Source organism: Pinus tabuliformis, chromosome 8 (assembly GCF_031772625.1).
Source record: "Pinus tabuliformis cultivar Carrire ecotype Pingquan chromosome 8, CPIR1, whole genome shotgun sequence".
In the NCBI taxonomy this organism is placed as follows: Eukaryota; Viridiplantae; Streptophyta; class Pinopsida; order Pinales; family Pinaceae; genus Pinus; species Pinus tabuliformis.
In genome coordinates, this window is record NC_142294.1 from 1,542,006,011 (window position 1) to 1,542,294,368 (window position 288,358).

General features: G+C 36.5%; 2 protein-coding genes across 2 annotated transcripts; both read right to left on the reverse strand.

Annotated features, from left to right (window-relative positions):
* Positions 1-147,814: 147,814 nt before the first annotated feature.
* LOC149241814 (xyloglucan endotransglucosylase protein 6-like) lies at positions 147,815-151,138 on the reverse strand. Its single transcript, XM_089370663.1, has 4 exons — positions 150,979-151,138; positions 148,518-148,618; positions 148,323-148,431; positions 147,815-148,137 (listed from the first exon to the last, which is right to left on the reverse strand). The coding sequence occupies exons 1-4, from the start codon at positions 151,136-151,138 to the stop codon at positions 147,815-147,817; spliced, it is 693 nt and encodes a 230-aa protein (XP_089226789.1).
* A 121,260-nt stretch (positions 151,139-272,398) lies between these two features.
* Positions 272,399-275,714, reverse strand: LOC149241815 (putative xyloglucan endotransglucosylase/hydrolase protein 6). Its single transcript, XM_089367597.1, has 4 exons — positions 275,444-275,714; positions 273,492-273,592; positions 273,209-273,405; positions 272,399-273,111 (listed from the first exon to the last, which is right to left on the reverse strand). The coding sequence occupies exons 1-4, from the start codon at positions 275,679-275,681 to the stop codon at positions 272,721-272,723; spliced, it is 927 nt and encodes a 308-aa protein (XP_089223723.1). The 5' UTR covers positions 275,682-275,714; the 3' UTR covers positions 272,399-272,720.
* Between the last annotated feature and the right edge of the window lie 12,644 nt (positions 275,715-288,358).

Consider the following 288,358-nt stretch of genomic DNA (forward strand, 5'->3'; position numbering starts at 1 on the left):
TGGTGACCGTGTTATTTATCTGGTCTTGTATGTGGATGATATGTTGTTGGTTGCAATGACAAAGAAGTTATCCAGGATTTGAAGACCCAATTGTCCTCCAAAGTCAACATGAAAGATCTTGGTGCTGCAAACTATATTTTGGGCATGGAAATTAAAAGAGATCAGGTAAAGAGGAAGCTCTGGTTAAACTAGAGGAAGTATGTCGAGACAATATTGCAGAGGTTTAATATGCAGGATAGTAAACCAATGAAGGTTCCTATTCCTATAGGTGTGAGGTTATCTGCTGAACAGTGTCCCAAGACACAAGAAGAGGAAGAGGACACGTCCCGTATTCTATATGCAAGTGTAGTTGGTTGCCTAATGTATGCAATGGTCTGTACTAGACTAGACATTGCACATGCAGTGGGAGTATTGAGTAGGTTTATGTCAAAACCAAGAAAGGAGCATTGGACAGCAGTGAAGCGGGTTTTCAGGTATTTGCGTGGCACTAGTGATTATGGTTTGTGTTACCAAGGAAGACCAGTATTGGACAGAGTGTTGGATATTCATCGCTTTGTTGATGTAGACTGGACTAGAGATCTGGATCAGAGAAGATCTACAAGTGGGTATGTGTTTAACCTATTTGGAGATGCAGTCAGTTGGATGAGTAAGAAACAATCTGGATTTAAGACCTCTGTGTTTTATTATTTTCGACTTAGTTACCAGAGAATCCACAGAAGAACCATTTTCTGCCGAAAATGGTTCTTACTGTGGATTCTCCGGTAACTGAGTCGAAAAAAAAAAGAAACAATCTGTAGTGGCACTATCAACTACAGAGGCAGAATACATGGTAGCCACTCATGCAAGCAAGGCAGTAGTTTGGTTGCAGAGATTGTGTTCAAGTATGGGGTTAATACAGGAAGCTATAAGGATAGACTATGACAGCCAAAGTGCAATTTTCTTGGTAAAGAACCCTGCATATCATTCAAAGACAGAGCACATTGATGTTCAGTATCACTTTGTGAGGGATATGATAGAAGAAAAAAAGGTGTTGTTGGTAAAGATGGACACTTTGAAGAATACTACAGATGCATTGACAAAATCTGTGAGCTCTGAGAAGTTCTCTTGGTGTAGAGAAACAATGGGTGTTTCAGGGTTGGAAAAATGACTAAGCTCTCTTGTGGCCCCCTGTGGAAAGAAAACAACAAGTGGGAGAATGTTGGGTCGTGTTATATTCTTTCCATGACTAGCCCACGTAGTTAACTGGGGGTTAGAGGGGGGGAGGTCATAGGGGGTTTGAGGTGTACCCGTAACCCCACTTTATTGGGTCTGGGGTAGCGCCCCAGAAAATTTGGGTTTTGGACACTATGTTAGGTTGGGCAGACCCACCTATGGTTTTGTGCATGATTTTCGCACATGTTTTTTGGACGCGATGGTTTTCGGTCCATGGTTTTGGATGTGATGGTTTTCGGCCCATGGTATTGGATGTTTCAGCATGTATAAATATGTATTGTAACATTAAAAGAAACACAATGAAAAATAAAGCTAGTAGTCCCGATTTTTGGATCCATGAGAAAATCTTTGTGTATATGTGTTTTATGTGTTCTACTCTTGCATTATTTATTTTCTGTGTTTTAGAATTCGTATGCAGGTAATTTTTGTACAGGGTTACAACCTACAATATCTATGATTCCCATGTCCATTATAGGTTATTTGTTCCTTGAATCGACCATTTATATTGATTGGTTTCTAACGTGTCAACTTAGTTGAGTAGAGAAAGGAAAGGAGAAAACTTAAGCGAGCAAAATAATTTCAGAGGTACATATATAAGAGTCTCTGCAAAACAAGGAACAACCTATCTTTCTTATAAAATAAGTCGAGATCACTCTTCTGCCCTTGGCTAAATAAATTCCCATAAAATTGCAATGTGCATAGTAAGATAAAATAAATAAAAGGTGAAAGAAGAGAAATGTTTCCTACAAAGAGAGGTGAGGCAAGCAACTTTGCCAAGGTATCGACCATGCATGCTGGTAGCGAAGCAATGCTTTTGATTCCCTTAAGTGACTCTACAAGGGTACTAAACAAGCTTGCTAGCAGTAGAGGAACACCAAAGATGAAAGTAGCACTATGAACATCTTAAACTCGCAAAAATCATACGATCCTTCTCCCTAATTGAAACAACTGAAGTTTTACTAGTTTTGTGAAATGTGTTAAGTTGACAAGAGGAATAAGAGAAACCACATCTATAACTAGGTTAAGTAATGAAGCTAGGTTTATCTATAGGATGAGAGAATACTTCCCAAAATACTAGACTCTGTACTTAAAATTATACCTAAACAGAGAAGCTTGGTTCTTCTAGTGAATTGCCAAGTGTTGTAGCTACTACAACCCCCCTCCAAAATTTTACTTTCATTTAAATTTTGGAGCCCCGTAATGCTCATGTGAAATGTTGCTTCAAGTCATCAAAGTCATGTGTGGTTGTGTCCAAATATTCCCCTAGAAAATCTAAGTGTCACTGCGCCATGCTTTCACAAGCCTAGGTGTCGTTCCCTTCACAAAGCACTTTCCCAAGATAGATTAGCACACTTGGAGATAGTGGAGCGCACTTCACAATAACAGTCGAGTGCACTCGTTGTCAACAATGAGTGCACACTTCCTGTCAAAAACCAGTGCCACTTTATGGGAACAAGCGCACTCCTTGTCAACAATAAGAGCACAGTATTTAGTGAAAGTGTGAGAGAATCTTCTAGAGATAGTGGTTGAACACTTTCCAAAGATAGCTAGAGCAGTTTTTCTAAACATATCACTATCACTTTTTCTAGTGTTAGTTGTCTTATCCTTATCCCTCGATGTTTTTTAAAATGTGAAAAAGTGCACTCTCAAACCCTAACTTGTGCTCTCCCTATATAAAGATCCTAGCCTAGAGATCATTCCTCACACTTATCTTTTGCTTTTGAGCTTTGCACAATTTTGGAGGACAAAGAGTTTTCTCCACTCTTGGTTTCAAGTGCACCATATTCCGGGTAGGCTTTCTCAATATTCACACTTTGAGTTTTCACTCTTACAAGTGTTGCTTTATTTCTTGCATAACAACATTAGTCTCACTTTGAATTTTAGAGGATTTTCACATTCCAATCATGATTACAATTGTATATATGAGAATGAATGTCATTATTTTCATCCATATGTTTTTCCTTGCTTGATCTCATCAAACACTTAGTTGATTTTCTTGAGCTGATCTTTTCTTTCATGTATTGTGACAACTCCTAATTATTCAATCTTTCACTAGCACATTACGTTACCCTAGACACTAAGCTCTTGAGTCCTTTATTCCTATGACTATGACCTATTCCCATCAAAGGGATTTCCTATCCTTCAAAGCCTAGAGCACACTTCCAGGCCACAACCTCCAACCTATTGTCCAATATACATGTGACTTGTGCTCAACACTAATTTCCTTGCTTCATGTAGCGTAGAGTGCATTCCTAGAATGAAAGCATGCAGCTCCTTGTCCACTAATGACGTAACCTGGACCCAAGAGGAGCCTCTCTACTAGTAAGAACATATATCATAGCTATATATCCCAAGATCCTAACCATTATCTCTCGCTGATGCGACCTGCGCTAATACTAAGTCTTTCTTCCAAGGCTTAGTGTAGAGCACACTTCTAGTAGCCAGTGAAGGCCTCCCTTGCCTCTTGAATATGCAACTTGCGCCAAACTTGAAGAAACTTCCTCCATGATGGCATAATGCACACTTCTAGTGCCCATGTTTCCAACCCTTTCCTTTTGAACTTGCACCCTATGCCCAAGAAAGCTCCTCTCTCAGTACTAGCACACTGTCCCATCACAGTTGGCATCTCGTATGATAAAACAAGATAGAGCCAAAGTTGATTAGTCCACCAACTTAACATGGCAGATAATATTTAAGGAGTTCATCAAGAAGAGGCCTCAAGAAGACACTTATGGAGATGAGACACATAGATAATATCATGCAAGAGTAAAGGAATTTTGGACTATGATAGATAGATGGAGACCTAGGCTGACTTAGAAGGCCCCAATACGATATCCAGACCCTTTGGAGGATTAAGATGAAGTGAAATATAGATATATCATGAAGAGTTGAAGGCATAGAAATAGAGGTTCCAAATTTCTATTGATTCATTACAATGGAACCTCATTTCACATTTTCTGAATTGGGATTTTCCCAACAATGAACACAAACATGTATTTTTCCACAAATTGTGGAATGTAATTTTGTAATTTCAAAAATAAGAAAATGTAAAATGTGTGGAAACCCAAGGGTCACATATGGAATGTGAAAAGTCACTAGGAAGTGTAAAGGTCATGTAGGAGCTCAAAATTCATATGGAAGTTGAAGAGTCATGAGGGAGGTCAATAGTTACATGGGTGAAAGGTCACCTCATTTGTTATAAATAAGCGCTCATAACTCAGTAAGTGGAACTTTTAGCCTTGGCTTCTCAAGCTTCTCATAGGAGAGAGATATCCTTCTTTTGGAGGAGAAATTGATGGCATCATGTTCCACTATTGGGGCTAGTGATGCATCACTATAATCATGTATCTTGGCACTTTCACTTAATATTTTGAAGCACTCATAGTGATGCATACTTTCATGCATGTATTGTGAATGTTGTATGACTATTATTTCATGTTTATGATGTATGTTTGTCTTCATGTGTACTATAAAAAATGAAGAATATCATTGGGTTTAGTATACATATTAATTGAATTGTGTGTCCTTACTTTCTTTCATATCCATTGTTACTTTGTGAACTATTTTGCAGATTAGTTAACAATTCTTTCTATGTACGTGTGTGTCTTTATTAGAATGTTACTATTACCTTTCTTCTAAAGGCTCACTTTATATTTTCCAGTCAGTGAAAGTAATTTATACACATTGCAATTGTGTGTTTCACAAAGCTAACTTACTTTATTATGTCAAAAGTATGTGCATGCTCTCTTTTGTTGTTTATTGTAGCAAAGTAAAATACTTAACATCATTACAATGGTAGGAAGGCCAATTTCATTTATGGGGCTTCTATCCCAAACGTTGTGAGGTCTTGTTCGGACTTCATACCCGGGAGACCCCCTTGTGTTGGCAGACTTCCAGCATTATCAAAAAGGTATTTGCACACAATATTGCGAAAATTTGAGATACACATGGCCATACACCTCAAAATCTTGGAAGGATGAGGAGAAAATCAAGAACCATTATAATGCCTCTAGATTGGTCGAATTAGATGAAGAAACAAGTCCTTTAAAGCATGAAATTGTTCTAGAAGAGCCAAAGGGAACCAAGAGGAGATGAACTTGTAGGATAACACTAAGATAAAGAGGAAACATGAGCAAGAAGTGGCAGAAGAAATAAGTAAAAGGTTTAAAGAAGACAAAAACACTAAAGGGGTAGCTAAGGAGGAGAAGAGAAGGAAAGAACATGAGGAAGCTAGAAGCCTAGAAGCAAGAGGAAGAGAAAAACAAGAAGGAAGGAAAAGAAAAGCTTAAAAAGAGGCCATGTAGAAAAGAAAAGAAGAACAAAGGAAAAAGAAAGAGGAGGAAGCACTGAAGAAACAACAAGAGGTTGGCATCCAGAAGTAGGAGGAAGAAGAACAAAGAATATTACAACTTGAGGAAGAGAAGAGGAAGAAACAAGAAGAACAAGAATTGATGAAGAAACTAGAAGAAGAACTTGTCACTCAAGAGATAGATGATGATCTAAAAGAGGAGAATAAAATAATAGAAACCGACCCAATTATAGCTACTCTGAATATTTGGCATCGAACTCCTTTGACAAGTGGGCATCTTGCTCTAAGTGAAATGGGGTTTCTGCCTCTAGGTGAAGACAAAATCATTCAAGAAGGGAGGAAGTACTCTCCAAATGAGCCAAATCGACCAGTCTTTATCAATACAAAAAGAGTTATTGTTTTGAACTCAAAGATCAATCCAATGGCAGTTTCTTTAGCAGGTGCATCCTTTGTCGTAGCTACTAAAAAGAACATTGACTATATTACTCACAAGAAAGAATGATTGAAGAAAGAGTTGCCTTATGCAAAGTAACATATGTGCATCTTCTCATTGAAAATTAGAGGGTGTCTTCCACAGGTTCCAGTAGAGAGGGTCTATAGTTGGCAATAAGTGAAGAACTTAAGAAGTTGGAAGACGTAATGAAGTAGGTTTATGAAGTGATGATCACATTGCACAAGGAAATGGAAAGAGAAATTGTGGTTGGCTCACATGGTTATAGTTATGATCTAGGAATGGATCGTCAAATACCTAAATGCACCATCAACCATGACTAGGAAAAGAAGAGTTGAAGCATAAATGGACATAGTAGAGAAAAAGATACATATGTAAGCTTATGATCAACTCAACAACCACATAGCCAAAACTATGTCTTCCTATATGAAATTGCATTTTGGATTGGAAGCTTTGGTTCGAGTGCACAGAATACCATCAATAGGTGTGCTTGAAGAGGTGAAGCATAAAGATGCCATCATACAGGAGATGAAGGAATGTTCAGACATCATAATACATGTGGTTACACAGGATGACCTGGAAATAACCAAGGGGACCATTTTGAAATATTTCGTCGAACCAGTAATGTTGCACATGAAATGGACCATGTTTTGGAATAATATAGAAGTGGGCTCTAATATGATATTTCCAAGTGCTTTGTAGGGTAGGATGCAATACGAGGAAAATATATCACTAAAGGTCAAAATCATAGCAATTAAAACGAAGTTTGGTCAATTGTGTAGCGCAAAGGTGTGTTGATGTTGGGAAATATAAGTACCATCAACATGTGAGGCATGTAATGTTGGTGAAGGGAGGAGTTTCATTTCATCATAATCGAATAGCTGCAGGATATGGAGTAACAACAATGAGATCCATAAATAAAAAGGGGGCACGGAATGATCAATTTTTTACTAGAAAACGTTTTGAAGAAAAATGTATTATTGAATGAATTGGTATATGGAAGAGTCACTGGATTTTAGCATATATTGGAGGTGAAATAGACCTATGCATTCTTGTACTCAAGTCTGGTATGTGTTTCATAACTCCTCTTCTTGTCATGAAAATGGGTACAAGCAAGTTTGAAACACACACATCAAAGTGCTATTTCGTGAGAGCCAATGAGATCATTGGTTTATTGTTGCACGAAGGAATCAAATGTTTTCTACGTGGTACCTCAACCAATGATCTCTAATGTGCCAAAGAGAATTATATTTTCTGGAGCTATATTTGTTTGCAGGTGATGGGCATTTTATCTATTAGAAAAATAGAGAGAGCACATTATGACACACACAAATCACTTGATACTTTTATTTATCATCACAGGTACAAATATATAAAACACAAATTATTGACTTCAACAAAACTAGATCACCATTACAACTCACACATTGGAAACAAGATTGACTCCTCATAACTCCTAATGACAACTAACATGACATGGAATCATTACTTCCAACATCCTCCCTTAATGCTTACATGGAAAACATATTACAACAATAAATAAATATATGTCTGGCTGGTCTTCATCAACACCCACATACACTCTGGAATTTCACAAACACTGTTCTTTCACCACCACAGCTTCGAGTTCTTACTTGACCTCCATTTAAAATGTAAACGCCTCTGATCATCATTGATGAACTTTGCAGGATCAACAAGATTGACAACTCGGCTCGTAGGAGATTTTGCAATAAGAGCCATCAAAGTAATGAACCATCATATGGACCAACCACCATCTGTCGGATATTTCTCTTTTAGCGATCCGTCAGTTAATAGGATGAAGGTCTAGATACTGAATGTGCTCAAGAGTTGATCCAACAACTCAACCTTACACAAGAATTGATGTGCTTCCAGTTTAAGAACCACCAACCCTCTTTATAACCAAAATTACTAACATACAAAAATTGACGTCACTGAGGCTTCCAGTTTAAGAACCACTAAATCTTTTAATAAAAACACAAACACCAACACCATCTAGCACACTCTTTTTTTTTTAATAATATATATGACTACACAACATCTTAAAAATAAATCTTGAACCATAACTCGCCCATAGATTGAAGATTTCCAATCAGAAATACTTGCTTCACAAGACTCAGAAATAATCTTTCCCCCACATTCCATTCTATTTTGGTCCATGTGAAAATGAGTCAAGTATCTCTCATATACACGCATCCAATGCTGCAAAATTGATTTCCTGAACTTCTCCCATTCAGTAAACATTTCATTTGCATTTGCAACCATTCTTCCAGGTGTTATACATATGCTAAAAAAGGATCCGATCCGCCCTATTTTCCAGATCTAAAATTCGGGACTCCTCAAACTTTTTACTGCAGCAAGGGAATTTTGTACAACAACAACCAGACAAAAAATAAAAATTTTGATCCAAGGAAATAAACAACGCATCCACCCGTCATTCAATTCTGGCAATGATGGCCTCAACATTCTCTGCCTCCATAGTTAATGATCTTTTGTGTTTCATAATCGACAACAACCTATAGCATGCCAATCAAATCTCAAGTCCATATCTGAGATGCCACGCCCAACACGTGTTGACAGGGACAAAGCTCTAAAATCCAACCTCAATTTAACTAGAAATAGAACGACTGCAGCTTGACTACACTTCAGTGAGTGTCCCTCTGATCTTTCCTTCAGAATTATGTCGCACCAGCAAGCTCCACTACTTTCAGGCTCATGACAAGTCCAGTAGAAATATGTGGGACGTAAACTTCTTTTGTAATTTGATAGCAGGAAATGTAGTGCTCGAATCTGATCTTGTAAGCGGCACAGTCGTAGGCGATTTGTCGTATATGGATCTATGGATCTACAAGCATCTCCAAGCAAATATACAGATCTATAAAAACAAAATTTACTCTAGCACAAACACTAAACATAACAAGATATCCTACCCTAATCAATTTACTGAGGAATAAAATTCAAGGCTCTCTCATCTTCCTGGCCTTCCCTTGAGGGAGTCAAGCCAATACCTGGCTTTCCCTTGAGGGAGTCAAGCCAATACCTGCTCCAATATCAAATTAGAAAAATAAAGAGAGCACATTATGACACACACAAATCACTTGATACTTTTATTGATCATCACAGGTACAAATATATAAGACACAAATTACTGACTTCGACACAACTAGATCATCATTACAACTCACACATTGACTCTTTATAATGAAAATTACACATCACATGGAAGCATTACTTCCAACAATTTCTACAACAATATTATCTACTCAGAATGCTAATTTTGCATTTCTTTATTGAAGATCATTCCTTTCTGAAAGGGCTACTTTAGCTTAATTTTTATCGCAAGGGCTGAGTTATTATTGAATTTGTTGGAGTACTAGTATTATGAAAAGGCCGAGATCAATATTCTTGCAGGTCGAGAACCTCTCTCTATATAGTTTGAGAGAATCACTAAATAAAGGTTGAGAACCTCATTAATTCCAAGGTGAAGAAGATTGTCATTAGAAAGGCTGAGAGCACCCTTTGTGAAGGTAGAATATCATCTTATACTGGGGTCAAGTCTGCTATTTTTTTATGGTTCAATTTCTATTTTAGAGTCGAGATTCCCCATCATTTGCTATGTGTTTCATTTCTCAGGTTGGAGGATGAGTTCAATGTTATCTAGTATTATTGGAGACCAAGTTTTACTAATTCCAGAAGCCTGAATTATATTCCAGTGGATGGCCGAGTTGCTTCAAATCTGAGTGTCATCTTAGCCATGATCATCATCAGTATTGGAGGTGGAAGTTTATTTTCATCGTTGGGTCGAATTCATTTGTTTATAAGGGCCAAATTCTCTCTCTACTAGGTGCCATGTTGGACTGTCGTTTTCCGAGTTGTGCATATCATACTTGGAGGCCGAGCTCGGGTTGTTGTTTCTGAAGGAAGCCATTGTATTGTTGTGACATTTTGTGAGTTTATTTCAGTAGGAAGTGGTTATAATTTCCCTCTAAAAATATTTTGTAATAGGCTAAAGAGACATAATGTGTAATAGGTTAATGAGACAGAATGCGCAAATCATGAAGATGAAAACAAGTATGGAGATTTTTTTTTAGGAACTTGAATGGAAGCAAAACGGAGCAATATATCAAAAACTATTAAAAAGAATATGATTACCATTGGAAGGAAAATGAGAAAAAAATTCATACATGTTTTTCTATATTCTAAAAAGAAAGATAGCGAATATAAATAGGAGTTCACCCAGTATTAGCTCAAATTGACAGTTTTGAAGTTGCTATCTGGCCAAGATCGACTGCAAATTCAGCCAATGCAACGTAATTTTTTATCTGCAGGTTAATAGGCAAGCTATTAGTTTGATTGTGAACATATGACATCATATAATGTATAAAATATTTAAAATGGTATTGGTAATTCATCAAGTAGCAATGTGAGGACAATAACACAATTGCAATTACTTGCATCTTTTTGCTAAAACACTATGTGCAATTAAATTAAATTCATTGATGACTAATAATGGATGACTAAATAAAACTTATCCATCTAAGACTATATAGTTTTATTTCAAAATATAGACTAGACTGTATTTATTTAAAAAAAAACACTTATATTAAACGGTAGATTATTTTTATATATATATATATATATATATATATATATAATAATAATAATAATAATTAATGAATAAAACAACATGAAAACTATAATTATAATTGAAATTTTATTTACATTCCATAAATTTTAATTGAAATTTTAAATATGTTGGATAACATTTCAAAACAATACTTAAAATGAAAACAAAGCATTTTTTTCTTAAAAAATTTGTAAAAGTGAAAATGCAACCGTACTTAAAATGAAAACAAAGCATTTTTTTCTTAAAAAAATTGTAAAAGTGAAAATGCAACCATACTTAAAATGAAAATAAAGCATTTTTTTCTTAAATTTTTTTGTAAAAATGACTATTGAAACATTAGTAAAAACATAAGAGCAACCCAAGACTCATTATGATAAAAGTGAAAATATTCTTGGAAATTTAGACAAACCTAACTTTGTCACCATTGCCTCTTTATTGAAGTTCTATTGATTTGAAGTGTCAAAAAATAAATTAATGAATGTCATATAAATTTGCATTTCTACATGGAGTAAGAACCTCAACAAATACATAATTTGAATAACACAAATAAATCTATTGCAAGCTGATATTTGACACTCACTCAATATCCTCTTGATATTAATAGACATATTGCACCCAACAAAACCAACATGTGCACCACTGTAAGCTGCATCTAAACCAATGTAAGCTTCATCTAATCCACTTGCCACCACATTTGTATCGAAAGTGTCCACCACTGGTGCTCTTCTCTGCTTTACCCCACAATCCACTTTGTGACTATTAACCTCTTCATCTTCCATGTATTGTTGCAACGATTTTGATGCTTGCATGATAGCACATACTATTTTCAAGTTCTTTACAGTTGCATAGCATTGCTTGTTAATAGATTTCATTGAAACTAGTAGGTGAAACCTCAATTCATTGCATCGTGAAGAAAAAGAACAATGCAACTGCTAGCCTAAAATTGCCAACTTTTTTTGATCTAGTGATCCTTGAAAATTGACGCCCATGCTTAGAAAACCCTGCACATGGATACAATATTTGTATCTAACTTGGATACAATATTTTATCTAACTTTATGATATCTATAACCAGATTTTTTCAATTCACACATTACATCAAACCATTAAAAAATAAATAAATAACTTTTAACAAATAGTGACGAGTCAAAGATAAATTGTTATTTTTATTGGATTATATAGATATATTGTGTAAAATTTAATTGTAGATAATTTTTTTATGAGTTAATTTCATTGAATTTATAAGAATTTTTATTTATGGAAAAATGTTAGAAATATCATTTAAATTTAAATTTTGGATTTTTCAAATGCATTTTTAATTAATTTTCTTTAGAATTTAGTTAGAAAATGATTAAAATTTTAAATTAAATACTTTCAATTTAAAATAAATTATTAATCTATTTAAAACACAATTTTAATAAAATAAAATAAAACAAAATAAAAATAATTTTATAAATGAAAACAAAAATGTCTAGAATATAAATTTTAATATCCTTAACAATAAATTTATTATCATAAGTTTTAATAATAAATTTAATACTATAATACGATGGATGCTAAAGTTCACCAACTATAATGGTTAAAGCAAGTGTAATATGCAACCTTGATGCTTAGCACCTGCCTTTTATACAAAAAGTATTTGATTCACTATAATGGTTAAAGCTAGTGTAATATGCAACATTGCTACTTAACACTTGCCTTTTATGCAAAAAGTATTTGATAACAATTGTTGAGAAGGATGTTTCCCATCAAAGTAACAAAATATCTAAACTTTAAAAGATCAAGAAACATAAAGTATACATAAAATGAAAACACAACACAAAGAAGAATAATATAAGAGTGAATTGGTTCATTGTCCTATAGACAAACAACTAGAATCCATTGAATGGTTTGTATGGATGGAAAGTTTGACTTACCAACACAATGGTGGAGGATTCCTCTTCAAATATGCACTACTTATTTTTTTTAAGTTTTGTTTTATTCCATTGGGAAATAGTGCATACAATGTATAGTTTATTGTATTATGTAGTACCTAGTGGGATGCATAGTATATATATATTTTAATAAGTCCTTTGAGGATAGTTATGTTATTTTTAGATTTTAGTGGTAATGTTAATGTAAGTATATTTTATATATCAATATATTTAAACATATTTTTGAAATTTTTTATAACATTTTTTAAATTCTATAAATAAAATAAAATAAAAAATAAAAAATTTATTAATTTTTTTAATTAAAATTGAGTAGAAACATATTCAATTTTCAACTTCTATGAGTTTGAATTATATCTTAGAATCATGGAGAATTAACCATATGAAAACTAAAAGTACCACGTCTTCCAACCATGGGTTGCAGCAGAGGATCCGTATTAGGTTTCATCATTTTCTCAACGTCTGCATGCAGAAGAGAAGCTGCCCTTTTTTAGAGGCATGATGGGACTAAGCGTTCGATGCAAATAAGTTTGGAATATATTGGACTTTAGATCTCCGAAATTTTTGTAGACTGTTGTCAAGCAATATAGATGCTTTCTATGCATGTTCCAGGTCCGTTCCAGTCAGGCCCAACTAGATGTTTTATGTTGGTCTCATCAATTCAAATAAGAAAGAAAGGCAAAGAAATAGAATGAAATTGAAATATACGTACCAGTAAACACAATTTTTATATGGTAAAATTTTGACAGTGTGTTAAAGAAACATTTATGGGGTAAGAGATTGGATCTTTATTTAATCAAGAATGATGTTCCATGATTACATGATCTCGGGCATTCACAAGTTTTATAAAAGCCTTTGTTCCGTCACATAACTGTTAATCTCGTTACAAAACTAACCATAGTAATTACTAAAAATTTTACCCATAATTACATATCTTCTTGTCACATTTCAACATTTTCATCAAGGACTTCAATTGCAGATCTACCTTAAGAAAGAGAATGATTGAATATACAATGATTGCCCTGTTCAGTGAATTCCAAATCTCTAAAGAGCTCAACAACTTGGTGGGTTATTTTCATAGAGATGCCCTTCTTTTAATGACCACAGATAGTTGAAGATTAATTATTCTCAGCCATTGCTGACCGTTCATAATTGATAGAAATACTACCAACAGGCAATAAGTGTATTCTTTCTTAGGATGAGATCTACCAAAATAGCCCAACAAGCGGTTCAACGCTTCAACGACTCATGCCCCGTTGAAGCTTGGACCTAACCAAACTCACCCTCGACCACGTTTTACTCTAAGTCACTCACAACACTTCTCATCGCTTTGATGTGATTCTATATTCCTACTGAAAGGAAATTGTCATACAGTAAAGTGCATAAAATCAATAAACCATATTATGTGGCTATCAAAATGTTGGAATAAAATCAGGCTCTAACGCTTCTTTCTATTTTTTCGCAAGCTCGAAATGTACCCATATAAATTAACAAATTAATAATAAATTAAAGTAGTATTTTTTTTAATAAATTAAAAAAACTAAAAATAATATTTATAAACCTACCTTATTCACACTGACTTTACACGACATAATTTCAGTTGCAGGCCGTTCTCCAAAGTCCATGTATCTTGAAATTTCAACTCCTACTGCGAGGAATTCCTCCTACAAGTTGCTTAGGTTGTTCTCTATCTTACAACTGAAACTATTGGTAAACTAAACTATTGGTAAACTTGAAAGGTTATCAAGTTTAATTACATATTTAATGACATATATTGAGGGATTTGCATTTTGTTGAATAGAGATATGAATAAGGAATATACTTATTAAACCATAGTTCAAAATCTGTGTAATTAAAGCCTTAGTCTAATATTTTAAATAGAATGTTTTTTTCTCTGAAAATTATGAAAATTCCAGCAATATTTTGATAAATTCTGATAGGGATTTTTGTAAATCCAAATTACAGTTGTTAAATTTCATTATTTTGGGTGCACAATTTCTGATGATACTTAATCTATTTCCACTTTCAAAAACATGATTTAAACATTACTTTCCCAAAATTTACTATTTTTTTCCATCTAGACAATTCCTCCAATTAAGTAAAGTTATCCAAAAAACTATTTATATAATTTTTATTTTTTAATTAAAATTTTGTTTTTTAAAACTTATGTATATACCATATAAAGACACCTCCTTACACCTCCTTATTGAGATATCATCCTACCATCCCGATATAGTTATAAATGCAAATTATTTTATTATATATCACTGCATTTTCATACATTACATGCTATAAACTGTGACGATGTAAAATACCATAACCTATCATTTATAAATTGCCACAGAGCTTACATCTCAAGGGCAAAGATTGAGGGTGAGTATACATGTAGCATTTAATGTTAATTTTTGTGGGTTAATTCGGACTTGTCTTTAGTGCGACTTTTTGAAAGCCGGTGGGTGTTTCTGGTCAAATTTCTCTAAAATCCGGTAGCAATTTATTGAAATCACAATCTTGATGGGTAGTGTCCTAGGGAGATTTTAATGTGCTGGATCCAAATATGCAGTTAAAAAACAAGTTTAAATAACACAAATCAAGATTTTATCTCAAATTTTTCCGCCAAATTCTGACACCAAAAAATTCAAAAAATCACACTAAAAACAACTCCCATTAATTCTAACTACCAAACTACGATGTAAAAAATTGTAAAAAATTGTGAATATAGCCTATTGCATACATCAGTCTGGTGTTTATATTATAGGACGCAAGTCTCGATGACAATGATTCAGACGTTCACAGGTTCAACGTGCCATTCCACATATCCTATCTGACAACGTCAAATTTTTTTCGCTCCCAACATTTATCTAACCCATCTATCCTGTAATATCCTTGGCAGATTTATTTTAAATTCTATATCCCTCCTTGACTATGCCAAATTAATTCTTTAGGTTCATAGATTTGGAAAAAAGTATTATTTTTAATTTCTTTAATTTTTTTTTTTTCCTCGAAATTTATATATAAACCATCTAGAGATACCAATGTATATTGCATTATTGAAATATGAACTACACATTCGCCAAAAATTTTTTAACTTAAAAAATAATGATAATAACTATAAATTTTACAGTAAATTTTTGAATATGCATGGACAAACATGTTTATAATCTTTATGAGAGAGAAATGATCAACTTATACCTCTTGGGGCTTAAAAGTGAATATTTGCATATATTAATATAAAATAATTAAATAAATGTCTTTGTAATAAGTTAAATAAAGTAATAAATTTTACATTAACATATTATTATATTAAATTACAATTCATTTTAATATATTATGTTTTTCTATAGTTTAAATGTCTTTAGGTTCGAACTCCTCTATGCTAGCTATGTGTCAGAACATTACTTATCAAAACATTAAATATTACGATCCATTGGTGGCATTTTGGTACAACGTTGACACTTTAATGAACCGTTCTCTGTTAATTTATTTGGAACATCTTTGCTTCTTGGTTGGTAGGACCCTGTACAACTTCCAACTCTCCTATTACATTGTGCATAGCGGGGCGATTACATTGTTTACAGTGGGGTGAATACTGGACATGTAATTATGAATTGTGCTAACTGTTAAATAGATCGTGGTACTTGTAATTTTCAAAATTTCGAGATTTGCAATAATTATAAAATAAGACCCAAACCCTCTTACCACACGAAAATAATAATAATAAAAATTAAAATTAAAATTGTGAAATGCATTTTTTTTTCAAACATCCAACTATTCATGATAAATGCATTACCGAATATGTTATACCCTGCAGCGACACAAATAATAATACTTATTTTTAATCATTATATTTTATAACCGTAAACATAAGAGTGTGTACAAAAGTCAAAACAAACCATAATAAACACTTTGGGAGTGAAATTAAATTCCATCATTAATAATTACTTTGAATATTGGGATTGAAAACAAATCCACCAAATAAAAAAATTGATGATTTGGACGATTTTCCCAAAAGTATTAAACATTTTTAACTTTTATGATGATTCTTTGACATCTTTTAACTTACTTTTAACAATAATTATTTGTATGTGGTCTTTGTTGATGAAATTTGAATGTTGGTTGACTCATCATTAATATTCAATGAAACCAGGCAACTTAATTACCTGATCATGGTCTATAAGGGGACAGACTTCGTCTAGGGTATTAATATTTTCTCTCCTGAGTCTTGTGATGTGTAGTTTCAAGATTTTTGTATTGTGTAATTGTGTTGAGAGGTGCTCAATATTTTCTCTCCTTGGTCTTCTTATGTGTAGTTTCAAGATTTTTGTATTATGTGTAATTGTGTCGAGATTATGTTGAGAAGTGCTCTTCAGCTTGCTATGGAAGAAATGTTGTAATTTCCTACTATGAACTATTTATGTTATGTTAATATTTTGACTCAATCAAATTATATATAAATTAAAATTAAAATTAAGCGCCTAGAGGGATCAAATCTCTAGAGGTGCAAATCTTTCCTCAAGTTTTGCACTCAAACAAGGAAGTTTGCACCTTGAGAAGTTTGATCCCTCTAAAAGATTGATAGATATAGAATTAAAATGGATCTAAACTAGTTTTATGTGCAATTGTGCAAACCTAAAATACAATGAATAAGGATACATGGTAATGCCCCATGATTTTTTTATGAATTAAACATTCTACTAGTGACTTGATCTTGGTTCTTCCTTTTGGCTTGGAATTTTACTTTCCATAGAACATTTTTTTTAAAACGTATTTGAAAGTAAAAAAAAAATTGAGATGTCAAAAGTGATAAGTGAAAAAATATCAAACCCTAAATTTAACATCAAGTGTTTAGGCTTCCCGTTATAAATTTGAATGAGTAACTTAAATTTTTTCCAGCATAAAATGAGTAACTTAAATACTAATAAGTAGTTTACATATAAACACTGAGTTAGACAATGTATCCTCTACTTGATTTTAGTAACCGTGTTTTTATCACCATTCCTCGGTAGATTCATTGTAGATGAGATTCACATAGGAAAAAGAAGGAATATGGAGAAAGATTAAGTAGTGTCATTTTCTAGTTGCACACGGCTAATATAAATTTCATAAATCATTTAGTTTTTCTTCAACAATTATAAAGTTTCTAAAGTGCTCCTTATTCATCTTTATCAAAAATAAAAATTTATTGTATATGTGTACACTTGATAACAACAGTGGATCTCATTCCATCCATTATATTCTAAGAACAATCTTCCCTATTAATAGGTGAAAGAGGTATGGATGATGTTAGATTGCATTTTTAAATATTTAAGGAAAGGTATTTCCCATTTTTACTTTAAACAAACAAATACAAATAACCAAGCATTTCTTAGATGACATGTCAAGATGCAAAAATTAATTTATAAAATTATATATTTTTTAAAATATTGATTACTTAATTTATAGGGATTTAACGTATAATTGCAAATGAAATCTTGAAATAAAATACAATCTCATTCCTCATATTTTTATTTTAGATGTTGTCCCTTCCCCAATTTACATAAATTTTCTTTTGGAGCCTTACTTTTAGGGAGTTGTGGTTTCCAAGAATCACTTAAATCTTGATATATTTTTGATACTATAGGGTTTGAGTAGTGAACTATTGTGCATTCTTCTTCTAAAAATAACTACCTTCAAGTGATCTAAGAAGATCCTAAAAGTCCAAATTTTCAAAGTCCTCATAATTGAAGGAAAACAATCTCAAAGCGAAAAGGTCATGATTCTGAATCCAAAGGCATGAACGACACCTCAAACATACATCGTATGTGAAAGTTATGGCCCAGTTAATTTTTCCAAAAACAACTAAAATTTTTGCAGGTAGAACCCACAGTGCCATTTGGCATGTTGATATCAGTAGCGCAGATGCTAACGTCATTCATATGGATGCTAATGTCAGCAGTACGGATGCTAACGTCAGCAGGGTGATGTGGCTATACGGTCAGGGGACAAACAATCATAGGGCGCCATGCGTCAGCTGACGTCAACAACCTAGTCAGCAGCCCAATGAGCCGCTCAGTCATCCATACGGCTCAATCAGGAAGTGCCACATGGAAGCCCAATCAATATGTCAGACTTTTGCTAAGCAGGGGACAAATTTGATTGGATCGGTGATTGGCAGAGGTGAATTTGTTGCCTACTTAAAATGTTTAATATCTCCCAAAACATGAGCGAGAAAGTCGTGTTGTTATAAAACAATATTATTTAAAAAAATAGCCTGGTGGCCGACAGGTGGGCGGTCAACCCCGCTGAACAGCCGACCGACCAGCGAACGACCATGAGTGGCTAGAATATTATAATATATATATATGGGCCGACAATGGGGATTGAACCCACCTGGCGGGTTTGCTGACCGGTCCACTAGTGTCGGTGGCAGGAAAGCCCCAACATACAATTGTTAATGCCGAACCAACCAAAAACTTTGCACATATGTATATATAGGGGTTAGGGTCAGGGTTTGAACCCGTGACCTTCGGCCCCAAACTTAGCATTGTCACTATTGGCCACACAAGTGGTCGGTGAAAAAAAAATGCCCGAAACTCTATTTAAATGCCATTTTATCGTCGAGCTAAGGGAGGAGATGCTGAGCTGCACCGTGCACCCAAGAGCCGAGACCGTGTGCCTTGGCATGAATTTTAAGATCCATACAGAGGGAATATTTGAAGGAATATTCCATGGAATCTTTAGATTCCCTAGAGCCTGAGAATTCACTAAAGTAGAAATAGGCTGACTTTATAGTCATTTTTCTCGATTTTTCGCGAGGATTCCAGCCGTGTAGTTGGTTTCTTCAACATAAGTCTACAATTTCAGGTCATTCCCAGATGTGGAGGTATAAGGTGTCACGTGGTTACATGCTCTTTTAAATGCAATTATGTATGCATATTGAAGTAAAAGATCTGGATCAAGTTTGGTATTAGAGCAGGTCTTCTTGATATGAGTTGCATGAGTGAATGCTAACCAGGAACAAGCTCCAAAGAGAAGGAAAAATCAAATCCTATGATCCCCAAGTAAGGCGTGTAGCAGGAAGATGAAACATGGTAGATGAGGAAGCTCAAATTGAGGAATAGGGAAATTATCGCAAGATCTTCACCATGGCAAAGAAAATTGACAAGTTGTTTGCAGAATATGAAAAGACAATCAAGCCCGAGAAGAAGGAGCCCGATGATCATGCCTCGGTAAACCATGGAGGTGGAGGAGAAGATCCCCCTCCCTCCATCCACCAGCGAGAAGAGCCTTGGAAGGATGGGCTAGAGACCAATCTGGTGATGGTTTGTGATGTCCGATAATGAGTTGGAATCACTGTTTGATGGGTTGAGGTGGTTTAGCCTATGGAAAACTTGGTTCGATTTTGATGGATTGTTCCATGAGATCTCACATTCATGATTGGAATATGACATGAGGGTGCTTGGCGGAAAGAGATATTTGGTTTAGCCAATCTATGGTCGGGTGGTTCATGGAAGTCACAAACTTGGTTGGTCATTGCATTCATTAATAAGAGGTTATTTCTCCTTGTTATTTCATGAGTAGTATACTGGTTCATATGTGGATTATATGGCTATTGTTTCCTTGGTATTTTTATTATTATTATTTTGGCTATGAATATGTATTATGAAAATGGTGATGTACGACTCTCATCATGTTTTTACTTGTAATTGAATGAATAATGAACCTATGACCTAATAGATGATAATGTAACTAATGTGATAAGGAAACAATGCTTCATAGAGAATCTTAGATAAGTATGAGACCCCTATGCTTAGCTCTACTGTTAAGACCTGTAGATTTCATAATTATGATATGTTTAACGAAATGCCTGTCATGGCTAGTACGGGTCCAATCTAGTCCTTGTTGATGTTTTTACAAATGTGTCTTTTTTTTGCTGTGAAATTTCATTTCTGAAAGTGACATTGAGTTCTATGGAGCGACCTAGGCTTTGGGCCTAAAAAAGTGGCACAAATCTCAGAATCGTAGGCACAACACTGGGGAAAAGTCCCTAGAAGCCCCTTTTCCCTTGCAGTGGGAGTGTTTGGAGCTTCCTAGATGCACCCTGGTCCATATCAAGGGAGTGTCCAGTGGTTTGATGCACTAAAATTTCATTTGGTCTCAGGCGCTGGTTACTTGAGTGGTTGGGATGGCTCCTGGGAGTTCTGTTTCTAATGTGGAAGGCCTGTGTGATGTGTTCTTCCAATTCCACTTCCTTAACTGACACATAGGGAGTTGAATCATATCATAGTAACTTATCAGCACATGTTTACCTCGATTGGTCGATTACTTGGGTAGATGTGGGAGGAGGGTGTTACATGTTCATTTAAAAAAAAAATATCTTTATTATTCGAATTAGATTCTTGTTTATTGATTCTGTTAAATAATTTATTTGAAAATATTAATTCGATGAATGTTACAAAACAATGTTATTCTGTAATGTAACATCATATCATTTCAACTAAGAAAATTATGTTGCATTATCAAATACAAGTGAAGTAGGAATGCCAAACTTGGTGACGATATTATGATTGACAAAATGGATGACTTCCTGATCGTTGACTTACCTTATCATAATGGATTCTACCCATCAAGTGTAGTAATATATAGTAGCCATAATGTATCTATGTTTTTTCGATGAGTGACAGAAGATTTCTCCAATTACATCGAATCCCCACTACTGGAAGTGTTCTTCAATCGCGATCGGTTACAATGGAGTGACTGACGTTTTATCTCAACTAACGCATTTTTGATAGATGGGACACTTGCAAGCATACTCATGTGCATATTTGAATAACATCATATATTAATATCTAGCTCATATAACTTTAAGTGTAGTGGTGTCCCTTGCATAATGTCCACAGGCTGGTCTGTCGTGCAGATATTTCAAAACCTTTTCTAAGTTTGACAATTCTAAGCATTTTAGAAAGACACCATTATGATGTTTTCGAAATAGTACACCATGAACCAGTTGATATGACATTTCCTTTAGAAAAATATCCCTCTTTTTATAATGTTTTATTTTACGGAGCAACATAGTCGAAATTGTACATCTCGATCTCTGGCTCCTAACTAAACTTATCTTCATTCTGTGAACTAGCTGCTTCGATGGACATTTGACAAATACAATGGTCCTTGATAGTATGACTTGGTTTAAACTCTAATTCATACTCTTGTAAGAACACCATCCAGTTCACTCTTTGTCCACCCAACTCTTGTTGTACACACAATGATTGAACTGCCAAATGGGGAATAAAAACTTTAACATGAATCTTCAAAATATAAGGCATGGAGTGTTTTACCACCTTATTAACTACATAAATTTTTTTTTCCATGGTAGGATAGTTCAACTAAGATACTTGTAACATGGTGCTTATAAATGAAATTGGTCATTCACTATCTTGAGTATCCTTCTGAGCTAACACAGTGACAATCGAAAAATCGAAAGTGAAAGTACACAAGAAGAAATCCTTCTCAAAATCTGAGTTGTACAATGCAGGTGCTTCATCTATGGCCTATTTTATTCGAGAAAAAAAATCTTTCTTATTTTGATCTCATTTATATGTTGCATCCTTCTTGATCATGTCCTATAAAGGTTTCACAATTTGTGCATAGTTAGAAATGAATTTCCTAAGGAAATATATGTTCCTAAGGAAATATATGTTCCTAAGGAAGGACTCCATTTCCTTCTTATTTATGGGATATGGTATTTGAGAAATAGATTTAACCCATTTCTGGTCAACTTTAATGCCACTTTTTTGCTATAATGTGTCCTAGTATATTTCCCTCAGATACTGTGAAGATGCTTTTCTTCATATTTAAAGATATGCCATATTTATGGCATTGTTCGAAGATCTATTTTAGATGATGCAAATGATCGGATCTTCATTTAGAGAAAATTGTTACGTCATCAAGCTATGCTACTATGATTTGACCAAGCATTCCTCAAAATGTGATATGCATCACTCGTTGAAATGTTTCCCCTGCATTGATCAACCCAAAAGGCATTCACCTAAATGAAAATGTACCCCATTTGGTTATGAAGGTGGTCTTAAGTCTGTTAGGCTATATTATGAGGACTTGATTGTAACTTGAGAATTTGTCTAGTAGATTACTCAACTAGTGGGATTGCCATGGCTTATTGTAAAGTAGAGCCTGGTTGAGTAAGCTACCATTTAGCCAATCAAGGGTGAGAAAACCAATTAACTAAAATTAGTATTTCTGATATATATAAACTAGCATTCCTCACATAAAATAATATTTCTGGTATATATATATATATATAAACTAGCATTCCTCTACATAAAGGATTTTATAACGGACTATCTAAATATGGTGTTAGGATTTAATAGTGGAGCAAACTTCATAATATGTGTGAAATATAAAAAGAATTTGAATTTTTTTGATATTTCAATAGAAAAATATTTTTATCAAGAGTTTTATTAAATATGTGGTAGCATCCTTTTATACTAGAGTAATTGAATTCATTTTTTATTTTAACTTCAAAATTTCATTATTTTCGTTATTGTGACAAAATTTAAGAATTTTATAACAATTTTGTTGCGGAGATCGTTAACATGGTTATATGTATTCCTTTAGATCATTATAAAAAATAGTTACTAATTAAATTATTAAAAAAATATCCTTGATCGACTAAAAAAACATTTTATATAAAAAAATATCCTTGATCGACTAAAAAAACATTTTATATAAAGATTTCCAACTTGTGAGTTCTTAAAATAAATTTATTAGTGATATGCTACTTTTGGATTTCAAGGAAGCTTTCTTTAAATTTTGTTTGCCCAATTTTTAAGTTATAAGTTTGCCTCTATGTAGCGAAGCGATTGTACATTTTTATTTCCTACATAATATCTAAAAATATATTTTTTAAAAAGGTACTTTCGAATTTTATTTTCTTTGGTGTCACTTACACAATACCTCCTTCTACCTTGTAGGTTGCAACATGAACCGGTTCTTATCTTCCCAATGTTCTCTAAATAAAATTTTGTATGTTCATCTTGTTTTCTACTTTCCCAGGATTATTTATTTAATTATTTATTTATGTCTCTGTAGGAGACATGATTCCCGTTACACGATTGTCTGTGTTTCGAATTCGAGAGCTTTGGCTATGATACTACTTGTTAGAGACATGATTGCCCTTACACCAAAACTCACAGGTGTTAGTAAACAGACACATCGCTAAATTTAAGGGATCTATGAAACACATGGAGAGCATTGGATTAACACCACCATTAACAGGGAGTGCAACATGTATTATGTAACATCTGATCAAGACTTCTAAATTTGTTTCTCAAAAGGTATTTTAGATATAATATGCTTATATTTGATTGTATGTAGGGTTTGGATTCTCTTCCATTAACAAATATCTTTTTGGATATGTGACAATAAAAAGAAATCTGGTTTCTGGTGATTCTGCAAGAACCGTTACTTATTTCCATGTAAGATCTTACAGTTTAGATTAGATGATAACAGGTGAAAAAAAACCCATAATTGATCGACCATTAATGAATTATGTCCTTGCAGATGAAATCCCACACTCATACAATCCGAGATGAATTAGACTTCGATTCTTGGGGAACAAATTTGGACAGCTGTATACAAGGCAAACCAATATCTACACTCATGTCAAGGGAAAATGAGAGAAGAGAATAAATATATGGTTCGATCCTTTTATAGAATTGTGAGTCATGCTCTATTCTATGGAACCACTATAATGTCGTGCAAGTCTAATTCGAAACGTTCTTCATATCGATTCATTGATTAGCAGTTCTGAAACTCGGTCTGGAGCTCATGGTAATGGATAATATATATTGTAGATTATTTAGGGATTACACCACTATAATTAGGGTATCTAAGAACAACAAAGTGTAGGGGATCCTTAATCTAAGTCTCAGCCACTGGGAATCTATTCGACTCTTTGGGAAGCCGATGACTGGGATACACGAGGAGGGGTGGATAAGGTAGACTGGCGCAAAGCACCTTTCTCCGCATATTATAGGGATTTTGATATTGAAGGACGCACAATGCCTTGTAGAAATTTGTGTTCTTCCAACCCTAATAACTAGTGGGAAGGTCTGGCTTATACAGAACGTAGTCCTTCACAAATAGTGAAATATGAGTGGTCAGAAGGAATCACGTGATGCATGATTATTGCACAAACAACACCAAGTACCCTAGTGTCACACCTCTAGAATGTGCTCCTGGTATTTGAGTTCGCTCTCAAACTACTGTCCCATTGCTATTCTAGTCCTTGGAAGAGATTATCTATTTTAGCGTGTGTAAGTATGTATGGTGATTGTTTGAACCTAATAATTCGGTGAATTGAATAGTTTGCACCATTTCAGAAGCAATTCGGAAAGAATTCATCTCTTGAATACTATGTAAAAGGTTTAGGATAATTATGCATGATAATAATCTGACTAAAATTCCTACGTGCCTCGCTATGGTGTATATGTGACAAGAAGTTGTTTGGACGGGATTGTATGCATTACTTTCTGATAGGTAAAGTTAGAAATGTGAGATTTTTTAATAAATATAGAGGTATTTGCACAAGTAGCACATAATTGGGAATGTTAGGGTGAATTTATCTGTAACAAATATTACATAGCCCGTGTATTTATATTTATTAAATTATGAGTAAATCTGGATAGGTAATACTATAGAGATTTTTTATTTTTTTGGTTACTATTTAGAATCTTTTATGAAGATTAAATTTGTCCCAGCCACATAATAACTATGGATGATTAAACTAATTTTTTTGAAGCCCTAATCCAAAATAGAAGTGTGTGGATGAAAATATAAAAATATTTTTGCAAGTATCACATCACTCGGAATGGTCGATGAATTTATCCGTAATAAATATAAAACTAGTCAAACATGTTAAATGGTAACATTACTAGATGATGTTATCGCCTAATGTCACTAGAAGTGGTCGGGTAAATTTATTTATAATAAATATAAAACTAGTACAACCACATTAATAAATGTGGTTGATATATACCAATCGGTCAACCTCTATGTACCAATTAGGGTATGACAATGGCATCAATCAAAGTATATCAACAACATTTATTAATGCGGTTGTGCTAGTTGACAGTTGACATGCATGGGGAGAATTAGTAAACCATGGTTGATTATGGTTGATTGTGGCTAAATATGATCAAGCTATGGTTGATGAGGGTTTATTGTGGTCAACATATAGTTGATTATTGATAACCATGGTTGTTTGCATTTAACTATAATTGGCTATGATAAATAACAGTTGATTATGGTTGACCTCGTAAATATGATAACCCTCGTTGACTATGGTTAACTATGGTTGACCTTGTAAACCTAGTTAACATGGTTGAATGAAATTGACTATGGTTTGCCTAGTAAACATGGTTAATTATGGTTGACTGTGGTTGACCTTGTAAGCCTAGTAAACTTCGGTCAACCTAGGTTAACCTACTAAACATATTAAATCTAGGTCATCTTAGTAATTCTAGATTATGGTTGACTATGCTTACCAATTGTTGTTCATGTTTAATCATGGTTAAGCATGGTTACCCATGGTTGGCAATGGTCAACAATGTTCAACCATGCAAATCATAGTTAACTAGGGTCAACCATGGTTTACTTCGTAAACTTAGTAAATTAGGTCAAATTAATAGACCTTATAAACCTAACTCAACCTAGTAAACATTGTAAATCTAGGTCAACCTCGTAAACTTATTATTTCTCCCACTCACTTATCATGTGGGAGAATCCTATGAGGGATTCATTAACAGTAATAGGAGGTATTCACTAGTAGAAATAGTTGATTAAGGGCTCAGGGGTGGCCAATTGTATAAGGAGATAGTGAAAAAGTGCCTATAGTTGGGTTGAGAGTCACCCCCAAAACGTTTGTTGTAGTCAATTCATTAGAGTAGTGCAACAATTTTGAAATCAAAAGTAAGATATTCTCCATTCTACAAGTAAGTTTCTCATCTCCCATTACTCTAATAGATTTATACTAATTAGTTGAAATTTCACTTCTATTGATATTTAGTGGCATTGGTCTCAATAATAAATTTTGTATTTAAATATGTTCTTAATTTCAGGCCATTACGTATGGTGTGTTGTAGGAGCATCACTTCGCCTTTGCTTTTAAGAAAGTCAGTCCTGTAAATACTCCCTTTTGTTGATATTTGTTTTCTTATGCACAACTACACCTATATGTTGTTTTCCATTTGGTGATGTGTCCCTTGGTTTGGATAGTTGTTCTGGATGTTAATAGAGGGCTTCTAGAAAAATCCCAAATGTCACTTTTAGGGAGGTTACTATTAGCCAATGTCTCCTTGTTTTGTTTCAAAGGTATTCCTTTTCTTGCGTATATTTCTTTGTGTGTGTCCAAAGGCCTCGAGAGCAAGGGGAAGAACCAAAGAAAAAATATATCCATTTTTCTGTGCCTTCGTGAAGTTTGAGTTTTCTCACTGGAATCCTATATTGATGTATTAATTGGCTTAAGACTACTATACATGTGTATTATTTTGAATGTGTTAATATAAGGACTAGTGATATTTTTGAAAATAGAAACCGCTCCAAGCGGTCATGTATGAATTGATATTACCCTCATATGTTCCCGTTTCTTCTATAAATTCGCGAATCAATTAAGCGATACAAATTTACAAATTTTTGCAGTGTAAGGGAACCATTAGATTCACAGAGAAACTAATGGGTACATACTTCAAAAAAATTATGGGTTGGGCATCATATAATCAGGAATAGGAAGAAGTTAGGTGAAATAACCTAAATATAAAACAAAGTTTCCACCTTGACTCCACCCTGACCCCCGACGAAGCCTGACCCTTGATAGGAGTGGGGTCCTGTCGGCATAATCGGGCATTAGGCATTTGGTGAGCAAGAAAAGCTCTGACCCGTGACCAAGTCCAAAGTGTTAACCCTTGATAGGCATGGGGACATATCAAGATAGATGGGTGCAATGTTTCACTTAGTGAACAAGAGATAATATCAAACCCCGACCTTGAGTACCTTAGTTGTCTGGCTAGTCGGGCTTAAATAACCGATGTGCATAGTTGGTAAGGACAAATGACTTGAACCTTGACTTTCTTTGTTAAGGAGTGTGGCATTCACATATTGGTTAAATAAATTTAAATATAAAAAGGTTTTGTAAAGGAGTAAGGGACCTCCACGTGAGACGAGAAAAAAAGGTTTCCTCGTTGTGAGAGAGAAAAAATTTGAGGGTTTCACATCTAGTTTGATTTTCAAAAATAAGGGGGACTGCCACGTTTGTGTTGTAGCAAAGTTGTATAGAGCTTCTGAGATTCGCAAATCTTGTAACTACTAAGAAAATTTGAGGAGTTGTTAAGAATTATGCTACTAATATGTCGCCTAGAAGGGGAGGCCAAGAAAGAAGTGGAATGGAGGAAGACCTAAGATTGGAATTGAGGCATATCAAAGAAAGAATGGAAGCCATCGAGACTACCTAAGGTGAGAACTTGATGTGGGAAATGTCAGTGAGAGTGAGGACATGAGTTCTGAGGAGGAGGTAGAGGGAGTTATAGGAAAATAAAAACCAGATAAACAAATGGATAATATGTTTACCATGGTTGGGTCTAGACCAAAGATGGAAGTGTCGTGGTATGATGATAACCTGAATGTGGAGGAGCTACTTGATTAGATCAATACTCTAGACAAATATTTTGATTACAAGGATGTTGAGGACAACTAGAAGGTTAAGTATGTTGTGATTAAGTTAAGGGGACTTCCAACACTATGGTGGGATGAGTTGTAGGAAGATCGGGGGAGAAAAAGGAAATAAACGATTAAATGTTGGGATATAATGGTGGCTAAATTCAAGAGAAAGTTCATTCCTAAGGATTACCAACTGAATTTATTCATGAAATTTGCTGGCATTGGTGTTGTGTTGCAATGTTGCTGGTTGACATTAATGTAAACTTGGCAGCATGAGTTGTTGATAACATGAGTTACATATGTCTTGCATATCTTTGGTACAAGTGTTTTGATTGGTATAGTTGTTAGCCATGGTTAGTTGGAGGCATTAACATAGAAACTACATGCTACTTGAATTGTGTGTCTTGTACATGCTTGAGGTGTACAATGGATTACTAGGATGCTTCAGAGACTAGAAATAGTCATGTATTATCTTTTAGGCTGATAGAATAATTGTGGCAATGTTTTGGAGATAAATACTGAATTTCTTCTATACTATGCCATGGTTCTTGGAGGAAGACCTCCAAAGTGAAACTAAAGTAGTACAACCGATATTTTCTAGTGTTCAACATGTGGCTGGAACATAGTACAGTGATAGGGAGATAGAGTCATGCATAAAGTTGGGGTCCTAGTCATGACAAAAACAAGCCTTGGTATTTTTGCTTGGTATTGAGCATGAGTAAAACAATACCATGGTATTTTCCCTTGGTATTTGGTTCGAGCTTGATGAGGATGGATTGCGATATATATGTGTGAGTGTGTCATGTTGATTGTAGTATTAAATGTGTGTGACTGTTGTTGCGATTTTATATCTTATTATATAATCATAGCTGAGTTGAGTGGTGTGCTTATCAAATTTTATATACAAATCAGAGAGGTTGTTGGGTTGCTTATGTTGAGCAAATTTGAGAACCTAGCTTGAAATATTGTAAAACATGGTTCACATGGAGGAGTTGAAGGCATACAGGCTTCATGTTAGTGAAGGCTAGTAGATGGTGCGAACCCGTACGGGAAGCAATTTTCTTCGGATCCTAGTAGTAATTGGGTGAGGCTCATTGGTTGTGGAGGATTCAAGCGAATTAGTATCTATAGAGTCATGTGAGTCAAGTATTTCTAATTGATGGTGCCAACATATTTTCATAGGACTCAAGTCTTCCAGCTTGTGGAGGAAATCTACTCTATTAAAAATTTGTTTGGCAATTCATAGAAGATTTGAGTTGCACAACAACATTGGGTGGTTTTTTTCTCTGCAGGGGGTTTTCCAACAGAAACACTTGTGTCTTATTTTGTGCATGTTTTTATTGATACTATTTGTTATGCTCTTAACCTGCAAAGCAATACCCAAACATAGAATTTGCGAAGAAAAGATACCGAGAACACAGAATATGCGAAGAAAATATACCCAGAGCACAGAATAGCAATGATTTTATTATTCAGAGAGAAATGTTCACAGGCCTCTTCGAGGGGGCAACCTCCAATAGAGCAGAGCTCAATTACAAAACAAGACACAATGATCCTCGCAGGGAGTCTCTATCCTTTATATATGACTCATACATGCAATACCACGAGCCAATATCGTGGGTTTTATTAATACCATCTATCTAATACTACCGCCCATTTGCAACTAACTGTGGTCCCATCATTAATTGCGGGTTAACCACTTACAAATATTAATATGGGCTTTATTGACTCTTGACTATGACGTGATCCCATGACATAAATAAGGGGGTTAGGGTGGGACCCTAACATGCCCTCCCCCTTAAGACTAGCCTTGTCCTCAAGGCTGAAGCTGCAGAAACTACTGAAGAATAGTGGCTAGTTCCCAAGTTGCATCTTCCGGCGAGGTGTCTTTCCATTTGACGAGGACCTCCTTAATCATGCGGCCGCGCAGGTGCTTGTCTCGTGTGTCTAGAACCTGTTCAGGTTGAAGCCAGATTGACCCGTCTTCGTCCAATTCAGGTAGACTGGTTTGAACTCGGCAATTGTTCCCAATCACTTTCTTGAGGCACGATACATGGAAAACTGGGTGGATTTTTGCTGTAGGTGGCAAAGCCAACTTGTAAGCCACTTCTCCAATGCGCTGAAGTATTTGATATGGTCCGTATAATTTTGGAGAGAGCTTTTGACAGCCCTTGTCTTTGAGTGATGTTTGCTTATATGGTTGCAGCCTCAAAAAGACTTGATCCCCTTCTTGAAATTGGTGCTCTGAGCGATGTTGGTCGGCCTGTTGCTTCATACGGTTCTGAGCTTGATGAAGATTCTCGCGCAGGTGGGCAAGCATGGTTGCACGGTGTTGTAGGAGTTGATCCACGGCTTGTACTTTGGAGCACCCTGTGAGATAAGAAGTAGGGGAAGGCGGAAGTTGTCCATAGACGGCTTCATAGGGAGTCATTTTGGTGGTGGCATGATAGTTGGTGTTATACCACCATTCCGCCAGAGGTAACCACTGTACCCAAAGGTGTTGTTTTTCTGAAGTGAAACACCTAAGGTAGGTTTCTAGACATTTGTTGACGACTTCGGTTTGACCATCTGTTTGCGGATGATATGAAGTACTGAGTTTGAGTTGAGTGCCTTGTATTCTGAAGAGCTCCTGCCAAAAATTACTGGTGAAGATTGGGTCGCGGTCGGACACAATAGAAGTGGGCATTCCATGCAATTTGAAGATCTGATCCATGAAAGCTTGAGCAACCAAAGTGGGTGTGAATGGTTGGGGTAGGGCGCAGAAATGAGCATACTTCGATAGTCGGTCCACAACCACCATGATGACTGATTTGTTCCCAGACTTTGGAAGACCTGTAATGAAATCCATGGAGACCTCCGTCCAAATTGACGCCGGAATGGGCAATGGTTGTAATGTGCCTGGTGTGTTGACGGTTTCCCCTTTGTGGTGTTGACAGACGTCACATTCTGCTACGAAAGTAAGGATGTCCTGTTTCATGCCGGCCCAAAAAAATGATCTTCTGGTGCGAGCATATGTCTTCTGAAAGCCCGAATGTCCTGCGATGGGAGATGAGTGCAATTCTGCCAAAATGCGACTTTTGAGGGTGGATGTTGGTGATATTACGACTCTGCCCTTGTAGCGAAGAATATCATTCTGCCACGAGTAGCCCTTGCTGGAATTAGGATCTGCCTGCAATTGAGAAATGAGTTGGGAGAGCCCGGAATGTGAAAACCATTCCCTGCGAGCCTCTTCAATCCAGTCTGGAATGGGGAGGGATATTGCGAGCAGAGTACTTTCCTCCTCAAATTGGCGCGACAATGCATCTGCTACCCTGTTGTCTTTCCCTTTCTTGTAAATGATCTCATAATCATATCGCAGCATTTTGGCTAACCATTTATTTTTTTGTGGGGAAGATAGGCGTTGCTCCAAAAAATATTTAAGACTGTGATGATCTGTGCGGATTTGGAAACGTCGCCCCAACAAGTAGGGTCGCCAGGTCTCGACTGCATGTAAGATGGCCATCATTTCCTTCTCATAGGTAGATTGGCCCAAGTTCTTCCCACTTAGTTGTTGGCTGGTGAAGGCCAATGGTCGCCCTTCCTGCATTAAGACTGCTCCAATACCTGTTCCCGAAGCATCAGATTCAATGACAAATGATTTGGTGAAGTCCGGTAGTGCTAAGACCGGAGTGGAACACATGGCGGTTTTGAGAGCGGTAAATGCCTGTTGTGCTTCTTCGTTCCAGAAGAAGGAATTTTTCTTTAGCAGTTGCGTTAGGGGCTTCGCTATGCGGCCATAGTTGCGGACAAATTTTCGATAATAGCCTGTGAGACCCAAAAATCCTCTCAAACTTTTCAAGGTCTTAGGTTGAGGCCATTCTTGCATTGCCTGGATCTTTTTTGGGTCCACCTTGACACCTTCACACCCCACAATGTGGCCTAAATACTCAACTTCTTCCATGCCAAACGCACACTTAGACATCTTGACAAATAATTTATGCGTGCGGAGCAGTTGTAAGAGGAGATCTACATGCTGAAGATGTGCCGCCCAAGTGCCACTATAGATGAGGATGTCATCGAAGAAGACCAGGACAAATTTTATGAGATATGGTTTGAGGAGGTGATTCATAAGGCTCTGAAAAGTAGAGGGGGCATTACAGAGACCAAATGGCATGACCAGGAACTCATAATGGCCTTCATGAGTTCTGAAAGCTGTCTTGGGAATGTCGACTTCCTTCATGCGAATTTGGTGGTAGCCTGAGCGAAGATCCAACTTAGTGAAGAATTGAGCCCCATTGAGTTCGTCCATCAAATCGTCAACCACTGGGATGGGAAATTTATCTTTGACTGTTAACTTATTGAGGGCCCTGAAGTCTGGACACATCTGCCACTCCCCATCTTTCTTGAGGACCATGACGACTGGAGATGAATAAGGGCTAATGCTGGGACGAATGACACCTGCTTCCAACAATTCCTTGATGATTTTTTCTATTTCATTCTTTTAGGTGAACGGATATCTGTATGGCCGCACATTTGGGGGTTGGGCCCCTGGAACCAATGTGATGCTATGATCATGTTCCCCTCGCGAGGGTGGAAGTTCATGAGGTTTGTCAAAGACCGTCCGATGTTTATTTAAAATCTGTTGCATCTCAGGATGAATTGGCGGAGACATGGTGTCTACCACCTGGATGGCATTAAATTGAGCTACCACTCCATGATGGCCCTTTTTTAACAATTTTTCCATCCTATGCGAGCTTATGATAGAGGGGGCTCCCGCCTGTAGTCCACGGAGGGTATGTGTGGAGTTGTTCTGCTTAAAACTCATATATAACTCCTGGAAATCCATTGTGATTGGCCCAAGAGTGCGGAGCCATTCCGCACCGAGGACAATGTCGCAACCCCCCATGTGTATTGCAAACATGTGGGTTTTCAATTGATAATCCTCCATTTGAATTTTGACATTTTCACAGCGACCTTCACATTTCATTGTGCCCCCATCTGCAATCTGGACTTGGAAGTTAGAAATTGCCCGGACAAAACAATGTGCTGCTTCAGCGATCTTTTGGTGGATGAAATTATGGGTACTTCCACTATCAATCAAGACTACTACTGGGCGATGTTTAAGAAAACCCCTGATTTTGAGAGTTTGAGGGGAAGAAATTCCTGCCAATGCATGTAGCGAAATAATTGGTTCATCAGATACCATCTCCTGTTGGTTATCTTCTTCGATCGCCTCTGGTTCCTCAAGTGTTGGATCTTCCTCGGTGGAGCTGTAGTCAGTGGCATCTATTTGAAAAAACTTGTGCTCTTTGCATTTATGACCCGGGGAATATTTTTCATCACAGTAGTAACATAGTCCTTGCTTCCTTCTTTCGGCCATTTCCGCAGGTGACACCTTTTGAATCTTAAGTGTTTGAGTCATATTGGGAGCCTGTGAGGGACGACCTTTAGCGGTGAAGTTGGGGCGGCTGGATTGGGCTGTTAATGCACGTTCCACCTTACGGGCTACCTGGCAAGCCTCGGTCCATGTGGGAGGGTGGTGGAGTAGAACCTGAGCTTTGATGGCTTCTTTAAGACCGCTGATAAAGCATTCCATGTAGAACTCATCTGTGAGACCCTTAGTGCGGAAGGCTAAAGCTTCAAAAGCAGTCATATATTCCTCCACTGTACCCGTCTGGCGAAGCTTAGTGAGACGCCCCAAAAAAGAGTCTTCCTGTTCAAAGCGACTGCGAAGAGTTTTGGCAAATTGGGCCCAATTCTGAAAATGTCCATTGCAACGTTGATGCCATTCCTTCCATTGCCATCTTTCATTGTCTAAGTACATGGTGCCCACCATAAGCTTAGTCCCCTCATCTGTGATATGATTCAATTGGAAATACTGCTCCATTTGTGCTAGCCATGCTGACGTGTGAGAACCGTCAAATTTCTGCATATCCAACTTAGGAGGACGCTGACTGGGTGGTGGACGGGAGTGCCAAACGTGAGGAGAGTGGCTAGACTCACCCTCATGGTAGTCATGGCCATTATACTCCTCCTCGTGGGCTGGCTCCTTACCTTTTGGGAGTGCCTGCTGTATCTGGTTACTCATTCCTTTAAGCTCAAGTTGTATGAAGTTACTCATTCCTTGAAGCTCATGTTCGATCTTGTTCATCGCAGTTTGGAGGGACTGCATATGGTTTTCAATTTTGTTGATCCTTTCATTGGCCATCGCTTGGGCACGAGTTTCTACCATACACCAACCTGATGAAAAATTGGGACCACCGAAAAATTTTTACTAAGAAATTGAATGGTACCACCTTGCTCAGCTTGTCGTCCTGATACTGATGGGCTAGGTCACCAATAAGCGTCCCGGATTTTTTTTTTTTTTTTTTGGAAAACTCCTAATGGAGTTTTACTCCTTCCTGATCAATACTGCAGTCGCCAAATCCTCAAAATGTCAATGCCGCAAAAAGTCCTGCGAAAATTATATCCAGGTACAGGAACCCTTCACAACTACTCCGATCTGGTGCTGCTGCTGATCTGGAATATCCGATCTGGTGGATCTGAGAGATCTAAATGGTGGAACAACTGCTGCTGTTGATCTGGAGTATCCGATCTGGTGGATCTGAGAGATCTGAATGGTGGAACAACTGCTGCTGCTGATCTGGAATAGGTGATGTGTGATCCCCCGATAGAAAGGGAACTATGGTCTTGGGGAGTGTCAGGTGCTACAGATCGCAATATACATAAGGGTCTGACAGTAGTACTCGGCCCAATGTTTCAGGGCTCTAACTAAAGAGGATCGATCGTACCCTTAGCCGTACAACCCGACTACCCTATCGTACGGGCGAGTAATCTCTTCGAGTGCTGTTCTCGGTGTACTGTAGCCACAAGATGGCCGAAGGTTTATCTATGGCGAGGTTTCAAGGGAGCTAGGGGGCTTCCTATATACCCAGAGGGTACGTGGAAGACAGTCCGTGCGCGATTCTGTCTAATGCGCTACTACTCGAAGGGGTACCCACAGGGGTTACAAGGGAGTCCAACAGACGTGACCACCTCTTGTATTTCCTGCGTGCATGCCTCCCCAAATCCGCAGGTTTATGCGCTTAACAACAGATCCCGTGGTTTAAAGACGCCGGAACACGTCTCTAGCCTAAAAAAATTTTGCTAAAATTTGGAGATCCCACCGAGCCATGGAAAGTGCTCTGATACCACTTGTTATGCTCTTAACCTGCAAAGCAATACCCAAACATAGAATTTGCGAAGAAAAGATACCGAGAACACAGAATATGCGAAGAAAATATACCCAGAGCACAGAATAGCAATGATTTTATTATTCAGAGAGAAATGTTCACAGGCCTCTTCGAGGGGGCAACCTCCAATAGAGCAGAGCTCGATTACAAAACAAGACACAATGATCCTCGCAGGGAGTCTCTATCCTTTATATATGACTCATACATGCAATACCACGAGCCAATATCGTGGGTTTTATTAATACCATCTATCTAATACTACCGCCCATTTACCATCTATCTAATACTACCGCCCATTTGCAACTAACTGTGGTCCCGTCATTAATTGCGGGTTAACCACTTACAAATATTAATATGGGCTTTATTGACTCTTGACTATGACGTGATCCCATGACATAAATAAGGGGGTTAGGGTGGGACCCTAACACTATTTATGGTGCTTATGTGTTATTGTAATTTTATATGCTATATTTATGACTAGATGATGGGTTTCTAATTCTTGGGTGCTTTGTTAAAAAGTTTTAAAAAGCTAATAAACCCTATCAGTACTGATTCACCCCCCCTCTCAGTAGTGACCTCATTTTCAACAATTGCTATTAGAGTGGGTTCTCTCTATGGAGCATGATCATTTGAGGGTAGATTGTGGGATTATGGCCAAGAATAAGAGGAAACAATCTAAGAACAATAAGGGCTACAAACAATTCAAGAGTGCTAGAAAATATGAAGAGCCTCTCCTCCTTGTAAAAGGTATGGCATGCACATGAACATTTTATTTCTTATTGTCAATCTAGTGATGATGATCTTGGGTTCATTGAAGAAGATGATAATTAGTGTGCTCAAGTTCATTCCTCCAAATGTGAGGAAGGAGTCTTCCAGTGCATGAGTTTGATGATGAAGAGCTTAGGATATTAATGACACTTGAAGCCAAAAACAAAGCTCAAGAAACGTTGATAGAAGAGCTCAAGAGAGGAAAACAATATTGGAAGAAACTTCTACAAATTCTTGAGGAAAGAGGGTCTTCCTTCAAAGAAGAAAACTTTGATCTAAAAAATTGGTTGGAGAAGGAAAGGAATACTGAAGAGGAGATTAGAGGTCAACTTAAGGATTAGATAAGTTGTTGTGAAAAGTTAGAAGTAGAAATAAAAGAAAGCAGATCAAGCCTAAAAGGAGAAAATGAGGGAAAAATCGAAAAAACCCAAAGCAAAAATTTGCAATAGCACTGAAGGAAACCACCATCAAGATCAAGAGATGAAGGATGTCTGAAGAAAATGTATGAGAAATGTTGAGTGCTTTAGTTGTCATAAGTTTGGACACACTTCAACAAATTGTAGAAGTAGAAAGGCAAGACTTTCCCAATAGAATAAACAATCGAATAAGGAGAATTCTCAAACAACCCCATCAGTTTCTAGGTACATAAATTTCTTTTATGGGTATTTTTACTTATGTAATGATTTCGATCATAAATCTGTTAATCGTAGGGTTCATGACACAAGAAGTAGAAAAAAGACTAGAAAGATATTTGAGCCCTTTCTTCCATTTCTAGGGAACATATGATGTTTTACTTGCGATAATTTAGGCCATATGGCAAAAAACAGTAATCTTCCCATGTCCATCATGGAGTTTGGACGAGGAAAAATAATCTAGGTGCAAATACTTCCAGAATTCTTCAAAGTAACCTTCAAGTGAAATTCAAAAGAATTTGAAGAAGATCATAGCATTCAAAAAGAAGAGATAAACTGCTAAATAATTGAAAGATATGGAGAAACAAGTGGCTTTAAAAAAGAATTAAGTTAATCCAAGCCTTAGGGCGGGCATGAAGAAAAATGTGTATAACCTTGGGGGGAACTCTTCCAAGAAAAAGTATCATAATAACTGGTGTACGTATTAGTCATCTCTATGTTTTTCAAATAGTATGAGTTGAGTCCAACCACATATTTCCAAGTTTTTCTAGCAAAAACCAAGGTTGAATTTCTTGGTGTGCACCTGCAATAAAGATGAGAGGGTTAATTGATCCTTACATAACAATCAAATGTCATAAAATTAGTGATGAATTGAAGTTTCTCTGTGTAATTGTTGGAATTTGCAGGGAGAAAGTGTAGGTTGAAGTTATATAAATGTGATATGAATAGAAATAAAATTAAATACGCAAAGAACTTATGCACTGGAATGGTTTTGGTATCAGCATTTTATGGTGTGATTGTAGTAATTGTTCACACCGGGGGTTTTGTGATAACTACAACACATGTTGTGATGTAAAATAAAAATATCTATGTGATTGGTTGTGCCCACTGTGCGATGATGGAAACGATTGTTAGTTAAGAGGAAAAAGGAGTGTGAATGGTGTGCATATGTTAACAAATACTTTTGTATGATGTTATCGAGGTTCAAATGGTTGAGTTAATCGCACTTGGTTGGTCCATAAATCCTTTACTCAATAATGTTTGATCCAATCTCCAAATACATGAACATTGATATGTGGAATCAAACTTTGTTATTATGCTTGAAACAATTCTTAGTATAAGTTTAAACACAATTAACTTATATAGTTGATTTAGTCCATAACACCATCTATAAGCTGCAAATACATGAACATTGATATGTGGAATCAAACCTTGTTATTATGCTGGAAACAATTCTTAGTATAAGTATAAACACAACTAACTTTTATAGTTGATTTAGTCCATAACACCATGTATAAGTTGATTCGCTTATTGATGATAGTTTGAATGCGTTTTTTTTAATCTATTTATGGAGATAGTGGAATTGATGAGATCATATAATTACTTTATTTTTTCCATGGTTAAGCAAACTGTTGTTAATAAGGTCCTAAAATGCTTAATCAGAAACATGTGCGAAAAGGTTATATCGAAACACATAATGTTACATAAACTTTCTAGAGAAACTGTCTAATGATTAGGCGTCATAAAATGTTGTTGTGAAGAATGAAAATGTTCAACCGTACCTAACGCTCTCATCATATGCTGCCTATAATGAAGCTAGGACCAACGATAGCAGAAGGAAACCTGAATGGTGCAATTAAAACGAAGTTTGGTCAACTGTGTAGCGCAAAGGTGTGTTGATGTGTTGATGTTGGGAAAGATAAGTACCATCAACATGTGCGGCATGTAATGTTGGTGAAGGGCGGAGTTTAGTTTCATCATAATCGAATAGATGCAGGATATGGAGTAACAACAAAGAGATCCATAAATAAAAAGCGGGCGTGGACTGATCAGTTTTTGACTACACATTGCTTTGAAGAAAAATGTGTCATTGAATGAATTGGTATGGGGAAGAGTCATTGGATTCTAGCGTATATTGGAGGTGGAATAGGCCTATGCATTCTTGTACTCAAGTCCGGTATGTGTTTCATAACTCCTCTGCTTGTCATGAAGATGGGTACAAGCAAGTTTGAAACACACACATCAAAGTGTTTTTTCCAGAGAGCCAATGAGATCATCGGTTTATTGTTGCATGAAGGCATCACAATTTTTCTACATAGTACCTCAACAAGTGGTCTCTAAGGTGCCAAAGAGAATTATATTTTCCGGAGCTATATTTGTTTGCAGTGCTGGGCATTCGATCTATTCTACTGGAGGGTTAAGTTTCTACAACAACATTATCTACTACATAATACTAATTTTCCATTGCATTTATTGAAGATCATTCCTTTGTGAAAGGGTTACTTTAGCTTGATTTTTTATCTTAAGGGTTGAGTTATTTTTGAGTTTGTTGGAGTACTATTATTGTGAAAAGGCGGAGATCAATATTCTTGCAGGCTGAGAGCCTCTCTCTATATAGGTTGAGAGAATCACTAAGGGTTGAGAACACCATTAATTCCAAGGCGAAGAACATTGTTATTAGAGGGGACGAAAGCATTCTTTGTGAAGGTAGAATATCATCTTACACTGGGGTCAAGTCTGCTATTCTTTTATGGTTCAATTTCTATTTCAGATCCAAGATTCCCCATCATTTTCTATGTGTTTTATTTCTCAGGTTGAAGGATGAGTTCAATGTTATCTAGTATTATTGGAGACCAAATTTTACTCATTTCATTCCAGAAGCTTGAATTATATTCCAGTGGATGGCCGAGTTGCTTCAAATCTGAGGGTCATCTTAGCCATGTTCATCATCAGTATTAGAGGTGGAAGTTTATTTTCATCATTGGGTCGAATTCATTTGTTTATAATGGCCAAGTTCTCTCTCTACTAGGTGCCATGTTGGAATGTCGTTTTCTGATTTGTGCATATCATACTTGGAGGCCGAGCTCGTGTTGTTGTTTTGAAGGAAGCCATGAGTTTATTTCAATAGGAAGTGGTTCTAATTTTCCTCGAAAAATATTATGTAATAGGCTAGTTAGACCTAATGTGAAATTCATGAAAATGAAAACAAGCATGACGATATTTTATTTATTTAGGAACTTGAATGCAAGCAATAGAGAGCAACATCTCCAAAAATATTAAAAAGAATATGATCACCATTAGAAGGAAAATGAGAAAAAAATTTCATATATGTCCTTCTATATTCTAACAAAAAAGATAGAAAATATAAATAGGAGGAGTTCACCTAGTATTAGCTCAAATTGACAATTTTGAAGTTACTATCTAGCCAACATCGACTCCAAATTCAGCCAATGCAATGTAATTTTTTATCTGCAGATTAATAGGCAAACTATTAGTTTGATTGTGAACATATGACATCATATGACGTATAAAATATTTAAATTGGTATTGGTGATTCATCAAGTGGCGCGAATTGACAATTTTGAAGTTGCTATCTAGCCAAGATCGACTCCAAATTCAGCCAATGCAATGTAATTTTTTATCTGCAGATTAATAGGCAAACTATTAGTTTGATTGTGAACATATGACATCATATGATGTATAAAGTATTTAAAGTGGTATTGGTGATTCATCAAGTAGTGCATATTAATAGGCAAACTATTAATTTGATTGTGAACATATGACATCATATGATGTATAAAATATTTTAAGTGGTATTGGTGATTCATCAAGTAGCAGACGCCCCCCTCCAAATGCAATGTTAACACAATAACACAATTGCAATTAGTTGCATCTTTTTACTAAAACACTATGTCCAATTAAATTAAATTCATTGATGACTAATAATGGATGATTAAATAAAACTTATTGTTGAAATTAATGCTTCCATCTGTCATTGTGTGTCTCTAGGTGTCTATCTAGAAGTACTTATTTCCTATGTGTGTGAGTTGTCTATGAGTCATAGATCTATCTTCTTCCGATTTTATCATCTGGAAGTCGGTGATCTAATTCTTATATATGTAACTACTTTATGTAATCAATAACAATAGTGTGATTTCTGTGTTGTGTTGTGCAATCTTTTTCTGCTCTCTTCAGATTTATAAAATGGTATCAGAGCCTAGTCTAGATCTGGATTGTTAATCAGGGTTTTGAGGCCATCTACGAAGTTCCCTGTGGTGGCTGCCATAGAGCTAAGCCTGGTACGCTGTTATTGCAAGAGGGCTGAGATGGGTTGTGAATCGTGATCTGATTGGATCTGAATTTGTTGAAGTGTCGGCTGCTTGAAAGGATTTTGGTGCGTGATGTTGTAAGCAACAAATCACTGTTGGATCTGAGGTTGAAGTGAGATCATTTGACACTCTTTGCTTCTGCCGCTGCAAATATTCCCGTTGTTGTCATTGGAACAACCATTGTTAAAGGAAGGCACCATTAACTTCTCTTCTGTTGGATCTAGACGTGAGCCATACTGGTTGCTGATTTGGAAGGTTACGTGAGCTTTTTCAAACATGAGTTTTTTTTGTCTCCATTATTTAAAAAAAAATTCAAGTCAATACATTTAAGAAATGGCATTGAATCACCATGTGTGAGAATTTTTTTTGGAGCGGGTCTTCTTTTAATGGAAAGAAATTCATGTTATTTGTTAAAAAAATATAACGGGTTGTTTTCCATGTATGCGGCTGAGTGCAAAGTGAAAATTAGAAGGCAGGATTGTTGTGGGATGTTGCCGAGTTTGTTGGTTTGACCACTGAGTATGTTGACCAAGGATTTGTACTAAACCATGAGGTAGTACAGGAGCTGCAAGTTAATGAGTAGTGCATATAAACAATCAGAAATCAGTGTGAATGTTGTTGCGTGGAAGAAAGAAATCGCTGTGAAAAGACTCATCAAGTGCAGCGAGGACAAGTAGTCACTGCATCACTTACTTCTACAAAAGGTAATAGTTTTAAATTAATATCATTATCATGGAGAATATAGTGGTGGAAAAATTTAATGGTTATAATTTCCATGCTTGGAAAGTGAAGATTCAGCTGCAAATGATGCATAACAATCTATGGGTAATAGTCAAAGGTACATAAATTGCACCTTCAGATCCCAAGCAATTAATGGAATGGAAAAAAAGGGAGAAAGAGATAAATCTATCATTGCACTGTTTCTTTCATATTCTCATCTGCAACTTATAGACTTAGAAAAATCATCTGTAGAAATATGGGAACATTTAAGAAAAACATTTGGGAAAAAAGCTGTGAATGCAAAAGTTTCTTTGAAGGTATAACCGTTCAAACATAAATGAGTGAAGAAACACCTTTTTCCTCTCACATAAATGATTTAAGGTCACTTTTAAAGCAGTTGGCAGAAATTGACTCTAAAGTAGAGGATGAAGATGCAAAGACAATTTTGTTAAAGAATATAATTTCAAAGTGTGATAATGTTATTTTTACATTAAGTCAATTGTCCTCTTGATCACTGGATGAAATGATAGCAACAATTCTAGAAGAAGAAAAGAGGATGAAAGAAGGAGATGCAAAAGCAGAAGTTAGTTCACACTCTGAACTTGCATTATTTTCGAAGGGTAAAATAAATAAGAACAAGAGATCAATTGAATGTTTCTACTGTCGAAGACATGTGCATACATCATTGAATTGAAAAATTAGTGCCAAAGATCTTCTAAAAGGATAATTAAAGGAATCTACCAACATAGCTAATTTTGAAGACCTCCCAGATATTAACTATGAAGAATCACAAGATTCTAGTAGCGATAATGAATTCAATGCAAAGCCTCTCAAACTCTTTTAGAATATAGTGTTGGTTGTATTTATATGATGAAGGTCAATTCTGTTTTAATTTAATTGATTTTGTTGTACTTCGGTGCTTCAAGATCAATAGTTATAGCTTGTGTTTATTATGAAACCAGCTCATAAAAAGATAGAAAAGATAGATCAACGCCTTAGAAATTAGTGTCTTTGAGGGGGAAACCTCCTTTACATTACACAAATGAACAATTCTTAGATGATACAAAGGACAAGACCTCCTTTCTATATATATGAGTCTAAGGGGTCCTATATAATTAGAGCCGACATAACAATAATAATGTAAGGGCACAACAATAACAATAGTGGGCTTCTATGGGGCACAACAATAACAATATGGGGACTACAGGGCACAACAATATAATAAGGGGGTTGCACTAATAACAATAAGGGGTTACACTAGTAGTATAGGGACCTAACATGCCCCTCTCCTTAAAAAAGTGTTGTTTTCAACGCTTGAGTAGTTTTGGATGCTTTTGTATAAAATTCTCGTCCTCCCATGTGGAATATTCAACGGGTAATTTCTTCCACTTGATAAGATACTCTAAAATTGATCGATTCCATAGCAGTCGATTTCTTGTTTTTGTGACTGCTTCTGGTTCCAATATGATTTTTCCTTCCTCGTCAAGTTCTGGCAATATTGCTTGAACTAGGATCTTCTCACCTATAACCGTATTTAAGCATGAAACATGGAGAACTGGGTGAACTCGGGAAGATGCAGGAAGCTCCAATTTGTATGCCATAGTACCAATATTTTGTAACACCTTGTACGGACCATAATACTTTGGTGATAATTTATTATCCTTCTTAGCTTACTTGAGGGACATTTGTTTGTATGGTTGTAGTCGTAGAAATATCCAGGCACCTACATCAAAACCTCTTTTGCTGCTATGTTGATCTGCCTGTTGTTTCATTTTATTCTTCTCCAAAGTGGGGTTATCTTTTAAAAGTTGGAGAACTTGTTGTTTATGCTCGATGTGATATTTCACTGTTTGAACCTTTTTCTTCTTGATATGTCCTTCTATATTGAGAGTTTGAGGAGTGGTAATTTCTGCCAATGCATTACAAGATATTGTCAGATTAATTTGTTGATGCTTGATGTGATTTTTCACTTCTTGAACCTTTTTCTTCTTGATATGTCCTTCTATCTTGAGAGTTTGAGGAGTGGTAATTCTTGCCAATGCTTTACAAGATATGATCAGATTCATTTCTTCTTTCTCCGGGGTTGGTTCTTGGTGTATATCTTCTTCTTTTGATGTTTCTTGATCATTGTAATCCTCCTCTTCACAATCTATGTAAAATAATTTCTTCTCGGCACACTTATGACCTTTAGTGTATTTGTTATCACAAATGTAACAAAGCCCTTTTCTCTTTTTTCTTCCAATTGGTGTGGTGTAAACCTTTTAGGTTGTGGAAGGCTAGGAGAAAAAAAACTTCCATATTTATAGTTTTGAGTGGTAGGATTCCTTGTTTCCATAACTCTGCTTTCAATATTTCTTGCCAACCTGAATTCCTTCTCCAATGAATCAGGTTCCCAAAGATGAACATCATGTTGAATGTTATCCTTTAAAGTCCCTATGAAGACATCAACCCTTTGCTTCTCTGGAATATCATTTACCCTTATATTCAATTTTTGGAAGTCCTTAATGTGCTTTTCCATTGAACCCTTTTGTTTGAGATTTATCAATTGGCTAAAGAATGTGTTGCTCTTTGTATCCTCATAATGTGCTATCATTTCCTTTGTGAAAATTAACCAAGTGACAAGTGGTTTACGAGAACAAAGCCCTTTATACCATAAAAATTGATTCGATTCTAAATATAAAGATGCAATATGTACCTTTTGTAACAGTTGTACATCATGTAGATCAAAATATTGCTCCATCTGTATTATCCAATTTACCAGAGCCTTGCCATCAAACTTCCTCATATATTCTTCTCTTGATTTTAGGAGCTTGATCTTGAAACGCCTGTTACTCTGTAATTTTAGATCTCTAAGTTCTGAAATTGCGTCTTGTTGTAGCTCTCTGAGTCCTCTTTCTAACCCCATTGTTCTGATCAATATTGGATTCTTCAAGAAAGCGTTATGCCAAATCTCCTACGATGACCAGATTATAGAGTAGTTCAATAGAGTGAACTTGTACGACCTACCACGTGTCATCATTTTGACCTTCGGACCTAAAAAAAATAGATAGAAAAGTGCAGTCCATCCTCTTTTTGTAAAAATTGACTAAATTTCAATCTAATGCTCAGGGAGAAAGTTATGATGATTTTCCCAAGGTCGCCTATTAAGGATGTAATTCGGGAGCCTGCATAAACCCTAAATTTCGTGGATTGTATCTCTAAAGTATAGAGAAACGAGATCTGAAATTCGGGCTCGATCTTCACCAAGATGTCGGATCAAATGCGTTTTAATTTCAGAGTCTGAACCTTTGTAGAAAACAAATTATAGCACAAATTCCATCATGACCCGTTTGAGATGGAATTCTGGAGCTTTCAAAAACCCTAACTTCCTCAGATCATATTGCCGAAAATATAGTGAGACAAGATCTGAAGTTCGAAATTGAGGTTTAGCGAGATTTCAGCTCAAATGGATCTTTTTTTTTAGCTTCTGAAATGGCGCAAAAAAAAAGGTATAGCAAAAATTCCTTGATGACCTGTTTGGAGCAAATGAAACCCTAGAATCCAAAGCTTTGATACCAAATGTTATGAAACCAGCTCACAAAAATATAGAAAAGATAGATCAACGCCTTAGAAATCAGCCTCTTTGAGGGAGCAACCTCATTTACATTACACAAATGAACAATTCTTGGATGATACAAATGACAAGACCTCCTTCTATATATAGGAGTCTAAGTGGTCATAATATAATCAGAGCCGACATAAAATTAATAATGTAAGGGCACAACAATAACAATAGTGGGCTTCTATGGGACACAATCCTAATATGGATATTACATGGGCACAACAATATAATAAGGGGGTTGCACTAATAACAATAAGGGATTACACTAGTAGTATAGGGACCTAACAATGTTTGTGAGATTATAAGTTTGTATATGTAAAAAAAAGGTCAGTTGTATAATTGACTACTGGACACACTCAGTACCTTGACAACTCACCTCTACAACTATCAAAAGTGTATTTCGTTGTATTGTAATAGATGGGAGTTAGTCCATAGGGTGGTTCAGTATCGAGATTGTTCTTCAGGAGGTTGAGAAATGTCGATTGTACAAAGTTCATCAAGGATGGTGAGAGGCAGTTATGTTTTAAATGGAGATCAAGCAACAACTCGAAGATGTGGTGGTGAAGAAAGAACGGTGTTTGTGAGATTCCAGAGTGGATGTGAGTGCTAATGAAGACCAGTCAAACAAAGATCATATTGTTGCTGTAATATTTGTTTTCATTGTTTTCATGTAAGCATTAAGGGAGGGCATTGGAGGTAATGCTTCCATCTGTGTGTGGACCTAAGTGCCTATCTGGAAGTACTTATTTCCTATGTGTGTGAGTTGTCTATGAGTCATAGATCTATCATCTTCCGATCTTATCATGTGGAATTCGGTGATCTAATTCTTATATATGTAACTACTTTATGTGATCAATAACGACAGTGTGATTTGTGTGTTGTGTTTTGCAATCTCTTTCTTCTCTCTTCAGATTTCTAACAACTTATCCATCTAAGAATATATATTACATGTTTTGTTTCAAAATATGGACTAGTCGTATTTATTTCAAAGGACAATTATATTAAGTGGTAGATAATATATATATATATATATATATATATATATTTTTAATAGTTAATGAATATATATATATATATATATATTTTTTAAATAGTTAATGAATAAAACAACATGAAAACTCTTATTATAATTGAAATTTTGTTTACATTCCATAAATTATAATTGAAATTTTAAATATGTTCCATAACATTTTAAAACAATACTTAAGATGAAAACAAAACCTTTTTTTTTCTAAAAACCATGTGTAAAGTGAAAATGGCTATTGGAACATTATTAAAAACATAAAAGCAACCCAACAGTCATTATGATAAAAGTGAAAAGATTCCTGGAAATTTAGGCAAGCCTACTTTTGTCACCATTGCCTCTTTATTGAAGTTCTATTGAATTTAGGTGTCAAAAAATAAATTAATGAATGCCATATTGATTTGCACCTCTACATGGAGTAAAAACATGAGGTTTGGTGAATCAACAAATACATAATTTGAACAACACAAATAAATCTATTGGACCAAGTTGAACGACAAGGCATGGCAGGTTTGGAAGAATGCGAAGGGAAGCTCTTGCTTACCTTATACATGTTGAAGCGGTTGAAAGAAGAGAATCCCTAGATTCGAAAGGAACTTGAAGTCTTAGAAAAGAATGTTGAGGACGAACTTCTTCAACTTGGTTGGACAATGGCGCAAGATGAAGTTGCAGATTGTGCTGACAAGGAAGAGGAAGTCATGATGTTTGAGGATGTTGCAAATGTGACAACGATAGAGTATGAACTTGAGATTGATCAAGTTGGACCAGGATCATGCAGTTTGCAGACATGGATGGATGAGGATACTCACATGGAGGAGCCTCATGATGATGATGATGTAAGTATTATTGATACTTGTGTTTCATTTGAGCATTTGGTAGATGGACCATATGCAGGGAAGAGCAAAATCAGTTTTCCGATGCTAGGGAGGATCTTACCATGGATGTCTACGATGAGACCTTGTATGGAGAAGCAAGGATTGCTGATTGTTATAGGACTTGTTGGGGTTGTTTGTGACCTTATGGTAGAAGGTACAAAGGCTCGTGACAAGGGAGGAACATGATGATCATTGTGGAGGATTGGGTCATGCTTTAGCCACATGGAGAATTGGCTAAGTGCCCGGCATGACTCATGGACAGATTGAAGGAGGGCACACACTTGAGGTATGATGATACTTGGGTGGAATTCTCATGGCCGAGACCAAGAGATATTCTTGGTGGAACCCTTTAGTGGGGGAGCTATGATGGAGAGACTCATGTGACGATGATATGGTTGGGTGACTGAGTTCAATAGACCGAAGATTGCAGGCTTGGATGGGGATGACCGATTGTTGTGATGGGTCTACTTGGTTGACTACATGGGCAACTTAGTCATGGACATCAGGTTGGAGACATGAAGCATGGCAGTCTTATGCAGGGACATTATGTAGGAGCACTTGTAGAGGTGTCATATGGGCATCTAAGGAGTGCCAAGGCAGGAATGTTGTGCAGGTGGATTTGCTGGTGTGACATGGAGATGTTTTATTTATGAGACGATGAAGAGGTTGTGCACTCTTGTACAACAAGGCCATGGACTTGGATGGAGTTATGAGAAGACTATGGAGCATTCCTACTACATGGAGAGCTGAGGCATCTTGCAGAGACCTTTAGGCCGAGACTTGTATGCTTGCTAGAGTGTTGGTTGGGGATGGTTCATGGAGCTCATGATGACATGACGTTGTGACTTTTGGGGACTTCATCTATGGTGGACTTGGAGGATCTGATGCATTGAGGAGTTGAGGTCAGGGAATTTGATGCAGGATGGGATGCATACTTTCGAGTACATGTATGGGTGTGGCTTGGAAGAGTGAATTAATGTAAAGGATTGATATGAGACACTTTAGAATGATGGAGTTACAATGATGATGATGCCTTGGTGGCAACACTTGGGCATGGGTTGAGCCGAGACTTAACCACTTTTGACACATGGGAGCTGATTGATCTATGATCATGGGCAGCACATGGATAAATGAGACAGGTGTATACTTGTTTCTATGGCAGGCTTGAGGGATGGCACATACATATATGATGAAGGTTGCTTCATGGACCTGGATGTGGCACATCGAGAGTCGGAGTTTGATGAGATGATCTCTTCACCTTGAGGAGATGGATGTTTTGCAAATGGATGATGTTGGGATAGATGCGGCTGATTTCATGCAGCACATTGACACCAAACATCATGGACAACATGTTGCAGATGAGATGGAGACTACTTCATGGACCTGAACATGGCTTATACTTGTATGGAGATGGATTCTTGATCGAGTTGAGGTTGTGACGGGATGTTCAGAGAAATGACTGATGATGGCATGAGGATGTTCACTCTCATGGTTTGAGCGTGATAGTTGGATTAGCTACCCAACTAGTTCAAACATGGGGACGTGTAGTGTACAGAGATGTGTTAGCATTATGTTGGAGTATCATGGCAACAGTTCACATGATGACGATACATGATGAGGTTGACACGATATGTTGCAGGAAACATGTAGCTTGGGATGGAGGGGCTAGCCTTCCACAATGGGAGCACCATGTGGAAATTGTGACAGAGTGGTTGATGATCATGGATTGAGATGATTTCTGAGATATGACATACCGATGGGGTGTATACCTTGGTATGGTGATCTTGGTGACAGATAGTTGCTGGGATGAGATATTATCGAGGATGACAATGATTTCAAGTGGGGGAGGATGTAAGGACCTGTAGTCCAAGGCACGACCGCCACGCAAAGTGCGACTCGGTTGGTGAGCAAACAAGTTGGGAACATGAACGAAGTGGGATCTCCATGACCAACGTGTGAAGATACACTTGTATAATACGCATGAAAGGAGGAGCGAAGGTCTATACAGTGTGGGGAGCGTTTGGATACACCGACGGCCGACTTACATAATTATGGCAAGTTTGGGCGAAGAATGTTGGCTGACCAACATAAAGCGAAGTTGTAATGATGTGTAAGGGGCGTTTGACAAGTCGGCTTGGGCAGCTCGACTTGCCCAACCGATGGTATATATTATATGCGATGTTGGAACGAAACATCAAACTTTCGAACGCAAGTCCTTCGTGAATACAAGGAAAAGTGCGAAGAGGTGTTAAAGGCGCAGCAAGAGGCGTAGCTCTATGTGCTCATTCTTGGGCGGACTTACACGGTGAGTTCACACGGAGATTGTATCGGGTGAAGGCACGGGTGTGAAAGGCGCTCGTCGTTCGGACGAGGTGCGCGGGTGGTGACTCGGGTGAGTTGCCCCCCTGACATGTAAAGCAAAACGCGGTGGAGAATTTGGTGAGGTTTTCGCCGGTTGAAACGAAACGAAGGTGTCTCGGGTGACTCGGGTAGGTCACCAACCTGTCGTGCACAAAGAAACAAGGTTCAGTTGAGGAGTGCGGTTGGCAGCTCGTGTGAGGGCGCACCCGCCCAGCTCAGGCAAGGAACTTTGGTTGACACATGAAGGTGTGGCCTTTGTAAATTTGGCTAATTATGAAACTTGGTGTTTCCAAGTATACTTGTAAAGCTTTGTAAGCATTGTAAAGTTGAATAATATATTGATATTGGGCAGTCTCATTGTTCAGAGAGTTGCCCCTCCCTTTATACTGTGCAATTGTGTTCTTCATTTATAATTGCTGATGATAATGAATGTGTATGGGTGTTCATTGGTATAAAGGAGACATCATAATTACTTGGTTGAGAAACACAAACTAAGTAGGACAAGTGGTTAGGCATAGTCCATGAACATAAGTATTGGTGAAAAGAAAATGTTCGGTGGTGTTGCACCTTGCCAAGTACGGTTGAAAGAATACCGTAAGCCTGGAAGCGTGACAACGGGGGTGGTGATCGGACACTATAATTACAACATGCTGACTGCTAAATGAATCATCGTACTTGTAATTTTCAAATATACAATGATGACAAAATAAGATCCAAATCCTCTCACGTAATGAAAATAACAAAAAATATAATTAAAATAATTTCCAAATATATATATTTTTTATAAAATAAATATTATAACATGCATTTTTTTATTTAATTAATTTATGATCAATACCTTACGGATATGTTATATAATTTCAAAAAATAAATTAATTTTTTTTATAAAATAATTATTATAGAATGCATTTTTTTATTTAATTAATTCATGATCAATACTTTAGGAATATGTTATACCTTGCCCCAACAGGGATAATAAGACTTATTTTTACTTATCATATTTATAATTTTCAGCATGAGTGTGTCTTGTCAAAACAAACCATTATAAACACTTTAACAATGAAATTAAATTCCATCATTAACAATTACTTTGAAGATTGGGATTGAAAACATCCACCAATAATTTTTTTTTGATGATTTAGACCATTTTTCTAAAAGTTTTAAACCTTTTTAACTTTTATGATGATTATTTGACATTTTTTTGACCGTATTTATTGTTTGTAAATTTCCGTGTTTTTCACCGTAATTATTTGTACTGTCTTAAGCGATGAAATTTGATGAACCAAATTAATTTTCTCATTAAAATAGGAGTCCTCTCACCAGGTGGAGGAATTACCCAATGGCAAGTCAAAATTCACATAAAAAAATTTCAATTTTTTTTTTGTAAAGGCAGTGTCTAAATCGTGTTTTTGATGGTGGAAATAGATTCAGCACTATCAAAAACTTCTAGGACACCCAAAATTTTGAAGTTTAACAACTATAACTTGGATTTACAAAAATCCTTGCCGGATTTTCTCTAAATATGACCGGAATTTCCATAACTTTTTGGGCAACTCCTCCGCCTCGTTAGACTACGCGATTAAAATATAGAAAGAATTTTCTTATATCCTTTTTAACATTGCAAAAATCTATTATAACTTAGTTGTCAAATTAGTAGTGAATATAATTATCATTCGTTGTTATCTATGAATGCAGGGTCGCTCATCATCAATATTTAAGGAAAATCATGCCACCTAATAAGGGGCCAAGCTTTGTCTAGGATGTTAATATTTTCTCTCTCTCATGAGTAGTTTCAAGAATTTTTATTTTTGTACTATGTGTAACTATGTTGAGATTATGTTGAGAGGTACTCTTCAGCTTAGTATGGATGAGATGTTGTAATGTCCTATTATGATCTATTTATGTTATGTTAATATTTTGACTAATCAAATTATATAAAAATTAAAATTAAACACCTAGTTGGGTTAAAAATTAAAATTAAAACAAAGCACCTAGATGGATTAAATCTCTTAAGCTTTCCTCAAATTTTGCACTCAAAAAGCAAGTTTACATGTTGAGAATTCTGATCCCTCTAAAAATTGATAGATATGGAGTTAAGATAAATCTAGGTTAGTTTTATGCACAATTGTCCAAAACTAAAATACAGTAAATAAGAAAACATGATAATATCTGGTAATCTTTTTATGATTTAAACATTCTACTAATAGCTTGATCTTAGTTCTTCATTTTGGCTTAGAATTTGACTTTCCATAAAACATATTTTTTTTTAAATGTATTGGAAGGTGAGAAAAATTGGAAAATTAAAAAAATTTCAAACCCTAAATTTAACATCCAAATGTTTAGGCTTCCGTTATAAATTTGAATGAGTAGCTTAAATTCTAAATTTGAATGAGTAGTTTGAACACTAATAAGAGTAGCTTAAATACTAATAAGTAGTTTATAGATAAACATTGAATTAGGCAATCTATCCTCTACTTAACTTTAGTACCCATTAACAATGATTCGATGGAGATGAGATTCATACAGACAAAAGAAAGAGTATGTAGAAAGATTCAAGTAATGTCATTCTCTAGTTGCACATTGTTAATATAAATTTCCTAAACTATTTTTTTCTTTCAACAATTATAAAGTGTTTTTTAGTTATCTTTATCCAATTTTTTTTATTGTATATATGTATATTTGATCACAATACTTGATCTCATTCCATCTATTATATCCTAAGAACCAACCTTTCGTATTAATAAGTGAGAGAGGTATGACTAATGTTAGATTGCATTTTTAAAGATTTAAGGAAAGGTATTTCCTATTTTCACTTAAAACAAACAAATAAAAATAACCAAGCATGCCTTACATGACATGGCAAGATGCAAAAATTAATTTCTAAAATAACATATTTTTTAAAATATTGATTATTTAATATATAGGGGTTTAAGTATATTCGTAAATGAAATCTTGAAATAAAATACAATCTCATTCCTCATATTTTTATTTTTATGTGTTGTCCCTTTCCCAATTTACATAACTTTTCTTTTGGAGACTCACTATTAGGGAGTTGTGGTTTCCAAGAATCACTTAAATCTTGATATATTTTCGATGCTATAGAGCTAGACTAATGAGCTATTGTGATTTCTTCTTCTAAGAATGACTACTTTCAAATCTACCTCCTAAGAAAACTTAACACTATTAGAAATTGTAATCACTGCTGCATGCGAGAGTTGGTTAAATTTAGGAGAGTCAGTTAACTGAGTCAAGTTGAGTGAATACAAGTTAAATTATATTTTGGGAAAAGTCGAATTTAGAGTGTGTGTGCATGTTGAGTTATTTTGAATGAGTAACTATTCTAAAATGTATAAATACCCCTCACGGGGTTCATTGTAATAAATCAAAGTTTGTGTGAAGAATAGAGAAGATCAGTAGCTCCTATGGTTTGTGTGTGTTAATTTTTGTGTTTATCCTCTTTACTTTTCTAACAAATTGGTATTGGAGCTAGATTTGAGGAAGAGGGATTATGCAGCCGCAGCTTGCAGCACCAGACTGTGTGAGTGATAATAAAGTCGAAAGCTTCAAATCACTGTGAGAATCGAAAGTTGTTTCCACCGCTGCGTGCATGAATGAACACAAGCCAGCAAAGCCACCTGTGATATTGAGAAGGGGTTGTGGCCACCATTATGAGTCAACAATGAGTCGTGGAATTGCGGTATTCAATTTGATTTGTAGCACTGCAGCTAAGCCGATTTCTTTTAAACAAAGAGAGTCCTAAGTGGATGAGACATCGTATCCACCACACCGACGCAAGTTAAAGATCTGAGATATTAAAGTTTGAGAAATATTAAAGGGTCGAATCTTTGGAGTTTGTTGAGGGTTTATCAACCCATTTGTCTAAACAAGTCACCGTGAAATTGATTAGCTGTAGCTACTGTGAAAATCCCTTGGATGGTCATGATAAATGACATGTGAAATGCATGAAAATGTTTTGGGTGAAGATTGTGCCTTACGGGGGCGCATATTGAAAATCATATTTTCTTTCGGGGCGATATGGAAGATAGCCTCATGCAATCAGGAAAGAAACTATAAAACAGAGGAAATACAATAGTCATGGGTTGCAAAGCGCATCTAAAGAAGACTAAGAAAAGGGATAATAAAAGAGGTAGATATTGTTGCCATTTTTAGAGAGGTTTAGGCCGTAGTCAAGGAACTGAGAAGTCTAGCAGAAGACAAGAAGAAATCGATGTTGATTGGTGTAGGATGGATCCTACAACCTCCTATGTTTAATGATGCCCTAGCTTTGAGTTTCATTCAACAAGCAATGGATGAAACATTTATGTGCAAAGTAGAAAAAGCCCCATCTTCCAAAGAAGCACGAAAGATATTGGAAGAGTAATTTGGTGCAGGGGGGGTGACATACATCAACAGGTTATATCACAAGCAAAGAAGTCTGCAATAGTAGCAGCAAATGAGCAAGACTCTAAGAAGACAATAGATCTTGGAGAATCTCACTCAAAAGTGGATGATTGTTATCAAGACCATAAAATTGAAACCCATTATTCAAGCATGCATATGGATGAAGAAGATGCAACAAATATTGCAGAGAGAGAAGTTGAAGCCTTTGCGTGTGAAGCAGAGCAATAGCATATAAATTCTTAAGGACTCCACTGTAACGTGGATGGTGTAGATGATGGTGAATTCCACCTTGATGAGACACATGTGGATGATGACAAAAAAGTGAGATGTGAATTGGTGAATCCAACCATTGCTAATGGATTTGGTGAAGTTGAAATTGTCAATGAAATTGACAATGAGCACATGCATGCTAAGATGTCCCACCATAGTGTGAATGAACATTATTTTGATGTTTTGTGTGGTTTGTTTTTTGAAATAGAGATTGATTATGGCAATATGGTAAGCACCATGCTTGATGAAGAATTGAATGTAGAAGTTGCCATTGTAGCAACAAGATATGAAGTAGTTGGAACTACTCATGAAGCAGTATGTCGTCTAGCAACGACTGATGATCAAGAAAAAGATAAAGTGATTGAAGAGTTTTTGATGAGAATATCCACTAACTACATAATAGTGGAAGACAGTTTCAGTGAAGTTGAAAATAAGGTATAGAAGGAAGAGGTAGAGAAGGAAACTCTCACTTAAGAGCATAATAAAGATTTTTTTAACATTGTTTTTGAATATGCAGGTGTTTAAAATAGCGTGGGAGTAGAAGTTGAAAACAAGGTTGTTTATAAATTTGATGTAGATTTGAAGTTCATTGAAGAATGGATTAAAAAAACCAATTGAACAAATTGATGCGAGCCTTAGAGTAGCAACTGGAATAAAAGAATTGAATGAAATGGTGAATAATGATATTGGATGTGCATATTACAGGAAGAAAGTAGCAGTGCCTCATTATGAAAGTGAAGAGAATGATATGGAAGTTTCTAAAAATAAGGATGAATGCAATGAAACAATTTTCAAGCAATGGAGTCAAGGAGAGATAAGATTGTGCTATAAGAAATATGTTAGAAAGAAAAGAAGGAATATGAAGCATAGGCACTAGAGCAACAAATACAATTTGAAGATGCCATGTTGTGGCAACAATCCATGGGTGAATGAATATTTGAAGAGGAAGGTGTAGAAGACAAGATCAGATTGTGTTTCAACACAATTTCAAGAAAAGTCAAAGAAAAATTGTTGCAGAAACAAGTAACGAAATATGGAGCCTTCAACAAGAAAGCACAACTAAGAATGAAGCAGTTTCGATGATATAGAATCTGGGAGCAGAGAAAAAAAAATGCAAAATTGTAAAAGTTTTGAGTCATTGTAAGCCTAGCTGAGACATAGACCAACATACATGCTTGAGTGATAATTGAGTCAATTTCCATTGTAAGCCTAGTAGACATATTTAAATCATGTTAAGTCATGTTTAGTCAAGTTAAGTCATGTCTGATTTATGTTGAGTCATATGGTCATAATTAAGGGGGAGTGTTAGAAATTGTAATTACTCCTGCATCCTTAGGATAGTCAGTTAACTAAGTCAAGTCAAGTGAATTTGAATTAAATTATATTTTGGGAAAAGTAAAATTTAAAGTGTGTGTGCATGTTGAGTTATTTTGGGCAAGTAGCTATACCCTTCACGAGGTTCATTGTAATAAATCAAAGTTTGTGTGATCAATAGAGAACAACAGTAGCTCCTATGGTTTGTGTGTGTTAATTTTTGTATTTCTCCTCTTTTCTTTTCCAACAAACACTCACTAATACATAAAACATAAAATAGCAAACATTAAAAATAAATAATAATCATCAAATTTCCATAAATTTAAAATTCCAAATTTCTTCTCTTCTAAATGAAAGCTTAAACTAAACAACTTAAACTAAACCCTACACAACATACATAATATACAACTTACTTAAATAGCACATCATCCTTACTTAATCAACACATCATCTTAAACTAAACCCTACACAACCTGGATAGTGTACAAGTTACTTAAGTAGCACATCATCTTACTTAAGTAGCACATCATCCTTTCACAAATTAATGGAACAAAGATGGATCAAAGATAAGCTTTACCCATGACATTGAATAATAAGTTAAAACAATGGTTACGTGTTACTCAAAACAAAGTTTAAGTTTGTTTATTTATTTATTATTATTATTTTTTCTAATAATTCATATTAAATTGAAGTAAATATATATTTTTTATTTCTTATTTTTAATAAAAAAATTTATAAATTTTAAAATATATTTTTAATTAAAAAAAATAAAATTAATAATAAAAATTCCTTGAATTTATAAATTCTTATAAATTCAAACCTATATATTTTGAAAAAGAGTACTTACAATATTACCTGCCCTACCGAGATAGATATATAAATTCACACATCACTGTCACCATCTAAAATGTTCGACTAGCAGAAATACCTTTATATTATTATTACAAAATACGACACTATTGATTTTTCCAATTATAAAGTGATGCACACATTCCAGTATAAACAGCTGCTTGTAACAGACCGGCCAGCAGTAAGCACGTAGGGCTATTATCACGCGTAATTACGCTAAAGGCTTTTACGTAGTATTCACGAATTCTTCCAGTCCAACCAGTTCAATTCACTTAATTAATAAGTTCAGAACATTCACCATATCACCATGTTATACTATGAATATCACCATATTATACTATGAGATATTAAAACATATAATTTCTTCCATGGACTACTATAGCAAAGCCAGACTAGCTAGTTTGAGAGCGAACTCAAATACCGCATTATCGTGAACGCGTTACGCGGTACCTGGGCCGGTCGGTGCAATAATCATAGATCACGTGATTCCTTCTCACCCACTCGTATTTCTCTGTTTGTGAAAGACTCAGCTGTCTATAAGCCAAACCTTCCCACCAGTTGTTAGGGTTCTAAGCACACAAATTGTTACCATGCTTACTGGGCACACTGCCCATTTTGGATTGGAAATGGTAAATTATTCCCACATTTTAATTGAGTAAAGTTGAGTGAGTTTGAGTTAAGTTATATTTAGTCATGTGAAATGAATTTGAGTTAAGTTATATTTAGTCATGTGAAGTGAATTTGAGTAAGTCATATTTTGAGAAAAGTGGAATTTAGAGTCTGTTTGCATATGAAGCTATTTTAGACTAGTTAGCAGACAAAAAAATTTAAATACCTCTGGTTAGCTTCATTGTAATCATCTAATTTGATTTCGTTGATTAATAAAAGAGCAATAACTGTAACTATTATTTTATGTGTTTACTCTTCTCTACCTTTCTAACAAATTCTTATCAGACAAAAGTTCAAAAAAAAAAAAAAAAGAAAAAAACTAATTAGCAACCATCCATGAAAAAAAAATATATATATATATTTTTTCTCTTTATTAAAACTATAATGCACCTTATACCTTAGAGAAAAGACAATCCATGAAAGGAGAAATATTTTTTTCCCTCTTTCATTAAAGCTATAAGGCACCCTATAACAGAGAGTCGGGGCATTATAACGCAAAAGGGATCAGCAACTAGCCTCGTTACAGTTGAGCTATTTTGAAGCATACTGGTTGCCTTCGTCGTTTGAGCACTAACGTAGGCCTTCGCCATGGAGGAAGGTGTTAGCATGCAGGCCCGTTACCATTCAAAGCCTGTTAGCCTTGCAAAGACCGTTTGTCCGTGGGCCAGTTGAAAAACAAAATTTTGAAAGGGTTGACAGAATTATTCAAGACGTGCGTCTACCATAATATTTAAAAGTGATGGGCATAAGATTTAATAGTATATTGAAAAGTGACTCGCAGATTATGAAGGTTGGTAAAAATTTATAAAAGGGTTCCATAAAAAAGGGTGTTTTTAATAGATTAAGAAGTGCATGGTTTGAAAAGGTTATAAAGGGATTTGAAAAGAGGTTTATTTGCAAAATTTTAAAGATGCAAGAATTATCTTTTTTGGAACATTTTGTGTGTTTTTTTATCTTCCTCTAGAAAAGGAGAATTAAAAATATAAAAATGATTTTATTAAATAAAAATATTTAGGGTTTTGCAAAAGATGTTTGTTTTGTTAAGTATGATAAGTTTTTGGGTGAAAATTGTGCATTACGATGGTGTATATTGAAAATCATATTTTTGTGGGAGGTGATATGGAAGATAGCGTCATGCAATTAAGAAAGAAACAATAAGACATTGGAAAAACAATAGTCATGGGTCACAAAGCGTGACTGAAGAATATTATGAAAACAAATCGAAAAGAAGAGACAAAAATTGTTGTCGTGTTTAGAGAGGTTTAGGCCACCGCTACGAACTGAGAAGTCTAGCAAAAGACAAAGAAGAAATCAATATTGATTGGGGTAGCTTTGATCTCCTACCACCTCTATATTTAAAGGTAAATATTTTGATCATTGGTTATCAAAATTCCAACTTTTCTTCGAGCTAAAGAGTTAATAGAGTACGAGTGTAACAACCCATATGATGAAGTATGTGATGCTTTAGCATTGGATTTTATAAACAAGCATTGGATGAGAAGTTTTTGTACGAGTTAGCAAAAGCTACAGCTTTCAAAGAAGCGTGGAAAACCTTGGAAGAAGAATTTGGTGCAAGGGAGAGTGACATGCAACAACAAGATGTGTTACAATTTGTTGAGTGAGCCGCAGATCTGAGAGTACGTGAGCAAGACTCTGGCATGGGGGCTTCACTCAATGAATGTTTGACATATCACATGCGTTCATGGTATATTAAACAATACCATTAATTTAACTATATATTGGGAAATACCTCTAAAATCACATTATTTAACTCCCTACCAATATGAACTAAATGCATCTTCCCAATTTAAAAACCCCTATTTTCACTAGATATTGTAGGTATCCATTTCTTCATAAACATTTTTTATACCCCTTTATGCTTTTTTCATTAACTTTGGGCTCCATTTTTTATACCTCCCAATATGAAAACCCTCTACCCCCTATATATCCCTCAATATATTATGTCACCTTTTCCTTAATAAATATCTCCCAATATAAACCCACGTGGTATGGTATTGGTCCCCTAGGGAAGCCCCTGTGGACTATAGGAAGACAACAGAGCTTGGAGAATCCCATTCAAAAGTGGATGAGGTTAGTGAAGACTATAAAATTTAAACCCATTATGCAGACAGGCATATGGATGAAGGAGATGTAGTAAAGACTGCAGAGAGAAGTTGAAGCCTCTATGTGCAAAACAAAGCAAGATCATATAACTACTCAGTGACTCCACTTTAACGTGGATGGTGAATCCCATTGTGAAGAAACACATGTGGATGATGATTGCAAATTGAGATGTGAACTGGTGAATCCAACTACAACTGATAGGTTTGGAATTTTCAATGAGAACATGCATGCTCAGATATCTGACCATAGGGTGGATGAACATTATTGCAATGAAATTTGTGAAACAGATATTGATTGTGGCAATATTGAAAGTGCCATGTTCGATAAAGAATTGAAGGTTTAAGTTGCCACTATAGTAGCAAGTTATGAAACAGTGTGTGAACAAGTAGCAACTGAGTTTGGCATAGATAAAGCTATCAATAGAGAAACAAGTGGTTTGGTGGATCCAACAATTGGAATTGTTGATGTTACATTTGATGAAGAACCATTAAATAGTGATGAGTGGTTGCACATGATGCAACATAAAGATCTAATTGATATATTGTTATTTATGAGAAAAACCTACTTGTGTCTTGAAGCCAAGTGGAAGACAACATGCTTGCAACAGAATAGGTTGGTAAAAAGGAAGAAAATGAAAATTATGATGTAATGATAGAACAAAATAAGGCAGAGAAGGAAGAGGTAGAGCAGGAAGCTCTCACTGAAGAGCATAATCAAGATACTTTTAACATTGATTTTGAGTGTGCAGGTAAACAGGATAACAATCTAGCTAAAAGAGAATATGAAGAACATGATGCAAGAAAGGACATGGATGCTTCTGAAGACAAAGATGAATGCATTGAAACCATTTTTTAGCAATGGAGTCAAGAAGAGATAATATTATGCTATCAATAAATATGACATAAAGAATGTAAGGAATATGAAGCATAAGGAGTAGAGCAAAAAACAGAGTTTGAAGATGAAGAGTTCTGGCAATAGTCCATGAGTGAAAGAATGCTTGAAGAGGAAGTTGTAGAAGACTGACTCATATCAAATTCAAGACAAGCCATAGAAACATTACAACAACAACAAGTAAATAAATATGGAGCCTACGACAAGAACATGCAACAGATAATGAAGCAATTTCTGTAGAAAATCCTATAGATTAACAAGCTCATGCAATGTACTAAAGAACAAGACAAGAATCTACTTCTACTTTCAACTAGCAGAAGCTAATAGATCGATGAAAAGAATATGAACAAGAAGAAGATAAACCAATGAAACATAACGCAAGATGTCTATGGGGAAAGCCACTGCTCAAAACCCTGCTATTTGTATTGCATATATCAGAAATATGAGTGAATATACAAAGCTTGTTCTCACTAGAACAATTCCGCACAAGTATGCTTAACTCTCTCATTTCACAAGCTAGCTCAAGCCAAATCCTTAGCCAATTATGCATCTCCCCAAGACCCTAATCTCTTGCGTAATTCCTAGGATGAATAATCCGTATTTAAAGGGAATTCATGCTTCCAAAACTGCGCAATACAAACATAGGCCTTTCTATGATCGCATGCATGACCTATACAACTCAGTAAATTATACAAATGATAGTACATTGTCCTTGCATTTGAGTCTCAACTAGGTCCTTCTCATAATCAAGATGCATGAGTTTCTAACGAGGTAATATTCAGTTAACTAGAGTGACACTTGTGGATGCACTAGTGCACCAACTGATTGTTAACTCTCTATTAGTTCCAGAAACAGTTTGGAACTAATTTAACTAAACATAACTCAGTAAACTAAGTTATCTAATTTACAACTCACAATTAAACTCATCCCAGAGCCCTAAAACTTAGGGAGAACATATACATGACTTCAAAAAGAGTTCCAACTCGAAGTTCCTAAACTAATTAAGTTAATTAAACTTAATTAACTATTTACAAGTTGTTATGAGAATATAATTTGATTTTTATTCTCAATTTAATTCAAGGACAAATTAAACTGGAATTTGTTGTTGCCATTTCTCAACACTCCCTCTCAACAAGAAAGAGATTATCAGCTACCTTGATCCTATCTCTTTGAAACTCGAATTTACATATTGACAATGCCTTTGTAAAAATGTCAACATATTTCTCCTTCGCGGTAACGTACTCTAACAACATAATCTACCTCAATACAAAATCTGTGAGATGATGATATCAAATATCAATATGCTTAGACTAATCATGAAAAACTAGATTTTCAGAGAGTTTGATACAACTATTATTATCGTAGTAAATCACAGTTGGATCCATCTACTGACCAAAAAAACCAACCAGAATCTTCCTCATCTAGATAGCCTTACATTCTGCCTAACTCGCAACCATGTACTTTGTCGCTACCGAATTGAGTGCAACCGATCTCTATTTCCCGTTGTACCAAGAAACTGTCACTGACCCAATACTGAAAATCCCTCCTGATGTGCTTTTTTGGTTGGATGGACTCCCTGCCCAATCTGCATCAGTGAAGCCTTAAATATTCACTCCCTCGATTTGTTAATACCACAATCCATACTGAGAAGTACCCCTGAGGTATCTCAATATGTGCTTTGTCGCCTTCCAATACAACATAGTAGGCCTAACCATTTCTTGACTAAGCTAGTTAACTACATAGCATAAATCCAATTGTGTGTTCACCAAGTACATGAATGAACCCACAAGCTACCTATAAATAGTAGCTTCCACTACTTCCCTTGAAGTATCATCCTCCTTCCTCTAGTTACCTGCTAGAGGAGTCTCAATGGGTTTTCTTCTCTCCATGCAGAATCTCTTGAGTATCTCATTGGCATACTTGCCTTGAGACACAAACAACTCCCCATCTCACTGCCATACCTCAATGCCAAGAAAGTAATGCATGAGCCCCATGTCCTTCATCTCAAACTCTCTTGCAGGGTCCTCCTTGTAATATTTGATCAACTGATCATCACCTGTCAGTATGATATCATCAACATAAATTACATGGATCAAGAACTTACCTTCCACCACTATGTGGCTGCTCCACATCGAGGATCCTTAACCGTAGGAGCTAAATCTCCTCATCCACATGTAGTTTAAGCTCCATCTCAAGGGAAACTCGCATGGCCTTCTCCTCATCGAATCTGACATCCCTGCGAAGCACTGTCATGCTCCTGGTTGGAAAGTACACCCGATAGTTGTGAGGTGTATCAATGTACCCCAAAAATATCCCCAAATCTATTGTTGGCTCAAGATTCTTGCATGCATCTTTGGTCACATGACAATATACCGATGACCCAAAAATCCTGAAGTGACCAACATTTGGCCTCTTACCAGAATAAGCCTCCTCTGGTGTCTTCATCTCAAGTATCCGATGTGGGTTGCGGTTCTGAACATAAACTGCTATGTTGCATGCCTCAACCCAAAATTGTAGTGGTAGGCCCTGATCATGAAACATCATCCTCACTGCCCCTACTATGATTCTGTTCTTACTCTCGGCCACCCCATTATGGTGAGGGTTATGGGGTGTCGTCAACTCCCATTTAATCCCTTCCGCTGCACAAAAGCCATTAAACTCGTTTGAGACATAATCACCACCATTATCACTCCGTAGATATTTAACCTTGTTTCCCGACTCTTTCTCCACCAATGCTTTAAACTCACAAAACTTTCTGAGAGTTTGATGATCCTTTTTCTGCATGAAAAATATCCAACATTTTTGAGAAAAGTTATTAACAAATATAAGATAATACCTGTGTTTGGCTGTGGATGTTGTTGAGAATGGTCCACACACATCTGAATGGAATCACTCTAGAATAGCCTCTGCTTGACTGTCTCTATCGGGAAAGGAAGACTTGGTGTATTTTCCCAAAGTACACATCTTTCATATATCAAATTTCTCAAGCGTACCTTTGGGAAGACCATTAGAGATATGCTATAGTATCTTCAAATCCCTATGATGTAAGTGGCCCAATCACCTATGCCACAACTCACCAACGTATCGGCTTTGCACCCTTTCTTTTTTTGTGCTTAAATCGACACACTCCTCTACCTCCAGCTTATAGAGATTCTTCACCAAAATCCCTATCTTCTTTACTTGACCCGTGGCTAAGAGTCTAAGGAATTCCTTTCCTTTTGAGAAGGTCACATCATAGCCTATATCCTCAAGCATGGAAATGGATACCAAATTCTTCTTTAGCCCAAGCACATACATAACATTCTTCAAGGTGAGTGGAGCCCCGTGCTCCCTCTGAAAAGTAATCGTGCTCAATCCAGTAACACTATACTTCCCATTGTAACCCATCTCAATATGAATAAGGAGATCTTTCTCCTCTAGGTCACTGCATAAATCTTTGTCACCATTCATGTGGAATGAAGATCCATTGTCTAAGTATGATACACTTCCCATCATTGATGAAACCATGCGTGCAATGAGGGAAAATTCGAATTTGAATTGAGAGGCCAAGGCCTCACCCACTGCTCCTCCTAAGGAATTCTTCTTGCACTTCTTGAGTGCAAAATTTGTAGCAAAATGGCCCAGCTCAGGACAATGAAAGCAATTAACTTTCGTCATGTCTTTCTTCTTACCTCCATGAAAAGAATCTGATTTGGAATGGTAATCTTTCCCTCTCCCATTCAACTTAATCACTAAGGAACAATTATCTTCATCATCAGTCTTTGATGAAGAGCCATCCCCGGTGTTCCTCCTGATCTCCTCCTGTATCAAATTTGACCATATTCGTTCCCAATCTGGCAGCTTCTCCCAACCATTGACATAGTCATGATAATTATGCCAACTCTTTGGGAGTCTTAGAAGAGAAAGACTCGCCATATCATCCTTGAAAACTGTGATTCAAATACTTCCAAGTTCATCATGACATTGAGTGAACTTGGTCAAGTATTTTGGAATAGTCTTGCTTTTCTCCATTTTGATTTTTTGAAGTTTGTCCTTTAGTGCCAATTTCCTTTGGTCATTGTTGTTATGATACAAGTCCTTCAATGCTTTCCACATAGCATACAAATTTTCCTTGCCATGGAGACTCGAGACAATGCGGTCTCGAACTCCCTCAAGGATTATCTGCCTTGCCTTTGCCACACACTTCTTCCATTCAACCAAATTATGTGCATCCATTGCTATTGGCTTAGGAATTTCTTGATCAATGAATTCCTTCAAGCCATTATCCTCTAGCACAGCTTCCATTCCATCCCTCCGGGTTATAAAATTCGAGCTACGTTCCAAGGCATACTCGAGCTGCAAACCGTAGAATGACATCTGCCGATCCTATAGTATGAATTGCAAATTTGAATTTCACCTGTAACCCAAAACTCAAAACCTTGAAATCTCCTCTAGTATAATGTTCTTAGCTATGATACCATGTAGAAAATCTTGTAGATTGATAAGCTCATGCAATTTACTAAAGCACAAGACAAGAGTCTACTTCTACTTTCAACCAGCGGAAACCAATAGATCGATGAAAAAAATATGAACAAGAAGAAGATAAGTCATTGGCACATAATAGAAGATGTATCTGGGGAAAGCCACTGCTCAGAAGACTACTATCTGTATTGCATATATCAAAAATATGAGTGAAGATACCAATCTTGTTCTCACTAGAAAAATTCCGCACAACCCAATATACCTTCCCAATTTAAAAAATCCCTACTTTCACTAGATATTGTAGGTATCCATTTTCATTAACGATTTTTTATACCCCTTTACATTTTTCATTAACTTTGAGCTTCACCCTCTAATGCTTATTATATGTTCAATATATTAAATCATTTTTTAAAAATATATATCCCCAATGCACGTGGTATGGTATTCCTCCTTATAAAACTCCGTGAGTAAGAACCACAATCACAGTATGAATAGTACACAAAAATTTTCGAAGCCAGAATTAGGATATGACGCTAACGGTAAGAGCCACAATCGCAGTATGAATAGTACACAAAAATTTTCGAAGCCAGAATTAGGATATGACGCTAACGGTATATTGATTTTAATGCTTTCACAATATATTTTATTTAGGAGTGAGTTTTCTCACATCGGACAACTTCGACCCCCATTGATATGTCATATGGAAATAGAATATTCTAATCCTTCCCTTACAAATTATTTCATTATTATATTATGCTTCAGATTTATAAAGAAGTAGAGAATTTATGGACAAAATAGGGTCTCTCATGTCAGGGTGTACGCGGGAATGTAATTTCATGAGTTTATATATTTTTGTGTAAATAACAAATATCTTATACCAATATATGCTACTGTAAGATGATCGATATATTCTAACAGTTGTTATCATTCAAAGTTATCAGTGAATGTAACATTATGAGTTCTTATTTTTGTGCCAAAGCCATTTTTTAAAAATTAATCTGTAAGATTTTCTAAGGAGTATATCTACATAAAGATATAATTAGTGAGTAATCTTATTGTTAATACTTACTCTTAAACTAAAGATACTAAGTACAAATAGGTCCCTTCACTATAGCTAATGCTCTTGGCTTTCCCAATCAATTAATATTAAGGATAGGGCTAACAAGGCAGTGGGTGCTGGGAAAGAATGTTATCTGGGTGGGCCACACTCGGGAGCCCCTTTGTCGAGACTACGTAAATTATCCTTCATGACCCCTAATTAGTTACCCAAATAGAATAGTTTTTACTCTGATATGCTTCCATATATTTGATGGAAAGGAAGAGGAGAGAAAAAAAATACACAAAAAATGTGAGTTACTACTTAATTACTCTATTAAACATAAAACTTTATTCACATTACATTCACAGAGCTGCTACTCATCTCTCTTCTTGCTTCACATTACAATGACCAAACCACATGTATATACACACAAAAGTTACTAAATATGGAACCATTCAAACTCTAACTAGACTTGAATCTTCGTCAGCTAACTTCTTCATGCAAAATCACACTCAATTTGGATCTTTCTAAATCTGCATCCAGGAGTAATTATTATTTTTAACACTCCCCCCTTAATTACAACTGTATAAATCAACCTTAAATTAATGAATCAACATAACTTAAACATGCCTGTTGGTCTAAGTCTCAGCTAGGTTTACAATGACTCAGTTTTTTGTTTAACATTGTATTTTCTTTTTCATTTCTTCCAAATTATATACCCTAAAAACTACTTCATTCTTAGCTACCCTTTCCCGTTGTAAGCTTCATATTTTTTCACTTACTACTGTTGCAATTTTTCTTTTAATTCTCTTATATTTGTTCTTAAAAAAAATTAGGCTTTCTTAGCCTTTATTCTACAAATTTTTCTTCGAAGATTTGTTCACTCATGGGTTGTTGCCACAACTCTTCATCTTCAAACTGCGAGCTTTGCTCTACTTCTTGCACTTCACATTCGTGATCTTATTTATGCCATATTTCTTGATAGTAGAATTTGATCTGTTCTTGAATCCATTAGAAAGGTTGTTTCAATGTTTTATTCTTCGTCTTTAGAAACTTCCATGTCCTTTCCCGCATCTTTTTCTTCATCTTCTCTTTCAGCTATAACTGTAACTATACTTCTAGCTTTCTTACCTACACACTCAAAATCAATGTTAAAAACATCTTCATTATGATATATAGTGAGAGATTTCTCCTCTTTCTCTTCCTTCTCTTCCTTTTTCGTTGCATCATATTCTTAATTTTCCACTTCTTTACCAGCCAATGGTGCTACAAATAGGTTGTCTTCCACTTGGATTCACGACACAAAGAGATTCTCTCACCAAATAATGACATATCAATGCGATATTTATGTTGCATCATATCCAACCACTCATCACTAGTTTTTTCCTTCATCAAAGTTAACATAATCAATTTCAATTAATGTATCCACTAAACCACTTCTTGCTCCATTGGTAGCTTTTATTTTATGCCAAACTTAGTTCTTGCTAGTTCACTGACTACTTCATGAGAAGCTCTAACTTTTCCTTCATAACTTACTACTAAAGTGGCAAGTTAAACCTTTGTTTCTTCGTCAATCATTGCACTTTCAATATTTCCACAATCAGTCCCTGTTGCAAAAAAGAGACCGCAAATGTCATCAACATAATTTTCATCCATTCTATGATGGGATATCTTAGCATGCATGTGCTCATTAACACTTTCAACTTCATCAAATTCATCAACAAGGTCTATTGTTGGATTCACCAATTCACTTTGAAATTATCATCCACATGTGTCTCATCACAATGGGATTCACCATCTTCTTCACCGTCCATCTTACAATGGAGTCCTTGAGCATCTATATGCTCTTATTTTTCTTTACACATAGAAGCTTTGACTTCTCTCTATGCAATCTTTTGTGTGTCTTCTTCATCCATTTGCTTGTTTTCATAATTGGTTTTACTTTTACAATCTTCACAACCATCATCCACAATTAAGTGGGATTATCTAAGCATTGTTGTCCTCACAAATTCTTACTCATTTACTCTCAGACTTGCGACTGACTTCTCTATTGATTCTTCAATAGACCGTGACACAACTTGCTGCGACATGTCACTTTCATTTGTACCAAATTCTGCTTCCAGGATATTCCATGCTAGCCATAGTTAGCCAGCATGTTGGCAACTTTATTCCTTGATATTTAAACATGGGAGCGAACAATGATGAGGATGTTGATTATTTGGGAGGAGACACTATATAATAGTTCTTCGAACTACTAACTTTTGGAAATTTTATGCACGACTACCATTTTGTAGTTTTCAAAGCATATTGACAATAACTTGGGAGTACCCTTCCACCAAGACCTTGGAGAAACATTGAGTTTGTGTTATTTCCAATCTTTTTATGAGTGTAGTATGCCTTGAAGCATTGTTGTCATTGATTCCAATCATATTAGAATATAGGAAGAGTGTAAGACTGAGGTGATCTCTAAAATTCCACCATATTTAGATGGAGAAGGATTCTCTTTTGAAGCACCATAAAAATTCAAGTTGAGGAAGGAGAGGGGTGTGGGAAACCAAGAGTTATGGATTACAAGAGTAGGTGGATGGATAGATGCAAGGGAAAGTGAAGGGGGATAAGGAACAAGGTGCCAACTATTGTGGAGGCAAGATTATTTCCATATGCTTTCTTGTATTTGGAGGATTAGGGGAGGGAAGTAATGGTTTCTTTTATATTTCGAAGGATGGTATTATAAGGAGAGTTGATGGGGATTAGAGGAATATTTGATGACACAATAGTTACTCTCCTTCCATATCGACCATAGTAGAAAGTCGAGAGAGGGAGTCAAAATATGATTGAGAATAGTATTGGAGAAGACATTATTCCTTCAATAAGCGATGGTGTTATGAATACTAAGAGGGTCTCGATCAGAGTAGTTGAGGAATTATTCAAATCGAAGGAATAAGGAGTTAGAGAAGGTGCAACTATTAAATAAATGTTTGAATTTTTGAGTTAAGAAAAATAAGGGGAAATCTGGAGGGTCCCTAATGGTTGTGTTTTTGTAATGTCATGCCACATTAAGGTTATGCTTTGAATTACAATCCATGAGAAGGAGAATATTTTCAACCATGTGAATTGTTGTCAAATTCTGATCCATACCTTTTCGGTATCTTTTGATGCCCAACTTGCAAATGATAAAATTCACGTATGGAAAATGAGCCTTTTGGGTTATATCCCCATTGAAGTTTATCTAGATGGGAGGGGCACAAGATTAGTATTTATTGAAGGTTACACAAAAATTACTACCATAGTTCCCCCTTTAGCTTGGGATGCTAGTATTCTCATCGTAAGCATTCTCTCCACTATTGGCTAATGTTTGCGCTGATCCAATAATTATATATATTTTTTAATCCTCGAAGTGTCATTTGCATATGAATATTTTCTAGCTACTACTAATATCATATTTTATGGATTTTCTTCCACGTGTTATCACAGAACAAAGAAATGCATACATCCTTGACTTCCTAAAAACAATGTTGTTGAACTAGTTGCATTCCTTTACTGGCCAAGGTCCATATGGATGAGCCAAAGAGTGGAGAGTGCATTAAGATAATATGTTGTGGGGGCATGTCGGGGGGAATATTTTTGATTCCATATGCATTTCAAGAGATATGCATTCCTTTGTATCCATCTCCACCATGTTTTTGCTCCTAGGATTGTTCCTATAATTGTGCATTCATGGAGGCCCAATATTCTATTTAGTTTTGGCCGACATAGTTTATCCCATGTAACTAGGGACTATCTTTTCTAAGTTATCTTCCCATTAGGAAAGGAGCACGATAGTTTATGAATTTCCTATAAGATCAATATTGGTTCCATGAATGCAAAGCGTAGGTAAACAGGGAGGGTCTGAAGAATCACTTTTAGAAGAAATAGCCTACCAACAATACTTAGGGAGTTGAAAGTCTAGCATTCCAGCTTGCTATTTATTTTTTAATAGTAGTTCCTCCTATTAGAAAATAAGAAAGGCAGAAAAAGTTTCTTATGTTGACAATGACTTGTGCTATTCTTGTATTCTTATTAACTTTATTTATGTTCTTTGTTTATCTTCTTCTCATCAAGAAATCATCAAAATAAAGCATGAAGATCATGGACACTAGATATAGGCATTCAGTTGAGACTAAAACCCCTATGAGGGGGAAAACCTAGCCTAACTCTTCCACTAGTAGATTCAAATGAAGATGAGACAATCCAAGACCCTTTAGACCTAGACAAATACCGCCTCCAATCACGAAGTCAACTCTTCTTCAAGTAGATGATCCCATTAAATGTTTCCAAGTGTTAGCTTCCTCAAATGCAACTTCAATAAAGAATTTTTCCCCCAGCTTCAAAATTTCTGGCCTACAATTAATTTAGAAATTTTAGACCCAATTTTAGTCCAGAAACCTAGTAAACCTTCAAAATTTCTGGCCTACAATTAATTTAGAAATTTTAGACCCAATTTTAGTCCAGAAACCCTAGTAAACCTTGCACGTGTGAGAGAGATGCCCAAAAACTTCAATTTTCTTTCTTTCTTGGATTAGGTCTTCTTCTCTTGCACTTCACTCTCTTTTTCATCCTCCCTCTCTTAGTAGATTGAACTTTTGTGAGTTTTCTTCCAATTGATTTGAGCTTCCTCTATTTATACTACTTCCATAAGGTCAAATTTCCTACAATAGGGTCGACTTCTCCAAGACAGGGACGAATTGGTCAGGGGAAAATGACTATTTTGACTAAAAAATAAATTTATTTACATGTTACAAAATCCCAAAAAAAAAATCTAATAAATATGACCATGACTCTCTTGTTCATCCTTATTTACATGTTACAAAATCCCAAAAAAAATCCAATAAATATGCTTTATTTTCATCCTTATTTGTCCAAAAAGATACCTGTTCATGGAAGAGAATCCATACCATCAAAATGTAGGTATATTATACTTCCAATACCTTCTCAGCAACAAATTTAGAATTCTAGATCGAATATTACAATACAAACTTATAAAAATATTACAATACCAACTTATAAAATGATAAATAAATAAATAAAATCCTTCGACAAGATGAACATTGAAACTATCAATTAGAGGAGAGCCAACCTCTATTGCAACCGTAGAAATCCGAAAGTATCATATTACTAACACGCTTATTTTAATCACTGATCCGTGAGAGGTTGAATCTGTATATAATAACTTATTAACTTTTTTGTTTTTAGGTTAATGTTTTTTAAATGATTTAATTACTAAAATAAAATGCAGGTAGTCTATTCTTTTTAAATTTAAATTTATAATTTTTTTTCTTTAAAAATATCTTAACAGATCTATTTGAAAATATCACATCCACTCTGAAGACCATTAACTCTGTAACTTCTCATTAAAAAATGATTTAGTAATATGAATTCAATCAATTGATATAACACTTATCAATTAAAACGGTAAACTAAAAAAAATACATGTAATAATGTTAACTATCTCCACAACTAAACTGTTATAAAACTCTTATTTTTGTTACCGTCAACAAAAATAACTAATTAAAATTTAGAAGACAGTAAAAATAAATTGAAATTCAATTAATCTGATATAAAAAGATATCATATATTTGATAAATTAAAAAAAAAAAAATTATTTTAGTTAACCTATCAACCAAAATTTCAAAACTTTTTATATTATTTTTATATTTCATAATATAAAATATATGGTTAACTTATCAATCAAAATTTCAAAACCCTTTATATTTCACATCTTTTGGAGCTTGCTCCACATTAAATCTTAAAGTGTATTGACATACATATTTACATAAACATTAAGGTTATAATTTTTTTTGAAGACCCTTTATATTTCACATCTTTTGGAGCTTGCTCCACGTTAAATCTTAAAGTGCATTGACATACATATTTACATAAACATTAGGGTTATAAATTTTTTGTGAATATTAATTTATTGGTATATTAAAAAAAAAATACTCTTGGTCCATTTTTGTTGTTAAAATATCTTCCCTATTAAAACATTAAAACACCTTTGATATTGAAAAACTTCATGATTTCTCTTTAGACACTCTAGTAGTTAGGCTTGTGGTTAATATATTTGGGTCAGAAATGATCTATTCCATAATACGTTGCGGCCAGATAGGAAAATAAATAACTTTTTTTGTGTGACTGCAGAGCACTGCCAATAAACTCTACGTAGAACGGTGGAATATATTAAACTACCAAAATAACAGATTAAATTGTACCCGATGACTAGTCCAATTTCAGTTGAATGGCCTTGCCACCCTCCATTTGCCGGAGGTGGTCAGCACCCCATGTTACTGGGAAGGCCTTGGAAAAAGTGGCTGGACGGGCTTGGATAGAATTTCCCCAAAGAAACCCGAACAAAGCAACCAACACCTATTTTGATGAAAATCCATCCACAATTAGGCCTGGAATATTCTTCCTTTTCATTACCATCATTCTTGCAACGAATAAGTTGATCAAGTACAAAACGGAGGTACTGGATATAGCATCAAGCAAGTATTTTTATAGTTTACTATTCTGTTAGAAGTAATTTTTTTTTAATATGTTTTAAGTTGTTTTGAGTGGTTATTATTTAGAAATAATTAATTTCCGAGGTGTGAGTTGTATTAGTTATTTAGATCCACTATTTTAAGATTTCGAAGATTCATATATTCTTATATATAATCATTATTATCAATAAAATATAATGTTTTTAATGTGTTTTAAGTTGTTTTGAGTGATTATTATTTAGAAATAATTAATTTCCCATGTATGAGTTGTATTGGTTATTTAGATCCTCATGTTTGTATAGAGGAGGTGAGTGTTATTGCTACAGTTTCGCAATTCCATCACCGAAAATTTAGGGAAGCCCTTGAGATTGAAAAAAGACCGAACAATCTCAATAGAGAAGATGGATGGAAGATAAGCAGTGGCTGGATCCCAGCCCTCTCTCCCTAGTTGAAGGAATATGTTTTTTTTGTTTTCCAGCGCTCTCTTCCTAGTTGAAGGAATATGATTTTTTTTTATTTTTAAATTAACTTGATAGTAATTTTCTATATATATATATATATATATATATATATATATATATATATTTTTTTTTTTTCCCACTTTTAATTAATTAATTTTATTATTATTATTATTATTTTATTTAATTTTTAATTATTTTATTATTTTATTTTTATTTTTATTTTTTTATCACTTATCTATTTATTATTATTATTATTATTATTATTTTCAATATTAGTATCTTTTATAACCATCTTCTTTCTTAATTAATTTATATATATTAGTATTTATTTATTTATTTAGATATTTAAGTTAGCTCGTTACAATATTTTTATTAATTCTAACTAACTTTTATCTTAACAACCTATTATTATAATTAGTAATAATAATAATAATAATAATAATAATAATAATAATAAAATAATAATAAATTACTTTTTTAACTAGCCATTAACACCAATTAAAATTATTTTATTTATTTATATATTTTTATTGGTCACCTAATTTAACTAATTTCCATTAGATTAAAAAAAAAATAAAAAAAAAATAAATAAACAAATAAAAATTTGACCCTGGTCCTAAAGTTAAAATTAGCCGTTGGAGACTTTGCTTAGACTATTGAACATGTTAAGCTGGATCTATTTCTTCAACTTGTCTTGATGATGAACCACACTAGTTGGTTCGAAACGCATCAACAAATGATATTTTATGTGATTTACTTTGAAGAATCTCTCATAAATTTGATATGGATTACAGAAGCCTCAATTCAACAAGATTCATATATTCCTATATATAATCATTACTATCAATAAAATATAATGTTTTTAATGTGTTTTAAGTTGTTTTGAGTGGTTATTATTTAGAAATAATTAATTTCCCGAGTGTGAGTTGTGTTAGTTATTTAGATCCACTATTCTAAAATTTAGAAGATTCATATATTTCTATATATAATCATTACTATCAATAAAATATAATGTGTGTGATTTGTATGTAAATTATATTTTCTCTTATGTTTTTATGTTTTTCAATTTGGTATCAGAGCCTGTGCTGATTTGATTCTTACGAAAAGAGAAGACCAAGAAGACGTGAGAGTTGTGAGATAATTGATTAGGTTAGTTGTAACATAGATGTGTGTTGGTCGTTTGTATTGTTAGTCTAAAGATTTCGCGTGTGGATGTTGTTGCGTGTATATCTCTTCACTTGTAGATCTAAATAGTTTAGATAACGTAGTCCTTATCCAGGTTAGGGCGATCAATGTTTTGTAGAGGGCCGATTGGGGTTCCATTGATTTATCCATCGATGACAACACCCAAGAGTAGCGTCAACAGTAACCGATGCGGCCAAGATTTGAAGTTTGGCTTCAAACTGCAAAGACATAGTCTGCGCACTGAAGAAGCTCTTTCCGGCAATAGAACTTTCACAGCCAGAGAACACGTATCGAGAGATGGTGGAGCTGGATATGAGATCCAAGAGACAATCTGGCTTGAAATTGTAATGGAAATTTGGAGGATTGTAGCTTTCCTACCTATATTTTTTTTAAGAAAACATGAGCAACATCGTCGTCATCATTACCACGGTTGTGCTTGGAAATTTTGATCTGTGGAAAACATATTCTAACCCTAATTCTAGTACCTTGGCCTGCATGCCATCACCCATACGTCTAAACCACTGCCTGGATTATTGTTGGCATAAATACATCGAGGAGAAAATTCCACAACATTTAGATTATATTCCTATGCGTCCGCAAAAGCAGAATTTATGCATATGGTCTTCTGTGTCTCTTTTACTCTCGGTATTCAATGGCGGTTTGAAGACCTGCGATCCCCCTTCGTGGATTCTATCTCGACAGATTTGTATGATAAGGGCTCCAATCATCCACATTCTGCAGAAAATCATTGCCATACTAAGGAAATGTCTGCCTCAGAGGATCTCAGAGTCTTCGCCGCATGTTTTCCAAGGCCGTGTTGGCAAAGCACGACTTGATCTCATTTTTATAATTATTTAAGGCACGTATGACCTTCTCGACAGATTTGCATGACAAGGGCTCTAATCATCCACATTCTACAGCAAATCATTGCCATACTAAGGAAATCTCTGGCTAAGAGGATCTTAGAGTCTTCCCCCATGTTTTCCAAGGCCGTGTTGGCAAAGGACAACTTGATCTCATTTTTATAATTATTTAAGGCACGTATGACCTTTCCATAGCTTTGTATGATAAAATAAGGGAATCTTGTTAGGATTTCATGGTTTAAAACCAATATTATGAGAAGTTTCGTACTTTAGCATTGGGTTGTTACCCATATATCTCTTTTTTTTTTTTGGTGTTGGTTGGGTGGGTTATATTTATGTGATGAAGGTGCAGTCAGTTTTAATCGATCTTGTTGTATTTCGGGGATTCAAGATCAAAAGTTACAACTTATGTTTATATAGTTTTTGTAAGTGTTGGTTGGGTGGGTTATATTTACGTGATAAAGGTGCAGTCAGTTTTAATCGATCTTGTTGTATTTCGGGGATTCAAGATCAAAAGTTACAACTTATGTTTATATAGTTTTTTTAAGTGTTGATTGGGTGGGTTATATTTACGTGATAAAGGTGCAGTCAGTTTTAATAGATCTTGTTGTATTTTGCGGATTCAAGATCAAAAGTTACAACTTAGGTTTAGGTTTATATAGTTGTAAGTTTGTGTGTTGAAAAAAAAAGGGGTTAGTTGTATAATTAACTATTAGATACATTTAGTACTTTGATAATTTATCTATATAATTATCAAAAGTGTAGTTTGTTGCATTTTGATAGATGAGAGTTGGTTTATATGGTGGTTCAGTATCGAGATTGTTCTTTGGGAGGTCAAGAAGCGTCAATTTTGCAAAGTACATCAACGATGGTAAGAGGCACTTATGTTTTAAATGAAGGTAAAGTAACAACTCGAAGATGTGGTGGTGAAGAAAGAACAGTAGATTCCAGAGTGGATATGAGCGTTTATCAAGAACATTAAGACAAAGGTCATATGGTTATTGTAATGTGTGTTTTTTTATATTTGTTACATGTAAGCATTAAGGGAGAGTGTTGGAAGTAATACTTCTATGTGTTTTAGGTTTTTTTGTGTTGTCATTGTGACTCCCTAGGTGTAAATCTAGAAGTAGTCCGTTTCCTATGTGTGAGTTGTATTAGCTATCTAGATCCACTATTCTAAAATCTAGAAGAGTTATGTATTCCATATATATATATATATATATATATATATATATATAACTATTTCTATCAATAAGATATTGAGTATGTGATTTGTGTTGTGTACAATCTTACTCCCTGTACATATTTCAATTATATTTCAATTTCTAACATACTTTGATTATACCATCTCAACATTATTGGTTTTCATTTTTAGTAGATATGATTAAATGAAAATAAACACCAAACTGATATGAAAATATCTGCTTAACATTATTTGACCTATTTGACCCAACAAATTGCAATATTTCTAGGTCCCCATTACAATAAAGAATTACATTCCATATTAATGTCCCCCCTTCAAATTCTAATTGTAGTTCATATGCATGTGGTTGGTATAATGCCATGTATGTCCGTTCTCATAACAGGGAGCAATCAAGAATTTACATCATAGTACTTTACCAGTATTGTATACTTCACTAATAGTGTAATACCTTTCAATTCCGAACTTCAGGGAGAGCATTATTCATGTTGAGAAACCTTTGTCATTGGCAACATTTTTGAAATTAACTTTTCTCAAAATGCTGGAAAGAAAATAAAATAATCAAATAATCAAATTTCACATCACATGAACAAACTGGAGTGCGCAAAAATTGTGAAATTTTTACATGAAATCAAGATAGACAAAAACAATTTTCATGATTAATTTTACACCTTACTCGAAGCTTTTATAAAAAATTGTGAAATTTTTACTACGTGTGTTTGAAATCAAGATAGACAAACACAATTTTCATGATTAATTTTACACGTTACTTGAACCTTGTATCAAATTATTAACGTAAATTATTTGCAACAGTGATAAACAATTAAATAGTGCACTAAACAATTTCACTGTCATTTTCAAGCTTACGTTTCTGATCATAACTCCAGAGAATTCCTACGGGGAATCATATAATATTTGAGTCGTGGATGACGCTCATTCAACTTCTCAGTTTATTGGAATCGTAGAGAGTTTGCGAAGATGCGAGCAGTGTCGGTCGATTTAGGGTTATGGGAGATACCCAAAGTACTCGATTGTGTGTTCATTAGCATACAGTGTTTGGAAATATGTGAGTGGCGTCGGTGGATTTAGGGTTATGTGAGATATCCTAACTACTACAATTATTGCTTCCATGGTCTAGGATATAGCTTTTAGAACTCGATGCAGGAGGCACCTTGAATTATTCTGCCATCTCTAATGCTGTGGATTTACAGGTACAGAAGAGCCACCTTCAATTATGCTGAGTAACATTAGATCTCTGCTATTAAAACGCAAGAAACATCCAGGTACCACCAGCATTGCTTCCAAAGTTTATGGATACTCATGTTGTACGGTTATCTTCCTCCATGGAAAAAGTTTTCAGTTTTTTTATTAAGATAATATTACATGAATGGCAAACATTAAAAGTTTTCAGTTTTTTTATTAAGATAATATTACATGAATTGCAAATATTTAGTATTATGAACTAAGCACAACATTGTTACAGTGGGTTTTCATATTGTTTCCTCTGAAATAAGTGATATTCAATAAGATGAAAAGCAATAATTCAATAATTGATTTTCTAAACGGTGTTTAAATAGCAACTACCAAATAATTTTTAGCATAACTAACCAAGATATTCTTTAAAAAGTTTTGAAACATATATATAAAAAATAGATTCAACTTCAAATTAGAAATAGAACATCAATATTATACCGACTCAATAAAATTATCATTTTCCTTTTAGATTTTTAATAAAATGGTCAATGGATAAAAATATATAAAAAAACACAAAATCATCTCTTTAAACTGTTATGCATTGTTTTTACTTTAATTAAATGGACTATACTTAAAATTATCCAAGTACTTGTTCGTAATCAAATATTATAATAATTTAGATGAATGTATTAAATATTTTAAAATATTATAATTATAATTATATATCTATATATATAATATTATGAGGAAAAAAAAGTTAATGGTAGTAAAATTTTAAGGATTTGAAAAAACTTATTTTTCTAGTTTTTCTACATATAGATCATGCCTTAATCCATAAACTTCTAGGTCTTTGACTCTCCAAAAAATCTCTTTAGTTTACAACATTCTTTACCACCAAGCAACTTTATAAACCAATATACAATTTTCTGAACTAACTTGGATTAATAACCAAATCTCTGGCCATTACAAAACTTTCGTTACATTTCTTTTTGAAAACTTGCATTTTTGGCTCTACTTGATAGTTAAAACATATTAATATATACGAAATTCATACATACTCATAACGTTAACGGTATACATACTTTACTCTACCCTAAGTGTATATACAAACATTTTCTCATTAAGTTGTGGATAGCTATTAGTATAGCTCTAGCAAGTTGGCACAAATACTTTATCCCTAATAGCGTTTTTATTGTTATCACTTAATTCCTTAATAATGCGTTGCTATATCATAAAATTGTTGTGCATGGAAATTGGTTTGAAAAAGCAAAGAAGAAATGAAAATTATGAAATCTGAAAAGATAATATCCATTCGGAGGTGGTGCATGGAATTTCAGAGGAAACAAACGACGAACGAAAAAAGAAAAAGAAAAATCCATTTTGACTTTGCTCTTTTATTTTATTAACCTGATAGGTATACTTGTACTTGTTTCAACCTCTATGTCAAACTATTATTTTTTTAATAAATGAATTCATAGATTAAATATTAGCAGAATTTTCTTTGTTGTATAACATGATCGACCACTGTGATTTAATCGAGGGTTGTCATATAGGCAAATAGAGTGTGTAATTTTTTTTTTTTAATTTGTAAAATAGTAATTAAAGTGTTTGTCCGTGGAAGTGGAAGAGTCACCACTTCTATTCTCCATTGGTTAGATCACGGTGATCAAGTGGAAGGGGAAAAACTTTCATTCTCCACTCGTTAGGTCATGGAGATCATGGGCTTCCATTCCCTGTCGGTTAGATCATGGAAATCATGGCGCTTCCATTCTCTTTATTTTCTTGCCATAATAGCGATATCTTCCTCTCCAAACATTAGAGGCTCGGTTTTGAATGAGAATCTTGAATTGGAAATAGATAGTATGAAAACCTAATAGGTATTGAATCTTGATGAAGCAAGCTATGAAATTAATGGCAAGGAACCTTGTCTGAAGCCCACAATACTTGATCCTTGGTTGAAACTAATACCTTCACTGCATGCGCTACATCCATAGACAATATGTGGGATTGATTGCTTCGCTCTAGAATTTGAAGAAAATATAAATGAGATAATTCCAACTGTGAATGAGAGATCAACATAGTTGTAGTCATTTTCACAACTTCCATTTGTGCACTGAAAATCCGAGTTGTAATGCGGGACTTAGCATTGAAGCTTGTTGTTCATATATTGAAGGCAGTTGTTGATAGAAATCAATGTAGGGATGACACTGCCTCCATGTTATGTCGCTTCCAATATCAGGGATCACAAAATAGGATAATGATGGCATACTTATTATAAGTTTCATGACAGGTCAGGGTATTAACCTATTTCATTTCCTTGGAACACAATGGAAACATAGTGGAGTGCAATTGGGGATGTGGATTCACTCAATGAACCTATGACATATCATGTGCATTCATGACATACTAAACAATACCCTTAAATTTAGGACTTATTGGAAAATACATCTAAAAATCACATTATTTAACCCCTTGCCAATATGAACCCAATACACCTCCCCAATTTAAAAAATCCATACTTTCACCAGATATTGTAGGTATCCATTTTTTATTAACATTTTTTATACCACTTTATATTTTTTCATTAACTTTGAGCTTCACCCTGTAACACTTATTATATGTTCAATATATTAAATCATTTTTTCCTAAATATATATCCCTCAATATAAACACACTTGGTATGATATTCCTCTTTATAAAACCCCGTCAATAGGAACCACAGTCACAGTATGAATAGTACACAAAGAGCCAGAATTAGGATATAACGCTAACGGTATATTGGTTTTAATGCTTCCATAATATATTTTATTTAGGAGCGAGTTTTCTCACATCGGACAACTTCGACCCCATTGATATCTCATATGGAAATAGAATATTCTAATCCTTCCCTTACACATTATTTCATTATTATATTATGCTTCAGATTTATAAAGAAGTAGAGAATTTATGGACAAAATAGGGTCTCTCATCTCAGGATGTACGTGGGAATGTAATTTCATGAGTTTATATATTTTTGTGTAAATAACAAATATCTTATACCAATATATGCTACTGTGAGATGATCAATATACTCTATCAGTTGTTATTATTCAAGTTATCATGGAATGTAACATTATGAGTTTTTATTTTTGTGCCAATGCCATATTTCAAAATTAATCTGGAAGATTTTCTAAGGAGTTCATCTACATAAAGATATAAATGAGTGAGTAATCCTATTGTTAATACTTACTCTTAAACTAAAGATACTAAGTACAAACAGGTCCCTTCACAGTAGCTAATGCTCCTGGCTTTCCCAATCAATTAATATTAAGCATAGGGTAACAAGGCAGTGGGTGCTGGGAAAGAATGTTATCTGGGTGGGCCACACTCTAGAGCCCTTTCGTCGAGACTACGTAACCTATTCTTGATGAGCTCCAATTAGTTACCCAAATAGAATAGTTTCTACTCTGATATTCTTCCATATATTTGATGGAAAGGAAGAGGAGAGAAGTAAAAAATACACAAAAAATGTGAGTTACTACTTAATTACTCTATTAAACATAAAACTTGATTCACATTACATTCGCAAAGCTGCAACTCATCTCTCTTCTTTCTTCACATTACAATGACCAAACCACATGTATATACACACAAAACTTACTAAATATGGAACCATTCAAACTCTAACTATACTTGAATCTTCGTTGGCTAACTTCTTCATGCAAAATCACACTCAATTTGGATCTTTCTAGATCTACATGCAAGAGTAATTATTATTTTTAACACTCCCCCTTAATTACCACAGTATGAATCAACCTTAAATTAATAATGAATCAACATAGCTTAAACATGCCTGTTGGTCTAAGTCTCAGCTAGGCTTACAATGACTCAATTTTTTATTTAATGTTGTATTTTCTTTTTCATTGCTTCCAAATTCTATACCCTAAAAACTGCTTCATTCTTAGCTACCCTTTCTTGCTGTAAGCTTCATATTTTTTCACTTGCTGCTACTGCAACTTTTCTTAAGAAAATTTTAGGCTTTCTTAGCCTTATTCTACAAATTCCTCTTCAAATATTTGTTCACTCATGGACTGTTGCCACAACTCTTCATCTTCAAATTGTGAGCTTTGCTCTACTTCTTGCACTTCACATTCATGATCTTATTTATGCCATATTTCTTAATGGTAGAATTTGATCTCTTCTTGAATCCATTATGGAAAGGTTGTTTCAATGTTTTCTTCTTCGTCTTTAGAAACTTCCATGTCCTTTCCTGCATCTTTTTCTTCAACTTCTCTTTCAGCTATAACTGTAACTATACATCTAGCTTTCTTACCTACACACTCAAAATCAATGTTAAAAACATCTTCATTATGCTATGTAGTGAGAGATTTCTCCTCTTCCTCTTCCTTCTCTTCCTTTGTCGTTGCATCATATTCTTCATTTTTCACCTCTTTACCAACCGATGGTGCTGCAAATAGGTTTTCTTCCACTTGGATTCATGACACAAGGAGATTCTCTCACCAAATAATGACATATCAATGCAATATTTATGTTGCATCATATCCAACCACTCATCACTAGTTAATTTTCCTTCATCAAAGTTAACATAATAAATTTCAATTAATGGATCCACTAAACCACTTCTTGCTCAATTGGTAGCTTTTTTTTATGCCAAACTTAGTTCTTTCTAGTTCACTGACTACTTCATGAGAAACTCTAACTTTTCCTTCATAACTTGCTGCTAAAGTGGCAAGTTAAACCTTTGTTTCTTCATCAATCATTGCACTTTCAATATTTCCACAATCAGTCCCTATTGCAAAAAGAGACCACAAATGTCATCAACATAATTTTCATCCATTCTATGATGGGATATCTTAGCATGCATGTGCTCATTAACACTTTCGACTTCACCAAATTCATCAACAAGTTCTATTGCTGGATTCACCAATTAACTTTGAAATTATCATCCACATGTGTCTCATCACAATGGGATTCACCATCTTCTTCACCATCCATCTTATAATGGAGTCCTTGAGCATCTATATGCTCTTATTTTTCTTTACACATAGAAGCTTTTCTTTCTCTCTATGCAATCTTTTGTGTGTCTTCTTCATCCATGTGCTTTTTTTCATAATTGGTTTTACTTTTACAATCTTCACAACCATCGTCTGCAATTGAGTGGGATTATCTAAGCTCTGTTGTCCTCACAGATTCTTACTCATTTACTCTTAGACTTGCGATTGACTTCTCTATTGATTCTTTAATAGATCGTGACACAACTTGCTACTACATGTCACTTTCATTTGTACCAAATTTTGCTTCCAGGAGATTCCATGCTAGCCATAGTTAGCCAACATGTTGGCAATTTTATTCCTTGATATTTAAACATGGGAGGGAACAATGACGAGGATGTTGATTATTTGGGAGGAGACACTATATAATAGTTCTTCGAACTACTAACTTTTGGAAATCTTATGCATGACTACCATTTTGGACCTTTCAAAGCTTATTGACAATAAGTTGGGAGTACCATTCCACAAATACCTTTGAGAAGCATTGAGTTTGTGTTATTTCCAATCCTTTTATGAGTGTATTATGCCTTGAAGCATTGTTGTCATTGATTCCAATCATATTAGAATATAGGAAGAGTGTAAGACTGAGGTGATTTTTAAAATTCCACCATATTTGGATGGAGAAGGATTCTCTTTTGAAGCACCATCAAAATTCAAGTTGAGGAAGGAGAGGGGTGTGGGAAACCAACAGTTATGGATTACAAGAGTAGGTGGATGCATAGATGCAAGGGAAAGTGAAGGGGGAGAAGGAACAAGGTGCCAATTGTTGTGGAGGCGAGATTCTTTCCATATGCTTTCTTGTATTTGGGGGATTAGGGGAGGGAAGTAATGGTTTCTTTTATATTTCGAAGGATGGTATTATAGGGAGAGTTGATGGGGATTAGAGGAATATTTGATGACGCAATAGTTACTCTCCTTCCATATAGACCATAGTAGAAAGTCGAGAGAGGGAGTCCAAATATGATTGAGAATAGTATTGGAGAAGACATTATTCCTCCAATGAGCAATGGTGTTATGAATATGAAGAGGGTCTTGATCAGAGTAGTTGAGGAATTATTCAAATTGAAGGAATAAGGAGTTATAGAAGGTGAAACTATTAAATAAATGTTTGAATTTTTGAGTTAAGAAAAATAAGGGGAAATTTGGAGGGTCCCTAATGGTTGTGTTTTTGTAATGTCATCCCACATTAAGGTTATGCTTTGAATTAGGATCCACAAGAAGAAGAATATTTTCAACCATGTGAATTGTTGTCAAGTTTTGATCAATACCTTTTCTGTTGGTATCTTTTGATGCCCAACTTACAAATGATAGAATTCATGTATGGAAAATGAGCCTTTTGGGTTATATCCCCATTGAAGTTTATATAGATGGGAGGGGCACAAGATTAATATTTATTTAAGGTTACACCAAAATTACTACCATAGTTCCCCCTTTAGCTTGGGATGCTAGTATTCTCATCGTAAGCATTCTCTCCACTATTGGCTTATGTTTGAGCTGATCCAGTAATTATATATATTTTTTAATCCTTAAAGTGTCATTTGCATATGAATATTTTCTAGCTACTACTAATATCATAGTTTATGGAGTTTCTTCCATGTGTTATCACAGAAGAAAGAAATTCATACATCCTTGACTTCCTAAAAACAATGTTGTTGAATTAGTTGCATTCCTTTATTGGCCAAGGTCCATATGGATGAGCCAAAGAGTGGAGAGTGCATTCAAATAAGATGTTGTGGGGGCATGTCGGGGGGAATATTTTTGATTCCATATGCATTTCAAGAGATATGCATTCCTTTGTGTCCATCTCCACCATTTTTTTTCTCCTAGGACTGTTCCTATAATTGTTCATTCATGGAGGCCCAATATTCTGTTTAGTTTTGGTCGACATAGTTTATCCCATGTAACTAGGGACTATCTTTTCTAAGTTATCTTCCCATTAGGAAAGGAGCATGATAGTTGATGAATTTCCTATAAGATCAATATTGATTCCATGAGTGCAAAGCATAGGTAAACGGGGAGGGTCTGAAGAACCACTTTTAGAAGAAATAGCCTACCAACAATACTTAGGGAGTTGAAAGCCTAGCATTCCAGCTTGCTATTTATTTTTTAATAGTAGTTCCTCCTGTTAGAAAATAAGAAAGGCAGAAAGAGTTTCTTATGTTAACAATTACTTGTGCTATTCTTGTATTCTTATTAACTTTATTTATGTTCTTCATTTATCTTCTTCTCATCAAGAAATCATAAAAATAAAGCATGAAGATCATGGACACCAGATATAGTTATTCAGTCAAGACTAAAACCCCTATGAAGGGGAAAACCTAGCCTAACTCTTCCACTAGTAGATTCAAATGAAGATGAGACAATCCAAAACCCTTTAGACATAGACAAATATCACCTCCAATCACCAAGTCAACACTTCCTTGAAGTAGATGATCTCATTCAATGTTTCCAAGTGTTAGATTCCTAAAATGCAACTTCAATAAAGAAATTCCCCCCCGAGCTTCAAAATTTCGGGCCTACAATTAATTTAGAAATTTCGAACCCAATTTTAGTCCAGAAACCCTACTAAACCTTGCACGTGTGAGAGAGATGCCCAAAAACTTCAATTTTCTTTCTTTCTTGGATTAGGTCTTCTCCTCTTGCACTTCACTCTCTTTTTCATCCTCTCTCTTTTAGTAGATTGAACTTTTGTGAGATTTTTTCCAATTGATTTGAGCTTCCTCTATTTATATTGATTCCATAAGGTCAAATTTCCTACTATGGGGTCGACTTCTCCAAGACAGGGACAACTTGGTTAGGAGGGAAAAAATGACTATTTTGACTAAAAAATAAATCTATTTACATGTTACAAAATCCCAAGAAGAGTCTAATAAATATGACCATGACTCTCTTGACACTTGACAAAATCTAGAAGCCTTCAATGGAGGCTATGACCTAGAAACAGCATGAAACCCATGCTTCGAAAATATTTTTCTTTTGATAAATATGATTATGAAGACTTACAATAGTTACATTCTTCAACCCTCCCTCTTAACTAAGGAGGTATTCTTAATTACATATTTACAGAGGCACATGGAAGATATCAAAATGACTTTGCTCGATAAAGCGTTACAACACACACAATGCTATAGATTAGATACCTGACCAGGGTATATAACTAGGTGGGACAAAGGTGTGTTCCAAGATTTAGCCACTCTAGTTACCATCAGGTTTTATCTCTAACACCAACCCAGGGATCTAGGTGTGTATCCAAGGTTGGAGCTCCAAGGCCAATGCCACCCTTCCTACTTCGAGATCTAGACATCATCAGAGGTGAGACAACTGTCTTGCCATGCAATTTTTCGCCCCAAGATGCTTCATATCTCCTTATAAACTAAACCAAATATATCCACCAATCCAAGCATGCTTCAAACATTCAACCTGATTAAGGAGAGATCTTCACAAACATAACCCCAATTAGTAATAAACTTTCACTATATATATACAAGTTAACACAAACCTTTGCGATTTTCAAATATATTGATTTTTCATAGGTCATCACCATATTATCAAACATATCTTCGTCAAAAGCTATATTCTTTAACTTCTTCAAGAACATATAACTCAACTTCATCAGTACTTTCAAAAGCATCCAAGTTTTCTTCAAAACTTTATTGATTATGAATAACCATTAATAGTGCTTTAGCTATTATCCGATTTCAAACATCTTCATGGAATTTTCATCAAGTCATTCACTTCTCTTCAAGCTCCCTCTCAACTAGGGAAATATACACTTTCCTTTATCCAAGGATAAATCCATCAACTATCTTATTCTTCTAGTCATACAGGCTCTTCCTTTTGCAACAATAGTTCATCAGAGAATTTAGATCTTCCTTCACATGGAAACAAGATCATATATTGAACTTTAAAAGCTTCCTGTTTTGATCATGTTCCACATCATCATCAAATTATTATCAAATATGAGGTAACCATTCTCATTATCTTGAAGACTATGTACCTGTAAACTTTCAACAAAAAGTACAAACAAAAATAAATATATATATACAAGAGCATGAAGTCAGCTTTATCAATATAGGGTAAGCATGTCATTATAATAGGAGCATAATAAATTAGATTTTAGAGATTCAAGACCTAAACTTATTTAGGTTTTATAATCAATCAAGAGTTTCATCCATTATACTTCTTGCAACAATAATTACTAGGGTGTTGTCACAAACCTTAGATTTCATCATCAAAACTAAATCACATCAATAATCGAAAACATTATACTTATAGGGTTTTGTTATCATGTGTTAGAATATCAATCTATACTAGGGTTTTGTATAAACCCTAGATTTCAAAAACTAAATCATGAATATAGACAATCAAGTTAAGATACCAACATTTCATCTCTAGGGTTCCATTATCATTTCCTAGAAACTTGTATTAGTCTCATTTTAGGGTTTTATCATAAACTCTAGATACGAAGATCAAAGTCAAGAATTAGATGTACAATTTTTTTTGACTTGACTAGGGTTTCAATTATACAGAAGCACATACACCGATAGATTGATTTCTAGGGTTTTATATTGACTAGTACAAGGGTATTGTCATAAACCCTAATTTACTAAAACCTTAAGAAAACTAGGGGTTTTTTTAGACATCAACAACAAACCCTAAAAGGCTAGGGTTTTACAATAACATTACCAAAACCTTAAACATTAAGAGAGTATGATATCGATAAGAGATCTAAAATTTATAAATAAACCTTAAGAATATTAGGGTTTCATCATTAGGATACCATAAGCATCGAAATGCTAGGGTTTTATAGTGAACCCTAAGGTTAGGGTTTTATCAAAACAAAATAACATTTGATAGAATGATAAGGGTAGATTCAATCTATTGATTAATCATCGTAACAAGAATCCTTATGATCAAAACCCTAGACATGAGAGAGTTAGTAATATGAAGAAAAATTCAAAATGAAGAATATCCATACCTTCTTTTGCAACAAGTTAAATCAAATCAAATATACCTGCATTGTTCTTTAAGAAACCTTATATATTTTCTTTAGCAACAAGCCTACTTTCATGACACAAGTCTTTTCTTGAAGTTTCCTCCATAACCTTTGTGTATTCTTGCGAGCTTTCCTACTAATGAAAATACAAAGAGAGGATTATGAGTATGCAATACAAATAAAACTAGGTGTGGGGAGGAAATCAAACATTAAAGAGTAAGAAAAGAACAATATACTTATCTTTGGGTAAAATGGTGAAGCGTCTCTCTTAATCCAATCATTCTGAGGGATACCTACAACTTAACAAAACAATTCAAGGAATTATAACAAGATATATTAGAACTATGAATTCTATAAATCAAAACATAAAAGAAAACATTTCAGAACATAAGGTAGAAGTAGATGCAAGGGAAAGCATCCCTAAGTGACTTAAGAAAATAGTTCTTTGACTTTAGATTCTTCAGTCTTGTTCTTCTTTAATGGAGATTCATAAGCAACATTTACATGTTATCTCTCTCTCTCTCTTTATTCCTTGGATTTTTAGAACAATGACTATTGTAATGTCCCATATTATGGAAATTGTAGAATTCAATTTTTTATAGATCAACCTTCTTCTTTGATCCTTTGAATTTCTTGTATCCTCCCTTCTTCTTGTAATTAATGAGGTATGCATTGGAGGCTTTTTCCTCATCTTCTTCCTTCTTATTATTTTCTAATGAGATGTGATCTTCTTCTTGACTACACACATTCCACATTTGTTCAAAGGATGATGTGTCCTTCCAACTACTAATATCGGATGCAAAAGAGCTCCATGATTTTGGTAAACCTAATAGTGCAACAATTACAATTTATTTCTCTGGTACAATTTCATCAATGGCTTGGAGTTCATCTCTTATTTGAGAGATCCTTACAAAATAAGAAGATATAATATCATCCTTCGTAATTTTTATTGTTCTTAATTCATTCTTGAGACTAACCACTTGTCCAATGTTCCTGATGGTGAATAAATTAGAGAGATATTCATACATTTATTTTGAAAAGTCAATATTGGATATGTATGGGATTAGTGTTAGGATATTCCGACACATAGGAAATAGTTAAGTATAACTTGGTCTAGTGTAGAGTTAGGTAAAGTGTGTTTCTTTACTATGTACATTTGTAACTTGCAATCCAACGGTCACGATATGTTCTAGACATGAAGTGATTTGACGGTTCATTCTCTCCTCGGTATTATCAACACTTGATCCATGGATTAACAACTGATTGGTCCATGATCTCTATTTAAAGGGCATGGAGGGTCATTTGTAGGGTGACCGTTCATGAGAGAAGCTTATGTAAATTTTCTTTATTTTATTAATAAATTGCCTGAAGTGGTAGCGTTGGCTCAAGCCGTGGACTGTTTCTCTCTTTGAGGGTTTTAACCACGTCAAGAATACTAGTGTATTAATCTGTGATCCTTTTGTGAGTGGTGTCCTTTGGTGTTATATTTGAGGAACTTACCCTGTAAATTCCTACATGGTATTAGAGCTATTTGAGGGCCGCATCCATTGGTGATCCAAATCCGAAGCCGGTACAATTGCATATGACTGTCGTTTCCTAGATCTATTTTTTTTTACTTCTTTCGGGCCAAGAGGACTGCTCTATTGTGTTAGGAGCATCTATTCCAGTGAGGAACCCATTTTTTTCACACGAAAAGGTTCCCGGTAGCCCTAGCTACGTCATTTTTAAGATCGGGAGGTATATAGTGTTTATTTGCAGTTCTAGTTATTTTCTCTCTATTTATTTTGGTTTATTTATCTCTATATTTTTTATTACCAGATCTATACCTTTCATTTCTACGTATGCTCTTTTCCCCACAACTCTCTGCGATCTGGGCAAACCAAAAGGAGAAAGGAAGGATTTTTCTCATGTGTATGCTCTTTTCCTTCGCACCTTAGTGTAATCTCGGAAAATCAGAAACATTGAGAAAAATATTTAGTTTTCGGCAAAAGCTAACTTCAAGCCATAAGGTTTGGTTCTTTTTTATATCAGTGTTGGGTTTTCTGGTTTTTGTTTTGTAGGCAAAAAGGGCATTTTTCAAGTAAGCATGCACCACAAAGCTTCAGTGACTAAAAAAAAAAATACCCTTCCTCTTTTCCAAAAATTACTAACCTTTTAAACTAGCTCACTTGGTCCAAAGTTACTTTATGAGAATAGAGGTCTTGAGTTCAAATCTTTCTTTTTGTTGAGTTACCTTTTCAAAAAGCACATGGAACTTATGTTTTAAAGTTACTTTATGTAAAAATGTTCTCATCCATTATAAAAAGTGAGTCACTTATAATTCTAAAGTCTCTTTATCTTTTATTTAAGTTACAATTTAGTGGGTAGCTCATAAAGTACCATTGTAAAATTTACTTTCACTTATTTATAAAAGTGAGTCACATAAAATCATAACATTATCATTCACTTCCGCACATTCACGCACTTTGTTGGCATCTTCAACAACTTTTCTTCATAAATCCATAACTTCTTCATCCGGAAGCTGTTTTACAACTATTTTTTTTTAATTGGCCTAATTTTTTGAGATATTTCCACTGGAACACTTAGTTTCAGCATCTACATCTTCAGTTTCTATTAAAATTGAAATTCCATGCCAAGTTATTCTTGACAACACCAACTACTTCCAATGGTGGTCCTACATTGTGGATTTACTTAGAAGTAAAGGTCTTTATAGAATAGCCTCAGGCCAATAAACTAAACCTAAAGATGAAGATAAGGAAGCCAAATGGGAAAATAGGCAAGATTAAGCATGGTTTGATAGAGATGTCTATTTTTCCAGACCTTAGATTCCATGTCACAAAACTTAATAGCGCTAATGAAGAAATGAAAAAACTCACTAAAGTTTTTGGAATTAAAAATGAAATTATAGCCCATCAACTTGAAAATGAGTTGCTTACGTTCGACCCCAATAATTTTTCTTCCATTGAAGATTTTTTGTTCAAGTTCAAGACCCTTAGACTTCGCTTGGAAGGTGTAAAGGTTAAGAAAGAAGATGGTAGCCTTATATATTCCATTCTTACTAAGTTGGGACTGACCTACTGTGTGTTTGTTTCCACCTTCCATTTTACTAGAGAAGCCTTTATTTCTCAAGGACAAGACTACAAGTCCCCCTCTTTTGATGCCTTTTGTGATTCTTTAATAACAGAACAAGAAAAGCTCTTACATCTTGGTCTTCTTAATCTCAGAAACTCTTCTACGAAAGCCTTAGCCGCCCAACAACAACCAAATTCAAACTATTCTAAGAAGCAGTATCCTAAAAGGAATGGTCCTAAACCAAACAAGTGTCCTTTTTTAAAAAATGTTAGGATATTCCAACACAGGAAATATTTAATTATAATTTGGTCTAGTGTAGAGTTAGATAAAGTGTGTTTCTTTACTATGTACGTTTGTAACTTACAATCTGACAGTCACGATATGTTCTAGACATGAAGTGATCCGATGGTTCATTCTCTCCTCATTATTACCGACACTTGATCCGTGGCTTAACACCCGATTGGTCCATGATCTCTATTTAAAGAGCATGCAGGGTCATTTGTAGGGTGACTGTTCATGAGAGAAACTTATGGAAATTTTCTTTCTTTTATTAATAAATTGCTTGAAGTGGCCACGTTGGCTCAGGTCGTGGATTATTTCCTTCTTTGAGGGTTTTAACCACGTCAAGAATACTTGTGTATTAATCTGTGATCTGTTTGTGAGCAGTGTCCTTTGGTGTTCTATCTGAGGAACTTACCCTGTAAATTCCTACAATTAGATTGTCCTTCACACTATCTGCAATTAGATTCATCGCCAAGATGTCAATTTCCCTGTACTTTTATTTTCCTACATCATTTGTTGGTTTATGAACTTTCCCTTGAACAAATTGTAATACTTAATGTTTAGCAAGGATGGGATCCATCATTTTCATCCATGCTCCATAGTTGGTGGATCCTTCTAAATTATTCTCTGTCTTCATTGAAGTTTCCATAGATTTTCTAGATTTTGATTCTTCCCTCTTTCAATAAATCTTCCAGCTTCCTTTTTCTCTTCGTTTACCTTAGCTCTAATTCCATGTTAGAAAATCAGAAAGGTAAAAATATTTTCTTATGTTGACAATTACTTGTGATATTACTGTATTCTTATTAACTTTATTTATGTTCTTCTTTATGTTCTTCTCATCAATCAATCATCAAAATAAAACATGAAGATCAAGGAAACCAAATATAAGCACTCATCTAGGGCTAAAACCCCTATGAATGGGAAAACCCAATCAAAATCTTCCACTGGTAAATTCAAAGCAAGATGAGACAATACAATACCCTTTATACCTAGAAAAATACCTCCTCCAATGACCAATCCATCCATTCCTTCAAGTAGATTATTTCAGCCAAAGTGTACAAGTGTCAGCGTCGTCAAATGCAACTTCAATCCAAAATTTCGACCCCCAGCTTCGGAATTTCAAAACTACAATTAATTCATAAATTTCGGCCCCTATATCTAGTAAATAGAGCCTAGTAGACTTTACACATGTGAGAGAGATGCCCAAAAACTTCAATTTTATTTTGAAAAATATGATTATGAATACCGACACTAGATACATTATTCAACACCTCCCAAAAGCTTCACTTGAGGGAGCTATCAGCTAATGGAGATCCTAGCTACTTCAAGGGGAGTTTTCTTATTTGGAACCCCAAGATTCTTGCAATATGTCTCTGACCAGAGAACAAAGTATTCAAAAGGAACACATGACTCATGAGACTTGGTTTTGTTGATTTCCAAACCTGAAGCTTGTGGAAGCTCCCTTAGAATGTGCATGAAATTTCTTTCCTCGTTGATGGCGGTAGTGCCCATGTCCATGGTATCATCTGGTAGTGCCCATGCCCATAGAATCATCAACTTGTTGCTGATGAGTTTGTCGGAGGTCCTCTCCAAATAGATGAAGACCTTTGGTTTTGTTCTCTAAAGTCATTGCTTTGAGGGCTGTCTCTAACCCTTTTGCCTCCAATATGAAGAGGGAAGGTGGAAGTGCATCTCCCTGCCAAATGCTTTGAAGGATTTAGATAGATTTGTGGGGGAACTATTTACGAGAATAGAGAAGAAGTTCAAAAATAACGAGTTGCTAATCCATTATATCCAGCCTTGACTAAATCCAAAAGCTTTGGGAAAACAGAAGAGGTACTGCCAGTTCAACTTGTTGAAGGCTTTTGAAAGGTCTATTTTAAGTGACACATGAGTTTTTTTTTAGATTTACACAGAGTGGATGGTTTCATGTGAAACCATGATGGCATATGATATTTGGTGGCCTTCGTTGTAGCCACGCTTCTTTGGTGAGACAAGCTTTGGAATGTGTGGTTTAGGCCCATTTTCTATGATTTTAGTGATGACATTATAAATAACATTGCAGAGAATGGTGGGTTTATATCTGATAGGATCGTCCACTTTATCTACCTCCCGCACTAGAATGAGAAACGTTACATCTAAAGTTTTTAAGATGAATTATGTTTTTATGGATTCCCTCACCGCCTCCCAAACATTTTAATCCATTTATATTCAATATTTAATTTAAAAGAAAAACTTAAATATTAATGATTTTTTATTTATTTATCTTAAACTTTTATATGTATTTAGTAAAATCCTCACTACGAGACGAATACATGGATAAAAACTCATTAAATAATTTTATATTTTCCTTTATTCTCATATATATATATATATATATATATATATATATATATATATATATATATATATAGCTTACATAAAATGATTATATATACGATAAAATATTAAAGTATTTTTTTTTTCTAGTTAAGACTAACCTAAGTACCCACGGGGATTTGAACAAGTGACCTATCGCAATGAGTGCCTTAACAGCGCACCTATTCACCGTCAATCCAAAGCCCCGTAGGTTGATAAAATATTAAAATAAATAATAGTAATATAATTAATTAATTAAATACTACATAAAACTAAAAAATTAATTAATTAAACAATACATAAAATATTCAAAATGGTCTTATTTGTGATCGAGGGCCATTGATTACATTTGCAACCCTAAAACATTGTTGTAATTGTAAGCAAGAGGAACTCATTAGGTTCACAACCATGGTTAGAGGACATTGGTTAATTAGTGAGATAGAATAAGTTTAAATATTCATTTTATTAGTAAAATATTTTTTACCAATTTTATTGTTAATTTTTATTTTATAATAATCAGGAAGTGAAATAGAATTATAGAATGGAATTTTATTTTTATATTAATAAATTAATTATATATAATTGTTTTTTTTTAATTAAATTTTTTTATTTATAATTAGTAAAAATGGTCAAATTGTGCAAATGATACAGAGTAGTTCATAAAAGTTAAGAAGATACGCGAGAGAGAAATAATATTACAAATTAGTTAAGATTTCACTATTATTAGGATGAAAAAAGAGACTTCGATTCTACCTTGCATTTTTTTAACTAGATGCCACACCCTTGAAAATGGCTCCTCCTTGACTAAGTTAAATAGTTTGGATTGGAAGGAAAACATAAAATGTCAGCAATTAAAAGTTATATTAAATTTCTATCAAAGTTAGAGTTTTAAAAGTTATATTAAATTTCTATCAAAGTTAGAGTTTTAATATTTCTATATGAAAGTTGTGTAGTGGAACTCTGCATGGAATTTGAATGGTGATTTTTTAAGGTTTTATTTAGAGTTATTATCTATTTTTCATGGATATATAAATTTTAGGATAAATTTATATAGTGAAGAACTCTATTTGAAAAAAGATTTTTCAAAAGTTTATATAGAGATATATTTATTTTTCATGGATATCTAATTTTTACATGGTGAATTTGAATTAGAGAAAAAATATCTTTATGATATTTTTTTTTTTGAATTTGAATGATCAATTTAAACTGTGGTGCAAGTTTATGATGAATTTGAACATGGATTTTCCAAGGGCTTATACAAAGACATTTTTATTATGCATGGATATTTATGGTCAATTCGAATGTATACTCCCAGAGCTATTCTTTTTTGGGAAGAAATAAAAATAAGGAATACAATGGTTGTATTTCCCTTTTGTTGTTAACGAGGCTATGGTTGTTATAGATGATTCATAAACTAGATGTATAATTTTATGTTTTATTTTATTTATTTATTTTTATTTTTAGATATATGTATTTCATATTACATGTAATTTGAGTCTCAAAAAATTCAAGTATTTATGATTATATATAATTATTAGAAGAAACGAAAAAAATAGATGTTGAATATCAAATAGAGTTAAAGACAGTTTTTGATGACCAATTTAAATTGTTAGAAAATAATATAGAGAATAGAATATTAAGATTCAAAACTCAATTACACAAAATGGATGCCAGATTACAAGATATTGAAAAATGTAAACAATTAAAGAAGGAGGGGCCGAAAACAATTTCAACTTGAGATGCAAAAGTAAAGAGTTAGAAGAAAAACTAAAAGCAAAAATGGCACCAAGTAGTATGGAAAAAAAATAGATATCAAAACCGTAAGAGAGGAAGTAATTATAAATTAATTGACTTGGATCATCCACATAAAAAGAAATATTTAAATCTCATAATTGTTGGTATAAAAGAGAAGGATGATGACACACTAGCAATAGTAAAAGAAGAACTAAATAATATGTCACAAATTTAAAAAATTGTCTCACAAAAGGAAAGAGATTGAAAAAATAAATGAACATAATGATAGGTTGATCTATGTGAAGAAAAGTATTAATTAATAATAACCATAAAATGACATACTAAACAAATCTCTAAGCTTAAAATGATCAAGATTATCTATAAACAAATGCTGTGTTCCAATGATCCAGACTATGTTAAGTGAGGAAGTTCAAAAAGTAAAGGATGTTAGAAAGGAAGGAAAATCAGAAATAATTTGAAATATAAAAATATATTATTAGGGATAGATAATACAATGGTAATAATGGATAGAAACTTGAAACATTTTGGATCATTTTTTGAAATAATCATGGATATCTATTGTGCAAAGATCATTGATGAGCCTCGGCGTTGAAACAAGAATGCTGCAACTCCCAAGGCTACCGACTTTAATTATCAACCCAGGGTTCGTACAAACTTAAGAGGTATCGACACTATATGTGCATCATACAATGTGTCCTTCCTTTTTTGTCATGATGTAATGGAGTACATGTACTGAAGTCAAATCCTAAACTAATTGTAGAAGATGAAATGTTTGAAATGGAACCTTAACCTATTGCAAGAAAGAAAGTACAAGGAAAGAGACAGAAATTCAATGCTAAATCACACCATTTCCTAATTAATTGTCAAGAAACTATGCTTTGCAATAATGCTAAATTATTACGAACCAAATGCTACTATCTAAGAATGAAAGTAATGTTGGAAATAATACTCAGAGGGGGGTGAATCGGTATTATCAAATCTATAACTTTTTCATTTCTATAGTTAGATTTATATACACTACTTCATTGAAGGTAACTTGCGTGTACATGCGGTATTTAAGGGAACGAGCATATATCCAACGGACTTATGATTCAGTTAATTCATCATATGTTGATCTTTAATCAATACATGAGTATTTCATTAACCATATAAATAGTAACTATGTGCAATAATAACAAAACAAACCATCACACATAAGAAACACACATGAACACCAAGATTTAAGGTGGAAACCCAATGTGGGTGAAAACCACCTGGTGCTATCATCTCTATCTTCTTTTAATAATAAAAAAATTTGTTTACAATATTGTATTGGTGTAGACTCATACCTGTACGTAGGCTTCAACTTGCAGAAGGTTATAACCTTCTCTTGTTCTCCAACTTCTACTGGAAGGGAGCTACAACCCCCTAGCTCTTGTACTAGCCAATATGTTTACTAGTACGTAGGTGTCAGCCTACAACAAACTCCACTCTTCCACCAGGGACCACGTTTCATGAATTTTCAGACTGGATGCTCCTCGCACATATCAAGCCATATGAATATCTTGACTCATCAATAACCCATCAGAAATTTAGAAACTCAAACTTTATCAACCAACAAGCAGTTAATCTGAAATAATTAGATCATTATCACCAGAACACTGTGTTGAACCCAGAAGCCTACATCATCATTCAAAACTAGTTGTAACCTCATAAACCATGCATCAGAGTATATATGCTACTTGGTTGAACCCAAGCTGCGTGTATACGCTACTTCCATTAATCAAACCCGCGTATACCTTCAGAACTACTGTAAACATAAAATTTGAATCAGGTTTGTACCAAGTAGCAATATACTAAATATCTACTATCAGCTTACAGAGCTTTACACAAGCAACAATGGACATCACTTCTTCTCACTTATACAATCAATCAATCAAATACCAGCCTCCTTATTCATTCAATTTTACATTCAGATCTAAGAAGACTTCATTGACAGACAATAGTAAAATAGTAGTAGTAATAAATCAGCAATATTGATCTGATGGATCAGTCATCTCTGAACATCAAGCCTTTCTTTTGTATATGCTACTTGAAAGAACAGAACCTGCATGTATACGCTCTTTGGCTGAGATGAACCTGCGTACAGATAAGCAAATATTGCCTTAGAACTTTGCTGCAATTCCAGACTTCAAACAAACGTAGATCATGATAGATAACGAAAAAAAGGTGCAAAACATCAGATCTAGCCTCAACCAATATCAGATCATTCAAGAATAAGTCATTTCAGGTCTCATGATCTTGATCCAATAATGAAATTAAGGTGCACATAAATATTTTAGATCTAGTCCCAAACATAACCCTGCAACATGAAATATGCTTCAGATAAAAGCATTCCTTAGAATATTATTCACTTGCACACCTGGCCTTATGATCCTCTCTTCTTTATATAGTTTTTGGTCTTTCTCAATATCATGAACCGAATCCACTTAGGACCAATACCTTGGATCAAATACCACGAACCGAATACCTCAAAATAAATGCCTTGGGTCAATACCATGGTCCAAAGATACCTTGGGCCAAATACCTTGGACCAAAACCATGGGTTTTGACATGTACACGCTTTGCCTTCTTTGGGAGTGCGTGTGTATGTTATACGCTCCTTTTATTCTATTAACCCACGTGTATATGCTACTTGGACAAAGTGAACCAGCGTATACCTCTGCCGTCTGATCTATAAGTTAACCTGTGAGTGAGTTGTTCTGCTACAAGTGGGTTGCCATCAAGTACAACACATACATCATAATGCCAACAATCTCCGCCTTTGGACTTGATGGAAACCATGTTGTTGTTGATTACTGTAGAAACTGTTAGAGATAACAACCAACACCAAAATACTCTACCCCTTTGTCATCAAGGGCAAAGGGCAGACCAAGATATTCTCCCCCTTTGATATCAAGGGAAAAGGAGTGACCAGAGTGAAGGCTACCTGATCATGCTCCCGCTAGGCATATGCTGAATTCGCTGATGCTGAGATCCACTAAACCATCCATGCTACCCCTGAGCACATGAAGAGTCTACAAAAATATTTTCCAAAAGAATAACATGACTCTATAACTCACCTATGTGAGTTTGACCTTCCTATCACCAATGACTCATACATACATCAATCTCCCAATCAATTGGGGATATATCAAATTTGACTCATCCACCCAACCAAGTGGGGATATACCAATTGTTTATACATGACATAAATACAATAAATATTACATCATCCATTCCATGTAAAGTGGGGATATGAATTACATCATTTGTCCAATAGGACTCATTCAAATGTATGAGAAGTCATATCACACCCTATACTTTTACATGACTTAAGCAACAAATGGTATAAATATCTGAAGCCATAGCTTAACTCAGCAACCATAATGCCAACAATGCAGAATGCGTGTGAAGGCTAATGCTCTCCCTGAATCTGTGCTACCTATGCATTGTTAACAAGTCATTAATCAAGGCATCTTTTTCAGTCAGATAAAAATTAATGAATAGAGCATATCGTTAGACTGTGATCATCAACATCAAACAGAGCACCCATATCAGAGTCTGACCCACTATTTTTCCTGATAGAAAAACATTTACGCTCCTTTAGCCACAGAAACTCACGTGTATATGTGACTATACTTCATGAAAGCCGTGTATAATAACCTTCCTCTGAAAAAAATGGATTTAACAGTAGGATGATGCAACAACTATTCCCAGCTTTTTTCTGAGATATTCAAATGTTTCTCTGGGCAGTCGTTTAGTGCATATATCAGCAACCTGTTCTTTAGAGGGGACATACTCCAATTTGACCTTTTGTTCAAGCACTTGTTCTCGTAAAAAATGGTACTTGATGGGTATGTGCTTGGTCTTGGAGTGCATGACTGGATTCCTTGAAATACTTATGGCACTTGTATTATCACATAGAATGGAGATGGGTGGAGTACATGTGATCTGAATGTATTGCAAACTTTGCATCATCCAAAGTAGTTATGTGCAGCAGCCACATATTCTACTTTAGCTATAGATAAAGCAATTGAAATTTATTTCTTGCTGAACCAAGACACTAACCTGGAACCCATATAGAATGCTCCACCACTAGTGCTTTTTCTATCTTCAACACTTCCTGCCCAATCTGCATTTGTATATGCATGAAGAGTGAGATTTGCATCCCTAGGATACCATAGTCCAAAGTCCTCAGTTCCTTGAAGATATTTGAAGATTGTTTTGACTGCCTGAAGGTGTGATTCCTTTGGATTTGCTTGGAATCTTCCAACTATTCCTATTGTATGCATGATGTCAGGCCGGGTACCTGTTAGATAAAGCAGACTACCAATAATGGATCTGTAAGTTGGTTGATGTACTGTTGCTGATTTATCATTTGAGCTGAAACTGCATCCTGTTACCATTGGAGTACATGCAGGTTTAGAATCTTCCATTATGTACTTTTTCAAGATCTGCTTGAGATATTTGGTTTGTGAAAGAAAAATACCATCTTTAGTTTGCTGAACTTGTAGACCAAGAAAATAGGTAAGTTCACCAAGCAAGGACATTTCAAATTCTTGATGCATTACTGAAGAAAATTTTTGACTAATGGATTCTCATTGCTACCAAAAATGATATCATCAACATAAACAAAAATAAAATTTAGCAATTCATCATTTTCAATCTTTGAATATAAATTACTATATGCGGAACCTTTTGTAAAACCTTGTTGGTGTAGATATTTGTCAAGGTGGCAATACCAGGCTCTTGGAGTCTATTTTAGACCATAGAGAGCCTTTTTGAGTTTGCATACAAGTTTTGCATCATTTCCAAGAATGAATCCTTCTGGCTATTCAATATAATCTTCTTCTTCTAAATCTCCATTAAGGAAGGCTGATTTTACATCCATTTGGTATACTTTGAATTTCCGAAAACTGGAAAGAGCAAGAAACATTCTTATGGCTTCAAGTCTAGCAACATGTGCAAAAGTTTCTTCAAAATCTATACCTTCTTGTTGAGCATACCCTTTACAAACAAGTTTGGCCTTGTTTCTAATGAATTCTCCATTTTCATTCAGCTTGTTCTTGAATATCCATTTGGTTCCTATAATATTTTCATCATGAGGTCTAGGAACTAATTCCCAAGTGTCATTCTTTTAAATTTGCTCAAGTTCTTCATCCATGGCCTTGACCCTAAATTCATCTTTTCATGCTTCATTTACATTTTGAGGTTTGGTGGAGGATAGTAATGCTAGATAGCTTGAGGTCCTTGTAATAGTTCTTCTTGTCTGTACACCTGCCTCCTTTTCCCCCTAAAATTTGAGTTTCCGGATGATTTTTCTGAACATCCCTAGACAGAGTCTTTTCTTCTATCGTTATATCTTTTTCTAGTGCTTCATTGGTTTCTTCTTCAATACGATTTTTATTTGATGTGGGAAAGTAATCCCCATCTTCCTCATTGTCATAATCTTTTGTTGATTTTATCTGTTTTGGATTTTTGCATGCTTCATCAACTACAACATCAATGCTTTCAACAATTTTCCCAAATATTTTATTATAACATTTATATCCTTTACTTCTGGAAGAATAACCAAGAAGAATACCTTCATCTGCTCTGGGTTCAAACTTACCAAGTTTTTCATCAGTCCTTTTGATAAAACATTTGCTTCCAAAAACTTTAAAGTATTTTACAGTAGGAGTCTTACCATACCAAAGTTCATGTGGAGTTTGAGTGCTATTTACCTGAACATTTGTTTTATTGAGAATAGTCATGGCAGTGAATGCAGATTCACCCCAGAAGGTTGCAGGAGTTCTTGATTCATCTAGCATAGCTCGAGCCATTTGTTGAACTGTTCTGTTCATTCTTTCTACCACACCATTTTGTTGAGGAGTTCTTACCATGGAAAATTGCCTTTTTATTCCATGTTGTTCACAAAAGTCAAAGAATTCATCCAATATAAATTCCCCTCCTCAATCAGATCTGAGGCATTTTATTTTTCGATCTGATTCATTTTCAACCAAAGCTTTGAAGGCTTGTAACTTTTCAAATGCTTCATATTTATGATTTAAAAGACCTATCCAACACATTCTGGAGAAATCATCAATGAAAAAAAAAATGTATTCTTCTCCACAAGGTGACTTTTTCCTTATTGGTCCACATAAATCAGTATGGACAAGTTCAAGAGGCTTACTAGTTGACCCTTCTTTTTCCATGGAGTGAACTCTAGTTTTCTTATCGATTTGACATGGTTTGCATATTTTATTTTCTGGGATGTTGATATCTGGAAGATCATGAACAGCCTTGAGTCTGCATGCTTTTGTTATTTGAGAGAAGCTTAGATGTCCCAATCTTCTATGCCATAGCCAATTTTCATCATTTTTTCTTAGATAGCACTATTGTTGTCCTCCTTTGAGTATGTATAAGTTGTTTGGAGTTCTTGTACGTTTGATCACGGTCTCTCTTGTATCAAGCTCACGAACAACACATCTGTTTGATCGAAACACCAATTCATTTCCTTGATGACACATTTGACTAACACTCAAAAGGTTATGCTTTAAACCATCTACATACATAACATTTCCAGCTTTAACCTTTTTTTTCAAGAAAACAAAACCCTTACCTTTTATGACAACTGGAGTGTCATTTCCAAATGAGACATTCTTTTCCTTTTCTAAGGCATTATATGAGTGAAGCTTCTCTTTCTCACCTGTCATTTGTTTGGAGCATCCCCTGTCGATGTACCACTGATTTTATTTTCCTTCTGCATACAAGGGTATACCACATCTTTCTGTGTGAAATTCTTTCCTTCTCCATATCTTGGGATTTAATGGCATTTACTTCTTTTGAGGTGTTTTCCAAAATTTGCTCCTGCATTCAGATTCTTCATGACCAAAGTTGTTACAGATTGAGCATTCTATTTCATTTTCAAGAGGAGAAAAGTTATTATAGGAACTTCTCTTGATCCTTGTTACATTCCTTTGATTTCCTGTTTCTCTAGTCATGATGGTTTTGTAAGCAACACATTGAGTAGATTTGTGCCCAAAATTATGACATGAAAAACATTTCCCATTAAAGAAGTTTCTGCGACTGTCGGATCTATTTACATGTTGATTGTAGTTTCTATTGATATTCACCTGAGGTTTGTTGTGGCTTCTATTGATATTCATCCTTGGAGCAAATTGAGTATGATTTACCTAGTGATCAGCTTTATACCTTTGCTGATGCGTGTCATACTGTTCACTGTCTTTGATTCTTCAAGATAGCTTTTGTTGGAGGTTGACGGCTTCTGTGATTGAGATGCTTATTCAGTATATCCAAGACCTGTCTTTATCAGAGGGGAACATTTAACTTTGATAATTTCATTTAAAGTTTTTGATCCTTTAGCAAATCTAAGATTGAGATATTTTTTTTTGTCAAAATCTTTTCTTAGACCCACAATTTCACATTCTAGTTTTTCATTGTGTTTTTCTTTTTCGACAAGTTGGTATGTCAAGGTATCTATGATCATATTATTTTCTTCTAAACATATTTTGAGCTTAGATATTTCTTCATGAAAATTTTCCTCTTCTAAAGCATCCCAAAAATCATCATTGTCATAGGCCATGAGAAGTCTATAATCATCATTTTTAGATAAACCATCATTCTCCCAAAAATCATTGCTATCATAAGCCATGAGAAGTTTTTAATCTTGTCTAGTTTCATCTTCATCACTGTTAGATAAACCATCACTATCTTCATGAGTATAGTAACTCTTTCTATTCACAATTGGTTTCCTATTCCCTTTTGCATATTTTTTTCATTTTTCATATTTATCTTTATGAGGACATCTGGCAGCATAATGACCAACTCTACTACAAGCAAAGCATTTGAAAGGTAGCTTACCTCTGAACTTTCCAGAATCTCGTTGAAGCTTCTTGACAAAATTTACCTCATCTTCTTCTTCTGAAATGTGTCCTGATTCATTGTGTTCTTCCTTTTCTTTTCCTTTTGCTGAAGCTTTAAATGCGGCTTCTCTCATATCTGATGGACCTCCTTTTCTCATCTCAAAAGCAATTAGGATTCCGTGAAGCTGTGTCATAGTGATATTTTGCAGATCCTATTTTTCTTATATGGCAGATACTTTTGATTCAAATTTAGCAGACAAGGATCTCAAAATTTTCTCAACTAAGTTAACTTCCTTTATTTCTTCACCCAGATTCTTCATGCAATTTACAACCTCATATATACGTAAGAAGTAACTAGATATACTCTCATCACTATGCATCTTAAGAGTTTCATAATAAATTCTGAGAGTTCGAAGCTTAACACATTTTACCTGAGAGTCTCCTTCGTAGCTCTGAATGATTTTGTCCCATATCTCTTTGGTTGATTTGAGTTGCATGAATTTGACAAAGTCTGATTGTGACAAACTTCCCAATAAAGTATTGGTAGCTTTGGCGTTGGTTTCATATTTATTTTTACCTGCCATGTCAGTAGGAATCACTGTTGGAAAATTATATCCTCCTTCCACTATTTCCCACACATTTGTTCCAAGGGATTGTAGATAAGATGTGGTTCTTATTTTCCAATAAACAAAATTGCTCCCATCGAATATTGGTGGTCTGATGGATCCCATGATTTTGTGATTATTCATCTTGATGGATCTTCCTTCAAGCAATCAAGCTTCTTCTGAAGGACCTGCTCTGATCCCAATTGCTGGAAATAACACTGAGAGGGGGGTGAATCAGTATTATCAAATTTATAACTTTTCATTTCTATGTTTAGATTTATATATGCTACTACATTGAAGGTAACTCGCATGTACACGCAGCTGTATTTAAGGCAACCAATGTATATCCAACAGGCTTATGATTTAGTTAACTCATCATATGTTGATCTTTAATCAATGCATGAGTACTTCATTAACCATATAAATAGTAACTATGTGAATTAATAACAAAACAAACAATTACACATAAGAAACACACATGAACACCAAGATTTAAGGTTTAAACCCAATGTGGGTGAAAACCACTTGCTGCTGCCGTCTATGTCTTCTTTTAATAATAACAAAATCTATTTAAAATCTTGTACTGGTGCAGACTCATACCAGTACGGAGTCTTCTACCTGCAGAAGGTTACAACCTTATCTCATTCTCCAGCTTCTACTGGAAGGGAGCTACAACCCCCTAGCTCTTGTACTAGCCAATATGTTTACTTGTGCGTAGGTGTCAGCCTATAGAAAACTCCACTCTTCCATCAGGGACCACATTTCATGAATTTTCAGAATGGATGCTCCTGCCACATATCAAGACATATGAAGACCTTGACTCATCAATAGCCCATTAGAAATTTAGAAACTCAAAATTCATCAACCAACAAGCAGTTTATCTGAAACAATCAAATCACTATCACTAGAACATCGTGCTGAACCCAGAAGCCTGCATCATCATTCAGAACCAGCTGTAACCTCATAAACCATGAATCAGAGTGTATACGCTACTTGGATGAACCCAAGTTGCGTGTATATGCTACTTCTGTTAATCAAACTTGTGTATACCCTCAGAACTACTGCAAACATAAAATTTGAATCAAGTCTGTACCAACCAGCAATATACTGAATATCTGTTGTCATCTTATAGAGCTTTACATAGGTAGCAATAGAGATCACTTCTTCTCACTTATACAATCAATCAATCGAATACCAGCCTCCTTATTCATTCAATTTTACATTCAGATCTAAGAAGACTTCATTGACAGACAACAGTAAAATAGTGGTAGCAATAAATCAACAATACTGATCTAATGGATTAGTCAACTTTGAACATCAAGCCTTTCTTTTGTATATACTACTTAAAAGAACAAAACCTGTGTGTATACGCTCTTTGGCCGAGATGAACATGCACACAGATCTGCAAATATTGACTCAGAACTTTGCTACAATTCCAGACTTCAGACGAACCGAGAGCATGATAGATAACTAATAAAACAGGCACAAAACATCAGATCTAGCCTCAACCAATATCAGATCATTCAAGAATAAGTCATTTCAAGTCTCATGATCTTGATCCAATATTGAACTCAAGGTGCACATAAACATTTCAGATCTAGTCCCAAACATAACCCTGCAACATGAAATATGCTTCAGATAGAAGCATTCCTTAGAGTCTTATTCACTTGCACACTTGGCCTTATGATCCTCTCTTCTTTATATAGTTTTTGGCCTCTCTCAATATCATGAACTGAATCCACTTAGAACCAATACCTTGGATCAAATACCATGGACCGAATACCTCGGACTAAATGCCTTGGGTCAATACCATGGTCCAAAGATACCTTGGACCAAATACCTTGGACCAAAACCATGGTTTTTGACATGTACGTGCTTTGCCTTCTGTGGGAGTGCGTGTGTACATTATACGCTCCTTTTATTCTGTTAACCCACGTGTATATGCTGCTTGGACAATGTGAACCAACGTATACCTCTTTAACCACTTTCTTTCTTCAATATCTAGAGTCCGATATGTAAGTTAACCTGTGAGTGAGTTGTTCTGCTACAAGTGGGTTGCCATCAAGTACAACACATACATCATAATTCCAACAAGTAATAAGAATCAAACATCACTAATGTGCAAGTAAAGGGACTGAAATAAATCTGTTTTTGTCTTTTTGTCTTTTCAAGCAAAATCAAGTATGCAAACTAATTTCCTTTGGTGATGTGGCAGGTGAGTTAAGGATGTTGGAGGTTGGATGGAAGGGTTAGGAGATCGTTGGATGGTGTGGGAGACCATTTGGAGGCTTTTGGTGACTTCCTAGAGGCTTTCTCTTAATTCGGCCTCAAAACAGGCCATTTCAGGAAAACCTACAGGATGTACTAGAAACCTACAGGATGATCATGTAGGAATTACAATGAACCTACAGGATACAAACGAGAGAAAAATGTGAGGCATTGGAGGTGATGGGAGGCCTAGGAAAGGTGTGTGATGGGTGGAATGGAGTTGGAAAATGCCTAGGATCACTCAGAACTCAAAACCAAAGTCGGGAGATGGAGGGATTCGATCAAAAATCTTGGAGAAGTTTCCTTGTTAAATGATGAAATTGGTGAGGGTTTAATGACAAAGAAAATCAAATCCAAATTGGATGGGAAAAATTTTGTTAATAACTAGGATTTCTTAGGTCCCTATTCTAAGTGGAATCACTCAAAAATACCTATGTTAACCCATGCAAAAAAAAAAAAAAAAGCATTACTAGTTGAAAACCTAGAAATTTGAGAACTAGTGAGCTAGTAAATCTAAGAAATGCCTAACCAAATCAAGTGCAAATGCAATGGGGTAATTTTTGTTATGAACTAGAATGTTTTTTTGATCTAATTCAAGTGGAATCAATTCGCTTGAAGCTCGTTACAATGCTCTAAAAAATATCAGAAATTTATTTTTCTTTGTTAAAAAGGAGGTCCAACAATCTAGATTTGGGAATAAGAAAACTAATCCAAGAAACTCATGATTATTATGAACTTCCAAATATTTTCCAAGGATGAAATAATGATTGTGATCCTACAAAAGAACTTACATCAACCATTTAACGCAATCCTACAACAAGAAATTATTAATCCTAAATGCAAAAATAGAAAGGAATAAAAACTAGAGATGCATGTGAATAAGCAATGAAGAGAAGGAAAGAAAATGATACAAAAGGTCTCTGAGGTTCCTGGGATGGCCAAGCCCAAGGAAACTCATAGGTCACCTATAGAGGAGAAGAAGATTTAGAAGCTGAACATGTGTTGGGTCCCTATAATACTAGTGATTACCCCATTAATATTGTAGTTATACCCCTTATTTATATTGTTGTGTCCCTATTACCCCCATCTTATTATTTCTGTGCCCCATAGAATCCCTCTATTGTTATTTTTGTGGCTTTATATTATTATTGTTAGGTCGGCTGGATTATATTGTGACTCCTTAGACTCCTATATATAGAAAGGAGGTTTTGTCATTTGTATCATCAAAGAATTGTTCATTTATGTAATGTAAAGGAGGTTGCCCCCTCGAAGAGGCTGAATTCTAAGGCGTTGATCTATCTTCTCTATCTTTTCTTGAGTTGGTTTCATAACATTTGGTATCAGAGCTTTGGATTCTAGGGTTTCGTTGCTCCAAACAGGTCATCGTGGCATTTTCGCTATAAATTTTTTTCTGTGACGTTTCAGAAGTTGCAAAAAAACCCATTTGAGAAGAAATCGCGCTGAACGTTGGGTCCAAATTTCAGATCTTTTCGCGCTATATTTGCGGAGATATGATCTGAGGAAGTTGGTCTTTTTGCAGACTCCTAAATTACATTCAAAACAGGTGACCTGGGGAAAATCGTCATAACTTTCTCTCTGGGGATCGGATTGAAATTTAGTAAGAAGGTACAGAAAGAGGACGGAATTTAGTTTCTTGTGTGTGTGGTTCAGATTCAAAGGTTGAAACAGTGACTCGTGGCACGTCATACAAGTTCGCTCTACTGAACTAGTTTAAAAGCAAGTCACTGTGGAAGATTTCACATAACTCTTCCTTGGAGAATCCAATTCGGATCAGACTTGTGGCATTAGAAAGAGGATGCAGAAGGCTACTACAGGTCGCAATTTCAGAACTGGATGATCTGAAATTACAGAGATACATCAAATTCAATATCAGGCTTCTATAACGTGAAAAAAGGTGTGTAGTTTTGTTTTTTTTAATTTTTGTGTAAGCTTGGTTTAACGGAATTCAAAGGGCATAGTAAAGCATTATTATCAGTAACTGATGCCCCGAGGAAAGAAAATTCAAACACCTAGTAAGGAACCTGAAAGCTCGAGCATGACTCATGAAGAAGAGGAAGAAATGCTACATGATATATCAAAATTACAAGAACAAGTGCAACAAATGTCACGCTCACAAAAGCTAACAGAAGCTAAGATAAGTGGCGTGGAATCTAAGATATCTGGTGTGGAATCTAAGATAAATGGCATGGAAGCTAAGATGGATGATTTGAAGACAGATTTGAGGACAGATTTGAAGACAGACGTGGCAGATTTGAAGACAGATTTGACAAATTTTCTACAAGAAATACTTACTAATGGTGAAAAGGTTGTAAAGGAAACTCATGATGTGAACAAAAGTAATGTTAATCATGATTCCATAAACGCTAATGTTGGATCGAAGACCCACCATATTCCAAAAATCGATATGAGGAAGTTTGATGGCAAGGATCCCGCCACATGGATATTACAGATGGAGCAATTCTTCGATCTTAATAATGTGCAAAACACACAAAAGGTACATATGGCAACTGTATATTTGGAACCAAATCAGTTTGTATGGTATCAATGGCTTTTCTCTTGTAAAAAATTTATCACTTGGGAAATTTTTACGGAAGAATTGATAGCACATTATGAAGATACAAAAAGTAACACTTTTTTTAGCCAATTGATAAGTCTCAAACAAAAGGGTTCAGTAATGGAGCACATTGAGGAGTTCGAAAAATTGAACATAAGGGTAAAAGATATTCCAGAGGAGCATAGGATTGATGTGTTCATAGGGTCTTTAAAGGATAATATCTAACATGATGTTCGCCTTTGGGAACCTGATTCATTAGAGAAGGCATTCAGGTTAGCAAGAAAAATGGAAAGCAAAATTATGGCAACCAGGAAGCATACAACTCACAACTATAAAGACGGAAGTGTTGTTGCCCCTAGTCTTCCACAACCTATAAGGTTGACACCACAACAATTGGAAGAAAAAAGAGAAAAAGGGCTTTGTTACAGTTGTGATAGCAAATACACTAAAGGTCATAAGTGTGCTGAGAAGAAATTATTCTACATAGATTGTGAAGAGGAAGAAGAAAAGGAGCAAGAAAGGTCAAAAGAAGAAGATATACTCCAGGAACAAAGCCTAGATGAAGAACAAATAAATCCGACCATATCTTGTAATGCATTGGCGGGAATTACCACTCCTCAAACCATCAAGATAGAAGGAAAAATCAAGAAGAAAAAGGTAATAGTGTTGATTGATTCAGGAAGCACCCACAATTTTATTCATTGTAGGGTAGCAAAAGAATTGAATTGCTTCCTATATCCAGCACCAGAGTGTCAAGTGATGATTGCAAATGGAGGAACAATAAATTGCTCTGGAAGGTGCCATAATATCAAGCTATCCATGGGAGAATATGTATTGACTAGCCCAATGCTTTCCATTCCAATGGGAGGTGTTGATGTTGTACTAGGAGTCCAATGGCTACAATCCTTGGGTACAATAGCTTTTAATTTTCAAGAACTTTTCATCAAATTTTCTACGGAAGGAAAGGAAGTTGAATTAAGGGGTATTGTAGGGAAACCAGGAAAGATAATCAGCTCTAATGGTATGACAAAGCTTCTAAAAAAGGAGCAAAGAGGTGTAATTGCACAATTATGTTTGCTAGATGTTTCCACATCGGAATCATCTATTTCTCCAGATCTTCAAAAAGTCATGGACAATCATTCCAAGGTATTTGAGACTCCCAAAGGTCTCCCACCTATGTGTGATCATGATCATGCTATTCATCTGATTCCAGGAAGTGTTCCTCCAAACATCAGGCCGTACAGATATCCCTATGTCCAAAAAAGTGAAATTGAACGTATGGTTGCAGAAATGCTAGAGGCTGGTATAATTCACCCAAGTCAAAGTTCTTTCTCTGCTCCAGTAGTATTGGTGACAAGAAGGATGGATCATGGCGCATGTGTCCAGACTATAGGGAGCTCAACAAGCTCACTATTAAAGATAAGTTCCCCATTCCTATCATTGATGAATTACTGGATGAATTGCATGGATCAATTTATTTCACCAAGTTGGATCTTCATTCAGGATATCATCAAATCAGAATGAAGATTGAAGACATTCCGAAAACGGCATTTAGAAATCATGAGGGTCATTATGAATTTTTGGTCATGCCTTTTGACCTTACTAATAAACCTTCAACATTTCAAGGTTTGATGAATTCAATTTTCAAACCATTCCTTAGAAAATTTGTGTTAGTATTTTTTGATGATATACTAATCTACAACAAGTCTTGGAAGGATCATGTTGAACATGTTGACAGGGTGCTACAACTATTGGAGGAGAAACAATTATATGCAAAAAGATCCAAATGTTTCTTTGGAGTCCAGGAGGTGGAATATTTGGGTCATATTGTATCTCATGAAGGAGTTAAGGTAGACCCTAGCAAAATTAAAGCCATTAAGGAATGGAAAATACCCACATCCATAAAGCATCTGTGAGGATTTCTTGGGTTGACAGGGTATTATTGCAAGTTTGTTAAGAATTATGGGAGAATAGCAGCACCTCTAACAACATTATTGAAGAAAGATGCATTTTCATGGACTCCGGAAGCAACAAAGGCCTTTGAACATCTTAAAGAGGCAATGTGCCAAGCACCGGTCTTAGCTACACCGGACTTCACAAAAACCTTTATTGTGGAATGTGATGCTTCAAGAAATGGAATTGGTGCTGTTCTAATGCAAGATGAAAGACCCATTGCTTTTGAAAGTCGTCCAATCAAGGGAAAGTTTTTAAGCAAAGCTATTTATGAGAAGGAAATGTTGGCAATACTCCATGCACTTAAGAAATGGCGACCCTACCTAATGGGAAGACACTTCAAGGTAAAAACGGATCATGATAGCCTTAAATACTTTTTAGAACAAAGATTATCCTCTGAAGAGCAACAAAAGTGGGTCACAAAGATGTTGGGTTATGACTTTGAAATCATCTACAAAAAAGGGAAGCAAAATGTGGTGGCAGATGCACTCTCAAGAAAGGATGAGGATGTGGAAGCATTGTTGTGCGCCATTTCTATTATCCAACCAGATTGGATAAACGAAGCAAGGGAGGAATGGAAGAATGATGAAGAAGTGTGGGCACTTATTCGAAAGCTACAACAAGATTCCAGTACATCTGATACATTTAGCTGGCAAAACGATTTATTATGGTACAAAGATCGCTTATACCTCTGTAAGAATTCCCAGCTAAAACAAAAGATTCTTATGGAATTGCACACTTCTCCCTTAGGAGGGAACTCAGGATTTTTAAAAACTTACCATAGGGTTCAGAAGGAATTTTTTTGGGATGGCCTTAAATCAGATATTCAAAATTTTGTGGTGGAATGTTTGGTTTGCCAACAAAATAAAGTTGAAACAATTAAGACACCGGGTCTATTACAACCTTTATCCATTCCAAGCCAAAGTTGGGAGGAGGTTTCAATGGATTTTATCACAGGTTTACCCAAGTCTGAGGGAAAGAGTGTCATCATGGTGGTAGTTGACAGACTTACCAAGTATGCACATTTTTGTGCATTATCACATCCATTTAAAGCCAGTACAGTTTCTACTGCATTTATGGAAACAATTCAAAAGCTACATGGAAACCCAAAGATTATTGTAAATGACAGAGATGCCATTTTCACTGGAAATTTTTGGACATAATTATTTTCTTGTCTTGGTACTTAGTTAGCTCATAGCTCATCTTATCATCCTCAATCTGATGGGCAAACTGAGATAGTAAACAAATGTTTGGAAGGATATCTTCGTTGCTTTGTATCTGATAAACATACACAATGGGTCAAATGGTTGCCTCTGGCTGAATGGTGGTATAACACTTCCTTCCATACAGCAACAAAAATGACCCCATTTATGGGTATCAACCACCATCCATCATGTTAGCGCTTGAAATTTCACCTCAGGCTGAGAAAGGTAAACCTCAAGGCAACATCAAACCACTTAGCCTCGTAGCTAGCCCTACGGGGCGGGAGAGGGCTCTCTCCGGTCTATCTCGATAAAGATCTTCAATGAGCGAGATAACCAATAGGGTAACACTTATTTTAGGCTAGTAAACTGATCAAAAGGGTTGATTTGGAATTTTTAGGGTTTTTGGTGGCAAATTGAGGAGTGGCAATTTTGGGTGCGGGGATAGGACACAGTTTCTGCAGGGGGTTCTTTGGGGCGAGATAGGATACAATATTGATGCCTTAGATTGAGGTGAATGGATGAGAAAGACAGGTGAGGAGCTAAGGAGAGCAAACAATAACTTTGAATTCTCCTTAAACAACAGAAAACATTGAAATTAAACAAACTTAAAAGCAGAGCATGACAGTCATGAATTCTACTTTAACACTTCATTTGTTTAATGCGCAGAAGGAAAAGTAAGGAAATGATTCACATAACACACTTAAAAGTACATAGAGAAACACACCATCAATACATGTAACCACAAGAATCCCAAAAAGGACTGCAAAACCCTGGTCTTCCTTAGCCAAAAATTGCAGAGATACAGTGAATAATACAATGATAGCTTTTCCCTCAAGAGTCCAACCATGAAAATGAGCAAGAAAGTACATAATATAGATCATCTAACCTCTTTCCCTGCCTCCATGGGTCGAGCTCACTATCCTAGGAGCTGTTTCAACCACTTCTAAACTAAGCACTGAAAACTAGGCAGTCAAAACAACTTGCCTCTATAAGCTAGGAAACCAATTCATTCATTTAATTTTCACCTATTTCATGAATGAATCTTCTAGAAGAGGTACATAAGTGTAAAAGTGTCATAAAAGTACATTAATTACATCAAAGAGGATAATAATCCACCCCAAAAAGTCAAACAGGGTCAAACTGCGTTTTTCTGAGCTGTACACTGAAATTTGGAGAAATTTGCCTCACGGGTCGCGCGCCTCTGCCTGACGGGTCGTGCGCCTTTGGGACCACTTTTGGGGCACTTTCAGGTGTCCAAATTGAGCAAGAGTAGGCTTGTTGGAAATTTCTATGAGTCTACTTTCCAACCCAACTGGAATTTCTGAATTTGGTGGTCATTTGCCCCTCCAAAATTGCCATCTCCCAAGACTGCTTTCTATGTCTCAAAAATGTGGCAGAAAGTCATTTTTTGCTTGTTTTTTTACTTTTTGGAGGCCCAAAACTTCATAAAATCTCTTGGCCATGGATGAGCATATGTAACTTCTCATGACAAATCTGGAAATGCTGAGTTTTTGCAAAATGGAGTTGCCAGGATGAAGGGTCGCGCGGGGGGTGAGACCCGTTAATGGAGAAAACCTGTAAATTGCCTGAAAAAACCAAAATTGACCCAAAATGCTCAAAATTTCTTGGGATTTGTGCTGTGGCTGAGCTATTTAGTGCCTTGCTCCTTCAAGGAAGCCTCGGCCAAAATGTGGAGGGGATCGGGCCTCTTTCTCCTTTTTTGTGCCTTGGCCAACCGCCTTTGGAACATCTTCATCTTCGCCTTGCACACGTGCATCCGCACCCAATAATGGTTCTTCATGTTTCTCAACATTTTCTTATCTTGGTTGGCCTTAGCCAACAGCCTCTCCAAGTGAGCATTGAGCTGGATAAGCATGGACTCTCGCTCAGCGGGCAATAGATCACCGGGTCTTCTTCGATTCAAGTTGCGGTCACTACGAATCCTCCACAACTCATCAAGAGCTTGCTCATCCTCCAAATCTTTGTTGCGCTGCTCTAGATATGAGATTTTCCATTATGCCCCCTCTAATCTCCTCTGCAATGCATCATTTTCAGCTCTAAGGTGCTGAATGATCTCCTTCGACTCTAGGCTAGGAGAACTGACATCAAGATCAATAAGCTCTATATCTGGAACACCTGATGGCCCCTCATCAATCTTGGGCTGCTTGCCCCTCTGTGCTGCCCGTGCTGCTGAAGAAAGCGAGGCCCCTTCCACCTGTTGTGGAGATAACACTCGCTGAGCTGATGAAGAAGGCGAGACCCCTTCCACATGCTGTGGAGAAAGTACTTGCCGAGCTGCTGCAAATAAGGCCCTCTGGCCTCTCTGATAAGTAACCAAAGGTGAGGAGCTGACATGTCTAGTGATGGGGATGTCATGCTGCTGTGATGGTCCTCCCTCCTCGTGAATAACCTCAGGATGTGGCAGTGGTGGTGCTGTGAAAAGCTCACGAGAGATGAACTCCTCCCATGAGATGCCCTGCTGAGCCAACTGATGTAACACCACAAGCTGAATCAAACCATAATGGTAAAGGCTCCTATACTGCTGTGCCGGGCTCTTCCTCTGCATCATGGACACCATCCTCTCAATGTTCTAATAGAAGAAAACAGGGATGTTCATCATCCATACCCGTGTGAAGTGCATCAATAGGCGAATATGGTACGAATATACTTGTGAAAATCTGCCCTCACAGGTAAAATAGAGCATGATGAGCCTCATCATGGGAGCATACTCACTCCTGAGAAATCTGAAGGGAAACACTCCTGTCAAGTGTCTCATGAGTGTTGGTCTAACGAAAGGCTCAAAATGAACACTGTCCAACACCTTGCGCTTATTCCATACCTCTCCGACATTAGGTATCCCTGTGGCCTGTGCAATCATCTCGGGTGTCAATGTAAAGTCCACCCCGGCAAGGTTGACATGTCCATCATGCAAATGTAAAACAAATAGGCGAGCCAACTCTCTGTGATGCTCGTAATTGGTTTCGGTTTCTGACATTGTTTAAGGAGCAAAGTGGCCAAAATGTACTATTGTTTCTGCCTTGCAAAATGCTGATCTATATGTTGTTTCAAGGGGACAAGGAGCACGAGGGGAATGTTAGGGGAGGGATACTTTTAAAGGGAAAATGGGAGTAAATATATAAAACAGGGATTTAAGGGAAAAAACATTGCAAAAATCATTGCATATGCATCATTATATACATTGTTTACATGGGTATAATGAGAGGTAGGGTTAGGGCTTGATTCTTCATTTTTTAGGGAAAAGGGGCAGGGTTTAGGTTTTCTTTACAAATTTAAAAGGGAAATTTATATAGAAAGACAAGGAAAATGACATGGGAAATGGGAAAAATGATTTACAAGGGGATACCTTAAAACAGCATAAAACCCTAGGCATATTTTACAATTTTAAACCACAGCCATATAGAGCTTTTCCTCTTGCACAATGAGATCTTTAAAACATGTATTCGTGATGTCTTTAACCATAAAAAGCAGCAATTTGTAAGTTGGAGGGCCTACCTTAGGAAATTTAGCAATTTTGTTGGCTCCTTGGATGAATTTGCAGGTGATTTGGTAAGGAGGGCGCTGACGGGTCGTGCGCCTCACCCACCGGGTCGCGCGCCACTGACGGGTCGCGCCCATTAGAAAATAACACTGCTGGAAGGCGCTTGACGGGTCGCGCGCCTCTGACGGGTCGCGCGCCTGGTCTGACGGGTCGCGCCCCTGGTCTGCTCACAATTTCCCTCCAACCCTCGCCCAATCTCTCTTGCAAGTGAGTTAGATGCACAATGAGGGTAAATGGAGGGAGATTGGGCTTTTATAACTTTGATTTGAAATAATTTCATGCCCAAACCCACTTTATAATGTTTTTCTTTGACACTTTATAAAATTGACCATTTTGGTTTCCTTTGTCCTGAAATTGACTGATTTTATGCTTTTCTTTGATGCTTTTTGCAGGGATAGCATCTGAGGGATCTTGGCAAGGGAGCCAGGGTTACATGCTGTCTTTGGAAGTCTTTTGAAATTTTACCATTTTTTACAAAAATTTGAAAAATGACCTTGGCTTTAAAAACAGGGTTTGTAAATCCAAGGTGAAATTTAACTGCACAAGATAGAAACTTTGGAAAAAATACTTAAAAAATCATCCCTCTGGTTTGCTGGACACCTATTGACTTTCAGAGACAATGACCTTGAAGACAAACTTGACCAAAACCCTAGACCTAGAATTTGATTTCAAGACAAGACAAGACAAGCTTAAAAGAGATTAAGGACTGAAATGACTTTGATCCAGCAATGCCAAGAGGGGGACAAAAACACCAGCTCCTCCATCAGGGTTATGGCATGCCTAATGGAATGCAAAAATTGACACTGATGAGACACCTACTTATGCAAATGAAAAGAGTTTTGATCGCTGATGGAGGGCTACTAGACTGACTCTAACACATCACATCATATTTAAGAGAAAATTCTAAGGTTCAGGCAATGGAACATCACATCGAACATCAACAACAAGTCCTCCAACTCTTAAAGGATAACCTCATGTTGGCATAAAATAGAATGAAACAACAGGCAGATCAACATCGCAGTGAAAGAAGTTTTGATGTAGATGATTGGGTATTCCTACGGCTACAACCATATAAGCAAATGTCCCTAAAGCAAGCTAAGAAGGATAATAAATTATCACCAAAGTATTATGGTCCGTACAAGGTGTTGCAAAAGATTGGTACTATGGCATACAAATTGGAGCTTCCTGCAGCTTCTCGATTGCACCCAGTTTTCCATGTTTCATGTTTAAAGAAGGTTATAGGTGACAAGCTCCCAGTGCAAACAATATTGCCAGAACTTGATGAGGAAGGAAAAATTATATTGGAACCGGAAGCAGTCACAGAAACAAGAACTCGACAACTACGAAATCGAGCAATTTTAGAGTATCTTATCAAGTGGAAGAACTTATCCGCTGAAGATTCCACATGGGAGGATGAGAATTTTATGCAGAAATATCCAGAACTACTCAAGCGTTGAGGACAACACTTTTTTGAAGGAAAGGGGCATGTTGGGTCCCTATAATACTAGTGATTACCCCATTACTATTGTAGTTATACCCCTTATTTATATTGTTGTGCCCCTATTACCCTCATGTTGTTATTTCTGTGCCCCATAGAATCTCTCTATTGTTATTTTTGTGGCTTTATATTATTATTGTTAGGTCAGCTGGATTATATTGTGACTCCTTAGACTCCTATATATAGAAAGGAGGTTTTTTCATTTGTATCATCAAAGAATTATTCATTTATGTAATGTAAAGGAGGTTGCCCCCTCGGAGAGGCTGAATTCTAAGGCGTTGATCTATCTTCTCTATCTTTTCTTGAGTTGGTTTCATAACATTTTTGTTATGAACTAGAATGTTTTGGTGATCTAATTCAAGTGGAATCAATTCGCTTGAAGCTCGTTACAATGCTCTAAAAAATATCTGAAATTTATTGTTCTTTGCTAAAAACGAGGTCCAACAATCTAGATTTGGGAATAAGAAAACTAATCCAAGAAACTCAATGATTATTATGAACTTCCAAATCTTTTCCAAGGATGAAATAATGCTTGTGATCCTACAAAAGAACTTACATCAACCATTTAACGCAATCCTACAACAAGAAATTATTAATCCTAAATTCAAAAATAGAAAGGAATAAAAACTAGAGATGCATGTGAATAAGCAATGAAGAGAAGGAAAGAAAATGATACAAAAGGTCTTTGAGGTTCTTGGGATGGCCAAGCCCAAGGAAACTCATAGGTCACCTATAGAGGAGAAGAAGATTTAGAAGCTGAACATGACATCAATATTCATTATTTTCATCAATAGAATTACATCCCTGCAAGAAAATACAATGGAGCTGCAAAAATACAAGCTCTCTCCACAATAATACTAATGGAAATCTCCCTAGAGGAAAATTTTACTTGGTACTCTTACAAAATGATTAAGAATCATTCCCCATGGATGGAGGAATCTTTCCCCACTGAAATCCCTTGATTAGTGGATCTGCTCCCTTGATTGGTGGATCTGCTCCCTTGATTAGTGGAACACATTCCTAGATTTTCTCAAACATTGGAGTTCCACAATTTGTGTCATCATTCCATAATATCTTGTCTACTTATTATTTATTATTGATCCTCCAGTAGTAGGGAACAAGTCCCTAAATTATATCCTCCTCCAACTCTTCATAATCTGCCCAATATTCTTATAAGATTCCATAAAAAGTAAATAATATTAGGCACAAATATTCAATTATTCATAAACCTTCCTTGAATATATTAAAGTTAAAAATAAATTATCTAATGCAAAAAGAGAGGTTTAATGTGCTGAAGGATGGTCATAGTCCTTAATTTATGTTTTAAATTAGAGGCATGGGCCTTAATTTATGTCTAATTTAGAGACCCGTCAATCGCATGTTAAGTTGGATCACGAGTGAAATTGATATTATTTTTCTACTTGAAACACAGGAGCATGGTGCATCTAAGGCCTTCCTCATAGAAGGATTCATCTTGTGGAAGTATGGAATAATAAATACTATCATAGAGATCAATTTTATGTTAAGTTTTATAATATAAAGTTGAAGTTAATATAAGTTATAGAATAATTGATATATATATATATATATATATATATATATATATATATATATATATATATTTATAATTATTTATTTATTTATCCTAGAGGAACCTAGCATCCCGCCTAACACATAGCTACTAATAAAATTCTGGAGGTCTACGACTTGTGCTCCTCTCCATAAACTAGGTCAGAAATAGGGGGATTTGAACCTTGGATCTCCCATTTTCACATTACTTCAAACACCAATTGAGCTGCCCCCTCGAGAAACACACACACACACATAAATTCATGTGGGTTATGAAAAAAATATATGAATAGAAATTTTATATATAGAGAGAGGGTGTTTTCTACTTCCAAGTGTGATGGAAATGTGTAATTCCCTCCATAATTACCATTTAGTTGACATGTGGTAAATGTGTGTGCGTCTGTGTGTGCATGCACACAAACACACACACACATACAGATAGAGAGCTACCTTAAAAATTTTTTTATCATGTTCCAAGAAGGATAAAATCCCTTGTGGTGAAATTTTGTTTATATTAAAGACAATTATGAGGAAATGCTTGTGAACTTAAGGGATTTGATCCCTCTAAGCACTTGATAAACCTAGAATGAAGATGGATCTTTAATGAAATCATTTAAATGGTGTGTTTCTCAATTTGAGGGAGATGTGTAATTTCTTCTATGCTAAACATGGAGCGAAATGTGGTGCACACATATGGAGCTAACAAGTGGCATCCACCACCTGCCACATACATATATTAAGGAAAAGAATAAATTTATATTCACTTTGAATATGTCATGAATGATAGTATCAATCTCAAGTTAAAATGGATTTATAATTGAGGACTAGCATAAATCCATATTCATTCTAATTTATGAAGCATGATAGCTATTGATCTTAAATTAAAATGGAGTTACAATATAAGTTTCCTAGTAACTATTTTTTTAACTCTACCATATTTATTATATAAAGTGATATTGTTACATATTCATATTATTACAATGTTGTGAACATATAAGACTATTTTGAACAAAATTATGTTCGAAATGATCGATCATATAGAACATTCCTCAAGGAACTAATAACAATCAAGACTATAGCATATAAGACTTAAATGAATAACCCATTCCTTATCTAAGATTTTTGAATATGTGAATCTACCACTTTATATGTAGGCATGTGTATCATGTAATTTCTCTTCATTGGTTTGATATCATTGAGCTCTAACTATAGGTTCATGGAAATAAATAAACATTCAACTACAAAGCGTTAAATTCTCTACATACTTGTGTGTATCCTTGCATCAGGCTAATTGAAAGGTTATTATATGTAAAATTCATCCCATTCCATGAGGAAATAGAACTCAAAATTTCCCCTTTGCTACTTCTCATGTAAGTATGAAAAAATTGTTGAATTTGGGGGTTTTTTAGGGTTACTAAATGTTATTGAGTGTTAATATTCAATAATTATCTAGTTAATATGAAGTTGTATATACTTGGTCTCTAATATATTTTGATATTTTTCATTGCTAAAGATTATTGGTTATAATAACTAGATCTATATTGATTTTTTTAGAGTTAATTGGAAGGAATTTTTGGAGGGAATGGAAATGGGAATTTTAAGAGACTTTCTCTAGATATAAGCAACAACAATGAATACAAATTAGTTAGTGTTGCCTCCTTTGGAATACTACTTAAATAAATTAAATATGATGTTTATGAAACACTAAGAGGTGAATGAACACAAATTATGGAAAATTAATCTCTATATGAATTCTAATGAAAATAGGCTTACCTTTCTCAAAGTAGTTACATGATATCCCAAGGAGAATCAATTTTACACATCAAAAGATTTATAACTAAATTTAGTAGGATGCAATTATGTGGTTCAGGTATGTAAAACGTCTACGGTGAGGGTTTTTACACTAACTCTGAGGAATATAAGGATATCGATAAATCACTGTTGACAAGCAGTCTATAGGAAGGGGTTCACTTTTGTCTACAGTCTGTTTGTGTATTTTTATGCTAGTGATTAATAGGATAAACCCATGGTTGAGGGAGTTGGGAGGACGAAAGAATTGGTGGACTATTCATTTGATCCCAAGGATTATGCCCCTATTTGGATGGAAATGTCAGTTCATATGCATGAGGTGGATTTATGGGCTACAACTAGCTCTATGGGTATGGAAGACAATGCAACATTTCAACTTCAGGAGACGATAATATTGGATGCCCCTCTCACCACCTCTCAATTTCCCTTTTGAATAGGGTCAAGGTTCACCATCGGTGTTAGGGTCCTAGAATTTTCTAGGGGTTAGTACCTAAGCTCCAGTTGTATGCGGTGAATAGTATATTTGTGCTCCCCAGGTTGATCAACTTATTGATATTTTCTTTGGGGAATTCCCTAGTCTTGAGCAGACACAAAATGGGATAGTTGTGGATGACATAGGTTTTTCTCAGGAAGGTTCTTTTGAAGGGGCTTTCAGAGAAGGGTTTGACCATGAAAGAGAGAACATGATAGGAATTGAAAAGTTTGTAGGTTCTCCCCTAGGGTTTGTGGGTGGTTTTACTGGAGGACCAAATAATTGCTCGAATGCTCCTACAAGGAATTATAATAGGCCTCTCGAGAGATGATGGACTTAAACAACATGTGGAAAACCTAGAATCTCAATAAATCCCAAAAGGCCAACATTTTCGATGGAAAAAATGGAAAAAAGGAAAGTGTGCTAAAATTAGAAGTGATGACTAAAATTTGTTGCTTAGGGAAGATGTTTAGTTAGGAAAAGTTATGGAGATATTAGAAAAGGTGGTTGTGGGATGGGCCAGAGGTCTATTTTTCTCAGTTGAGGTCTTACACAAGTGAATAGAAAAGGAATGGGGGAAAGTTTAATGAATCTCGTAAGGTAAGAAACCTTACTTGCAGTTGGTTTATGTTCAGATTCAATTCGGTGGAAGCAACTAGTTGGGTCCTTCATTACATAAATTTTGAGGTCTAAAATGATCCTCCTAAGGTATATTATAAAAGAATAGTGAAAATAATAAAATAATATCAGACTACCTCATCAAGTTTTGGAGGGAGAAAAGAAAGAACTATTTTTTCAACTTATCTCCCTACACTTTTACTCAAATTTTGAGGCAGAGTATTTGTTGGGTGCAAAATTTATTTTTTCATCCAAGGAGTACCCATGTCACATACTTTCTATGGACCATACTACACAAAAAATGTGAAATACATGAAAAAATGTGGTTGCAATCACATTTTTTCATGTATTTCACATTTTTCGTGTAGTAGGGTCCATCGAAAGTATGTTACATGTGTACTTCTTGGATGAAAAATTAAATTCCACATATAATGAGTTCTCCCGCTCAAAATTTGATTAAAATCATAGGGAGATAACCTCAAAATACGAGTTGAAAAATTAGTTTTTTATTTTTTATTTTATCTTTTTACCCTTTTACTCCAAAAATGTTGAATCATCCCCCAAGGTTGACATCATCATATTGAATCCTATTGGTTCTTATAAAGTTTTTTGTTTTTTGTTTTGAGGCCCATTTTTTACCTCAAAATTTCTCCTATGGGTAAAACATGGAGCATAGTTTATTTTCTAGTGATGATGAAATCGTGGAATGCATTACTCAATAATAATAATCATAAATTAGACAATGCCCTTGTGTGGGTTGGACTCCCTAGCTTGTTGCCACAACCCTGTTCCATGGATTTTTTAGAGGTTATTTGGAATAAATTAGGGACCTTTTTGGAGGCTCACAGATCTTACTAAACTAGTGGGAATATGGCTATTGCAAGGATACTGGTACATTTAGACTCACATGAAGGGATTTATGTAGAGCTGAATATAATTTATTGAAGGTTTACTCATCAACGAGTTTTAGACTATGAAGGAATACCCTTTAGGTGTCATGGATGTCACAAATATGGTCACATCATGAAGGACTTGCCTCTACTCCTCTTGGGCAAGAAATGAATGAAGGTTTCACATGTGGATGATAATTAGGAGGGAAGCGGTAAGATAATATATTTATTCCAAAGGAGATCCTTCCCTAGGTACAATAGAAATATACTCTAGAGAATATGCCAATGGAAGGGGATTTAAATATTTTGGGTGTCATGTTAGACAAATTTGTGCAGATTGACACTCTCGAAGGCAGTCAATCATCCTCAAGAATATCCCCTCCAAGTAATTTCTCTCCTCTTCTCCCTATTTCAAATTTAATTAGATCCTTTTGGTCACTTTCTATGGGGTTGGGTCATCTTCCACAATCATTTTTGTTAACTTTTATTGCCCCTTTTCTACTCAAATCAGATCCTGTCTCATGTCCTATTGCCCCTTGCCCTGCTTGTTTATCATCTGTGATATCATTCCCATATAGTGCTATGGAGACATCATTTGAATCTATCTCATGATATACTCTTTGGTACAATAATAAAAATGGGGATTCCATCTTAGGTATAGGAGGCATGGTTCCTTCTTTCCTAATCAAGCCCAGAGGGTGCATGTAGGAAGAAAATATAATATCTCAAGGGAAAAAATAAAGGCCAATGTGGACGTTGTAGATGGAAAATAGAGTTTTATTTTTGGATCACTTAAACCAACATGATCCCTTAGCCTAGCTCTCAAATAATGTTTCTCTCTTTTAATTGTTAGGGCCTAGCTAACGCTTCCAAAAAACTAGATTTGAGGAGGTTTGTCAATTTTGAACATTTATACATTATTTTCTTACAAGAAACATTGGCAAATGGGGAAGCGATAGTCAGGGCTCTGGAATATCTTGTTCATGGATGTATTTTTGTGGAATCTGATGCAAAATGTATATTCAAGGGACGATTGTTGGTTTTAACCAAAAATAAATAATGATTATAGGAACTTGGGAACCTTATATGGTTTTGGGAGATGATATATTCTCTTACGAATTAGGGAAGGAGATAAAGGTGGTCAACATTTATGGGCCTTGTCAAGAAAGAATTTCCTTCTAGGATTTTGTGATGTCTAGATCTTTTATGAAAGCTAAAAATTTAGTTGTAGGGGTGATTTGAACTTTTCTTTTAGGGCTTCTAAATTTTGGTGTCCTAATGCCCATGTGCACTCCATTTTTTATATTTCAGGCACCTTCTGGAGGAACATAAACTGTGTGATGTGGAATTGATTAAGTACAAGCCTAATTGGAGAAATAGTAGAATTGGGTGTTAGGAAGATAGATCGATTCATTATGGTAAAGTATTTTCTAGAAAGGATTACTTTGTTTCATCGGTGGATTTGGGTGGGAGGTGAATATGATAATCATCAAAATTTTCTTGAAACAAAAGGGGGTTTTAACAAACCATGAATCCCTTTCAAACTAAATGGATCATGGTTAAAAGATGAACATTTTCACAATTTGGTAGCTAAAAGTTGGATTCCTTGCAACCCTACTAGGGATATTCCTATTGCGGTTCACTTTGATGAAAATATTAAAAGAGTGAATAATGCTACAATTTCGTGGTATACCCTTAAAAGATAGGGGGATGAGGAAGATCTTAAGGCCATGGAGGAAGAGTTGGAGCGTCTAGATTCTCCTGATGTGGAGGGTTATTTGTCTGAGGAATCTAAATTAAGGGTCATTCAACTAGAGGCTGCTAAAAGACAAATTTTGGAGGAAAAGGAGGAAACACAGAGGAAAAAAAAATAGGGCGATATGGTTGAAGAGTGGTGATGAAAACATGAAGTTTTTTCAGTAGTTTTTTAAGGGATGTTGAGCACACAACACTCTTTGGGATATGGATTATCCAAATGGGGGAATAAATTCATCATTTGTAGATTTCGTAAAGTTAGTCAAAAACCACTTGGGAAACCTATATAAGGCTTCCCTAGAGATGACCAAATGTTGTTGAAGTAATATTATTGGCTCAATGTTTCCTTAGGTTCTCAAGAACTGAATACTACCAACATTTAATGGAATCAGTGATTGAAGTCAAATTGCAAAGGGTTCTTCATAGCTTTCAGAAGGATAAAAGACTTGGTCTTGATGGTTAGTTGGTGGATTTTTTTATGGGGCTTTATGATATTTTATGGGGATATCATTTAAGGGTGGCTGATGACTCCCAGTAATTTGGTAAGATGATTGATTCTTTTAACTCTACCTTTATTTACGTCATTCCAAAATCAAGCACTCATCAATCCTTTGATGACTCCATGCCGATATCACTATGCAACAACATACACAAAATCATACAAAAAATCGTAGCCAATAGGATAAAACTTATTATTTCCAAAAATGTATCAAATAAGCAATTTGCCTTTCTGGATGGTTGGAATATACATGAAGCAATTGGGGCTACTAAAAAAGGGTTTCATAGTTTAAAATCAAGGAAAATAAAAGGATTGGCGATGAAAGTTGACCTTTTTAAAGAATATGATAGAGTTAGTTGGATTTATATCATATTGCTACTGACCCATATGGAATTTGAAGTTCCTGTTATAAACTGGGTTATGAGCTGCATAACCACAATATCATTTGCAGTGGAAATCAATGGGTTGGCTTTAACTTTCTTCCATGCACAACAAGGACTATGATAGGATTGTCCACTATCCCCTCAATTATTTTTGCTGGTGGTTGAGGGCCTTAGTAGTTTGTTATTTGAAGAAAAAGGGAGGGGGGACTTAGGAGTCGTCGTTGTAGCCGATGATCCGACCATCACTCATTTATTGCTCGTGGATGATATTTAATTATTTTGTGATGAATTTAGGCATGCTCTAGTAGTCATTAATGAATCCCTATTTCTTTTTTCACAAATCTATTGGCATGCAAGTAAATGTTCACAAATCTACTCTCTCCCCTCTCAACCTATCTAAGGACGAGTCAAACAATTCTCACTCCTTTCCACTCTAACAATTTTGATGAAGGTTTAATGTATTGAGGGTTCCACTGGAAACCCAATGACTATAGAAAGGTTGAATGGAATTAGCTAATTACAAATATTGGAAAGAGATTAAAGGTATGGGGTTTCAAATGGTTATCTAGAGATGACAATTTGGTCCTCATAATATATGCATTGGAATATATTCTAGTATTTTGGATTTCATTATCCTGGATCCTAAAAGGAGTTATGAATTATGTTCACAAGACATGTTATCACTTTTTATGGTTGGGGTCAAAATATGGGTAGGTCTTCCCATGGGTTAAATGGAATAAAATTTCCATGATGAATATGTGGAGTGGGTGGGGTCTAAAAAACCTTTACCTCTTTACAAACACATTGGATGTGAAAGTTGGATGGAGACTGGTAGCTACTGATAGCTTATGGACAACCATTGCATACATGAAGTATATCCACCCCTACACACTAGAAGAATCGATTTTCTCCCTATACAAGAAGAGGCCAAAGGTTTTGGTTATTTGGAAAGTTTCCTTATCCTCATTATTAGTGGTTAAAAAAGATTTGGATTAGAAATTTGGGAATGGAGAAAAGGTCAATACCAGTATTGATCCTTAGGTGGGATGTGGAGAAAATTTTTTCCAGCCTCATGAGATGGTAAACCTTTTAAACTCTAGATTAATTTGAACTAGGTGACTGATAATACTCATTCATATATCTATTCCTAGGTTTAGGCTGATGCCCTGTTGCACTAAAAATTGTCACCTTGACATTCTGCAATCTGTGTGAGTCCATTACCACTCATACGTTCCTCCTTTGCAAGTCTTAAGCCCCAGTTCCTCATATCAAGCCTTGAAAATAAGAGAAAGCCCTCAAAAGTCTCTAAAACTCTGGTTTCGCACTTTCTCTTTGCATTACCTGCGGTCCCACACCTAATGGTCATGTCCTCTGCGCACCTGACTGCTCTGTCTACGTGTTATGGGTGCAGACCCCTATAAAAGTTAAAAAGGCACGAGTACATTCTAAAAAACTCACTTTCAATCATTTCTAGAAGCTTCTTGAAGGAATCTTGAGGTGGCAAGTTCACTCTCTTAAGGTTCATGCATCCCATACCTTAAGGAGCTAACCCCTTGATGTGAGGAGCGTATCCCTTTGAAGGAGTATTCTATCCCTTCACAGATGGACCTGTAACCTCCTCCTCTGCACTATAAAATGAAGCATTAGGCTGGTTACTTAAGGGGTTGAAAGCTGAATATTTTTGAGGTGAAATGCTACCGAAACTTAGTCTTCTTTAGTTGAGATTTTATGAGGAGAGATTACATACCTTTAAGATCTCATTTGGAAGAGTGCAAGGCTTGTCAAAGTAAAGGAAATTCCTGTTTCGGACCCCAGGAAGAGCTTGTTCAACATCAAGGCTGAAAAGGTTGTAAGGTTATTTTACTTCAAAGTTAATACAAATAAGTTTGTTTTTCTCAATAAGTTGTTCATTTATGGTTTATTTTATGGATTCCTTGATCACCATAATAGACATGATTTATGATATTTTCTATGCAGGTGCTATTTAATGTTTGCTTGTTTGTGCTTGCAGGTCCTTAAAGATAACTCTTTCGAACGATTGAGGGGTGACTACAATGAACAAGCGTTGGATCTAAGGTAGGATATTAACACCTTTGTAGTATTTATTTGTAAATCGCATATGTCTAGAGAAAGATAGGTTTGTTTGTCTGTTTGTTGCTAGATTATCTTTTGATACTAGGGAGATCGGTCTTGTCCGCAAGATTGATTTATCTGGACAACAAATTGGCGACTCCGCTGGGGAATGAATTTGGTTTTTTTTTGTTTTCCTTTGTTTTGACTTGAGAAAATTGTTTTTGTTTCTAGTTTTTGATTGATGTATACTGGCTTGGATAGTTTTTAAATTTGGGAGTTTTTTTTCGAAGTTTTCAGGGGACCGCACTTTCTCTTCATAGACAGTGTGGGCATCTCTGCACTTTTCCTATAGTAAACAGAGCGGGACTGCACTTGTTACTTCTGGAGCCTGTGGACCCTGTAATTTTTTTTGAAAAACCTAAAATACCTTCTTCCAGTTAGGTTTAGGTTTGATTTAGAAGTTTTAATGTCTACCTAAATTTGTATTTTTCCTATCAAAAACCTCTTGTGAGTGAGTTCCGATAGTATTTTTGTTTTAGATGATTTTCTAGAAGTTTGCATGCTTGGAGTGGTTTTCACTTGGTCTCTGTAGTGACTCAAAGATCAGAAGCTTGAGAAACCTTAGAATACCCTGGTGTCTTTTCATCTTCTTGATGAGTCTAACTTGGTTGTGAAATCTATCCTTTGTGAGAAATAGATTTAGTTCTCTCCTTGCAAATCTTTGAACAAACTTTATTATAAGTTCTGAATTTCATTTTTACAAAAGAAAACATATCTAGATGTTTTTGATTGGTTTGTTATTCTGAACAAATGAATCCTTAGTTTACTGAACAACTAAGTAAAATGTCCTAAAAAATAATTGAAGCTTTTATTTAATTATATTTTTAAAGTTTTTAGATCTCAAAATTAATTTTTGTAGTTTTGAGTGCTTTTCTAGAACTTGTAGATCTCTTTTGAATCAAATTGTTTTTCTTGTAGTTTCGAGTTTTGAAAAGTGAAAGGGATTTATTGTGAGCATTAATTATTAGTCTCATTTTGAGTTCTTATTGAAAAAGACAAAAATATTTTCTTTTCATTTCCATGTTGAAAGAAAGAATTGTTTCTTAAAATAATTGCATTCTCGAACTCTTTCTTTTAGCTAGAATTTCATTGAAAGAAAAATGAATTGCTTATCATTTTAGGTGCATTTTTTAGTGTTTGGATTTGAGTCTTCACACCATCAAAGTTTCATCTCCATACCTATTGACTTAGAGAACAACCCATGAAAGCAACACTTAATTAAAATTGATCTAGTAATCTTTTTTATTTCTAGGGCTCTTATCACCAATATAGCTTAGGCTAGTATCTTGGAGTAGGGAGTAATTAACTCTCCAAGATAGTTAAAACAAACAAGTAGATACATCTTGCGGTAGGAAATAAATCCAATTGTAATTGATACATTCTGGGAAGCTTCTCTTAAAGGATTCAATCACAAGATCATGTCCGAACCTTTGAGACAATCAATTTTGTTTCATTGGGAAAGATAGAATATTTGCGCGTATTATAAATAGTAAATCTCGGATTAACCATTGTCGAGGAGCTTGGGGTCACTTGTTGGTAAACCTCAGATTGTCCATGTCGAGGAGCCTTCAAAGGGATTGAGATTTGTTACTCTGCCCTTGCACGTAGATCGGATTGTAGACTGTTCCCCCAGTTGTATTTGTTGTTGTTGGTAACCTTAGTGTCCATAAACTTAAGATTATTTCCTAAGGTGACAGTGAAGGAAGGGTCTCACTGTACCTGGAGAAGATGTCAACTAGACTCACTTGGACTCTCTGGGGGGTTCTCTTCACTCGAGATGGTTTTGTGAAGAAACTTATGCCAGTCTATTTCATTAAGCAGGTTGTCGGGGTAACTGTTCCAACTTCCCTTTTTGTATTAAACTTCTACTAAGTTGGATTTCATCACCAACTAGTATTTTTAGTACAGGAAGTTACTGTTTGTGTGTGGTTTGAACTCTTATATTTTTTAGGCGTGTGATTCAAATTGTTTGTTTCTTTAGAGACTTTAGGTGTTTTTATTGAAATTTTCTTTGTTTGCGTCTGATTAATTAATATTTAATCGTGGTTGAATTACCGAGACAATCTCGTAGACTTCATGGGAAACCTTCTGAGTATTCCCCAAGCCAGCTTGAAGGGTTATGAGCTTTTGTATCACCTAGTGACAGTAGAGTTGGATCACCAAAAGCTAGAGAATCATCTTTAATTGTTCATCCTGATTATCAAATACAAACAACAGAGTCTATTCAAGAGCCAATTTCATTTTCTGAAGTTACTGGTAGTATTTCTCCTTCTAGTGAATTAGCTGAAGAACCTGAAATTTCTGAGCCTGAAACTAAACCTGCTATTACTCCAACTTCAGGATTTGCTTCTCCAGCTTCTAGTAATCCTGGTTCACCTAGGGTAAGCAATATCATTACTCAAAAGCTTCCTTCTGCCCTCATTTCTATTAAGGAAATTATTAATCTAAAAGAAGACGTAACTCTTCTTGACAACCAACAGATTTTAAATCTTAGGGAGCATGAATCAATATTCTACAGTCCTTTTAGGAGTGAAACTTGGTATGTATCATTGAATTTTTTTTTAGAAAACCCAGGTCTTAGTTTTTCACCACCTCAAATTCCTTTTCATCGAATTAGCCACTTCTTTCTTAACTCATTTTCAGTTGCCTGTTAGATATGACAATGGCACGAAACTGTTAACTTCACTGAAACAATCCATGTCCACATATATTTCTGATCATATTCATGAAAGGAGATGAGAAGGCATTTAGTGAAAGTTTTCATTCCAGATCAAATTTTAGCGGAATGGTTCATTAAATCATTGTTACCTAAAATCACTAAAGATGTAGCTAAGGGAGTAGTTGTTACTGAAGAGAAAGTCATTGCTCAAGCTCAGTACCTTGACCTCTTCTATACGCAGTCAGGTAATTTGCATGAAAAATTCCCTGATCTTCCAAAACACGGTCAAATAATTGCAGTTCCTTCAGGGTCTCATGCTGCTGATGGTATGATTGGTTCAGTTAGCACTAAAAGTAAGAAGAAATCTTCAAAGAATTCTTCTCCTATAATAACTTTACCTGATTCCCTGACAGGAGAGTCTTTCGCTGAAATTTCTACCAACATCCATGTCGTAGAATCATCTATGGCCAAATCAAAATCCGGTAGCAAGAAGAAACGGAAGAAGAAAAATAAACAAAATTCAAAAGATAAAACAGACAAAATGAATCTACTGACAAAAGACAGAAACCTCGTTATCCTTGTTTGATTTGCGACGAGTATCATTTTACCAAAGACTTCCCACATAGAGCAGAGGTTTCGAAAATCGTTAAAGGTTCTCAAACGCCTGCTGTCTTGAAGGATCCTTTTCCTACTCAAGATAGTAAGATGATTGGTTCTTCCTCGAATGCCTTAGAAGAACCGATTATGATGATGTCTCATGTCAGGATTGCGACACGATTGCAAGATTATGGTAGTAAAAATCCTGTTGATGGTAAAGAAGTAGAATCTTCTAATTCAAACACATCAACTACACCTCCTCTTGGTTTCAGTCCACTACAGATCGAGAAACCCAACCCTGACTTAGTAATAAAACCTCCTGCTAAAGGAATACTTTGGAAATTAGCTTTCAATCCACACGCGAGAGCTGCACAGAATTATAACATTGTTGAAGACTTAGCTATTTCCCCTTCATCAATGTCAGCTTTGGAAGCACTGCAATCATGCCCAACACAGTGTAAATTACTATTGTCTGCTATAGGAGCTGTCGATATTCAAGATTCGAACCTAGTAATCTTCGATTTAGAGAATAGTACACCCCGCCTCCCTCATCAAATGGCTTTTCAAATTCCAGTTTTAGTAAAAACCAGACCTTGCTTTCAGACTGTGATTGATGAAGGGGCTTCTACGTGTATTATGTTGATCCATTGTTGGAAATCGCTTGGTTCCTACACTCAATCAGTCTCCGACAATTCTAAAGGATTTTGATGGCCGAGGGTTCCATCCTTTTGGTATTTTGCAGGATTTACCTATAGGGATCAAAGGCAAAACCATAAATATAGATGTGGAAGTGGTTGACGCCCCTCTAGATTACAACCTTCTCCTAGGTCGCAGTTGGTCTTATGCTATGACTGCTATTGTTTCATCAGTTTTTCAGCTTATCAAGTTTCCTCATAATGGAAAGATCATTACGATAGACAAGCTCACTTATTTCTCATCCAACCCAGCCTCTACAGATAGTATTTAGCACATCGGTAAAATGAATATCTCTTACAAGGATGTTGGTGTGGGTTTGATTAAAGATTCTGGTTTACTAGGAACTTTTTCCTTCCCTCCTCCTAACGTATCGCCTTCTATTGCAGCTATTCATATGATTTCATCGAATACTGTTACTTTTGATGATCCTTGGATCGTACCTTCCGATTCTGAGGTGGATTCATTTGGTGGCGCGATGCCTCTGAGTCCCTTTGAAATTGCATATCGGGCTGTACAGTCATTTTTTGATGCCTATTCATCCGAAGCTTATCCAATGAATGTGATCCATGGAGAGTCACTTTCAATATCAAGCTCAACTTCATCAACACTTTCTGATCCTGTTCATTCTGATGAGAAGATTCATGAACTATTATCTTTTGATGATTTACCATGGGAAGATTTACATCACCAATCTTCATTTTCACCTGAGCTTGATCATTTTAAAAATGTTTTTTCTTCTATTTTTAGGACTGACTATGTCAAAGAACCACAGAATCCATTGCAAAATTATGATTCTAAGTTAAATTTGGGAAACATCTCTCGAATGGTTCCTATTGACATTTCAGTTAAGCCTGAAATTATTGAAAACATTCATATAGGTGCTTCCTGTACAGATGATGAAATCCAAACTTATAAAGCCCTATTTCAAGAATTCCTTGAAGTTTTTGCTTGGTCATATGAATAAATGACAGGAATTGATCCGTCAATTATTTTCCATGAAATTAAAACATACCTAGATGCTAAACCTATCCGAAAACGCTTACGTCAGATACTTCCACGAAAATATGCTGCTATCAAAGTTGAAATTGAGAAATTACTTCACGTAGGTTTCATTTATCCAATTCCTTTAACCAATTGGGTATCGAATATTGTTCCTGTCAACAAAAAACGAGGAACAATAAGAGTATGTATCGATTATAGGGATATTAATCGAGCTTGTCCTAAAGAGAATTGTCCAACCCCCTATATCGATCAAATTATTGATGATTGTGCCAGCAGTGAAATGTTCTCCTTTATGGATGGTTTTTCCGGTTACAATCAAATCAAAATACTCTCTTCTGATCAAGCTAAAACTGCTTTCATTTGCCCATGGGGGACATTTGCTTATTGAAAATTACCCTTTGGATTAAAGAATGCTGGAGAAACTTTTAAAAGGGCTATGTCTTACGCATTTCATGACATCAAGCACATTGTGCAGCCTTATCTCGATGATTTACCTATCCACTCATTACGTAGAGTTACGAGCTATCTCTATGAGATGTAAGCATTATCGAATTCGACTGAATACACACAAATGTGTATTCTGTGTAGAAACTGGTTGCTTATTGGGATTTATCATATCAAAGGCAGGCATTCGTGTCGACCCCTCGAAGGTGGAAGCTATCGTCAATCTACCTCCTCCTTCGACTCTTCGCCAACTCCAAAGTTTGCAAGGGAAAGAAAACTTTTTACGTCGTTTCATTCCTAAATACGCCAAGATAACGAAAGGTTTTACCAGGTTGTTAAAATAGAATATTCCATTATTTTGGGATGAGATCACTGATCGATCCTTTGATGCACTAAAACACGCGTTGACCCATGCACTGTTATTGCATCCTCCCAATTACAACCAGGATTACTTTTTGTACCTCGTTGCTTCTCATTCCACCATTGGGATGGTTTTTTTTCAAGAAGATGAATTCAAAAATGAACATGTGATTTACTATCTTAATCGAACTCTGCATCCAACTGAGCATAAATATTCGCATGTGGAGAAATTGGCCTTAGCAACTGTTCAAGCTGTCCAACGATTTCGTCACTATATCTTATTACGCAAAACCATGGTAATTTCTGACTGTAACCCTATGTTGTAGACCTTGACCAAACAATTTCTACGGGGCAAGTATTCCAAATGGATAGTTATCCTGCAAGAATTTGACTTGGAATTTGAAAAATCCAAGGCAAAGAAATCTTTGGTTTTTGCCGAACTGATGTGTGATTTCCCGTGTACTGATACTGAAACTATGGAAGAAGAGCCCATTGCCGATGAATCCTTATTTCTTATCAGTACTCTTGATACATTGTATGGAGATATTATTGTTTATCTCCAAACCCAATCTTTTCGGCCTGAAGTCTCGTGATCTTAGAGACGGAAAATATGTTTCCAATCCCAACAATACAATATTATTGGTAGTACACTTTATCGTCGTGGAGCAGATTCTGTTTTCCGACGTTGTTTAACTCATGAAGAAGCTGAAATGGTTCTAAATGATAGTCAATTTGGAGCATTTGGTGGTCATACGTATGGGTATGCCACAACCCAAAGGATATTGCGCGTTGGTTATTTCTGGCCATCCTTATTCAAAGATTGTATCTATGTAGTCCGGAAATGCCATAATTGTCAAATCTTTGATCGTAAGATGCGCACTCCACCTGCTCCTCTTCACCCTATAATTGTTGTCGGTCCTTTCACAAAGTGGGGTATTGAATTTATTACATGTAACCCTCACTCGGTTGGGGGGCACGCGTATATTATCCTAGCAGTAGATTATTTTACTAAGTGGGCTGAGGTGATGCCTACATTTTTGGAAGACAGCAAGACTACTGCAACTTTCGTATTCAATCATATAATTGCTAGATTCGGTGTTTCTCAAGCTATTATTACTGATCATGGAAGTCACTTTCGAAACATCATGATGACTGAACTGACAAATCAACTTGGCCTGCGCCACGATAGTTCTACTCCATATTACCCATAGGCTAATTGTCTGGTTGAAGCTATCAATAAAGTTTTAGTCACTATGATTAGACAAATCATTGGTATTCATAAGTCGAATTGGAATACTATGCTATTTGCAGCACTTTGGGCATATCGGACCTCAGTAAAAACATCAACTGGTTTCACTCCTTTTCAACTAGTTTACGGTTTGGAAGTAGTGTTACCTATTGAATGCAAAATTCCGTCATTACAATTAGCCATAGAATTACTCCCAGGTACTTCTGAAGAAGAGAAATGTTTTTTGTACTTAGCTTAGCTAGATGAGAATTGACGCACTGCTACAATAGAAAATGAGACTCACGTGAAACGAGTGAAAGCTCAGTACGACAAAAATATTACACCTCATAATTTTTCAGAAGGAGACCTAGTTTTACTATATGATCAAGCAAACGATAAGCTAGGGGCTGGAAAATTTGTACCTATGCGGCATGGTCCTTACGTTGTTAAGCGAAATATGGCAAAAGGGGCTTATGAATTGAGATATTTTGATGGTGTCTCTTTGGGTAAACCCAGAAATGGACTTTATTTGAAGAGATATTATTCTTAAATTCGGTGTGGATATTTTTTGCTAGATTAGTTTCTTTACTGCTGGTGTGTTTTAGATTAGAAAAGTGTGCCTCGTTTAGAGAGTGCTCTTATCATTATTCCTTCTTATCTTGATTTTCCTCTTGATATTGTAGATGTCACTGTCTCTTCAAACATACATTGGTTTTGCTGATGGTGCTTGTCATAATACACGGAACATTTCTTCCGCAGCTTGGGTTATCTATTCACCCTCTGATGAGTTAGTATCTATGCATGGGGTAAGCCTCGGTCAAACAACGAATAACATTGCAGAGTATAGTGTAGTGATTGATTTATTATCTAAATCCATCTCATTTGGGATTCGGAGTTTGATTGTTAGGTTGGATTTTGAACTCGTTGTACATATTACAGCTTAATAGGGTTTATGCCATTAGAAATCTAGTGTTATTAAGGCTATTTTTGAGAGTTCGTCTCTTGGAACGTGAATTTGACTACATTGAATATCAACATATTCCAATACATTTAAATACATTAGCATATGTAGTTGCTTCTTGTATGATAAATAGACATTTGCAATAATCAAACAGTAATTTTATTAACATTTGATAACATGTTACACAAGATAGCCGGTAAAAATGATATATCATAGCATAGAAGTAGTGTTTCAAAATATACAACGTCTTCAATCATAGGTTGAAAAACACCTTATGATCAGCAAAATTGATAATACAAAAAGTCAAAAATTTCATGAGTCTACAAAATCGATCATCCTATCCCTGGCGATCATCGCAATAAGAAACCACTGCTCGGGCTACCCTACATAGGAACCTCCTAAAAGGTCCTGGGACCCCAATCACATATCTCTGTAACCTAAGTGGAATGTCATCTATATCCGTCTCTGGAATATCTAGTGTCAAGCACTCTAGATGATGCTCCAAGTCGGTCAGGATCTCTACTGATTGGTCCTGTGGGGCTGGTGCTGCTATAGCTGGGTGTCTCCTCTTGAAAGGCTGGAGAGCAGCTGCTCGTCGTGGACCCACATCTGCATATAAACTTTTGATTGTCAGTTTTGGATGATTTAAAAAAAAATAAAAAATTAAAACTTAGAAAGTGTTGAAAATGATTTTACCTAAATCATCCCATTGTTCTCCTGGTGGAAGAATATTGTCTGGGTCACCACGATAATCCATCCTAGCGTATGGAAAATCTTGAATCTCAAAAAGTTAGTTGTTCAATCAACGAAAATACTCAGGTGGAAATCGAACAACCTTTGTACCCTCTTAAGGGTGGCGGGCCATCAAAGCAACCCAGCAAACTATCCTAGGCTCTCGAGGAAGACCAGCATCAATAGGAATATGCTGCGGGGCTAACATGGGGATCCTCTCTATAGCAAAACTGACCACGATGAATCCATATCCAAAATTTTTTAGCTATTCGTTCTTTGCTCTAGTTAATTGGCCTTTCACATTTGCCAACACAGCCTCACACCAGTTGAATATGGTGCCTCGAAAACAGTCTAATGCCATCTACATCTGGGATCCAGTAGCCACATGCAATGCTGCACTCCTGCATAGCCTGGTAATAGTGAATGCAATAACCTTAAGTTCAGGATGGTTGATAGTTTTAATATCAATCCATTTGTCCTTTGTTTGATCATTGCAAAACTCTAATCGGAGACTAGTGACAGACTGGCCACCTAGCCTAGTCCCGAAAAGAGATAATTTTTTGCCCCTCTTGGACAAACCAGTCAAGAAATATATATCATCCAGCTCGATTTCGAGCCGGTGGCCACCAATCACGAAACACTAGTCTTGTGTGTTCCATCTGTCTACCAGCCATTGCAAGAGGTCTACCTGGGCCCTCATACCCTGTATGCCCCAGAAATTTAGCAATCCGCATGTTCTCAATGCCTACATTGTGGGCATATGATTCAATGTGGCAAAATCTACATCCTCATGCTTGCGTTCTGGCCAAATATGCATTTTGAATGTCCTACAGTGCATAAAAAGACATATTAGAACAACCTTGTTTGGAAAATTTTGGGCAAAAATGGAGAAAAATAAATTTTAAAATTCATTTTGCGGGGTCTGCTCCTGTCACTTATGGATAGTGCGTAGTTCTGCACGAGCTGTAAGTAATAGATGTGAACCCACGACTTTTTTCTTTGTATAAAAAAGTTAGGGTTCGTAGGGGACGCGTGTTGCAACTGCGGACCTCAGCGAGTGAAATTATAAAACTATTTTTCCCTCAAAAATTAAATCTAAAGCCTAAAATCAAAATGTAAACGGATGAAATGTAAGATAAGGAGGACGTGGATTACCTGGAGCTGATGGTTTTCGCTTCCAACAGACGGATTTTCCAGAATCTTCACAGGAACATTTTTACCCAAAAGCTCTCACTTCTCACTCTCAACACAAATGGTAAAAATGAAGTTAGAAAAGCCCTTTTTATAAGTTTTTTTGAATAAATGAATTTTTAATTTATTTATTTTTTACTTTAAAAAGGTAAATTTTTAAATCATTTTTATTTATCTTAAAGAAGTATGAGTAATGTTTTGAGTTTTTGTGTAGAATATTGTATTTTTCGGGAAAATTGATCATTTTTCAACAAAGAGCATACTTTTATCACTTTTTCAGACTCTTTCAAAAATTTACGGAAAAGCGAAACATTGGAGTCCTCTTTAAGCTCTTTTTAGACTCTCGAAAATTGAAAAGATTGCCGAGAACTTGATTGTTCAAACTCGTTAAAATAAATGAATAATCATCCCTTCGATATAAGTTTACCCCTTTTACAGACTGAAATGGACTATCTACGAAAAAGGTACACGTTGACTAATTACGGTCAATAGAGTTCTCTTTAAACCCTTTTCAGACTCATTAAATATGAAAAGATTGTCGAGCGCTTGTCTTTTTCAGCTCGTTAAAGTATAGAAAAGTCATCCCTTTTGTATTATTTTATCCTTTTTCGAGCCTAAGGTATTATTTTACGAAAAAGTACCCCCATGGAGTTTTCTTAAGTTTTTCTTCTGACTCCCTAAAATTGAAAAACACCGAGTTTTTCCTATATTGGACTCGTTAAAATTTAATAGTAAAGGACCTATTCAATTTCAAATAGGAACAAACCACTCCTTCTTAGGGTTCAAATTTTAAAATAAGTTGGTCTCATCTGAAGGATGAGCTTATGAACAAGCAAATGTTATCCTCCTCAAGCTTGTCAAAAATAAAGAGGTACTTGCTAGAAATGGTTGAGGAAAAGAGAGAAAAATGAACCTATTTGTTACACTTTGCTTTGTAAAAAGTCGTTAACCACTCTTGAACACGACACTTTTTGTTCACCTGGGTTGGGAAAATCCTTTGCCTAACAATTAATCAAACCACATTGAAAGTCTTCAGCCGGTTTCTGGGTATTAGCTTTGGGTCAACTGTCACCAAGCCATCTGCAGTGTCGTTATGTGTTCAAGAGAACAGTTCAAACAAACCATTCATCTGCAAAATATCTGTCATCCATTTTGACCATCCTGAAGTCAGTCCTTGGCAATATATTTCTTCAAAACTTGATCTATGATTTTGGGTTGTGGGCTTGCCTACGATGGATCACTTTCTATCGACTTCAGCTCATTATCTAGGAAGATGATCTAGAAATCGTCAGTACCTTAGAAGTTGCATGCCCTAATGGTAGTTCTCTTGCCTTTGATGATAGGTTGCATCATTGATCTTCGATCAAATGATTCTATGACATGTTTGACTTCAGCTCATTTATTCACATTTCATGAATTGTACTGGGTTCTTCGAGAGCCATTGACATTACTGGTGGTTTCTCTCACACTTGTTAATAGTTCACATCATTGACTGGTAAACAAGTGGTTTCTACCATGTTTGACTTCGACACATTCATTCACATGGATAGAATCGTACTAGTTCGGGAAGCGGAAATCAAGACCCTGGATCAAGTTTCTACCATCCAAGTTACGAGGAGTTTTGTTATTCATTATACAGTGGACTATTCATAAACAGATGGCTACATCCATACTGTGTCTACACATGTCTATACTCTTGATGTATTACAAAATCGTTCCTGTATTAGAACAGTTTAGTCAGTTTTCTAGTCAGTTTTGATCTGAGTATGGGAATGCCTACCTCAGCGATGATATATATATATATATATATATATATATATATATATTGCATTGAATGTTTTTACAAGTTTCGACTAGGGTTTCCATAGGATGATCCTTGAAATGATAAAGTACTTCACTCTTCATCTATTACAGACTTCGCACTTTAGGGGGCAATCTACTAAAAATTGTCACCTTGACATTTTGCAATCTATGTGAGTCCATTACCACTCATACTTTCCTCCTTTGCAAGTCTTAAGCCCCAGTTCCTCATATCAAGCCTTGAAAATAAGAGAAAGCCCTCAAAAGTCTCTAAAATTATGGTTTCACACTTTCTCTTTGCAGTACCTATGGTCCCGCACCTAATGGTCATGTCCTCTACACACCTGACCACTCTGTCTCTATGTTATGGGTGCGGACCCCTGTAAAAGTTAAAAAGGCGTGAGTACATTCTAAAAAACTCACTTTCAGTCATTTCTAGAAGCTTCAGGAAGGAATCTTGAGGTGGCAAGTTCGCTCTCTTAAGGTTCATGCATCCCATACCTTAAGGAGCTAACCCCTTGATTTGAGGAGCTTATCCCTTTGAAGGAGGATTCTATCCCTTCATAGATGGACTTGTAACCTCCTCCTCTGCGCTATAAAATGAAGCATTGGGTTGGTTACTTAAGGGGTTGAAAGCTAAATATTTTTGAGGTGAAATGCTGTTGGAACTTAGTCTTCTTTAGTTGAGTTTTTATGAGGAGAGATTACATATCTCTAAGATCTCATTTGGAAGAGTGCAAGGCTTGTAAAAGTAAAGGAAATTCCTATTTCGGACCCCAGGAAGAGCTTTTTCAACATCAAGGCTGAAAAGGTTGTAAGGTTCTTCTACTTCAAAGTTAATACAAATAAGTTTATTTTTCTCAATAAGCTATTCATTTATGGTTTATTTTATGCATTCCTTGATCACCATAATAGACATGATTTATGATATTTTCTATGCAGGTGCTATTTAATGTTTTCTTGTTTGTGATTGTAGGTCCTTAAAGATAACTCTTTCGAACGATTGAGGGATGACTACAACGAATAAGCGTTGGATCTAAGGTAGGATCTTAACACCTTTGTAGTATTTATTTGTAAATCGCATATGTCTGGAGAAAGATAGGTTTGTTTGTCTGTTTGTTGCTAGATTATCTTTTGATACTAGGGAGATCGGTCTTGTCCGCAAGATCGATTTATCCGATCAACATGCCCACCATCTTAACCTACCAAACAACTACCTTGAATAATGGAAAAATTTGACCACTACTCTCAACATCTCCCATGTTCATCTCAAAGACGAGGATGACTCTTTATGTTGGGTACATTCATTGTTTTGGTAATATTCACCAAAATTAAGTTATATGTTTATTATAGATGATAAGAGACTAGGGGAGTAGGCCGAATAGTGGAGGAAATTATGGACACTTTGTTTCCCAGCTAAAGCATTCTTATTTCGATGGTGCATCCTAGAAATATGTCCCCATAGGGGAAAACTAAAAAAAATATGCATGGTTGGGACTAGTTGGTGTGATCTATGTAAAAACTCTAAGGATATGGTGGATCCCCTCTTCCTTACCTACCCTTTCACTTTGGGAATATGGAACTCAATATGAAATTATTTATGTATCATCTCATATTGGAAGGGCGCATTTATCAATGTTGTCTGCAAGTAGTGATGGGATTAAGAAAATTGAAAAAGGAACATGAGTTTACCTTCACTCATAAGTTGGGGAATTTGGATCTCAAGAAACAATAAAATATTTCAAGACAAGTCTACTACTCTTGAGAGACTAATAATGCAGGTCATTTCAATTTTCTCTCTTCTACTTGATGTAGAGCCCACACATACTCCTCATAATATTATCACTCAAGTAGTAGACTGCTCTTACCCTTGAACATTCTTTGATGGGGCTTCTTTAGCTTGGGGTGAATGTGGGGTGGGGGGGGGGGGGGGGGTTAGGCGGGGGTTCTATTATACCTATAGGAAAATCACATTTTCAAGATTCATATTGTTGTGGGCAGAGGATAACATAATTGTTTTGTGCCACTTAGCCTTAATCTTGTTCTTTTATTTGCTATTAAGAAGGGATGTCGCCAGTTGTACAACTTTGGTGACTCTATGATTGTTATAAATTGGTTTAACAATATTTCAAGATGTTATATGCACACACATTATCCAATCCTTGAAAATATTTTACAAGTAAAACACGCTTTTGATTGGATCTCATGTTTCCATACTTACAAGGAATGAAACACCACTGCAAACTCATTATCTAAAGAAAACACTTTGCAGGTTTTGAGCACTTGGAAAATATTTGACAAGATAGGGGATAATTTTTTAGAATATTATCACATTCCTTTTATAGAGGGCCCACAACAGGAGAACTAAGACAACTGGCTATGAAACTACTTTCATTTTATTTCTGATGAAATTCCTAGGTGACTGGGAGGATTACTATATAATTTTTCTTTAATTTTCCATGCATCTTTTTACTGATGGACTATTTTCCATAAATGATATGGACATGGTACAAACCCCTTCTTTAACTTTTTGGATGGTTGTTGAGACAATTGTTTAATTCACATCAATACATATACATTATGCATTTTTCTTTTAACTAAAGAAAACTATGATTTAAAAAAAAAAAATTAAAAAACCCATATTTTTGTGTTTTTTTTCAAAAAAAAATAAAAAATAAAAAAAAACCATAATTTTTGGTCTCAATAGTACAATTTTTGAAATATGTCAAATTTTATTAATTTTCAACTTTAACTTCAAATGAAATTGTCTTGGTAACTATGATTTTTTAAAAAAAAATTAAAAAACCCATAATTTTGTGATTTTTTTCAAAAAAAATAAAAAATAAAAAAAAACCATAATTTTTGGTCTCAATAGTACAATTTTTGAAATATGTCAAATTTTATTAATTTTCAACTTTAACTTCAAATGAAATTGTCTTGGTTCATCTTTTAGCATTGTAGATTCACTATTTTTTATACATTTAACTGCTATTACAAAAGTACTATTACTAACTAATTTCTCTTCCTTATTGTTTCTATGTTAAATATCCCCTTCCCATCAAAAGTAATACATATTTAGTCAAAATACCATTAAAAAATATCCATATATATATATTTAGTCATAATAATATATAATCATTAACAAAGAAAAATATATTCACTAAATAACTATTTATACTTAACGCTAAATAATATTTAATAATTACGTAAAATCTCACTAATTCAATAATTCTATACTACTTATTTGATTTTTATCCTATTTGCTTGATATACATTTCTATATATATAAAATTAAAATTAAGTATATATTACACCACACTTTTAATATTTATCACTTACCATAAATTTACAAATAAAATTCAATGATAAATTTAAAACTCAATAATAAATTTAATGATATGAAACAAATAACAAATTAGTACATAATATTTTAAATTACATATAAAATAACATTTTAATGTATACAAATATTTAACATTATTCAACATTTAAAAAGCCCCAAGAATTAGTTCAATCGGTCAAATCAGTGCCTTACCAATCGGGAGGTCACAGGGTCAATTCTCTTGGGGTCAGATTAGTAAATAGGCCGAGGGGTGTGATCCCCTTCGGGTTGGATCCACCCTAGTGTTGTCCCATAGACGTAGCGGCTACCCAATAACCATGGGTATTCATGAACTACACATGAAAAAAAATATTCAACATTAAAAAAAATATTTATAAAAATATTTATAAAGTGAATCGTTATTTTCTCGGTAGAGAAGGTTCCATGCATGGTCACCCTTATCAAAGATATACATTTACCAAAAAAAATATACATTTACAAAGTTTAAGTTCGACATAATTTTTATTTTCTCGGTAGAGAAGGTTCCATGCATGGTCACCCTTATCAAAGATATACATTTACCAAAAAAATATACATTTACAAAGTTTAAGTTCGACATAATTTTGTGAGAGTAGTCTAACTTATTCGTAATATTATAATAGTTTAATTAATGAATTTTAATAATGCTTTTTTATATTAGAGCAGGTTTTAATTTAATTTTGATGTTTATTAGTTTATTTGTATTTAAAGATATATATACTTGATATTGAAATATTTTATTTAAAACTTATATTAAAATGTTGTAAAAGTAAAATAGTTACACAATTTTTTTAAGGAAGTGAAAATATAAAATATGTTATTTAGGTTTTAATTTCACATCGCTTTCATATTGGGTTATAATATCAACAATAACATTAAAATTAGCAAGTACACTAAAGAAAAGATTATTAATAGTTTTGAATAATTTTAACTAAAAGTAACCCAATATAAATATTTATTTGTTATTTTTATTATACTTAGATTGTTTTTAATTTAGTGAATACTTTATTGTTATTTAAAAAAAGATATGTGTCAACTTTAGGTTGAGATCGGAAGGAATTACACATCTCCTTCATACTGAATTATAAAATGACCATACCACTTAATCAAATAAAATATACATTATTATTTTTTTAATACTAAATTTATTTTAAATTCATAAACACATTTTAAAGAATTAAATGTCTAACTATCAAAGAAAGAACTATTATCGAGTTTAATCATTGAACTGTGAAAGGTATGAACAATACTAGATTTGAACAAGGGATTAGTTTAAACATATTTAAATTAAAGAAAAAACAATAAATATATAATGGAAATGACCTATTTTACTAGAAAATCTCCTATGTAGTGGACTATACCATAAATGTAGATAAAGTAGCATTCATGGTGTGACCTCGTTACGAAAGGGTATATTAAAGATGGTTTATGATAGCAAACAAATAGGTCAAAGATGGTTCACTAGTTTGAAATTGATGATAGAAAAAAAGGAATATTAACTTGTAATGATATGAGATATTACCTTTGGGATTATATACATAGAGTAATTTATTAATTTAAGACCCATGTCCATGAATTTTAGTTGCAAATAATCAATTTCTCATGATTTTGAATAGTCCTCTTAGCATAGAGTGAATGAAGGGATGCTCACAAGGGTGAATAAGTAAGATTGAAACTAGAAAAATGAATATTATAGTATCGATCATCACTTTTGGGACTTGCACCTAATAACTAGGACTTCTTGGCAAGTCACCCATCTCAATACTCCTTTGGCTCAAGTGCACTTAACTTTGAAGTTCTCTTGATAGTCATACCTACTTAACTTTATACCCCATTTGTAAAACTTTAACACGTATTGTGCTATATGAGTTATTCAATTAGAACTCCTGGGATCCTTTTATTTATTGAGAAAATTCTATAATTCAACATATAAAAATAATATTCAACGTAAATAAACACATCTATAACAAGTATTTAATAATTGCGAGACAATTTTTTTACTAAATATAATATGTCATAAAATCATTACTAACAATAAGTTGAAAATGATTTATAATAATCATTAATAATATCACAAACAATAGAACAAAATTCCGAAAGAAGAAGAAGAAGAATGACACATAAAGTTGACACCAAATTGACAATATAACCAAGATATTACACTAAATATATCATTAAAACAATATAACTAATATCTTAATATAGAAATATTTCATTATTAAAAATAACAAACTTGTTATGACCTATAGGTATTGACTCACTTATATGAATAAGGATTGTTTAATTAAACTAGAGTTGGTCAAAATTCTTACTCTTGATTAATATTCTTTATTATTTGAGTTGGTTGAAATAAATCTTATTCTAAATCCCTCCAAATCTCTCAATATTAATCAAAATTTCAAAATTATATCCTTCTATGGAATCAAATCTCAATCCAATTACAATTTGTATGACATAAATTTCTAACTATAATTAAAAACGTAGAACGTACAAGGTAAGTAATGTTTGACAAGTTGGAATGTGTGGTCATATGTTTTGACAATATTACTTTCTCATACTATTAATTTCTTAAAATCATTGTGGCAACATGATTATATGGTATTGCTTTCTCAAAATCAGAGATAGTTTTACTCCAACCACTCACAACAACTCTTGTTCCTTCTTTTTTAGGCATCAAGATGAAGATAAAACGACCAGAAGGTTGGAAAATGAAGACAAACGACGAGAAGGTTGGAAATGAACATTTGGTGAAAAAATGAACTGTTGTGACATAAAATTGCTTCCTAATGACTACTCTCAAATTGATTCCACGTGCACATCTAGTGTCAATAGGTAATCAATAGTCACTACTGAATCCATAATGACTTAGGCTAACATAATAGGCTATTAAAAGAGTGCCAAACCAATTAATTGTACAGGGCGATTGCCAAATGAGTGATAGGCACATGAACCAATGTTGATGCCATGTGTTGGAGAGACAGAGAGAAGAAGCACAAAAAATGACACACACAAACAATATGAGTTGCGACTCTTCAATTGACCACACAAAACTTGATCATTACAATGAACTTGATGAGGGGTATTTAAAAAATTTCGTCTAGTGACTCGCCCAAAATAAGTTCACATGCACACACACTCTAAATTTGACTTTTCCCAAAATATGACTTAACTCGAACTCACTCGACTTGACTCAGTTAACTGACTCTCCAAATTTAGCCAACTCTTGCATGCAGGAGTAATTACAATTTCCAACACTCCCCCTTAATTATGACCATATGACTCAACATAACTCAAACATGACTCAACTTGTGTCAACTATGCCTGCTAGGCTTACAATAGAAATTGACTCAATCATCACTCAAATATGCCTGCTGGTCTATGTCTCACTAGGCTTACAATGATTGAAATTTTTTACAATTTTGCATTATCTTTTTTGTTTCTTCCAAATTATATATCCTCGAAATTGCTTCATTCTCTGTTGTGCGTTCTTGTTGTAGCCTCCATATTTCTTTCATTGTTGTTGTTGCAATTTTTCTTTGGCTTTTCTTGAATTTGATCTAAATTGGTCATCTACAACTTCCTCTTCAAGGATTCTTTCACTCGTGGACTACTGCCGTAACTTTTCGTCTTCAAACTGTCTCCTTTGTTCTGCTTTTTGTGCTTCATATTCCTGATTTTGTTTCTGCCATATTTCTTGATAGCATAATCTTATCTCTTCTTGACTTCATTACTGAAAAAATGTTTCAATTCTTTCATCTTTGTCTTCAGAAACATCCATCTCTTTCTCTTGAATTTCATCATGAGGTATCACTGCTTTTTTCCTGTAATCTGCACATTCAAGATCAATGTTAGAAATATCTTCTTTATGATTTTCATTTAGAACTTCCTTCTATTCCTTTCCTTCTCTACCTTCTCTGTTTCTTTACAAACATTTGTTTCTGCAAACATGTTTTCTTCCACTTGGTTTCCAGATACAAGTGTGCTTCTCTCACCAAATAACAACATATCAATGCATTCTTTCTGTTGCATCATGTGAAAGAACTCATCACCAGTTAAATTATCTTCATCAAATTTAACATCAACAATTCCAAATGTTGAATCCACCAGACCACTTTTTGTTCTATTGATAACTTTATGTATGCAAAAAATCAGCGCTGCTTTTTCACACACTACTTCATAAGCAATTCCAACTGTTTCATAACTTGGTGCTATAGGGGCAACTTCAACCTTCAATGCTTCATCAAACATGGCACTTACTATATTGCCACAATCAACCCCTGTTTCAAAAGAGAAGCCACTCATATCATTAACATAATCTTCATTCACCCTATGGTGCATTATCTAAGCATGCATGTGCTCATTAACAATAATTCATCAACTACAGATTCACAGTGGGATTCACCATCATCTACATCATCCACGTTACAGTGGAGTCCTTAAGCATTTTTATGCACTTTCTCTGTTTCACACACAGAGGCTTCAACTTCTCTCTCTGCAATCTTTGTTGAATTCTGTTCATCCATATGCATGCATGCATAATGGGTTTCAATTTTATAGTCTTCATGACCATCATCCAATTTGGAGTGGGATTGTCCAAGCTTTGTTGTCCTCTCAGAGTCTTGTTCATATACTCTTAGATCTACGACTCACTCAACAAATTGTGACATATCTTGTAGTTGCATGGCACTCCCCATTGCACCAAATTTTTCTTTCAAGATCTTCCATGCTTCCTTGGAAGTTTTAGCTTTTTCTAACATGCAAAAAAACTTCTCATCCAATGTCTTATTTATAAAACCTAATGCTAAAGCACCGCATACTTCAATATATGGGTTATTAGACTAATACTCAATTAACTATTTATCTCAAAGAAAAGTTTGCATCTTGATAACCCAATGATCAAAATACAAGTAATCATAGGTGGTGGTAGCAGATCAAAGCTACACCAATGACTCTCGATTTCTTCTTTGTCTTCTGCAAAACTTTTCAGTTTCTCAGTTGTGGCTTGGACCTCTCTAAACATGGCAACAATCTCTACCTCTTCTTTCTGAATGCTTTTCTTAATCTTCTTCAATCACACTTTATGACCCATGACTATTGTCTTTCCTCTATCTTATAGCTTCTTTCCTGATTGCATGAGGTTATCTTCTATATCGCCCCCATAAAGCATATCAAAATAATTTTACAAACTAACAAACTTTACGAAACCCTAAAATTTATTTTTAATAAAACCCTTCTTTCGCTAAACTTCACTTTATAAATACCCAAACTTCATTTTATAATTGGCACTTTAAATAAACCTCATAAATAACTTCTCAAAATCCTTTAAAATTATATCCAAATCCTTATTTAAAAAAAACTTAAAAAAAAAACACTTTTGAAACCCTTTTATTCCTTTTGCATATTATAAAAAGGATGATCACTTACAAACTTTCATATAAAACAAAAAAAAAATTACGTGACTTTTAAAGCTTTAAAAACTTCTTTTATTTGCATATGGATTTCGATTTTTTTTTTCACAGTTGTTTTTAGTGTGATTTTTAGAAGTTTTTCTGGTGGGTTTTTCTAGTCTATTTTTTCTAAAATACGACAAGAATTTATTGAAATCACAAGTTTGATGGGTAATCCCTGCACAATCAAATTGCTTTAGGATTTTTCAGGTTGCTAAACCCATATACAGTGAAAAATCAATTTAAATAACACAAATTAAAATTTGACCTCAATTTTTTTAGCTGCTAAAAAGTCCAAAAAATTACACTAAAACAACTCCCTTTTTAATACCTAACGGTCACCTGACACAATTAAACTTCCCACATAACTTAAAACAACTCCCTTTTTTAATACCTAACGGCCACCTGACACAATTAAACTTCCCACATAACTTAAAACAACTCCCTTTTTTAATACCTAACGGCCAACTGACACAATCAAACTTCCCACATAACTCAAATTCGACTTGCACTAACAAAGTGCGAATTTCGCAATTAACTGTTGCATTCTTTACTCTTTAAGAATGCGACATTTTTTTTTGAAAATTGCCGGCTTTTTTCACTTTGTCTTTTTCGTACTGGCAGACACCAAAATCTTGTATTCTTTCCTTGGCTCTAGTACTAATTTGTTCGAAACACACAGAGGAAAAACACAAAAATTAACCCAAGTTAAAGCTCTTCAATTAATAAAAAATTAACGGACACAATATGAGTCGGGGCTCTTCAATTAATGACACAAAACTTGAACATTGCTTATTAGAAAGTGATGCATACACTCCCATATAAACAAGTGCTTGTGACAGACATGTGAGCAGTAAGCACGTAGTTATCTTACAGGCTATTATCATGCGTAATTATCCTAAAGCTTTTACATAGTATTAGCAATATGAATTCTTTCCTCACTGCTTCTGACGTAGTGCAACCAGTTCAATCCACCGAATTATTAAGTTCAATATTCACAATACCATACTTACGCCATACCATGGATAATTTTCTTTCATGGTCTTGCATAGTAATGGGGCACTATTTGAGAGCGAACTCAAACACCGGGAGCGCATTGTGGAGGTGTGGCAGGGTACCTGGACCTGTCGGAGCAATAATCATAGATCACGTGATTCCTTCAAACCCACTCGTATTTCTCTGTTTCTGAAGGACTGAGCTGTCTGTAAGCCAGACCTTCCCACCAGTTGTTAGGGTTCGAAGCACACAAATTGTTACGAGGCACTGCGCATCCTTCAATGTCGAAATCGCTATAATATGCAGAGAAGGGCGCTTTGCTCCAGTCGATCTTCTCCAACCCTCCTCTTGTAGCTCAATCATCGGCTTCCCACAGAGTTGAATACATTCCCAATGGCTGAGACTTAGGGCAAAGGATCCCTTGCGCTTCGTTGTTCTTGAATACCCTAATAGGGGTGTCGTCCACAAAGAATCTGCAGTATATATTAGGCATTACCATGAGCTCCATGCTGAGTTGCAGAATTTCTAATAAACCAATCAATCTGAAACACTTTCTGAATTTAGAGTTACACGACATGATAGTTATTCCATAAAATAGAGTAGGAGTGAAACGCTAAAGAAGGATCGAACCAGAGGTTTATTCTCTGCTCTCGGTTACCCTTGCCATGAGTGTATATATTGTTTTGAACTGTATATGGCTGTCCAGATCTGTTCCCCAAGAACTCGAAGTCCAATTCATCTCGGACTCTATCAGTGTCGGAGTTCATCTGCAAGCACGTAATTTATTAAGGATCGATGAATTAAAGGGTTTCTTTTCACTTATTATTAGCTTATATAAACAGTAAGATCTTACATAGAAAGCAGTAACTGTTCCTGCAGAATCACCAGGAACGAGCTTTATTTTCATCCTCACTTGTCCGAAAAGATACTTATCCATGGAAGAGAATCCAGATCCTACATACATTCAAATGCAGGCATATTATATCTACAGTAACCTGCTCAGCAACAAATTTAGAAGTCTCGATGAAATATTAGAATACAAACTTATAAAAGATAAATAAATAAATAACATGCTTATTTTAATCACTACTGATCGCTGAGAGGTTGGAAATCTGTACATAATAATTTCACCTTTTTGTTTCTGGGTTTTTAAAATGATTTAATTACTAAAATACACCTAGTCTATTATTTTTTTTATTTTTTTTTTTTATTTTTTTTTTTAATTTTGAAATTTGTATTCTCAAGAAATATTTGGGATCACATTCATGTGGAAGATTTAAATTTAAAATTTGTTTTTATTTTTATTTTTTATTTTTTTTTTTTTTATTTTGAAATTTGTATTCTCAAGAAATATTTGGGATCACATTCATGTGGAAGATTTAAATTTAAAATTTGTTTTCTGAAAAAAAATTTGGGATCACATTTATGTGCGAGACAAAGACAAAGACTAATTTATCAACACTCATAAGTTAAACTATAAGCTATAAAAACAAATAAATATAATAATGTTAACTATCCCTACAACAAACTTGTAAATTTTTGTTACCATCAATAAAAAATAATGTAAATTTAAAAGGTTTTAAAATTTTGAAATTTGTGCTCTCAAGAAATCTTTGGGATCACATTCATGTGGAAGACAAAGACAAAGACTAATGTTAACTATCCCCACAACCAAACTTGTAAATTTTTGTTACCATCAATAAAAAATAATGGAAATTTAAAAGGTTGTGAAAAAAAAATTGAAATTTAATTAATATAAAAAAATATATATAATAATGTTAACTATCCCCACAACAAAACTTGTAAATTTTTGTTACCATCAATAAAAAATAATGGAAATTTAAAAGGTTGTGAAAAAAAAATTGAAATTTAATTAATATAAAAACAAATACATATAATAATGTTAACTATCCCCACAACAAAACTTGTAAATTTTTGTTACCATCAATAAAAAATAATGGAAATTTAAAAGAGTATGAAAAAAGATTGAAATTAATTAATATGGTATAAAAAGATATCATCAATAAAAAAATAATGGAAATTTAAAAGGGTGTGAAAAAAATTGAAATTTAATTAATATGATATAAAAAGATATCTCTATGTATTTGATAATTTTTTTATAAAAAATAGTTTTAATAAACTTATCAACTAAAATTTCAAAGCTTTTTATATTTCATAAAATAAAATATATTTTATTTTACTTAATTTCTCAACTAAAATTTCAAAACCCTTTAAAATTTGCTATCTTATAAAGTTTGCTCCGCTCCTAAGAGTATAATCAGAAAATTAAGTTATTCAAAAAAATATAATCACCCATGAAGATTAGTTTAATTGCTGAAATTTTTATAGTTAACAAATCATCTTTATTATTGAGAGATCAAATCTTTATTATTGAGATTTTTATAGTTAACAAATCATCTTTATTATTGAGAGATCAAATCTTTATTATTGAGAGAGCAAAGAATTTTTGTTATGGGAAAGTTATTCTCAACAGACTCTTGGTATTAGGCTTTATGGTTTCTGTAAACACTAAGAATAAAATATCTTTGCTATGAAGAGATCATTCCTGAGTCACTTTTGGTATTAGACTTACTGGTTTCTCTAGACACTCTTGGTACTCTTGGTATTAGGCTTTATGGTTTCTGTAAACACTAAGAATAAAATATCTTTGCTATGAAGAGATCATTCCTGAGTCACTTTTGGTATTAGACTTACTGGTTTCTCTAGACACTCTTGGTATTAGGCTTAGTAGTTTCTCTAAACACTTTAGAGTTAAGTTTATGGTTGATCTATCCCATAAACTTAGGGATTACTAAGGTCCAAGTCCATAAATTAGACAAGGAAAAAAAAATCTTTTACTTCTTGTCTTTAGTGCCTATCCCACTAAGGTCCATGTCCATAAATTAGACAAGGAAAAAAGATCTTTTACTTCTTGTTTTTAGTGCTTATCCCATAAACTTAGCAATCAGTAAGGTCCAAGTCCACAAATCAGACAAGGAAAAAAAGTCCGTCTCTAGTGTCACTTTTTGGAAGTTTTCCAATGGTTTTTTTTTGGCTAATTACATAAATTTATTGAGTCTGATGGGTAACCCCTCTACAGTGAAAGTGCGCTATAGTTTTTTCAGAGTGAAAAATTCATGTATATAGTAAAAAAACTAGTTTAAATAATAGAAATCAAAATGACACCTAAAAAACTAAAAAATCACATTAAAAACAACTCCAATACATTATTAACGATGGAATATATTAAACAACCAAAGGAGCAGATTACATGGTAACCGACGACTGGTCCAATTTCAGTTGAATGGCCTTGCCTCCCTCCGTTTGCCGAAGGTGGTCAGCACCCCATGTTACCCGGAAGGCCTCGGAAAATGTGGCTAGACGAGCTTGCACACAATTTCCTCTAAGAAACCCAAACAAAGCAACAAACACTATTCCGATGAAAATCCATCCACGATTAGGACTTATAGTCATTCCTGCAACGAATAAGCTCATCACAGTACAAAAATGAGATACTGGATATAGCAGCAAACAAGTATTTTTATAGCCAATTTCTCTCATTGTGCAGCCTCAACATTATTGGTTTTCGTTTTCGGTCGGTATGATTAAGATGAAACATGAACACGGAAATGATAGCGACATATCTGCTTGGCACTGTTTGATCTAGCCAGTTGCAATATTCTCGGGGTCCATCACAACAAAGAATGACATTCCATATTAATAGCCCCCTCAAATTCTAATTGTAGTTCATATGCATTTGGTTGGTATAATGCATGTATCTCCGTTCTGATAACATGGAGCAATCAAGCATTTACATCATAGTACTTTACGAGTACTGTATACTTTACTAATAGTGTAATATCTTTCAATGTAGTACTTTACGAGTACTGTATACTTTACTAATAGTGTAATATCTTTCAATTCCGAACTTCAGAGCGAACATTATTCACGTTGAGAAACCGTGATTATCATGGGCGTAGTTTAATGAGGCTGTAATTTTTATTGGAAAATAATTGAAATTTTGGTTCTTAGAATTTTAAGAAATTTTGATTACAGTTATTAAGTTTTAGGATTTTGGTTTTTTAGTAAATTTTGATATGGTCTGCACTCTATGCACATGCGGAAAATGGAGGCTGCCTTTTTAAAAATTGATTTTAAGAAAGCTTACAATTGCATAGACTGGGGCTTCCTTAGATGCCTTCTCATCAAAATAGGCATTAATATTAACTGTTTGACTTGGATCATGGCTTGTGTTATTGATGTCAAATATGTTGTTTTGGTGAATGGTATCCCTACATCCAGGGGTTTGCGGCAGGGATGTTCATTGTCCCCACTAATTTTTATTTTAGTTATGGATTCACTCAGTCTTCATATTAGGAGGGAAATCAGTGATAAGGTTTATAAGCTCATGGTTTATAAGCCGATGGTAATCTGCAAAAACTTCTCTTTCTCACATAATTTATTCGTAGATGACATCTTATTGGCGGCCATGTTATGTAGAGTTTCTTGGCACTGTGTGCACACTATCATGATGAAATTTCAGAAAGCTACAGGACTTTGTATTAATGAGGATAAGTCATCTTTTTACATAAAGGATAAAAACTCTGAGATGGCTATGTATCTTTTCAATCTTTTTCATATTCAGGTATCTCCCCTACATGCGGGTTTGAAATACCTTGGCTTTCATCTCAAGATTGTCAGCTACTTCCCAACAGATTGGACTTGGATGCATGAAAAATTCATCAAGCGTATTGAGGGTTGGGAATACAAATGCCTCTCTCTAGCAGGAAAATATATTTTATCTCAATCGGTCTTGGTTCAGTTATTAGTTTATTGGGCGCATCTTTTTTATATCCCTGCTAAAATCATCCAGAGACTGAATCGGAGTATGGCTAATTTCATTTGGGGTGCTAATAGGCAACAAAGAAAATTTCATTTGTCTAAGATTTAGACCTTACTCGGCCAAAGGCCCTTGGGGGGTGGGGTATTATGAATATTAGTCTATTCAATTATGCTCTTCTTTGCAAATCACTATGGAAAGCTATCTTCGGATCCTGCACTTGGAGTAACATTATCAAGGCTAAGTATCTGCATAACGGAGATATTCTTTTTTGGTATAGACTGGGTTCCTTTGGTCCCCCTAAAGGCTCTACCATCTGGCATAGTCTACATAAGATAGAAGGCTTTTTTCTTAAGAATTTGGCATGGAGTCTTCATTCAGGCAGGAAGATCTTAATTGGTGTAGATCCATTGGTGGGTGAGCCTTCGGATTTCGATTTTCCACAACAGCTACTTCTTCATCTTAGAATAAGGTTATTTTTTATTGGGATCAGGTTATTGAAAAATGGGTGGGCTCTATTCCCATTTGGAAATCAGCAGAATTGATTGGTCTTTATGGAACTCTGTCTTTTCAATGGAACAAGATAATATCATACATGCATCATAGTGGATTCTTCAAATCAGTTGAGGAAGATAGTCTTTTATGGAATGGTCCAAAAGGGAGATCAACTGTTTGTGTCAAAGACACATATCTCATGTTTCAGATGGAGTCCACTATTCAACTAGACAATATTTTCCCTTCTATTTTCTGGAAAGCTTGCTGCTTTACAATAGTGATTATATTTTCTTGGTTGGTCTTTAATAATAAGAATTTAACGTGGGAAAATTTGCAAAAAAGAAATTGGCAAGGGTTAGCTATTTGTCCTATATGCAAAGCTAATGAGGAAACAAACTATCATTTATTTTTGGCCTGTCCAATTGCTATTGAGATATGGAAAACAGTGGCTGATATTTTTGGTTTGAATAGGATAACATTCTCATCTATAAGAGAGGCATTTCAGTGGTGGAGCAAAATGAGACAGGGCGGGAGGCCTATTCCCCTGATCACAATTTGTTACATTTGGAAATGCATAAATCGGGCCCTGTTTCAAGATAGGAAGGTGATTATCACTCTTATTATAGACTCTGTAATATCTCTACTTCCTTGTTGTAAGGATCCACAGATCCTTCATCCTTCAAAGGAACATCTAGGTCGCTCTTTGGACCTGTCTGTTCTTCCCCGTGCATACTTTGATGGGGCTGCCTCGAATGGTTTTTGTGCTTGTGGAGTTTTCATTATTCCATGTGTGGATCAGTCTATCAAAATCTTTTGGAATGGTGGCAAGGGATCGAACAACAAAGCTGAAGTTATGGCATTAGCTGGCCTCCTTTATTTTTGTGACTTCCTTGGTATTCCTAGACTGCATATATTTGGTGATTCCAAGCTGATCATTGATCATGTGAAATCTGTTCATCACATTCAGAACATCAATCTCTTGGGATGGTTGGATAGAATTTCATCTATTTGGCATGCTCACCATGATTACTCCATTCAACATATTAGAAGGTCTTACAACATGGAAGCTGATGCTCTATCAAAAGCAGGTTTTTCCACTACAAAACAATCCTGGCAAGTATTTATCACTGTTGGAGAAATTCAGCAAGAAATCGTAGAGTTTCGTCTCCCTGGTACATAGCTTACACATTTCTTCTCACAATTCTGGTACGTTTTGAATGCACCTTTTTGCTCTATTAATATGTATCTCTATATTAGGTATGTAGATGATCTTGTAAATATATTTTCCTTAAGTTTTCCATCTTTTTACTATCATCTTCTCTGTATCTGATGTTTTTATGCAGTCATCCTTAAATATTTGTAATGTATTGAGATGGAACTCGGTCTTATATTATCCTATTGGGAGCTTATTATCTCATTATCATACTTCAGGGATATTATAAGTCTTATCGTCAGTTTCTTCATGATATATGGATTTCCATATACTATCTGCCACATGATGTATATCCTCATCTTATATGAATATAATGCAACTTTTTTTCTTACTGGAAAAAATCTGCTAGTGTGCAATAATTATGAAATTGCTATTACATGTTGTTTCTAGTGTGCAACAATTATGAAATTTCAATTACAAGTTGTTTGGACCAACAAAGTTTTATTATTTTTACACCTTATTTGAAGCTTTTATTTGCAACAGTGAGAAATAAATAAACATCTAGACAGTGCACTAAACAATTTCACTCTCATGATCAAGCTTACCTTTCTATTCATAATTCCGGACAATCCCAATAACGTATCATAAAAATATCTGATTCGTGGATGACGCTAATTCGACTTCCCAAGTACAATATTCTTATGTTAGGTCATTAGAATCGTCCCTGAGCTTGATCGTTTGTTCATTGGCCTAGAGTGTTTGCGAAGATGCGAGTAGCGTCGGTGGAATTAGGGTTATATACAAAGGACCACAACCCATTGATTCCATGGTCTACGATATAGCTTGTGATGTAGGATCCGCCTTTAATTATTCTTGCCACCATTACATATCTGATGCTGTGGATTTAGAGGTACCTAGCAGCCATCTTCAATTATTCTGCATAACATTAGATCTTCTGTTATTAAAACGAAAGAGACATCCAGAGTACCACAATCATTGCTTCCACAGTTTATGGATAGTAATGTAGTAATTTTGCAGGGTTATTTTTTTCCTTGGCAGAAATTTTCTATGGAGAATATTAAACATTATGAATTAAGCTAATCATTGGTATATTGATTTTTCATTTAGTTTTTGGGATAAAAATAAAATGATATTCAATAACATAAAAATAGCAATAATTTAATAATTAGTTATTAACTTAATATATGATACTTAAATAACCACTAAATAACTTTAAGTTTCATTATAACCTAATAAAACTATTTTTCAAATAATTTTAAATCATATTATATATATATATATATTAAATTCAAAAATAAATTTAACCTATAACTTAAATAGAACATGATATACAAATTCAATAAAATTATAATTTTCGCTTCCCATTTGTAATAAGATATTAAAATATATAAGATAAAATGGATAAATTGACTTAAAAAAACACACCTACAAAATGATCTCCTTAAATTACTATGTAGTGTTTTTACTTCAATAAATTAACTACTCCTGATAATTTAGGGGTTGCTACTTCTCATGTAAGTATGGAAAAAATGTTGAAGTTAGGTGTTTTTTAGGGTTATTAAATGTTATTGAGTGTTAATATTGGGTAATTATCTAGTTAATATGAAGTTGTATATACTTGGTCTCTAATATATTTTGATATTTTCATTGCTAAAGATTATTGGTTATAATAACCAAATTTATATTGATTTTCTTAGAGTTCATTGGAAGGAATTTTTGCGGGGAATGAAAATGAGAATTTTAAGAGGCTTTCTCTAGATATAAGCAACAACAAGGAAGAAAAATTAGCTAGTGTGTCCTCCTTTGGAATACTACTTAAATTAATTAAATATGATGTTTATGCAACATTGAGAGGTGAATGAACACAACTTGTGGAAAATTAATCGCTATATGAATTCTAATGAAAATATACTTACCTTTCTTAAAGTAGTTGCATGATATCCCAAAGAGAATCAATTTTACACATCAAAAGATTTATAACTAAAGTTAGTAGGATGCAATTATGTGGTTCGGGTATGTCAAATGTCTACAGTGAAGGTTTTTACACTAACTCTAAGGAATATAAGAGATATTTGTAAATCACTGTTGACAAGTAGTCTACAGGAAGGGGTTTGCTTTTTTCTATGGCCCGTTTGTGTATATTTCATGCTAGTGATTAATAGGATAAACCCATGGTTGAGGGTGTTGGGAGGATGGACGAATTGGTGGACTATTCATTTGATCATGGGGATTATGCCCCTATTTGGATGGAAATGTGACCTCAGATGCATGAGGTGGATTTATGGGGTACAAGTAGCTCTATGGATATGGAAGACAATGCAACATTTCAGCTTTGGGAGATGATAATATTGGATGCCCCTCTCACCACCACTCTTGATTTTCCTTTCGAATAGGGTCAAGGTTCACCATTGGTGTTAGGGTCATAGAATTTTCTAGGGGTTAGTACCTAAGCTCCGGTTGTATGCAACGAATAATATATTTGCGCTCACCAGGTTGACCAACTTATTGGTATTTTCTTTGGGGAATTCCCTAGTTTTGAGCAATCAAAAAATGGGACAATCATGGACAACATAGGTTTTTCTCAAGGAGGTTCTTTTGAAGGGTATTTCAGAGAAGGGTTTGACCATGACAGAGAGTAAAGGACAAGAATTCATAAGTTTGTAGCTTCTCTCCTAGGGTTTGTTGGGCTATTACTAGAGGACCAAATAATTTCTCGAATGCTCCTCGAGGGAATTATAATAGGCCTCTCGGGAGAGGTGATGGGCTCAAACAATAGGTGGAAACCCTATAATCTCAATAAATCCTACAAGAACAACATTGTTAATGGAAAAAAGGAAAGTGTGCTACAATTACAAGCGATGACTAGAATTTGGTGCTTAGGGAATATTTTTAGTTAGGCGAAATTATGGAGATATTAGAAAAGGTGGTGATGGGATGGGCCAGAAGAAGATTTTTCTTGGTTGAGCTCTTACACAAGTGGACAAAAAAGGAATGGGGGAAAGAGTTGAATGAATCTCCTAAGGTAAGCATCCTTACTTGCAATTGGTTTATGCTCAAATTCAATTTGGTGGAAGCAACCAATTGGGTCCTTCATTAAATAAATTTTGAGGTCCAAAATGAGCCTCCTAATAAATAATGTAAAATAATAGTGAAAATAATAAAATAATATTAGATTACCTCATCAAATTTTAGAGGGAGAAAAGAAAAAACTACTTTTTCAACTTGTATTTTCAACTTATCTCCCTACAATTTTACTCAAATTTTGAGGCAGAGCACTTGTTGGATGCATAATTTAATTTTTCATCCAAGGAGCACCCATGTCACATACTTTCTATGGACTTACTACACGAAAAATGTGAAATACATGAAAAAATGTGATTGCAATCACATTTTTTCCTGTATTTCACATTTTTCGTGTAGTTGGGTCCATCGAAAGTGTGTGACACGGATACTCCTTGGATGAAATATTAAATTCCACATATAACGAGTGCTCCCGCTCAAAATTTGAGTAAAATCATAGGGATATGACTTGAAAATACAAGTTGAAAAGGTGTATATATATATATATATATATATATATATATATATATATATATATATATATATATATATATACCCTTTTAGTCCAAAAATGTTGAATTATCCCCCACGATTGACATCATCATATTAAATCTTATTGGTTCTTATAAATTTTATTTTTGTTTTGAGGCCCATTTTTTACCTCAAAAATTCTCTTATGGGTAAAACATGGAGCATGGGTTCTTCTCTAGTGATGATGAAATGGTGGAGCCCATTACTCAATGCTAATAATGAGAAATTAGACAATGCCCTTGTGTGGGTAAGAGTTCCTAGCCTGCTGCCACAACTCTCTTCCATGGATGTTTTTGAGGTTATTGGGAATAAATTAGGGACCTTTTTGGAGGCACATAGATCTTATGAAACTAGTGGTATGATGGTTGTTGCAAGGATACTAGTAAATTTAGACTCACATGAAGGGATTTATGTAGAAATGAATCTCAGTTATTGAGGGTTTACTCATCAACAAGTTTTAGACTATGAAGAAATACCCTTTAGGTGTCATGGATGTCAAAAATATGGTCACATCATGAAGGACTTCCCTTTACTTTTCTTGGGCAAGAAAGGAATGAAGTTTTCACATGTGGGGTATAATAGGAGGGGGGAGCGGGAAGATAATAGATTTATTCCAAAGGAGATCCTTCCCTAGGTACAATAGAAATATACTCTAGAGCATATGCTAATGGAAGGGGATTTAAATATTTTCGGTGTCATTTTAGACAAATTTGGGAATATCAACACTCTCAAAGGTGGTTTTTCCTCCTCAAGAATATCGCCTCTAAGTAATTTCTCTACTCCTCTCCTTATTTCAAATTTAATTAGATCCTTGTGGTCACTTTATATGGGGTTGGGCCACCTTCCACAATCAATGTTGTTAACTTTTATTGCCCCTTTTTTACTCAAATTAGATCATGTCTCATGTCCTATTGGCCCTTTCCCTACTTGTTTCTCGCCTTTGATATCTTTCGCATCTAGGGCTATGGAGACATTGTATGAATCTATCTCATGATATACTCCTTGCTCCAATAATAAAAATGGGGATTCCATCTCAGGTATAGGGGACATGGGTCCTTCTTTCCCGATCAAGCCTAGAGGGCACATGCAGGGAAGAAAATATAATATCTTGAGGGAAAAAATAAAGGCCACTATGTACTTTCCATATGGAAGATAGAGGTTTATTTTTGAAGCACTAATAGCAACATGATCCCCTAGCCTAGATCCCAAATTTTTTTTCTCTCTTTCAATTGTCAGGGCCGAGCTACCCCTTCCAAAAATCTTGTTTTGATGAAGTTAGTCAATTCTAAATATTTATACATTATTTTCTTACATGAAACATTGGGGAATGGTGAAGTGATAGTCAGGTCTCTCGAATCTCTACTTCATGGATGATTCTTTTTGGCATCTGTTGCAAAATGTATATGCAAGGGGAGGATTGTTGGTTTTAACCAAAAATCAATCAAGATTATAGGAACTTTGGGATCTTATATGGTTTTGGAAGATGTTATATTCTCTTATGAATCAGGGAAGGAGCTAAAGGTGGTCAAAATTTATGGGCCTTGTCAAGAAAGGACTGCCTTCTAGGATTTGGTGATGTCTACATCTTTTATGAAAACTAAAAATTTAGTGGTAGGGGCGATTTGAACTTTTCTTTTTGGGCCTTCGAAATTTTGGGGTCTCGATGCCCATATGCACTCCCTTTTTTATTTTTTTGGGCCCCTTCTAGGGGAACATAAACTATGTGATGTGGAATTGATTAAGTACAAGCCTACTTGGAGAAATAGTAGAATTGGGTGCTAGGAAGATAGATTGATTCATTATGGTAAAGTCTTTGCTAGAGAGGATTACTCTATTCCGTCGGTGGATTTGGTTGGGAGGTGAATTCGATAATCATCCAATTTTTCTTGAAACAAAAGGGGGTTTTAAAAAACCATGAATCCCCTTCAAATTCAATGGATCATGCTTAAAACATGATTTTTTTCACAATTTGGTCACTAAAAATTGGATTCCTTGCGACCCTGCTAGGGCTATGCCTATTGTGGTTCACTTTGATGAAACAATTAAAAGGGTGAATAATGCTACAAGACGTGGAGGAATATTTGGAGTGTCTAGATGCTCCTGATGGGGAGGGTTATTTGTATGAGGAATCTAAATTAAGGGTCATTCAACTAGAAGCTTCCAAAAGAACAATTTTGGTGGAAAAGGATGAGACACAGAGGAAAACAAATAGAGCCAAATGGCTGAAGAGTGGTGATGAAAACATGAAGTTTTTTCAGTAGTTTTTTAAGGGACATTGAGCACACAACACTCTTTGGGATATGGATGATCCAAATGGCGGAATAACTTCATCATTTGTAGATTTCGCAAAGTTGGTCAAAAACCACTTGGGCAACCTATATAAGGTTTCCCCATAGATGACCAAATGTTGCTGAAGTAATTTTATTGGCTCAATCTTTCCCTACGTTATCAAGAACTAAATACTACCAACATTTAATGGAATCGATGATTGAAGTCAAACTACAAAAGATTCCTCATGGTTTTCAGAATAAAAAAAGACTCGGTCTTGATGGTTGGTTGGTGGAAATTTTTATGGGGCTTTATGATATTTTATGGGGAGATCATTTAAGGGTGGTCAAGGACTCCCATAAATCTGGTAAGATGCTTGATTCTTTAAGCTCTACCTTTATTTCTGTCATTCCCAAATCAAACACTCATCAATCCTTTGATGACTCCAGGCCTATATCACTATGCAAAAACATATACAAAATCATACCAAAAATCGTAGCCAATAGGATAAAAATTATTCTTTCCAAAAATGTATCAAATAAACAATTTTCCTCTCTAGAAGGTTGGATATAAATGAAGCAATTGGGGCTACTAAGGAAGGTTTTCACAGGTTAAAATTCGGGAAAATAAAAGGATTGGTGTTGAAAATTGACCTTTCTAAAGCATATGATAGAGTTAGTTGGATTTATATCATATTTCTATTGACTCGTCTGGAATTTGAAGTTCCTGTTATAAACTGAGTTATGAGTTACATAACCACAATATCATTTGCAGTGCCAATCAATGGGTTGGCTTCAACATTATTCCATGCTCAAAAAGGGATGTGACAGGATTTTCCTCTATCCCCTCAATTATTTATGTTGGTGGTTGAGGGCCTTAGTAGTTTGTTATTTGAAGCAAAAAGGAGGGGGTACTTAAGAGGCATTGTTGTAGCCAATGATCCGACCATCACTCATTTATTGCTTATGGGTGATATTTAATTATTTTGTGATGGATTTAGGCATGCTCTAGCAGTCATTAATGAATCCATATTTATTTTTGATAAAGCTACTCACATGCATGTAAATGTTTACAATTCTACTCTCTCCCTTCTTAGCCTAGCTAAGGATGAGTTCACCAATGCTATCTCCTTTTCACTCTAATAATTTTGATGAATGTTTAATGTATTCAGGGTTCCACTTAAAACACAATGACCATAGAAAAGTTGGATGGAATTAGATAATTACAAAGATTGACAAGAGATTAAAGGTATGGGGTTTCAGATGGTTATCTAGAGCTGACAGTTTGGTCCTCATAATATATGCATTGGAAGATATTCCATTATTTTGGATTTCATTATCCTAGATCCTAAAAGGAGTTCTGAATTTTTTTCAGAAGATGTGCTATCGCTCTTTATGGTTGGGGTCAAAAGATGGTCAAGTATTCCCATTGGTTAAATGGGATAAAATTTCCATGCTGAAGATGTGGAGTGGGTGGGGTCTAAAAAACGTTCATCTCTTTACAGACATGTTGGATGCAAAAGTTGGATGGAGACTGATATTTTATGGACAACCGTTATATACAGGAAGTATATCCACCCCTGCACACTAGAATAATGGATTTTCTCCATATACAAGAAGAGGCCAAGGCTTTGGTTATTTGGAAAGTTTCCTTATCTTCATTATTAGTGGTTAAAGAAATCCTGGATTGGAAATTTGGGAATGGAGAAAAGGTCGATATCAGTATTGATCCTTGGGTGGGACGTGGAGAATTTTTTTTCCTACCTCATGAGATGGTAAACCTTTCAAATGCTAATGGAAGGAGTAATTTGAACTAGGTGACGAAAAATACTCATTCATATATCTCGACCTAGATTTAGGTTGATTCCCACCATCTTAACCTACCAAACGTCTACCTTCAATAGTGGAAAAATTCCATCACTACTCTCAACATCTCCCATGTTCATCTCAAAGACGAGGATGGCTCTTTATGTTGGGTACATTCACCGTTTTGGTAATATTCACCAAAATTAAGTTATATGTTTATTATAGATGATAGGATGTTAGGGGAGTAGGCCCAATGGTGGAGTAAATTATGGACATTTTGTTTCCTAGATAAAGAGTTCTTATTTCAATTGTGCATCCTAGAAATAATGGTCCCATAGGGGAAAATTAAAAATAAGATGCATGGTTGGGCATAGTTGGTGTGATCTTTGTAAAAACACTAAGGATACCATGGTTCAACTTTTTCTTACTTACCCTTCCACTTTGGGTCTATGGAACTCAATATGAAATTGTTTGGGTATCGTCTCATATTGGAAGGGCACATTTATCAACGTTGTCTGCAAGTAGTGATGAGATTAAGCAAATAAAAAAACTAACATGAGTTTACCTTCACTCATCAGTTGGGGAATTTGGATCTCAAGAAACAATAAAATATTTCAAAACAAGTCTACTACTCTTGATATACTAGTAATATAGGTCATTTCAATTTTCTCTTTTCTACTTGAGGTAGAGCCCAGGCATACTCCTCATAATATTATCGCTCAAGTAGTAGACTGCTCTTACCCTTGAACATTCTTTGATGGGGCTTCTCTAGCTTGGGATGAATGTGGGGTGTGTGGGGGGGGGGGGGGGGGGGGTGTGTTGTATTATACTTGTAGGAATGTCACATTTCCAAGCTTCATATTATTGTGGGTAGAGGATAAAATAATTTTTTTGTGCCACTCAACCTCAATCTTGTTCTTTTATTTTCTATTAAGAAGGGATGTCGTCAACTGTACAACTTTGGTTACTCTATGATTGTTATAAATTGGTTTAACAATATTTCAAGATGTTATATGCACAAACTTTATCCAATCCTTGAAAATATTTACAATTAAAACATGTTTTTTATTGGATCTCATGTTTGCATACTTAAAGGGAATGAAACACCACTGCAAACTCATTATCTAAAGTAAACACTTTGCAGGTTTTGAGCACTTGGAAAATATTTGAGAAAATAGGCGATAATGTTTTAGAATATTATCACATGCCTTTTATAGAGGACCCAGAACTAGAGAATTAAGACAATTAGCTATGAAACTACTTGCATTTTATTTCTGATGAAATTCCTAGGTGACTGGGAGGATATGTATATAATGTTGCTTTAATTTTCCATGTATCTTTTCGCTGATGGACTATTTTCCAAAAATGATATAGGCATGGTACAAACCCCTTCATTGACTTTTTGGATGGTTTCTAAGACAATTTTTGGATTCACATCAATCCATATACGTAATGCATTTTTCTTTTACCTAAAAAAAAAACTTTGATTTTTTTCAAAAGAAAAATAAAAATCCATAATTTTTTTGGTCTTAATAGTACAATTTTTGAAATAGATCAAATTTTATTAATTTTTAACTTTAGCTTCAAATGAAGCTGTCTTTATTCATCTTTTAGCATTGTAGAGTCACTATTTTTAATGCATTTAACTCCTATTACAAAAGTACTATTACTAATTAATTTCTCTTCTTATTGTTTATAGATTAAATATCCCCTTCCCCTTCCCATCAAAAGTAATACATATTTAGTCAAAATACCATTAAAAAAAATCCATACATATTTAGTCATAATAATAAATAATCGTTAACAAGGAAAATTATATTTACTAAATAACTATCTATACTTAGTACTAAATAATATTTAATAATTTCTTTTTTTACTAAAGCAAGAGTTGGACTTTCTATTGACTTGTGAAAGAGAATAAGTTACATAATTTACAACAGGTGATAAGATGACATCGTACCTCCAACAAAGGGAAGAAATAAATCAACCCTTAGTGCCCTTATAGAAAAAATGCCACGAACATACAAATGGTGGACTCAAAGAAGGGGAAAGAGAATAAAGCTGAAAGAAAACAGGTCCAAAGTGGTTAACTTAGATCCAATGACAAGCCCTATGAACCTAGTCTGTGGATCTACCATTTCTTGAACCAACGGTAGAAGACTGTATCTCTACCCGAAACAAAACTAGCCAAAAGGCGAACTTAAGAGAGAAATAAAACCAAAATCCAAAAGAACTTGGATCCTCCAACTTTCCTTTGGACCCACAAAATTGCTCTACTTTCAGAAACCATTGATCTTCTCCCTCTTGATCTGACGGTCAAACTCCATATCGCACAAAGCAGTAGCCTTAGGAATACTCGCCCGATGAGGGCGGTATTCACTCTCCTCCCCACGTCACGTGTAGACGATCAAGTGGCATCGGGTGCACTCAATAAGGGTGGTAAAACAGAAGCATATTTGACTCCCGGACCCACTAACCTGCTCGACAGTCTGTAGCCGTCGATCTTCTCCCACCTGATCAAACGGTCAATATTCATATTGCAAAAGCAAAAGCCTGCGGAATACCCATGTGATGAGGGTGGTATTCTCTCTCCTCCCCCAGCCATGTGTAGACAGCTGAGTGGCATCACGTGCATTCCATAAAAACCACTTTTGGATTTGAGGGCGCCCGAGAAGGGTGGTTTAAAGAAAGTTGTTTTGACTCCCGCTGCCTTTTTCCCGGACCCAATAACTCGCTCGACTGCCTACAACCATCGATCTGCTTCCTTATGATCGAATCGCCCATGGCTATATTGCACGAATTTCTTACCCAAGGAATACCTGCCCGATGAGGGCGATATTCCTTCTCCTCCCAAAGACACTTATAGACAGTTGAGTGGCATTGCAAGCAATCCATGAATACCCCTATCGGAATTGAGGGCGCCTGATAAAGGTGGTAAACCAGGAGTTGTTTTGCCTCCCAATGTCTTCCTTCCGAATTCATAATCCAACTCAATAGCCTATCACCACCGATCTTTTTCCTCATTAGCAAACTGCTAATGGCACGAGGACTTTCACTGGCCAGGCTTCCAGTAGCTCCAGTGCCAATACAAACTATGTTGATCTCTTGTGAGACCCTTAAGTTCCCATACTATGTGTATCCTTCTAATATACTCCTAATCTTCATTAACACACATTGATATTCCGTGGCCCTATTTGTTATGGTATTGTTCCCTATCTATGAGGGCCCGAGAAGAACAACCTTCTCACAATTGGTTTTCTACTACCTCCTCCCACCTACAACACATGTTAGTTCGTGTGCGTCTGACCCCTTCATTAGCTAGCCAGTCCGTAACTCTGTTGGCTTCCCCGCGTACATGCACAAACAAGAGAGTTTTTAAAATTCTTAGGTGTGATTGAATTCTGTTATAAACCTATAGAAGCCTCCAGTGGCTTGAGATTTTCTCTGGTGTTGATCTTGAGCCTATCCGCTTGACCGAATTGATGACTAATTCTGAGTCAGCCTCGATGATAACATTATTTGTGTCATGCTCTATCAGTATTTCCAGGCATTGCTCCATAGCCATGAGTTCAGCCATATTGTTGGTATCTTTTCCGAGATGACTGTGAAAGATTAATTTTATGTTGCCCTCCTCATCTCTCATGACTCCACCATAACCAACGTCTCCAGGATTACCTTTAGAGGCTCCATCTATGTTGAATTTTAAAAAGCCCTGTGAAGGGGGTTGCTAGAAAGCCTTTCCCTCTGAAGCATGATTTATGGTAAGATGTGGACTATGAGGGATATGAGTCTATAACTCCAGCCTTTCCAGAATGCACACCTCTCTGTATCCTATATGCTTTCCTGTGGAAAAACCATCAAGGGTGTTAACAGTCTCCTTTAGTTGTTTAAGGATTATCGTTATGATGCTACTCACTGGTCCATTTTTGTCTCTGAAAATCCTATTGTTGCGCTCTTTCCATACATTCCAGATCAAGAACCCTGGAGTCAAAGCCCAGGCTGTGTTTATTTTCTCATTGTCTGAGAAATCTCTTCTCCAATTTTTCAGTGTAACAATGATATTATTTTCATTCCTGTCTGTCTACTTGAAGACATTTTCAACCCATTTCCATAGTGTTGAGGTGAAGGAACAAATATTGAGAAGATTATTTGTGGTTTCTTCCTGCTCACCACATAGGTGACATCTTGAGGGGCCAGAAAAACCTCTCTTTTTGAGATTCTCCCATGTTAGAATCTTGTCTTGTTGAACCAGCCACCTGAACAGTTTAATCTTCATCTAATGTGGGTTATTCCAAAGGTCTTTCCATGTCTTATCAGTGTTTGGAAAGTTAATACCTGTAACTATTCTTTTTGCTTCTTTGAGGTTGAAGTCACCCTCATTATTTCTTCCCCATCTTAATTGGTCATCTGAGGTTGAGGTCAAGATTTTCCTTTTTTCCAGAATAGCTTCCAGGGCTTTAGCTTGAGTTTGCAGCATTGTCAGCTCATAGTAATCTGGAAGTTTCCAAATTCTCCATTTTCCATTGTTCCTTGTCTGATCCCAATAGTCACTTACCCTCTTTAATCCTTTGTTAATGGTATCAGTTTGGATGTTTTCTAATTTCTCGCTGCTGAGGTTACTTTCCTGCTGCCAATTGTCCTCCCAGAACCAGGCCAGATTTCCACTTCTGATCTCCCAGAAACTATGATTTTGTACTAAGGCTCTGTTCTCCCAGGCCTTGTTCCAAATTTGGGAACCTTTTACCTATCCTGTCATTCTTATGAGGTTCGTTTCTTGCCAGTTCATTGCATACTTTTGTTTCCAAAGTTTCGCCCAGGGGTTTCGCATTTCCTTTAGCCATCTCCACCACACTTTTTCTCCCAGAACTTTGTTTAGAATGCCTAGGTCATGTAGACCCAAACCACCATGGGATTTGGGTTTGCATATCCTGTCCCAAGCCACCAGAGCCCATTTCTTTTTCTCTTCCCCTTTCCCCCAGAGAAAGTCTCTTTGAATGTTTCTGATTTGTTGAATGACTCCTGTTGGTGCCGGAAGGGCTGATAGCATGTAGATTGGGATGGTTTGAAGGACCGCCTTAGTGAGGACCAGCCTCCCTGCTAGGTTCAGGGCTCTGTTTTTCCACTTGTTGATCTTGTCTTTCAATTTGTTTATTACCGACTCCCAGATGTCCTTGTTCAGCGGTTTGTCAATGAGGGGAACTCCTAGATACTTCGAGGGCAGTGAATCTCTTTGAAAGCCTAAAATTCTGGAGAGGTTTCTCTAGATAGAAATATCAATATTGAAAAAGAAGATCTTTGATTTTGAGAGGCTTTCCTTAGCACCAGCTGCCATTGCAAACTCATGTAGAATTTTCTTGAAAGCTTTGGCTTCCTTGACTGTAGGTATGCCCTGCAGCATAGTATCATCCACAAATTGCTGGTGTGTCACAGTGTCTCCATCTTGAGTGAGTTTCAGTCCTTGTATTCTTCCTTCCTCCTTGGCAGCCGTGATCGTCCTGCCTAACCCTTCCATCATGAGAATGAAGAGGAATGGGGAAAGAGGATCACCTTTTCTGAGACCTCTTGTAGGCTTGAAGTTTCTGGAAGGAAAGCCATTGAGAAGAATTGAACAACTGGAAATGGTGATGAGAGCCATGACCTACCTTATCGAATTATGGTCAAAACCATATGCTTTTAGAACATCTCTTATGTAAGCCCAACTTAGTTTATCATAAGCTTTTGCTATGTCTAGCTGAATTATCATCCATGCTCGCTTGTTGATTTTGAGGGAATGTACCACTTCATGAGCTTGAATTATATTATTGAGAATTTGTCTCCCTTGCACATAACCCATTTGCTCCTCTGACACCAGAGTTTGGAGGAGGGGCTTAAGTCTGTTGGCAATGACTTTGGAAATTATTTTGTACACCACATTGCATAATGCTATGGGTCTGAACCTATCAGGAGAGGTGGCTTTTTCCTGTTTGGGGATTAAGGCAATGAAGGATTCATTGAGCACCCTCAAAATTGATTTAGAGTTTCTCGAGTCCTCCACTAGCTCCAGAATATCTTGTTTGACTATCTTCTAGCATATTTTGAAGAAGTACACATTGAAACCATCTAGGCCTGGAGCTTTCCCATTATGCATCTCTTTGATAACTTCCTCGACCTCTTCCTCTGTTACTGGTTTGTTGAGATTATAATTGTCTTCCTTGGAAACTAGTTTAGGAATACACTGAGTAAATCTTCTCATGAATTGGGATCTGTCTGCTATGGTTTCCTTAGCAATGCTCTGAAAATGCTGGACTAGTACATCCTCCATTTCCTCATGAGTAATTCTTTCTATTCCTTGAGGATCCATGAGTTTGAAAATCCTATTGTTATTTCTGTGTGCTATGGTAGATTTGCAAAAGAATTTGGTGTTTCTCTCCCCTTCCTTACTCCATTGTACTGTAGATTTCTGTCTCCAGAAGATTTCCTCTTGTATACATATGTTGTCCCATTCATGTTGAAGCGAGTTTGCTAGCTTTTTTCTTTCCTCTATGAAGCATTCTGTGATGATAATTTGGTTTATTTCTTGTAATTTCTTTCCCAATTCTCCTTTAGCTTTGAAGATGTTTCCAAACTCATTTTTATTCCATTATTTGAGTCTTCCTTTGATGTGCTTGAGCCTGAGATGTAGAAGGAACATCTTCGTGCCTTGAAAGTGAAGCTCTTCTTTCCACCATTTCTCAATGTTTATGAGGAAATTAGAGTGAGTGAGCTAGACATTCTCAAACCTGAAGGGTCTATTTCTTGGTTTGTCAGTTAAGGAAGCTTCCAGTTGGATGAGCCAGTGGTCTAAACCTCCAAAAGGTAGGATGAATGCTGCCAAGCTTCATCCAGTGAGCATAAGTTCTTCTGATATTATGAATCTATCTAATCTTGAGGCTACTTGGGTAGAACCCCCTCTTTTATTATTCCAAGTGAAAATACCATTGCTTGTGTCCATATGCACCAGTTTCATATTGATGAGGAAGTTCTGGAAGGCAACGGAATCTCTACCAAGTATTCTGGTACCCCCTTTTTTTCCCATTAGGGACCTGATCATATTAAAATCTCCCCCTAGAATCTAGGGAAATGCTGGATGTCTTTGTTTCATTTCCTCCAGAGAGGTGAGGAGCCTGAATTTATCTTCCAATGGTTGATGGCCATAAACATTGGTGATCATATAACACTCCCTGTCACCCACAGGTTGCATAATCAAAGAATGGTAGTGCTTGGACACCTCCACATCAAGAATACCAAATTCTGAGGATTCCATAGAGTGAGAATACCTCCAGCTGATTTAGTTGCTTTGACCTCAAGATACTCATATTTTTAACCATTTATTATGCTTTTCTCTGATCCTCTCTACTGAGCATTTTGTTTCCTGTATGAACACTATGTCTGGTTTTTCCTCTTTGATTCTATTACTTAGATTTCTTTGTTTCCTTCTACTCCCTAGTCCTCTAATGTTCCAGGTTGTCAACTTCATTGAGGGGGGTTTGTGAAGGAGTAACTGGAGAGATATTTCATCCTACGTGAGTCAATCATGAGTTTTCCACATTCTAATAGCAATTCTTTTTGTCTCTTTCTTCCTCTTTTCTTGCCTGGGTTTTTAGCCGCTCTTCCTATTGTTAATCCCCTTGAGGTAACCCCTCTGTTTTCCTAATTGTCATGTCCTATTTTGACTCCTAGGACTTTATGATGTGACCTGTTAAGGAATAGCTAGTTCACCCTATCAACTTCCTCCTGTGGTAGAGAGTTAATTACTTTGTTGCCTCCTTGTTCTAGAAACTTTTCTAGTTCAAGGTTCTCCCTCTCAAGGATCTCCTGTAAGTCTTGGTCCTCTGTACCACTTTCACTTTGGGTCATATCATGGTCCCTTTCTATTTCCATGGTGCTCAATGGGTCTATTTTGCGTTCATTCTATTCCTGAATGATCTCCATGCTAGTCTCTTTTCCTTTCCCCCTTATTTCCTGGTCCTCTGGTTTCATTTGAGTTCCCTCCTCTTCTTCTGCTTCTTCTAAGATCTTAAAACTGTTGTGACTTCTTGCCTTTCTTGCACTAGGGTTCTTTTGGGTCTTCTTTCCCCCTCCCTTCCCTTTTCCTCCCACTTTAATAAAACCTGTGAGGTCTTTCCCTTTGTTGGTTTTCTGGTGTTCTTCCCTTGTATTAAGAGGGCAGTCTCTGAATAGGTGTCCATGTTCATGACATTTGCGACATTTGAATGGTATGTGCTCATACTCAAATGCCTGAACCCATTCATCATCATAGACTTCTAGGATAAATTCATCTGGGAGTGCTCCTGATAAGTCCATCTCAACACATATGCGGGCAAAGGAGGTATACTTTCCTCGGAGAGTTGCCTCTGAAATCTTTAAAAAATTACCTAATTTGTTACCTATAGCTTTTAAATATTTTGGTATCCAATAATCTAAAGGTAAGGAGTATATTCTAATCCATACCGGGACCGATGTGAATGTTTCTCACTCAGGAACAAAGTTCATCATCCAAGGTCGCATGTAGAGACCAACAGCCGCATAGAAGTATGGTCCTCCTTCAAAAATTTTGTCCTTGTCTTCCAAGTTTGTGAATACCACAGCAAAAAAACCTTTAGATCTAAGATGTATATTTAACTCTCCTTTTGGTTTCCAGGTGTATTTTATCCAAGTGTACAGAGCTTTTTCCGTTGGCCAGATTCCCATAAACTTTCATATTATCGCATAGTTTGTCATATGATCCTTGTGCTCTTGCAGAGCTGGATCATTTAGGATTACCCGTGGTTTAATGTTGGACTTTGGTTTACAGGGCCCCATCTTAGCACTATTCTCAGATCCCTGACCTCTATCTTCTCCTTTCTCCTCCTATCGGACTTTCTCATGGGTCCCTTCCTCTTCATGGGGTTTGTTGCCTTCCGCCTTCTGAGTGTCAAAAAATTTTGTCTTGTTCTCCGAGGAGTTTTGAGGCTTGTTTCCATTCACTGCTCTACCTTTCTTTGAAACACATTACTTCCTTGCTCTTCCATGGTTACCCACTTACTTCCTTCACTTCCTGTGTTGAACCCTAGTTTTTCCTCCAACCTCTCTCAATCTCCGAAAAAAATCACGCTCTCAAATTATATTTAATAATTTCATAAAATCTCACTAATTCAATACTTCTATCCTACTTATATGATTTTTATCCTATTTACTATATATATATATATATATATAATTTAATTAAGTATATATTACACTACACTCTTAATATTTATCACTTACCATAAATATACAAATAAAATTCAATAATAAATTTAAAACTGAATAATAAATTTCAAATAACAAATTAGTACATAATATTTAAAATTAAATATAAAATAACATTTTAACGTATACAAAAATTCAGCATTAAAAAGGATATTCCATTTAATTCTTATATATTAGTTTTTATATGGTATAATTTGGATCGTTATTTTCTCGGTAGAGAAGGTTCCATGCATGGTCACCCTTATCAAAGATATACATTTACAAAGGTTTAAGTTCGACATAATTTTGTTAGAGTAGTCTAACTTATTCCTAATATTATAATAGTTTAATTTATGAATTTTAATAATACTTTTTTATATTAGAGTAGGTTTAATTTAATCATAATGTTTATTAGTTTTTTTTATATTTAAAGATATATAGCTGATATTGGAATATTTTATTTAAAACTTATGTTAAAATGTTGTAAAAAAATAATATAGTTACATAATTTTTTAAGGAAGTGAAAATATAAAATATGTTATTTAGGTTTTAATTTCACATCTCTTTCATATTGGGTTATAATATCAACAATAACATTAAAATGAGTGAGTATATTAAAGAAAAGATTATTAATAGTTTTGAATAATTTTAACTAAAAGTAACCAAATATAAATATTTACTTTTTATTTTTATTATACTCACATTGTGTTTTAATTTAGTGAATACATCATTGTTATTTTAAAAATAATATGTATCAACTTTAGGTTGAGATCCGAAAGAATGACACATCTTCTTCATACTAAATTATAAAATGACCATACCACCTAATCAAATGAAATATACATTACTATTTTTTTTTATACTAAATTTATTTTAAATTGAAAAACACATTTTAAAGAATTAAACTTTTAACTATCAAAAAAATAACTACTATGCCACGTAGTTTAATTATTGAACTTTGAAAGTTATGAGCAATTCTAGATTTGATCAAGGGCTTAGTTTAAACATTGGTAAGTTAAAGAAAAAACAATAAATATATAATGGAAATTGACCCATTTTACTAGAAAATCTCCTATGTAGTCGACTATACCATAAATGTAGATAAAGTAGCACTTATGGTGTGACCTTGTTACAAAAGGGCGTATTAAATATGGTTTATGATAGCAAACAAATAGGTCAAAGATGGTTCACTGGTTTGAAATCAATGATAGAAAAAAAGGAATATTAACTTGTAATGATATGAGATATTACCTTTGGGATTATATACATAGAGTAATCTATTAATTTAAGACTCATGTCCATGAATTTTAGCTACAAATAATTAATTTCTCATGGTTTTGAATAGCCCTCCTAGCATAGATTGAACAGAGGGATGCTCACAAGGTTGAATAAGTAAGATTCAAACTAGAAAAATGTATATTGTAGTATCGATCATCACTTTTGGGACTTGCACCTAATAACTAGGACTTCCTAGCAGGTCACCCATCTCAATACTCCTTTGGCTCAAGTGCACTTAACTTTGAAGTTCTCTTGATACTCATACCTACTTAAATTTCTACCCCATTTGTAAAACTTTAACAAGGATTGTGCTATATGAGCTATTCAATTAGAACTCCCTAGATCCTTTTATTTATTGAGAAACTTCTATAATTCAACATATAAAAATAATATTTCAATATAAATATACACATCTATAACAAAGTAGTTAATAATTGTGAGACAATGTTTTAACTAAATATAATATGTAATAAAATCATTACTAACAATGAGCTAAAAAGGATTTATAATAATCATTAATAATATCACAAATAATATAACAAAATTTCGAAAGAAGAAGAAGAAGAATGACATGTAAAGTTCACACCAAATTGAAAATATAACCAAAATATTACACTAAATATATGATTAAAACAATATAACTAATATCTTAATATAGAAATATTTCATTATTAAAAAGACCAAAGTCGTTATGACTTATAGGTATTGACTCAATTACATGATTAAGGATTGTTTAATTAAACTAGAGTTGGTAAAAAATGCTTACTCTTGCTTAATATTCTTTATTATTTGAGTTGGTTGAAATAAATATTATTCTAAATCCCTCCAAATCTCTCAATATTAATCAAATTTTCAAAATTATATCCTTCTATAGAATCAAATCTCAATCCAATTACAATTTGTATGACATAAATTTCTAACTATAATTAAAAACATAGAACGTACGTGGTAAGTAATGTTTGACAAGTTGGAATATCTGGCCATATGTTTTGACAATATTACTTTCTCAAACTATTAATTTCTTAAAAACATCGTGGAAACATGACTATATGGTATTGCTTTCTCAAAATCAGAGATCGTTTTTCTTCAACCACTCACAACAACTCGTCTTCCTTCGTTTTTAGGAATCAATATGAAGATAAAATGATGAGAAGGTTGGATAAAGAAGACAAATGACCAGAAGGTTGGAAATGAACATTTAGTGAAAAAAATGCACTGTTGTGACATAACATAGCTTCCTAATGACTACTCTCAAATCGATTCCACATGCACATCCAGTGTTAATAGGCAATCAATAGTCACTACTGAATCCATAACTACTTAGGCTAACATAATAGGCTATTAAATGAGTGCCAAACTAATTAATTGTACAGGTCGATTGCCAAATGAGTGATAGGCACATGAACCAATGTTGATGCCATGTGTTGGAAAGGTAGAGAGGAGAAACACAAAAAATGACACACACAAACAATATGAGTTGCGACTCTTCAATTGATCACACAAAACTTGATCATTACAATGAACCTGATAAGGGGTATTTGAAATTTTTCGTCTAGTGACTTGCCCAAAATAAGTTCACACACACACACTATAAATTCAACTTTTCCCAAAATATGACTTAATTAGAACTCACTCAACTTGACTCAGTTAACTCACTCTCCAAATTTAGACAACTCTAGCATGGAGGAATAATTACAATTTCCGACACTCCCCATGAACTACAACCATATGACTCAACATAACTCAAACATTACTCAACATGACTCAATTATGTCTGCTAGGCTTACAATAGAAATTGACTCAATCATCACTCAAATATGCCTGCTGGTCTATGTCTCAATTAGGCTTACAATGGCTCAAAACGTTTACAATTTTGCATTATCCTTTTGGTTTCTTCCAAATTCTATATCCTTGAAATTGCTTCATTCTCTATTGCACGTTCTTGTTGTAGCCTCCATATTTATTTAGTTGTTTCTGTTGCAATTTTTCTTTGGCTTTCCTTGAATTTGATCCGAATCGGTCTTCTACAACTTCCTCTTCAAGGATTCTTTCATTCATGGCCTGCTGCCATAACTCTTCATCTTCAAATTGTCTTCTTTGCTCTTCTTCTTGTGCTTCATATTCCTGACTTTGTTTCTACCATATTTATTAATAGCATAATGTTATCTCTTCTTGACGTCATTACTTAAAAATTGTTTCAGTGCTTTCATCTTTGTCTTTAGAAATATCCATCTCTTTCTTTCAAATTTCGTCATGAGGTAGGACTGCTTTTTTCTTGTAATCTATACATTCAAGATCACTGTTAGAAATATATTATTTATGATTTGCATTGAGAGCTTCCTTCTATTCCTCTTCCTTCTCTACCTTCTCTGTTTCTTTACAAACATTTGTTTCTAAAAACATGTTGTCTTCCACTTGGTTTCCAGACACAATTTTGCTTCTCTCACCAAATAACAACTTATCAATGCATTATTTTTGTTGCATTATGTGCAACCACTCATCACCAGTTAAATTATCTTCATCAAATTTAACATCAACAATTCTGATTGTTGGATCCACGAAACCACTTGTTGTTCTATTGATAACTTTTTCTATGCAAAAATTAGCCATTGCTTTTTCACACACTACTTCATGAGCAGTTCCAATTGTTTCATAACTTGCTGCTACATGTGAAAATTCAACCTTCAGTGCTTCATCAAACATGGTGCTTACTATATTGCCACAATCAATCCCTATTTCGAAAAAGAAACCACACATATCATTAACATAATGTTCATCCACCCTATGGTGGGTTATCTGAGCATGCATGTGCTCATTAACGGGTAACCATTTAATAATGGCCCTGCGCCTTTTCCAACGAGACTTTGTCACAGTGTTTAAAAATCCCTATGAGCCTGTCATTCTCCCCCTTTTCCACTCCTAATTGTTTTTGTTGTTCACATTTTCGACCCCAATCTCCATCATAACATTCCTATGACCAAACTGCGAGATTCACTGACTTGTTTTTCCTTTTGCCTAACAGACTATTATCATTTATGAGCTCGATAAGCTTCCTCTGCATATTCATATTGTTCAAAAAAAATTTATAGCCATGCCTCCTACGACTAAGAGCATAGACAAAACCATTAATCCTTTAATTTCCCCTTCCCTAGATTTCGATCATATACCATTAGCAGATATGGATTATAGGATAAGTGAAACTTTGTGTGACTGTGATTTCCTAGAGTTGTACTACTGGTGAGAGGATAAACACACAGATAAGACTGAAGAGATAGGAATCTCGGAGTCAAACCTCCCCCATTATATTTTTCCCTTGACATTCCAAGCCCCAAAATTCACCAGAAGATGTCAAGCATGTTATGCCCCCACCGAGAGAGCTATAATTACCCCTACAACTAACACTATTTTTACCATTCCAACCAAATCCATTGACCAAATGATGCTAGCCCCTACTGTGGAAAATGTTTCCCCTTTCTCCCTAGAAGCCCTTACCCAATTTTATCAAAAGTTGGACTTTTCCACTAGAGCCAGAATTTTTGAGATTTTCTTGCCAGAGAATGCCTAATTACCCAAGAAGAATCCTCCATGTCCTTATTCCATTTTTCGTGATCAGGCCAAATAGATTATTTCCATCATTTCTTACATTTTAGGCTACCATTCTGATCAGTGGGTATATAAGTCCATTTTAGGATTCCTCTCCACATTTTCCACGGATAAAAGGCGCTCTATGGTTTTCAATTTCAGTCAATTCTTGGCTGACAATATCCATTAGAAATTTATTAAGTTTCCTACAGAGAAGGTGTTCAATTACACCTCTGTTTTGATTTACATGTTCATCTATTATCAAGTAGAAAAGTTCAATTTTGCATTGCAGAAGATGGATGATGCAGGGGACCAACAATAAGTGATCTTTTGGACCTCACTGGTCATGAAAGATCAACAGGACTTCACATAAAAGAAATTTATTGAGGACTTTGTTCATCTAGTTATGAGCATTTTAAATAGTGCATTGGAACCCAGAATTAGTGAGGAGATCAAAAGAATTCAACATCTATTAGACCAAGCAAAGACTAGAGATTGGTACCTGTATCAAAACTACATGTAGATTAGAGTCTATGGATGTGAATTGACCCCCTATAAACTCCCCAAGTACCTCCCAATGAGGATATTTGCACTAGAGTATACTAGGAAGATGTTGAACTCAGATGATATCCACTTTGTAGTGGCCAAGAAGAAGGCACAATTCAGGATATGTTGAAATGTGCAACAAGAAATTCTAAAAATAGAAGATGCTAAAAATAGCACTACTATAAATAGTCGATATATAAATAGCAATCTAGCCATTGGAGATCTTAGCTACAGTGGGTGAAAGTTGAAAGTGCTAAAAACAACTTTTCTAGAAATAGCATTTCGGGATCCCTTCTTATTTTAGTCAGTGCCTGGACTAAACATAGGAAGTAAAATTCGAATTTGATATTAAAAGTAGTTTGTAAATTGATTAATTAATTCATCTTGAGTTAATTAGCTAAGGAATTATGAACTTGAAGTCTATGTGAGGACATGTAACAGTTTCTCCTTGATTGAGGGATTTATCCATCAGTTAAAGAGATAAGAGTAAGTTGTAATATTGAGTTGTAATTAGTTGGCTCAGTTAACTGAGTTAAGTCCAGTTAGATTAATTTAACAGTTTGTTAATTTAATGTGAGTTCAGTTAGTTAATGCTTGCATTCATGTAACTACTGTATTTCAGATAACTGAAGATTCACTCATGGATAACTCATGCATGTCAGTTCAGTCAGAGACCCAGTTGATATCAGGTGGAGGGACAATGTACTATCAATTGCTAGGGTATTCCTTGATGAATATTTCTTGCATGCAGAAGGAATATTATTCCTTGAGGATTACGTAGTTGGACCTGAGGTTACAGTGAGTGCGAGGAGGCCAATTCACACATGTGATATCATTGGACCCCAATCAAAAGTGCACAAGGAAATAGGACGTTTAGAGGGCTTGAGGAAGATATATTCTATGTCTATTGAGTCTATGAGCTGTATTGTTTGATTGCAGAGAGAGCAGGATAGCTTGAGAGCTGATTCTTTTTGTAGCTTGAACAAGATTTCCACTTTTATGATAATACAGAGTTGGGGTTTTAGGCTAGTGCTTTCCCCAGTGTTATATCTTTTGTGTTATGGTTGATTACTTCTCATTCTTAGTTATATATGTTCTTGGTTGATGTTGCTCATGTTCGATTAAGCTTCCGCTAAATTGTTTGTAGAAGTAGATCAAGTGTTTTTCTTTAGTACATTGCATTATCAGGTGATCTACAAGTGAAAATTCTACATGGTATCGGAGCATAGGTGATCAAGGAAGAACAATATACAAGTAGGAGAAGTTCAAAGTTTGGTTTTTGAATATTGAATTGAGTTCTTATCACATCTATTTCACCGATGGCGTTCAGTTGTTTAAGACTTGAATATACTCTTGATGGCAGTTCGAATTATATAGCCCGAAAGGATTGCATGGAGGCAGTATTAGAAGATAACAGTCTAAAGGACTTCATTGATAAAGAAGTCCAGAAGCCGACTCATGCTACTCAATTGGTGGAATGGAAAAAGTGTGTGGCTAGAGAAAGGAGAATCCTCCTGGAGGGAGTTCGAGATCACATTGTCTCGAGCCTCCATGGGAAGGAGACTTAGTTTTCGATGTGGAAAACATTGAAAGATCTTTATCAAAATAGCAGCGGTTAGAGGAAGCTGGCATTGAAAGATAAACTTCGAAAGATCAAGTGCGAAAAGGGCGACACAATCTCTACGTTCCTGAACATGTTCGCCACCTGCAGGGATGAGCTTGGAAGCATAGGGATCGTGACAACTGATGATGATATGGTGAGTCTTGCACTCCTCGGTCTTCCTAAGAGTTGGCATAGCTACCAAGACTCAGTTAATGGAAGAGAGAAACTGCTAGATTGGGAAAGACTTTGGTCAGATCTGATGCAGGAGGAGATAAGGCGTAGCACCAAGGATGGATCTTCATCAAAACAAGATGATGAAGAAAATCTAGCTTTAGCAAGTAAAGCTAAGAAAGGGAAAGGGAAGGCGTCCCAATCCAAATCTTCTCATGGTGGGAAGAAGGTTGACAAGTCGCAAGTGAGATGCTTTCATTGTCATGAAGTGGGCCATTGTGCAATGAATTATCCACAAAAGAAATCTAAGAAGGGTTCCTCCAAGGGATCTGATGGTGATGCATTAGCCTCATAGTTTGAGCTGGATTTCTCGCTTATCGCATGCATGGTTTCATCCATGGTGGGATGTGTCTGGTACCTAGAAAGTGGAGCTTCTTTCCACATGTCAGGTGACAAGAATCTTTTCAGTACATTGGAGGAGAAGGATCTCCATATGCGGATCGAGATGGGTGATGATGGAAAGTACTGTGTCTCAGGTGAAGGTACAGTTGTGTTTCAGAGGGAGCATGGTGCTCCTCTCACCCTATCTGCTATTAAGTATGTACCAGGTTTGAAAAAGAATCTTGTGTTTGTTGCTATGCTAGAAGATAAAGGCTATGATGTAGTCTTTAGTAAAGTAAAAGTTTTCCTGAAGCATATCAGCCATGACAGACCAAGCGAATTGGGATTTGATTAAAGAATCTCTACAAGCTAGAGGTAGATGACTATGCTGCACTGAGTTCCAAAGCAGAAGTGGTGCAAAGCCAAGATGTTTGCGAGCTATGGCATAGAAGACTAGGCACCTTGCATCATGGGACCTTGAAGATCATGCAGAAAATTTCTACTGGCTTACCCCAGGGAAAACTAGAGCAAACAGACGCATGCAAAGGATGCACCCTGGGTAAGTATGTAAAAGCTTCCTTTCAGGATCGAGATAGTAGAGTTGGAGCAATCCTGGAGCGAGTTCACTCAGATGTATGTGGACCATTCTCTACTGGACCATTCTCTACTACCTCCGCTGCTAAGCAAAGGTACTATGTTATTTTTATTGATGATTTTTCTCGTAGATGTTTTATCTACTTTATGCAAACAAAGGATCAGACCTTCTTGAGGTTTTGTGAGTTTAAAGCCTTAGCAGAGAAAGACTCTGGGAAGAAAATAAAATCCTTGCATAGCAACAATGGTGGAGAGTATGTTTCCCAGCATTTTAAAGATTTCTTTGTTGTAGAAGGAACTAAATAGGAACTGACGGCACCTCATAACCCACAACAGAATGGGGTGGTCGAAAGGAAGAACAGATCTATTGTGGGAGTAGCTCGAGTGATGTTGCATGACCAAGGCCTACCACTTCATCTGTGGGCTGAGGCATGCAATACAACAATGTACCTTCAGAATAGATGTCCTCATCATATTTTGGGGATGAAGGCACCTATGGAGGCTTTTTCGGGGAAGAGACCAGATGTGAGTCACTTTCGCATCTTTAGATCACCAGTTTTCTGTCATGTGACCAAAGATGCTCAGAAAAAGCAGACCCAACCGCTGAGTTGGGGATACTTGTGGGGTACATAGATACACCCCACAACTATCGTGTGTTTTTTCTTGCCAGATAGAAGACCGTAGTGTGCAGAGATCTGAAGTTCGACGAGCAGAGAGCCATGCGAGTGTCACTTAAGAGGGAGATCAAGTTGCACGGTGATGAGGAACTTTTAGTTCCAAAGTAAGAGGAGCCTCCTGATGATGTCGATCAGCCACATGTAAAGGATCCAGTAGTGGAGACCTCCACTCATGGAGAGTCTTCCAGAGACGGGCGAAAATTCTCGCGAGAAGTTGACAGATTGATGCTAGATGTGAGAGAGAATGTGGGGCAACCATCCTCTCAATGCAGCCAGAGGAGATCTCCCGAGAGATATACTAGCTACATGGCCCTGGTTGGGGTGTGTGTAGCGACTAAACCTTCTTCTTTTCAGGAGGCAATGCAGCAACTAGTCTGGGTTGATGTAATGGTAGAAGAGTATGATTCTATCATATGGAACAGTGTGTGGGATGTTGTCCCTAGACCAGGGGACAAGTCATTGGTTAGTTCCCGATGGCTTTACAAGGTAAAGCAGGCAGCTGGTGGCAGTGTCGAGAAACACAAGGCAAGGTTTGTTGCCCGAGGTTTCTCACAGGTTGAGGGGATCGACTATGATGATACCTTTGCTCCCATAGCAAGGTACTCATCTATCAGATCGATGCTAGCTCTATTAGCTCAAATGCGTTGGAAGATCCATCAAATGGATGTGAAGACGACATTCCTCAATGGGAAGATTGAGGAAGAGGTATACATTGAGCAGTCTGAAGGATTTTAGACCTTCAATCACGAGTCGAATGTTTGCTAGCTCAAGCGAGCACTGTATGGGCTAAAGAAAGCACCCCGTGCTCAGTATACTAGGATCGATAACTATTTCAAAGGGTTGGGCTTCACCAAGAGTGAAGCAGATGCGAACCTTTACCACATCATGGTAGAAGTTAAGCCATTGACTATTGTACTTTATATCGATGATTTGATTTTGACAGGTGATGATCAGCTGATCAAATCTTGCAAGGAGGACCTTGCAAGAGAGTTTGAGATGAAGGACATGGGCCTCATGCACTACTTTCTAAGCATGGAAATGTGGCAGAAAGATGGGGAAGTATTTGTGTCTCAAGGCAAGTATGCCAATGAGATAGTCAACCGCTTTCACATGGAGAAGTGCAAACCCATGCAGAGTCCTCTAGCTGGGAACTGTAGGAAGGAGGATGCTACTTCAGGTGAGGTAGTAGCAGCTATTGTTTATCGGTAGCTGGTGGGTTCACTTATGTATTTGGTGAACACACAACCCGACTTATGCTTTGTGGTGAACTAGCTGAGTCAAGCTATGGTTCAGCCTACCAATCTTTTTTGGAAGGCAACGAAGCATATGCTGAGATATCTCAGAGGCACTACATAGTACAGATTGTGGTACAGATGGACAGAGGGAGTGAAGCTGCAAGGTTTCACAGATGCGGATTGGGCTGGTAGTCCATCAGACCAAAAGAGCACTTCTGGAGGAATCTTCAACCTTGGCTCAACTGTAGTTTCTTGGTATAGCAGGAAACAAAGATTAGTTGCACTTAGCTTAGAAGAGGCTGAATACATGGCTGCCAGTCAGGTAGCATGCGAGGCCATTTGGATGCGGAAGATTCTAGTGGGATTTTTTGTTCAAATGATGGATTCTACAGTGATATGCTGTGATAATCAGAGTTGCATAAAACTATTTCAGAATCTAGTGTTTCATGACAGGTCCAAGCATATAGATATCTGTTACCATCATCTGCGGGACTATGTGGTCAAGAGGATCATGATGTTGCAGTATATTTCGACCGAGGAGCAAGATGCAAATATTTTGACTAAGGCATTGTCAAAATACAAGTTCCAGTTCCAGAGAGATAGGATCGGGGCTACTGATAATCCCTTTCTTGTTGAGAGGGAGTGTTAAAATGTGCAATAAGAAACGCTAAAAATAGAAGATGCTAAAAATAGCACTGCTATAAATAGCCAGGCTATAAATAGCAGTTTAGCCATTAGAGATCTTAGCTACAATGGGTGAAAAGTGAAAGTGACAAAAATAGATTTTCTAAAAATAGCATTTCGGGATCCCTTCTTATTTTAGTCAGTCCCTGGACTAAACATAGGAAGTAAAATCGAATTTGATATTAATAGCAGTTTGTGAATTGATTAATTAATTCATCTTGAGTTAATTAGTTAAGGAATTATGAACTTGAAGTCTATGTGAGGACATGCAACGGTTTCTCCTTTGATTGAGGAATTTATCCATCAGTTAAAGAGATAAGAGTGAGTTGTAATTAGTTGGTTTAGTTAAACTGAGTCAAGTCTAGTTAGATTAATTTAACAGTATGTTAAATTAATGAGAGTTCGGTTAGTTAATGCTTGCATGCATGTAACTAATGTATTTCAGATAAATGAAGATTCACTCATGGATAAATCATGCATGTTAGTTCAGTGAGAGACCCATTTGAGATCAGATGTGTTAGGGCCTAAATCTACCCCCGGCTGAGAAAGGTAGGATCTAGGGTAACATCAAACCAAGCTTAACCTGGTAGCTAGCCCTACCAGGTCAAGAGAGGGCTCTCTCCTGTCAATCTCAGCAAAAATGATCAACGAGTCTTGAGATGACTTGAATGAAGACTGGTTTTAGGCTAGGTATTTGTGCAAAAGGGCTTGATTGAATTTGATGATGTTTTGTTGGCTCAAATGGAAAGGCATTTTTTGGGTCTTGGGAATGAGGCTCAGTTTTGCAGAGGTATCAATGGGGCAAGGTAGGCAAGTGATTTGATACTTCAAATTGAATGAAATGGAAAGATTTAGACAGGTGAGGAGTTGAAGAGGGCAAGAAAACCTCAAGGATTCTCTTCAAACAACTGAAAACATCAATAACTAAGCAGACCCTAGGTAGAGCACTGCAATTTCAATGGATTCTACCTTTATCCGTGTTTGTTTTAGTTAAGAAGAAGCAAAAGGTATAATGGCATAGATAAAACACATATAAACTCACATTTATATAAGGAAACACAATATCAAAGCAACATGCCACATCAATCCCATAGAGTGCTGCAAACCACTGGTCTATTCCTTAGCTAAAACTGTTGAAATGAGTATACAATAAGCTCCAAGCTTTCCCAAAAGTCCAACCATGTTAATGACTGAAAAAACATAAGATATAGGCAAACACCAACTCATCCTAGCCTCTAGGGGTCGAGCTCATGAGTTTAGGAGCTATTCCAACAAATTCTAAACTGAGAACTAAAAAGTAGGTAGTGGAATAGCATGCCTCTAAAAACTAGGGAACTGATTCATTCAGTTGCAACCTACCTTTTCATGGATGAATCTACCTCTATGAGTAAAAATTCAACATAATTACATCAAGATCTATCAAATTACATTAAATTAAATCATGAGTTTGACATTAAGAAGGAGAAAAGTCAAATTTTCAAGAAACTAGGCGAAAAACAGAGTATTTTGGTCAAACTGAGCAAAATTTGTTCAATGCGCCACGCTGATTTCCCTATGCATAGCGCCTTTTTGCAGCTACTTTTGGAGGCCTTCTCGGTGTCCAAATTTTCTCCAAGTTGGCTTGTTGGAAAGGTATTCCTGTTTACTTTCTAGAACAAGTGGAATTTTTTAATTTTTCCTCCATTTTCCCCTCCAAATCTGAGTTCTCCCAAGACTGCTTCCTGTGTGTCAAAAAAGGGGCAGAAAGGTCATTTTTAAGGTGTTTTTTACCTTTTTCGGGGCTCAAAACTTGTCAAAATTTCTTGGCCATTGGTCAGCATGCATATTTTTTCATGAAAAATCCAAAAATTCTGATCTTTCCTCAAAAGGAGGTCCCCATCAAAAGCGAGCGCTAGGTGGCGCGACGCATTGGGCAGAAAAACCTATGTTAAACATTTCTATGCGTAGTGCCTTTTTGAAAACCCGTTTTGAAGACCTTCCCGGTGTCCAAATTGGGTGAACAGTAGCTCGTTGGAAATATTATTGAGTCTACTTTCCAAACCAACTTGAATTTTTCATTTTTGAGTTCATTTGTCCTATCAAAAGTTATCTCCCAAGGCTGGTCAAAATGTGAAAAATGAGGTTGCCTAAAGGGAGAGTGTTGTTACAGTCAACTTTTGAAGGTCTCCCTCAACCCAAAATTGAGCTCATGATAGCTCATTGGAATTATCTTTGTGTCTAGTTATCATTTGAATCATCAAGCAAGTAATTTTGCCAACCAAGGTAGGATAAATCTTGATTTTCCCAAAGTCACTTCAGAGGTGCATCAATTCTCCTGAGGCAACTGTATTTTTGACATTTCTCTAAAATCGTGAAACCTGTGTAAAAAGTGAATGATTTTTTCATTTCTTAGCCTATTTTTGAAAAGAACCTCTCTTAGTTTTTCCAAATTCATCTTTCCTTGCTCAGAAACATCATTTGAGTAAAACCTACACTAATGTGTGGAACAGGGGATTTGTCGAAATGAAGGGAAATGAAGGAGATGAGGGGCTTCTAAATTCTTGAGGAAATTTTTGGAAGTAGGGAGGGATGTTAGGAAATAGGGGAAAGTGGAGCTTCACAGATTGAGTGAGAGGAAGGGGTCCAAAAGGGCAAAACACAGGCCTAGCCTAGAAAATTACCAAATTGTAGCAAGAAACTAGGGTTTGTGGGAAAATGAGAAGTTAAGGGATATCAGTGATGGGAAGTGTTTAATAAGGTACATTAAGGATAGCAGAAGGTGTATGAACATCAAGATACAACTTTTTCAGATGAAATGACCATCCAAGAGAAATTACCTTCAAAACACTAGGAGAGGGAAACGAACCTTACCTAGGCACAACTGAAGCATGAACAAGGTGTAAAATGACCCATTGGAACCTGACATGATGATGACAACCCTCTGAATGATGGTACACTCAGCTGAATGGTGACATGAAGCTCTTGGGAAGAATCACTGACAGTTTCATCATCCCTCTCATAGGAAGGATCAGACTCCATGTTTGCCAATATTTGAGTTTTCTTAGATGAGTATGAAGAGATTTATGGTGTCTTTAGATTTTTGCTGCCACCAAGGGTAAGAGTATGTGAGGGACTTTGGATGGAGAGGATATGAGGGGTTTTGGGACTATTATGACAGGTTTTGTGGGAAATAGGGGATTAGGGAACAATATGGAAGCTTTAGGGACAGAAATTAGGGTTTGGGGATAGGGGTAAATGATTTTTAGGAATATGGGAGTTTAGGGAATGGGCAGATAAGCTGGGAAAATAAATGGAGGAATGAAAAAGTGAGGGAGTGGTAGAATGAATTTTGTAGAAAAATGGCAAATGCAAACCCTAGGCAATGGTTTTTGAGAAATTGCAAGGAAATATGGTTTGAGTTTCTTCACACAACCACCATGAATTTTTAAGAGAAACTCCTTCACTAGCAAGGAAAAGATCTTGACTTACTCGCACAGTAGATGACTTGAGTGATTTTGGCAATGTGAGAATGTTTTTGAGGAACTCGGGCTTGGTAGCTCTATGCGCCGTGCCTCAAACCCAACGTGTTACACCACTTCAATGCACCGTGCCAGTGTAAGCTTAACACTGCAGAGGGCGGCCCAATGCGTCGCGCACACGACCCAATGCACCGCACCCTTGAAACTTGCCCAAATTGTTGCAGTTTTTCTCTTTGCTTTCAGCTCGATTGTTCTCTTGTTCACTCCTTCTCCTTTGGATGAATATGAGCTCTTTAAACATGAAAAATGGTTTATAAACAAAAGATTTTATTTTTTCACTTATCAAAAACCCACTTTGTGATGTTTGCATTTGAGTTGTTTTTTAGACTCTGTTTTTGGGCAGTTTGCTTTATTTTTGCCCGTGATAAACTTAATGCTTTGATTTTTCATTTGCCTTGTAGGTGATGGAGATGCTAAAGCTTGGCAAGGTGACTAGGGTTGCCATTGAAGTTATTACATATGGAAAAACTGAAATTACATCAAATTTATACATAAAAACATAAAAAACTCTGTTTTTCCTCAAAACAGGGTTTTGAGGAAAAATCAATCACTGAGCATGTGATTATAGAAATTATTGTTGTTGAAACTTTATTTGTCCTCCTCATGTGCCTGCTGACCTTTATTGAGAATTTTGAAGACCTTTTTGATGAAACCCTAGACCTAATGAGACCTAAAACCCTAAAAATAACTTTTGCGGATTTAAAGACAAAAAATGACTGCAGATGATCTAGATGAATGAAAATGGGCCAGCAGGTAAAGGACATGAGGGAAAATGTATAATAAGCCACTACCATCAGATGATCCATGATCCTAATGGAATGCAGCTGACCGAGCGAGACACCTAAAATGCAATGCAACAAGAGAATTTGATCACTGACGGAGGGATGAAGATACCGACACTAACATTGGCTCCAATGGGGATGGTAGCTCCTTGGAGGTGCCAAGAACTACAGATCTCTGGGAAAGCAGGCAGTGCCTCTTCCATTGGGCTATGGAGTCAATAACTTTGACAAACCAAAAACCAATTACCATGAAACTTTGACTCAAGACTCATAGTTGAACTAACTAATTCAAAATTGAAACAAGACTCTCAAAAGCCAAAACAAGACGCTCAGCTAAAACTATCTTTAAGTTGGATTGACTAAAACAAAAAATGACTCAAGACTAACTTAACTGAAACAAGTACTTGAAAATCTTTCAAAGGGCAGCATTCCATCGAGATTTGAGGGCTTCAAATCATGACGACAACTACCTGCTTACTGATGAAATATGTACAATCATGTGAAGTGGGCCTTCCAATGTAGCCAATCCAAGAAATGGCTACTAAATGAAATTCTGCTCTCTCTTTCCTCGAGCAGGCATAACGATGTACATGTAGGCAACTCACAATAACAATTGAAACCAAGGCTTATGCTAACAAACTAGCCAACATTCATCTTCTCTGGTGCTTGCAAAAGAATGTCGAAAGGATCTTAAAAATCCTGAAGCACTAGCTTGTCTTGAGATCCAGCAACAACAATACAAGTACTCCCTTCATTCTGATCTGAAAGAACAAATAGTTGCTAAGTGATAGGAAGGAACAAAGAGGTATAAGCTTCTACCATCTGAGTGTTAGCTATAAATTCCTTGACCATGAGAAATTCTGGCATATTGTCTCTCTCAAGCTCATATCCCTCAACTTCATGGTCTAGGTCATTCTTAAACAGAAATTTTTTTTCAAGATTATCAAACATGACAGTATTATCATTTTCATGAAGGAAAAAATTATCTTTTCGCTGATCAATAAAGCTAATTTCAAGAAAATCATTATTTTCAAAAGTGGAATAAGTTTCACCAACACTTTCTTGACCATGTGCACACTGCAAACCTGCATTAGTTTGGGCTGTAACCTGACCTTTTAGGAGTTGATCTATCTCATATTCAGACAGAGGAGATACTACTTTTTGTTTTCTTTTGCTCAAGCGATTATTTTCTTCGTGAAATAACATTTCAAAACATGAAAAACCTGAATGACAATCCTCATTTCCCCGATCTTCTGAAATTTTAAAACATTGTTGATCATCTTCATATGACATGGCAATCAAATTATCATTTACCACCGAGTTATTGAAAGAGGACTTTTCACTTACTTGAACAAAGATCTCATCTTGTTTTTCATAAAATGACTGGATTACCTCCTCATGAAGGCTTGGTTCTAATGAAATGAGAACACTTGGGTCAATAACTCTATCTTCTTCATTCCATATGATCTCAACAACATAGCTCTCCTTCATGGGATTTAGACCAAGGTACTCTTGATCATCACGATCTGAATCTAGATCTGAAATAGCCAACTTGACTTTATCACATTTTGAAATTGACACTTGACTTTCCTGCATACTATTTTCTTCTATGGACAGATCTGAAATAAAACCTTCTCTTTCATTATTTTCCATTGTACTAAGGTCTTGATCCTGCTGCAAAGTTTCCTGAGCATCTTGGTGAGTATCCTCTAAGTTCTCTTTATGCTACTGAAATGGATTTTCGTATAGAGCCTCCATGATCTCATCGTCCATGAAGTCATCATCTTCATAAACTTTTTCAAGATTTTCATTAAAACTATAAACATGTTTACAACAGTCCTGAACTAAGGTTAAGGATGGATAGATTCTATATACCTCTCAAAGAACATGGTATAAAAATTGTTCAAACAGTAAATACAAGCAGGCGGCAAACTTTCATACCAAGATCGGGCTTCACCTTCCAAAGTGGCCATGAATATCTTCATCAAACAATCTTCAGGAAAATCTACCTTCAACTTGCGAATATGTATGTGAAATCTAACCAGATGTAAAGCAGCATTCTTCCTATCATCATCTTTAAACGTAGGAAAATTCCTTTGCCAATCTACCTTAGGAATTTTATTTGGGAAACCTGGAATGTGATCTCGACTCATGGGAGCATACCTTCGATCCAGTGAAACCATTTTTATAACAATGAATTCACCAAGATATTCTTTAGGTTATTGGTTCTTGAAGAGTGGAGTTGCCATAAAAATTCTGAAGCTTGGGATTCTTCGACACTAGAGTCGCGAGGAGAATGATTTCAGCCTTCATATGTGTCTAACTGTTGTCCACCATCAACAATCAAATCTAACTTGATTCATGCACTGGGGCAATTTGCAAGTCATATGTTCAGCTTATAAGACTAGATCGGAGATTGACTGAAGCTACCTTTATCTACTTATGCACTCACAAAGCAATGTGCAGTTCAAAGGCTTCCTGGCATAACTTCAGGCTCCGTCTGTAGTTTATAAAGAAAGAACACTAACAAACAAATAAGATTTTCTTCCCCAGTATGGTCGCCACTATGTTAGGGCCTAAATCTACCCCATGCTGAGAAAGGTAGGATCTAGGGTAACATCAAACCAAGCTTAACCTAGTAGCTAGCCCTACCAGGTCGGGAGAGGGCTCTCTCCTATCCATCTCAACAAATATGATCAATGAGGCTTGAGATGACTTGAATGAAGACTTATTTTAGGCTAGGTATTGTGCAAAAGGGCTTGATTGAATTTGATGATGTTTTGTTGGCTTAAATGGAAAGGCAGTTTTTGGGTCTTGGGAATGAGGCCGAGTTTTGCAGAGGTCTCAATGGGGCAAGGTAGGCAAGTGATTTGATACTTCAAATCGAATGGAATGGAAAGATTTAGACAGGTGAGGAGTTGAAGAGGGCAAGAAAATCTCAAGGATCCTCTTCAAATAGCTGAAAACATCAATAACTAAGCAAACCCTAGGTAGAGCGTTGCAATTTCAATGGATTCTACCTTTATCCTTGTTTGTTTTAATTAAGAAGAAGAAAGAGGGATAATGGCATACATAAAACACATATAAACTTACATTTACAGAAGGAAACACAATATCAAAGCAACATGCCACATGAATCCCATAGAGTGCTGCAAACCACTGGTCTATTCCTTAGCCAAAACTGTTGAAATGAGTATACAATAAGCTCCAAGCTTTCCCAAAAGTCCAACCATGCTAATGACTGAAAAAACATAAGATATAGGCAAACAAAAACTCATCCTAGCCTCTAGGGGTTGAGCTCATGAGTTTAGGAGCTGTTCCAACAAATTCTAAACTGAGAACTAAAAAGTAGGCAGTGGAACAGCATGCCTCTAAAAACTAGGGAACTGATTCATTCAGTTGCAAACTACCTTTTCATGGATGAATCTACCTCTATGAGTAAAAATTCAACATAATTACATCAAGATCCATAAAATTACATTAAATTACATCATGATTTTGACATTAAGAAGGAGAAAATTCAAACTGTCAAGAAACTAGGCGAAAAACAGAGTATTTTGGTCAAATTGAGCAAAATTTGTCCAATGCGCCGCGCTGATTTCCCTATGCGTAGCCCCTTTTTGCAGATGCTTTTGCAGGATTTCCCGGTGTCACAATTTGCTCCAAGTGGGCTTGTTGGAAAGGTATCCCTATCTAATTTCTAGCACAAGTGGAATTTTTGAATTTGGCCTCCATTTGCCCCTCCAAAACTAAGTTTTCCTAAGACTGCTTACTGTGTGTCAAAAAAGGGGCAGAAAGGTCATTTTTAAGGTGTTTTTGACCTTTTTTGGGGCTCAAAACCTATCAAAATTTCTTAGCCATTGGTGAGAATGAATATTTTTTCATGAAAAATCTAAAAATATGGAGCTTTCCTCAAAAGGATGTCCCCATCGAAAGCGAGCGCCAGGTGGCACGCGCATTAGGCAGAAAAACTTGTGTTAAAAATTTCTATGCGTAGCTCCTTTTTTCAGATCCGTTTTGAATGCCTTTCCGGTGTCCAAATTGGGTGAAAAATAGCTCATTGGAAATATTATTGAGTATAATTTCCAACCCAACTTGAATTTTTCAATTTGGAGTTCATTTGTCCTATCAAAAGTCAAATCTCCCAAGACTGGTCAAAATGTGCAAAATGAGGCTGCCTAAATGCAGAGTGTTGTTGCAGTCAACTTTTGAAGGTCTTCCTCAACCCAAAATTGAGCTCATGATAGCTCATTGGAAATATATTTGTGTTTAGTTATCATTTGATGCATCAAGAAAGTAATTTGGCCAACCAAGCTAGCAGAAATCTTGATTTTCCCAAAGTCACTTCAAAGGTGCATCAATTCTTCTGAGGCCACTGTATTTTTGACATTTCTCTAAAACCATGACACCTGTGTAAAAATTGAAGGAGGTTTTTATTCCTTGGCCTATTTTGGAAAAAAACCTCTCTCAATTTTTCCAAATTCATCTTTCCTTTCTCAGAAACATCATTTGAGTAAAACCTACCCCGATGTGTGGAATAGGGGATTTGTCAAAATGAAGGGAAATGAAGGAGATAAGGGGCTTCTAAATTCTTGAGGAAATTTTGGGAAGTAGGGAGGGATGTTAGGAAACATGGGAAAGTGAAATTTTAAATATTGAATGAGGGGAAGGGGTCCAAAAGGGCAAAACACAGGCGTAGCCTAGAAAATTGCCAAATTGTAGCAAGAAACTAGGGTTTGTGGGAAAATGGGGAATTTAAGGAATATCAGTGATGGGAAGTGTTTAATAAGGTACATTAAGGATAGGGGAAGGTGTATTAACATCATGATACAATTTTTGCTGATGATTTGACCATCTAAGAGAAATCACCTTTAAAACCCTAGGAGAGGGAAACGAACCTTACCTAGGCACATCTGAAACGTGAACAAGGTGTAAAATGACCCATTGGAACCTGACATGATGATGAAAACCATCTAAATGATGGTACACTCAGCTGAATGGTGACATGAAGCTCTTGGGAAGAATCACTGATAGTTTCATCATCCCTCTCATAAGAAGGATCAGACTCCATGTTTGCCAATGTTTGAGTTTTCTTAGATGAGTATGAAGAGATTTATGGTGTCTTTAGATTTTTGCTACCACCAAGGGTAAGAATATGTGAGGGACTGTGGATGGAAAGGATATGAGGGATTTTGGGAGTATTATGACAGGTTTTCTAGGAAATAGGGGATTAGGGAACAATATGGAAGCTTTAGGGACAGAAATTAGGGTTTGGGGATTTGTAATTAAGATTTGGGGATAGGGGTAAATGATTTTTAGGAATATGGGAGTTTAGGGAATGGGCAGATAAGCTGGGAAAATAAATGGAGGAATGAAAAAGTGAGGGAGTGGTAGAATGAACTTGGCAGCAAAATGGTAAATGCAAACCCTAGGCAATGGCTTTTGAGAAATTGCAAGGAAATAGGGTTTGATTTTCTTCACACAACCACCGTAAATTTTTAAGACAAAATCCTTCACTAGCAAGTAAAAGATCTTGAATTACTTGCACACTAGAAGACTTGAGTGATTTTGGCAATGTGAGAACGTTTTTGAGGAACTCGGGCTTGGCAGCTCTATGCACCGCGCCTCAAACCCAATGCGCTGCACCACTTCAATGTGCCGCGTCAGTGTAAGTTTAACACTGTAGAGGGTGGCCCAATGCACCGCGCCAGCCCTATGCGCCATTCCCACGACCCAATGCGTCACGCCCCTGAAACTTGCCCAAATTGCTGCAATTTTGCTCTTTGCTTTCAACCTAACTATTCTCTTGTTCACTCCTTCTCCTTTGGATGCAAATGAGCTCTTTAAACATGAAAAATGGTTTATATACTACAGATTTTAATTTTTCACTTATCAAAAACCCACTTTGTAATGCTTGCATTTGACTTGTTTTTCAAACTCTGTTTTTGGACAGTTTGCTTTATTTTTGCCTGTGATCAATTGAATGCTTTGATTTTTTGTTTTCCTTGCAGGTGATGGAGATGTTGAAGCTTGGCAAGGTGACCAGGGTTGCCACTGAAGTTATTACATATGGAAAAACTGAAATTACATCAAATTTATACATAAAAAACATAAAAAACTATGTTTTTCCTCAAAACAAGGTTTTGAGGAAAAGTCAATCACTGAGCATGTGATTATAGAAATTATTTTTGTTGAAACTTTATTTGTCCTCCTCATGTTCCTGCTGAGCTTTATTGAGCATTTTGAAGACCTTTTTGATGAAACCATAGATCAAATGAGACCTAAAACTCTAAAAATAACTTTTGTGGATTTAAAGACAAAAAATGACTACAACTGATCTAGATGAATGAAAATGGGCCAGCAGGTAAAGGACATGAGGGAAAATGTATAATAAGCCACTACCGTCAGATGATCCATGATCATAACGGAATGCAGTTGACTGAGCGAGACACCTAAAATGCAATGCAATAAGATAATTTGATCACTGACGGAGGGATGAAGATACTGACACTAACAAGATGGAGGGACAATGTACTATCAGTTGCTAGGATATTCCTTGCATGCAGAAGGAATATTATTCCTTGAGTATTGCGCAGTTGGACTTGAGGTTATAGTGAGTGTGATGAGGCCAATTCGCACATGTGATATCATTGGACCCTAATCAAAACTGTGCAAGGAAATAGGAGGCTTGGAGGGCTTGAGGAAGATATATTCTATGTCTATTGAGTCTATGAGTTGTATTATTTAATTGCACAAAGAGCAGGATAGCTTGAGAGCTGATTCTTTTTGTAACTTGAACAAGATTTCCACTTGTATGATAATACAGAGTTGTGGTTTTAGACTGGTGCTTTCCCTAGTGTTATATCTTCTATGTTATGGCTGATTACTTCTCATTCTTAGTTATCTTGGTTGATGTTGCTCATGTTCGATTAAGCTTTCGCTAAATTGTTTGTAGAAGTAGATAAAGTGTTTTTCTTTAGTACATTGCATTACCAGGTGATCTACAGGTGAAAATTCTACAGGATAAAGACATAGGTAGGCCGTTTTGTGTGAAACACGAATACAACAGGTGAGGAGGCAGATAAAATATTAAAGGAAATGAAGTTCAGCTTGAACTTCACATGGTATTATGACCCCTCCAACATCATCTTGAAGCTCATAGTAGACAACAAGAACACTCCCTACATACACACTTCTAGGCCATACATAGAGCAGTATGCCAAACAGTTGGAGTGGGTAGAAAATACCCTACACGAAGCTAAAGAGAATCTTGTTTCTACTTCGAGTTTGCAAACTCCTATCCCTTAGGAAAAATCAAGCAAAATGTCGAGGGAGGAAGGGTCATTATCCACAACCGGGAGTGAAGCTAAAAATTTTAGAATCAGTTATAGAAAGATTTTTATGAAACCAGCTCAAGAAAAGATAGAAAAGATAGATCAACGCCTTAGAATTCAGCCTCTTCGAGGGGGCAACCTCCTTTACATTACATAAATGAACAATTCTTTGATGATACAAATGAAAAGACCTCCTTTCTATATATAGGAGTCTAAGGGATCATAACATAATCAGAGCCGACATAACAATAATAATATAAGGGCACAATAATAACCATAGTGGGCTTCTATGGGGCACAATAGTAACAATATGGGCACTACATGGGTACATCAATATAATAAGTGGGTTATACTAATAACAATAAGGGGTTACACTAGTAGTATAGGGGCCTAACATGCCCCTCTCCTTCAAAAAGCGTTGTCCTCGACGCTTGAGTAGTTCTTGATGCTTCTGTATAAAATTCTTGTCCTCCCATGTGGAATCTTCAGTGGGTAAGTTCTTCCACTTGATGAGATACTCTGAAATTGATCGATTTCGTAGCTGTCGAGTTCTTGTTTCTGTGACTGCTTCTGGTTCCAATATAATTTTTCCTTCCTCGTCAAGTTCTGGAAATATTGCTTGAATTGGGAGCTTGTCGCCTATAACCTTCTTTAAACATGAAACATGGAAAACTGGGTGCAATCGAGAAGCTGCAGGAAGCTCCAATTTGTATGCCATAGTACCAATCTTTTGCAACACCTTGTACGGACCATAATACTTTGGTGATAGTTTATTATCCTTCTTAGCTTGCTTTAGGGACATTTGCTTATATGGTTGTAGCCGTAGGAATACCCAATCACCTACATCAAAACTTCTTTCACTACTATGTTGATCTGCCTGTTGTTTCATTCTATTTTGTGCCAACACGAGGTTATCCTTTAAGAGTTGGAGGACTTGTTGTTGATGTTCGATGTGATGTTCCATTGCCTGAACCTTAGAATTTTCTCTTAAATATGATGTGATGGATGGTGGTTGATACCCATAAAGTGCCATAAATGGGGTCATTTTTGTTGTTGTATGGAAGGAAGTGTTATACCACCATTCAGCCAGAGGCAACCATTTGACCCATTGTGTCTGTTTATCAAATACAAAGCAATGAAGATATCCTTCCAAACATTTGTTTACTATCTCAGTTTCCCATCAGATTGAGGATGATAAGATGAGCTATGAGCTAACTGAGTACCAATACAAGAAAATAATTCTGTCCAAAAATTTCCAGTGAAAATGGGATCTCTGTCACTTACAATAATCTTTGGGTTTCCATGTAGCTTTTGAACTGTTTCCATAAATGCAGTAGAAACTGTACTGGCTTTAAATGGGTGTGATAATGCACAAAAGTGTGCATACTGGGTAAGTCTGTCAACTACCACCATGATGACACTCTTTCCCTCAGACTTGGGTAAATCTGTGATAAAATCCATTGAAACCTCCTCCCAACGTTGGCTTGGAATGGATAAAGGTTGTAATAGACCCGATGTCTTAATTGTTTCAACTTTATTTTGTTGGCAAACCAAACATTCCGCCACAAACTTTTGAATATCTGATTTAAGGCATCCCAAAAAAATTCCTTCTTAACCCTGTGGTAAGTTTTTAAAAATCCTGAGTGCCCTCCTAAGGGAGAAGTGTGCAATTCCATAAGAATATTTTGTTTTAGCTGGGAATTCTTACAGAGATATAAGTGATCTTTGTACCATAACGAATCATTTTGCCAGCTAAATGTATCAGAAGTACTGGAATCTTGTTATAGCTTTCGAATAAGAGCCCACACTTCTTCGTCATTCTTCCATTTCTCCCTTGCTTCGTTTATCCAATCTGGTTGGATAATAGAAATGGCACACAACAATGCTTCCACATCCTCATCCTTTCTTGAGAGTGCATCTGCCACCACATTTTTCTTCCCTTTTTTGTAGATGATTTCAAAGTCATAACCCAACATCTTTGTGACCCACTTTTGTTGCTCTTCAGAGGATAATCTTTGTTCTAAAAAGTATTTAAGGCTATCATGATCCGTTTTTACCTTGAAGTGTCTTCCCATTAGGTAGGGTCGCCATTTCTTAAGTGCATGGAGTATTGCCAACATTTCCTTCTCATAAATAGCTTTGCTTAAAAACTTTCCCTTGATTGGACGACTTTCAAAAGCAATGGGTCTTTCATATTGCATTAGAACAACACCAATTCCATTTCCTGAAGCATCACATTCCACAATAAAGGTTTTTGTGAAGTCCGGTGTAGCTAAGACCGGTGCTTGGCACATTGCCTCTTTAAGATGTTCGAAGGCCTTTGTTGCTTACGGAGTCCATGAAAATGAATCTTTCTTCAATAATGTTGTTAGAGGTGCTGCTATTCTCCCATAATTCTTAACAAACTTGCGATAATACCCTGTCAACCCAAGAAATCCTCGCAGATGCTTTATGGATGTCGGGATTTTCCATTCCTTAATGGCTTGAATTTTGCTAGGTCTACCTTAACTCCTTCATGAGATACAATATGACCCAAATATTCCACCTCTTGGACTCCAAAGAAACATTTGGATCTTTTTGCATATAATTGTTTCTCCTCCAATAGTTGTAGCACCCTGTCAACATGTTCAATATGATCCTTCCAAGACTTGCTGTAGATTAGTATATCATCAAAAAATACTAACACAAATTTTCTAAGGAATGGTTTGAAAATTGAATTCATCAAACCTTGAAATGTTGAAGGTGCATTGGTAAGGCCAAAAGGCATGACCAAAAATTCATAATGACCCTCATGAGTTCTAAATTCCATTTTCGGAATGTCTTCAATCTTCATTCTAATTTGATGATATCCCCAACGAAGATCCAATTTGGTGAAGTAAATTGATCCATGCAATTCATCCAGTAATTCATCAATGACAGGAATGGGGAACTTATCTTTAATAGTGAGCTTGTTGAGCTCCCTATAATCCGGACACATGCGCCATGATCCATCCTTCTTGTGCACCAATACTACTGGAGCTGAGAAAGAACTTTGACTCGGTTGAATTATACCAGCCTCTAGCATTTCTGCAACCATACGTTCAATTTCACTTTTTTGGACATAGGGATATCTATACGGCCTGATGTTTGGAGGAACACTTCCTGGAATCAGATGAATAGCATGATCATGATCACGCATATGTGGGAGACCTTTGGGAGTCTCAAATACCTTGGAATGATTGTCCAGGACTTTTTGGAGATCTGGAGAAATAGATGATTCCAATGTGGAAACATCTAGCGAACATAATTGTGCAATTACACCTCTTTGCTCCTTTTTTAGAAGCTTAGTCATGCCATTAGAGCTAATTATCTTTCCTGGTTTCCCTGCAATACCCCTTAATTCAACTTCCTTTCCTTCCATAGAAAATTTGATGAAAAGTTCTTGAAAATTAAAAGCTATTGTACCCAAGGATTGTAGCCATTGGACTCCTAGTACAACATCGGCACCTCCCATTGGAATGGAAAGCATTGGGCTAGTTAATACATATTCTCCGATGGATAGCTTGATATTATGGCACTTTCCAGAGAAATTTATTGTTCCTCCATTTGCAATCATCACTTGACACTCTGGTGCTGGATATAGGAAGCAATTCAATTCTTTTGCTACCCTACAATGAATAAAATTGTGGGTGCTTCCTGAATCAATCAACACTATTACCTTTTTCTTCTTGATTTGTCCTTCTATCTTGATGGTTTGAGGAGTGGTAATTCCTGCCAATGCATTACAAGATATGGTTGGATTTATTTGTTCTTCATCTAGGCTTTGTTCCTGGAATATATCCTCTTCTTTTGACCTTTCTTGCTCCTTTTCTTCTTCCTCTTCACAATCTATGTAGAATAATTTCTTCTCAGCACACTTATGACCTTTTGTGTATTTTCTATCACAATTGTCACAAAGCCCTTTTGCTCTTTTTTCTTCAAATTGTTGTGGTGTCAACCTTGTAGGTTGTGGAACACTAGGGGCAACAACACTTCCGTCTTTATAGTTGTGAGTGGTATGCTTCCTAGTTGCCATAATTTTGCTTTCCATTTTTCTTGCTAACCTGAATGCCTTCTCTAATGAATCAGGTTCCCAAAGGCAAACATCATGTTGGATATTATCCTTTAAAGACCCTATGAACACATCAATCCTATGCTCCTCTGGAATATCTTTTACCCTTATGTTCAATTTTTGGAACTCCTCAATGTGCTCCATTATTGAACCCTTTTGTTTGAGACTTATCAATTGGCTAAAAAAAGTGTTGCTTTTTGTATCCTCATAGTGTGCTATCAATTCTTCCGTAAAAATTGCCCAAGTGATAAATTGTTTACGAGAACAAAGCCATTGATACCATACAAACTGATTTGGTTCCAAATATACAGTTGCCATACGTACCTTTTGTGCGTTTTGCACATTATTGAGATCGAAGAATTGCTCCATCTGTAATATCCATGTGGCGGGATCCTTGCCATCAAACTTCCTCATATCGATTTTTGGAATATGGTGATTCTTCGATCCAACATTAGCGTCTATGGAATCATGATTAACATTTCTTTTGTTCTCATCATGAGTTTCCTTTACTACCTTTTCACCATTTGTAAGTATTTCTTGTAGAAAATTTTTCAAATCTGTCTTCAAATCTGCCATGCCTGTCCTCAAATTTGTGTTCAAATCTATCTTCAAATTGTCCATCTTAGCTTCCATGCCATTCATCTTAGCTTCCACGCCATTTATCTTAGCATCTGTTAACTTTTGTGAGCGTGACATTTGTTGCACTTGTTCTTGTAATTTTGATATATCATGTAGCATTTCTTCCTCTTCTTCATGAGTCATGCTAGAGCTTTCAGGTTCCTTACTAGGTGTTTGCATTTCTTTCCTTGGGGCATCAGTTACCGATAATAATGCTCTACTATGCCTTTTGAATTCCTTCAAAATAAATTTTCAAACCAAGCTTAAGCAAAAATTTAAAAAATTCTACACACCTTTTTTCACTTTGTAGGAGCTCGATATTGCCTCTGATGTATCTCTGTACTTTCTAATCATCTAGTTCTGAATTTGCGACCTGTAGTAGCTCTCTGTGTCCTCTTTCCAATGCCACCAGTCTGATCCAAATTGGATTCTTCAAGAAAGAGTTATGCACAATCTCCCAAGATGACCTGATTATAGACCTTTCCAGAAGAGCGAAGTTGTATGAAGTGCCACGTGTACAATTTTCGATATTTGGTTCTGAAAAAGATATACAAGAAACTACAGTCCGTCCTCTTTCTATACCTTCTTACAAAATTTCAATCTGATTCCCATAGAGAAAGTTATGACAATTTTCCCCAGGTCACCTGTTTTGAATGTAATTCAGGAGTCTGCAAAAAGACCAACTTCCTCAGATCATATCTCCGAAACTATCGCGCGAAAAGCTCTGAAATTTGGACCCAAGATTCAGCGTGATTTCTTCTCAAATGGGTTTTTTTGCGACTTCTGAAACGTCACAGAAACAAAGTTATAGTGAAAATTCGACGATGACCTCTTTGGAGCAGCGAAACCCTAGAATCCAAAGCTCTGATACCAAATGTTATGAAACCAGCTCAAGAAAAGATAGAAAAGATAGATCAACGCCTTAGAATTCAGCCTCTTCGAGGGGGCAACCTCCTTTACATTACATAAATGAACAATTCTTTGATGATACAAATGAAAAGACCTCCTTTCTATATATAGGAGTCTAAGGGGTCATAACATAATCAGAGCCGACATAACAATAATAATATAAGGGCACAATAATAACCATAGTGGGCTTCTATGGGGCACAATAGTAACAATATGGGCACTACATGGGTACATCGATATAATAAGTGGGTTATACTAATAACAATAAGGGGTTACACTAGTAGTATAGGGGCCTAACAAAGATACCCAAGGTAACTAACAAACCATAAATAGAGAAATAAATTGAAGAGTAGGCAGCTATCATCATCATAGATTCAGCACCTACAACCACCAAGTTCACTACATCTCTTTCTGAATCTTCATCTTCACAGGGTCCTAAGGAGACTGAGCTAGAATCACACACTATCCAAATGGAACAGGAAACGAAAGTTTTTGACAGGTACAAAGAAATAAAGCTCAGAAATGTAATTCTAAAGAACAACACTTACAACCAATTATGGAAGCGGACTTCCAGCTCCCAAAGTAGATTGTTGTCAGTATTTGATACAACACATAGTAAAATGCAGATGGATTTTCTTGAAGCCCAGATTCCACAACCCAAATCAGCAATAGACTACAAGAGCACCACCTTTGAATTCAACACAAAGGACGTGCATCCGATTCATCAAATGGAGATGCACAAACAAACTGGTGAGATGATATCCTCCACTCTGACTAACATTGTCACGTCCTTACCCAAATTGGAGTTTTCTTTTGCAAATGTACATTCACAACTGAATATGGAGAAGTTGTCCTCCTTGCCCAAAGATAATAGGATCAAATCTTTGGAAGACTTGGTGATCAAGATAGGGTATGACCCTAAACATGGTAATGATGTTGAGGAAATTATTAGAAAAAGGAACTTGGACATTGCAGCATTGAGGAAACAGCTCAAGCTGCCAGCTACAGAAGATCCAATGACCAAGGACATTGAAGAGGGTGAAGCTCAGAAAGTAGATATAATGAAGCTAATTATAGACCAAAATATACAGATCAGGCAGATGGAAGCAGAGTTGGAAAAACTGATAAAGGAGAAGGAAGATAGTTTGAAGATGGCTATTGTTCCCTTGGATGTTGTACCTCTTTCTCAATTTCCATCAACAAGAGAAATCACTGCACCCACTTCTTCAACTTATACTGTTAGTGTTGAACAAGTAACACAAACACTTCAAAACATGTCATTACAGTCAAAGGAAATTGAGAATTTTCAGGGCCAACTCAAAGTTTTGGAAGTCTAGAAGGCCAAAGCTCAAGCTGCTCAGATTGCTGAATTGGAGAAATCTTAGAGACTTTAGGAAAAGCTGCGCCAGGTAGAGAGAGATACTTCAATTGGCCAGACCTTGGCCCAAGCCAAGGAAACAATTTGGATGAACATATTAGACTTAATGAATGAGATTTGGCCTGCTATCCAAATCATATTTGAGCATAAAGAACTAATAGAGAAGGCAACAAAAACTATTATGCAAGGAAGGGAAAATCTAGGGGAGATGCCAACATAAGTTGCTAATATAATTAGGTTCTTAAACTCAAAATATAGATATGAGATGGAGGAAGTAGGAGTTAGTGACAAAACTACCACCATTCTAGAAGTTAAGAAGTCTCGCCAAAGAGAAATCTCATTGACCATTTGGAGCAAAGGTGTGAAACCTTGGAATTGCAGGTAAATAGGTTTACTAACAGGATTAAAGCCTTAATGCAAAAGGGACTTCCAAGTATCTATGTCATAAATGATAAGTTGATCACTAAGGAGAACTATATCCTGAAGATGAAAGAGGTGGCTAAAAGCAGCATTAATTTCAGTGGAATCAAAGGGAGTATGACAACAAAGGAATTTCTGGAGACCAAGTCAAATGAGTTCCATGTGCAGAATAAGGTAAAACATATTTTTACTGTGAAACCAATTTTTTCTAAATATACAGAGGTAGATGAAATCTACCGCAGGGTAATAAAGTTGATAGTGCCAGATGAAAATAGATGGGAGGAGTTAGTTGATTTACTAGATTAAGGAATAACTCAGGAGCAGTAAAATGACTTTGCTAGCGCAGCAGCCAGCATGAGAGTCAGTTCAGCATCGCACACTGTTTAGGGATGTCTTAGCAACCGAAACCATCCAAACAGGCCACTGTTCTCTCCAACAACCTATGCGGTCTTTTCTTTTGCCAAGATTAAATGATATTAGTTTGTAATTAGGCTAATAATACATTATCGGTTGACAATGATTTTTGCAAAACAGTTTTGTAATTTTTATTATAAATACTTCACTATATGAAGTATTAGTGTTGATTTCCGAATGCAATTTCCTTCTGCATATTGTAATTTTGAAGTACTAGAGTATCAATAATATAGGGAACTTTCATAGGATTCATGTGGTGTACTAAATGGTGATGTGTCTCTTCTGTCTATTTGTTTAAACATTGTTTTCCCTTTCTCTGTTGTTCTAAATTTCTGAATTAATCAACAGAAACTGTGATAAATACGATTCGTTATTTAGAGCGCCCTATTTTGGCTGTTTTTAATTTTAATGTTTTTGACTGAAGTCATATCAAAGAATTCTTAATTTCTCTTTGGTCTATACTGAACCTTACACTTTTGCTTTTCCACCATCCATTTAAATTCTGAAAAGATCCATTTACTGCAACGTAACTTTCCCTGTGAGAACTCCTCAAAAAATTGATGCAAAACTTAGTTTAGTTTATAGACTCCATAGCCCAATGGAATTATAACACTCAAATCAACCAAAACCTTTCAAACAAAACAAACAAGTGCAATCATAGCTAGCCTAAAATTTACATAAAAACAAAGCTAAATTAAACAGAGAGATCCCTCTCTGAAGCTGGTAGGGCTAGATCCAAGCTTCCAAAGTGGTTTTGATGTTGTCCTATGTGTTTACTCCCTCAACCTCAAAGATACAGAATTCCAACATAGTGGCGACCATTCTGGGGACGAATATTTGTTACTCTGAAACATTATTATTCCTTGGTTTAACCAGTGTTTCGTCAAACAACTATAATATCATTTTTAAGAAATACATGAACTAAGGTTGTAATTTTCTAAATATTCTACTGTGTCATTGAGTTGATTTTATTTGTGTGATGACTTTTAGTAGACTTAGCTCCCAAAAGAGTTTTCCCTAGATCTCACCCTGATCCCGACCCTGCTAAATTTGTGGATAACCCTAAGAAGCTAGTGAGAAAAAAGAGTTTTACAGAGAGTTAAGGTAGTAATATCCCATTGTCTAGATTCAATTCTCTTCTTGAGAATACTCCTTTGTCAAGGTCTAATTCTCTCCTAGATAAATTTGAAACTATACAAGATATGGAGTTTGATTTGCCTTTCCAACATAGTTTGTTTAGATCAAAGTTCAAGGCATTTGTAGATCAGACTGTCATTGATAAAGCCATACTACAACAATACATACCTCAAACCCAACTCCTTGAAATAGATCCTGATCTTGAATATTTACAACAATTTGACAAATTACAAGGTCTAGTTTCAGTGTTGGACCAAGCTATTGAAGAAGAATTTATTCAAAAATCTATTGAATTTTCTGTTTTAATAGTTGTAGCAACCTCCTTATCTAGTCAATCCTCCTAGTTAGTTCATCTACAGCCTCCCACTCATACTCATTCCATAGTTTCAACTTCCTCGCCTTTGATTCATCAAATTGTTATTCCTACTATCCGTGTAGTTGTCAAAATTACACCTACATTAGGTCCATCTTCAAGTCAATCTCCCAGAACAGTTATGGTAGGATGGTATGCACCTTCGTTGTTTCCAGGCCAGCTAAATGTTATGCCTGGAGATGATCAATCTAAAACTTTGACCTTTGATAACACTAGTGTTTACACTGCTCAGCAGCATGTGGATAGGATGAATGATATGTTTGACCTCCTAGAAGTAGATGAAGTTGATGTTAAAATGACATTATTTGCCCAAAGTTTAGGAGGTGATGTCAAAATATGGTTAAGGGGTTTACCTGCAGGAAATATAGCCAACCTTGATGCTTTCCATCAAATTTTCTTAGCTATATGGGAGATCAAGAAAAATCCACTTCAACTCCTAAATGAATATAAAATAATCAAAAGAAAACCTAATGAAAGTGTGGAATAATATTGTGAATGGTTCAATATTGTTTACAACACCATTCCACAAGACATGAAGCCCTCCCCTGGCCTAGCTCTGATTGATTTTTTAGATGGTTTTGATGTATACATGGAATATCAACTTAGAGAGAGAGACCTGAAAACTTTGGAAGAAGTGAAAGCAAGTGCAATTAAAGTTGAAGCTAACATCCTGGCCAAAAAATCCAAACTGAAGTCTGAACGCAGAGTTACCATAAAAGAAGAACCTTCTACTTCTTAATTGTTGATCATAAAATTGATAACTTAGTAAGAGTAGTGAAAAAAATCATGCCAAGAGTGAACATTAATGACCAAACTCAAGTAAGAGAAGACCAAAATGCCCCTCAAACTAGAAACCAAAACTTTAGAAGGAATGTTCCCTAAATTAAACAAAGAGAACAAAAGGGTCCAGACTAGCAAGTTCGACCTACTTTTTAGGAAAATTACACTAGTGATGAAGGGAATATTATGAAAGAATTAGATGATAATCAAATAAATTTGATGGGAATAAGCGATGATGAAGCAATTTTCCTCACTCAAGAGGACCAGGAACTTTTTCTCCTAGCCCAAACTGAATTCGATTCTCAAGAGTCAGATGAATACAAACAAGGGTTTGAAAATTCCATAATGGAAGTCCATAAGCAGTAAAACCTTAGAAGAAAAAAGAATCCAGACACTGTAAATGCAAAAATCTCAGAAAACCCTGGTAAAAAATCATCCGAAAATGAACTTAGGAAAACCATAGATAGTCTTCCTAAGAAAATTATGGACAATTCTGGTAAGAAAAAGGTAGAAATCCCTGTCAAAAAGGTTGTAGATAGTGTTTCTAAAATTATTCAAACAAATGTCCCAACCACCAGTCAACAAAAAGAGCCTATGACAAAAAAAATCACAGAACAATCGGAACCTCCTAATTCAATTAAGATTCAAACATCATTCAACATTGAGAATGAAATGGAAAAAATGAAAACCCCCATTCCTCTCACAGAGTTAATGAGTAAAAATATGTATAGACCCCAAGTAATGAAAGCCTTAAACATTGGGGAAAACACTGACTTTGTAAATCATAATGATGACCAGTCTGAACTCTTATTTGGACAGGAAGTTGAAGGCAAACCACAGGGACGAGGAGTTCCTCCATTCTATGCTAGCCTGAATATTCATGACAAGATTATCCATAATGCTATGTTAGATTAAGGTGCATCCCACAATTTAATGCCTAAAGCTATGATGGAGAAATTAGGACTTGACATTATTAGACCCTACAAAGACTTGTACTCCTTTGATTCCAACAAAGTTAGATGCTTATGTCTTATGAAAGACCTATGTGTTACTTTAATCCAAATCCCTGCTAAAATTCTAGTAATGGACATACTGGTCGTAGACAATGATGTTTTCACACTCACGGGGAGAGAAGTTACAAGGGACCCTACAAATGGACATGACCTTTACTACCATACGAGTTTTTGGGTAGCAAAGAAGACTGTATAGGGAAACGTTAATGAAATTTATGGTGAGTACTCAAGAAGGACCTCAAAATTATCCACTTTATTCTGTTCATTAAAATTTAGATTCGTATATTCTTTACAATGATGGGGACATCAACAGTCAAGTAATCAATGCTGAAACAAAACTTTCTAAAATAGACCAACTCAATCACAAATAACAAAGCTAAAAATTTCTCTTGAACCTCTTTGGAACATGATTTTTGATGGCTCCTGCAGCAAAGATTGTGCTGGAGCAAGAATTTAGGCAGTTAATACGGGAAATAATCATGTTGAGGGTCATTCATACAGGCTTAATTTTCAATGCACTAATAACATAGCAGATTATGAAGCCCTTATTCTAGTATTGCAGTTGTTAAAAAAGTTAGTTGCAAAAAGAAAATCTATTCAAGGGGATGTTGAATTAATTATTAAACAAATTAAAGGGGAATATTTAGCCAGACATCCTAGGATGAGGGAATACATAAACGTTGTGCTTGACTTCCTAGAAATTTTCCTTGAATATGACCTTTCTGCAATTCATAGAAAACAAAACATCATTCCAAACAATCTGGATTTTTCAACCAGTTCTTGCAAAATGCCTTATCCTAATCAAGAATATGTACTGGAGGTAAAACATCGACCAACTGTACCTGATAACATGAGATATTGGAAGGTGTTTGGTAATTATAAATAGATTGAAATTTTCCTGCAATCCAAAGATAAATTTCAAGATGACAGTATTGATTTGGAATCTGAAGTAAATAGTCAAATTGTTGAACATTCTGATCCAGAAAGGCAACTAGATAATTTAGATGTAAATACTACCTTAGATAAAGTTGAAATAAACTAGAATTTCTTCAAATAGAACTAGAAAAAGAAGAGATTGAAACACTCCAGCACAAGGATAATATTTTGCCTAAGGGTCTAGCTCCACTAGAAGAATTATTTGATTTCAATTGTGTGGCTAAAAATCCTAAGATTGAGCCCTCAGGAACCATTGTTGAAGATTGTAATTTAGGTACTGAAAAGAACCAAAAATCATAAAACTGTCTAAATCAATCCCAGCAGTTGAAAAAAAAAATTATATTGCTTTATTACAGGAATTTAGTGATGTATTTGCCTGGTGCTATGAAGATATTAGAACATATGACACAGAATAGACAACACAAAATTCCAATTAAGGAAGATAAAAAACCCTTTAAACAAAAACTTCGCAGAATAAATCTAGTTATGATGCCTTTAATTGAGAAAGAAATCAAAAGAATGTATGACTCCAAAATCATAGTTCCTCTTAGGTACTCTAAGTGGGTTTCCAACATTGTGCCAAATAGGAATAAAACAAGTGAAATCGGGTTGTGTATAGATTTCAAAAACCTAAACAAAGTTTCCCTAAAAGACAACTATCCCTTACCTAAAATGGATCGTATTCTGCAAAAGGTAGTTGGATCTTCTAGGATTTCCTTATTAGATGGATTCTCAGGTTATAATCAGGTCTTAGTTCATCTAGAGAATCAGGAAAAAATAACCTTTACCACTCCATGGGGTACCTTCATGTATGTGATGATGCCTTTTGGATTAATGAATTTTGAAGCCACATTTCAAAGAGGAATAGATATTGCTTTTGTTGATGAAATTGTCAGATTTATTGTGATCTATCTGGATGACATAATTGTATATTCTAAATCTGATGAAGAGTGTCTCATGCACCTAAAATGAGTTTTTGAAAAGTATAGAAAGTTTGGGATCTCATTAAATCCTAAGAAAATAGTGTTTGGCCTTGAAGAAGGAAAACTTCTTGGTCACATTATATCTAAGGAAGGTATTAGAATTGATCCTAAAAGGATTGAAGCTATTCTAAAAATAAATCATCCAAGAAATATTAAAGAACTTCAATCATTCATTGGGAGAATAAACTTCCTAAGGAGATTTATCCCTAACCTTGCAAAACTTCTCAGAAATATCACAAACATGCTAAAACGAGATTCTGAAATTAGATGGAACCTTGAAGCTAGGCAATCATTTGACCAGGTTAAACAGGCATTAACCAAGGCACCAGTCCTTATTAGTCCAGATTTTACTAAAGATTTTATAATTTTTTTGTTTTCTTCTGAACATATTGTTGCAACTATTCTTTTGTAGAAAAGTGTTGATGGATATGAACATCCTCTTGCTTTATTTAGCAAGGCTTTAGGGGATGTTGCACTCAAATACAACATGATGGAAACATATGCTTTTGTACTGATGAAAGAAATTAAATATTTCAGAGTATATATCCTTCATTCTCATATAATTGCTTATGTACCAAATGTTGTAGTTAAAGACATCTTGACATAGAATGGACCAGATGGCAAGAGAGACAAATGGATTTCCATCATTCTAGAATATGACATGGAAATCAAGCCAACCAAGCTCATTAATGGATAATGATTAACCAAATTAATGGTTGAATCTAATTTTAATTCTTTAGATATTAACTTTGTAGCTGAATTAGATGATCAAGAGGAACAAGTAACTCCACAACAGGATGAGGCTTTCATGACCTCACCCTGGTATGCAAAACTTATTTATGTTTTATTTAATTTAAATTATCCTCCTGGTCTGACAAACACAAAGGCTAGATTTCTGAAACTAAAAGAAGTTAAATTTTGCATCATAGAAAATGTTTTATATGGGAAAGATTTTGGTTGTGTTCCACTAAAGTGTCTATTGAGTGATGATACAGAAAGAACAATGCAAGAATTCCATGAAGGTGACTATGGTGGCCATCTGTATTGGAAAACTACTGCAAATAAGACCCTGTTCTAATATGAAACAAATCCCCCCTCCATTTATATATGGTGTTGGGCCTCCAAAATGTCTTCAAAATGACATCCACTTTCACCTTTATCAGCACCATTTCACTCACATGTCGCAACTCCATAACCATATAACCTTTCATTAGCCACCATTTTCATAAATATATGGGTTAGGATCCTTTTTTTTGGGTCAAGTAAGAATGGAGCCTTCTATTAACCATACAAGTACATTAAATATGTTACATGTCTTTGCAAGTGAAAATATCCAAACAAGAACCAACCTGTTGTGGGAATGCCATCTGTTAGCACTTGAAATTTCACCTCAGGCTGAAAAGGCAAATCTCAAAGCTACATCAAACCATTCAGCCTCGTAGCTAGCCCTACGGGGCAGGAGAAGGCTCTCTCCGGTCAAATCTCGGTGGATTTTTCAATAGGATGAGCTGACCAATTAGAAACACTGATATTAGGCTAGTAAACTGATAAGGAGGGTTGATTTAAAGTTTTTGGGGTTTTTGGTGGCAATTGGAGGGAGTGCAATTCAGGGTGCGGGGATTGGACACAGTTTCTGCAGGGAAATCTTTGGGGAAAGGTAGGAGATTGTGTAGATGTCTTTAGCTAAAATGGATGATCAGGAAGAAAGATAAGAGGGCTAAAGAGAGCAAACAATGGATTTGAATTCTCTTTAGACAGTAGAAAACATAGAAATTAAACAAATTTGAAAGCAGACCATGCAAGCATGAATTCTAACTTTATCACTTCATTTGTTTAATATGCAGCAGTATAGAAAGGAAATGAATCACATAACAAAGCTTACAATAACATGAAGAGACACACCATCAACACAATGAGTCCACAAGAATCCCAATGATGACTGCAAAACCCTGGTCTTCCTTAGCCAAAAATTGCAGAGATACCATGAAAATATACAATGATAGCTTCTCCCTCAAGAGTCCAACCATGAAAATGAGCAAGAAAGTACATAATATAGATGATCTAACCTCTTTCCCTGCCTCCATGGGTCGAGCTCACTATCCTAGGAGCTGTTTGAACCACTTCTAAACTAAGCACTACAAAATAGGCAGTCAAAACAACTTGCCTCTATAAACTTGGAAACCAGTTAATACATTCAATTTTTACCCTTTACATTCAAGAATCTTCTAGAGGAGTTAAACAAGAGTAAAAATATCCAAAAAGTGCCACAAGTACAGTCAAGAGGATCACCATCCACCTCAGAAATTCAAACTGGAGCTAAACTGCGTTTTCTGGGCTGAACTGGTCAAATCTGGCAAAGTTCCTTCAACGGGTCGCGCACATCTTCCTCAACGGGTCGCGCACTTTGGAGCCCTATTTGGAGGCCTTCCCGGTGTCAGAATGAGGTGCAGGATAGCGCGTTGGAAAGGTCTCTGAGTCTACTTTCCAACCCAATTGGAATTTTTGGATTTGGAGGTAATTTTCCCAGTCAAAAGTCAATTCTTCCAAGACTACTTCTGCAGCTCAAAAAAGGGGCAGAAAGTCAAAATTTGGCTGTATTTTGACCTTTTGGAGGCCCAAAACTCCATAAAAACTCAAGTCCATCCATAGGCATGTGTAACTTTGCATGAAAAGTCCAAAAATGTTGAGTTTTTGCAAAACGGAGCTACGATGACAAAGGGTCTCACCGGGGGTGAGACCCATTGAGAAGCCAAAACTTGTAAATTTCCCAAAAATACCAAAATTACCCAAAATTCTCCAAAATTTTTGGGATTTGTGCTGTAGATGATGCTAGTGAGTGCCATGATCCTTGAGGGATGCCTCAGCCAAGATACAGAGTGGATTCGGCCTTTTTCTCGTTTTAGTGCCTCGGTCAACCTCCTTTGAAAAACTTTCATTTTAGCTTTGCAAACATGCATCCTTGCCCAATAGTGATTTTTCATGTTTCTCAGCAGCTTTTTCTCTTGGTTGGCCTTAGCCAACAGCCTCTCCAAGTGGGCATTGACCTGGATGAGCATAGACTCACGATCAGCAGGCAAAGGATCACCGGGCCTCCTTCGGTTTAGGACTCAATCACTATGAATCCTCCATAGCTCATCAAGAACTTTCTCCTCCTCTAGCTGTTTGTTCCGCTGCTCTAGGTAGGTGATGGTCCATTGGGCACCCTCAAGTCTCCTCTGCAAAACATCATTCTCGGCCCTGAGATGCTGAATGATCTCCTTTGCCTCTTGGCTAGGAGAGCTGGCCTCAAGATCAATCACCGGATCCTCATGAATCATGGGCTCTTTGCCCCTCTGCTGTACCTGTGTTGGTGAAGAAAGCGAGGCCCCTTCCACCTGATGTGGAGATAACACTCGCTGATCTGAAGATGAAAGCGAGACCCCTTCCACCTGCTGTGGAGATAGTACTCGCCTAGCTGCTGCAAATAAGGCCCTTGGGCCTTTCTGATAGGTGACCAAAGGAGTGGAGCTGACATGTCGGGTGACTGGAGCATCAGGCTGCTGAGATGGTCCACCCTCTTCATGAATGGTCTCCTGATGTGGCTGAGGTGGCACTGTGAAAAACTCACGGGAGATGAACTCCTCCCATGGGATGCCCTGCTGTGTCAACTGATGCAATACTACTAGCTGAATCAAACCATAATGGCAAATGCTCCTGTACTGCTGGGCCGGGGTCTTCCTCTGCAACATGGGCACCATCCTCTGAATGTTATGGGAAAGGGGTAGGGTTTACATTTTTAGTCATTAGGGATGGGGGTAGGGCAACATTTTATGTGCAAATGAAATAGGACAGATATGCAAACATGTTATTAATGAAAGAGGGGAAAAAGGAAGGGATCAATGGGACAATAAACACTTGAAACAGTCACAAAACCCTAGCATTTTACAAACATCAGCAACAGCCATATTAATCCATTCACTTGCAAATTTAAATGATAAAACCATGACACACATCATTATTTTCACCATCCATATCAACATTCATGAATTGAGTGCCTACCTCGAGCAAATTTGGTGATTTGGAAGAAGATTAGGGAAATTTTTTGAAGTTTGCAGCAGACTGGCTCAACGGGTCGCGCACCTGAAACTGGTTCAATTTCTCTGCACTTTGCCTCCTTTCGCCTCTTCGCCCTATCACTTCTTCTTGCAAGCTCTTTGGATGCACAATGAGGGTATTGAGAGGGAATTTGACTCTTTATAAGCTCAATTTGAAAAAATTTACTTACCAAACCCACTTTCTAATGTTTTGCCTTGACACTTTCTTTTAACACTGTTTTGAGTTTTCTTTTGTTCTGAATTTGACTTTTTGGGTGCTTTAGCTCCGTTCTTTTTGCAGGTAGACCATCTGATGGACTCTGGCGAGGAGACCAGGGTTATTGCCGGCATTTTGAAGAATTTTTGAAATTTCCTTATTGTTTTACAAAATTGACATGACCTTGGGTTTAAAAACAGGGTTTTTAAATCCAAGGTATAAATAAGCTGTACATGATGAAAAATATCAATGAAACATATTTACATACCTCCTTCTGGCTTGCTGGGGACTCATGGACCTCTGACTCATGATCTTGCAATGACATTTGACTGAAACCCTAGACCTAAGACTTTGGACTTCAAGACAAAACAAAACAAGTGTGACACAAGCTCATTAACTGATATGACCTGATCCAGCAAAGCCAAGAAGGGAACAAGGACCAACTCCTCCATCAGTTTTATGGCATGCCTAATGGGATGCAAAAATGACATTGATGAGACACCTACTTATGCATATGCAAAGAGTTTTTTGATCACTGATGGAGGGCATCATGACCGACACTAACACCATCAATAGGAAAAACAAAACCCATGATCAAACCAATTCTCACGGATTTCTAGAAATGTTTAAACAGGAAGGGGAGTGTTAAACTCCCATGGGCTCTCTGTCATCCACTGAAAACTTTAGAGCTTCTACTAAGCTAACAGACCCTTCTAAAAGTCGCAGAGTTCCACTAAAATTCCACTAATCCAGAACCGACAATATTACAAACCACAGTTTAAAAAAGTTTGAAATACACCCTTCTAAATATTCTTCGGCACTTCTTCATTGTTGATCTATTCAAGATCCAACGGTCACAACACTTACCAACTTCGAGACTTGCTCCTCATCTATCAACCATCGATCTCGCTCCACCAGATCTAACGGCTCACACATATTTTGGCCGGTTAACTTGCGCACTCCAAATCCACCCAAAAAGATGTTTCCCTCTCTCACCTCGATGATACATGTCACTGTGTGTGTGGAATTGGATCCCACGGGGAATTACCGTTTACGGCCTTTCCTCCACCCGAAATCCACTTGTGGGTTTCTCCAACCCACTTCTACTCATTAACTGTCGGGTACCTTCCTCACCAAAACACCATAGATCTATCTCAACCAAGATCTATCGGTTCAAAATCAATCTCCATGCCACTGCATCCTTGGTCTTTCTCTGTTGATCTCGACCATCCACTCAAATCCGTTGGAATACTGATGCCAATATAATCTGTGGACTACTGCCAATCAATAGGCAAATAGTTTAAGCATCCAGGTACTCCTGCCTATCTCCTGAGCCTCATCGATCCATCCTGTTGATCCATCTATGCCTATCTTTGGTAGCCTGACAAAGACAATCCTCTAACAGTTTGCCTGGGGGTATCAACTCCCAAACTTGCCGAATGTCCCTTTCCTTACTAATCACTCCATTCATTAGACGATCAGCTAACGTATTATCTTTTCTTTTCACATGGAAAAAGTTCACAGATTTTAAAGTTTGAAGGTGGGTATAAATACGAAGAAATACCTGTGATATCCTCAAATTTTTCGACACTTTATCCAGTGTCGTACCATTGCATACTTTCTTGGCTGCTCTAATAATCAATTCCGAAGGTGCTTCAATGATGAGATTGTGTGAATTTGAGTCCACCAAGATTTCCAGGAATTGCTCTAAGGCCATGAGTTCTGCCATGTTATTAGTGGCCTTCCCCAAGTGGCCATGAAAGATCTCCTTTATTCGTCCCTTTTCATCTCTTATAACACCACCAAAACCAGCTAACCCTGGGTTTCCCTTAGACGCTCCATCTATATTGACTTTTAAGAAACCATGTGGAGGAGGCTTCCAAATATTTCTATCTGCATTTATTTGGCTCACACCCTTAATTATGCCATGTGGGCCTATAGACTGGAGACCCAAATGCAGTAGTATACATACATCTTGGGGTAGAGCAGGGTCCTTAGGAAGTTTCCACAACAAGCTTATGACTATGTCTTTGAGCTACCTTAAAATTTGATCAATTATGTGCTGGGGCTTGCTTGCTTTGTTCTTGAAGATCCTACTATTACATTCTTTCCAAACATCCTAGATAACAAAGCCTCGAACTAGAGTCCAGGCTTTATTGATGATTTATTCCCTGAGAAGTTTTTCCTCCAATTCTTTAAAGTGTTGGAGATGTTGAGTCTATCACTATCAGTGTGCCTAAATATTGAAGCCACCCATTCCCACACGGTAGAGGTGAAGGGGCAGAGGTTGAGAAGGTGATCCATCGTCTCCTCTTGTGAGCCACATAGGTAACATTTGGATGGGCCAGTGAAGCCTTGTTTAAGGAGATTCTCCCAAGTTAAAATTTTTCTTTGATGAACTAGCCAAATGAATAACTTTACTTTCATCCAGTGGGGGCTCTAACAAAGATTCTTCCATACTTGATTAGGGTTTTGGTAGTTAAACCCTATTACTACCTATTTACCTTCTTTGAGGTTGAAGTTTCCTTCGGTGTTCCTTCCCCATCTTAGTTGGTCAGGCAAGGAGGATACCAAAATCCTCCTACGCTCTAGATCTTTAGCAAGAGAGTCTACCTGGGCCTTCAGAGGGCTCTCTTCATTGTGGCCTAGATCATTCTAGATTCTCCATTTTCTGGTGTTCCTTACCTAGTCCCAGAAGTCATTTACCATGAGTAGACCTTTGTTGTCGGTATCATTCTTGAGAGTTGTTAATTCATCCTTATACATGTTGGGTTCCTGTTGCCAGTTATCCTCCCAAACCGAGCTAGGTTCCTAGCTCGGATCTCCCAAAAACTATGCTGCTGAACAATACCTTTATTTTCCCAAGCAAGGTTCCAAATGTGGGAGCCCTTAATATGCCCTGAAATTCGAATGCGATCCTTCTCCTCCCAATTCTTGGAATATTTTTGTTTCCAAAGATTGGCCTAGGGGGTTGTCGATTCCTTGATCCACCTCCACCAGAGTTTAGCTCCCGAAACTCTGCTGAGCATTTAAGGGTCATGAAGCCCCAAACCACCATGGCTCTTGGGTTTGCAGATCTTGTCCCAGGCCACCAAAGCTCATTTCTTTTTCTCTTCTCCTCTGCCTCATAGAAAATCCCTTTGTATGCTCCTGATCTGCTATTGAACTCCTTTAGGAGTAGGAAGATCTAAGAACATGAAAATGGGAATTGCCTGCAAGATAGCCTGTGTGAGCACAAGGTGCCCCGCCAAATTTAAAGACCTGCATGTCCATTTTACGATCTTGTCCTGAATTTTATTTATTATACTCCCTTGCTTAGAGGCTTATCTATAAGAGTTATGCCAAGATACTTGGAAGGTAACCGGTCCCTTTGAAACCCAAGAATCCTATTGATGTTCCTCTGAATAGTAATGTTAGTGTTAAATAAAAAAACTTTTGATTTGTTGAGGCTTACCTCTGTGCCAGCTGCCATAGCAAAGTCATTGAATATTTGTTTGATCACTCTGGCTTCCATGACTGTGGGTATTCCCTGTAGCATTGCCTCATCCAAAAATTATTGATGAGTATTTTCCGCTCCATCTGAGGTGAGTTTGATACCCTGGTTTCTTCCTTCAGCATTTTCCATTTTAATCGCTCTTCCTAGCCCTTCCATCATGAGAACAAAGAGAAAGGGTGAGAGCGGATCCCCTTGTCTGAGACCTCTGGAGGGTGTGAAGGTTCTTGAAGGAGCACCATTGAGCAAGATGGAAAAACTGGTCACGGTAACTAGTGCCATTACCCATCTTATCGAGTTTTGGTCGAAGCTATAGGCTCTTATAACTACCCTTATATAAGAACAACTTAAGCTTGTCGTAAGCTTTCGCTAGGTCTAGCTGAATGATCATACTAGCTTGTTTCTTGCTTTTGAGAGAGTGTACCACCTCGTGAGCTTGGATGATGTCATTGAGGATTTATCTTCCTTCCACATAGCCCGTTTGCTCCTCTGACATGAGAGCTGGTAAAAGGGGCTTGAGTCTATTAGCAATCACCTTGGAAATAATTTTGTACACCACATTACATAAAGCTATGGGTCTGAAGCCATCTGGAGTCATGGATTTTTCCTGTTTTGGGATCAAAGCTATGAAGGAAGCATTAAGAGCCTTGATAACCTTTTTGGATCTTCTTGAGTCTTCTACCACCTCAAGGATATCATGTTTGACTATTTTCCAGCAAGCTTTGAAGAAGTCTACATTGAACCCATCCAGGCCTAGAGCTTTTCCATTTTGCATTTCATTGATCACTTCACTGACCTCCTCTTCCGACACTGGCCAGTTAAGATTATGGTTGTCCTCTCTGGTAACCAGCTGAGGGATGTAATGAATGAAATTGTTGATGAATCTGGATCTATCCACCAGAGGCTCCTCTGCTATACTGAGGAAGTGTTGAACAAGGACAGATTCCATATCTTTGTGAGAGACGAGTGCTATCCTTTGAGAATCTGTGAGCTTTGTGATTCTGTTGTGTGCCCTGTGATCCATGGTGGATTTATGAAAGAACTTTGTGTTTCTTTCTCCCTCTCTAATCCATTGCACCCTCAATTTCTGTCTCTAGAAAATCTCTTCTTACATGCACCGATCTTCCCATTCTTCCTGCAGAGAGTCAGCTAGATTTTTTCACTCCTCAGTAAAGACGTCTATGATGCTGATCAGATTGATCTCCTGGAGTTTTTTCTTAGCTTCTCTTTTGGCTTGAAGATATTGCCAAATTCCTTTTTGTTCCAATCTTTAAGCCTGGATTTGATATGTTTAAGTTTATGTTGGAGCAGGAACATTCTAGTGCCTTGAATGTTCAAATCCTCTCTCCACCATTTGTCAATATTACTGGTGAATTTAGGGTGAGATAGTTAGGCATTTTCAAATATGAAGGGTCTGTTTCTTGGTGTACCCATAAAAGTGGCTTCCAGTTGTACATGCCAATGGTCCAAACCTCCAAAGGGAAGAATAGAAGCTGACATGGCAGGGCCTGAAAGAAAGAGGTCCTGTGAAATAATATATCTATCTAGTTTAGAGGCAACTTGTGAATCCCCTCCCCTCTTGTTGTTCCAGGTGAAGGTCCCATTTATTGTTTCAGTGTCCACTAACCCCTTGTTCCTTATGAAGTTCTGGAAGGCCTCTTTGATACCGCCTTTTTTCTCTGTAAGAGATCTTATCATATTGAAATCTCCTGCAACGATCCAGGGCATATTAGGTGTCTTTCTCTTAGTTCCTCAAGGGAGGTGAGAAGCTTGAGTTTATCTTCTTGCTTTTGAGGTCCATAGACATTTTTGATCATGTATATCTCATGATCACCTAAAGTTTAACATACCAAAGAAAGATAGTTCCTTGACGCTTCAGCATCCAGGATTCCAAATTTCTGGGGATCCCAGATCATAAGAATCCCCCCTGCTGAGTTATTTGCTTTAACCTCTAGATACTCATACTTGATTAGCCATTTGTTATGAATTTCTCTAATCTTATCCATTGAACATTTTGTCTCCTGAATAAAAACCGTATCTGGTGTTTCTTCTTTTATTCTATTACTAAAATTTCTTTGTTTCTTTCTATTTCCTATGCCTCTAATATTCCAGGTTGTGAGATTCATTAAGAAAGGTTTGTAAAGGAACAAATGGTGAGATATTTCATCTTACCTGAGTTGATCAAGAGTTTCCCACATTCGTTCAGCAACTCATTCTGTCTTTTTCTTCCTCTTTTCCTACTTGGGTTCTTTGGAGATTGTGCCTGTGTCTCCTCCATCATTTTGACCCCTCTATGCTCCTGGCTTTCATGATTTCTTTTGACTCCAATGCCCTTCAGTTTTGATCTCCATAGGAAGAGATGTTGAACCCTATAATATTCCTCTTTTGGCAGGGAGTCCACTCCTTTGGTCGTCCCTTGTTCTAGAAATTTCTCTAGATCTAAATTTTCCCTTTCTAGAATCTCCTGCAGTTCATGGCCCTCCATTCCCACCTCACTTGGAGTCATCTCATGGTCCCTACTTATCTCCATAATTCTTGGAAGATCATCTTTTTTCTGGTTGTTTTCTATGATATCTTCCATGCTAACATCCCTTTCCTTTTCAGTGAAATTGTTCTCAGTTTCCTGGTTTGTTTCATTATTTCCATATTCTTCCTCTAGGATCTTAAAGCTATTGTGGCTCAGTTGTCTTTATTCATTGATATTTTTTGTGGCCACTTCCCACCTTTCCCTTTTCCCCCAACCTTGGTGAAACCCTCAGGATTTTTATCCACAGTGGTTTTCACATTTCTCTCAATATTGTTTGTTGGACAGTCTCTGTATAAATGCCCATGTTCATGGCATTTGTGGCACCTAAATGGGATGTGCACATAGTCCACCACCTGCACCCATTCTTCATCGTATACTTCTAAAATTATCGCGTCCGGAAGTGCACCAGATAAGTCCATTTCCACACATATCCGGGCGAAGGAGGTGTATTTTCCTTTCAGAGTTGCATCTGAGATCTTTAGAAAATACTCCAGTTTGTTGCCTATTGTTTTCAGAGATTCTGGTAGCCAATAATCCAGAGGAAGGTAGTATATTCTAATCCATACCGGTACCGATGTGAATGTCTCATGTTTTGGGACAAAGTTCATCATCCATTGCCGCATGTAGAGGCCTGCAGTAGCATTGAAATATGGTCCTCCTTCGAACACTCTATCTTTATCCTCTAGGCTTGTGAACACCACTGTGAATAAGCCCTTAGATCCCAGATGAAGGTTTATTTCCCCCTTTGGTTTCCAGTGGCTCCTTATCCATACATGCAGCACCCTCTCCGTCGGCCATATCCCCATGAATTTGCATATAATCGCATATTCCACCATATGATCCCTATGCACTTGTAGCGCTGGGTCACTTAAGATGACCCGGGGAATGATGTCTGACTTGGGTTTTCATACCCCAGTTGTCTTTAGAGAAGTAGTTTTTTGAATGCTACCCCCTTTCTCGTTCTCCTTACTAGCTTCCTGCTGATCCCCTTCCTGTTCATGAGGTCTTTTTCTTCCCAATATTTCCCTGTTACTTGCCTCTCTTGTCTTCTCCAGAGGTTTCTTGAAATGCTCCTTTCCAATGTCCTTGCTTCTATCTGTAACTACTTGACTGTAGGAGAGAGCGGCACTACCCCCTATGCATCCCACCATGGTACCCAACATCAAACCCTAACACCAACCCTAGATCAAGTTGCAGAGCTTCTCCGTCTTCAAAATCCCATGAGACATAAATTAAACATCTTCATCTAACATCATTTACAAAATCATATCAAAAATCATTTTCATCCAATATGGGTTAGGATCCTTATTTACCAAAGTTATCTATTTTATGTGTTTAAAGTGAATTTATGATTAAAAACTAGGAAATTAACATAGTTTCATGTATATATATATGTGGCTTGAGTTTCATGACATGTGTAGGTCATTTGGAAGCTTCCAAGGCACCGTTATGTGGCCTCCAATGCTCAAATTCCAATTCCCTTCAAAGGAGATTTAGATAAGGGTCAAAGAAGGATATGTGTCCTGTTTGGATTGTAACTCTATGAGGTATCTCATCATTTCTTATTTGAATAAGAACTCTATGAGACACTTAGGGGATATGTGTCTCATTATGATCTATTTGGTTGTAACTATATGAGATTTTAGTGGATCTTCATTAAATAGGGTAGTTACTTATGTACTTGTATAAATAGGGGAGCCTCTCCTCTAAAAACTAGTGTGTAAAGTTAGAGAAATGCTCATGTTTTTAATAGAGAATTTGGAACTTATACTTGGAGATTTGAAGATTTAGTTTTGCTTGCATATGGAGCTTCTTCACTTGCCATCGTCATACACCATTAGAATGGCCATCTAATGATTGTGAGATTGTATTGCTTTCATGGATTAATATTTACTGCTTTCATAGCTTAGATTTAAGAATGTTTTCTAGGTTTCATTTTGGTTTAATGAATATCTAATAGACCTGACTACTTGCTCATATGAAAGGTTCACCTTTTCCATGATTGAGTAACGTTGGGATGTTAGAGAAAGGCATTAAACTTTAGTTGCTTTTACTTTTCTTTAATAGATTTGATTTTGGTTTAATGAATATCTAATAGACCTGACTACTTGCTCATATGAAAGGTTCACCTTTTCCATGATTGAGTAACATTGGGATGTTAGAGAAAGGCATTAAACTTTAGTTTCTTTTACTTTTCTTTGATAGAGTTGATTTTGGTTTAATGAATATCTAATAGACCTGACTACTTGCTCATATGAAATGTTTCACCTTTTCCACGATTGAGTAACATTGGGATATTAGGGAATGGCATTAGACCTTAGTCATTGTATTTGTTTTCTACTCCATTTACATTTTCCTAGATTAGATTTATCTTTCCAAATTGAAATTAATCTCTAGCACATATAGTGCAAGTATGTCTCGCAAGTCCATGGACCCCCGGGTTGATAATTTATGTTAGTAATCTAATGGAAATTATTTTGCTCAACATTTTGGCACCATTGCCGAGGAGGCGTACATAGGGATCAACATTTGATTTCGAATTTTCATTTAAGTTTCTTTGCATTTGCATATAGAAAACATAGAACATCCACCCCCATTCATTCACTCAAAAATAATAAAAAACAAAAATAAAGATCCATTTGCAACAACAATTTTTCATGATCATATCCAAGAATTCACCAACTTGGATATGAGTTTACTCATGATCTTGTTGCGCAAATGGATGCATTGGAAATTCTCTTACACTTAAGGGAATGTTCATGTTTTTTTTAGTAGAATAGGACTAACCAATAAAAATAAGTTTTTGAAATTTTTGGGATAAATTTGATGTTTTGTGGTGGCCACCCATTTGCTGACCCTTGGTAGGAAAAATTTCAATAAAAGTGATTGTGAATAAGGAGCACAAACGAAAAAGGATGAATGACAGTTTGAGGTAGGAAATCGATCATTTTCATGTTATGTTTTGCGAAGAATCGACTAAAAAAAATCTTGAGAATGCTAACAAAATAAATTCTTGAGTATGCTCTCCTCCTGTGCTTCGTGTGACCTAGAGGATCATAAAAATTTTTTTTTGTTTTGTTAGTATATCATAGAATCTAAAAAAATTAGCTACAGAATGCAATTCTGTAGCTAAATTTTGTTTTCCTCATTTGATTTGATTTTTCAATAAACTTTAAAAGAACAAAAAAAAATTGTTTTGAAATTTCTTTATTTTTCAATAAATTATTTCTTTAAAAATTCATATATATATATATATATATATATATATATATATATATATAGAAATGAAACACAAACCTATATAAAAATCAATAAAAGTGTTTCTTTTTAAAATTATATATGTATATATATTTTAAATTTTTAAAAACAAAAATATAACAAAACAAAACCCAACCATTTTTCTTTATTAATAAATTCTTTTTAATAAAAATAAAAAAAATCTTAAAAAAAAATTAAAACTAAAAAGGCCCACGCATATGCATGAGGCCTGCCTTTGGCTTGGCCTTGTGCATATATGCAGGCCACAACCCAGCCACACAACCCACAGTCCAGCCACGCAGCCTTCCTGATTGTCGAAATCAAAGAGCCTTCCTGGAGTCTAGCTAAGCGTTTATCAGGGGCATGGCTCCTCTTGGTCGTCCTGGCAATGGTTTAGTAAATGTCTGCAACGAATCATATCGTCGATGGAAATAGGGGATAGAACCCTGGCCTTTAATAAAAAAACCACAATGCATATAATAAAGATTGGGGGGCACCTTTGCTAGTTTCTAATGATTATTCATTTCACGACAAACCTCCAAATGTAGTAGTCGTTCTAGAAAAATACTTGGTAGAAACATTTTCCAGAAAATGCAGAACTTTAAAAAATGTCATTTTTAAAACATAGATTCCAAGCAAACCAAAATAAATGTCGAAAATATGAGACATGGGTTTTTCTTAGAATAGGTCGAGTTAAATAACCCAAAAACAGTTTTCTCAATTTCGCAACCGTTTGAGAGAAATATGAGATTCTTCGAGACCCTGTTTCGCTGAATGAATGAGAAAAAACAATTTCTAATTAATAAACTGTGAACTGTTTGAACCTGGCACATTGAAGAGGGAAGAATTCAAACTAAAAACATACTCTACTGTAGCATTCAATCCACATGGCACGTAATCTAAGAATCCAATTTAATTTGTACCCACTACGCAGTTAGTAGATCTCACAGAAGCCACGAGTGTTCAAAACGTGCACACATTTATCACTAATTTCCTCCTCTCTCTTTAGTGCAGAAGCTGCCACTGGAGCTGATATCAATTTCATAGACCACCAGAGGAGGTAGATCCACTGCCACTCTCACCTACTCAATCACGTGGAAATTGCATCAACGTTGACCATTTCTTCCTCCATCAACACTGCTGCAAGCAAACCTCAAAGAAAACCTCACATGCTTTTTGATTTTTATAATTCAATTTTTTTCATGGTGGTGTCATTATTACAAAAGGTTTTGTAAATATTTCTTTTTTTCATGTTGTTTTATAACATCATCTTTTATATATAGTTTTAATTGTAAATATTTTAAATATTTTTGCCAGGAGGAAAATAGTTAAAAAAACTATTAATATTTGTAGCAAATCGAAAGGTTGTTTTCTAATACAAGGTCGAAAAAAAAAAAAAAAAAAAAACTGATAGGGTGCTTCATCTACAGGATTGCAGATACCCACAATGCCTTAACAAGAATCCTGTAGATGGCAAGATCGAATCTTGTGGACATGCATTTTTTTCATAAATTATTTTTCTATGATCATGAGCCTTGCAGATACAGAAGCCAACGACATCACAAAATGAAAAATATTATGCCATGGCACAACCAAAGAAGATCGACAAGATTTTAGCTACAAAAATTGTGCACATTCTACAGCTGAACAACGATCCCACAGCTGGAAAATAATTCTGCAACTATGCATTTAACTCAATGATTTATTTGTCAAACAATGCATTCTAACTAGAAATTCATGATCAACATGCCATTTCATCTGCTTACATCATCTTTCACTGTAACATCATGTTCCCATGCCACATTTTACATGACAATTTTCACTGTTTCATAAAAATTTCAAAACAGTCTAACTTTTTCATACGACATCGGAATTCGATGATTCAAGCATCGTTGGAAATATCTCAACGAGATCTAAAAAATGAGGAAGCTATTATCATATTTTGAAATAGAAAAGAATGAGATTGATCACCTCTCTATTTTGATAACCTTACAATCCATTGGAGAAGAAGTACTAGTTTTTGCAGGTTCTAGGAGGAATAACAGATGACCATAAGCGAATAGTGTCTCTCAAAGACCACATTTATTTCACAAGAAAATGATCAAAGCAGTAACAGAGATGAAACATCAATGCATGAGCACATGCTAATGCATATCAGATCCAACAGTTGCAAGCCTTTCAGATGCCAGTGTTTCCATTGCATCCATACTCCTTCAGTCAATCAAGCCTTCATCTCATTTCCTTTGCAGTCGCATTGCATTTCACTTAGTCAGTCAATAAAATTCTCATCTCATTTTCCTTCATTGCTAATTTTTATTCATAGAAACTGTATTTTCCTGCCTTGCTTTCACTAACTCATAGCCTATTTTCATAAAGACATTCAACTCGCTTACATGCTGATTTGTCCTTTTACTTTCCATTCACTTGTCATTTTCCTTTCCATTAAATAGACCTTGATCCATTACAAAATTTTCCATTCATAGTCATTCAAAATCATTGTTTCATGCTCGTGTTAGATGATGGAGGATTCCTTAAGGCCTTCCTTCTAACAAGCCTTGTCTTATCGACATTGACACATTATCTAGGTCCAAGGCTAGAGACCTCATTAGTACCTTGAGGCTTGTATGCCTTAATGATAGGCTCTCTCGCCAACAATCATGGGAATACATCAATGTCCCTTGATCATTGGATCTTGCAAGTGGTTTGACATCGGCTCATTTATTCGCCCTTCGTAAGATGTACTTAGGTACCTTGGCACTCGTTGACATTAATGGTGAGTTTGCCTCGCATTGGTTAACGACATTCATCAATGGTCAGTAATCCAATGGCCTCTCTTCATGCTTGAAACTGAAATATTTATTCTCATGACTAGAGCTGTACCATTGGTTTTATAGCGATTGAAGACTATATCATTTTAGAATTTTGTAGCAGATACAATAGATTTAGCAGCAAAAATAAATAATCCACTTCACAACCTCATCCATCATTTATGCAACCAAGAAGCATATGAATTCTACATTTCATTCTATGATCCAGAAGCAGCCACACTCTTCAATTTCCATAACTCATGCACATTGAAGGTAAGGGAAGGTATGTGTTTTTCTAATTTTTAGTCATGCAATTCCTTAAAATACTAAAATTGTAACTTTGAGAAATTCCTCACTTCCTCTTTCACATTGTCATATCTTTAGTTGTGGCGAAGGGACATCATTTCATATTCATATATCATACACCATCACACATTTTCATTTCATCCTAACATACTTGTCCTAATCAATTATGATTGCATTATGGTTCAAAAAGTTATATGATTTGCAAATAATGCCTACATTATGAGCACACTATATGTCTGATATTAAAGATGCCTTCTTAAATATGTTCAATGAATCTTGCTGCAACAAAAAGAAACAAGGTATTGAAGCACAACAACCAATACTAATTAGAATTTGGTTGAAACACAAGAAGCAACCAAACATGTTGCAATTCAATGTATGACAAGGAATACTTTGCAAAAATCAATAAAATTGTCAAATGCAAAGTTTAAGGACATATGATATAAGCCAAGCTCATTCAAAAGAAAAGACGTTGTGAGAAAATCAAAGGAATTAATGCAATATTTGCATGAGGACATGCAATTACTCTAGTTGGGGGGTATGTTGGGCCTCCAAAATGTCTTCAAAATGACACCCACTTTCACCTTTATCACCACCATTTCACTCAGATGTCGCAACTCCATAACCATATAAATTTTCATTAGCTACCATTTTCATAAATATATGGGTTATGATCCTTATTTACCAAAGTTATTTATTTTATGTGTTTAAAGTGAATTTATGAATAAAAACTAGGAAATTAACATAGTTTCATGTATCTATATATGTGGCTTGAGTTTCATGACATGTGTAGGTCATTTGGAAGCTTCCAAGGCACCCTTATGTGGCCTCCAATGCTCAAATTTGAATTCCCTTCAAAGGAGATTTGGATTAGAACTCTATGAGACACTTAGGGGATATGTGTCTCATTATGAGCTATTTGGTTGTAAATATATGAGATTTTAGTGGATCTTCATTAAATATGGTAGTTACTTATGTACTTGTATAAATAGGGGAGCCTCTCCTCTAAAAACTGGTGTGTAAAGTTGGAGAATTTCTCATGTTTTTAATAGAAAATTTGGAGCTTATACTTGGATATTTGAAGATTTAGTTTTTCTTGCATATGGAGCTTCTTCACTTGCCATCCTCAGACACCATTGGAATGGCCATCTAATGATTGTGAGATTGTATTGCTTTCATAGATTAATATTTATTGCTTTCATAGCTTAGGTTTATGAATGCTTTCTAGGTTTAATGTTTGTTTAATGAATGTCTAATAGAACTGACTACTTGCTCATATGAAAGGTTCACCTTTTCCACGATTGAGTAACATTGGGATGTTAGAGAAAGGCATTAAGCTTTAGTTTCTTTTACTTTTCTTTAATGGATTTGGTTTTGGTTTAATGAATATCTAATAGACCCGACTACTTGCTCATATGAAAGGTTCACCTTTTCCACGATTGAGTAACATTGGGATGTTAGGGAAAGGCATTAAAATTTAGTTACTTTTACTTTGCTTTGATAGATTTGGTTTTGGTTTAATGAATATCTAATAGACCTGACTACTTTCTCATATGAAATGTTTCACCTTTTCCACGATTGAGTAACATTGGGATATTAGGGAATGACATTAGACCTTAGTCATTGTATTTGTTTTCTACCCCATTTACGCTTTCCTAGATTAGATTTATCTTTCGAAATTGAAATTAATCTCTAGCACATATAGTGCAAGTATGCCTCCCAAGTCCACGAACCCCCGGGTTGATAATTTATGTTAGTATTCTAATGGAAATTATTTTGCTCAACGTATAGTAATAGCTAATGTTGGACATATAAATGGGGACCCTTTTTTAAATTTTTTATTCTTTAAAAAAATAAATCCTAACTCGAACAAATTGCCTTGAAAACTCTTAGAATGACCCAAGTTTAGGATCCTCATCATAAATCACAAATCACATTTTTTTCCATGTAATGATCATAAACACCTTAAAGAAATTGCAATATGCGATCAAACCTCCTGCTGCGACATACCGATCAAAACCCTTTAAGAAATCGCAATCGCATTTCATAGGAGTCACAAATAAATAAGACCTACCACTATGTCATTTGTTAACGATTTGCGAAATGCGATATTCACGATTTTATTTCACATTATAAGCAAGAAACACTATATAACATCATTTAAAAAAATGGATGCGCGAATAAAGCAACAAGCGTGGGCAATAACTTTGTTTTAATATAATAATGAACGATTTGACAGGGTAATTAATGTTTAGTAGCACAAGGAGAGGTAATGATTTTCCAACTTATGGCTAGTTAACGTTGAGTATCTCATTTTAAATCCTCCCACGATTCAAATTCATTTCAGAAAGATTTCAACCTTAATTTCCCAATATTGTTTGCGTTTGATATATCTCGTCCATTTTAGGAAAGCTACAAAAGATATGTCATTGTGGAAGGTGATGCAGAAACAAAAAAAGTAGAGCATTACAAACTCCAGGCTAATAGAAATGTCTCCTATATTCTTTGATACGGTCTGCAGCACTGATGGAGGAGAAACAACTTGGGAGGTCATATACAATAGGCTTGAGGATGAGCATCCCAAGATTACTGTCACAAAAGCGACAACTGACTAAATAAGACCTTAGGGACTCCAATTCAAGGATGTTGCATGTTCTTTCCTTCATAGAATAGGAGTGAGAGCAAAAATCCTCCCATACACTAATATTATTAGGTGGGTTGTGGAAAACCTCACCATTGAAGATAGGAAATTCAGGAACTTGAGAATGGAACTCATGGGGCCATTCAGAGCAAAAGACCTAAAGCAAATATACCATATACCTGACCCTTAGGATATATATGATAAAACATACGTGGCCAACTTCACAAAGAAGAACAAAGAACCCTTCAGGATGATCCAGGGCTGGAGAGTACTCGTGAACAAGTTCAAATTTGATAAAACAGGTATGTATCCTATAGCCTCTTTGGAAAACCTCTACAACTATGTGGCTGCTATGTTATGTAGATTATATGGGTTACCTAATAATGCTAATTTTCCATAGAATGGATTCCTCTGATTGATGCATGTGTTAATTCCCACATTATGAATTGGGCCACCATCCTATCTGATAACCTAGCCACTGTCCTCATTGAATATCGACAGAAGAGATCCTCCTCTCCAAAGAACCTTCCTCCATTCTATTTTAATGCCTACATTATGGATGCCATCTATTTTTGCACTAAATTTCCAATCATGGGTTGGAAATGAACCTTGTAGGACCCCTACCCTATCCATCTCAGCCATAAGAAAATATGGGAATCCCATTATATACCCCATTTCTATAAAATATGCCATGTTGTTATTTTTCCATTGTATCAATTAATTTTCAATAAGAAAGCCCCCAGGTTTTCCCAAGAAGCCACTACAGACCTTCTAGCTGTTGGAAAATATTTTGTTGAAGAATGGTTCACCTACATTAGGGTTTTTGGTAGCACAGTAGACACACATGTCCTCCCGTTGTATGTCTCTGATAAATTTTTAGCAAGAGAAATAGCCCACCAAACCGTGGGAAAAGGCTTGACCAAAGTTCTGAAAGAAAGCAAAAAGTTATTATGGCCATGTTTTACTATTAGGTGTGGTTCCTTTTCATTAACAAATTTTAATCATGCGATAAAGAAGTCAGTAATCCTAGAAAGTATCAGGCTCTATACTTCGCCTAAAAGGCAATTTGATCCAGACAAGATAGCATATAACACCACCACTGCAGTAAAGATCAAGCCTTATAACCATGAGGCTAATGATTTTGAAGACCTTCTACAGTCGGCTCAATCCTTCAAACAATCATTCGAATGGGCAAGGACAAATCTGAGTCCTGGAGATTTTGAGAGCTTTCAAGAGTTTAGAAACAAAAGGCTCGAGGTAATCCCACTACATTTGTTGAAAATAAAGGGCAAGGCTACCCCCAATGTGACTGTCAACAACGAGGTACCTGATTCTCGCATAGAGTCTCATGCAGATACATGGAAAGCAATGAATACAGAGAAAGCCCAAGACATCGAGACTACTATAGAATCCAACAAGAAATCAGCCGAAAAGCAAGGTATGAGTACCCCAATCAACGATATTGGTTTAGAGATCAAAAGCAGCAGTCTAGAGCAGGAGTGGGATCAATTCAATAAGAAACTACAAGACACTCCCAAGACAATAGATGCCCATGAAACTACGGAGTATCAAACTCCTCTGCATGCTCAGAAGAATACAGAGTCTAAACCAATGGATGAGCAAGCGACGACATCTCAGTAGACTGAAATTATCCCTGATCTACCCACATTAGAAATTGTCCTGAAGGTGACTGAAATCCCTCCTCTTGATGTGTTCTACAACCTGCTACACAAGGTTGTAGTAAGGAGACAAAGGAAAATGAGAAGGATAGAAACACCCGAACTCCCACCTGGGAATGAGCCAATGGACATAGTTTGGAAGGACGTCCCTTCCAACCTAGCTAAAAACTTGACTAGATCGTCACAGTTTATAGGAGCGTACGCAACTGCTACCATGGACAAAGCTACCAAAATATCTGTTTTGTTGAAGGAAAAAGAAGAAAATATTGCAAAGCTCAGGCAACAGCTTGAAATAGAGAGGGCAAGTGTGAATAGGCAAGCCACTGAGAAACTAGCCCAATTGTAACAAAGCATGGAGGTGATGAAAATAAGCTACGAAGGAGACATATCAGCCACAAACATGCAACTCCAAGACTTGCAGCAAGCCATGGAAAGATACAAGGATGTTCCTACTGTCGAGAAATTCATCAAAGAGGCGCTAGAGCTTAATTCTCGCTTATTAAAATAGCAAGAACAATTTTGCCAAAAATGTCACATATCGCTCCTTATCTGATCACTAGTGAGCAGCTAATAGATAAAGTGATTGACCAGAGAACTGAGTTTACTGATCTAAACACAATAATCTCAGAGTTCATTGAATGGAAAGAAATGAAAGAGGGGAGGAAAGCCTCTGCCTGAGATCGAGAAGACACACAAGGACATTCTTTTCATGGATTGGGACGCAAGGATGAAATAAGCTGAACTAGAAGTGGCAAGAGTAGTTGAGGTGTCAAACAATATAGTAAAGGTGGTAAACCATATTTTGTTTCACACCAACTTGGTGAAAGAAGGAAACACGAAAGAACTGCCCGATCTAAATGACTTGCATAACAGATGGAAGGAAAGAGCGCAAACTCAAAGGGAAGCAATCGAAAAATTAGCAAACACTGATTGGGAGTCGTATTGGCAATACCTCATCAAGCCACACAGTCAAATCATGACCCTTAACTGCTCTCTCCATTCAACTCAGTGGATGCTCCCACCTCTCACAAATGCAATTTTCACAGGACAAGTCACAACACAGTTTGGGGCACCTCCTCAGGTCAAACCAATGGCCGATATCTATGATTTGAAGGACAAGCTGGAAGACAGCAAATCATCATCATAGCCTTTGCTCATCAAGCCACTGTTTATTTTTAGAGTTAGTTAACTAGTTTAGAAGAACGTTGTTTGAAACCTCCTCAAATTTTTGTATAATCTATTTTTTACCATTAGTTAGAATAGTATTTATACCCTACTCATGCATTTAGAGAAGGGTATAGAATTTTATCAAAAACATTTGCAAAGAATGCACTATTGTAATTTTGTGAATGCTTTGGTGAAATTATGGAACATGGTCATTTCTTTTAAATATCACACTACTTTCCTTTGTTGATGCACTTTTGTATACTTGGAAGATAATTTGATCTAAAGAAAGGAGTTTATCTATATCATTAGTTAAATGAGCAGAACTTCACATATATGGTACTTCTATCTTATATGATTAGCCCTGTTTCTATTTAATTAGTGACAACACTTTATTATCATGAATTGTATATAAGATATGCTTTTTCTGTTAAAGCCTTAATTGCACTATTGTATGATGCCTAGCTAAGATTATTTATTTTCATTCATATATCTATATATCATCACATATGCAATATAGTTTATACATTTCTTTGACTAACTATTTAGTCAAAGAAATTATCTTTACACGTTATCATCTCTACTTTACGCGTGATTGATCTTTATTATCACATGTCAAGCAGATATCTTTGTAGATTGCATATTATACAGAAATACCTTGAGTTTATATTAGATTAAGTTAGCTAGATATTTACATGATATAATAGGTCATTTAAGTTATCATTATTATATTTCAATTCACTCGTAAACCACCCACTGTCATTTTAAAACCCATACTGGGAAAATGGTCCCATTATCCCAGTCGGAGCCACCACTTTAAATGGAAAAGGAGTTGTCATATATCGCAATATCGCATTTCGTAAATCATTAATGGATGACATTGTGGTAGGTCTTATTTACTTGCAAGTCCTGCGAAATGCGATTGCGGTTTCTTAGGGGGTTTTGATCGGTATGTCACAGTGGGAGGTTTGATTGCATATCACAATTTCTTTAAGGTGTTTATGATCATTACATGGAAAAAATGTGATTTGTGATGAGGATCTTAAACTTGGGTCATTCTAAGAGTTTTTAAGGCAATTTCATAGAGTTAGGATTTATTTTTTTAAAGACTAAATTTAAAAAAAGGGTCCCCATTTATATGTCTAACATTAGCTATTACTATATATAAATGGGGGGGTTGTTTCATATTACAACAAATCCTTAGAGCTGGTTTTTACTGGCCTACACTTTTTCCAGATGTTCATAAGAAGGTAACCTCTTGCCACAAGTGTCAAATCTTTGAGGGAAAAAGAAAACTTTTTCATTTACCTTTGAAGCTTATATCTCATGAAAGACCTTTCCAATAGTGGGGGTTATATTTCATTGGAGAAATCCATCCTCCATCCTCTTCTCAACATAAATAGATCCTTAGTGCTAGTGAATACTTTACCAAATGGATTGGGGCCACTCCTTCTAGACTAGCTACAGATGTTGTGATCATCAATTTCTTAGAAACCAATATCCTGTCCAGATTTGGTTGCCTAAACAAGCTTATTACAGACAATGTTGTTGTTATCACTGAGGTTGTCCTTAAGCTCTGGAAAAGGATACGGCCGAGGTAACCATAGACCAACTTTGGACTACAGGTTCTAGCCAAACTGCAATCAGAGAGGGCTCTCTCTTTAAGGATTTAGCTTTGTTGAAAAGGATTTTAGGCTAGGTCTCGAGTTCAGAGGGTTTTTGTTTTGTTTTGGTGGGAAAATTGATGTTTTCAGACAGAGAGGCAAGGCATAGTCTGGAAGTTTCAAACCATTGGGCGTGGAGTCGAGGAGTGTGACTGCTGGTGCTTTCACTTGGTCACAACAGAGGGAAAATGGAGCAAGACAGCTGTGCAGGAAACAATGCTTCGGGTCTAAGTGATGGAAAGAAATGCTAAGCAATGAGAGGCAGTTAAGAATCTCTCAATCAACTTAGCAGTGGGAAGTAATAGAGCGCTACCAAGGGGCAGTTAAGAATCCCTAGATAATTGGCCAACACAGGTGAATCGAGGTAAACATGAGCCAGAAGGAATTCATATTCATAACCAATTCATTAAGAGGAAAACATAAAGAAACAACAGAAATTGAGCATAGAGGGTATTTAAACTAATTCTAAGCTATTCTTTCTTTCTGCCATTTAGATAGTGATAACAATAAAACAGAGGTAAGATGCACTTATTGTTTCAGGCTGCAGCACAAGAATTCCATCTTCAGTCTCCAAAGCATTCATTTACAACAAACAGTTTTCTCTCCAAGATTTCTGCAATCTTTGATTATGGAAACAGTCAGGTATACAGTGCGGGTCTCTAGTGAAAATTCTCAATTGACCAACCCTTAAACTATACAGAGGGTGGTATATATAGGGCAAAACAATCTACAGAGTTCCTTTATTACATATTGACCTAATTAGGTCATAAAAAATAGTTAATTGACCTACTCCTATCAGAAATAAATGCATGAAAATATCTCAGGCTGCGCTGGGGCAGCGGTATGAAAACTGAATAACTTATGTAGTCCTTGGTGGCTTGGTGCAGGTGCTTCTGAAATAAATGCGTATGGGTTTCTGCTTCTTTGTTGTCCTATGGCTTTGAATGCCTTAATTGTGATTTGAGGGTGTTATAGACAATTTTGTGCCTTGCAGCATCAAGCATGAATTGTCAATAATCCAAGGGATCCAAAGTCCCTAAACATGATGTTCCTACCCCTAGAGGAACAAGGTCAGCAAACCAACAGCTCTCAGATCAGTTCTCCACCTGAAAACACTCAAAAACAAGCAATCCTGAAATCAAAGCAGGTGCTCCACTAGGCTTCTGCGCTGAAACTCAACTCCTCCATGGTGTACCTGCGTTGCAAAGCAAGTGGAACAAAGGCCACCTGCGCTGAGCGAGATGGGACAAGTGGCACACTGAGTCATTGCTCTGGAATCTTCCAAAAATGACACTTGGATCAGGGATTTCGCCTTGTGATGAGTCAGAGGCTCTATTTCTCCAAGTGGAAGCAAGGCTCTCCAAGTGGACTCAAGAACTGAAGATCAACTGAAGAGAGAGAGGACACAAGGCAGCTACACATCAGTTGCAAGCTGACTCATCCTTTCTCAATTCATCTATATATTGAGCTCTCTCCTATGAGCTCAGGAGGCTGGAATTTTGTGCAAAGTAATGATATGCTGTTGGTTTCACTATAGAGCTATTGGGTGATTGCTTAAAGGAGGTGAAGAGGAGAAATTCTTTCTGCTGGGAGGTGTTGCTGGATTGGGGCCTTCAATGGTTGTAACTCTCTCAGACCTTTACTTCTTCATTAATAAAAGCTATTGAGGTTCTTCTATATGCACTTGTTTCAATGATATATTGTGATAATTGTATATTTGATTTATGCTAATCCTTGAATCAGTTATGATTGCATGCTTCTTGTAGTTTCCTTCTTTGTTATTTTGCAGGATCTCATTGTAGCTGGGCCAGAAAAAGAGCAAGGGGCTGGGAGAAAGCAGCCAAAGAGAAGAGTTTGGATTCGACATTAAGCACAAGGCAACGGTTAGTGCATTTCCTCATTCTCTCATGCTTTCGTAAAGAAGTAAACCTTAAGTAGTTTTCTTTACAGTTGTTGCTGAGGTACTATCACCCTTAGAGTGGGATAGGGTCATCCGAGTCGGATACTTTTCCCTACAACAAACTGGCGACTCCGCTGGGGATCGTATCTGTTTGATTGTTTGTAGTATTTTGCTATTCATTTCCTGAACAAAAGAGTACCAAATCGAAAAGCTTTTGACTATATCAAAAGCGAAGTAGAGGGCAGCTACTCTAGCTCATTTCTGAGCATGTTCATGATTTGAAGAGCTGATCTACAAGGATCCTTGTAAGCTATTAGTGATAGCTTTTCATCCTCCTTATCATCCCTTTGTGTGTACTTGACTGATTGCTTCTGATTTGAGCAAAAACTGTGCATTTTTTAGAAAATTGTGACCCGGAAACTGAGAAAACGCAACTTTCGTTTTCCAAAGCAGGTAGTACACAGGCTACCTGCTTTGCAACGCAGGTCCCGAAGGGGCTACCTGCGCTGAGAGCCAGACTGGCTGAGCAGCACCTGCGTTGGCCCAATTTTGCCTTGTGCAGTTGGGGTTTCCTCCCTTTTTCTTGCCTGTTTTCACTATAGATTTTGCAGCCAGTTACCAGTCTTGTACATGTTCTGAAACCAACCATACTTGCCATCATTCCGCCTCTGTTATATAACGAAATTGTACTTGTTCTTTTGTATTTCTTACATCATTTACAATTTCCCATAACGAAAGTTAACCAGTCTTGCTTTGGCCTCTTAGATCTGAACCTGTGTTAGGCATTTTGCTGGTCTAAAGAGTTAGCTTGTTTGTTGTCCATAGCTGATTAGTCTTTTTACTTTCGTCATTATGGTTTGATTTCATGTATTTCCAGTGATTAAACAAGTAAATCTTAAGGTGTCTTTTGATTTTGGACTAGCTTGTTTACTTTCGCTTTAAATCGAAATCAAAGTTATATAACAACTTTCTTTTTGTAATACATCAACATTAAGAAAGGGAAAAGAAAATACATGCATTGTGCATTTTGCATTTGACTGCTTGCATGACGATTTAGGAAATTTTGCATTAGTGTGTGCTCTATGATCTGTGTGAAAAGATTTGCCTTTCTTCTCCCTCAGTAGTTAAGATTTTCAAAGTTGAAAGATTGAAAAGTTTGCTTCTCATCTTAGACTGCATCAGGAATTTGTCATATACATCTCGTGGTGATCCTTAAAGGCAAACTGCTAAGCAAGATCAACATTAAAATAAATTCAATTTACATAACAACGCTTTGAAACATAACGCAAACACATAGAGGTCTAGGTAGAGACGTGTTCCGGCGTCGTTAAACGTAGTGACTGTCGATCTCTACGAAGGTGGGTGATTCCTCCTGAGAGTCGGTGGCACTAATACGGACTTGTGCTCCCACGTACCGTCGCGTATATATTGGGAGACCCCTATAGGAACAAAGCCTTTATCCATAGGAAGCCGTGTCGGCCGCCCTACTGATCGCGATGCAGTGAACACAGCATTCACGAAGATCGACCACCCGTACCGTAAAACGTATTCTGTGGTTTTGCGAAAAGTTTGGCACACCCTCTGCCTAGAACTCCAGAGCAGTTTCTTTTGGCCTTTTTCAAACTCTATAACTGAAAAAGTCCATCCGAGCATTTGTCACTTCGGGCTCGTTAATAGATCGGAGGAGACTAGAGTCATCTTTAGCTTTTTCTCGACTCTTAAAACATGAAAAAGCAAAGTTGTGTCTAAAGCGTCGTTAATAAAATTTATTTTAATCGGAACATAATCACCTGTTATTCCCACGTTGATCTTTCAGTTGAAAAGTATGGAGCCCGCCAACCAAGGAAGTCACCTTGGTGGAAGTCCCAATCCCTTCTCCTCTTGGGGAGATGTTGGTGCGCCTCATATGGCCACATTGTCACTTCCAGGATTGACAATTGGCCTACCTGTATGGCTCTTTTCAACTAATGTAGTTCAAATCGCCACTAATCTTGAGCAGTCGAATCAACAGTCAGACCAGTCTAGAGCTGCCCACCAGCCTTCCACTTCTTACAATTCTTCCTCTGATCCTTCATCTTCGCAGGGTAGAGCCAGCAAAAGTCAGCCTCCCATGGAGAAGAAGGAAAAGAAGAAGAGAGAAAAGAAGCAGAAGGGGCCTATGGCGAAGGCAACTGGGGGCAAGCAAAAGACATCTGACAAAAATCCACACACTGCACCGACCGGGCCTAAATCGCCATGTGTCATTTGCAAAGGGACCCACTTCCATCGTGATTGTCCTTGTATTCCCCGGATACTAAGGGACTGGTCCCCCAGGTTGCACAATCCGGTAGCATCAACCTCTGGTAGTCATGTTGATTGCAGTCCATCAACTAGCGAGAGTGAACGACGAAAAGGGAGACCAAGATCACCCTGTATGTTGTGTGAAGGCGATCACGCCATCCACCGATGTCCATTCTTAGATGAGGCGAAGAGAGTTTTGGAAGATCGTCCGGTATCACCGTTACGACTTCCTCCTGGATACCAAAAACTCGTGCCTAATCCCTCGATAGTTGAAAATCCAGCTGGCCCGCTCAAGTGGTCAGCTGAAGTGTCCGTCATTGAGAATGAACCCGCTGAATCCAGACCAGACGAAAGTCTAAAGGTCGAAACGGCAGTTGACCCGGTTCTTCCTTCAGAGGTTTCATCCTCAAATGACACCGTCGTTGAAGGTTCATCTTCAAATGACACCCTCACTGAAGAGAATAAGGATGACACCATCCAGATTCTTTTCATCAACACAGACTCTGATGAGCATCAGGGCAATGCGCCCATTCCTTTATCGCAGGAAGGAACATCGTCAGGGTCGTATCCGGCCGTGTATTCGGTCCCACCACCAAGCAACCTAGTTGTATCCTTTGATTGGAATCAACTAGGCAGACCCCGGTTACGAGCCAGTATACCATTCAGAATCATTGTCCAAATCTATAGAATGGTAATGGCTGGAACCATCATTGATGAAGGGGCATTTGTGAGTATCCTTTCCTCTATTGCTTGGAAAGCACTGGGTTCCCCGACGCTTTTACCTGAGATGAGAAATCTATCAGGTTTTGATAAAGGAACCAGTCGCCCGTTAGGGATTCTCCCCAATGTTCCCATTACATTGAAGGGGAAGACAGTTCATATGAACGTCATGGTCGTCCAGGGACCCTTGGTTTATAACTTACTCCTTGGACGAGACTATATATATTGCATGGAGGCAATAGTGTCCTCACTCTTCAGAGTTATGTGTTTTCCGCACGAAGGAAGAATGGTCCAGCTCGTCGACCAGCTTTCATTTCCAGGATCACGCATCACAAATAGTCAAATACCATCCCTTAACGGTTTATTCGCTCAAGGAATGCCTCCACCCCCGGTTCTACTTCCCGATGAATGCGAGTGATTCGGAAAGATGTAACTGGGACCCAGGGGGCATGCACCCTGGCCTGCCTTGGGCAGAGGAAACCTTGGGTATAAAGTTAATTTCCGCAGAAGAATGGGACTAGTCCGTACCCCGTCCGAAGGAAGGAAGAGAGGGTTGTTCTAGGATAAAGTTCTTTTGTCAAAGTTATGTGAGTGAGATAATCAGCGTCTCGCTCCCTTTGTCTAAAAAGTAGGCTCTCCTAAGGGAGGAGATCCATTTGTGGCGACGAGTAGCCACCATCTTTGAAGGCAAGCCTCACCCATTAAAACATATGTTTTGAAGGATAAGTAGGGGCAGCCTCCAAAGAAAGAGATGAAATTGCTGCAACAAGTAGTCACCATCCTTAGCAACCTAGTAATAGACATCGCCGAAAAAAAAGAGAGTTTAGTTTGCGGCAGCGAACAAAACCATTTTTCGGATAATAAGTAAGAGGCAAACCTCCCTCGGTAACGCCAATGTTTTATCTGTTGCGATCTTGCAAAAATCAAAAAGTGAACTGATGGGAAGACAAGTACCGTCGACACCAAAAAATAATGAGAAGACAAGTATCGTTAAAAATATAGCAAGACGACAAGTAGAAAAACAGAGGTGGGACAGAGGAGGGGTAGCCTTGAAATTATACTTTATACCTGGGGGCATGCGAACCTATTGGAGTGCAAGCACGGGACGACTATTTATTTTTTTAAATTTTTAGGTCCTCCCTTTAAACCTGTAGGTCTAACCCGTTAAACTCGTAGGATTAGCCGTTTCCAGCTTGCATAAAGAAAGGATGTGGGGAAAAAGTAAAAACTTGCCAAATTGGAGTAACTAGTGAGGTATAGCTCCTTAAAAATGACTACCTCACCTGAGGCGTTCCTTGTATTATGACTGGTATAATCGAGCAAGGTTTGGTCGCATTCAAGCTCGTTAAAAAATGAACTGCCCCTTAAGGTTTAGGGGGCATATGCCTCGTCTGCATTATTATGCTGGGGGCATCCATCATTGAGCAGTTTTAGCAATGTTCATGCTCGTTTAAAAAATAAACGCAAGATCCGAGCAGTTTTAGCACATAGTTCATGCTCGTTAAAAAATAAACATAAGTTGTGAGCAATCTTCCCCTAGAGTTCAAGCTCACTCAGAAAAAATGAACCGGTAAATAACCTTGGTAAATGTAACCTCTGACAGCCATATTAAAGCCCTTGGTCGTGTTCTTGCAGTCTCACCTCCATCCGTTCATTTGGCCAATCGTTCATCTCCATATGTTTGTTTACCCATTTTGAGGAACAGCTGCGAAGAGTGATTTCACTTAGCCATCCTTGTGACACTGCCGTGATTGGAATATTCCAACCTGTACCTGGAATCTGCTGCTACCCTGTTCATCACTCGTTCCTCAAAAGACGAGTCTTCTTTGAGCTCTTTTCACTGACTCGTAAAATATGAAAAGTTTGCCGAGTTTTGGCCTTCCAGCTCGTTAAACGACCGAAAGAGCTATCCCTCCTCTAGATTTTAATCTTTTTTGGACCTGAGGGATTATTGCACAAAAAGATCGAGCGCTTGTTTTGTTCGGCTCGTTAAAACAATCGAAAATTCATCCCTTCTGTATTGTTTTATACTTTTTCGGACTTAAGGGATTAGATGACGAAAAAGGAATTTTGAAGTTGACTTTATGTACCTTTTCAGACTCTCTAAAAATGAAAAGGACCGAGTTATCCTTGTCGTTAGACTCGTTAAATTCATTAAATAGCGACAAACTTGTCTTTAGACAAGAACGAGTTTCCCTATCGCTAGGCTTGTTAAAACATAGCGATGGGCTTGCCCGAAGGGCAGGTTATAGAACGAGCATATGTTATCCTCCTCAAGCTTGATAAAAATAAAGAGGTACTGGTCAGCAATGACTGGGGAAAAATTGGGAGAACCTCACAGCTTTAATGGTAGCAAGTCACTCTTGAACATGACACTTTGTCCTCCGTATCACATCGGGTTGGGTTGTTTCATTCACCGGTCTCATCACCATGGTCCTCGCCACACCATCCACATTTGGGGTAATGCTACCAATCCATCACATCAGTGTCGTTATATGTTCAAGAGATGTTGTTCTGCAAAGAGTCAACCGTGTCCCATCCACTGCCATACATTGTCCTTCATCCATTTCATGACCGCCACCCTGAATCATACATCACAGTTTGTTTTCACCTCATCACAATCACTAGCTCCGTTCCGTGTCACTGATGTGGGATTCATTAAGGCCCTCCTTTGACGGATCGCTCCTTGTCGACATCAGCTCATTATCCAAGGAGTTGATCTAGGAACACCCCCTTCAGTACTTTGAAGCTTGCATGCCTCAATGGCAAGTTTCTCACTTCCGGCGACAGGTATACAACAATGACCTTCGACCAGAAGATTTTGCATGGTGGTCGACGCCAAGTCCTTTATTCCCACCATGTGAATTGTACTGCCGTACCTTGAGGGTCATCATCCTTATCGGTGATTCCTCTCGCGCTTGTTAACGGTTTACATCATTGACCGGTAATCAAGCGATGTCTTTCCATGTTCGACTTCAAGAAATTCTCACATGGATCGACTTGTACATCGAGTGAAGATTGGAAGAGATTGAAGACCCCGGATCTAGTTTCCTCCATCCGGGCTGCGATATATATTCAGGAAATAAAGACATTTGATATGTACATCATTGCAGCAGATGATCATCCTTCTCAAAGGATGATAATTTCAGCAGAGAATTATCAGTCTATCATCAGACGATCGTCTGTTCTATGTACCAAAATGTATTTATAAAGCTGAGCATGGGAATGCCCGCCTCAGCTAGATCATGAAAAAGAATGAAAAATAATGTATTGTATTGTATCTTATTACAGGACACTTCTCAGCAGATTGAATGAACTTCGGATCCTCCTAATAAAGCATTTCACCCGATAAACGACCTCATACTTTAGGGGGCATCTGTTATAGACAATTTTGTGCCTTGCAGCATCAAGCATGAATTGTCAATAATCCAAGGGATCCAAAGTCCCTAAACATGATGTTCCTACCCCTAGAGGAACAAGGTCAGCAAACCAACAGCTCTCAGATCAGTTCTCCACCTGAAAACACTCAAAAACAAGCAATCCTGAAATCAAAGCAGGTGCTCCACTAGGCTTCTGCGCTGAAACTCAACTCCTCCATGGTGTACCTGCGTTGCAAAGCAAGTGGAACAAAGGCCACCTGCGCTGAGCGAGATGGGACAAGTGGCACACTGAGTCATTGCTCTGGAATCTTCCAAAAATGACACTTGGATCAGGGATTTCGCCTTGTGATGAGTCAGAGGCTCTGTTTCTCCAAGTGGAAGCAAGGTTCTCCAAGTGGACTCAAGAACTGAAGATCAACTGAAGAGAGAGAGGACACAAGGCAGCTACACATCAGTTGCAAGCTGACTCATCCTTTCTCAATTCATCTATATATTGAGCTCTCTCCTATGAGCTCAGGAGGCTGGAATTTTGTGCAAAGTAATGATATGCTGTTGGTTTCACTATAGAGCTATTGGGTGATTGCTTGAAGGAGGTGAAGAGGAGAAATTCTTTCTGCTGGGAGGTGTTGCTGGATTGGGGCCTTCAATGGTTGTAACTCTCTCAGAACTTTACTTCTTCATTAATAAAAGCTATTGAGGTTCTTCTATATGCACTTGTTTCAATGATATATTGTGATAATTGTATATTTGATTTATGCTAATCCTTGAATCAGTTATGATTGCATGCTTCTTGTAGTTTCCTTCTTTGTTATTTTGCAGGATCTCATTGTAGCTGGGCCAGCAAAAGAGCAAGGAGCTGGGAGAAAGCAGCCAAAGAGAAGAGTTTGGATTCGACATTAAGCGCAAGGCAACGGTTAGTGCATTTCCTCATTCTCTCATGCTTTCGTAAAGAAGTAAACCTTAAGTAGTTTTCTTTACAGTTGTTGCTGAGGTACTATCACCCTTAGAGTGGGATAGGGTCATCCGAGTCGGATACTTTTCCCTACAACAGAGGGCAAGGATGGGCTTACGCCTCTTGATTTGACTTTCTGGGGGGCTCATCAATGTTCAGGTGCTTCGAGCCCCTAAGAAATCTTCGGCTGACACTCTTTGGCTTTTCTTATTCCTCTGATACTCTTTGGCAACAAACCGATGTTGTTCTGACTTGCTGTGGGTCTAAATCATCATTTAATGGCCGTTGTTTGGCCTCTGTATCCTCTGAAATTGTTTTCTGCTCCTTTCGGTATGCTCTGTGAAGAAAACGGATCACTTTTGCGCCTTTCGGGCTTCCTGGGGTCTGCAAAACGAAAAGATTCCCTGAAGATTCCTTGAAGATTCTCCATTTCGGCCTAAAAAATCCTGCGATGAGTGAGGCGCAAATCACTCATCAAAAACTTCCTCAGAATCGGATTCTGGGGCTCCGAAGTGCGATTTTCGCGCCTTTGCGCCCAAAAAGTGTTGATGACGTCAGCATGACGTCAGCATGATGTGACATTGTACGGCGGGTGACGTCAGCATGACGTCAGTAGGACGAGGTGGCGGGATGACGTCAGCATGACGTCATCATGTACGGATGGTGACGTGGCAGGTACGGTGGTAGGGATACGTGGCAGTGACGTGGCAGGAGGCCACGCAGGCAGGTGACTCGACATGGTGACTGGGCAGGGGGGTGACGTAAGCGGCGACTGTGCAGGGGGTGACGTGGGATGTGACGTCACGGGCGGTAAGCGGTTTTGTGGCGCACCGCTTATGGACAAAGGTGGTTTCGGGGGAGAGGGCTCCGCCACAGCCCAACGCGTGACGCGTGGCGGGAGGTACGGTGGTAATACCGCCCATCTCCCAGACGCTAAAGCTCGGGCGCTTTGGAGATGGGACGACCCGCCCACCGTTGATCTGTGGGGCGGGCGATCCAACGGCTGGCGGGGAGTGTGATATGACGGAGGGATAAGGGGCGGCATATGCGCAGGAATATTCCTTTAATATTTGCGCAGGTGGGTTTAAACTTAGGGAATGGGGTTTTTATGTGTAAAAAAAAGGCGCGGGTTAATATATTTACATTCGGACTTAGGGACAAGGGTGGAATATGGGTTTTTTGACAAGCGGGGTTAATATTTTATGCACGAAACGTAGGAAACAGGTGCAAAAATGGGTTTTTTAAGGTTTTTGAGGGGTTTTTGGGCTAGGGAAGAGGTTACTAGCTGACCAGATGTCAAACTAGCCCCTTAATGACTCGGATGGGCTAAAGACAGCCCCAGATAGACTGTGATTTCCCGGACTTATAGGAAATATGGCTATATTGCCAGGGAGGGGGTATTTACATAGGGGAGCTATACGTACAAATCTTCAGTAGGGGAATGGGAAAGATGATAGGGAGTTATATAATACTGTTAGTAGTTAATATGAAGGTGACCAACAAGCGCTAAGGTGAGGGACCTTAGGCTAGAATTGGGGAAAATAACTTGTAGAGAAATGAGATCCTTGACTGAAGCAGATCTTCAACAAGGCAACTGATATGGAGTATGATGAAATTAAGAGGAATCAAGCAGATCTTGACCTCTTTGGGAAGTTAGTAAGGGACTTGGGGGATTAGAAGAAGGGGGAAATTAGTGATGTCCAGCTCTGAGCTCTTTTGAAATAAAACTGCCTGATAACTGTGATCTGAAAAGATAAGACATTGCGAGACACAAAATTTATCATCAGTCATCATTCTGCCACCAAACAGCTACCTACCCGGCCTACTATCCTAACATTTTTCTTCTTTTCTGTTTAGGGTGCACTTAGACTTGCAGACCCAGATTTACAATTTTTCTTTTGAATGCTTCCTATCTAAATCTCCAGTTATTTCTGCCAGGGCCCAGATTAAACAGTTGGGTCCCTTTGATTCTCTACCTATCTACAAATCTTCCAAGATTAAACTGTTTGGACAGATATCATTCTCTATATTCTAAAGCAAGAAATTGAAACCTAGGGAGACCAAGATTAGACTGTTTGGACCTCCCTTAAATGAAAACTCTCCAAAACTGGGACAACTCATCAAAATGGAAGCTCAGCAGTGGCATTTGGACTAGCACACTCTCATGGTATCTTCTGGAAATATGGAATAATGCAGCTTGCAAAGTATGACATATTTGGCATGTAAAAATGTCAATCATGAAAAATGAAACCCTGTTGCAAGAGGAGGCTAATAGTGGCTCCACTTGGGGATGGCTTTTCCTTGTGAAAAGTCAAGAACAGCAGGTCAAACTGCCTTGATCTTCTGTTTGTTGTTGTGGATTGTACAACATCACCTGCTTTCTTCTGCGTGCTTGATCTCTTATGTATAATGCTGCTGGAACATGCCTTTTAAAACAGTTTAGGGACACGGATCAAACTACTGTGTTTGCCTTGCTTTTGCTTAGAGCAAGGTGCTGGTATGAACTGAAAATTTTGCTCTGTCTTGATACTCTTAAGACTGGAAAATTTGCATTGGCTACGTCCTCACCGAATTTACTGTTATTCCTCAAACAATCGGCCGGTTTATACAAAATAAAAACTGAGTGCTGGTATTTACAAATAATATTGTACAAAGATATTTACAGAATTTGCATTGTTTCAACAGCAAGGATCATGATAATGTTTCAACATCCTGCCATTCACAGGGCCTTCTTCAACAGTGTTTTCCTCCATAGATCTGAGAAAATAAGCGTTGTTTCCCTGAACAACAGAAATTACAAATGGACCTTTCCATAGAAAATCAAACTTGGCATGTTTGCCCCTGTCTTCTCTTCTTGAGTCCCACTTCAGAACTTTGTCACCAATACTGAAATCTTCAGCTTTAGCCCTCTTATCAAACATCTTTTTGAGCTTTTCTTGCAAAATTTGAGCTCTATTATAAACTTGTTCATTTGGTTCAACCTGCATCTCTTGTAACAGCTTGATAGTAGGAATGCCTAGGGATGAAGGAAATCTAGCCTCCATGCCATATACTAGCTCATAAGGGCTCATCCCAATTGATCTTTTGCTTGAAAGTCTGTCTGCCCATAGGGCATTTACCAGCTTTTTGTGCCAGTTCTTCTTGTTTTCTTCTAGCACCTTCTTTATGATGTTAATGAGGCTCTTGTTTGAAGATTCTGCCAATCCATTACCTTGAGGGTAATAAGCTGTGGAGTGGCCCAAGGTAATATGAAATCTGTGGCAAAAATTGATCATCTTTTTGGATTTAAAGGCAACGGCATTGTCAGTGATGATTTTCTCAGGGTAGCCAAATCTGGAAAGGATATTGCACTCAAGGAATTGGATGATGATGGTGTCATTGGCTTGTCTACAGGGAATGGCTTCAACCCACTTAGTGAAATAGTCGGTGGCTGTTAGGATCCATTTGTGCTGGCCTGAGGAAGAGGGATGGATTTCTCCAATGAAGTCAAGACCCCATTGTTGAAAAGGTTTTTCGGTGGAGATTGGTTTAAGGGGCAGGGGCAACAATTTTCTCTTGCGTTCAAAAATTTGGCATTTGTGACATGATATGGAAAACTTTTTTACATCTACGAAAAGAGTGGGCTAATAGAAACCAGCCCTTAAAATCTTGTCAGCCGTGGACTTCCAGTAGAGATGTCCTCCACAGTCACCTGCATGGAATTCTTTCATGACATTGTTAGTTTCATTCATGGTTAAACAATTAAGCAATATACCTTCATGATTTCTCCAAAATAAAGCACCATCTATAACACAAAACTTTAAAGCCTTCATTTTCAAAAATCTTTTCTTGGTTCTGGACAATCTTGGGGGAGCACACAAGTTTGACAATACAAAGAATATATCAACGTACCATGGGGATTGTAAAAAAGATTTCACTGATCTGTGGAGTCGCCAGCTCCGATTCATTGTCCAGCTGGTTTATGTCTAAGGCCTGAAAGTTTGTTTCGGACATCAGTTTAGCTAAACCTTGTCCCTTAATCAGCTTGGTTGGTTTTATTTCTATGTCATATTCAAGGATGTTTGCAATCCACTTACCTCTTTTGCCTTCTAGTCCATCTTGGGTCAATATGTCTTTTACAGCAGCGTGTGGGACATAGGCAATCACGTGTGAATATAAAATGTACACTCTAAAATCCTTGATAGCCTTAACAAGTGCGTAGGCTTGCTTTTCCATGATTGGGTATTTCAACGGGGCGTGTCTTAAAGCTCTGCTGAAAAAAGTGCTTGGTTTTTCAGCTCCCTATTCATCCTTTTGCAACAGGACAGCGGCTATTGTATGCTCTGATGCAAACGAAAATATGATAAAATCTTTGTCAAATTGTGGACTAGTTAGGACAGGGGTTTGGGTTAAGGCAGATTTGATACTCTCAAATGCTTGCTTGGCTTCCAGGGACCATCTTACCTTGGAATCCTTCTTTAACATGTTGCTTAACAGTCTTATTAATTCAGCCAGATTTGGAATGAATCTTCTCAAAAATTTGATTTTCCCAAGGAATGCTTGTAGCTCTTTTATGTTTCTGGGGCATGGAATTTGGAGGATGGCCTGTATTCTCTCAGGATCAATTCTAATCCCATCCTTTGATATAATGTGGCCAAGTAATTTTCCTTCTTCAAGGCCAAATAAGGACTTCTTGGGGTTCAAGGAAATGCCATATTTCCTACATGTTATGAAAATTTGCCTGAGGTGCTTGAGGAGTTCTTCATCAGATTTGGAAAATGGGGTTAAGTCATCCACGTAGACAACTAGGAAGTCATGTATTTCTTTGGCGAAAGAAATATCCATTGCTCGTTGAAAAGTAGCACCAACGTTTTTAAGTCCGAATGGCATCTTTACATACTTAAATGTTCCCCAGGGTGTGGTAAAAGCTGTTTTGTCTTGGTCATCTGGGTGAACAAGTATTTGGTTGAAACTTGAAAAACCATCTAGTAAAGAGATTCTAGATGATCCCACTACTCTCTGCAATATGTGGTCCATTTTGGGCAAAGGATAGTGGTCTTTTAAGGAGACTTGGTTTAAGTTTCTGAGGTCTACACAAAGTCTGATTTCACCTGTCTTTTTTCTTGTAGGAACAAGATTGGATACCCATTCGGAGAATCTGATGGGTGCTATAATGCCTGCTTCAAACATCCTCTTTACTTCTTTCTCAATTGGGGGAAGAAGCATGGGGTTAATTCTTCTAAGTTTCTGCTTGAAGGGTTTCTGGTTTGGTTTTAAAGGAATGGTGTGCTGGATCACCGAGGTGTCATAGGATTTCAGATCCTCATAGCTCCAAGCAAATACATCTTGGAATTCCTTGAATAAGTAAATGTACTTGGGCTTTTTATCAAGTGGTAGATTTTTGGACAGTTTGATCATTTTCGGATTTTTTGGTGTCCCGATGTTGTGTTCTTCTATTTCAGTGTTTATGGGTTGCAATTTTGGTTTTCTGGGAACGTCATTAGAGTCAAACATGTCTTCTAGCGGGGTTAGACCAGCAGGCAAAAAATTGTCTTTCAAGTCAATGACCTCTGCCTCTGTTTTGTCTATTTCTTCTACTTGTGTTTGTTTCAGTTGTTCTATGTTTTCATTGTCAAAAATAGTTGGTTTCAAGATCTATTTGGTTGTTGCAGTTGTTACAGCCTGCTGATTTTCATATGTTTGTTGTTCTGGATCTGTCATGGCATCCATGTCAATGTCGATACTTGAAAACTCATGCTCAAGGGTGAGGAAATTATTAATCTGGGCATCATTTTTTAATACTTTCCAGTCTTTAACGTTATTTGGGACTGCGGGCCTATGTTTTATTTCAGTTGTGAAGTGATGGTTTGGGTCAAAGGGAAGCTTTCATGTACTAGCAAAAGTGGCTAGGCTGTGAGCATGAATGTTGTGATTTCTGGAAATCTTGTCAAGCTTGAATTCAGTGAATGACTGGAGTATGTCAGTAGCAACAGTCCTATAGGCTCTCATTCTATTGTCATTGGTAACAAAATTACCTTTCATCTGTTGTATAACTAGGTCAGAGTCACCTAAGATAGACACTTTTACAGCTCCTAGAGTTTTTAGCAGCTTAAGGCCTAAAAGCAGAGCCTCATACTCTGCCATGTTATTTGTGCATTTGAAGTTCAGTCTGTAGGCATGTCCTTCTGCATGGTTGTTATATGTGTTGTGAATCCAAACACCTGCCCCTGCTCCTAACTTGTTGACAGAGCCATCAAACTCTAGGTACCATGTGATTTCTTGTTTATGGTCAGTATCAAGAGTTTGAGCTGTTTCAAGATTGGGCAGATTTAAAATTTCTGTTTGGGGAACTCCTTTTGGTAGGCTGGTTGCATCAGCTGCTGTGACAGTTTTGTGGGTATGTGCAACCGACTCTTCGTTGATGTGTGCTTGTTGCTCTACAGTGAAGGACTCATTATCAATTGAAACATTTGTATCATCATTAAACAAAATAAATGAATCCATATCAGAGTGGATTGAGTAAATGGGAAAATTTTCAGGCTTACTTTCACTACTCACTACATACTTCATGAGCGTTTCTCTGTACAGTCTCTTTGGTTGCCCAAAGACTGAAATAGTAGCGTATGAAAGGTCTAATTGAAGGGATCCTTGGAGCTTTGCTCCCCATGATCTTGACAGGAGCATACCGTACTTTGGTGGAATGTCAGCAACCACTACATCCATGAGGATGGTCTTGCTGGGATATTGGACTAAAGAGACACACAAGTCTTTGATGAGGCCTAAACATTTCACTTGACTTGAGTCAAATGAGTACAGATCTTTGTAAGGTCTTGTAACATCAAGATTCAGTTTTTCCATAACTGCTTTGGGCATAAGATTATGCGATGCCTCTGAGTCAAACATAGCATTGTGTAAAACTTTATCATGTATATGCAAGCTGAAATAAAAGGGTGGGACAGGTCCATGGGTTGATTTTTCGTTAACTTCTGGGCCAAATAGCAGCTCTGGGGTGTCGTCTAAAACATTTACATCATCCTTATTTCTGGGATTTGAAGTGACCTTTGAATTTGTTGCCTATAAACATCGTGTTTTGCAAGTTCAGATAGAGGGATGGCTATCTTGAGTTTTCCTATCTCTGCCTCTAAGTTAAAGGGCTTTTCTAGTGGAGTTTTGTTGTTGATAATGGCAGTTTTTTCTTTTTCATTTGCATTCTCGGCAATCTGGTCTCGCTCATCAGTGTTACAGGGAGTTTCTGCTTGCAGTTTTACATTTTCAGGAGTGCTTTTTGGGACGCTGTTTGAATTTTCTTTTGAGGAGGGAGGTGGCAGAGGCTGCTCAACAGAAGGCTGAGTGTCTGTTATATCTTCTACAGTCACTTGATGTGGGTTTGGGACAGTTGTATCAGCTGGTTCTGTTACAACAACTTTGTTTTTAATCTTGTTGGGATGTTTGCCTTCCTTTGTCTTGCTAGGCTCAGAGATTTCAATGGTCCTAGTTCTGAGCTTATACTGTTTGTGTACTTCATACACAGCAGTATCATAACCCTGTTTGAAATCAAAAGACTCACCAGATTTAGTCTGAAATTGATTACAGTCATGTTCGTTTTGGTCTTCTTATGTCAGGAAAGTTTGATGCTCACCCTTTAGATCCATTAAGTTCATGTGAGAGTCATCTGTAGGTTCACTTGAAGTGGAACCTTCAACATAGTTGTCTTGAAACGGGGGTCTTATATCATGGTCTTGGTTAGGCCTACCAGCATTTGTGTTCTGTGTCTTCCTGAAATTTGGGTTTTTTATAGTGTTGGACTGCTGTCCTTCCCATGATGCTTTTCTCTCAACATTTTCTACTCTTTCTCCTAGTCTTTGCAGGCCATTGATAATAGCATCAAGCTTCTGGTCAAAGGCTGAGGGTTCTTCTTTAAAGGTGGTTCTTCTTTCCATTCTCGCTCTGTTTCTCTTGGCAATTAAGTTAGCCTCTACGGTAACAACAACCTTTTGTGCGTCTTCAAGAGTTGTAGGGGCTCTTTCTTTCAACTGATATGCCATATCAGGGTCAAAACCATCCGGAAATTTATACAAAGCAAGGTCAGGTGGAGGTCTTAAATTCTGTGGTATTGCGTTATATACGTTATTGAATCTTGCATAGTACTCCAAAACAGTCTCTGGAGGGCCTCTTTTGATTGTATCGTATTCGGCCAGTACGTGCAAGGGGTATTTCTTTTTCTCCCATCTGTTGGTAAAGGATTGATAAAGCTCATCTGGGGTGGTTATGGAATTTGCGGCAAGTGATCAGAACCAAGTTCTAACATCACCTGTCAGACTTTGAACAAAAATTCTCATTCTTACACTATCATAATCTATTTCATAGTTTTCGAAATAATCTTGCATCTTTTTGGTATGCTGAATGGCTGTGAAAGGACCGGTGCTGTCAAAATATGTGATTTTAGATTGGTACTCTTGAGGTAAAGCCCCAGCATTGTCAGGTAATTGCAGGGGTGCATATCTATTGGCCATATTGGCAAGTATAAGTGGAACAACGGGGATAAATGGAACAACTGGAGTAATAGGGATAACAGGAGTAACTGGAACGCTGGAAACAACAATAGTGTTAGCATGTGCAGTGGATGAAGGTGTGGAAGGAGTACCACAGGATGTAGATGATGAACTGATGGAAATAGGGGATGAACGGAACAAAACCTTGACAGGGGTCGAAAAACAGCTAGGGTACGTTGTTTCAAGGCTCAAATCAGCAAAATTTTCCTGTTTTTCTTGGTTCCTAATGATTTTGGGGATTATGTTAGGGTTTTCAAAAACAGCTGGAGGGTTGGGATCTGGATTTTACCTTGTATATCGTGGATTTTTCTTGGGAGCCAGCTTCCGAATTGTTTTTTTGGGTATTTTTCCTGGGAATGTTTTTGTAATCGACAAGGGACTAATTAAAATATGGGATAGCTTGTTTGTAACTTAAAACTAGCATGAAGATTGACTGAAGCAGCATTTATTTACTCCTGTTAATGCAAAGCAAGAAACAGTCTCAAAGGCTTCCTGGCTGACATTCAGGCTTCATCTGTAGTTTTAAGAGATAAACAACAGTTGGAAAGTTTGATTTATGGTCTCGGTAGAGCTTTCTTACCTTCTTTGTGAAACTATCTGAGGAAGTTCCCCAGTGGAGTCGCCATTATATTATCACTCAGGTTGTCCTTAAGCTCTGGAAAAGGATACGGCCGAGGTAACCACAGACCAACTTTGGACTGTAGGTTCTAGCCAACCTGCAATCTAAGAGGGCTCTCTCTTTAAGGATTTAGCTTTGTTGAAAAGGATTTTAGGCTAGGTCTCGAGTTCAGAGGGTTTTTGTTTTGTTTTGGTGGGAAAATTGATGTTTTCAGATAGAGAGGCAGGGCATAGTCTGGAAGTTTCAAACCATTGGGCGTGGAGTCGAGGAGTGTGACTGCTGGTGCTTTCACTTGGTCACAACAGAGGGAAAATGGAGCAAGACAGTTGCGCAGGAAACAATGCTTCAGGTCTAAGTGATGGAAAGAAATGCTAAGCGATGAGAGGTAGTTAAGAATCTCTCAATCAACTTAGCAGTGGGAAGTAACAGAGCGCTACCTAGGGGCAGTTAAGAATCCCTAGATAATTGGCAAACACAGGTGAATCGGGGTAAACATGAGCCAGAAGGAATTCATATTCATAACCAATTCATTCAGAGGAAAACATAAAGAAACAGCAGAAATTGAGCATAAAGAGTATTTAAACTAATTCTAAGCTATTCTTTCTTTCTGCCATTTAGATAGTGATAACAATAAAACAGAGGTAAGATGCACTTATTGTTTCAGGTTGCAGCACAAGAATTCCATCTTCAGTCTCCAAAGCATTCATTTACAACAAACAGTTTTCTCTTCAAGCTTTCTGCAATCTTTGATTATGGAAACAGTCAGGTATACAGTGCGGGTCTCTAGTGAAAATTCTCAATTGACCAACCCTTAAAACTATACAGAGGGTGGTATATATAGGGAAAAACTATCTACAGAGTTCCTTTATTACATCTTGACCTAATCAGGTCATAAAAAATAATTAATTGACCTACTCCTATCTGAAATAAATGCATGAAAATATCTCAGGCTGCGCTGGGGGCGGCTGTATCAAAACTGAATAACTTATGTAGTCCTTGTTGGCTTGGTGCAAGTGCTTCTGAAATAAATGCGTATGGGTTTCTGCTTCTTTGCTGTCCTGTGGCTTTGAATGCCTTAATTGTGATTTGAGGGCAAGGATGGGCTTACGCCTCTTGATTTGACTTTCTGGGGGGCTCATCAATGTTCAGGTGCTTCGAGCCCCTAAAAAATCTTCGACTGATACTCTTTGGCTTTTCTTATTCCTCTGATACTCTTTGGAAATAAACCGATGCTGTTCTGACGTGTTGTGGGTCTAAATCATCATTTAATGGCCGTTGTTCGGCCTCTGTATCCTCTGAAATTGTTTTCTGCTCCTTTCGGTATGCTCTGTGAAGAAAACGGATCACTTTTGCGCCTTTTGAGCTTCCTGGGGGCTGCAAAACGAAAATATTCCCTGAAGATTCCCTGAAGATTCTCCATTTCGGCCTAAAAAATCCTGCGATGAGCGAGGCGCAAATCGCTCACCAAAAACTGCCTCAGAATCGGATTTCGGGGCTCCGAAGTGTGATTTTCGCGCCTTTGCGCCCAAAAAGTGCTGATGACGTCAGCATGATGTGACATTGTACGGCATGTGACGTCAGCAGGACGAGGTGGCGGGATGATGTCAGCATGATGTCATCATGTACAGATGGTGACATGGCAGGTACGGTGGCAGGGATAGGTGGCAGTGACGTGGCAGGAGGCCACGCAGGCAGGTGACTCGACATGGTGACTGGGCAGGGGGGTGACGTAAGCGGCGACTGTGCAGGGGGTGACGTGGGATGTGACGTCACGGGTAGTAAGCGGTTTTATGGTGCACCGCTTATGGACAGATTTGGTTTCGGGGGAGAGGGCTCCGCCACAGCCCAACGCCTGACGTGTGGCGGGAGGTACGGCGGTAATACCGCCCATCTCCTGGACGCTAAAGCTCGGGCGCTTTGGAGATGGGACGACCCACCCACCGTTTATCTGTGGGGCGGGCGATCCAACGGCTGGCGGGGAGTGTGATATGACGGAGGGATAAGGGGCAGCATATGCGCAGGAATATTCCTTTAATATTTGCGTGGGTGGGTTTAAACTTAGGGAATGGGGTTTTTATGTCTAAAAAAAAGGCGCAGGTTAATATATTTACATTCGGACTTAGGGACAAGGGTGGAATATGGGTTTTTTGACAAGAAGGGTTAATATTTTATGCACGAAACGTAGGAAACAGGTGCAAAAATGGGTTTTTTTAAGGTTTTTTAGGGGTTTTTGGGCTAGGGAAGAGGTTACTAGCTGACCAGATGTCAAACTAGCCCCTTAATGACTCGGATGGGCTAAAGACAGCCCCAGACGGACTGTGATTTCCTAGACTTATAGGAAATATGGCTATATTGCCAGGGAGGGGGTATTTACATAGGGGATCTATATGTAGAAAGCTTTAGTAGGGGAATGGGAAAGCTGATAGGGAGTTATATAATACTGTTAGTAGTTAATATGAAGGTGACCAGCAAGCGCTAAGGTGAGGGACCTTAGGCTAGAATTGGGGAAAATAACTTGTAGAGAACTGAGATCCTTGAGTGAAGTAGATCTTCACCAAGGCAACTGATATGGAGTATGATGAAATTAAGAGGAATCAAGCAGATCTTGACCTCTTTGGGAAGTTAGTAAGGGACTTGGGGGATTAGAAGAAGGGGGAAATTAGTGATGTCCAGCTCTGAGCTCTTTTGAAATAAAACTGCCTGATAACTGTGATCTAAAAAGATAAGACATTGCGAGACACAAAATTTATCATCAGTCATCATTCTGCCACCAAACAGCTACCTACCCGGCCTACTATCCTAACATTTTTTCTTCTTTTCTGTTTAGGGTGCACTTAGACTTGCAGACCCAGATTTACAATTTTTCTTTTGAATGTTTCCTATCTAAATCTGCACTTATTTCTGCCAGGGTCCAGATTAAACAGTTGGGTCCCTTTGATTTTCTACCTATCTACAAATCTTCCAAGATTAAACTGTTTGGACAGATATCATTCTCTATATTCTAAAGTAAGAAATTGAAACCTAGGGAGACCAAGATTAGACTGTTTGGACCTCCCTTAAATGAAAACTCTCCAAAACTGGGACAACTCATCAAAATGGAATCTCAGCAGTGGCATTTGGACTAGCACACTCTCATGGTATCTTCTGGAAATATGGAATACTGCAGCTTGCCAAGTATGACATATTTGGCATGTAAAAATGTCAATCATGAAAAATGAAACCCTGTTGCAACAGGAGGCTAACAGTTGCAACCTTTAGGTTTAATAAAATGATAGGTTTCTACAATAAATACAATATTACTTTGGGGTATTCAACTGCTTATTACCCACAAGGTAATGGGTTGGTTGAATCTTCAAATAAAAGTCTGTTAAATATTATCAAGAAGCTATTAGCAGATAACAAAAGGTCATGTCATAACAAACTCATAAATGCACTTTGGGCTGATAGGCTCACTACAAAGAAATCAATTGACATGTCTCCATACCAATTGGTGTATGGAATGAATGTTGTTTTTCCATCCTCTCTGGGAGTTCTAGTCATGAATTTAACTTAGGAATTGCAGACTGAGCCAAATGATATTTAAAGGAGGTTGACTAGACAATCCAGTTACAGCAATCTAGGTAAAAATTTTATGACAAGGCTCAAGTCATCCATGAAAATATCAAGAATTTTTTTGACAAAAGGACAAAGGCAGATGATTTCACCATTGGTGATAAAGTTTTAAAGTGGGATTCAATAAGAGAGGATAAAGGGAAGAATGGAAAAATTGACAACTTATGGATGGGGCCTTATGTCATTTATGCTTTCAAAGGGAATAATGCATTTTTTATAAGAAATTTGGATGCGACAGAATTACCTGGTGGACTTGTAAATGGCAGAATGCTCAAACATTATTTCTCTGAGAAATAAATATTTTCTTAACATTTCTCATTGTAAATATCATTGTCCTTATTGTTTGGATTGGGTCATCTATTAACAGAAGTTGAAGCCCACACAAAAGGCCCAGAGCTTCTATTGATGAGTTACCATAAGTACCACAACAAAGAAATCAGAGGTGGATGTTGTTGGAATAACAACTCAAGGCTACTGATCACATGTTCTTGCCATTTCACAGGGAGAGTGTCATCCCCAGCTGGAGCCACTGTTAGGGTCCTATAATTTATAGGATCTCAAGGTAATTGAGTGTTATATCTCAAGAATCGTATTTTGTAAATACTTGTCAATCTACCAATGATTTCCAAATAAAAGAAAAAATAGAATAAAATATGAAAAGAGGGTATAAAGAAGAAAAATAAATAGAAAAACAAAAATATTGAAAAGGAAGAAAGATTGAACCCCACCAAAAGAAAGAAAATAGAAAAGAATAATATTTAAAGTGTTGCAAGTCTAAATGCCACTACTCATAGATAGTTTTTGCTTCATTTATGTAAAATAAAGTTTTGTGCGGCTTTCTCAAAATGCTACAATCACTAGTTATAGTTTATTCATATTGTTTAATCATGATTAAATTTCTTTAAATCTCTGTAAAATAGATAGAGAATAAAGGTTTATCCAACAGTTTAATTTGGGTAAATCATTAGTTAGGTAGAAAATGACTTTGATTCAACTGTTTAATTTGGATCAATAAGATAAATAAGGGATGGGTTTGATAATTTTTTATTCTGCATAAAAGAAAAATAAAAATGGATTTTTCTAGTATAAGTGCACCATAGAGATCAAAATAAAAAATGCTAGTCTAGTTAAGGGTAGGTAGATTAGGTGGTTTTCTAAATATCTGCATATACAAATTTTATCCTAAGATTGAGGATAGTATAAAAGGCCTTGATATGCATGATGGGATAAAGTATTTCAAAATATTTCATTTTTCATCCCTTATCCTAAGTTCAAGGAAAAAAAATGCCTGTTGGGATAAAAAGTGTTTTGCGAATTAGATTTTTTCCTTATCTTAAGTTCAAAAAGAAACAACAAAGCGCAAGTGGACAATTTTTTGTTTGTTGTTTATGATTAAAGGTGAGCGGCTTTGAGCACATCAGGATTCGATCCCCCACTCCATCCATGGCCCTCATTCATTTTTGCGCCCCCCTTCACATTCTCCCTTTATCGCCAAGGGACGGGGGGGTTTGGAAGGTGGTTTCTCCCACCAGGCCCTACCCCTTATGTGGCGCGTCACGGTAATATCGTACACCCCCCGATGGATACCATTTACTGGCCGCTACCCCGTCCAAAAAGCACCTTCCTTCATCTTTTCTGTCGTGCCACCACCACTCTTCCTCCACCACTCTCCACTTGCCACCTGTCAATACCGTTGGACCAATTAAATGCTTTCCTGGCCAAATACCCATTCGTCATTTATCTCGTTTTCCTGGGTAACCATTCAGTAACGGCCCTACACCTTTTCCAACGAGATTTTATCGCAGTGTTTAAAAATCCCTCTAACCGTATCATTCTCCCCCTTTTCCACTCCTAATTGTTTTTGTTGTTCACACTTTCCAACCACGATCTCCATCAGAACATTCCTACAACCATACTGCGACATTCACTGACTTGTTTTTCCTTTCGCCTGACAGATTGTTATCGTTTATGTGATTAGTAAGCCTCCTCTGCATATTCATATTGTTTATAAATTTTTTACAGTCATGCCTCCTAAGACTGAGACCACAGAAAAAACCCTTAATCCTTTAATTCCCCCTTCCATTGATTTGGATCATATACCATTAGCAGACAGGGATTAAAAGATAAGTGAAACTCTGTGTGACTAGATTTGTACTGCTGGTTAGAGGATAAAGACACAAATAAGACTAATGAGATAGGACTCTCGGAGTCAAAACTCCCCCATTATATTTTTCCCTTGACATTCCAAGCCCCAGAATTCACCAGAAGATGTCAAGCATGCTATGTCCCCACCCAAAGAGCCATAATTGCCCCTATAGGTGACATTCTTTTCACCATTACAGCCAAATCCATTGACCAAATGATGTTGGCCCCTATTGTGGAAAATGTTGCCCCTATCTCCCTAGAAGCCCTCACCCAACTTTATCAAATGCTAGAATTTGCCACTAGACCCAGAATTTTTGAGATTTTCTTGCGAGAGAATGCCCAATTACCCAAGAAGAATCCTCCGTATCCTTCTTCCGTTTTCCTTGATCAGGCGAAAAAATTATTTCCATCGTTTCTTAAATTTTAGGCTACCATTCCGATCATTGGGTAGATGAGCCCATTTTAGGATTCCTCTCCACATTTTCCACAGATAGCAAGCCCTCTACGATTTTCAATTTCTGTCAATTTTTGGCTGACAATATCCATTAGCAATTTATTAAGTTTCCTACAGAGCAGGTGTTCAATTACACCTCTGTTTTGATTTACATGTTCATTTATTATCAAGCAAAAAACTTCAGTTTTTCATTGCAGAAGTTGGATGATGCAAGGGACCAGCAACCAGTGATCTTTTGGACCTCACTGGTCATGATAGATCAGTAGGAATTCACATACATGCAATTTATTGAGCACTTTTTTTATCCAGCTATGAACATTTTAAATAGTGCAGTACGGGAGAGAATCAATGAGGAGATCAAAATAATTCTGCATCTATTAGACGAAGCAAAGACTGGAGATTGGTACCTGTATCAAAACTAAACAAAGATTAGAGTCTATGGATGTGAATTGGCCTGCTATAAACTCCCCAAGTACCTCCCAATGAGGATATTTTTTGTGGAGTATATCAGGCAGATGTTGAAATCAGATGATATCCACTTTGTAGTGGCGGGGAAGAAGGCACAATTCAGGATAATGACACAAGTAGGCCCATTTATGTGCAACAAAAGGATAACAGGTGAGGAGGCAGATAAAATATTGAAGGAAATGAAGTTCAACTTTAGCTTCACATGGTCTTATGACCCCCATGGCATCACCTTGAAACTCATAGTAGACAACAAGAACAATCCCTACATACACACTTCTAGGCCAGACATAGAGCAGTATGCCAGTCAGTTGGAGTGGGCAGAAAATACCCTGCAGGAAGCTGAAGAACAGCTTGTTTTTACTTCTAGTTTGTAGACTCCTGTCCCTCAGGAAAAATCAAGCAAAAGGCCTAGGGAGGAATGGTAATTATCCACAAGTGGGAGTGAAGCTAAAGAATTTAGAATCAGTTATAGAAAGAGACCCAAGGTAACTAACAAACCAGAAGTAGACAAACAGACTGAAGAGAAGGAAACTATCATCATCATAGGTTCACCACCTACAACCACCAAATTCACTACATCTCCTTCTAAACCTTCATCTTCACAGAGTCCTAAGGAGACTGAGCTAGAATCACACACTATCCAAACAGAAAAGGGAAAGACAGTTTTTGACAAGTACAGAGAAATAAAGCTCAGAAATGAAATTCTAAAGAACAATACTGACAACCAATTCTGGAAGCAGACTTCTAGCTCTCAAAGTAGATTGATGTCAGTATTTGATATAGTGATCCGGATTTAAACAGGAACGCAACAAATTACAGAGATAAACATAAACACAAGGATGTAGTGGAAATAATACTTCATTTCATTAATGTAAAATACTGAAATGTGCTTACAAACATAAATGGAAATAAACTAGCTAGGGCAATCGTAGCTTATCTCTGAGAAGAGATGTGGCGGCTACATGCCTACGAACAGTGTTACAATGAGGCTTGAAGACCTATTTATTGTTGAGAAACAATGGAAAATCCTAAACATCCAAAAACCTAACCCTAGAAGATGAAACGCCTAACTATGGACCCCGTTTGGGTAAATTGGTACATCAACTTCCCGAGGTTGTAACTTTGGCATACGATCTCCGTTTGATGCGCACACTATCTCGTTACAAATATCTATATGAGAACTATAACTTTGGGGTCTCAAAACAACTCTGAAAGTTCAAGACTTGAAAAACTGCTAAAAATAGTAAACTGTGCTACAATTATGGAAAGTGAAAAGCTGAAAGAAACAATGGTGGGGGTCCAAATGGACTTGGTGGGTGGCCACCAATATCCACCTGGATCATTCCTCCCCCCTTAGGAAGCAATGGTCCCCATTGCGTTGAGTTCCTCCATGAGATGAGGAAACTTCTGCTGAACTTGGTTCCTGGTGAGCCACTTGCCCTAGTGAAGGAGTTGGCCTGCTTTGGTAACTCGATACAGTTGGATATTCTGCTGACGAGTGTGCTTGATTTGTGCGTCCATGATCCGATTAGTTGCAACTTGTTCCATGCAATCTGGATTTAAATCTATGGGTGTGAGTTGTTTTGCAATGTCGGATGTGTCTAGTAATGGTGGAAAGTATGGCCAAAGGAGGTCCACATTGAACACTGGGTGCAGGCCAAGGAATGGGGGAATGCTGAGCTCAAATGCATTTTCTCCCACAGCCTTGGTAATGGTGTAATGACCATATTAGAGTGGTCCGATTTTCTGATAGGCTCTGTTAAGGCGTTTATTTTGCAAATGCAACCAGACTTTGTCGCCCACCTGAAACTTGTGTGGCACCCGATGTTGATCATGTTGCTGCTTGTACTTGGCATTTGATTTCTCCAGAATGTCATGGACCTGCTGGCGAATATGTTGGATGTGCTCGATGAAGCTGTTTTCCTTATCTGTTTCGGACTGGACATGAGCCAAATTTTCATGAGTAGCTACAAATGGCATGGACACATCAATGGGACATAGTGGTTGGAATCCCAAGACCACATGAAAAGGGCTATGGCCAGTCGAGTTGTGGAGAGACCAGTTGTAGCTGTGCTGAACATAGGGGAGGCTCTCGTCCCATGTGCGTGGATGTTTTGAGTTGTACATGCGTAGAATGTGTACGATCATCCTATTGACAACCTTTGTCTAGCCATCAGTTTGAGGATGGAAGTCTGTGGGCTTAGTGAGTTTTCTGTCCAACATCGACCAGAGTTTGAACCAAAATATAATGAGGAACCTGCTATCTTGATCTGAGATTATAGACTGTGGGATCCCAAAGTGTACCCAGACTCATTCAAAGAAGAGTTTAGTAGTGGCTTCTACTGTGATATTCTTCTTGCAGGTCGCCATAATGGCCATCTTCGAGAACTTGTTCGATGACCACAAAAACACAGTCATTTCCATGCTTAGTGGAAGGAAGGCCTGACATGTAATCCATGGAGATGGATTCCCAAGGTCGACTCGAGGTAGGCAATGGGGTATAGAGGACTTGCTTCTTGATGGTTGGTTTGGCAATGGCATAGGAAGTGCATGATTTGATGTACTTCCCGACATCTTGTCGAAGATTTGGCCAATAGAAATACTTCTGCAGTACTGCCACCATTTTCTCGACCACGAAATGCCCAATAGGCCGACTGTGACTGTAGGCGGAAGCCCCCCCTATCCGGGGGGTTTGAGGGGGGCGGGTAGCCCCCCTTTACGGGGTCCGGGGCAGCGCCCCGGGAAATTTTTTTTTGGACCCTATATTAGGTTGGGCGAACCTACCTATGGTTTTCGGTCCATGGTTTTGGATGCGATGGTTTTCGGTCCATGGTATTGGATGCTTCGGCATGTATAAATATGTATTGTAACATTGAAAGGAATATAATGAAAAATCAAGCTGGTAGTCCCGGTTTTGGGATCCAGGGGAAATCTCTGTGTATATGTGTTTTATGTGTTATGCTCTCGCATTGTTTATTTTTTTCTGTGATTTAGAATTCGTATGCAGGTAATTTCTATATGGGGTTAAAACCTACATTTGGTATCAGAGTTGTTTTGGCTTCAAGGGGACGCCTTTATTGCTGAGGGGTTTCGCTCGGGCCTGTGGTAGACCCTGTTCAGTGGGAGATCTGTGAGATCGATTCTGGTGGTGAAAGAAGATGGCGAGCAGTGGTAAGATAGAGATCGAGAAGTTCAATGGTCAGAGTTTTGGGTTGTGGAAACTCAAGATGGAGGATCTGTTGGTGGATAAAGATCAGTGGATCATGGTAGATCCAGGTACTAAACCAATGGGAGTGACCGATGAAGAATGGAAGAAGTTGGATCGGAAGGCAAAGAGCACAATACGATTGTGTGTCTCAGATTCAGTATTGCTGAATGTATCAGGGGAAGCTACGCCGAAGGCTTTGTGGGACAAGTTAGGGACTTTGTACCAATCTAAGTCTCTGGTGAATAAACTGTTCCTGCTGAAAAAGATGTATAACCTGAGGATGAAAGATGGAGACTCAGTGACAGAGCATCTGAACGCATTTAATACTGTGGTAAGTCAGTTAGCGTCTATTGATATTAAAATTTTAGATGAAGATAAGTGCATCAGTTTGTTGTGTTCTCTACCAGATTCGTGGGATAGTCTGGTTATTGCAATAGGTAGCAATGCAACTGCTTTGTAGTTTGATGAAATAGTCTCAGCCTTGCTGACGAAGGAGATGAGACGAAAAAATATGGAGAGCCAAAATGGTGATGCCTTGTCTGTACGAGGACGGTCCTAGAATAGAAACAAAAATAAGTCATCGAGTGGGAGATCTAAATCTAGAGGGAGATCTAAATCTCCAGGGAAACCTGTAAAGGTGGTGTGCTGGAAATGTGGAAAGGAAGGGCATTTCAAAAGGGACTGTAAATCTAAAGCTCCTGATAAAGGAAAGGGATTTGATGATGCTCCTTCAGCAGAGGCGAAAACCACCTCAGATGAAGGTGGGGATGTGTACTTGGCTTCTTCAAGTACATATGTAGATCATGAGGCATGGTTGATTGACTCAGGTGCATCCTTTCACTTCAATCCCCATAGAGAGTGGTTCTGCGAGTATGAGAAATACGATTGTGGTGATGTCTTCTTAGGAGATGATAGGAAGGCTAGAATCATTGGTCACGGAAAAGTAAAGTTGAATTTGCAAGGTGGAAGGGTTAGAACACTTCCGGGTGTTATGCATATTCCTGCATTGGCCAGAAATCTTATTTCTGTAAGCAAGTTGGATGATGCAGGTGTAAAAAAAGTGTTCGAGAAGGATACCTGCAAGATGGTTCGGGGAGCACTGGTATTGATGCGGGGAGTTCGGACTGGAACTCTATACAAGCTGCAAGGTAGCACTGTTGTTGATGGGTGCAACAGTTCTGTGGTTCCTGAAAGTGGAGCTGAAAATCTAGTGGTCTCTGGAGAGAAGACCATGTTGTGGCATCAAAGGCTTGGACATATTGGAGAGAAGGGCCTTCGAATACTTCATGGTAAAGGTATGGTAGAAGGTATGAGCAATAGCTCTCTGGATTTTGATTTCTGTGAAAATTGTGTATATGGGAAGTAGAATCGGGTGAGTTTCCCCTCTGGTGCTAAGAGGGCGAAACAGATATTAGAGCTTGTGCACAGTGATGTGTTTGGACCTGTGAAGGTTCCATCACTGGGTAAGTCTGTGTACTATGTATCATTTATAGATGACTTCTCAAGGAATACATGGATATATTTCCTTAAGAAGAAATCTGAGGTCTTTGACAGGTTTAAAGAATTTAAGGCTCTAGTGGAAAATCAGAAAGAGAAGAAGATAAAGGTGTTGAGGACAGATAATGGTGGAGAGTTTTGCAGCAAGGAATTTGAAGAATTCTGTAAGAAGTGCAGTATAGCACGACAGAAGACTACTCCATATACACCTCAGCAAAATGGAGTCGCAGAAAGGATGAACAAGACGTTGATGGAAAGGGCAAGAAGCATGCTCAGTGGTGCCGGGTTAGGACAAGAATTCTGGGCAGAGGCGGTGGATACTGCATGTTACTTGGTAACAGGTCACCTTCATCAGCGTTGGAGGATAAGACTCCACAAGAAGTATGGACTGGTACGAAACCCTCTCTTTCACATCTGAGGGTATTTGGATGTGATGCATATGTACATGTTCCAAAGGAGAAACGAACCAAGTTGGATAGTAAATCTGAAAAGTACATCTTTATTGGGTATAAGGATGGTTTAAAGGGTTATAAGCTTTGGAACCCAGTAACAAGGAAGGTTGTGTACAGCCGACATGTGGTGTTCAGAGAGGTGAAAGATGTTATTAAACATGAAGTCCAACCAAAGGAACCTGAGAAGATAGAGTTTGAGCTAAAGGAGGAAGAATCAGACTCTGCAGCAGAGGAGGAATCAGAAGATGAAGAGCCACAAACTCCGGCTGTGAGAAGATCAGTTTGAGAAAGAAGGCAGCCAGAAAGGTATAGTCCTTCTACTTTCTGTTCAAATTTTGCTTTGTCTGTTACTGATGATGATCCCAGAACTGTGAAGGAAGCAGTAGATTCAGAGGATGGAAAACTCTGGAAAGAGGCCATGGTTGATGAAATGGCATCTTTGCACAAAAATGAGGCTTGGGATCTGGTGGAGTTGCCAGCTGGAAGGAAACCCATTGGCAGCAAATGGGTGTTTAAAAAGAAGACAAATGCAGAAGGGAAGGTGGAGAAATACAAAGCTCGGTTGGTAGCAAAAGGATATTCCCAAGTGTCGGGAATTGATTTTGGTGATATTTTTTCTCCTGTTGCCAAGGTAACTTCTATTAGATTACTTTTATCTATTGCTGCTGCTTTTGATTTTGAGGTAGAACAGATGGATGTGAAGACAACATTTCTTCACGGGGATTTGGAAGAGGAAATCTACATGAAGCAACTTGAAGGCTTTGCGTTGAAGGGTAAGAAAGAACTAGTATGCAAGTTAAAGAAGTCTCTGTATGGGTTAAAACAGTCACCAAGGATGTGGTATCAGAAATTTGATACATTTATACGGGGACTTGGCTTCACCAGAAGCAAAGCAGATCATTGTGTTTATTTTAAATTAATTGGTGACCGTGTTATTTATTTGGTCTTGTATGTGGATGATATGTTGCTGGTTGGAAATGACAAAGAAATTATCCAGTATTTGAAGACCCAATTGTCCTCCAAATTCGACATGAAAGATCTTGGTGCTGCAAACTATATTTTAGGCATGGAAATTAAAAGAGATCGGGCAAAGAGGAAGCTCTAGTTAAACCAGAGGAAGTATGTCGAGACAATACTGCAGAGGTTTAATATGCAGGATATTAAACCGGTGAAGGTTCCTATTCCTGTAGGTGTGAAGTTATTTGCTGAATAGTGTCCCAAGACACAAGAAGAGGAAGAGGACATGTCTCGTGTTCCATATGCCAGTGCAGTCGGTAGCCTGATGTATCCAATGGTCTGTACTCGACCAGAAATTGCACATGTAGTGGGAGTATTGAGCAGGTTTATGTCAAAACCAGGGAAGGAGCACTGGACAACAGTGAAGCGGGTTTTCAAGTATTTGCGTGGCACTAGTGATTATGGTTTGTGCTACCAAGGAAGACCAGGATTGGACAGAGTGTTGGATATTCATGGCTTTGTTTATGCAGACTGGGCTGGAGATCTGGATTAGAGAAGATCTACAAGTGGGTATGTGTTTAACCTATTTGGAGGTGCAGCCAGTTGGATGAGTAAGAAACAATCTGTAGTGGCACTATCAACTACAGAGGCAGAATACATGGCAGCCACTCATGCAAGCAAGGAAGCAGTTTGGTTGCAGAGATTGTGTTCAAGTATGGGGTCAGTACAGGGAGCTATAAGAATAGACCGTGATAGCCAAAGTGTAATTTTCTTGGAAAAGAACCCTGCTTATCATTCAAAGACAAAGCACATTGATGTTCATTATCACTTTGTGAGGGATATGATAGAAGACAAAAAGGTGTTGCTGGTAAAGGTGGACACTTTGAAGAATATTACAGATGCATTGACAAAATCTGTCAGCTCTGAGAAATTCTCTTGGTGTAGAGAAATAATGGGCATTTCAGGGCTGGAAAAATGACTAAGCTCTCCTGTGCCCCCCTGTGGAAAGAAAACAACAAGTGGGAGATTGTTGGGTTGTGTTATATTCTTTCCATGACTAACCTACGTAGTGAACCGGGGGGGTAGAGGAGGGGCAGCAGCCCCCCCTGTCCGGGGGGTTTGAGGGGGGCGGGTAGCCCCCCTCTACGGGGTCCGGGGTAGCGCCCCTGGGAATTTTTTTTTTTTTGGACCCTATATTAGGTTGGGCGGACCTACCTATGGTTTTCGGTCCATGGTTTTGGATGCGATGGTTTTCGGTCCATGGTATTGGATGCTTCGGCATGTATAAATATCTATTGTAACATTGAAAGGAATATAATGAAAAATCAAGCTGGTAGTCCCAGTTTTGGGCTCCAGAGGAAATCTCTGTGTATATGTGTTTTATGTGTTATGCTCTCGCATTGTTTATTTTTTATGTGATTTAGAATTTTTATACAGGTAATTTCTGTACGGGGTTAAAACCTACATGATTCCCAAATCATCTTGGCATGCTTGCTTTAAGGAACACAAAGGTGACCCAGGTGGCATAACAGGGCATCCTAGAGGTGAAAATCTCGAACATGCTGACCCTCCAAGAGTGTCTGGTATGTGTGGCTGAATTTTGGGTTGCTTTTGTAGAGAAGTGGCCAATAAGAATTCTCGTGCCCATAAGAGTTGAGCACGGTGGTTAATGCCATGATCAGTGGTCGATTGAGGAAATCTGGAACATTATTAGTGCTACCCTTCTTATACTTGATATTCAAATGGAACTGTTGTAGGTATGTGGACCACTTCTGATGGTGATGATTCTGCAATTTCCCTTGGGTCTGTATGAACTGCAGGGGTCGGTGGTCTGTGTGGATGACCGTTTCCTTCCCCAAAATGTAATGCTTCCATTGTCAGCAGGCCTTCACAATGGAATACATCTCTTTGTCATAAGTGGGATATTTTCGAACTGTGTCTGAAAGTGTCTCACTGTGATATGCCATTGGATGCCCGTGTTGAGTAAGGATTGCCCCAATAGCATAATCAGAGGCATCTGTCTCGACCTCAAATGGTTGTTGCAAGTCTGGTAATGTGAGCATTGGTGCCGGGTAGAGGCGATATTTAAACTTTGTGAATGCCTTCTGTTTAGATTCAGACCAAAATAATTTTTCTTTCACTCCTCCCTTGGCGACTTGACTCAAGGGCCAAGTGATATGAGAAAATCCCAACATGAACCTGCGGTAGAAGTTGGCAAGACCTAGAAAGCTACGGAGCTCTATCAGAGTGGTTGGAGATGACCAATCCCAAATGACTTGGATCTTGGTTGGATCCACATGCACCCTTGTTCATCAATAATTTATTCTAGGTACTGAACCTGGGTCATGACAAAAGTGCATTTCTCCAAATTGGCACATAACTTGTGTTGCCACAGTGTTTGGAGAACCTGTTAGATGTGGTGGAGGTGCTCTTCCCAACTCTGGCTGAAGGTCAGGATGTCATCCAAGTGTACCACTACAAATGAGTTGGTGAATGGCTACAAGATGCCATCCATTAGCCTCATGAAGGTTGCAAGAGCATTCGTCAATCCGAAAGGCATAACCAACCATTTGAAAATGCCCTCCTTGGATTTGAAGGCAGTCTTCCACAAATCAGAGGGTTCGATTGGTACCTGTAATATCTTGACTTCAAACTGATCTTGTTGAAATATTTTTCCCCCTTCAGTTGGTCCAGGAGGTCATCAATTCATGGGATCGGGTACCTATTACAGACAGTGATCTTGTTCATCGCCCGATAGTCAATGCAGAGTCTCCAAGTCCCATCCTTCTTTTGTACGAACATGATTGGGCTCCCACAGGGCGATGAACTCACACAGATGTGACCTTTCTGCAGCAGCTCCTAAATATACCTCTTGATTTCATCGTTCTCCAGAATGGAGCGTCGATAGATTGGCCCATTGGGTAGCGGTGCAATTGGGGTCAGATCGATGGAGTGCTTGACCCGACAGTGCAGAGGAACCCCTACGGGGGAGGTGAAGATGTCCTCATACTCCTTCACGAACTTGTCCATCTATAGTTGTCATGCAAAGGGGCCCTGTCTAGAGGCCGTGGCCACCGTCTTCTTATTTCCTTAAGGGAATATCATTAGGAAAACAAATTTCCTGATTTTTGAAATGAGCTCACTGTATTGTTTTGCAGTAACCAAAGAGATGGCAGTAGGCAGTGCTACCTCCAGTATGTTGTACAACTTATTTCCCAAAGTAACAACAACAGCACGAGGCCTTGATTCATACACATCATGTCATTTCCACAAGTATGGTTGTCCTAATAATACATCACAAACTTTAAGCAGAGCAATGTCACATAATACCTTGTCCATGAAGGGCTTGATGTTGTATGGAAGGCGACACTACTGGCTCATGCAAAAATCCCATCCTTGGTGAAGCCACCCGATGGTGTACGGTTTTGGATGTGCTATGGTCGGTAAGCCTAGCAGCTTCACGACCTCTGCCGAGATGAGGTTCTTTTGGCTCTCGCTGTCAATAATGAACTATAGCAGGGAGCCTTTTACCCACATCTGGGAGTGGAAGAGATGCTCCTCCTCCTCTGGATCTTTGGGTTCCTCCCTTTGGATCTTCATGGTGGCAACGGTGGCGTTGGGCTCCGCATCGATAATCTACCTCCCTTTGTCATTCCCCTTTTAGGGTTCTGACTCAGAGTCGGAACATGCATCTGATTCTGAAACCTTTAGCTCAGCCACCAGTGATTGCTTGGCCCGACACTCACTTGTGTTGTGAGTGGAGCTCTTATGGAACTCACACCACTTTCCCGTGTCCTTTTTTGGCTTCGTGGCATTGTTCTTTACTTGCAGCTTTGGCGGGTTGTCTTGGGCCGCTATGCCTTGGCTTTGTCCTTTGTTCTGTGGTTTGGGGGCACCTTTCCCTTGTTTCGGATTTGCAGATCCAAAGTCTCACTTCTTTTGTTTAATCTTTTGCTCAACCTTGACGACATATTGGTATGTCGTGCCAAGCGAGGAGATGTTCATGAATTCTATTTCTTCCTGGATGTACTTGTGCAGGTAGTCACGGTATTTGAGTACCAAATGCTACTCTGAATCCTTGATACTCAACTTTGTGTAAAGGGTATGGAAAATATTGGTAAACTCCAACACGTCTTGGTCCCTTCCCTACCACAGCGTGGTCCACTTTATGTATTGATCCTCATAGCTTCCGACGGGGTAGTACTACTCCTTAATGGCATCCCGGAATGAATTCCAAGTAGTTGCGGCTGAAAATAGTGAGCCTGTACTTTCCTCCTTCTGCTCGCAGTAGGTTTCCCACCAGTCCTTGATGTGCGGGGTTGCTTTGAGAAGAGTGAAAATAATCTTCTCCCGACTGGAAAAATCATGAACAAAAAAATAACCCTCTAGCAGATTTAACCATTTGTCGATGACATCTATGTCTATCTGACCCTCGAATATGTGGATTTCAAAATTAACTTTTACCTTAAACAGTGTGGCATTTCTAGAGTTGTTGTTGAAAGCTGATGCGTCGCCCCTGGGTAGCCGCTGAAGGATCTGGGAAAAGTTATCCATCATCGTGTTCCTTTGCTGCTCAAGGGCTTCTTCGAGCAAGATTTTGATGGGATCTCTTGCCCCTTCATCTTTCTTTTCATCCTCCATGGGAGGCTTTCGGGATTTGCGAGGCTGGTCTTGCAAAGGTTTGATTAGTTCAAGCCCTAATTCCTTATATCCCAACCTTGTTGGGGACATGCAAAGAAAAATAGAGAAAAAGCAGACCGCTCTAATACCATTGATCCGAATTTAAACAAGAACGCAACAAATTACAGAGATAACCATAAACACAAAGATGCAGCAAAAATAATACTTCATTTCATTAATGTAAAATACTAAAATATGCTTACAAATAGAAATGGAAATAAACTAGCTAGGGCGATGGTAGCTTCTCTCTGAGAAGAGATGTGGCAGCTACATGCCTCTAAACTGTGTTACAATGAGGCTCGAAGGCCTATTTATTGTTGAGAAATAATGGAAAACCCTAAAAATCCAAAAACCTAACCCTAGAAGATGAAACGCATAACTATGGGCCCCGTTTGGGTAAATTGGTACATCAACTTCCTGGGGTCGTAATTTTGGCATACGATCTCCGTTTGATGTGTACAATATATCTTTAGAAATATCTATCCAAAAACTACAAATTTATGAAGAGCAACATCAGTCCATGGACCCAAGTTGCTCCCAGTTTTCCCAAAAAGTGTTGTTTAGGGCCTCAAAATGGCTCCGGAAGTTCAGGACTCGAAAAACTGCTAAAAATAGTAAATTGTGCTACAATTAAGGAAATTGAAAAGGTGAAAGAAACAATGGTGGGGGTCCAAATGGACTTGGTGGGTGGCCACCAATATCCACCTGGATCATATAGAGCATAGTAAAATGTAGGTGGATTTTCTTAAGGCCCAAATTCCATAACCCAAATTAGCAGCAAACTACAAGAGCACCACCTTTGAATTCAACACAAAGGACATACATCCCATTGATCAAATGGAGATGCACAAACAAACTAGTGAGATGATATGCTCCACAATGACTAACACTGCCATGTCCTTATCCAAATTGCAGGTTTCTTTTGCAAATGTATAGTCACAATTGAAAATGGAGAAGCTGTCCTCCTTGGCCAAGGATAACATGATCAAATCTTTAGAATATTTTGTGATCAAGATAGGGTATGACCCTAAAAATGTTAATGCTGCTGAGGAAATCATTAGAAGAAAGAACTTGGACATTGCAGCATTGAGGAAACAGCTCAAGGTGCTAGCTACATAAGATCCAATGACCAAGGACATTGAGAGGGTGAAGCTCCGAAAGAAGATATGATGAAACTGATTATAGACCAAAATATACAAATCACACAAATGGAAGCAGAGTTGGAAAAATTGATAAAGGAGAAAGAAGACAATTTGAAGATGGCTATTGTTTTCTTGGATGTTGTACCTCTTTCTCAACTACCATCAACAGGAGCAACCACTGCACCCACTTTTTCAACCCAGATTCCCAGTGCTAAACAGGTAACACAGACACTTCAAAACATGTCCTTATAGTGAAAGGAAATTGAGACTTTGCAGGGTCAACTCAAAGTTTGGAAGTCTAGAAGGCCAAAGCTGAAGCTGCTCAGACTGCTCAATTGGAGAAATCTGAAAGACTTTTGGAAAAATTGCGCTAGGTAGAGAGAGACACTTCAATTGACCAGACCTTGGCCCAAGCCAAGGAAATAATTTGGATGAACATTTTAGACTCAATGAATGATATTTGACCTTCTATCCAAATCATATTTGAGTAGAAAGAACTAATAAAGAAGACAACAGAAACCATTGTGCAAGGAAGGGAAAATCTAGGGGAGATGCCAACAGAAGTTGCCAATATAATTAGGTTCTTAAACTCAAAATCCAGATATGAGCTGGAGGAAGTAGGAGTCAGTGACAAAATTGCCACCATTATGGAATTCAAGAAAGTCTCGACAAAGATAAATCTCATTGACCAGTTGGAGGAAAGGTGTGAAACCTCGGAACTGTAAGTAAAGAGGTTTACCAACAGGATTGAAGCTTTAATGCAAAAGGGACTGTCCAGTCTCTATGTCATAAATGGCAAGTTGATCACTGAGGAGGACTATATTCTGAAGATGAAAGAGGTGGCTAAAAGCAGCATTAAGTTCAATGGAATCAAAGGGAGTATGAAAGCAAAGGCATTTCTCAAGACCATGTCAAGTGACTTCCATGTGCAGAATGAGGTAAAACATATTTTTGCCGTGAAACCAACTTTTGCTAAATATACAGAGGTAGATGAAATCCACTACAAGGTAACAAAGTTGAGAGTGCCAGATGAAAAGAGATGGGAGGAGTTAGTTGATTTACTAGATTAAGGAATAACTTAGGAGCAGTGAAATGACTTTGCCAACACAACAACTAGCACGAGAGTCAGTTCAGCATCGCACACTGATTTGAGATGACTCAGAAACCAAAACCATCCAAATAGGGCCACCGTTCTCTCCAATAGCCTACGCATACTTTTCTTTTGCCAAGATTAAATGATATTAGTTTGTAATTAGGGTAATAATACACTGTCGGTTGACAACGATTTTTGCAAAGCAGTTTTGTAATTTTTATTATAAATACTTCACTGTTTGAAGTATTAGTGTTGATTTCCGAATGTAAATTGGTTTTGCATATTGTAATTTTGAAGTACTGGAGCATAAATAATATAGGAAACTTTCTCAGGATTCATGTGGTGTACTAAATGGTGATGTGTATCTTCTGTCTATTTGTTTGAACATTGTATTTCATTTCTTTGTTATTCTAAATTTCTGAATTAATCAACAAAAACTGTGATACATAGGATTCGTTATTTAGAGCGCCCTATTTTCGTTGTTAATTTTAATGTTTTCCACTAAAGTCAAATCGAATAATTTTTAATTGCTCTTTGGTCTCTACTAAACCTTACACTTCTTCTTTTCCACCATCCACTTAAATTCTGAAAAGATCCATTTACTACAACCTAGTGAGAACTCCTCTAAAAATTGATGCAAAACCCAATTTAGGTTATAGAGTCCATAGCCCAATGCAATTATAACACTCAAATCAACCAAAACCTTTCAAACAAAATAAACAAATACAATCATAGCTAACCTAAAATTTACATAAAAACTAAGCTAAATTAAACGGAGAAATCCTTCTCTGAAGCTCGCACAACTTCTAAAATATTCTAAAAATAATTTTGTTGTCCTATAGGTTTACCCCTCAATCTCAAAAATACAAAACGAAAACAAAACCATCACAGTTCAAAAGAAATTAAAATTAATATAATTAAAAGAATAAATCATTTTTTTAAAAGAAAATTAACATTACATATTTCAATTTGAATTTTTTTGGCATTATCGAACGCGTAATAGCTGCGCTGCAACGTGGGCGACCAGGTAGTAAGTAAACATTGATGAAATGGACAAAACTTAGTTTCCATTTCATCTTGCACTTTTATATAACGTTTTCTGGATTAGTTTGTCATCATTTTTTCAATAAATTCATCCAGCAATGTTACTTTCTGACGTGTTGAACTAGTATTATGTTCATCATAAATAAATTTACTCATCACTTCCAGCTACCTTGACGAAAAAATCATCCAGCACCGTTAATATCCTACATGTTCGACTAGCTTTATATTTAGTATAGAGAAATTTATGCTGTACTTTGCGGAAATATATATTTTGACTTGGAGGTGTATTTAACAATTATAATGACGGTGACTTGGGATTTCGTGTAAGAATAAAAAATAAAAAATATACATGTTCCATTAATTTTAAATATGTCACTGTGCTTTCTAAGTCTGTTGTTAATACAGATGTAGAAATTCACTCTTATATGAGATATAAATAAAATATTTTAATATTTAATAATATTTTTATAAAAAATCGTGTGCTTAATTTAAATATAAGAAAATTATGTGTTTATATATAATTATAATTATAATGTTGATTATAATAAAATATGTTAATTTTTAAATTTAAAAGAAAAAATAAGAAATAATTGAAAGTTAAAAATGTTTAATTACTTCCTTATAACAATAATAAAAGAGACAGGTAATTCATTTAAATTTTTTATATAAAATTAATATATTACATTTAAAATATATTTTTTTCTAAGTAGGATTAATCTATTAATATAATACAAAAAATGTAATTATAGAGAGGTCTGGCCTCGAAAGTACTGAGCATCATCCATCACAAAAAAACTCGGTTTAGTTGTGATTGGCCCAACATAGGGGAAATCAGTCCAGGGAATCAAAAATACCCACATATGGGTTAACAGTTTTGACCAAAAAACAAAATGACAGTTCAGACATTGCATTGCTCTAAGCATAAAACATGAATTTAACCAGAAACTCCCAGTCAGGATGAGAATCATTGACCTGGCAAAAAAAGCTCCACCCGGTAGCCACGTGTCAGAGCTAGAGGTTGTCCGGGCCGGTTCCTCTTCAATCCTGCATGCATATTTGTACTGGCCATCCTCTTCAGCGGACGTGTCTGCTCCTTGAGCTGGATGGCCTGTTTCAGCGTTTCTCAAGCCCGCATGCAGGCTAGACGTGTCACCTCGTCGGCTGCCAGAAGCCTGAGTGTCGTCAAGCATGCTCCCCACAACTTGTTGATTGCCAGCCGGTGCTTTGCCATGCAAGGTGGCTCTATCAACGTCGGGTTGCATTTCGCCTAGGCTGCAAACTCCTTTGTTGCTTGGCGCTGCCATGGTCAGCTCTTTGCTGTGAGCACCCTGAGGTAACGACTGGTCCAGTTCTTTAGTGAAAGTAATTGTGATAGTAGCGGTGATGACAGGCCAGTTCTGAGTGCTACAAAAACGAAATTGAGTGGTATGGGGTGCTGGATGCGGTGGGAGGGGGGAATTTGCCATATGAACTGCAGCGTCCTTCTGTTCAGTTCCTTGAAAGCAGGTTCTTCCCCTTCCGCTACTGGTATCTGGATATCAGCCAGAGAAAGAGCCGAGAGGATTGGGGTTGTCTGCTAAAGAAGTAAGGGAAGTCGAGGCAGAGTTGGGAGTTGTTGGAGGGCGGTCACTTTCGGCACACGTGCTGCCCCTCCTGCTTCTCATTCTATTATGAACCATGGTGGGATTGAAGTCACGGTTAGCAGTCTGGGAGGTAGTGGAGTAATTGTGCAGAGGATGGACCGGGGAGGGCTGAGCCAGAGCTAGGTTGTAGAGCCTGGTTTGTGAAAAACGAAATCCATTACCCAAGTCAATGCAGCTGAGCAGCCAGCATCGGCAGCCTGTGCGAGAGTATGGCTAAAAGACTTGTGGGGCACAGACACAGTGGAGCAAGTGGGGAGGGATACCATAATACTCTGCAGACTCCATTGCTATGAAGGAGGTGGAGCAATCTCGGCCTTGGGATGCATTTAATGGCTTCTGCAAGGTGCCTTGAATGTGCCTCAAGTGGGCTTGGGGAAGGACGCACGCGGCCATGTGGCCAGCCCATCTGCCGCCCTACCGTCTTGTCAACTTAATTAGCCAGATAATCACCCGCATCCGGGTTATTACATCAAAAATATTAATAATAATAATAAAAGTTCAATGTAAATCTTAAACAAAAAAATCTATATATTCATAATTAAATATTATTAACATATATTCAAAAATATATTAATAACAAAAAAATATTTTAATGTATATAATGTAGTTTTTAAATAAAATATTTCATTAACTATATGAAATAATTCTTCAATGTTAATTATTTATATATTATATATAGTTTAAAACTATTATGTATATCTTATATAAGCCATTCAAAAATAAATATTTTATATGGTAACATATTTTAAATAAATTGTTTTCTCAATTTTGTGTAAAATTCAGCAAAGATATGTAGGAATTACAAGTTTAACTTGTGTAGATTATGTAATTCAAATGTTCTAGGAGACTTTCAAGCCATTAAATTTATTTATACATTTAAAAATGCAATTGAGAGAGAAATAGTATACATCAATCAAATCTCTTGAGATACAAAAAATACAATTTACAGAGAAAACTATCATAAATCCATATTAACAACTGTCAGGTATAATATCTCTTAAAATACAAACATTCTTTTCCAAATTTTACACTATAAAAATAGTTTGCATCTCAAAAGATTCAATCCATCTAAAAAAATGTTAGATACATAATATTATTTTTTATTTATTATAAGATAAGAAAAAATACTTATATAAATGGTAAAATCAATACATCAAAATACATCTAGATGCATCATATAGACTGTATATTACCACCCAAACCATCAATAGCCGAAAGAAATGGCAAATTAATTACATAGTCCAAGTCTCCAACTTATACGAAATTAGTTACTGTCCAGAGACTGTACATTATAATAATACATGATATTATTATGAAATCGGACACTTTCCAACTTTGCTTATTAGAAAGTGAGGCATACAATCCGATATAAACAGTTGCTTGTGACAGACAGGCGAGCAGTAAACACGTAGTTATCTTACAAGCTATTATCATGCGTAACTATCCTAAAGCTTTTACATTTTATTAGCAATACGAATTCTTTCCTCACTGCTTCTGACGTTGGATCGACGGAATTATTAAGTTCAATATTCACAATACCATACTTACACCATACCATGGATAATTTTCTTTCATGGTCTTGCATAGCAATGCGGCACTATTTGGGAGCGAACTCAAACACCGGGAGAGCATTCTGGAGGTGTGACAGGGTACCTGGACCTGTCGGTGCAATAATCGTAGGTCAAGTGATTCCTTCTCACCCACTCGTATTTCTCTGTTTCTGAAGGACTGAGCTGTCTATAAGCCAGGCCTTCCCACCAGTTATTAGGGTTCGAAGCACACAATTTGTTACCAGGCACTGCGCATCCTTCAATGTCGAAATCACTATAATATGCAGAGAAGGGCGCTTTGCTCCAGTCGATCTTATCCAACCCTCCTCTTGTAGCCCAGTCATCTGCTTCCCACAGAGTTGAATAGATTCCCAATGGCTGAGACTTAGGGTAAAGGATACCCTGCGCTTCGTTGTTCTTGAATACCCTAATAGGGGTGTCGTCCACAAAGAATCTGCAGTATATATTAGCCATTACCATGAGCTTCATGCCGAGTTGCAGAATTGCTAATAAATCAATCAATCTGAAAAGTCTTTTGAATTTAGACTTACACGACATGATAGTGGTTCCACAGAATAGAGTATGAGTGAAAGGCTAAAGAAGGATCGAACCAGAGGTTTATTCTCTGCTCTCGGCTACCCTTGCCATGAGTGTATATATTGGTTTGGACTGTATATGGCTGTCCAGATCTGTTCCCCAAGAATTCGAAGTCCAATTCATCTCGGACTGTATCAGTGTCGGAGTTCATCTGCAAGCACATAATTTATTAAGGATCGATGAATTAAAGGGTTTCTTTTCACTTATTATCAGCTTATATAAACAGTAAGATCTTACATAGAAAGCAGTAACTGTTCCTGCAGAATCACCAGGAACGAGCTTTATTTTCATGCTCACTTGTCCGAAAAGATACTTATTCATGGAAGAGAATCCAGCCCCTACATACAATCAAACGTAGGCATATTATATCTACAATACCTGCTCAGCAACAAATTTAGAAGTATCAATCAAATATTAGAATACAAACTTATAAAAGAGCAATAAATAAATAACATGCTTATTTTAATCACTACTGATCTCTGAGAGGTTGGAATTCTATATATAATAATTTCACTTTTTTGTTTTTAGCAGGATTTTTTTAATTACTAAAATGCACGGTCTATTTTTTTAGTTTTGAAATTTGTCATCTCAACAAATATTTGGGATCACAATCATGTGGAAGACAAAGACTAATTGAGCCAACCTTCATAAATTAAACCATAAATTAAATTATAAAAATTAAATTATAAAAAAAAAGGACAAATACATATAATAATGTTAACTATCCCCACAACAAAATTGTAAATTTTTGTTACCATCAATAAAAAAGAATAATGGAAATTTAATGGAAATTTAGAAGGTTGTGAAAAAAATAAAATTTAATTAATAGAGTATAAAATGATATTTCTATGTATTTGATAAATTTTTTATAAAAACTAATTTTAATTAAATTATCAATCAAAATTTCAAAACTCTTTATATTTTGTAAGATAAAATATATTTTATTTTACTTAACTTATCGACCAAAATTTCAAAACTCTTTATATTTCAGATCTTATGAAGTTTGCTCCACTCCTAAGAGTGTATTAAGAGAATTAGGTTATTAAAAAAAAATAACCATAAAGATTAGTTAATTGCTGAAATTTTTATAGTTAACAAATCCTCTTTATTATTGAGAGATCAAATCATTTTTGCTATGGAAAAGTTTTCCCCAGATACTCTTGGTATTAGGCTTTATGGTTTCTGTAAATACTAAGAAAAAAACATCTTTGCTATGAAAAATCATTCCTTAGTCACTCTTGGTATTAGGCTTGATCATTCTTTAGTCACTCTTGGTATTAGGCTTACTGTTCTCTAGACACTCTTGGTATTAAGCCTAGTGGTTTCTCTTTGCTATAAAAAGATCATTCCTTAGTCACTCTTGGTATTAGGCTTACTGGTTTCTCTTGACACTCTTGGTATTAGGCTGAGTGATTTCTCTAAACACTCTATAGTTAAATTTATGGTTGATCTATTCAAGCAAAAGTAATCTATTCCATAAAAATAGCGATCACCAAGGTCCAAGTTCATAAATCAAACAAACAAAAAAAATCTTTTACTCTTGGTATTAGGCTTACTGTTCTCTAGACACTCTTGGTATTAGGCTTAGTGGTTTCTCTTTGTTATAAAAAGATCATTCCTTAGTCACTCTTGGTATTAGGCTTACTGGTTTCTCTTGACACTCTTGGTATTAGGCTGAGTGATTTCTCTAAACACTCTATAGTTAAATTTATGGTTGATCTATTCAAGCAAAAGTGATCTATTCCATAAAAATAGCGATCACCAAGGTCCAAGTTCATAAATCAAACAAACAAAAAAAATCTTTTACTCTTGGTATTAGGCTTACTGTTCTCTAGACACTCTTGGTATTAGGCTTAGTAGTTTCTCTTTGCTATAAAAAGATCATTCCTTAGTCACTCTTAGGTATTAGGCTTACTGGTTTCTCTTGACACTCTTGGTATTAGACTGAGTGATTTCTTTAAACACTCTATAGTTAAATTTATGGTTGATCTATTCAAGCCAAAGTAATCTATTCCATAAAAATAGCGATCACCAAGGTCCAAGTTCATAAATCAAACAAACAAAAAAAAATCTTTTACCAGTTATCTTTAGTAAGACTCCAATACTTTATAAAAAAATCCTTGGCCTGCAGGTTTCTACGTATAACGGTGGAATATATTAAACAACCAAAGGAGCAGATTAGATTGTACCCGACGACTGGTCCAAATTCAGTTGAATGACCTTGCCGCCCTCCGTTTGCCGAACGTGGTCAGCACCCCATGTCACCCTGAAGGCCTCGGAAAATGTGGCCGGACGGGCTTGCACACAATTTCCTCTAAGAAACCCAAACAAAGCAACCAACACTATTCCGATGAAAAAACATCCACAATTAGAACTTGAAATATTCTGCCTCTTCATCATAGTCATTCCTGCAACGAATAAGCTCATCACAGTACAAAAATGAGATACTGGATAGAGCAGCAAACAAGTAGTTTTATAGCCAATTTCTCTCACTGTGCATTCTCAAAATTATTGGTTTTCGTTTTCGGTCCGTATGATTAGATGAAACATGAAAACGGAACTGATATAGACATATTTGCTTGGCATTGTTTGATCTAGCCAGTTGCAATATTCCCAGGGACCCATCACAACAAAGAATGGCATTCCATATTAATGGCCCACTACAAATTCTAGTTGTAAATCATATGCATCTGGTTGGTATAATGCCATGTATGTCCGTTCGGATAACAGGGAGCAATCAAGCATTTACATCATAGTACATTACGAGTACTGTATACTTTACTAATAGTGTAATAGCTTTCAATTCCGAACTTCAGGGCGAACATTATTCACTTTCAGAAACCTTTATCATGGGAGTAGTTTAATGAGGTTATAGTTTTGATTAGAAAATAATGGAAATTTTTGTTTGTAGAATGTTAGGAAATCTTGGTTACAACGATTGAGTTTTAGGATTTTAGGATTTTGGGTGTTCAGTAGATCAGGATTTTGGGTGCCCAGCCGATTTTGGTAAGGCTGAATTTATTTCCAAAAAAACTATTTAAACTCCAAGAATTAGATTTCTTGAATTTTTTTCACGGGATTTCCTAGTGTCATGGCCAAATTGTGGCCTGTTTAACAAGGCCTTTTTGAAATTAACTTTTCTCAAAATTCTCTTACAAAAATTAAATAATTAGATAATTAAATTTCACATCACATGAATAAAGTGCTATGGTGCAAAAATTATGTTGTTTCTACGGTGCAACCATTATAAATTGTTATTACAAATTATTTGAAATCAAGATATACAAACAAAGTTTTATTACTTTTACACTTTATTTAAAACTTTTATTTGCAACATCCATAAAAAAAAAAAAAACATTTAGACAATGCACTAAACAATTTCACTGTCATGATCAAGCTTACCTCTCTTATCATAACTATGAAATTGCTATTACATGTTGTTTCTAGTGTGCAAAAATTATGAAATTGCTATTACATGTTGTCTGTAGTGTGCAACAATTATGAAATTGTTATTACAAGTTGTTTGAAATCAAGATATACAAACAAAGTTTTATTACTTTTACACTTTATTTGAAGCTTTTATTTGCAACAGTGATAAAAAATAAACAAACATTTAGACAACGCACTAAACAATTTCATTGTCATGATCAAGCTTACCTCTCTGATCATAATTATGAAATTGCTATTACATGTTGTTTCTAGTGTCCTGATCAAGCTTACCTCTCTGATCATAATTATGAAATTACTATTACATGTTTCTAGTTTGCAACAATTATGAAATTGCTATTTAATGTTGTTTCTAGTTTGCAACCATCATGAAATTGCTAAAGCTTACCTCTCTTATCATAATTATGAAATTTCTATTACATATTGTTTCTAGTGTGCAACCATTATGAAATTTCTATTACAAGTTGTTTGAATCAAGGTAGACCAACACAGTTTTATTACTTTTACACCTTATTTGAAGCTTTTATTTGCAACAGTGAGAAATAAATAAACATCTTGACAGTGACTAAAAATTTGACTGTCATGATCAAGCTCACCTTTCTGATCATAATTCCGGACAATCCCTATAGCGAATCATAAAAATATCTGACTCGTGGATGACGCTAATTCGACTTCCCAAGTACAAGATTCTCACGTTAGGTTATTAGAATCGTCCCAGAGCTTGATCGTTTGTTCATTGGCCTAGAGTGTTTGCGAAGATACGAGTAGCGTCGGTGGATTTAGGGTTTATGGGAGATATACAAAGGACCACAATCATTGATTCCATGGTCTACGTTATAGATAGCTTGTGATGTAGGAGCCGCCTTCAATTATTCTGCCCTCCATTACATATCTGATGCTGTGGATTTAGAGGTACCGAGCAGCCACCTTCAATTATTCTACGTAACATTAGATCTTCTGTTATTAGAACGAAAGAGACATTCAGAGTACCACAATCATTGCTTCCACAGTTTATGGATAGTAATGTTGCAGGGGTATTTTTTTCCAAGGCAGAAATTTTCTATCGAAAATATCAAACATTATGAACTATGCTAATCATCGTTATATTGATTTTTCATTCAGTTTTTGGGACAAAAATAAAATGATATTCAATAAGAGAAATAACAATAACTTAATAATTAGCTTATTAGATGATTACCTTAATACTTAAATAACTACTAAATAACTTTAAGTTTTATTATAACTTAAATCATAATTTTAAATCATATAATTAATATAATATATATTGATTTAAAATCATATAATTAATATAATATATATTTTTTTTAATTTTGTATATTTAAATTCAAAAATAAATTTAACCTCAAATTTAAATAAAACAGGATATACAAATTCAATTCAATAAAATTATCATCTTCCAATTTGTCATAAGATATTAAAAAATATAAGATAAAAATGAATAAATTGATTTTAAAAAGAGCACACCTACAAAATCATCTCTTTAAATTACTGTGAATTGTTTTTACTTTAATAAAATGACTACTCCTTACAATGCTCCTTACAATGGTATAAGTACATTTTAGTAATTAACTATTATAATAATCTAATGAATATATTATATTTTAGAATATTGTTTTTAGAATATATTAAATGTTTTTAATTTCATAATTTAGAAGAGTTAATTTATGGTATATATGAGTTTACTAAACAAGTTAATGGTAGAAAATGTTTAAGGATTTTGAAAAATCTTATCTTCTAGTTTTTCTATATTAGTATAGACGGTATACATGGTATGCATTGTGGGAGAAAGCTAGACTCCCTTATATAGTGGAATCATATATGGATATAATCTACTTATAATGGGGAATATATCCAATACATGAAAAACTATGCTCTAATGAATAAATTTATGGGGCTTTGGCCTTCTAAAAAATCCCTCTTCTTATGGATCCAACATAAATTGGCAAGGCCAAATCAAGGTTGCACTAGGTGATAAGAGAATTTTCACAATCATTTTTTTTCTAACGCAGAAGAAATGATGTAAATATTTGAAAATGGTCCCTACTTATTCAACTCGACTATGCTATATTTAAGATTTTGGATAAATCAATTTGTCCAAGACAAGGAGCACCTAATAGCCGCCCCAATCTATTTTAATATCTATTCCTTTCCCTAAGAATTTTAGGATGAAGAAATACTCATAGGTATTGGCAATGCCTTGGGGAATTTTGTAAACACCTCAGAGGCCACCAAACAAGCCAGGTCTATTTATATGAATTTCTATGAACCCTTTCTTGAATCAATTGGTATATACTACCATGATGATGTTTGGAAGAAAATGATACATTAAAAGCACGTCCTTTTCAAATGTTACTACTATCATGAATTTGACATCTCTACAAAAATGTCCATGTTCATACCCTAGTAGTAACCCTTGATCTGATGAAGAGAAAATATTCTAAAGTGTTCACCAAGCTTGTCATCAACCATCAAAAGATGCACCCCATGCCTCTGACTCCACACCCTGGAAAGATCCCTAAAATGAACAATAGCTTGGGAACTTTATCAAATCTTGACCCCGTAGCTACACCATCTTATCATGTCCCCAATGATATAATAATGCATCACTCGCTCAAAACCCTAAGTGTTGGGCCATAAAAACAACCAACTTGAATATCCCTAAATAGGTATTGGAGCAAGTTCTTCAAGAAATCCTTATCGTATATTTGGAGGATGATCAGAACAAAGAAGAAGGTGAAGATATAGACCTTGAATCCCTAGATCCAATAAGTATTACAACTGCTTGGAAGGGAAAGGAGCCTATCTCCTTCCTTGAAAACCAAGTCAAAATTCCGAGTAACGATTTCATCAAACTATGCCCACAAGAATACAAAAAAACATTAGGAACGTCTAGAACTACCTCTCTTGGACTTCAAAATATTACATTCAAAGACTCCCCCAAACACCATAAAGAAGAGAAGAAAAAGGGAAGAAAGGGAAACTAGAAAATCTTAAAAGAACTTAGTGAAATGTTGGCCAATTCAAACAAATCAAGTTAAGAAGGATGCTTAGCCTTCTAGCAATCCACCTCTCCCAATGAAAAGGTTATCTCTTAGAACATCAAGGGCCTCGACTGTAAGGGTAAGTAAATGCACCTCAAATATAAATGGAGAATAAGTAATCCAACACTTTTGATATTTCAAGAAACTAAAACTTCCAGCGAGTCAAAAGAGAAAATGTCCTCTAAATGGGGTAGAGGTCCTCAATAAATGACAATAGATGCTTAGGGGAAAGCTAGTGGACTCGCCATCTTTTGGAAGTCTCAGGGGGTCTTAGTCCTAGATATGTTTGCAACTTACATGGTCTTGATAAATAAATTCCAACTTATTTGATAAATGAACATCTCATACCCATCTAATGTTTATGGACCCATGTTTCCTAGAGATATATCACAATTCTTAAACACCATCCATTTGTTCAAGACCCTAAAAATGGATACCCTTTGGATTATAGGTGGTGAATTCAATCTAATAAAATCCCTCTCTAAGAAAAAGTGAGGTATCAAATGCTTAGAGGAATAATATAATATCTTAAACTAAGGAACACATGGCCTCAACCCAACTCTTAGACTTGGACACTATCAATGACATCTACACCTAGAACAATAGTACGGGGGTTTAGAACAGTCTGCGTCCAAACTAAATCACTTCCTAATTTTAGATATTATCATGAAAATGGACACTTTCATGGATGCCAAAATTCTCTCCATTCATGACTCAAATCATTAGCCCATCCACTTAGACCTAAATATCAAATCCTGGGCAAAAAAACTGACCATTCCGCTCTGTGGGATTTTGGCTACTATATCCAAAATTTTACGAGAAAATCAATTAATGGTGGTCTATAGTGGAAGGTATAGACATATTCACAAGTATCACCTAAAATATATGCTTAAGCATGTAAAAATCCAACTCAAAAAAGTGGAATAAATAGGACTTGTACAACATATTTTAGGGAAAAAAAGATTTAGAATCCCAAATGGTTGTGATCCAATTTGAATCCATCCAAAAATATAGATATAAGGAATTAATAAGGGAAGAGTCTAGAATTGTCACTCAGTTTGAAGAAAGAAGGAAACAAGACAAGATTCTCTAACATCAAAATTCCTACATATGTTGGCTAAAGGAGGGAGAGAAAAAAAAATTCCTTCTTCCACAACGCAATCCTATAACATTAACACTGTAATTGCATATTCTCCTTAAATAATTGGGAAGGGGACAAACTTCAAGACCAGGGCCATATCAAAATAGAATTGGGGCACTTTTATGGAGATCTCTTATTGGATCCAAGACCACAGAGAGAGGAAGCAATACATTGTATAATACAACACATTTCCCCCCTCATATCTAAGTTACAAAACAAGTCCCTATTATGTGGAATCACTAAGGAGGAATTTGAACTAGTGGTTAAATCTATTTCAAAAAATAATTCCCCAAGCCCAGTTAGGTTCGCCAATGACTTTTGGTATGCTTAATGATCCATTGCAGGTCATGACTTATGATAGTCAGTTGAATAATATCGCAACTCTCTCTCCATCCTCTTTCCCTTGGATGCTACTTTCATTACTCAATCCCTAGAAAAGAAAAAGTGGAGGATACTAGTATATTTAGCCCATTGCACTATGCAATGTCATCTATAATTTTAATGAAGGTAATTTCCAATAAATTTGAGCCAATCCTTCCCCATTTGATCTCTCTAGAAAATACTGAATATGTCAAAGGGCATAAAATCCTTGATGGCAACATGTTGTTAAATGAGGTCACATTCTCTCTAAAGTAATCCAAAAAATGTGGTATGCTTATTTAACTAGACCTTTCCAAAGCCTTTAACAAGCTAAATTGTTCTTATCTCTTCTAGACCCTCACTAATTTTTCTTTTTCTCAAGAATGGATCTGTTAGATTAAATCCCTCATATACTCTAATTTCATTCCTATCCTCCTTAATGGCTCCCCCTCCATAGTTTGTAGAAGTATGGTGATAGAATTAAAATTGTTTAAGAAGTTTGATCTACAATCATGATACACAATTATATTCTACTTCTATGCGTAAATTATTTCACAGTTTAAAACAACAATCACATGCAATAAGAATTAACACACATGCACAATATTTTTTTCTAGGGGAAGCAACTGCTAAAAACCCCTTATGCCTACTTGTATTAATCAAATGAATAGAGATGTATTACAATTGCTAGCTCAATTTGAGCTGAACCTGCAAGTTAATAACCTATCTGTCTACTCAATGAGAAGCTCTGACCCAAACTTAGTAAATTTCTGCCTCAACTTGAGTCCCTATTTCCATGCGCAATTCCTAAGCAATTAGGCCCCTATTATTTAGGAATTTTCCTCCAATTGACTGTGCTATTCCCAAGGTTGATCATCTAGTTGCATGCAACACATATACACTCTAAAATAGTCTACAACTAATGTTACATTGCCTTGGAATCTCCACCACAGTTGGGGAACTCGAATTCTCTGCATGCACTAGCTATTTTGGGCTGATTGATCAGTTAATTAGATGATCAATGAGTTAGACTATTGTCCCACTGCACAACTAACCTTCCACTAGTTCTATCAACAGTTAGAACTAGTTTAACTAAAAACAACTTGAAATAACTGACCTTGATTGCTACAAATTAGCAATCACACATGCTTAACTGAACTCCAATTCCTCTAACTCAAATTTACTAATTGACACAATCCATGTCACACAAGTTAACTACATCCAAGTTGTTTGCTGATGTGGAAATTTGAATTTTCTCAATTTGACCAAGGAAAAATCAAATTGAGATTTTCTTGGTACATTTCTCAACACTCCCTCTCAGAAAGAAAGGGATTATCAACCACCCCTACCCTGCACCTGTGGAACTCAAACTTCCCTCTTAAAAATGCCTTTGTCAAAATTTCAACATCTTATTCCTCTATTGGAATGTATTGTAGCAAAATTATCTGCTTCCTCACACAATCCCATAAATGATAATACCATATATCTATATGCTTGGATCGACCATGAAATACCAAATTATTAGAGAGATTAATACAACTTTGATTATCACAATAGATCATCGTTGGATCCATCATCTAGATAAACAGTCCCATAAGTGTCTTTCTCATCCAAATCGCCTCACATGTTGCTTGACTTGCAACCATGTATTCTACTTCTGCCGAGCTAAGCACCATAGATCTTAGCTTCCTGCTCTACTAGGAAACCACTGTGGACCCAACACTAAAAATTCCACCCGAAGTACTCTTTTAGTCAGATGGACTCCCTACTCAATCTGCATCTGTGAAGCCACAAAGCTTCACTTCCTTTTTCAGTCTGTACCATAATCCATAATGGGTAGTGCCTCTGAGGTACTGTAAAACATTCTTAGTTTCCTTCCAAAACAATTTGGTCAACCTAGCCATAGTTTGACTTAAATAGTTGACTACATCACACATATTTGGTCGTGTCTTTACAAGATATATCAGTGAACCCACTAACTGTCGGTAAATGGTAGCATCCACCTCTTCACATGAAGTGGTAGTCTCCTTGCTCTAGTTGGTTGCTAGAGGTGTCTCTATGGGCTTACAACTCTCCCTACAGAATTTGTAGTATATCATTTTCATACTTACCTTGAGACACAAAAAATTCCCATCGACTTGCCATACTTCTAGCCTGAATAATTAGTGCATGAGACTCATGTCTTTCATCTCAAATTCCCTTTCAAGGTCCTCTTTGCAAGAGCTTATTAGATGCTCATTGCCAGTTAATACTAAATCATCAACATATGAAACAATGATAAGTAATTTAACTTCTACCAAAATATGATATAGGTTTGCATCCACTTCACTTTTGGTGAAGCCAAAACAAGTGAGATAATTGTCAATCCTGATGTACCAAGCATGGCATGCTTGTTTGAGATTGTACGACACTCTCTTGAGTTTGTACACATGAGACAACTAGTCAAATGTCTCAAAACCTTCTAGTTTCTCGATATACACCTCCTCCTCATTAACAAGATTGAGAAATGTTGTTTTTACATCCATCTGGTCGATCTTACACCCCATTTGTGCAACCAATGCAATAATTGATCTGTTGGATGAATACCTTTCTATGGGAGTAAAGGTTTCCTCATAATAAGCCCCCTCATGTTGAGAGAATATTTCTCCACAAATATGTCCTTATACTTCTCTATGTTTCCATCTTCTACATTCTTAACATTGGAGATCCATCTTGAACCCACAACTGATTTAGTTGTTGGTCTTAAGACCATTTCCCAAATGTTTTTCATCATGATGGAGTCATATTATTTCACCATTGCATCAACCCAAACAGGTTACTCTATTGGTTCCTTAAAAGAGGATGGATCAGTATCTACAAGCTCAGTCATTAGATCCATGTAGCTAGTTTACCTCTCAGGTGACTTCCTTTTCCTGCGCAATTTTGAAGGAGCTCCCACATTCTCCCTTGTACCCCAAACTAATCTATTAACTTCCCTCATTGTTTTCCTCCCTTCTCTAGATGGTTCTGATTGCGTGGACATCTCCACTCTGTTATGAAACCAACACACAAAAGATAGAAAAGATATCTCAACGCCTTAGAATTCAGCCTCTTCGAGGGAGCAACCTCCTTTACATTACATAAATGAACAATTTATTGGATGGTTCAAATGAGAAAACCTCCTTTCTATATATAGGAGTCTAAGGAGTCACAATATAACCCAACGAACCTAACAATAATAATATAAAGCCACAAAAATAACAATAGAGGGATTCTATGGGGCACAGTAATAACAATATGGGGACAATAGCCTGGGCACAACAATATTAATAAGGGATACAAATACAATAGCAATGTGGTAATCACTAGTATTACAGGGACCTAACATGCCCCTCTCCTTCAAAAAAGTGTTGTCCTCAATGCTTGAGTAGTTCTGGATGCTTCTATATAAAATTCTTATCCTCCCATGTGGAATCTTCAATGGATAAGTTCTTCCACTTGATGAGATATTCCGAAATTGATCGATTTCATCTCAAATGGGTTCTTTTTTTAGCTTTTGAAACATCGCAGAAAAAAATTTATAGCGAAAATGCCACGATGACCGATTCAGAGCAGTGAAACCCTAGAATCCAAAGCTCTGATACCAAATGTTATGAAACCAGCTCACAAAAGATAGAAAAGATATATCAACGCCTTAGAATTCAGCCTCTTCGAGGGGGAAACCTCCTTTACATTACATAAATGAACAATTTCTTGGATGATTCAAATGACAAAACCTCCTTTCTATATATAGGAGTCTAAGGAGTCACAATAACCCAACCAACCTAACAATAATAATATAAAGCCACAAAAATAACAATAGAGGTATTCTATGGGGCAGAGTAATAACAATATGGGGACAATAGGGGCACAACAATATTAATAAGGGATACAACTACAATAGTAATGGGGTAGTCACTAGTATTATAGGGACCTAACACACTCTCTACTCCTCTATTTGTGGCTACTCCACAAATTCGTGAGGCTCCTCCTTTGGAGCTAAAAGCTGTTGTCCTAGTGGGATCTAAAGGTCCCTCTCAAGAGAGCACTGCATCACTTTCGCCTCATAAAACTTTACATCTCTTCAAAAAAATTCCATTCTAAGGGAAGGTAAGTACACACGGTAATTGTGTGGAGTTTTGGTGTAACCCACAAAAACTCCCAACTCTTCTGCCGGCTCAAGCTTCTTCCTCAAATCTCTAGAGACATAATAGTAAACAGAGGTTCCAAAAATTCTGAAGTGAGACACATCCATATTTATCCCTGAGAAAGCTTCCTCCGGTGTAATCATACCAATAATCCAATGAGGAATCTGATTCTGCAAGTAGATTTTTTTTCTACATGCCTCTGCCCACAAATGTAGTGGTAAGCCTTGGTGATGTAGCATAACTCTCGCAACTCCAACAATGCTACGATTCTTTCTCTCAACTACCCCATTATGCTACGGGTTGCGGGGTGTTGTTAGCTCTCTTTGAATGCCTTATTTCACACATAAATCCTTGAAGTCATTCAAAACATACTCACCTCCATTGTCTCTCCTAATTTCCTTCACCTACTTGCCGGTCTCTTTCTCAACTAGTGCCTTGAACTCTAAAAACTTTGAGAATGTCTCATCTTTATTCCGCATCAAGAATATGGACCAACACTTCCATGAGAAATCATCTAAAAATATAACATAGTACATATGTCTAATAGTGGAAACTGTCGAGAAGGGTCCAAAAACATCAAAGTGGACTCTTTCCAAGACCGCACATGCTTTTCTTTCTCCATCATGGAATGTGGATTTCACATACTTCCCCAAGGTACAACCCTTTCATACATCCTACTGCTCAAGTGCTCCTTTAGGGAGGGCAATGGTTATTTGTTGCATAATTTTCATGGTGCCATGATGCAAATGGCTCAAACTTCTGTGCCACGACATTGCGACTCTACACTTTATCTTCCTTATTTCTTAATGAAGCGCAATATTCCACATCTAACTTGTATAGGTTCTTCACTTGAACCCCGATATGCTTCACCTATCCAGTGGCTATGTGTCTCAGTAATGCTTTCCCTTTGTTGAAGATCACATCATAATCATGATCTTTCAAAAATGCTATAAAGATGAGATTCTTCTTTAGGCATGGAACAAACATGACATCTTTGAGGCAAAGAGGGGATCACGACTCCCTTTGAAAGGTTATTGTACCAATCCTGGTAGCATTGTACCTTCCATCATCCCCCAACTCAATATGCGTCTGGAGATATGTATCCTCTAGGTCACTGAAAAAATATATACACCATGTTATATGGAATGAGGCACCAAAATCCAAGTACAAAACACTCCCCATCACAGTGCTATCCATGAGGGTGAAGTTTAGCTCAAATTTTGAAGCCAATGCCTCACCTTCTCCTCCTCTTGAGTTCTTCTTGCTAGAATTTTTGTGTGTACACTTTGTAGCATAGTGCACGAATTCATGACAATTGAAGGATTTTGTTTTGGACAAGTATTTTTTTCTTGTCCCCTTGGCTGGATTCTGGTTTGGTTTGGGACTTATTTCCTTTTCCCTTCTTTTCCTTTCCAGCCAATGCAAAATTTTCATCATCCTTTTCTTTGGATGATGTTCCATCTCGGTTATTTCTCCTAAACTCTTCTTGTACCAAGCTAGACCACAACCTTTCCCACTTTGGTAAATTTTCCTTTCCATTCATTGAATCCTGGTATCTATGCTAACTTTTGGGAAGGCCTAGAAGAGCTAGGCTCACCAAGTCCTCTTCTGTAACAATCACACCAACCCCTCCAAGCTTATCCTAAACTTGTGTAAATTTGGTGAGATACTGCGGGATATTATCATTCTTATCCATTTTATTTTTTCAAAGTTGATCTTTAAGGGCCAATTTTCTATGGTCACTGTTATTCTCAAACAACTCTACCAATGATTTCCACATTACGAAATGAGTTTCTTTTCCATCGATATTTGAGACAATGTGTTCTCGCACTCCCTCCAAGATTCTTCTCCTCACCTTGGCTACATCATTATTGAATTGGGCTAGGTTTTGTGCATCAGATGCCTATGGTTTTGCAATATGTATCTTCACATATTCTATAAATTCATTCTCATCCAGCACCACCTCCATGTGATCCTTCCATGAAATGAAACTCAAGTTGCCTTCCAAGTCATACTCTAATCTCAGCCTCTTGAAGGTCATCTTCTAAACTCTGAAGAAACCCTGCTACACTGAAGCTACAAATTCAAACCTCGTGAGGAAAACATTATAGATTCTTGTTCTACTGTGAATCCTTATTTGATACCATGTAGAAATATGGTGATAAAATTACAACTGCTCAAGAAGTTTGATATACAATCACAAGACACAATTCTATTCTACTACTATGTAGAAATTAATTCACATTTAAAAAAAAAATCACACGCATGCAATAATAAAGAACACACATCCACAATAATTTTTTTCCAAGGGAATGAAACTATTAAAAACCCCTTATTCATGCTTGATTAATTAGATGAATAGAGATGTATTACAATTGCTAGCTCAATTTGAGCTCAACTTGCAATTGAATAACCTATTTCTCTGCTCAATAAGAAGCTCTGACCCAGACTTAGTCAATTTTTGCCTCAACTTGAGCCCCTATTTCCTTGTGCAATTCCTAAGGAAATAAGTCCCTATTATTTAGGAATTTTCCTCCAATTGAATGCACAATTCCAAAGTTTTATCATCTGGTTGCATGCAACACTTGTACACTCCATAATATTCTACAACTAATGTTACACTACATTGGAATATCCACCATAGCTGGGGGATCTCGAATTCTCTTCATGCGCTAGATATTTTGGGTTGATTGATTAGTTAACTAGATGATCACTAAGTTAGCTTGTTTTCACACTGCACAACTAACCTTCCACTAGTTCTATCAATAATTAGAACTAGTTTCATTGAAAATAACTTGAAATAATTGACCTTGATTGCTAAAAATTAGCAATCATAGATGCTTAACTGAACTCCAAGACCTCTAACTCAAATTTACAGAGTAAACTAAGTGACACAAGGCATGTCACACAAGTTAACTGCATCCAAGT

Bases quoted from the DNA above. Each gene is read 5' to 3' on its own strand.
- LOC149241815 (XM_089367597.1), bottom strand. From the start codon at position 275,681: ATGAGCTTATTCGTTGCAGGAATGACTATGATGAAGAGGCAGAATATT. The intron at 273,593-275,443 runs GTACAATCTAAT...GATTGTATGTAG, and splicing joins GAATTTGGACCAGTCGTCGG to GGGCTGGATTCTCTTCCATG. The intron at 273,406-273,491 runs GTAAGATCTTAC...ATGTGCTTGCAG, and splicing joins GAACAGTTACTGCTTTCTAT to ATGAACTCCGACACTGATAC.
- LOC149241814 (XM_089370663.1), bottom strand. From the start codon at position 151,138: ATGACTATAAGTCCTAATCGTGGATGGATTTTCATCGGAATAGTGTTT. The intron at 148,619-150,978 runs GCAAGGCCATTC...GAATGTATGTAG, and splicing joins CCTTCGGCAAACGGAGGGAG to GATCTGGATTCTCTTCCATG. The intron at 148,432-148,517 runs GTAAGATCTTAC...ACGTGCTTGCAG, and splicing joins GAACAGTTACTGCTTTCTAT to ATGAACTCCGACACTGATAG.